The 262157-nt window shown below is 37.6% G+C and overlaps 1 protein-coding gene and 1 pseudogene across 1 annotated transcript; one reads left to right on the top strand and one right to left on the bottom strand.

Moving 5' to 3' along the window:
• Nucleotides 1–21046: 21046 nt before the first annotated feature.
• On the bottom strand, nucleotides 21047–128088 carry LOC149303283 (EGF-containing fibulin-like extracellular matrix protein 1). Its single transcript, XM_089481415.1, has 12 exons — nucleotides 127945–128088; nucleotides 124004–124056; nucleotides 45506–45584; nucleotides 38937–38985; nucleotides 38561–38848; nucleotides 28358–28480; nucleotides 27007–27126; nucleotides 26688–26807; nucleotides 23196–23315; nucleotides 22532–22658; nucleotides 21698–21893; nucleotides 21047–21208 (listed from the first exon to the last, which is right to left on the bottom strand). Exons 1-12 carry the CDS (start codon nucleotides 128086–128088, stop codon nucleotides 21047–21049), a joined length of 1581 nt encoding a protein of 526 aa, XP_089337541.1.
• Nucleotides 128089–128476: 388 nt separating this feature from the next.
• On the top strand, nucleotides 128477–214637 carry LOC149303282 (coiled-coil domain-containing protein 85C-A pseudogene; annotated as a pseudogene).
• The last annotated feature ends 47520 nt before the right edge of the window (nucleotides 214638–262157 follow it).

The raw sequence follows: 262157 nt of genomic DNA, 5'->3' as shown, positions 1-262157 counted from the left end.
AGAATAGAAAAGGGCCTTCCCCAGACTGTTCCCGCAAAGTTGGAAGCAAAGCATTGTCCAAAATGTCTTGGTATGCTAAAGCATTAAGATTTCCCTTCACTGAAAGTAAGGGGCCCAACCCCTGAAAAACAGACCCATACCATTATCCCTCCTCCACCAAATGCACAATGCAGTCAAGCAGCTAACTCCTGGCATCCGCAAAACCCAGACTCACCCATCAATCAGAGAAGTGTGATTCGTCACTCCACAGAACACGTTTCCACTGCTCCAGAGTCCAGTGGTGTTCAGCTTAACACCACTCAATCTGACGCTTGACATTGTACTTAGCGATGTGAGGCTTGCATGCAGCTTCTCGGCCATGGAAATCCATTCCATGAAGCTTCCAACGCAGTTTTTGTGCTGGTATTAATGCTAGTGGAAGTTTTCAACTCTTCTGCTATGGAATCAGCAGAGCGTTGATGACTTTTGTCCCTAAACGCTTCCACTTTCCAATAATACCACTAACAGTTGACCATGGAATGTCTAGCAGGGATGAAATTTCATGAACTTTCTTATTGCAAAGATTCACTAAGCTCTTCAGAACGACCTGTTTTTTCATAAATGTTTGTAAATGCAGAGTGCATGGTTAGGTGCTTGTTTTTATACACCTGTGGCAATGGGTCTGATTGAAACACCTGAATTCAATAATTAAGAGGTGTGTCCCAATACTTTTGTCCATACAGTGTCAGTTTGAGACCTTTTCTTTACAAAATAGTACTTTATCTTTTGAAGGATCAATCAGGAGACTGTAACTGTTATTAATTTGTCATTTGGCAGCGCGATTGCAAGAATTTTAATTAAAGCAGGCAGATTTGAGGGATTTCGCATTGTCACAACATGTGGCCGCTGATAGGAAAGTATGGTGATATTAACTGGTAATCCCCTTTTTGAGGCAAGCTAAAGATGCCCTGCTCGTAACCTCCTCTATGCCATTGCAATAAAGTAACCATGTACCTAATTTTAAAACTAATAATTTCATTATTGAAAAAGTATTTACATTATTTGAAAGCAATCTAGAACTTCTAGAAATCTTTTTTGTATAGAGTATTGCAACTCACACATGAATCTTTTTTTAGTCCATTGCACGCGGTTTAGATGTGGAAAAAAGGGCAGCATGCTACGGCCCATTAACCCTTAAGGCTCACATTTAATCATTTTACCCACTAGCTGATATGGGTTAGTGGCGGTCCCGCTGACGTCGATGGGCGGTCCCGTGACATCACTGGGTGGTCCCGCTGGCGTCGGTAGGCGATCCCGCTGACGTCGGTGGGCAATCACGCTGTTATTGTCAAGACCCCGCTCCCGTGACCCGGAGGATTCGGGTGTTGACCCGGAGAACCAGAGAAGCGATGTTTCTCCCGAGATCTCTGCATCCAACCCGGAGAGTTCCCAGGTATGTTCATCCATATTATAACCACCACCACTGGTACATCCAGTGTCAGCAGCAACAGCGCTTATTGAGTCGAAATGAAACAGGCAATAATGCAAACAAATAAATAAATAATAGTTTTGCTTTTCACCGAATTACCACAGCAAAATTAAAAAATAGGGCTTAAATAAGCAAAATTTCCTCCTGTTTTATGTCGTTGCGTAAGGGACCACGTTATGAATAATGCTAAAACGGGGACAGCATCATTTAAAGTTCTTATTTTAATATCTCTTTCCTGTGCTAGCTGAAATCTATGGACTTTGTGTCCTACTCCAAAAAATATATTTTTACCTACTTTAAGATGAAAAGTTCACTTCATGAATCTGCATTGCATGACTTAGAATGTGCTTAATAATATTACTTACTGCCAAACATGGCAAAGCCATTATAAAACATGTTGCCGGGATCACTAAAAGCGTGCCTGCTACACCTTCGAGATTATTTAACTTGCTTACATGGAATGAAAGCGGACTGATTCCTCCAATATCCATTTCACTATATGATTTGTATAAACATTTATGCTTTCACCCTCCTCTCCGAAATTCAGCTAATTCCCATCTGTTTAAAGGAAAAAATCCCAAATCGTTTCCAATGAATGATTTATTGGCAATGCTAGTGGAAATTATTAATCAGATGCTCAGATTGTGTTTGTGATCTGATTAATAGTACAACTATTTTTCTCCTTAAATGTCAAATCCAATAGTGATTGTGCTTTCCTATCCTTGTATTATACAGCAATCAGAGGTTATAATGAAGTGTCTTTTGTACTTTATTTTGAAATCCTGCAGATGAGCAAAGAAATGGAAAAATAGCCAACAGCTGCAAATGTCTATTTTTATCACCAAGTATTGGGAATTGTATTTTATTGTTCACTTCTTTCATGTTTGAAATAAAGCAGGACACATAGTAATGTAACTATAAATAAAACCATAGAACAACACTTTTTTGCCCACGCTCTCACTTTAACCCTTTTGAGTCGTTGACAAGAAGATACAGTAAGTGACTAGTGAATGGATTTGCCAACAATAACATTAAAAGTAAATTGACACCTTTTTATAACTATATTGTTTTAGTTACATTCTGCACAATACACAAAAATGGCAATGGGCGAAGCTCTATGGAGGTTGTGCCAACTTGGCACAATCCTCCTTTGTGTAAATGGCCAGTTGTTAGAGATCTTCTTTGTAACAGTCCCAAGGCATGGGTGAGCCTAAGTGAATCAATTTTATATATCGTAGATGACCTTAACATATAATTTGTTTAAAATTGATGAACTAAATGAAAGCAGAACAACCAGTCCTGTCCAGGACTCCCCTTTGACTGTACCTTTTGATCACCAATCTCCCCAACTAGCACATTAACACTATGGAGGGCAATACTGGGTCAGCAGAGCATCCTTCTGCAGAGTCCATGGAACCATAAACAGCAGAGGACCAGAGCTCCTAATCTGAGGCCTTGATAACCCCATCAGCGCTCTCTTCCCCATTGGTAAAAGCTGATAAAATACGATAATTACAACAAAAAACAATGTGAAAAAATAACTAATGATACTAACAGCTGTGTGGGTGAAAGTTGCTGATGTTATATATTTTCAGGAAACACTTTTATACAGCAGTAAGCTTTGTTTTCATAAGAAGCATTAATTATTCATAACGTATGTTGTGATGACTTTCCCTTCATCTTCACTTAATATATGACTATTGGGTTAGTGAATATACCCACCTGTTGTCTTCTCTGGCTTGATCCCCGTATTCAACAATTTATGTAAGTAAGATGCTGCCTAGGTCTATCCCAGGGCAACGATCCTTTCCACCCCAGGACTCACCTCCATGGCTGCTGTCCAAGTGCTAAGATATGATGATATACCCAAAGCCAGACTGGCCTACCAGGCTACTGGGAAATTTCACACTAGGCATCCTGCCGTGGGGCCAGTCTTGTGGCCATCCATCCATGGCAGGCTAGCTCGGGGGTACGTTTGCAGTAGGATGTTACGTGACCCTGTGCTGCTGCTCATACACTTGAACACCATACACGTATACATACATACAGTACATAGTTGTATGTAAATTTTGTGTCCTGTCCATTCGGTTTGGCCAAAATTTAGAGGGCCTTTTTTTAATACGAGAATTAAATTCGTTGTCACTCAACCTCATTCACTCTCTCTCACACTTTTTCACAATCTCTTACACTCCCTCATGCTCTCTCATTGTCTCTGTACCTTGTCTACCAGCTGCTTCCTTGTCACTGTCTCCTTTTTTTTGCAACACCACTTCTTGTTCTTCGCTTCTTCTGTCTTCTATTTTCTTTCTTGGTCTGCTTCTCCCCGCAATGCTCTGCGCTGACTTATCTTTGAACCCTTTACAATAGCCTCTGGGGCAGATAACATCAATATGTTTAAAAATCCAGAGCTATGTGCCTAACACATAACAGCAACAGAGTATAAACATTTAAACCATATGCTCTTCAGACTGTGCCTTTGGGATTTTCAGAAAATTATGGGTTTAAGACATCATAAAATTGATGGCATGTTGTAGTAGTGATATGCAATTGTAATTGGCCCACAATCAAATTACTCAAATAAATGCCATATTTTATTTTCAGATTTTTAAGAGGGTAAGTGTGGTGAGTCAGAAACATATTAATAATAAAAGCTCAGATTCAAACAGCGAGGCACAATTTAGCTGAGTGTATCTATAATCCTTTTCAGTGATTATGATATTTAAAGGGGGACTCCCATTCGTGTTACTGGTATCAGACTACAAATACATTTTTGAAAATATTGTGCTGTTTTATTAAAGAAGTTCATTTTTCACAGCTGTGTATTTATAACATACAGTATATGTGTTCTAGCTCTTTTCATAGCACATTCTACTAGACAAATACACTTACTTCTTTTCATAAAGCCATGTGGCAAGCAATAGAAAGTCCCATTATTAATCACCCAGCCGGACACTCTGACTAATGAAAGTCTTTTGGACTTCATTAGCAGTGACTTGAAGATACAGCTCGGTGTGATGGTTGAGCAGGGAAAGTCTCAAAATATCACATAAATGAAAAGAATGGCAGTCTCCAGGTCTGCTGATGAAGGAAGTTTATTGGAACAAAATCAGATAAAGCAGTCCATTTCTCAGTCAAGGTTTTTGTCAATGCTACTCTACAGCTACTGTACATTATATGTTTTTGCTCAAGGAGAAAATTATTTTTCTCCATGGGACTTCATTTATCTTGGCTCTATCGCTAGCCGAGCCTATAAAAAGGAAAAATATACATTAATTTGACGTAATTTTATAATAGCCTGTATCTTGAGTGCTAGACTGCGAGATTAATTGGGTGTATACATTTTTCTAATGTTCTACACGTGTGTGTAGCCATATCCTTTACATTATCAATGTAGTAGGTCGTATTTGTGTCACATCATTGACCAAGTGGATTTATTGTACTGTTATAATTTCCATCAGAGTGTGACTCGAATGCCTTCTGTAGAATGCACAAAAGCTAATTAATATTTCAGGATAGTGCTTGTAGCACATTATGTTTATATCATAGTAGACAATCAGTTTTGTCATAGCGAATATTTACTTACCAATTATGTGACATTCACTTTTGGATGCACCGGGGCTGTTAGCTGGTGATTGGGGCTATGCACAGAAGAAGGAATCTTATGAAGGTCTCTCACACCCCATCCAGGCTGCGGAGCTGCATATCTCTGGTTTCCCCTGTTTTGCTACAGTTCCCCTGTCTCGCTACAATCCATTCCTGGATTTCCTTATGCTCTGTCCTGAACTTCTGATTCTAAGATTCCAGTCCTGCCTTTAGCATCAGCTTCTGTTCCCTTTATAAGGTGTGCCCCACCCGTTATATTTGTCTCATTCTGCAGGTATGTCTTTCTCTGATATGTGTTTAGATTCGATGTTTAGTTTGTTTATTAGTAATTCAGTAGGCAGGGTTTAGTGTTAGGACCCACCGATATATAGGAGTACTTTGGCGTAGTGGTGGGCTAAGCATGCTATGGCCATAATATGTGAGGGAATCTTCAATCTTATCTTAGAAAGGGGTTCTATTCATGTCCTTGTCTAGTCTATCCTGTTCAGTCCTGTTATTTCTGTATAGTCTTGTCATGTGTAACCTAGTCAGCCCTGTACTCTCCTGTTCTGAGCCCCGGCAGAGGGGTGTCCTATCCTGAGCCCCGGCAGAGGGATGTCCTGTTCTGAGCCCCGGCAGAGCGGTGTCCTGTCCTGAGCACTGGCAGAGGGATGTCCTGTCCTGAGCCCCGGCAGAGGGTGTCCTGTCCTATTTATGTTGGATCTTGTGTGTAGCCTGTCCCTGTAACCTGTATTTCTGATTCTGCAACCTGTTTCTACTGTTTTCTAGCCCTGTCCTGCCTTTTCTGTCCTTAGCTGCCAGATATCTCTATATCTGTTATCTGCACCGCATACCTCCCGCTGCTATCTCAGCTTCCTGGTATGTGGCCACACAATCCTGATGGCCCAACACTCAAGGAAGTGTGGTTACCCTGCATCTGGTCCTGTTACTCCGCTCTTGCACGGTGACTCCTGAAAATCCATCACTGGGCGCTGTGGGTCATTACAGATGTCTGTAAGGACCCCATTCGTGACAAGCTCTAACTACAGTTCCATTTGCAGAAGTATTTAGTTATTTAGGTGTTGTGATCCTCTGCAGAATCAATGAAGTAGTCTCTCAAGAATCCAGTTGCAAAGTGCTACCCTTAGCTCTTAGACAATTCTATGGGGAAACTTAAAGGAAAAAATCTCCTTCTTCCAACATTTAAATACCAGGCAGTGTCATTGGATGTAGTAGTGATACAGTATGTTTAGTGGAGGACCTAAAACACTACTCAAATATTCAGCTACTGCTCCCTTGGTGGGATAAAGGGCATGTGCCCATATGTGCATATGGACAAAAGGGGTGACGTATAGGTGGCATTATACGGATGCCAGGTCCACAGCCTTTTTCTGGTCTATACTCATCACCTTCAAAGATTACACAGATGGCTATACGATACTTACATTTGTTTTGCTTGTATATCACAGAAAATATGATGAAATATTCTACAATTAAACTAGTGGCCAGATGGACCATTTTCCTATATTTGTTCACCAGTCATTTTGAAAATTCTCTGTAATTTGGTATCATCAAAATTATTTTTGTTTCATCTTTGTGCTTCACGCAGTGTAAAATACTATTTTGTCAACACAAGCTGCAAACTATAAACACATAAAGAATATATGGATATTTTGTGTTGCTTGAATCATATACAGCATTACTCTTTCTCATAAAAATATACCTTTTAAAAAATGAATGTAGTGTAATATTGAATATTGAAAAATACACAGTCTAGCAGTTATGTTTCTGGGACAAAATCCAGACCCAACAGATCTGAAATGGGAAAAAAAACATTTCACCGATTGTTTTCTGGCTCGTTATCACAGGGTATCAATAATTGGCCTGCTTACCTTCACACGATGAATCAAACAAACAGCCTTTTTATTCTGATTATAATTTGGGGGTGTTTGAGTTTCAAAAGCATACGGTTATCAATTTAAACATGATTCAGCTTTCTCGACCAGCTGCGCTACTCTGCGTGCGTGTCAGGTGTATTTCCAGCTGTTAATTATTTAAGGTCGCTGTTGTACTGGGATGATGCTGCGATTTAGAAATGCGAGGGCGTAAAAAAGTTAATTTCTGGTGTTAACAGTGGACCTTGTCCCTGGTGGGATGAGTGGGAAAACCATGTCATCGGTCCAACAGCTGTTCTATATTTTTATGATTGTTTTCATCCATAACACCCATATCTTGTGAAACGGGAACTCTATTGTTCCATGAAACAATACAGTAACACTGTTATTTTTAAACCTTACTCGTTACATTATTCCGCAGTGACACACTATATTCTTGCAGGATGTCAAAATTTGACAGGGTACTATAATGTTATTTTGTTGCAGAATGCATGAATACATCTCAAAAGAGACACTCAGTCTCTTTTAAAAACATCCATTGAGGCAGATTTAAACAATTTTCTTTCATTAAATAATTGAAGTTATTACACCGGTAAAAGGTTTCATCTGGTGCTGTTGTTTTTTCTTTAACGACCAAGATAAATAGGTTTAAATAACAAACCACTTGTACAAGGGTGAGATTTCACTTTAGTACTCAAGAAAATAACTTTTTTAATGGGTGGTTGTCCAGTTATTTAGGTGTCAGTATTGGTGATACTGATAGGATGTGATACCATGTCTCCACATTCTGCACAAACAGGAAATGCAGTTTCCGTAAACAGGAAGTATGTCTTGTATGACTGTACTTTTCTTTTAGAAACGCATGCACACTGGGGGGCGTGGCCTGGTGTTTGGAGAAGATGGACGCACTTTGAGTCAGCTCCTGCTCACCCTCTGGCAACTCCAGCTTTTACAGCCGTTCCACCCGTATTCTGGTGGCTCTCCATCGGTGCCGGCCGAGATGTCATCCCGTAGGGCCGGTAAACCGGGCCCTACCTCCGAGGTGCCGGACTATTTTAGGAAAAAAGACACTACTCGCGGCGACGGCCTAGAGGGCCCAGATGAAGCGGGGCCTTGCACGAGGAGTGACATTGCCGACCTTAAGGCATGTGTCCTCTCCGTTAAAAAAGAGCTGCAGTCAGACCTTAAGGCAGGCCTCTCAGCAATATCGGCGGACCTCACGGCACTGGCTACCAGGACGGTTCACCTGGAACAAGCTGTCGACGACCTCACCTCTGCTCAACGCGACCGAGATGTGGACATGGTGAGGCTGGAGGCCACGTGCGCGGCTCTCCAGGAGGCCGTGGAAGATCTCGACAATCGTACCCGCCGGTCTAACCTGAGAGTCCGGGGTGTCCCGGAATCCCTGGTCGACCTGAGACCTTTTTTCCACCGCTACCTGCGGCAACTCCTCCCGGACTTACCTGAGGCCGAACTCCATCTTGAGCGGATTCACAGGGCGCTTCGCCCACGGCCGGGTAATGGCGGCCCTCCCAGGGACATCATCCTGAAGTGCCATTACTTTACCACCAAGGACGCCATCCTGCGTGCAACGCGAAATGCCTCACCAACTATGGAGGGTATTACCCCTGTTTGGTATGCCGACATCGCCCCCACTACCCTCCGCAAGCGACGGGCCTTGAAGCCAGTGACAGACCTCCTCCGGGAGAAGGGGATCTCTTACCGCTGGGGGTTCCCCTTCAAACTCCTGGTCCAAGATGGGGGTTCGCTTCTCACACTCCACGATCTGGATGGAGCTGCTTCCTTTCTCCGGCGCTTAGGTCTTCAGGTTCCCCGCGCTCTGGATCCACGGCTCGGCGAGACTCAGCATCCTGCGAAGCCACGGGATCGATCTCCGCACCGCTCTGACTCTCCGAGGTCATCGCCTCGGGCGGAGGTTGGCCCGGCACCGTCTCCGGACATTGCCTGATGTTCCTGCCCTCGTTTGATTCCGCGAGTCAAGCTGTTTCCCCCCTTGTTTGGGGGGGGCGGACCCTTGCCTATAACACGGACTGAGCTCCGTCTGTTGGACAGCTAAGTGCCTCTGTTGCATTGGGCCTCTCTGGGGGTTGCCATTAGGCTTGTTTTATATGTTATTTTTGTTACGTTAGCCGTTAACGATGGGGCAGTTTGCTACCTATCCGCTGACCAGTGTGGCACTGGGGCCTGTTTTGCGGGTATCTGCTCACCCCGTCTCTCTACGTTGGGGCCTCTGTGGTTTATTTAGGCGTACCCATAGGCCTACACGGCCGCATACACACACATACTGACCCTGAGGCCTTACACACATCCACACACATGGTTTTTTTTTTTTTTTTTCTTTTTTTTATTATCCTGTACATTCACATAAGCGGGATTCCCTATTTAGTGCTGTAGCGTGTGTGCCTTGTCCTTTACGCTGTTCGGGTAGCGGTGGCCTTCCACGTGTGGGGGGATACTTGAAATGTTACTTGCGATGGGCCGGCCACTTTCTGTTTCTGGAGGTTGTCCCCTTGGTGCTCCCCCCATACACTTCTGTACGCACTTTTGCGGGTCGCGCCCCTCCTCTGGCTATTTGGCTGGACATGTATCTCCACACCCACATGCTCTCCTTCACACGCATTTTTTTTTTTTTTTTTTTTTTTTTTTTTTTTCTTTTTTTTTTTTTTTATTTTTTTTTTTTTTTATTTATTTTACTTTATTATTATGTACGTTCACATAGGCGTTTCCCATAAGCGTTTCACATAGTTGAAACGTTACCTGCGATAGGCCTGCCACTCTCTGATCCTGGCCGTTGTCCACGCGGTGCTTCCTCCTCACTCTTATGTACACACACACACACTCCTCCACACGCATATTTATTTATTTATTTTTTATTTATTTATTTATTATTTTTTTTTTATTTTTTTTTTATTTTTTTTTTCTTTCTTTCTTCTCCGTCTCCTGCTGCTCCCTCTCTCACTTCGTTAGGGGGCCGGCGGGTGGGCGCTTGAGCAGGATGTACTTTTTTAGGGCCCAACTTACTTTGGGCTGTCTGCCACGGCTCTAGCACTCCTGGTTCTACGTATCGGCCCCAGTTTCGGGGGATCTGTAGGATGTATTTCTATTGTATGGTTGTTGCCGGGGGGAACTTGTTCCGTTTCTCCACCTAGTTCCCCCGGGGTGTTCTATTGTAGACGTGGTTGTTCCCGTCTACTGTATTTCAATTGTTTTCTCTTTCTCCTGGTGGTCTGTCCCATCAGTGTTCTCCTCTTCTCTCTTTTCAGTCTCTCTTCTTTCCGTCTCCCGACCCTTTTCTTCCCTCCCCCCTCCGTTTTTTTTTTTTTTTTTATTTTTTTTTTATTTTTTTTTTTTATTTTTTATTTTATTGTTATTTTCTGTCTCTATGGCGACTCCGGCCGCTTCTGCACTAAAGATCATATCTCACAACGTTAAGGGCTTGCTGTCTCCGCAGAAACGTAGGATGGCGATTCGACACTATATTAGATCCAAAGCCGACATTGTCCTTCTGCAAGAGACTCATTTTCGTAAAGCGAACGTTCCCAGGTTTTGGGATCCACGATTCCCCTTACATTTCCATTCCGCTGCGCCGGACAAGCACAATGGTGTCTCTATCCTTATTCACAAGAATCTGCACTTCCGAGTTCTCAATTCCATCTCAGACTCTGAGGGCCGCTTCCTCCGCCTGGACGGCTTGATTCATGACCAACCGGTCACGATTGCGAATGTATACGCTCCAACTCCCCCAACTCCTGCGTTCTTCGATGAACTTGCTCGCTCGCTCATCACTGCCCCACCCGGCGGTCTTATCATCGGTGGGGACTGTAACTCTGTGATGGACCCGTATTTGGATCGCACCTTGTCAGTGGCTCGCACCTGCCCGAAGCATCTTTTTAAACCGCTACAGCATTTTGTTAAATCAATGGGGCTGTTCGATGCCTGGCGTCTTCTCCATCCGTCGGACAGGGACTACTCTTTTTATTCTCATCCACATGCAATGTATTCACGACTCGATTATTTTTTCCTTAATCAAGGCCTGCTTCCGTCTCTCCTGAGCTCATCTATTCACGAGATATCCTGGTCTGACCATGCTATGATAGCTATCACGCTGTCAGCCCTTCAACCTCCCAACCTACGACCTCTTTGGCGTCTGAATGATGCTCTGCTCCTTGATCCGGAGATTAGAGAGACTATCACACAGACTCTTTCTGACTACTTCAAGGAGAATCTGACTCCTGATGTTTCCCTGGGTACCGTCTGGGATGCGCACAAGGCGGTCCTTCGAGGCCAATTCATAGCAATTGCATCTGCTAAACGGAAGCAACATCTCTCGCAGATTACAGCTCTCTCAGATACACTGTCTAAACTACGGGCGGACCATAAACACTCTGGGGATCCAGGTCTCCTCCGAGACATTGTCACGACGCAGGGTCAATTGAACGTGTTGTTATCCGCTGACTCCATCAGAGCAATTCTCCGGACTCGACAACGGTTTTTCGAGAAGGCGAATAAACCAGATACTATGATGGCGCGTAGACTCCGGGACCTTATGGGCTCCAGGACTGTGCGGGCTATTAAAACCAGAGCGGGCTCCCTGTCGTCTGACCCAGCGGCTATAGCTGACCGGTTTGCTGAATACTATTCTTACCTTTATGACGGCAAAAAAACCTCCTGCTCCTCGTCTCTCTCGACCGATACCCACCGGTTTCTCGCCTCCTGTCAGCTCCCCTCCGTCTCCGCGGAGATGCTGAATAGCGTTAACGCGCCCATCACCTTGGACGAGGTTTCGGCAGCTCTGAAGCTCTTCAAGAATTCGAAAGCCCCTGGTCCCGATGGCCTGACGACCAAATACTACAAATCCTTTGCCGCGTCTCTCCTCCCTCACTTGACATCCTTGTTTAACTCTTTCCTGGCGGGCACGGGGCGACCATCTCCGGACATGCAGAGGGCCAAGATTGTGATGATCCCTAAAGAAGGGAAAGACCCTTCTCTCTGCACGAGCTATAGGCCGATTTCCCTCATTAATGTTGATTTGAAAATTTTTGCCAAACTCCTCGCCCTTAGACTGAACGTGCTCCTCCCCAGCTTAATTCACCCCGACCAAGTTGGCTTCATCCCTGGTAGGGAGGCCCCAGACAATATCCGCAGGACATTGAATCTGCTCCACTCGGGTCGTAGGTCGGGGACACCACTGATGCTCTTGTCCCTGGACGCCGAGAAGGCCTTCGACCGAGTGGACTGGGGATACCTGTGGTCTACTATGCGAGCCTTCGGGTTTGCTGGTGCCTTCCTGCAGGGCGTACAGGCCCTCTACTCCCACCCATCTGCTGTCGTAGACATTGGCACCTTCCGTTCTAGGCCCTTCTCGATTCTGGGTGGGACACGCCAGGGTTGCCCGTTGTCGCCCCTCTTATTTGCTTTGGCCATCGAGCCCCTTGCCCAAGCTATTCGTCAGCATCCCGATATTAAGGGTCTCACGGTGGGCCGTCACGTTTATAAACTCAGCTTATTTGCGGATGACGTCATGTTGTCCTTGACGTCCCCACTTACCTCTTTGCCTAACTTGTACCAGCTGTTGGAGAGGTTCGGAAAATTGTCGGGTTATAAAATCAATTCTGATAAATGTGAGGCTTTGAATGTCACCCTCCCTGACCATACGGTTAAGCTTTTGTCCCTTAATTTTGACTTCAAATGGCAGCCGACCTCTATCCGTTCTCTTGGGATCCATATTACCCCTTCGCACTTGCAGATGTATGAGGCCAACTACACTCCTATTCTCCTGCGCCTGAAGCGTGATCTAGTGACATGGTCGTCCTATGCTCTGTCTTTTATGGGTCGGATTTACGCGGTAAAGATGACGCTACTGCCCAGGCTTCTGTACCTATTTCGCTCTATCTCCTTGCCTGTCCGGAGGAAGGACATCACTAGTCTCCAGGGTGCGATTGAGCGATTCGTCTGGCAGGGCCGTAGGAGTCGACTCGCTAAAGCCACCCTCTACAAGCCGAAGACTGCTGGTGGGCTGTCGGCCCCTCTGCTCCACGACTATTACGTTGCTGCACAATTGGCGATGCTGCTGTCTCTCTCGGTGGTTCGCTTTCCCCCCCGTTGGGTCCAACTGGAGTCGGATCTCTGCTCCGGGGCTCGCCTGGACTGGCTTATGTGGCATTCGTCGCTCGACAAGTCTCTGATATCCGCTAGCCCAACTCTGTCGCACTCTCTTCTCCTGTGGTACCGTCTACGGTATAAGATCCGCCTCACCAGCCCTAGCTCCCGGATGACGCCGCTCTTTCAAAATAGAGACTTTCCCGCTGGGGGTCTTGTCCGTCCATTCCGCTGGTGGATCGCGAGGGGTGTCGTCACGGTGGGAGATATGCTCCTAAACAATAAGCCCTGCTCCTACCAACATCTTCTCTCTCGCTATGAACTTCCAGCTACAGAAATTTTCCGGTTCCATCAGCTATCTCATTTTGTTCGCCTTTTTTTGCTGCATCATCCGGACCATGCCCCAACGTTCTATGAGCAAGCGGCCAGGCTCCCACACAAACCACGTGGAGCGATCTCTCATCTTTACAATCACATGTTGGGGATCAAGTTTCCGTCCTCGCCTCTGTTCGAACAGCGCTGGGAGGAGGACCTGGGGCAATCCCTTGAGCCCGCGGAATGGGGTGAGATCTACAAGAACATCTGGAAGGTCACAGCCTGTACTTTGGTTCAGGAGAACTGCTACAAGGTCCTCTCACGCTGGCATCTGACACCATCCAGACTTCATCGTATGTTCCCGATACTCTCGCCTCTTTGCTTTAGGGGCTGTGACGAGGAAGGGTCCGTTTTGCATACGTGGTGGACCTGCCCTCAGGTAACGCCTCTCTGGTCCCACTTCTTCGGCAGTCTGAGTGCAGCCCTTGGTGTCCGCCTGACTCCTGACCCTTGGACGGCCCTTCTCTGTAGAAACTATCCACTGGATACGTTGCCCAAACCGGCTCATCGTTTAATTTTCCGCATTTGTACGGCGGTCCGTCTGGCTATCGCTAAAATCTGGAAGTCGGGTGCCCCCGCCATCCCATTTATTGAGGCCAAAATATGGGACATTTTTAAGCTGGAAAAAATCACCGCATATTTGCATGGAACGTCACACATCCTTTACCTCACATGGGACCCATGGCTAGACAAATTCATGCCGCCCCACGTTGCTGTAGCTTGGCTGTGAGGGTCGTCATTTTCCCCTTCCCCTCCCCCTCCCTCCTTTTCCCTTCTTTCTTCTTTCCCTTTCTTTTTCTCTCTATCTTCTCTTCTATGCTCGCGGATTTCCGTAGCTGTGTTACGGTCTGTACAGGCGCTGGACGGGGAGACCGTTTTAGTGGCATCCTAGTTTCGGCTCAATCTTCTGCAATCAATGCTTATGTATTATGTGTTCCACCATTAAGTGTCTGTTTCTTGTGTGCGGGGCCCGTCCTCGCTATATGGCTCTCGACTGTTCGCCATCTATGTTGCCTGGTTTGGTGTACTCACCACTTGTCACCTATGTACCTCTGATAATAGCTATATTGGAAATCCTGCCTTGCTTTTCTGTTATACGTTGAAAAATACAATAAATTACTTCTAAAGAAACGCATGCACACTTACCTGAGGGTTGGGAGTACATAGGCAGTCTCCCTAGTAGCTTGGTTCACAATTCAACCCAGTAGATTTTCACCCATGCCACCGCCATATTAACCTCCTATACAGGCTAACTTGTAGAACGTGGACAAGCACATTTTAGCTGCCCTGTAGAATGTTACACAAGCAAACACTAAACAACACATACAGGCAGGGGAGGAAAGGATTGGGAAACACACACATTTTCTGCTGCTTGTATACATATTATTGTGACTTTAAGGGTTATTGAACACTGTGATACACTCACTTGGGACCAAAGTGTCCTCCTTGAATATCAAAAGCATGTTTAGAGTTTTATAACACTTGATATTGTCCAATTTTGCCTGACCATATATGTATTTGGTCCCTAAAACTTAAGCATTTAGCCATCAACAAGCAGTACACTGCTAGGACGAGACATTTAGGTTGACCACATATAGATTTATTGATTTATATCATGTATTATACAATATGCAGTAGATATGCATTAGGAAATAAAGTTATTGTGAACAGGGTCTGTTGCTGTTTACATCCACTGCAATATTGTTCCCATTTAATTGGAACATGTCCACTTTGCAAAATATTTGTCCTGAGTGTTAGGTTTCTTTTGTAAATATTTGCATTTTATTATTTCTGGGCTTAGAAATGATATTTCTGCAGCTTTGTTGTTATGCGTTTTGTAAGATTTGTGCATCCATAGCAACTGCTCAGAGACAGAGAGAGTGAAGGAGACAGGGGGAAGCAGAAAGATGACCTCGGAACTTTTGATGTTCATCAAAACTGGAATCTAGCATTTTTACTGTTTTTCTTTAATGATCGGTGGAATCTGAGCAGTGTTTCATTGTGAAATTAAGTCAATGTCACATCTGTCAGTCAACAGCTCTGAGTCTGTAGGCATGTGCTTTGGAACTACACATTTCAGTACAAAATTCCAGTGCATTTTTCCCTGATGTTTTTGTTAGAATTGAACCTAGCAACATCCTTCCCATGACATTGGCACATTACCCTGCTAGACCAGGCATGTGTCTAGACTACTCCTTTTCATGGTGCCTTGCAAGCAGGGGAAGGAGCTAAGTTTCCATATTTTGGCATTTTGTTTCTGGTCATTCATTTTTTGTTTTTTACTTTGCCATGGCTTTTAAGCCTTTGCAATTTCATTATAAAATACAGGGTAGTATTTGATGGTTAGATAATATAAGTGACTATGATGATGAGATTTTGCATTGCCTGTGCTTTTCTGTTGGTTGCTATAGTGATAAGATTAATGTGAAAAAGTCACACCTCGCTTCTTCCACATTACTATCTTTGTAGTGCTTGCAATGCAAATCCAGCCCCTGGGTACCTACCACCACCAACTATAAGGTAGGTTGAGAAACATGGTTTGTCTTGCTATGGTGCTAACAGAAATTTCAAATAGTGTAGTTAAACTGTATCAACAAAATTATAAATTCCATATAAATGAAATATATCCTACGTTGAATCAATAGGTTTGTTTTTGCTCTGTGTTGCCACGTGTCTTGGTTTTAGAGTCCCACTAAAAAAACATTATATTATACCATGTACAGGATTTACCTAATTATGTCCTGGGAAATGTGTGAGCAAGGTTAAGCTTTAGTATCAAGGTGTGCATATGCTGGAGATTTGCATACTGAGTATGCGACCCATAGTCCTGTCTGCGTGTATTTTGTAGAAAGAGGAAGGTGACTAACACCATCTGGATCACTACAACTATTAGCTGAATATGCTTTTTTTCTAAGGAGTAATATATATATTTACTATTTTTCTGATGCATTTCCTGGGCAGTCCAAATATTACCCCTCGCAGTTGGTTGCAGACTTTTCTTCTCTCTTTTCTTCTTTCCTTTTGCTCCTCTTATCTGTCTTCTTTCTTGTGTCTGCTCTCTATTACCTCAACTTTTGCTCTGCTAAACTAAACTTTTTGCTGTCATTTGTTAGGCCGTGTTCAAAAAGCTCTCAATGAGAGAGACAGGGAAAACAAAGGAGTGGGTACTCACCTAATACAAATGTATCACCCTCAATAATGAATATGAAGAAAAGCAGAAGACTCAGCCAGGATAATGATCAAAAACAGTTCTACTCTTTATTAATGGAAACACAGACCAGTTTCGGCATGAACAAACGCCCTTATCAAGGTGAAACTTGTTAAACCATGCCCATGATTACACCACTGACTACACCACTAGACACAATATATGAATGTCCAGGAAATGGTGCCGTGATAGGTGGCAGCCCTAGCTCTGTGTGACTGGTGGCCAACATTTTAATGAGGTGATCAATTGTTTATTCAGAAGGCTAGGCCATGAAGGGAATTCTTACTATAAAGTTGGTTAACCAAAATCAATGAACCTATGAGGGTGGAGCCTCAGAAAAACAACTAAGAACCACATCTCATCCAGGGATCTTGAGGTGGACACACTGTTCTACGTGTATTATCTACTCTAGTGGATAAATTATTATATGTGTGAATAATTGTAGATTTCTGTGTACTCCCTGTATGCATGTATGATTTTATGGAGCTATAGTAGCCCAAGAGTAAGTTGAGTCTTTAATCAAAGACTGATCGCTTAAAGGTGATGGTTTTTATTGGATCAACGTAGAATAAGCCTTCTGTACCTTAGTGGGGGGGTCATATCAGATTAGTGGAGCAAGGAAAATGCAAACAGGTAAAAGGTGCGAATAGGATTTAGTTACTGTAAAAACTCCCAACAAACTCCAAGGTTAGGGTATTATATGTATAGATGAAAATTAAATGAGGTTGTTAAAAATGTTTTATTTTATTTTAAACTCCCAGGGTACAGCCTTCTACCAACCCTTCTGGCAAAGTGACAGGGTAGGGGGGCACTAGCCACACTAGGGATGGATTTAGCCCCCCCCCACAAGCCTTTAGTGGGCAGGAAATAGGCATATGGCCATATACTGCTTTCTGCCCAAAGAGAGAATAAACTAACCTGGAGAAGGATAGAAACCTGGGACCTTTCAAGGTATAATTTTGACTCATCTGCAAACTCACAGTTCATTTGGTGTCTGCCCTCAGATACTTGTAGTAGTTCATCCATTTTGTGTCCCTTTAAATAATGACAGGAATGGGACTCTTGATTCTATTTTACTTTTTTCTCAACAACAAAACAAAACAAAACAACATTTAAGTTTCCTCAGATCTCTGTTAATGCTGACTAAGGTAAACTCAAACATCACACTGGACAGAGAAATAAAACGAGGTTATAGTCAAAGTCAAAATAAACAGGAAACTCTAAACATATTTGTGGAACAAATCCAGGATAATAGATTTGAAAAACCTGTGGTTCTGAAAGGCATGGAAAATAAAAAGTAGTCACATTCCTCATGTTGTTATTTTTCTTCCTCCAAATTTCGACACTTTGTCTTGTTTTGATGAACTATTAATGTAATTTAACACTCTTGTGAGTTTGACTTTAAAAACAACAAAGTCTTCATTGGAAAGTTGTTATGATCTTGTGAATTAAATTGTATGCAATGACTAACACATAGAACACATTACAGAGAACAGCATGATGAAGAGAAGTCAGTGGAAAAGTGGAAACGTTAGCATGTTTCACAAACGAGGACGGCCTTAGGCGTCCCCCGCAATACAAATAGGTAAGTGTTTTAGCGCTGTTAAGCACTGAAATACACCCAGGCTGGCTCAAGACTAAATACCACATGTAACATAGTGATCACCTGAATAATACATACAAATCATGTACTACATATATAGATCAACTATCTAGATCAATGGGAGTTGCGTTGTGACACCCCCAACTCCTTGCCCACTCATCCCCATCAACAAGCATGTGTTCCGTGATGTCAGTGGGACCACCTACCACCATCAGCGGGACCTCCTATCCGCATCCCACAAGGGGGTATTGCAGGTAGCTGGAGTCGGAAAGATCCCAGGTATGCCTACTTGTCCTGAACAAAACTATGTCCCATTTGTGTGGGTGCATCAAATATGGAAAAGAAGAACCATGCTTTAACAAAAACTGAAATAATATATGACTTTTATATCCTGATTAATATCTGGAAAAATACAAATTTCAAATTTATGTAACTGGTTGTTTTTTTTTCTTAGTTTATCTACATGGTTTAAGGGACGGTAAAAAGTAGAATCGAATTTTTCATATTACATCATTTACTTTAAAAAAAACACAGCGAGCAACAAAATAATAAAAAAAGATAACCAGAAACAATTTTGTGAAAGCATTTCATAGAAGATGGACAATATGCTTTAGGTGTTAGTTTTCCATTTATTTTAACAAAAACTTTGTACATTGGAGTAAAAACAATTTTCACAATGCCCACCCAGTACACAAAATACAAAATAATGAAATAAGCTTTGATTCAGGAAAAACACATGGTTTATAATACAATACATAATGTAACTAGAAAAAACGTAATATATTGTCAATGATTATAAATTGAGATGAACCCACCTAATATGTAAAATGCATCAAAAAGTATAATTATATAATATTGCGGTGCAGTTACAAGATAAACATATCTGTTTATTATAAAAATAAATGTATTTACTAATTCTCTGCATTTAGATCAGTACATTTTAGCTATTTTCAGTATCAAGTGAATTAGTGTATATTTAGATTGTATTGGTATAATGATGATGTAATACACACAAAGTATGATGCTTATTCACGCTTACCAGTAGTGTAACAAAAGAATACTGAGGCAAGAGGTCCACCAGCTAAGCTCTCCTGCAGCTATGTTTTATGCCCTTGGAAACAGGGTATCATGAAAGAGTCGCTAGTGGCACAAATTCATTTCTACCACCCGTTAAACATCAGGCACCTACCATTTTGTTTTAGTATGACTTTGGTCTATTGTGATCATTTTTTCCATTAATGTCTCACATGTTTCTAATTTAAAGGCACATTTAACCATGTAAATAATAAAGGCAGATAAGCCAGCCTTTGGTGTGACCTGAGCCATGTACAGCCCAAGTTGGACTGTAAGAAGAGACCAAAATGCCACGCTGGCTTATCCAGCTATAGTAAATAGGTTGCGTGAAGCATAGCAAATTAAAAAAGAAAAATTGTTTTATTGGAAAATAAATGTTATTTTTTAATTAAAAAAAAGTTTTTAGCACTGGACACAACATGTAATTGTCATAATAAACATTATGCTCAATAAATACACTTTCTAAATCTCCAAATCATTTGGTTTTCCAAAGGCACATTCCCTATATACCATGTAAGCATTAATTACACCAAATATCAAAATATTCTACTTCTAGTTCACATTTTAGTGGAAATTCACCATCTGTGTGCTTTGATTAAGGCATTAGTATGTTTTTTTTTTTAATAATGCATTAACAAGATGGATATATATTAAAAACCAGATCACAGCATGCATATAACCAATGGTTTTTGACATATTGACATTGTTACATCCCATTGAAAACCATGCATTTTGAGTCCGTACATGTACGGGCCTTGTCATTAAGGGGTTAAGAAATAATGACAACAAATTAAATTCAATGGAAATGGCACAAGACATTGCAACTTGTAGTGATATGGATAGAGGTATATCAAGGTGCTATAAATTGGATATCTATAAACTAGCTTCGCATTAGGAGAAGTCCATGCATTATGAAGGTCATTAAGATTTTTTTGAAATGCTCCATGTTAATATTTATGGCGGTACATGCAATTCCACCTAAAGTAACAGAAACGTGTAAACAGGGGAGGCCATGTAACAGTGGGTTAGGAACCCAAAAGTGATATACTTTTTGTCTTTATTTGCAAGTATCAAATGAAGAGCTCTATCTTTAGACCAATATTGACATAAGTTTATTTTACTTGATTGCCTTTTGGTTCATGATATAAAAATATAGACCAGTGTAACCACAACCCAAAGAACAGTTAAATGACAGAACCCTCAAAATCTATCAATTATATAAACATTTATCTAATTAACAAACAACCAGGTTGTTAGATCTGTTCTTTAGGGAGCATCCACATATGGGTTATCCACATACTAGGTGTGAATGTGAAGTAGAAAGCAACCAAATGTTTCAGAACATTTAGCTAAATGGCCCCAGTGATCATTTCACCAACGCAAAAAAATCTTTTTGGTAAATCATTTCACAAGAAAATTAAATGTACCATAAACAACAGAAACACATATAAATCCATAGTAACTGCAGGATATTTACACAATATAAACAAAAATGTCCGGTTATAGTTACTGTTAATGTGAGAAGTATCAGCATAATTGAATTTACAAAGTTAAAAACTAAAAATGGAAATATTCAGGATCTACTGTATGAAATACCATAGATCTTCAGTGTGTCTAGAGTACATATCTAACATGTTTTAAACAAAGAAGATCTATAAATAAAAGTAATGTACTGCTGATGATATTATTTTGTTCCAGTGTTGGGTTATTAAGCAGAATTGCTAAAATTGGTACGGGCCGACTATTATTGTTAATCGAAGTATTGAACTTGAGCGGTAATTCATGAGATTATTGACAGTCACCATTTCCAGGTCAACAAAATGTTCTCTGGGTCCAGTTAAGGGTTTTATCAGGACAAGCATGGCACTTACTCCACTTGTTTGCTGAAAAAAAACCAAACAAGAAATAATCTTTCACTCTAGAGACACAGTTTGTGCATTATTATAGACAAAGAGCCTGGTAGAACATCTTTCCTCAACATATACTCCTCTCATGCATCCTGAAAAGTCTGGAGAAGTCAGGAGAAGAAAGAAGAAATTATTGAGAAAAGAAATGGAATTGAAAGAGAAGAAAAATGACAGAAAAGGGGAAAACAGGGAGAGAAGGAAAAATGAAAGAAAGTGAGGGAAAGAAAAAAGGAGAAGGAGAGAGAGAAAGAAAAAAAGAGGGTAGAGAAGCGCAGAACATGGGGGGAGAGAGGAAGAAAGGGAGAGGAGAAAGGTGAATATTGTGAGAAAAAATGGGAGAGACAAAAAAAAGAGGAAAATGGAGGAGCAAAGAAAAAACTGTTTGCATAATTTTAAAGATGAGGATAGTTATATATACACTAGGTAATAACTTTTATTTAAAAAATGAGAGTTGAAAATACTCACCCGCAAGTAGAAATCTCCATTTTCATTTCCAGATTTAATCCTAAATGTGTTGATTGTATTAGCATAGATCATGGTGGCCTGAATTTGGAATATGTCAGAAGGTACTGCCCTGTTAGACCTGATGCTCATATATTTATGTACAATACTGTATGGCTGATCCCGACAAAGAGGATTTGCACCTGGGCAAACACAGCGACTGGAAATAGAGCAAACAACACTATATTTTCTATTGTAATTGATGGCCCACAAAAGGACCCAAAATAATAAAAATGCTCATGACATATCAAAGTTAGTATTAAAAGTTTAATGCAGTTAAAGGCATGCAGAATATGATATTTTGTATAGTATAGTTTTATCATATGGCAATAACATTGGTTCCACAGATTAGTTAATTATAAAAAAAAAAGAAAATAAAAATATATAAAGACATAGACATATACATTTGTGGAAAGTATTCTCAAGCAGGTGGATTTTCTGCAGTGTGACTGCCAGGGCCATCGCTGTGAGTGCAGACTTGGCAAAAAGACATCTCACACAAAATGTGTTTTCTTGAATCTGCCGAGCCATTAAATATAAATGTTGAATTGCACCAAAGGGTTTTCCTTATGGCGAGGAAGTAGCTTTAGTACATAGCTGCAGAAACCAATCGCTTTTAAAGAAAAGGCACTAAGGGAAATCTGTGAGTCAGGCATCATACATTTTTCAAAGCAGCATGGCTATTTATCTTGGTTGAGTATTTTTAAGAATCTTGGAACATGCAATGTTTGTTACCAGTAGTACAAAGGAACCATAGTGTGATTAAGAAGTCTCCTTATCAACCCTTCTTATACTTACTTCTCAGACATCAGAACATAAGGCTCCTGGCAAGGATTTCTTGGGTAACATCGGAATCCACCGTAGTAATTCCAGCACACTGTGTCTTCTCCACAGTCATGTGTGTTACTTTCACATTCATTGATATCTGTTTACATTTCAAATACAAAAAACCCCCCAAATGATTTTATTAACCCCTTAATGATAAACCCTGTACATGTACGGGCTCAAAATGCATTGTTTTCAATGGGTTTAGGGACCGCCCATTGTCCTTAAGGGGTTAAAACACTGGCACATTCTATATAAGGTTAGTCATTAAAAGACTACAACTTTTAGCAATCTCATCTAGCTCTAGTTAGATATCTCATTTGTGCCTTTTAGGACGTTCCCAAATGAAGCATAATTATCATGTCCCAGGCTCTGCAAATCTTTTAATCCTACTTTTCTTCTTATTTGGAAACCCAAATTCACAACTTAACACACCATTAAAATATATAATAACGTACTGAAACATAGGTGGAATAGTACACCATAATGATAATAATGTATTATATATACCAAAACAAGGATATATATATATATATAAGTAGACAGAGAGAGAGATTTAATTATTGTGTTTAATGGTAGACTAAACCTTAGTATTATTACATTCTAAAAAAGAAAAGATTGGATGATTTATACCTACCCTGACAAGATCGAGTTCCCACAAGTTGATATCCCTCAGGGCATACGCAGGCGAATCTTCCTGGTTCATTAACACATTGGTATTGGCACAGATAGCTTGAGGTTCTGCACTCATCTATATCTGTTAAACAAGACACTTACAAGTAAAACATGGAAAATACATGTGCGTTGATGTACTTGTTTTCTGCAGGTGGTTGAAAATGATCTCTTTCAAAATTAGAAGCAAAGCTCTTTAGTTAATTTACAGAATCAATTCTCCTGCGTGTTATTCATCAGCTAAAACAACAAACTGAACAATACCACCAGGAATCACAAAAAATGCCGCATCCAAAGACTTTAATTGAGACATATTATTTATCCCCATAATTGCATGACAGATGGGGAGGCCAAGAGATTAAACATTAAATAACATTCATTAAATGATTTCTAAAATCTTTACTTACCAATAAGTATTTGTCAATATTATAAACAGAAATACAAATGGAACATTTTAAAATGGGCTGGACCTCTGAAAATCAATCACAAGTTCTAGATCAGGAGGCAAACCAATATAGATTATGCCAGCCAGATCCATAGAGAATGTATCCATGATTGAAGCTTTCTTCTCTGGGTTTGACCATGAGGTTCTGTGTGAAGGGATGCATGTCTAGGTCTCTGTGTCATTTGCCACTTTCTCCGAGCAGGGGAATGGCGCTTGGCTACTCCTAATTCCTGCCCACTTGCCCTCCTACTCCTTCAACCAATATTTGGGGTAGCTGCACCCCACACATGGCTAGCCTCACCCCAAGTGTGGATAGCCCTGTCTCTATTCATCATTAGCTTCACCTTATTACAGGTCCACTGCCTAGAAGAAGGAGAGCTCTAGGGAGCCTTGGCTGTGGAACCCAAGTTTCCTTATCCAGACGGATAGCCTGTCCTCATTTATGTGGCTCAGTAAAGAGTATAACACAGGAATTATAATGCATTAAAATAAACAAAATGTTTGTGTTGCTTTGTGTTCTATTAACTTTTGGTGGATACAAAATATCCCCCCAAATTCATATATGACTTGGTTCTCTAAAAAAGACTGCCCTTGTATGAGCGATACACACACGGTATGGTGTGGAATGCATCTCAACGGAACTGCATTGTTAATAAGTTAAACTTTGAATGTTCTTCTATATTGTTGGCCAAAAATTTTGCTAGCACAATACATATGGAATTTCTCTATATAATGTAAAACCATACATTTCCATGATAAGTACACTTTAACAAAACCCAAAATGAAAACTAAGCTCTTGCGCTAAAGTGGTCCATTGCTAATTCCAGTAAATTAAGCATCACGATTTATGAAATTGTAAGGCTGGTGGGATCTCTTTTAGTACATGATATACATTTTTTAATAATTGGAATAAATGTTAAGACTTAACACTCATCATTAAGTACCCAAGAGGACTACTTTTTTTGATGTTTTGCGATATAAAAAAGTTAGAGAATTTACAATTAAAAACAAAACATAATGACAAATATTTTTGGTACATTGTTAGAGACATGATGGTGATGATTATTTCCTTACCATCATGATTCTTTTGAGACATTTTTAAATGTCACGTTTGATATCTTAGGCAATAAAGATAAACCGAGAAATATTTGTTTATCTATAAATCAGCTTTTGTTTATTCCCAAACAGATGCTGTACAAACAGAAATGTCTCTACAGTTCAGCATTTAATAAGTGTGATTCAACAGCATTTGTTTAAAATGTAAAAATATTTACACAGCAAGTAACATATTTTTACCCTGCCAAAATGACTCTTTTCGTGTATGCGAAAAGGTCTACACTCTGTAAAATAAAAGTCATCGGCAATCAGTCTATAGCATGTCATGTTTGCAGTAGCTCCGCTGTTTGCCGTACCTTTTGTAAAGGTTTTCAGACATGCAAAGGCTTTTCTGAAGTGTGCTTTCAGTTTGGTTAGGAGAAAAGTGCAAATAGAATTATTTGGCAATCACGAATAAGGAGACATTTAAAGGCTATTTTCACCATGCCCCCATTTCAACAGAACATCAATATGTTTGTGTGAATTTGGTACTCAGTTACAGTACACTATATATAATAGAGCAAAAAAATGGTAATATGATAACTAAAACCTTGTGTGTGCTTGTAACAGTACTGGACAAGCATGTTAAATTGGCCCTGGTACCCCTTCATTGCCTTCAACCATACAACCGGTGGGATGCACTGTCCCACTGGACATTTGACTGGTGTGCCCAGTAGCCAGTGTAGGCTAGTTTGGTACATAATTACATATGTCATTAAAAACAAACATTACTAATGGCAGCTTCAAAAGCGTACTTGCCATTCTCAGCATCACTTGCTCATAACCCAGAAACACCAAACTACAAAGAATCCTAACAGCAGTCACCCTAAAACCTATACTCCACCACTGGACAGAAACCACACCACCACCTCTTCCACTTTTCCAATTCAAATGATCCCACCTCTTCTGCATGTCATGGTTAATGGCACAACGTACAAAAGAAACTGCCACCGCATCTTTCTTCCGCACCTAGCTACCATACATTAACTCACTCCCCATCCAAACACGTGCGTGACTTAAACACACATTCCAACACGCAACCTGGTACATGACGGAATTACTAAGACAAGACCCGATCCCACTGACCTAACAAACACCAGTGTCTTCACCTTCCACCCACACATGACTCTTCTCAAAAATCAGGAACTGAAACATCCCGACTTGACCTATACGATGGACTCTATTCACTAAACACTTAAAATGATGTTAGGATGGTCATTGTGCAGGTAGTGACAACCGGGTAAACCAAAAGTTTATATGTTATTTATTATTATGTTTACATATTCTTTGGCTCTCCTTTTGGTTTGTAGGATATTACAGCACATTTTCTGTAAATTGCATTATAGTTTCAATAAAAAAATCATTTGGATCTCTTCAGACCTTGACCATGTGTCTGTTTACAGCCTAATCCCCCATCAAGGTGGGCACAAATCTCCCAAGGGATGATTTATAATTTTTAAATACCACATCCCTCAGCTCCCCCATGTCCACCCCAATGAGTTTATTTGTAACACTCTTGGTTTATTGTGCATCAAAAGGACCTCCAATTATTTATTTTGTTTTACATTTCTTCAATAACTTGACTTGAGTTGACTTGATGAAAATTTGTTTTCATGACAATAAAAGTCAACTGTGAATCAGTAAATATTGACTTGGACTGCAAACCTGGCATTCAGCCTTGGTGAACTAGGGCACCTGAAACAAAAAATTGCGGGTTGTGAAGTATGAAGAGGAGTGGCAGATATATATTGGAATGTGGGAGCAGAAAAATGCTTCAGAAAGTTAATAATTACAGAATTCAGAAATAAAGAGCTGATTTAAGAAAACACAACACTGCTTTGCACGATATATATATATATATATTGGCTGTAAATGGTTCAGTATAAATATAGCTCAACCCCAATGATTCGTAATTACCTTCACAATTCACTCTGTCCCTGCTCAGTTCATATCCCAGACTACATCGACAGAAATACGTCCCAATCGTATTGTAGCATTCCTGCGCACATGGACTGCTGGTGTTACATTCATCTATATCTGAAACATACACTTAATATGTTTAATATTCTTTGACATTTTGATCCAATTGCATACTGCAAATGTTCTTCTGAAGATACAATTGTAATCTAGATATGTCCCTGGAGTTTATGTTGATTAAATGTAGTTTGAGTTAACAATTTCTACTACAACACAGCAGATAGGGATTATCTTTTTTTATGTACACTAGTCTACTTACCTACACAGCTATAGTTGTTCACTGCAAGCTGAAAGCCATGGTTGCATTGACAATAGTAGGAACCCAGTGTGTTGACACAATGATGATGACAAAATGAGGATAATGAACACTCGTCTATATCTGCAATATGAAGAATAAGAATGTTAAGCGTAAGTATAACATAAGCATAACAACATATAGTATTGGAGGTGATTTAGAAAGGTACCATAAATCACATAAGTCACAAGTAAAAACAAGTTCTGGTGTAGTGTTTAACCCCTTCACAACAAAGCCCATACGGGCTCACAATGAGGTGTGCCACATTTCATGATCTCATTGTGTGCCTTTGATGTGACTGATGCTTTCTAAAAAATGTTGCAAAATAATTTATACATTATTTATACATTGGCACATTCGCTGTTTTACATGTTTTCCCTCAGATCTTCAGCTCAGGGGTTGGAGCATTACGCAGTCTTTGATGCTAGGAGATCTAAGGCAGCTTTGGTGAAACCACAGCTATTTGGAGACAAAATGTTACATCCCAGAAACCATTTTGTTTTAGATCTATCCAGACAATTAACAGCAAAGCTAAAATATAGAAGTTATCATAGATACCAATCCACTATTCGCTAGGTGGCAAAGTTAATGATATTCAACCTTGCAAAAACATTTCTGGCACTGAATGGATGAGATTTTTCCTGCCAGCTCTTCTTCTCTATAATGATAATTCCTTATTATTTCAAAGAACCCTTTTAGTGGTAAATGTGGGTGTTTCTAAGCAGGATATGTTTAGAATTTTATAGTTAAATATTCATTTAAAAATATAGATTTTGATGAAATATTTGGACCATATGAGACATTTCTTTGGCCTTTGTTCCAGTACTGGAACCTTATATGGTATTCTTTCTTTTCTTATGTTCAAGAAAGCCTCATGATTATTCCATCAAGGTTAATATCTCCTTTATGTTTTTGACAGTCTAATTGGCAGACAGGTCTTTATAAAGTTCTTTGAGACATGATAAAAATCCTCACAAGCAAATTTATTTTATATAATACTAAACTAAATATATATATCAGTGATATAAAATGTAAGAAAAAAATAGAATTACAAGGAAATTTAGTTTTCCTTTTTTTTGGATTTGTTTCTCTTTTATTCTGCAATACACATTACACATTTAGCTCCGTCATATGTAATTTGCTAGAATCACACAAATTCATATTTTTTAATGTCAACAAAATTCATTTTAAGAAAAAATTATTGTCCGCCTATATAGTTTTTATAGCATTTGCCACATGCGCATTTCGTAACATTTGCAAATTTTGGATTTGTAAGCAAGACATTTAAAGAGATTGTGAGCAATAGCGTACTTACCAATACATTGTTCTCCTCGCTTCTGGTATCCACTGGGGCACACACACGTAAATGACCCTCTAAGATTGGAGCATACTTGATCTGACCTGCAATTATGAGTTCCTGCTATGCATTCATCTATATCTGTTTACAGAAGAAATACAAAATATAGATGTAGTAACATCTAACATACAACCTTCTGGTTGTAGAGCATGCTAGACAATGATGTATACAGCACCTGAAATGATATATAAATGCCTATCAATCATTAAATTATGTGAATTTTAACATTATTTTCCTTGATATAAAATGTAATATGTTAAATAATCTAACCAATTTAAGTAAGCGTTATGAAGGGCTAACTTGGCTCCTCTTTTAGGAGAAACTCCCTGGAGCTGGTTCTTCATATTGTATAGTCAGACCTGTGATGGGTACATTTGAGCTGCCCCTCATCAATACCCCTTGTACCCCTTCTGTTTACAGAAGTGGATGGAAATTATGTGGGTGGTGGGACCTCTGAACCTGCTCTAGGTGCCAAGAGGCCTACTTAAGGCTCGGTGATGATGGTGATGTTTCATCTCATCTCACCTTACAGTATGGTAGATAAACTTCTTCAGCAGTAGTACATAGCATGAAAATGCATTAAAAAGGCAAGCAAGACAAAATGTTCTGTTATAGGAATGATAACCAATGACGTCACATTTACATAATTCAACTCTATTTATCCCATACTGTAGCTATAGTCACCCATACCGAGCTGCCATATTGACATATCTTCTTAAAGATCAGAGACAGCATGCAAGCTTAGCTGTTTACATAATGTTGCTGCTAGAAATGAATCTAATTTTGTGCCGTATGACAAGACATAGTTTATCAGTGGCCTAGTGGGATTGTAGAAATTTGGGTAATTTGTAACTATTTACTACTTAAATGGTAGATTGCTTATAACAACAAATACTGTCTTTAAATGAGACACACAACTTAGGTCTTTCAGATGTACTCATTAAGATGTTGCTAAGGGATTTCTGTATAAGAAAAGATGACAATTTTAATAAAGAAGTTTCAAGGGTTTCTTGTTTTGGACAAAGTTCTAGAATCCTGAGGCACATTAAAATGTCATATAGAACTGTCAGCTCCAATATTAATAGTCTTAATTATGGAAGCCCTCAATCTGTTAACGTTATCTAGAATTTAGCTTTAAGTGTAAGACACATTAGGGGGGAATTATAATGGCACTACAAGCCCAAAGTTATAACAATAAAAACTAACAGCATTGGCAGTTTTGAATCCGATAGTTGTGCTAATGCTAAATTTTGTGCAATTACCATGGAAACAAATGCAATGTTCCCACTATTTGCTTTTGCTACTTGTTTGTAATAGTGGGCATTTTTGTGAATATTGATTACTTTAGTTTTACACAAACTACTGCAGTATATTAGCATGTGTTCTGCAAAAGCAATCAAAGCAACTCATTCATGCGGTTCACAGAGAAGGCATATAAATGAAGCAATGTGAAACTTTTCATAATGTAGCCACTAAAGATCATCAGGAGATGAACAGTCTCAGTGTGTATGTTGTATAATGTATGTAATGTGGAACCAGCCTTAAGAGAATGAGATATTTTACAGAAGACTTAAAAATCTAGCCATTGAGTCCCCTAAGAGCACAACTTAACTTGATTCTCCAGTTGTTCTTGGCAATTCTCATCATTAAAATGTTTAATGTGATCGAATAGTTACTGGTAGGGTCCTGCAGTATAAATTTCCACTACATTCAGATCCTAATAGCTGTTACCGAGAATCAGATGCATAGTTAAAATCACCTTAAATATACAGCAGTAATGATCAAGTGCAATAAAACTGGTCCAAGAATAAGGGTCTATTTGTGCTTTTCAGCTGTAAATGCCATTACATAAATAAAAAGAGCATCTATCTGTCTACTTAGTTATCTATCTATCTATCTATCTATCTATCTATCTATCTATCTATCATACAATGGGGTGGTCATCTTAAAAATGATGTCTATTTATACACTTTATGCCAAATGCAAACTCATTCTGGCTTTCTAGAAAACAAGCACTCAGATTATTCAACAGGATGCTTGCATACCAGCAATCATTTTGTTTGCCAAAAATAAAATATTTGAACATTTTGACATTCAGTCTAAAAATATCCTTATTCTGCTTCAATGGAACATCTTCCGGTTTGCATTTTTGTATAATTTTGCTTTACTTTGCTTTTACGTTTGCCCGTGTTTGTATATTTTAATAGTAGTTGACAATGTATTATAAAGTGTGATCAGGGAAAATAAGAAAGAACACAGTCATAATGTTTCAAGATTGTAAGCTTGTTTGAGCAGGGCCCTCCTCACCTGTAGTTTCTGTAAGTCAAATTTTTATGTCCTGTCTACCTATTGTACAGCGCCATGGAATATGTTGGAGCTATATAACACAATAAATAACAATAATAGAAAAACAAAAGTATTTCCTCTGACCACTTTCAAGTCTAATTTGGGCTAGCGCTGCACCAATGTGCGGCTAAACCTGCCCTTGAATGGCTAGCCCACTTATCCCGACTAGATCCCCTTTTCTGCCTCCAATAGAGAGCAAGCGAGGCAAAGGCTTGGGTGGGCTGCAATACTGGCATGATTCTATGTATGGTGACTTCCGCAGAACATTATAGAAGGGTAGAAGAAATTGAAATATGCAACATTGAGCTCTGTATCAGTTCCTTCTATACTAATGTTTCATGCCATAGGACATCTTGAATGAATACAGGTATGTGATTTACTTTTGCATTGTAATACTTTATAGAGCAGTGTTCTGTGTATTTGTACAATCATTTTGATATCTGAAGGCATAGGCATTGCTACAGGGGGCAAGGGGGGCTGGATTATTCCTTGCCTCCTCTTTTGTCCCCCCTCACCCACATTCTAGGGGCCCTGTGGTGAATCACATTGATGCCAGGAATCAAATTGTTGCCAGCAATGGGATTCACCACAAAGCCCCTAAAACAGTAGCGTATCTATAGGGGAGGGGTCATAGTGATTAGGGAGCACTAAAGCAGAGGTCTGAGATGACAGACCTCGCACTCCCACGATGGATTGGAGTATGGAAGATTAGAAAGGTAAGAGATGGGGAAAAAAGGGTGTAAGGGCAGTGAATGTGTATATACCTGTGTGTAAAGGCAGTGTGTGTGTGTGTATGGGCAGGTGTGTGTAAGAGCAGTGTAGGTTTAGTGTAGTGTGTGTGTGTGTGTAAAGGCAGTCGTGTGTAAGGGCAGTGTATGTGTGTATATGTGTGTTTATGGAAAGGTGTTTGTAAAGGCATTGTTTGGGGGCAGTCATGTGAAAGGGCAGTGCATGGGGGGGAGGGGGGTAATTTTCCATTCTTGCCTGGGGCACAAATGGAGCTAACTACAGCTCTGCTCATAACAACCAGGCATCGTTCTCTCTGCACATATTTGTAAACTATAACAAAAAGCTTTCAACAGTTTTCCTCTCTATTTCTAGTCTGAAGCAATACATGAAGAAGAGAGGAAAACTTTTGAAAAAAGATTGTCTTTTAAGTATTATGTTAATCCAATAAAAAGGTAACATTGCATACTGCAGTACTTTGGTATTCTGCCATCTTCTTTATATATATTTTTTTAGCTTTTCAGTGGCATGATTTAGTGGTGGAACTTATTAGTGCCCCCCTCCTCAGTTTTGACTGTGGTATCCTATGCCCCCCTATATATTGTTCTTAGATTCTCCACTGTCTGTAGGCCTTTGAAACAATATTTTACACATATATATGCCATGTTCTGTGTTCTTAGCTTAAAGATACTTTGATGCGAGACACGCATGCACATAACAGCTGTAGTATTATACACCCTCAAAAAAAAGTCTTATCCTACGGTCCAATTAGTTTAACTCATGGAATGCTGTTTTTGTTCAGGCAATAGAACAATAGGGAAGAGTCAAGATCAATTTAGTCATGGCTGTGTTAAAAGACATAATGTTAGGAGTAATTCTGAATACTTGTATGACAGTAGATGGCACTGTTGCTGTTAATGCAACATAGCATTTGATGCACAGGTGTGATCCTGTTAATCACCTTGTTAAACACCTCAGGGGCATTGTTGAATTATTTACATAATATTTGATAGACAAAGGTTGCGCTTGACAGTGTCCTAACATGACACAGGTCTGCAAGAATCAGTAGTTAAGTTACAGATTACAGGTTTAATTTTAATTTTCACTAAAACAATACTTAACTTCTAACTGCTCAAGGGTTTAATAAAGGTTTCCTAAATGATGTCAGGTGACACTGACCTACTGTATGTCGACATTTTAATTTCTCTACAGTAAAGCAATTCTGGTAAAGACCTTTTCATAAAACTCTGCTAAAGGAACATTGTGGTTTTGCCAAGGTGAATTTATAAATAAACTTTTTATTGGGAATTCAAGATAAAGCTTTTAAAGAAGTAAAATCCTATGATTGGAAATTTAACCTCTTTGTATGGTAACCTGTAAGCCTGAGTTACTGAGTAATTATTGCAAATGATTGTCACATGCAGCATATTTTTGATACTTTATTTTGCAAAATATTTAAGAGTTAAAGTTGACGAAAAAAGATCTCAATCCTGTTGCAAGAAGAACTGGCATAGATACACCATTCTTTGATCCTACGTCTAATATATTTCTAATATATTACAAACGCTGACATTACACAATGACAAATTATATTGAGTTATGGGAATTAGAGTTAGGGAAAAGCATGCAGTATGCCAGGATGGTGTTTCTATATGAAGTCAAAAAACACAGTTATATGAGTAATAAAAGGATATAAGCATCATTATACCTTAATCTGAGTGTTATTTACTATGCAGCTTGATATCCTATTGAACCTAAAACTCATTTTACCATGTGGGGTTTGTAAAGTAATTTTACAATCTGATTAGAAGAAAATACCATACTATCACTTCCAGGGCTCTCTGATTTCTTTTACATTGAAGACAGTTCTTAATGACTTTGGTTGTATGTTTGGGGGTGTTGTCATGCTGCCGAATAAATATGGGGCCTTCCTGTTGTTATTGTATGATTAGTTAAGTATCTGCTTGTACTTCTCACATTGACTAGATCATTAATTCTAACCAAATCCCTAACTTCATTTGTAGAAATGCAGCCCTAAACTTGCAAGCAACCTCCAGCATGCTTCACTATTGCCTGTAAACACTCATTCCTGTACAACTCTCCAGCCCTTCGATGAACAAACTGCCTTCTGCTACAGCCAACTATTTCAAATTTTGATTCATCAGTACAGGGCACCTGCTACCATTTTCTGCACCCCAGTTCCTGTGTTTTCATGAATAGTTGAACCTTGGTCTTGTTTCCCCTTTGGAGGTAAGGCTTTTTTGGCTTCTCTAAACAGCAAATGACTGTATTAGGGTCACACTGTTTTATTCCAATGCGGAGCTGATCGCACTGCTGGACATCTTCCAACCAACTCGGCTAACCACTGTGTCTACGGTGCTCAACATTGCTCAGTTCTTTATGCTTCTTCAAAGGAGCTTGGACAAAACATCTGGAACCCTCTGTCTGCCTCAAAATGTTTGCCTGGAAGAGACCTTGCTGATGCAGTATAACTACCCGGTGTCCTCAGTTATGCCATGATGCATAACTTTTGACATTAAACTTCAGCAACCTCACCTTGTTAGTAAGTTTGGCTGTTCCTCACTCAGTTTTATTCCTTCTACACAGCAGTTTGTCTTTCAGATAGTGATTGTGCATCAACCTACTTATTTAATTGATGATCATTAGCAGCGGGTGTAATTATTTAATCAAACACCTTACAATATGTCTATAAAATCCCTGACTTTGTGCAAGTGTACCATGTTTTGAAGCAAAGGGTAGTCACGCCAAATATTGATTAAGATTTTTTTTTCTGTTTACTCACTTTGCATTTTTTAAAATTATAAGAATAAATCTATTAACATGTCTATTATGTAACGTATTCTGACTTTACTGTATGTTTTTCATGCTCGCCTAAAACTTTTGCACAGTGCTCTATGTTAAAGAGTTTTTCTTTAATAGCTCATTTAAATACACTAAGTTTTAAAACATTCTTACATTCTTAATCCTGAGATTTCTGAGATGTTTTAGCAGAAGTTAAAGGGATGCACACATTTTACTGGTTATGCAGCAGTGATCCATTTAGAAACATATATTCTCCTTTTTAATAAAAGAAAAGGAAATCAGTATTTCCTTTGCCTCTTCTTTTTTTTAGTGCAGATGTCTAAAACAGAATTTATCTTCATTTTTTTTTTACAAATACACAAAATCTCAAGTTCAGTCATGCATTCAGCAATGTAATGAAAATACATGAAATTACGCAAGATTGCAACACAAGTTTGACAGGGGTTTTAGGCAATGTCAGAAAACAGCGCCTGGAGAAAAAGCAAAGGAAGTATTATCTTTTGCCAGAGGGCTTGTATTCCTTTCAGTTAGTTAATTATATCACACATAGGATAAAGGCTAAGTTAGACAACATAGTTATGAAAGCTTCATGTAAAGGAAGCTAGAGTATAGGAGTTACTTAGCTACAGGAGACAGCTGCATTAGGGGCTGGGATGATCTGAATACAGAGGTGTCCTGACCTGAGGGTATAGGGCCACTAGCATGAACCTGTTTTATCTTTGAGAACACAGTTCCTAGGCATGAACATAAACATGCTGTGGTTGTCTATTGTGTGGCGCAAACATTGTGAAATATAGGTAACCTCAGAACCAGTAAGTTAAATGGCATAAATAAAGAATTCTGAATTTCTTGAGATGGTTTTCCTATAAAAGCAGAGTTTGATATAAACGGTGTCACATGTGTCTTGAAACAAATCCCTAGTAATTTGCTGTAATGGAAAAATATTATTTGTTTAATCAGCATACCGGAACTCTCCAGGTTTGACCCGGAGATTGCCGGGTGACCGCTGCTTCTCCGGTTCTCTGAGTCAAGACCCTAATCCTCCGGGTCGCGGGAGCAGGGTCTTGACACGCCCCGCTCCCCGCCCATTTCCGCTTTAAATGAGGGCGTTTCCCGCTGCTTTTAGCGGGAACGCCCCCAACATCAGCGGGACCGCCTGCTGACGTCAGTGTGCAGTCCTGGCCGCGTCCCGCAAGGGAAGGCTCTGGGTAGCCGGAGCCGAGAAGTTCCCAGGTATGTTAATCAGTTTTTTTTAAATCTTATTTATATTATTTTTACAAAATAGCTAATTAAACTGTATGTATTTGAAGGGTAGTAAACACCCTTTACATTGGGCTTTTTCACCAATAATACAGGGGGAGCAAGGTGGAAATGTACTGACAGAAAATGGCGGCTATGAATGAAATGTAGTTTAGATGGTGTGTGGGGGATGGCATCTATGGCCTAGGGCCTTGTTGAGTGTTGACAGTGCAGTCAGTTAAGTATTTACCTTGGGCACTGTTCTACGCGTGACCCATGGGCAGCACCCTAAGTCCGTGGCTGCTGTCCTCACTGCTGTGTGCCAGAATGTGATGGATGCTGGAAAGCTGGAAAGTTATTTATTTCAGAAACATAACTGTTCCTTTAAAACAAGCTGACTTGATTATGTGTATTATATATAATATAATGTAGTGTAACAAAATATTTCAGCAACTTTCATTTTTCGTCTTTTGCAGTGATAGTGTAATAACAAAAAATGACAAAATGTTCTCCCCCACCCCTATGAAACTGGATGTAAGTACACTGTTTTGAGAACTCGTACAAATAATTGTTTATGTATTGGTTTAAGACTAAAATTGGAATAAAACCAGTTCCATTATCACTTTTATAAAATACAGCATTCTGAAGAAAGAGGCCAAACGCATCTAAACAGAAGGCCCTTTAATGTTCAGCATGATGTCAGTAGGATCATTATAGCTCCCTTGGGTAAACTATTATTTTTAAAATAAGTCCCACGACATCACGTTGCTCATAAAACCTAATTTAATGCCGCTGAAGTGGAAGAAAAATGTCATACATCTGTGAGTAATTACAAGAGTGTGCACATAATGTTTTGATTAAGTTAATGATAAAATAAACATCAAATGTGGTTCTTGTCACGCATGCATGCTGTTTATTTCCCCACATATATATAACACCTTTATCAAGTAAACGTATTAAAGTACAATGCTTAAAATAGAAAGTTGTGCTGCTTTCACTTATGTAACGTCTCTCTTTTAACAGTGAACAGAGTGATAATGGAATGTGTAAAATTATATAACACAGAATGGCCTTTGTAGAGAGTGTAGGCTGCAAAGGTTTGTGTTCCTTTTAGTGGACCATTGTTATCTTAACTTTGGTTTGGCTGGTCTCCCTCATTATTGTCTTGCCCCCATACTATCCATCATTAATGCTGCTGCCAGACTTATCTTCCTTACTCATCACCTCTCCCCTCTGTAAATCTCTTCACTGGTTGCCTGCATGCTTCAGGATTCAATTCTAAATCCTGACTCCTCACTTTCAAAGCTCTTCATAGTAGTTCCCATACGTACATCTCCTCACTCATCTCCAGATACACTCCAACCCAGTCCCTATGCACATCCAGTGATATTCATTTGTCCACTGCTCGGATTCCTATCTCTGATGCTCACTTACAAGATATCTCAAGGGCTGCCCCCATCTTCTCGAATGTCCTTCCCTGGCTTATCAGTCTTTCCCCTTGCCTTTGGTCCTTCAAAATATAATATAAACACCCACTTCCTAACTCCCTTTATCCCACCTATCTCTAGCTGAACTTTCTTAGTATCTTTTGAACTTTCAGAGTGTACATATGTACGAAATATTATGTAAACTATGTAGAATATTATTAGTTAGCTTCACATTTTGTCTCAGTAAGTCCTAATTCCTATGTTATATACTACTTACCAACTTTAGACATTCACACACACAAAAAAATACTACCATGAAGTATGAAAAAAGCAACTAATATTCTGTTTTATTTTGATATATTTTTTAGAACAATATCATTTGTAGTCTGAAAATACTGTACTGTACATATAAATGATGGAAACAGAAAGTACTGGAAGAAGGTAGGGTTTAATTTCCAAGTTTATTTCCAGTGTTTGTGCGGAACTATTATAAACAGAAATATTTGTGATGTGTACATATGGCTATCCTGAATTGATACAAGACTACAGGGCCATGCAACCATTATTTCCCTCTTTCTCATATTTTGTACCCACACGGTATTTTTTTAGGGCTAAAACATATTTATATATGCAAGAAAAAGCTGGATTCATTTTTGCTTTTAAAAAGCACATTCATTCATTCACAGTTATGTATAAAGCTAGTATAAACTATTTTTGTTAATATATACTGATTTGGCAACTCTATATTCCTGTATGATTTTCATTTGTTTTAAGTTTTCTAATATACAAAAAAGTGCTATGCCTGAACCTGATCCATGGTACATGGATATTGATAGCGAGACCTGTGCCCGATAAGTGACCTTGTGGAAGAAACAAACCCCCCGAAACTGCATGCAATCAATAACCTGGTGGGAGCTTTTATATGAAAGTGCTGACTCTATGTATGATTCTATATACCCCTGAAGCTGATATCATGTCAGCAAAACATACGTTGGGTACTTCAAATATAGTCTAGCGTCTTTCTCTCTAGCTACGTAGTTATTCCTTAATTTGTACACGCGATGCCAATATAGTAAGGAAAAATTTAACCCCTTAGGGTCAAGTTAAAAAAAGATTAAATTAAAAATATATACATATTTTTAAAACACCTGAGGCTTGGGACCCAGGGAAACACTCTTTTCCTACTGTTCTCTGTCTCTCTCCAGCCTACAATCACAGTGAGAATGAGAGCTGTACAGAACAAAGACAAAGACAGTGCTTACGCGGTATCCGTGCGTGTGATTGGCTGCAGAAGCAATCACATCCACTGAACGATGGGGATCTGCTATAGAGAGACCGCTCAGGTCACTATGTAATTATGTAACCAGGGCCGGCCCTACCATGGAGCAGAGTGAGGCAATTGCCCCAGGCGGCACTTTTGAAGAGGCGGCACTTTGCCGCCCCAAGCGCCTTATTTTTTTTTTTTTTCAGCGGAGGAGAGAGAGGGGCGCCGAGTGGTTTTCGCTTACCCAGCATTTTAAACTTCGCCCCAGGCGGCATTATGTCTTGGGCCGGCCCTGTATGTAACTATGTAACATTGGCCTGAAATATATGTCCTTACCTTGGCACATATTTTGTGCGTTGAGTTCATATCCTCCTGGACACTGCATTCGTTGAGATGGATTTGGAACCACCACGGGCTGCTGCACATCGGGTGTGTTGACTGGCTCCACAAAGGTTGATGGATTATTAGGTGGTTGTGATCCTGGTTGTGAGACTGATGCATCATCCTCCCCATTATTAACCACTATTTGTGCAGTTCTTGGTAGACAAAGATATCCTCCGAAGTGGTTAACACATTTCATCCCTCCTTTACATGCATCTAGCACAATTTCGCATTCATCAATATCTGGGATAAGAATAGTGTAAGTTTATTTATTATTTAGACATTTATTGAATAAACACAAACAAGCAATCAAACACACGTGTAGTATTACCTTTACATTGTTGCCTTACGGGATCCCACTCATATCCATCAGTGCATTGCTGTACAAAAAAAAATGTAATTTCCTTAGTGACAACAGAAATAAGGCAATCTATCTGGTCCATTAGAAACAGCTGGAAATACAGCACTGGGAACAAAACATATTACAATGTAATTTATGAGAGCAGTGAACTCGATTTGCAGTTGTGCTATGCTGTACGTATATATCTTCAGTCCAATATTCCATTTAGCAATTAGTAAGTTCAATTTCAATAAGCAATAAATTACAACACATTTCAATCTATTAGTTTTGTATTTTTTTGTTAAAAAAAAAGCATGTTGCCGTATAGTGTTCCTTTGTTAAAAATATATATTATCTAAATCTGGCACACAGATGTTGGTCACTTGTAGGTCCTAAGGTTCATATCGCTTTAGGGAGTAATGTTGGAGTTCGGTAACACAGTGGGTTTGTTAATGTAAGTAAATGCTCATGTTATCAAGTGTTAGTGAGTTTTGAATACAGTTTGGAAAGAGTTCCAAGTAATAATTGACTTTTTTCTACAGTTATTTTAAAAAGAGAATTTGATAATAAAGAGTCTCATAAAGATGCCAAGACACAATAGAGTGTGTTTTATGAAATTCCATTATATCCATATTTGATGGGTCAACTAAAGGTTGAAATGTATCAAGTTTGCTCTTTAGAAATAGACACTGTTCACATACATAGTAATCACAGAAATGTTAGTAAAATAAAAACAAGCTAAAACTTCAGGAACCGAAATGAAATTTAGAAGTTAAATTTTTACTATTTAAAAAAACAAAATAAGAGATTAAAGAAAAAAAGTAGATGTTTAATAGTAAAATACATTCATCACATCCATATTCACACTAGAGGGAAGAAAGAAGCTAGTAAAGAGGAAAATTTCACCAGAAAAATATCTTGGTGGAAATAACACAAAAAAATAAAAAATCTAATTACTGTATTAAAACTACGTAGTATTTGGTTTATCCAATGAAAAGTGAGATCTGTACAATAAGGGAGCAGAATTAGTGTAACTATTGCCTGTCCTGATGTTAATTCCTCTGCTGTTGCTCACACCCATAAAAGGGTTTCTGAACCACTAGAGTAGAAGTACAGTAACTTAACCCCTTAAGGACCGGGCTCATTTTTCGTTTTGTACCCTGTGGGACCGAGGCTGTTTTGACACTTTTGTGGTGCTTGTGTTCAGCTGTAATTTTCTCCTCACCCATTTAGTGTACCCACATAGGTTATATATTGTTTTTTTCAGGACAAGATGGGCTTTCTTCAGATACCATTATTTTGATCGTATCATCTTATTTACTATAAAAAAAATAAAAAAAACATGGTGAAAAATTGAAAAAAAAACACATTTTATGACTTTTATTTGAAAAATCTTTTACTCACCTAAAAAAGCAAGTAAAAAAACTAGCTAAATAGATTCTACTACTTGTCCTGAGTTTAGAAATACCCAATGTTTTTATGTTTTTTTGCTGTTTTTTGTAAGTTATAGGGCAATAAGTACAAGCAGCGTTTTATGATTTCCAAATCTTTTTTAACAAATCTGGTCAGTCTGCCTCCATCTCCTCTTTGGAACATCTTTGAAGCCGGTTAACTCAATTTAACCCATTCAAACCATATATTTTTGAAAACTAGACACCCCAGGGTATTCCAAATGCTGTTATTTTAACCCTTTCCATGCACCAATTATACAACTACACTTTGTCAAACTTTGTAATAGTAATTTTTTTTATTTTTTTTTCCACACAAATTGTACTTTAGTTATAGATATACAGGTGCTGGTATATGTCACTGTCAAACACACCCTAATATGTGTTCAGCAACATCTCCTGAGTACAGCGATACCCCACATGCATGGGTTTGTCAGATTGTTTGGCTGGTAAAAGGCTACTTTTGGGGCATGCGTAATTCAGGTGGTCATTTGGTCATTGTGCCTCCCTCTCCTCTTTGGAATATCTTTGAAGCCGGTTAACTCAATTTAACCCATTCAAACCATATATTTTTGAAAACTAGACACCCCAGGGTATTCCAAATGCTGTTATTTTAACCCTTTCCATGCACCAATTATAGAACTACACTTTGTCAAACTTTGTAATAGTATTTTATTTATTTTTTTTTCACACAAATTGTACTTTAGTTATAGATATACAGGTCCTGGTATATGCCACTGTCAAACAACACGCCAATGTGTGTTCAGGAACATCTCCTGAGTGCAGTGATACCCGACATGCATGGGTTTGTCGGGTTGTTTCAGATTTAAAATGCCACATTTGGGAAGTGCGCTTATTTTCTCCATTTTGGTCAGTCTGTACCTATGCCCTATATTTGAGCTAGGCCACTCCAATTTACCCCATCAGCCATTTTTTTTATATATTAGACACCCCTTGGGTATTTGAAGTGCTTTTATTTTAACTCTTTGTTGAGATTTTTGAGAATTTTTAGCACTTGCTCAAAATAATAAACTTTATTTTTTAATTTTATTTTATTTTTTTAATACTTTTTTTATATTTTTTTTTACACATTTTGCTGGTACTGGATGGTTCATCTAGCATCACTGCATAATTATTTTTAAATGTTAGCACTTTTTTTTTATTTTTTTTTCCATTTTTTATTTATTTATTTTTTTTTTTATATTTTACTAATCACATAGTGATTAGAAAGCTGGGCTCCATTGACTTGCATGGTTGAATGCAGTACCTGTATTCAACCAGCAAGTGGAGCCAGTTCTCTAGAGGGTCTGGAGACCCTCTAGCGAACTTTTTCGTCTTTATTGTTTTATTTCCCGGGCCGCCGCCATCTTGCTTGATGGCGAAGATCACCGGCAGCGGCGGCTGTGACCGCTCTCCGGAGCGGTCACAGCCCACCCAGAGGTAAGTGTTTGGTGTCGCTGGATGCCTCCTGATCGAGGCATTCCAGCGACACCATTTAAGTTTAGGAGGCGATCGTTGATCGCCTCCTAAACGCTTTTAAAACGGGCGTCCGCCGCCATACAATGTATGGCGGCTGTTGACGCCCCGGGGAGGGGCCAGACATGGCCCCCGATGCCGATCTCGGCCTTGCTGAATGCCTCGACATCGAGGCATTGCAGCAAGGCCGTTTAGGCGAAGAAAGTGATCCTTGATCACTTTCTAAGCTTATTTAATTTTTTGACGGTTCAGGACCGTCAAAGGTCATTTAGTGACCTTCTTGTTATGACGGTCCTGAACCGGCAAAGGTCGCGAAGGGGTTAAAAAAAGAGAGAATAAACAACTTAATGGAGAAGAATAATCATATAAATACTGATATATTGAAATATGAATATTACCTTTTTAATCACTTTTTTTATAGGTGTACACAGTGTACTGAACTGCAAACCGTACGCAGTATTAAGAACTGGATAGAAATCGTTAATGACCTCTTTTAGTTTTTTTGGTTTTTTTACTTGGCCCTTGCGTTTATTGGTTTCTGCCCCAGTCCAAATGACCTAATACTTTCCAGCTTTATGTTGAATCCCATTCCCCTTAGAATAGAATGCAGCTTTTAACATGACTATTTGGTGTCCCAGGAAACTAAATTGCTTTAAATAATTAGGCATTATTGGCAGAACTTCACTACATGTCTACCCACGTTACCCAGTCCAAATACCAGGCCAAGTCTTCACTCTTATGACTGAATAGTTTTCATATTTGTATGACAGAAAAGGTTTTACAGATATCCCATAAACAAATTCTTAATATACTTTCATTTTACTACAGATTCAATAAAATTTGTGAAATTTGGACTTAAAAATTGAACTTTCAATCCACCATACTTCATATACAGTTCATTGGCCTGTGAAATTTTCTTTACTGATTAAAACTACCACTGTCTATATATTTAAATGCATTTATACGAAAGGGCCCAGACTGGGTACACTGGGAAAATGACCAGTAGGCTAGTGTCATATAGTGTCTTACTGCCACTTGTGCAGCCAATCCAATGCTATAGTGTGTGACTTTTGTCTAGATACATGCACATGCATTCTGCAAAAATGTAGTGTGCATCCATGTGTATTTCATTTATTGACTTCTGGTCTTAAAGTGTAAAGGCCAATTTTCATCCCCAGTGCTTCCCGATTATGAACAGCAGCCATACTAACTACTACAGTATAAGAGTAAAATGTATAAGACTTTTGGCCAGCCTATAGTTTCTTCATACGTATAGATGTCTAGCCTAGAGGAAGCCTGCCGTGACGGGTGAAACCCATTGCTGATTTGTCTGTCATTGCTGCTGATTTGATGCTGCACTTTTTTTCTCCAAACCCTTATGTAAGGTATTTGTTACTATTAAATTATATATTGCTTTCATATATACTGATGTTGGCCCTTTCCTTATTGGATGTGTACTTGTGTGTATGTGTGTGTGAGCATGGGTGTGTAATTGTGTGTGTGAGCTTGGATGTAGGGTGAGATGGAGTGTGTGTTAGTGAGCATGAGTAAGTGTGTATAATTTATGTGTTTACATATGTTGTATGTTGGAAGGGGCACAGTGATGGCACAGACTAGCCATTTAAGTTGGGGGGCTGAGGGGGATTTTCACACAAGGGTCCCGTGGTTTCTAGTTACCCCCCTTGGCTCAACATTATACTATATGTAGGATTTTTACAAATTAGAGTCCTTTAAAAGGTTGTACTTTTTTGCTTTTTTTGACACCTTCCTTTCCTATATACATATGCATAGTGGGGACACCATAATTCTATTGTGTTTTATGAGAAACACATCTTTACCATTTGTATTTTTTTTTATATGTTTATTTGTGATTAAGGGTATCACATTTCAGATTGCAGCTTAAATCACTTAAGCACTGTAGACACACGCTGTAGAGTACCAAAAATAACACTCCCTATGCATGCATCTCTACACATAATTTAATGGAGCCTAATTATGCATGACCTTACATAGTGTGTTGTTTTCCAGGGGCAGTAGCCAGTAGTCTAAGCTATAGACAACCTTCTATTACTATGCATTGATCAGCTATACATTATACAAATAACTATTTTCTTTTGAGTTAATTTATTTCATGCCTTTCAGCAACAAGGCAGAAAGATAGCACAAAGAAGTATGAAAATTGCATTTGGCAGATAATAAAAAGGTGTCATCTGGAAAGTGCTGAGGATCATAACCATAGACATACAAAATAAACAGACTTCATCCCGTATAGGTTATTTATAGTTTTTTGGTTCCATCAAACAAATTGCATTCTGTTTCAACCAACGCCTGGTTTTTATTATAGGAACTAAACTAGGCTAATGGCAGAACGTGCCTACTAAAAACAATGCATGCTTAATGTGTGCCGTAATCTCCCCCTAGAGAAGAATTTAGAGGGATTGTTAAACTTTCACCTGCAAATGTCTTCACGGCAAAACTAGATCGACCCTCCATTAGCTCCATTAAAGGACAACATGTTTTTGCCATTGCTTACAGTAAGAAAATGTCCCCAGGGCTGTATCCATCCAGTATTATGACTGCATATTTCCAGACAATGCTCTTTGTATAATAATTGGCAATGGTCTTCTTCTGCTTGACCTGTACTGCCATTTATCATAACCATTGTGTAATTAAATGGGAGCTGGTTAAAAAGTCAGTAAAGTTCCTTACAAGTCCAACATTGGTACTTATCCAAGAATGGGATTTTCATTTATTAATTTTATGCAATAACTCTGCGTAGTAAAAAAATATTTACATATGACTACACAATTATGCAATAGTTTGATTTTAACAATCGAACAAATAAAATGAGTGTTCGCTTTTCATATTATCACAGATGGCTTGTTATATAACTTGGCCTTGAATTAGCCTTTATCTGTAGACATGGAGGCTGCCTTTGCTGTCAGTCAAGTGATATTATGGGTGCTTTCCATAGTGTTAATAAGCCGATTGGGGCGATCAGAACCATTAAGCATTGGTTCTACAGGGATCCTGATCACAGGACGGATGGCTCCCTGTTATGTGGCAGAGAGCTGTTGCCCCTCTGGATTTGCCATCCCTAGGCCAAGTTGGCTTGGGCCAGAATCAGCCACCGTGTGTTCCCTAGACAATGCCGGGTTTCAATTAAATATAATTCAATTAAAACAGTATTTAATTCTATTTCAGCTAGATATATTTATATAACAAATATGTATGTTCTACAAGAAATGAAAGAGTAACTTTCATTTTCACACATTTGAGCATATCTAACCAATTATCTGTTTCTCTTCACTAGACCCTTACACAGGACACCTGAACCAATTAACAACAATCAGTGAATTTACAAAGGTTGTCAGTAATTTAAGAGGAATAACCATTTAGACACCAAGGAATAAAGTATACACTTTATGTGGATTTTTTATTTGTGTATATATTTTTTTTAATTTGTAAATGCCCTGACACACCAAATCTAGGGTTTGGGAAAAAAGATATAACAGTTGCTTTTCTGATCTCTTTTGGTTTTTTGTTTTTATTCAGCAGCACAATATTGACATAAAATGTATAACAACCTATAACTGAAAAAAAATGCACACTCAATTTTGTGATGTAAACCCTTACCGTGAAAGTTATAGTCTCATCTGTCTCTTGGGATGATAGTCTCTGAATCAAAGTGGCAAAAAGCAGAATCTTCAACATGCTGGAATACAGGAAAAACAAAAACAATATTTTAGTATTTTACCAAATGCAGATTAATGGCTTCTCTATACAGCTGCTTAATCTTCTTATATGGTCATTCCAACTGACCAAACATAGCGATCTATACAATTCAGAGTAAATTACCTCCTAAAAAATAAATGCATAATTGCCTAAAAGTAGGATTGACCAGATTTGCTTGATGCTAGAGCACCCGCTTAATACTCTTGTCATTGATATCTATCTGTACTTGGAAATGTCCCCTAAACACTCTCTAGGCCTTAAAGTAGAGCACATTTCAAACATAACTTGCTTTATGCTTTGAGTGTCATAACAGTTATTTCATAGTCCATTAGGTCCATAGGGCCAAGATTGCTTTCAATTTATTACAGCTGGACCAACCAGTTTGCCTTGTCAAAACGGGAGAAGTACAAGGTGGAGCCAATCAAAACTCACACTCACCATTGTTGTACATCCACTTTTTAAAATATATGCTAAATCTTATAAATCAGATAGGACACTAAGTGTTTTATATTTCTTTTTTTATGCTAGTCACCTAGCCACGTTCAACCATAGAAGGCTCAGTAATACATCACCTAAAATATATTTGGCAGAGATATTTGCCTGCTCTGTTAGTTATGTTCCATTCAATACCATTGAGACTGTTTCAATGACTTGACCAGAACTAGTAAAATCAAAGGCAGGTGCTTCCTATGCACATTTGGAATGTGACGGCTGAGGATGCAAGGTGACCAGATGTGGTGCAGCATGAGGAATTCCATTTTTTCTTGAGTGTTTGTATAAATTCAACATTTTATACAGAACACATATAGCATACTATGTTACAGTTTAAAATTAATAATTTGTATTTCCTTTATGTTTCTGAATTTTGTACAAAACCAGGTGTTTGTTAAACCGCATGCAAACACAATGCAGTTTGTCACCAGTACTCACCTGTATATAAGGCCGTTCCTACTATGTAAACCACCTAAGCAGCCATTTAGGGAGCCAACATGATAAAAGGACACAAAATCACTAAAATCACAGGTGTGAAGCCTCAGTTGAGTTTTTGCACAAATTGTATTGCTCATAGCATGTGGGCTTTAATGGAACTGATCTACCAAGGGGCCCAGACAAGTATTGCCTGCGAGAATGGCTAAGTTGGGCACTCAAAGATGCCAAGTTGGGTTTAATACATTTCAAAAGTTTCAATTTTATTCTACTGACTCAAGGTGAATTCAAAATCAAACTCAAAAACCAACACTGAGGGAAATGTAATAGGTATGGGATATGGCTATCCTAAATATAAGATAAAACAAGGTCCAACAAAGGTTTAAGGTCCTTACAGCAGGGATAAAGAGCAGACTCCACGATTCTTATCAGCTGTCAATTCTATATTTCTATGGAGTTTAGCAAGTTCTGCACTTTGGGACTGCTAATGAATAGTGGCACAATCAATGAATGTGAATGGCTTCACATACAAAGTAATAAAAATTTATCCAATTGAGCATATTATATTAATACTAGTTTTCTTAATAATTTATACTCCTTCCATTTATTATTTTAAGAAATTGTTGTATCATTTTTGTTTACATGATGGTACATTTTACATTAAAACACCACAGTTTCCCCATTCCTTGTTGAGTGTTTCTATGTAAAGAGCTGATAGATCTCCACCTTGCAATTATCTGATACCTTCCAGCTCTCTCTGAGTATAGACACTTGTGTGAAAAAGAAAGTACACCTCCTTTAAATTCTATGATTTTACATATAAGGACGTAATAATGATCATCTGTTCCTTAGCAGGTCTACAAATTAGGGAAATACAAGCTTGGATGAACAGCAACACCTGACATATTACAATGTGGCATGATGTGGCATGATTTATTAAAATTTTTTTGAATGACTTTATCAGTCTCTCACATTGTTGTGGAGGAATTCTGGCCCACTGCTCTCTTTAAGGTCCCACCACAGTATTTAAATAGGGTTGAGGTCTGGACTTCGACTGAGCCAATGCATCACCTTGATTGTTTTATTTTTCAGCCATTTTGTTGTAAATTTGCTGGTGTGCTTGGGATCATTGTCCTGTTGCACTACCTAATTTCCGCCAAGCTTCAGATGGCCTCACATTTAGCTCTAATAATTTGATGTACAGAGGAGTTCTTGGTCGACTCAATGACTGCAAGGTTCCCAGGTCCTGTGGGTGCAAAACAAATCATCACCCCTCAACCACTAGGCTTGACAGTTGGTATGCGGTGTTTGTGCTGATATGCTGTGTTTTGTTTTAGCCAACGTGTCACTGTGCATGATTGCCAAACATTTACATTTTTAGTCTCATCTGTCCAAAGGACATTGTTCCAGAAATCTTGTGTGGGCATGTTCTTTTTTGAGAGTAGAGGCTTTCTCTTGGCAGTCCTTCCAAACAAACCATACTCTGAGATGTAACTATATGACAATTGCACTTTCTGACCTTGGGTTGAATTTGCTGGGATGTCCACTCCAAGGAAGATTGGCAACTATCTTGAATGTTTTCCGCTTTTGAATAATCTTTCTCACTGTAGAATGATGGAATTGTTTGGAATTGGGCTTATAACCCTTTCCAGATTGATGGCCACCAACAATTGTTTCTCTAAGATTCTGTTAACACACACCTGAATCCTCCAGACCAGGAAAGTGCTAAAACTTTGGTTTTTATAGAGGTGTTCATACTTGCTGATGATCAATGGAAGCAGTAAGGGTTATGTCTTCTCAAGTCTGCTTTTATTTTTGTTGAATATGTTATGACACAATGTAATATGTCATGTGTTGTTCATCTGAGGTTGTATTTACCTAATTTTTAGGCCTACTAAGGAACAGATGATTGTTATTATGTTCTGATATGTAAATCCATAGAATTCAAAGAGGGTGTACTTTCTTATTCACACAACTGTATATATAAATGTCTAAGTCTATTTTATTAGAATCTTAAAAAAATACCCTACAGTAATACGTTGTGATATTGTTTTCATTAGCCCACTTTGTGATGTTTCAGCTGGTTGGCAACGTTTGTTGAATAGCTAAGGCTATTCTATATAGAACACAGGAGAGGGTTCAAATCAAAACCACATGAAGTCACGTTGATGTGAGATAATGTAATTGCAGTAAGATGTGTGGTTTTCTGTAACCTTTGGATTGTTGCATAGTGAATAAAGATAAGGACTTCTGATAATGTTTAATAATGATTTATTTAACTGAACCTGTATTCCTGTGTTTGTGCCATAAACAGTGGTGTGAAAAATTGTGCCAATTTTAACACCAAAAATTGTACCAATTTTTACAAGGTTTATATTTACATTGTAAGCACTTGGCCACATACAGAAGTTACTGTTTGACCTCTCATAATGTATATTGAACTTTACATATTATCACATTATATCACTATATAGTTAATACTACACAATGTTACACAATGTTTACTACCACACTGAGTGATGCCATACTGTCTGATATCAGTTGATAACAAGCTTCTTATAAAATACATTTACTAAATTGACACAACTTTGTCCTCAGATCTTTTTGAAAATTTTATAATTTGTTGATCAAGGCTGCGCAATATATCTTCAAGTTCACTGACGATCCAACATTAACAAAAAATAGGTTTATTCACTAAAGGGAGAGTTAGCAGGAGAGTCGTTTTAATGCTCTAACTTCACTGTTAATTATAAAGTGAATTTAAATTCTCCATTGTGAATGGCTGGGCTGGCCTCATATAATGCATAATTCAATGTGTAATGAAACTTTGAAGAACTTTTGCTAAGTTAACTGTGCAGTATACAGAGCCAGCCAAGATCAGCAGAAGCTGAGCTTGGTACCTCATGTATAGTGAAGTCAAGGAGCTGAAACACAACTTTCCTGCAAGCTCTCCTGACAACTTTCCCTTTGAAAAAGCCCTATTGAGGACTGATCTTCACAGCGGTATTTCACTATTACTGCCGTTGGTATCATATCTGCCAAAGTGACCTTCTTTTAAATGAACAGTCAGCGTTTTGGACCAGAAATCGCTGTCTTCTTGTACTGAGGGTAAGTGTCTGACTTCTCCACAACACAGAACATGTGCAGTAACAAGAGCAAACAGATGGATGGAAGAGGTTTATCTCTTAGATTAAAGTTGTGATATAGGAATGTGTGTCCAATATATGATTTGATTGTGTATGATAGATATTCATGCAAGCAGATTATTTAGCCATTGGAAATGATGGAAGGCTTGCTGTAGTAGAAATGACTATGCACTGTGAAGGGTAAAAGACCTAGTTAAGTAGTCACTTTTGGATAGTGTTGTGCATATTGAATGTGCTAAGAGCGCTTCATGCATCTTTCATTAATGCCTCTGTAGCTTTTGTCTGGACTATTATTCCCAGTTGCTAAACATTATTTAGTACAAATAATATCATTTATCCAGTACAATATAATTACCTATTGTATTTTGCTTTTATCCCCAATTATTATTACAGATTCCTAATATTAATTGGTGTAGAAAAAATATTCCATCCTTCCTAATCATTTTACAAATTCCACAGGAAAAATCAAAGTAAATCAACCTGTTGAAATATTATTTGTTTTTATGTATTTTTTTTTATTTAACAGAGAAGCTATTATGGTGCGATTAACATGCCAATAATGATGTCACGATAGGAGTTTGTTTTAATTTTTAATTCTTAATAATCTTAATTATATATAGTATATGCACTCTTAAACCTCTTGCAGAGTCCAACACACCCTACAATATTACATTTTGCCTTTTCTGCTTACTGAAAAATATTTTTCAGACATTTTTATATGCACTGTGAAGCATAGAGGCACAAAAATACTTTGGATAAGCAGCACAAGAGTCAGAACAGCAATGGGTTGCCTATCTGTGAGAGAAGCAGTTACTGCCACCGCACCAGTAAAGGGAATAATCAGTGCTGATTGCCATTCAGGTTCCTTTTATGAACAGCATAAAAAAAAGAGATGCATCTGGGTGTTTCCCTGCAACCCACCTAACAGTTCTTGTGTGGTCTTCAGTGCATCAGACTTTAGTGTACATGAGACATAAGCGATAGAATAGGAAGCCTAAGCATGCACAATGAGTGACATCCTAATCTTGACTAACTTAGTACTTCTTGTTTTAGAAGATAAGTTTTGTTATTGTCCACTGCTCTTTTCTCAACTTGACATGCATCACTGATTAGTAATTTAAATAATAGTAAATGGTCATTTATGAGCAAGAAACATTTAAGAAACATCGCAAAGTCTGATGAATTCATAATTTTCATTAAAGTCCCATAAGAAACAATACTTATGTAAATATAGGCTAATGATCTTGCAAGGAAAACGTAAAACATCAGTAAAATATATACATAAAAAAGACAATAATGTAACTTTCATAATCTGACCTAACTTAAAAAGGTCATCAAGAAATGTAACGTACGTAACGTCACAATTAAACCTACTTCCAGAATATTTTTGTTTTAAAAGTTGCATTACCTTTCTTATAAGTAAGTCTGTATCTGATCCACTTTAAAACCTTAAACCTGGTTTCCCTTGCAGGTGAGATGATGAAGGCAGGAATGCAAAGCGTAGTCCTTGGCACAGCAATTTGGGAAATCACAAAGTACAGAAAGCTGAACAGATCAATGCTCTGCTGCTTCAGGCATGTGGATACTGTGTTGAAAGGAGGTATTCATTTCAGACTGGATTTTAGGACACTCCTCTTTTACTGTTAATATCCTCCCATTATTTAAGCATATGTGATGTGTTAACTGATCCTGCCAGCTCACAAGCAAACAGAATATTCCAATGAAACCATCCTGAGTTACATTTATGTAACACACACATATATTTTTATTATCTGACCTTTACCGTGCCTCAGCGTATGGGGGATTTTATGATCCTTTCACACACACACATACCACTTATCACCCCCCCCCCCCCCGGCATATACTGTTTGACAGTCTATTGAGGAAAAATGAATAATATTTTATTAGAGAAGTTAAAATTCCACATTCTGCATCTCAATTAAAGGGAAAAGTGACTTTTTGTCAGTAACTAAATTAAGGTGAGTGGGTTCAGGAATAAGTTTAAGTTCTAAAGGGGCAGTATTTTATGGATATTATGTTCCAGGCGTCAGAGAGGGAAACAGTGTTTTTTGCCTTTTATTCACCTAAACAAGTGCATCTGAATGCATTTTCTCATCTGTACTTCAAATTCATTTTCTCATCTGGCACAGTTGCAATGGCTAAACAGACCAGCGTCATCAGATGAAATGTAATGCGGGGTGGCAGAATGTTTCCCATAGATATACTCTATACACTGAATGACCAAAGGTATGCGAACACCTGAGCATCACACCTATATGAACTTGTTGGGCTCCCCACTCTTCTGGGAAGGCTTTTCACAATATTTTGGAGCGTGTCTGTGGGAATTTTTGCCCATTCAACCAAAAGAGGTTTTGTGAGATCAGGCAGTGATGTTGGACAAGATGGCTTGGCTCGCAATCAGCCTTCCAATTCATCCAAAGGTGTTCAACAGATTTAGGGTCAGGGCTCTGTATAGGTCCCTTGAGTTTCTCCACATTAAACTTGTCAAAGAATGTCTTTTTGGACCTTGCTTTGTACACAAGGGCGCAGTCATGCTGGAACAAGGAAAGGGCCTTCCATCAATGGGTGCCACAAAGTTGAAAGTGGTATAAAATGTCTTTGTGTGCTGTAACATTAACATCACCCTTCACTGGAACTAAGGGGCCTAGCCTCAAACCCTGAAAATCAGCCTCAGACCTCCACCAAGCTTTACAGTAGGCATTCTGGTAGGTAGCGTCCATCAGACTTCCAGATAGTAGAGTGTGATTTATCACTCCAGAGAACATGTTTTCACTGCCCGAGTCCAGTGGCGCTGTGCTTTACACCACTCCAGTCAATGCTTGGCATTGCAGCTGCTCAGCCGAGGAAATCCATTTCTTGAAGCTCCTGTTGCCCAGTGCTTGTATTGATTGATGCTACCGAGTGCAAATTATTTTTAAGCAGTATGAACTTCAGCAATCGGCAGCCCCGCTCTGAGTTTGTGTGTGCTCTACCGCTTTGTGGCTGAGGTAGATGCTTGCACTGCACAATAATAGCACTTACAGTGGACCAGGACAAATCTAGCAGGGCATTATTTCCATGTACTGACTTGTGGCAAAGGGGGCATACTATGACATCTCTCATGTCTAAAGTCACTGAACTCTCCTCTACAACCCATTCTTAGGCATGCCTATGTTCTTTATACACCTGTTAGCAATGGGTGTGGCTAATACACCTAAACTCATTAGGAGGGGTGTCAACATACTTTTTGTCATATAGTGTACCTCCCCAAATCTCCCAAAAGAGCCAAAGAAGGACACCTTTGTTTTAGGGTGTGTGGTTAGTGTGGGCTTTATTATGGCTTTTTACATGCTGTCATGACCTGTTGATAGCCGCTTGTAATGTGAATAAGATGAATAATATATCTTAAAAAAATTAAAATATAAACATATTTTTTGTTTCTAAAAATGGCATGACTGTTCCTATAGCAAGATTTGAATTGCATGCTGTAATTGCATTAATTCTACCGAGCACTTATTCAAAGAAAAAGTGGGGCACTAAGCAGGTTGTTAAATGTTAGTTCCAAACCTGACCATAGTTCCCCTTGAATAATCTTATGGGACATTAATACTTAAAGAAAGCAGTAAGTCACTGATGTGCAGCGTGATGTATTTTTATGGGGCAGTAAAAGAAAATATCTGGACAGCACTTGACAGTATCATTTTAGATACTGTCAGCATATCACTAAGGCTGTGGGGGTGCTATTGTGCAATTTAAGGACATTGGTTAAGATGGAAATGTCACTGGAGCTGGAACTGCATGGCAGATGGGAGGCCTTTGGAGATGAACAACAAGTAAATAAAAGAAATGAACTTGGATTGGCCACTTTTAGAAAAGTTAGGAACGTCAATAGGGCAAGGATTTGAATTTGGCTGGACAGGCTTAGTCAATACAGAAGTAAACTTGTAGTAGGACTGAAAGGTCCATTGATCTGCAGGTGACTGAGGGGTTTTATAGGTTGGTGTCGTCACTGTGGCAAGTAAAAATATTGCATGGAGCCTTCATTCTCAAGCCAGAGGTATGTCATTGCTGCATTTGTGTTAAGGAGGAAGTTCTTGACATGGCTTGCTTGGAGCGTAACAGACACAATTAATAAGGATGTTTTTGCAAAGTGGACAAAATATGCTTGTTGGACGTCTTAATTAATTGCCATGGTGATATGACTATTTTTTGGAATTTGCACCAGAATTACTATTTATACTGAACCCCTCATGTAATGCTCAGGTTCTACTTAGTGGCTTAAAGGAAGCAATATTCCTGATCCCGCAAGTAAGTAAATATTGGTTGCTATGCTCTGATTTTATTGCTGTACTTTGTGTGTTTGAAATTCAGAATATATTTTTCATTCTCCACTGCAAGTGGCTGCCCATTTCCGTGAATGCAGCTGTTGTTTAAAGATATCGAGAATGCAGCATTTATGCAACTATTCATATGCCCCTTGCATATTCAGACAGTGTGATGTTACAAGGGCGAATGCTACTTTTTGGTGGACCCAAAGTCAGGACACTTAGATCCCAGAAATGAATCTATTACAACAAGAAGCACCTGTTGTTATAAACATACATATTAGTATACTAAGGGATGTACAGCTTAGTCAACCAAATATCTGTTAAAGTCTTACATAATTTAATTAAGAGACTGGCTTTCTTTATTATTCATCAGGTACCACCATTGCATTTGGTATACCCACTTGGAAAACAACAGTTGACATATGAGTCAGCAATTTCTGTGAAATGATGTTATTTACAAATGTTTAATGTGTGTGGATGCTATGAATATTTTTTTAATCTCCTGTTTAAAACCTATTCAAATATACGATTGCTACTTTAATTTATACCTACACAGGAAGCCAGTGTTTTTAATGGAAAAAAGTGGCTAAAATACTATAAAGAATTTCTATGAAAATCATGATTCTAGAGTATTTATTATTCCTTAACATAATTGTCAATTAAGTATCTAAATATATAATCCATAAATGGAAATTCCATAAAATTTATATGCAAGAATACAGAGTTTGAACGTTGTAACTAACAGAATTTGGGGCATATTCACTAAAAAGAGAGTTCACAGGAGAGGCAAGCATATCAACTCCCTGATATAAAAATTCATTACCATGGGCAAACCTTGTGGACCATGGTCCTTGTGGCTTAAAACTGTGTTAAATATGTATGTAAACCATAGGCATGCTACTATTACAATAAGGAGAATAAGATTTCCTAACACGTTGGAGCTTTCGAGCTGTAAATTCAATCCCATTGTGAATGTGTACATTTATTACATTTATACTTCCATGAATATAATTTGCTTAAAGAGCAAACCACAAATGCTCCAGTTGATATCTTGTATGGGAATTTAAATATAATTTTACCCAAAATATTTATTACCAGATATTATCAGTTATGCATCACTTGTTGCTCTTTTGAAGAAACAAGAATGTACTCTAAAGGTATATTTCAATAATTTATTTTACATTGATTAAACATGCCATAATCTGATTTATGAGCTAATGATCTAAGAACTCTGGTGTGCAAGAGAACTCTGGTCCGCAATATGATTTTTATTACAAAAGGCAGTGTGTGTTTAGTGTCACAAAAAGCCATAGTGATTAGGAGGGGTAAATTCAACATTAGGTGCTCATTATAACTTTATTTCTAATCATAATAATTGAGTTGGAACACCAGTTACTATATCAACATTACAAAACGTCAATATTCAATGACATAATATATAATATACTATTACATAATTACATAGTCACTCAGGTTGAACAAATACAAAGTCCATCAAATATTTCATAGGACCCATATAAAAAGGCAAAAAACAAAAAACCCTCAAACGTTGTTCCACAAAGATAAAAAAGATCCACTTTGACTCCAAAGGCAATCAGAGCTTCCTTGGATCAAAACTAAATTAAAGTTGAATTGTTTTAACTAGATGGTTACGAGATTTTGTGAAAATGTGATTTTGTGATAAAGTAGAAATCAAACCACAAAGTTCCAAACAACATACTGTTAAAACATTGATCCCTCACAGTCTCTTTATAAAGGTATACTTCATCTTATTTGTATGAGAGTCATGGACCACCATGGTTCTGCAAGACCTTCCAAGAATGTCCACATTAAGTGTGAAAGGAAGTATCTGTCCCATCATCAATGAGTAACTGATACAGATTTAACCCCTTAAGGACAATGGGCGGTCCCTAAACCCATTGAAAACAATGCATTAAGGGGTTAACAAAGCTCTTAGTAATTTAATTATTAGTCTTTCAACATTAAAACACTTCATTTAATCAAAATCTGCTTCTGCCTAATTAATGTTTATCCATACCTATAAAATGGACATATTTTATCAAATAATGTACTTTGATGCCATGCACAATTTATTCATATTACTCTATTGTACATTGTAAGGTCAATAACATAGTACATATTGATCTAGAGTCTAAGTTAAAAATGTGGGGTAAATCCTCTGGTTGTCCTCTGGATGTCCTTTGGGTGTCCTCTGGCTGCCAATGAAACAAATTTCACCCTGCCTGGTGAGATTGTTTTTAACAGCTTGTGGTGGATTTTCCAAAAAAATATTTATTTTTTGGCACACTATTGAAATAAGCTACACAGTAAATTGGTCATTATTTATGAAAATAGTGATATATATATCCATTTGTGAATAACTCCATTGTAGGATACAAACATAACTCTCACAGCCTGGGTGTGTCCGAGTGTTCCTGATGACTCGGCAGAGGAGGAATCGGATGGTCCATAGTGCAACAGCAATGGAAATAACTCTCACAGCCTGGGTGTGTCCGAGTGTTCCTGATGACTCGGCAGAGGAGGAATCGGATGGTCCATAGTGCAACAGCTATCCCAGAGAGATTTTGTCATGGAACCAATATGATGAATGAGGTGTCAGTGACAAAAAAACCGTGTATGTTAAATAGTTGAGGATTTTCACAGATAAGGTGTTTGACAACAGTTATACTTGCTTTACTGTATACAGCATATAACGTTTCTTCTTCTGAGCATGACAATTATATCCATCCTGATCACAAGTTTACTTAAGATTTATAGTCGTCTAAACAAAAAGATTTATAACACACACATTTGATCAATGTTTTTTGGAAAAGTATGAGATGCTTCCTTTCAGAATATTCAGCTGGGGGATGCAAAAAGGGGCCTTCTCCAAAGTGCACCATTTATGAAATGTGCATTTATAGTGGCACAAATGTCGGACAGAGCTTCTTTGTGCGGCATGTAGGTGTCTTGTCTTTATGGACCTTGCTTTGTGCAGTGGGGAACAGTCATACTGGAATAGAAAATGGACTTCCCCAAACTGTTCCCACAAATAGCATTGTCCAAAATGTCTTAGTAAGCTGAAGGGGACAGCCAATATATACATATTATATATTAATGTCTATGTATTAAGAATGCGATGTCATAAACGTTCTTGTGGGTGCAATGATAAGTTGTCCCAATACTTTTGACTATATATATATATATATATATATATATATATATATAAATGTAGTGCAAGGTAAAGTGTTTTAAACGTTTATAATTATTTATTCTAAATATGCCTTATTTAAGTCTCCCTCTATAGTAAATGTGATTTGTATATTTTTTATTTTATTTTGTACCCCTAAATACATAGCTTTGCATGTATCTCCATTCATTTGAGCCACCACTGTTAAACTGGTAAGACTTTCAATTCCTCCAGTAAGATCATTAATAAACAAATTAAAGAGACACTCAACTTTTTTGACTCTCAAATAAACTTAACTTATAATAATCAATAGTGGCGATCCTATTGCAGAAGGACACAGCCCTCTCTTGTACAGTAAGATATCAACTTTTCCAGAGAAGACCGAGACAAAGTAGCAGGCTTTTTATCTGCAAAAAAAATCTTAGGTGAGGTTTGCTTGATGGTATTCTTAAGAGTCAAATCATAAAGGTTAATGCCACGATAAAGAAATCTAGAACCTTGTATGTTATTCTACTTTCCAACTCGAGAATTGTCCGTTGACCGAGGCTCCCTTCATTTTGCCCTTTATATTAATGTTTAATTATTTTATATGTTTAATTTGCATACCATACTTATCAAAACCCTTACCCTTATTGGGCAGAGACAGCAAAAAAAACACTTTTATAAAGGTTGTATAATGAAGCAATCAGTGTACGTCATGACAAATTTCTTTGCCCTATATTTTACACTCAATGAACTAATCACACTAGAAATGTTTATATAAAAAGAAAAATGGAAAAATGTATGAGATTATGCAAACCAGCCCTTAGGATCATACACTGATGTGCAATGAATCACAAGGAAGGAACTTGTAAATGACACCCAGTGTATGTTGGGAAAGGTCAGTGAATTCCATATTGCTTATGAATATAAGATGAGGAGCTAGTGGAGTATAAAAGGACAATTAATGGGGTTACAACAATGGCCAGTATGCTTGTTGCATCATTGGCAAGGCAAAGAGTGCCTACAATGTTAGTCTCCAGGTTTGCAGATAAAGGTTTATTGGAATGAAATGGAAGAAAGCTTCCCCTTCTTTAATGCCAACCTCTATTACTGTGTACAGTACTAAAACGTTTAAATAAATTTGTTTTTCCATGAGACTTCCCCTTTACTCACCGAAATCAAAATCCACAAAATATGTCAACAATTAATTTTGAATACTAGAGAAGATCTAGATCTTGATTAGAATTATCATTCTAACATTACCTAAATTAATGCAGGGAAATGTTAATGCAGAGAAACTTCATTAAACTGTTCTTTTAAGATAATTTAACCTGTTATTTTGTTCTTTGCTTTTCCCAGGGTTTTCAAAAGTATATCAAAAACACACACATTTTGACATTGGGTATATTTTGCTATAGTGCAGTATTCAACTCGAAAACAATTTTGTTTTTGCTTTTTATATGTAGCTGTAAATCGTGTTAAAAGACTGTTGAATTTTATCAAGAGTGAAATTTGTAAAGAGAAGGATTGGAGGCTGTGTGGTAATTCCCTGCATAACAGCAAATGATTCACATTTGTGCCACAGGGACTAACAGCTTTATGTTCAAGTAAATCCCTAGAAACTTAATGATTAGTTTTTTGGATACGTATCAGAATGACTAAGCCAACAACAAGGAATTGAGTAACGTTATGTTTTAGGTCATTTGAACAACTTGACATGTGTTTTGTATGTATGTTACTGTACTAGCAAGAGACCTTGCCCTGGATTACTATGATATATTTGGATAAAGTAAGGCTTATTTTACAAGTATGTCATGAAAAATGTCCTATTGAGTACTAGGCCTTGGTAGCCACAATGCAGAACAAGCAATATCTGCATACCTGGGCACTTGCCAGTTCTGTCCTGGCAGCTCTGGATATACTAGCTGATTGCCAAGCCTCTCTGATACTCTTTTGTTCTACGGATGAAGTAGCATTTAACTTGGTCCACTCTATACTCTTTCCCACAGCCTCTTACCCATGTGAGAGCAGCAATGACTTTCACAAAATACCTGCAAGCAATCATGGCATATTGCAGTGTAGAGTGATATACTGGCTATCACTCATTACCATAACCTGTAAAGTTTTCATGTGATCTGGAGACCGGCAACCATGCCCATAGTCTCTGTGGGCAAATCCTGGATATGCTTATGCCAATAATGATAGTTAATTGATGTGCTCACTGAGCCCGATACTATAAATGTTTATGTCTCATTTTATTAAATGTTATTGTGCGTACAAGAAAGGTATTATTCAAAAAACAAATCCAAATTCCGTATTATGTTATTGCAAATTGTTTTTAATCATATTTGTGCCAAGATTCAAGTTGCATTGTATTGTGTTACCTGTATCTGTATTTATCTTTATTCAATAAAACTGGAACAATACTCCACAATACTAAATTTTATTGAGTATATTTAAAACATTCATATTCATATTCTTATTGCAAAGCCAGGGCTGGCAAATGGACAGGAACCAAAAATCCATCATCAGTTGGTCTGCTGCAGAACAAGCATTACAGGGCCTGCTTCCATACCCTAGATCATGAATCACATGGGAGTATGGAACAAAGAGGAGCTCTAATTCAGAACTCTGCTTGGAGCCCATTGGAATTTTATTCCTCATTCTTGCCACTGTGAGATTTTTTGAGTTATGAACATTCCATGAAAATGAATGGAAAGTAATAATAGTAATAGTGGCGACTGATTAGATGCTGAAGGCAATGCATTAGGAACTGATGGTGACTCATTTGATCCAATCAGTTCCTGATGCAGTATCTACAACATCAAAATTGTCATATCCGTGAACAGGTACAATACACAGTAAAGATTTCTTATAGTTTTATTACATTCCATCCTTAATTTATATATCTAAAATATATATAGCTATGAATCTGCAAACATTTACAGTTTATTGATCCATTAAAGCAAGCGAATTGCTGTGTTTAGTATAATCCCAGAGACCACTGTGAGATAATTTATTAACTGCTCACAGTTGCCAGCTGAGATTAAGCCAATTCACAGCCAGTTATGTTCGTCCTGCAAGTAAGTTCTTGTTAGTTACGATCCTTTTCTAAATTCCTCCTTTAGTGGGAATGGTTCCATTCTGCACATAAAACACCTGGCGACTGAGAAATTGTGCAAACCTTTTAAATCCTCATTATTGATGTGTCTCATTTACCAAATGAAATCAAGCAAAATATTCACTTCACTAACAGCAATGTAGCCACAGCATAGATCATGCAGGTAAAAAAAAATAAAAAATTTGTATCGATTATTAATTTTTCTTTCTCACTGGTAAAATAACTGCCTATTTTTTTATGCATGTAGTTTTATCACAGGAACAAAAAAATGTAATGTTACATTTGTGCTCTACTGGTGGTATCAATGGCTCACTTTATTTTATATTTTTTGGTATTGAGGGTTGTAGTTTCAGTAGACCCTAAAGATTCTCAATGAAGGTCAATTCAGAAGTTCCACAAGTAATTTAATTCACATGTAATTCCCTCTGGTTAAATACATTTCTATTGAATATGGTTTCTTCCTAGATGGGTTCTACTTAAAACAACTCCTCACAAGTCTTGGAGTTTACTAAGCACTCCAAGCTTTCAATGAAAGACATGTTAATTACTCATGTTCTAAATTCATGGTTAAGTTAATGTATACCAAAATATACTTCTAGAAGATTAGAAGAAAACATTTCATTGCTACAATATTTACTTCATAATTTGACAGATTTCATAGCTGACATTTTGGGATAAAATGATACTAGAATACAGTTTGACACATTTCAGTATATGTCATTCATTTTCTGCTTGTCTGCTGGGCTAAGGAACTGAATCCATTGGACATCCAACACGAGAAATAGTAATTGTCTATTATGACAGATGACAAATCAAGTCTTGAATGCTTATGAGAATCAACATTTTTTTTTTTACAAAATAATAAATAACTAATGTTAAGACAAGAGGTCTTAGTCTAAAACTAGATGGACAGAGGCTTGGATATAATTTAAATACATCTTACTTCACTGAGAGGGTGGTATACGTGGAAAAAACTTCAATGGAACAGAGGGTGGTATAAGTGGAACAGAAATAGCCACAAAGCGGTTCTGCATATAAAACAAAACCAATGACTAAATAAGGTTTCAAGTTTTTACAACAGGAGTAAAAACAGATGGATCGTATCAGTTGTCAAAATTCTATAAAATATCTTGGTCAGTTACTGACTCACAATGTGCATCAACTAGGTATTGTAAAAAAGTATCCAAACTCAAATCCTTCAGGAGATGCAAATCAAAGAGCAACAAATAAAACAATATGTGAATGCTGATGGAACTTGTTTTAATTACTAAATGCATAAGACATGAGGTTTATGCATTCATTTATTTCTGAAATAAAAAGCAAAAAGGATAATATTATACATTCAATATTCCACAAAAAGCCTTATAATTTCCTGTACTGGAAGAAAAAAATGAGCGGTTGGTTACAAAGGGGATAAGCCAGACTCCCCCTTACCATTCATGCTAACACACAAACACTTACACATCCATGCTTACACATAGACATCCATCTTAACACACACATACACATCAACAATAACACACAAATACTTACACATACATGCTTACACACAAACCCATCCATGCTAACACACAACCACTTACACATCTATGCTCCGTAAACACTTATTGGCAAATCACATTCACTGCACGTGATGCTTATATTACGTGACCTGCCTGTGTTCCTGTCTCTCTGTGCTGGTCCACAAAGGACCAGTATGACCTGGATCAGCACAGTCCAGCCCTTTTTGAACAATATTGGTTCCCGGGAGACACCCTCTTGGGTGTTATGCACAGGTCGCACGCCCCTAAGGCTTACCTAGGAATGAGGAAGGGGTACTGGGCCACATGGCAGAATTATACAGTATGCTTAACGATGGGTCAAATATTAGATTAGCGTCTCTTAAAGAATAGTGAAAATTTGGTGTACCAAAAAGATAAATAAACATCTACTTTTTCATGAAATTCTCATCTTCTTGTAAGACTTTCTTCTAGAAAAGAGAGGGAATGCTCATCTTTTAGCATATGAGAAAGTACTGTTTTAAAAGAAAAATGGGACAAAGTCTGATATACCCCCAATAGAATTTCAGATGTGTGACAGGAAACTTAATGTATACAGTTTTTTTTATCACAAGCAATGTATGGGATCCTTTGTCGATATATAAAGATGTCTAGTACCTTAGTACAGTATTATTGAAATGCATGGATAGCTATTAACGGTTTTCACACTAGCATAAATCTGTAGTTAATATAGTTATTTGTCATATACGTTCTCATTTTAAATCTTAATTCATTATATGTGTGTGAAATATGCAATAGCTTTTAAATTACTTTTGCCAGGAAAGGTTGTGAAGAGCCTATGCATGTTTTATCAACATAATAAAATTAGTAATTTTCAAGGAACTCAGGCGTGTAAACTAAAATTTTGAATTATGTTTTAGAACTTGTTGTGTTTAGGATAACATTGTTTAAGTTCATTCTTCAAATTCTTTTCAGATCTATGATGAATGTCTGAAGGCTTGCTGCAACAAGTTGAAAAGTAGTTTATAAAACATGCATCTATCAAATTGCAAAGCACAAGTTATAAAATTCTGTGATTTGATTGTAAGTAAATCAGACTGCAAAATCAAATAAAAAAATGCAAACCAAAGAAGCTCTAGGGTATTATTACTCACTCACAGTGTCTGTGGAAATGTGAAGCTAAGGGCTTTCTTACTTACAGTGAAAAGTCTGCAACAGTTAAAAACTAGGTGAAAACTCCCTCTATGATACATGGCCACTGTCTTGCAAATAATGCATTGTAGAATAATATAAAGTGGTGTGCAAACTAAAAAAAACCAAAATGATTACTTGGCCTTGTTATTTGAATGCAATCATCATGAGTATGTTTCTACTGACGCTGAGCTTACTCAAAACACCTGACCTTGACCAGAGGAAACCAGCTTGAGTAGGTTTACTCACCTGTAGTCAGCTCTTTGTCAGCTAACTCACATTTTCGAGCTTTTAAACAACTTCTGTAAGTGTTACATATATTTCTAGAGCCGTTGGTGTGGAGAAATCGGGTGTTTCAAGAATAATTCAGGATTGGTTTCACTGAAGCCCAAAGGATGGTGTGGTAGTAAGCAAAAAAAACAATGCCTCAAACTATCGCTGTGAAATAGCACAATTAATCGTTAGAAAAAAAGGAAAAAGTGGTATCTTTCACCTGTAGGCTTTGTTATTGATCCTGATACAGTGTGAAGTAAGCTTCTTGAAGTTTGAAAATACAGTGAGATCGGTAAAAAAAACACATATCATGGACTATAAAATATAAAGAAATGTTTTATTTATTTAGAAAGTATTTTACCAGGAAGAATACCCCGTTTTCAATTGAGTGCTTACAAACACACATTTTTATTCAAAAGTCTAATAAAAATTTTTGGAAGCAGTCCTGGTGATCCTTTAAGAACTGGCCATTTTCAACGAGTTGTAAAATAGTCATACAAAAATGTTTTGGGGATTTATTACTTCCACTGGGTGTGGATATGTATCAAACTACTGAGACGTTGAGTTGTTCCACAGTTACAAAAATGTATAAGTGGAGATGAAATACTGCAACACAACCATGCACGATGCCACATGTCATGAGAAGTTGAGAATTTTATCCTAGGGATGTTTTAATAACCTGGGAACTAGTCATTGAAAACCTAAGGAGTATAGTAAAGGCTAGACATAGAATATGAACTTTTGTCATAGGAACGCCTATTATTCTATGTGATAAATGTGTTGTTCTGTGATCAAGAAGTTAAGAGTATGTCTTGTGAACTGCCAAATAGCATGAAATAATGGCATGTATGAAAGACAATATGGGTCACAAATAATTTGTGCACCATTGGAGTAAAGGTTACACTAGGTCTAATGACCTTACCTAAGAATGTCGGAGGATCCATGAATGGAAGATCAGAGGGTCAGTGGCAGTAGAAGAAACATTTGCTCCTTCACTTTATAGCAGAGCACTCCCTGGTTAGAAGAAAACATAGCTTAGGTCAGATAGATAGTATTTAATGCAGAGTGGAGATATAATATATAAAAGTATTCAGCCCTTAACTGTGTTCCACCTACAAAAACATTTATTGCAATCTGTAGTATGCTACGCAAACACACCCAAGACAATTTATTATTTCCTTTTGATGTTCAATCACATAAAATGACAAAAACTTTTTACATGGTGAAATTTTTTTCGGGGAAAAGGCATTAAAGAAAACAAGGAATGATGATCAATGCATTTAGTTACAAAAGTTCAGCAGGGGAGGTGGAACGGTACCATGTGTGAACTGTGTTATGGAGTCTGAAGAATAAACAATGTTACTAAAAAAAGTAGCATCAACTCTAGGAAATTCCTAGGAATTTTACAAGAGAAGGGTGAGCACGGGTTCTATAACATAAGGGATATATATTCCAGATGTGGAAGATCCAATGAAGGATAAGCAAATGTATCTGTGTGTAAGTCTACTGGACTTAATGAACTTTAATTGTAAAACAGAAGAGAATTATGAGGTGGTCCTTTCCACCAATCTTGGGAAAAGGAAATATGTCAGCAGAAAGCAAATAGGAGACAGAACACAATAGATCTTTTCTCATATAATATGATTTGCATTTTGGAACATGCATTATATCAGATTTATTATATATGGAAGGCATCAACTTTGACTAAAGACTCAATTTTTTCTTGGGCTAAATATGACAATATAGATTTTTCTTATATATATACTGCACACATACTTAGGCAAAATGACAACTAATCAACCTAGTTAGCACAATTTTATTTTACGGTTATGAGCTTCATCTTCAGTTACATATCATGTAGGAAATTGACTGAAAAATATGCAAGTGATTTGATGATTTTCTGACTTGAGAATTAGATTAAAGTTAAGGAATGCAGGGAGATGCCACATATTTGGCACTGTTTGCTAGGGAAAAATAAATACATATCAGATTCAGACAGAAGCCAAATAAAGCCCCATTGCATTGATGATAATTTAATGTTCCCTGGCACAGTATACCTACAATATGTGCCATTACCGGAAAGCTCCCAGAATGCTTTAAATATAAAAATAGTTATATTGACTAAAGTTATAGTCAAACCCATGATACTAAAGTAGACAGAAAAAAAATCTCATTACATTCCATGGTCTACTGGGTTGGGAGAAATTATACTGATAAGGAAAGAAATTTGCTGTGTGAAAGTTAAAATATTTAAGATATGCTGAAGGTTTAATAACAGCTTTGCCTTTGTGCCAAAAATAAACACAAAAGTTAAATCTATTAAGTGGAAATATGCTGGAAGGAAAATAAATCATTGATATTTTACATTGAGATTCATAACAGACGGTGAATACCTTAGATATTTCTAATAGATAATTGACCACACCATATTAATTTTAGATACTATATATACTATGAATACTAGTGTTCATATTCTTGTAAATCAGGGTGTGATGTATTTGTTATATATTGTATTATATATATATATATATATATATATATACACAAACTTCTATTATTGTTAGTGACGGTTATGTGACGGTTATGATGTATCCTCCATCTACCAGGTACCACTTGTCCGTGGGAGTATACTGTATACATAAAAATCAACCCCCAAATCATAAAAAATGTAGCTCATCAGTACCCTTTATTAAATACCCCATTAATAAATAAGTAAAATTAACCCTATGGAGTGGCAGCTTTTACGACCCACATGGTCACAATTAATCAGTGTCTTCTTATGCACTGTGCTTGAATGAACTCCTTAAAAGATACATTAAGTAACGGTTTGGTATGTTTCATATGTGTGTACAGTATATTTGACATGTCAGTGGTATGTATAATGTGCGCATAAGATTGGATGATATAATTTTTGTATAATAATTGCATGGTGAGCCCATGAATTGCTGACATTCTTTAGAATATAGAAGTTGTTGCAACTCAGTCCAATTCTAGGAGTGAGGAGGATAGGCGTTTGATAAATTTGTTTCATTTTGACAGAATTGTTTGATTACAAATATTAAAACTTAACCAGGCTGTGAGATAATTAAGCATATCCTATGATGAACGGCATCATACTTACCTTGTTGTGTTAGCTTCTTGGGGTCTGTTTTCAGCATTAAATTGCATTTTGGTTGTGTTAATGCTATCCTGGCTGAGACAATGGAAAAAAGGTGAATAAAAATGCTAATAGGATCTGCATGTACACAAAATCAAAATCTTTTTCAAACGATTCTCAATGTTTACATAGATGTACCTATTGATATGCTTACAACAGGGTCACCATCATGAACGATACTATAAATGGCGACTGCAGTGTTGTACACTTTCTTGCTACATTTTACATGTTCTGTAGTCTGGACAGAGTCTGTTTGTCCTTGTATTTATCTGGGTGCATCCTAACAAGTGGAAACTGTTATCAAAAGTTTGGACTGGGTACATCATCTTTACAAAAAGAGGCCATACATTTTTTCTCCTAGTGCCGCCCAGGTTAAAGAAGTACAACTCACGGCATTCCATGTTACATGTCCCTAATTGAATAATGACCAATTACGAACCCCCCATGTATACTAACAATATACATATAATTTTAGAATGCTTGTTGACATTCACCGATAAAATATACCAATCCTTAAACTTACCATTAAACGTAGTCATTTGTACATATCAGATTGAAGAATCCTTGCAAGTGACTGTGAGATTCACTTACTAACTTCACAGTTGCCTGCAGAGATTTTCCAGTCAGTGATGTTAATCACAAATGCACTTTGTTTGAAGTCTTCTTTTTGATTAGAAAAAATACAACTTTAATATGGAGAAAAAATATTATGGAAACTAGGGAACTCCTTACTTTCTCTCCAAATCATCAATATGGTGTAGATCCAATTTAGATCTATATAATTCTCCCCCAAAAAGCAGTATATATATATATATATATATATATATATATATATACTGCTTTTTGGGGGAGAATTATATAGATCTAGATTGGATCTGTATATATATATATATATATATATATATATATATATATATATACAGTATATTTATATAGCAGGCCCTTCAATAAGTTTGCCATAAGAGCAAGTTTGCTGAGCATAGAGGCTGACACTACATAGTTTATGTGACTTGGATGCAGATTTGTGAATGTCGCTGATTTATCATGTCCCACATTTAGACCTTCATACTTAAAAAGTAGCGAGGTGGATAAAAGAAGCCCACCGTTAAATGTATGATTATTGCATTTAGTTAAGTCAGGTCATTGAACTGCTTACTGCTTTTTTTACGACAGTTGTGGCAAATTATGCTTTATTCAGGACATTGAATTGACCCCAATATTTCTAGTGCTGGAGTTAGTTATAAAAGTATTAAGCTTCAAGTGACTTTATGCAGCTACATTCTTAAAAAATAGGCACTCCCTCGATGCTTTTTTCCATTAATGTCACTTCCAAAAAAGTGATCCAATTGTAAGAAAATTTCAGCAAAATCAGTCAGTATATATATATATATATATATATATATATATATATACACACACACTAAGTGTCAGGAGACTAGATTTATACCTGGGTGCATCTTCAAACCAAGGTCCATATACAAAAAAGTAAAAGAACACATCATTTTTGCTGAGCTTCAAGAGAGATTGATCACTTTTAGTGGGTATCACTGGATGTTTCAGTCCCTGTATGTGGCTTTTATCTTGATAACTTTGAGTTTCTATTATGATACCCACTAAAAGCGATTAAACTCTCCTGAACATCAATAAAGATCCTCGATGTGCTTTTTTTTACTTTTTTTGTGTATATATTATAAGCTTTTAGGAAGTAGAATTTATCTTCTTCCTAGTAGGCAGTTTCCATGTTTAGAAAGGATACATAGCAACACGGTTCTACTTTTGTACCTTTTTTACATGTCAAATTAGCAAACTTGAAACAATGGTTAAAATCAGCAATACCAATATTTTTACTTGTACAACTTACTATAATAAGTAGATATTTTTTTGGGCATTTTAGTGTTATCTGGAATGTAAAACCAAAGGAGCTGTGTCTCCAAAGTTAGACAAAAACACAAATTTATTACATGACAATGTAAGTGTAAATTATATATTTACATTTTATTAACACTAGCAAAAAAAAGTAATCAATACTTTTATTTCAAACTTGCAATTAATTCCTGTAGTGTAGAAAATGCTACTTTTACTTATAATAAAGACAACTGTCGTTTGCCTCCAACTGATGGTCAACAATGGCTGTTAACTAACGGCTGGCACGTGTCTTCTGACAAAGGCACTGCTAAGGGAAGGACCACCCATTGCCAGGTTACCGTTGCCTTAGCAACTGTTAACCAACAGCGTCTTTGTTTCAACAATAATAGCCCACTGCGTCTGCAGGTGTGAGGCATGCTATTTCAAAAGACGGTTCGCAGACACTAACTTGTGCTTGTCTTAGCAAATTTAGGAAAATATCTTATTAACACTTATTTTGACAAAATTATTTTTCATAAAGTCACCTGAAAAGACTGAGCTGACTCATCTCAAATACAAAGGGAGAATAATATTAAAAACGAAGACACATTAAAATTGTGTAGCTTAGGTTCATATGGAGAGGCATGTTGCCTGAGGATTTATATAGATCAAAATTAATGTATACAGCATTTGTTGATATTTGAAGTAGAATCAGGTTAATACATACATCAAAGAATAATGTATTATTGGCAGGGACTAATATTAGCATTATTATACAGTTTAATCGATTCTAATGCGTTCAATACCTGAAACATAGGCTTAAAATGTGATACTGGTGTAATATGTGAAGAGTGGTGTTATCACCATAGCAACCAATGGCATGGGCCTTCTAATTGCACTTTTCAAATATTAAAACTGGAATCCTATATTCATCAGTTTTCTAAAAATTAGTTCTCTTGTAAATGAACTAATTACTGGTTAATTCTTGTAAACCTGGGCGTGCAAACCAACTGAACAGTTTTACTAAGTTAGCACTCTTACCCAGAACAGCTCTTAAATAAGCATGGACTACTGTTCACCCCATAATTACTACAGTGTGAGTTTCCATGGTGTGCATATGTTGCATTCGCCACACAAAGGGTTAAACCCTATTATTTGTGCATATAAAGCATTGCGAGCAAGCCAACACACTTTTTCAATTAAAATAAGTACAGAACGTAACATTTTGATCCACCCCCTGCCAGCTTCCTTTGTGCAAGTGAAATACTGAGCGTTAGTCATCAAGGGCGTACACTGTTTGTAACTCTACTCTGGGTCAACAAACACATGAGAAAGAGAAAAAAAAATGAAAGGGAGATAAACTTTTGTAACTTTCTGAGTGGTCAAAAAACATTTGATTATATTCTGAAAAACAACGTGTGGTAAAAGAAAACAGGGCTTGAAACTCCTTAAAGGGGAAATCAACGCTCCTAGATAACAATGGCCTTTTATGCACATGTATCTAAGCAAAATCCAACATTTTATGAAGATAATAAGTACAATAATTTAAAGGCGTCCTAGAGGTGTTTCTCGGGACCAGGATAGTATACTTTTGGCCAGCTGCTTTGTTTTTTTTGACTTTGCAATTGTCTCCATGAGCAAACACATCTGTTCCATGTCATCTTTAGATTGTTCCCCTTTAAAAGCAAAATGACGGGAGTTTTGTTATTGCTGTATTTACGGCTTCAAAATCAGCCTGTAAATGCATAGAGAAGTTTTATTTTTTTATATTAAGACTAGTTTACATACCTGACAAGTTAGTTTGCATACAGTTCATCAACAGCTCTGTTATTGGAATCAAGTAAGTTAAAATTTAGAGGTTTTTTTGGTCTGTGCATAAATAAATCTCTGGTTTTACTGGCAGGTCAGAGGCTTAGATGCAATATAAGGAAGTTTTATTTTGCTGAGAGGGTGGTAGATAAATTAAACAGCCTCCTATCAGAAGTATTTGAGGCTTATACAATGAGGGAGTTTAAACAAGCATTAGACATAAAGCTATCCTAAATCTAGAACAAGACCAAGGGCTGGTCAGGGTTTGATTATTTACATCTGGAAAACGGGCTGACTCGATGGGCCAAATGGTTTTTACCTGGTGTCAAATTCTGTGTTTGTATGTTTCCATGGCAACATTGCATTAGCATTTATTACAAATTAACATTTTACTTCTTGAATCCTATAATGTGTTCTAATGTGTTTAGTATCATAAGAGTGAGAGAGATGGTTAATGGTTAAAAAAGTGGTTAATGGCTGAATTATTATTATTATATCTGTTCTTACACCCCATGAAAACATGTCCCATGAATTTTATCCACAAATATTGCTTATGCAATAAAGTAATTTAATATAAAGCAACGGATTACTTACTTACTGAGCACATCAGTTATTACTATTTTAGTTTGGGTTAAATGTTTTAAATGGTAACTGTCACAGCTCCCAGCGTGAGTTAATTTATTAAAACTACCCTCAACCATTCAACTACAATCTAATAAAAGTGACAAGGTAACTTAGTATAGTCTAGAATTTTGGCTTAGATGGAAATCATTCCCTTCAGTTTTGCCTAAATTTCCCATCACTTTCTCTACCTCTAACCACACCATAATACCTACGGTTAGCCAGTGCATTGAAAGGCAGTGGTTAAACTCTGTATAAGCCAATTTCCTAGCTAAACAGCAGATCATGTTTATAAATTGCACTGAGTTTGCAGGGAACTCTCCTGCCTAGCAGACAGTCTCCATAGCATGCGATATCCACACCAAACATTTTTTGAGAAGCAGGACATAGAAGAAGGAGGTGCAGAGGTGAGTTTTGGTGGTGGTTAGAGTGCTGCCCAGATCAGTATTAGGATAGTCCCACCTTAACTATACCACTTGAAGTGCTTATGGAACAAACTACTTGAGGCAGGAGGGAGATGGAAGTAATTCTCCACAGTTTTTCCTAATTTTCCCATCAGTTTCTCTGCTTTCACACATTGTTTAAAATAAAACGGTACAGTTCTCATTTGTTGAATTAATAGCTCCATCTTCTGACAGTTCTGATACAGATAATATTCTTCCATTTTGGCAAATGAAACAGGTATTTAGGGTCCTCTTTGAACAATGAGGTCTCAATCAGTGGAATCAAAGTATAACGGAAAAATTAAATCTGTATGACATTTTTGTTATCATACTATAACATCACTAAGATATCAGAGCTGGTTTTATTTTGTTTTAAACTCCTAAAAACTAAAGAAACTAATAAATTCATCATAGAAAAGTTGCAATAAATGGAGGTAAAACAAGAAAAAGGCTTTACATGCTAATGAACTATTATATAACATTTGTAGTAAATGTTATATTACTACATTCACCTAGAATTACAATGCAATAATGATAGCAACTTTAGAGATGTTAATACATTTATGATAAAAAAAAATATATACTAAATGGTATAAGTTTGCAAGGTAAAACATCACTTCCAAGTGACAAAAGTACTTTCTAGAAACTTCAGGTATCTTGGTAGAAACGATGGATAACTTTACATATTTAAATACAGATATATATTTAAATATATTTAACCAAGTGTAACATTTTAAATTTTACTAATGGCTTTTATGGGGGAGTTCTCTGTTTCTATGGTCATGACCACTTGAGTGGAGTCATATTCTAGTCAGATTCCCAGCAAAAATTACATGGTTGAATAAGTAAGATTGTTTTATTAAAAAACAAATAACTATGCAGTTATAGTAAAAAGCCAGATCAGGGAACTGTACAAGGACAGTGTCCCTGGCAATGTTTGTGAAGGTCCAAAGGACATCATTAATTTGTCCACCGCAGACCCAAGTGGATGTCCACCATGACCAATGTTGGTGCCTGCCTACCTCCTGAGCTGGAGTGACCTCAACCCACTCGAAAAGAAATCTCTGTTTACTGAGTAAAAGGGTTTCTTACATCATAAGATGCAGTTAGTTTGTTCATTTCATCTAACCCCATTAACAAAACATTATATATTTTATATATTAATATCCTTAACCAACATTAAGCAAAACATGGCAACTTTACAGTGCCATCAACAACCAAACTGTAAAATACATGATCTGTAACAGGTAGTTGGGCTCTGTGATTATAGCAGATAGTTTCTAAAGTTTATTGTCTAATACAACCTTTTTGGTTTTAAAAGGGAATAATGGATATTCATTAATCATCCATGAGGCTCTCATTATCACTAATGCCTTAGAGTATAACATGGGGCAGTGACTACAAAAAGCAGAGTAGACACAGTGACAAAAAGTGTGTATTCTTGAAATGACTGAAGCTTAGAATACAATTGCATGAAAACATATTGTTCAACCAAACTAGCTGTGAGATTTAAGTTTATTTAAATGAACATATATACTTCATTAAAGAGCAAACTATTAATCACCATCAACAGTAATATATCATAATATCTGCTATTCTTTAACAATATTATGTTCAGATATTTTATTTATTTAAGTAAAACCATATACTATTAGCCATTTACTAAAGGTTTAAAATTCAATAAATAAGTAAGGTGTATGCAAATTGTTTACAGGTGAGTAAAAACAACACCGTTATAGTTCCATAGAGCAATACTATGTAGATTTCTGTCTGTAATTTTATTCATTGCAAAAGGCTTATGACTAAAAAAAACTAATACATAAAATAAGCCAAAAAAAATCATACAAACACTGCCAAATTTTAGTGCACATAAACAATTCAATGTTTCATAAAGGTTAGATTAGCACTAGTGTTTTGAATTGTGGTTAACTATTTGCTTCGCTAAGTACTACAGTACTATTGGCTGCAGATATTGCAACTTAAGTAATTGTTTAAGTAACTGAAAAAATATATATAATCTATAATACATTTCAACAAATTATTTAGAAATTCAATATGTAGAGCTGCCACGTAGTATTATTTTTATATTATGAGTTGATAAGTGAAATAAAATAATTGCTTATATTGAGCTAAATAAGGCAATATAAAATATAAACACTATGGAAAAATATTACCGTTTGTCTTTTTTCCGCTTCTTTTGAGCAGGCAGCTACCAATTTTTCTGGTCCCAAATATTTGGATGATGATGAAGTGTGGAGCCAACAAACCATATCTGGAAATGAAAACACAATCTTTCAAGTTTTGTATCTGAATTAAACTGCCAGGCTATACTTTGCTATTCAATTGGAAGACAGAGTCTTTTTGACAGTCCTAACCTTCTAAGCTGGGGCCCTGCTGGGCACAGCAGGAGTCAAACGCTGAGTACCATCTGTCAGTGCTTTAGACTTTTAGCATCCACACCTTTACTACAAGCTGCAAAAAAGACTCTCAAAGAAACAGCTCCCTGTTTTATTAGTTGATCAGAGGGCTCCATCATTAAACCGATTATTATTTTTTATAAAGTAAATCTATGCACAGTGTCACTGTGTGCAGAACAAACCACACAATAAGCGTTTTGGATGCAGCAGTTTCATATTTGTGCGAAAACATTACATATAACAAGAGGCCATTTTACACAAATGGATCTAAAAAAACTAAACAAATGTATAAGACGCTTTTAACCTCTTCACGGTCATTGTTTTATCATGCTATAAAAGGTTGGAGCATCTTTTGCTATGTTTACCAAATGTTTTTAAGCCATGATTCCAGTTTTCCATGTTTAGAGTACCAACACAAATTATACAATGCTTTTTTCCAGGGTAGGATATTTGTGAGACTATTAATACATATTATGCAATATTTATTAGTACTAACGCATAAGAAAAAAGCAAACAAATTTTCTTACTTGAAACCTTGCACACTAGTTATAAAGAACCCCTTTATTTCCAAGAAGCAAACCAAACCAATTTTGGAATTAAGAACATCTTCAACAAACTGCTTTCAAGACAACCTGACTTATATAACAAGCCTTGCCTAACATATCTAAGAATAGTAAGTTAAGTGGCCTAAAATGTCATTCAAAAAAGTGGTTTATATGCACTGATATGGCAAATAGGATATTACACGTACAGGTCACACAGTTCTTAGTTCAAGTAAATTATATCATGTATATGTAAAGTCATGCAGTCACTACACATCCCAAATTATTGGGAACAATGTCATCAAAGTATTTGTGAGATATTGTCAGTGTAGGGCATTGCCAGGTCAGTTAGCATTTTGTGGTCCATACAGATAGTGGTATGCATCAGACTCCCAAGAGTTGGGTGTTGAAGTGTTACCTTTGGGTTAATTGCCAAACTGAGGCTTAATATAAATCACATTTCTCGGGCTACTCTGTCATCTATCTTAACTCATTACCCAATTTCCTTCTCAACCACATTTCTCTTTTGCCTCCAAGACGGCCCCCCCCATTTTCTTCTTTGCTTCCACAAACTATTCTTCCATTTTAAGATTTCTGGCACCCCTCCACCCATTGCCAACCCAGTCCTTAAGGGAAACTAACAAGCATTCTGTAATTACCACATTCTATTCCAATAAGGACATTCATAAAACTTGGTGTACTTTAAGGACAGTGTTGGAACCACCGGTCTAGATTTTCCTCCTCTGCTGATTTGAATGAGGAAGATAAATTCCTTATGTTATTTTATTTCTTCAATGGTTAGCAAGATCTTAACAGATATGTTGGAAGGGGGTGCTATGTGTGTAGGAAGGTGTTGAAATGGAAAACTAATTTTGAGGGATGCAAGAATGGTAAGAGATTACAAAAAAGCACAAAAAAATCCATAGGTTGATGTTATTCCTTCCACAGACACATATACATATTAAGATTTCTTAGGTGGTATTTACTAATTATACTATGAGATGCCGTTATTTTGGCCATCTCATCTCACCATATTAATGAACCATTATTAAGAGACAATGATCCATAATTGATTCATATATTTAAAGATCATAAATATCCTTTAACTTTACAGTGCATCTTATTATAAAAGAATTGTGTTACATTATTGCTTTAGGCAATTAAACTCCTGTTAAGAATCAATGAAGTTGAACATGTGTTATAATTAAAACAAGCAAATGGTATTTGATTTGAAATTTGCATAATTATAATATATGCAGGTAAGAAAGGCATAAACATTTTACTGTGTAATTTTAACAACCTGATGATAAAATAAAGTGCCGCAATCTACTATTGTGCAGCCTGTTGTTTATTTGCCATTTTAGCTAATAACATCTAAAAATTGTACAGCAGGCAGACAATACTTATTAAGCAGAGTGCATGCAGAATATGTAAGGGCACAGCTATTAAATGAGGGCATGGTAAAAGAAGTTGAGTTTAATGAAACCCTTGGGATAACAGTAGTTTGTATAAGCTGCAAATGCAAATGTCTTAAACAAAGGAGGAAATGAACTTCAGGCTCATTATTTCTGATAACTTATGTCAGGAGACAACTTATGTGACTTAACCATTGCTGATGCTGAGTCACAATTTACCCACTGCACATGCATAAAAATCAGCAAATGACCACTTGAGAGCCCCTCTACTCTCAAAGAGATATAAATAAATAATTAAGAATACTATATATTGGTCCTAAGCCACCTAGTCAGTAAGGAGGGGGGTATGACAATTGCTCAATTTCTTCCTATCCCACGCAAGGATGAAAGGAGGAAGAGAGGGGGGTTAACATTTAAACCCCCCTCACCTGTCCCACTGCCTGACATCCTATTTGTTAACAGGGATGAAATGGCAGGTGAGGGGGATGCATGGGATGGATACACTTTTATACATTAACATCCTATGCCTTTGAGCAGGTGATAGGGTAAAAGTGGGTATAGTTGGGAACTATAGCCATAAGGGCTATTGTATTACTTTCAGACCCACAAGGTGGTAGAATGAAGAATGTTGTCTGCCCCTCTATTGCCCCCAACCCTGCACTTCCCACCCAGGGATGGAAGGAGAAGGGAAGCAATAAGATTGAGGCTCTGTGCCTCTCCAGAATTTTGTTTAGCATTTTAACCCTCTTACCAAAATGATTTAAATTTTTACCTGGAATGGAGTGGGAGTTGAGGTGGAAGCATTGGCTGGGGTCTATGACTCCTATAGAATATTTTTTTTTACATTAACTCCCCATCAGCAGGGGAAGGGATGAAAGGGGACGTACTTGCAGAATCTTCTGCCCCCTTTGGTTAATAAGAGGTCAAGGGCACCCATTTAATTTAAAAAAAATTATGTTTTTTTAAAGAGTAATTTTATTTAAATATACATATTGCTGGGGAGTATGTCTTTGTTCAGGCAAGGACATTCCAGTTTCATTCATTTTCACCTGGAAGTACAATGGTGTGGACCCATGCATGCACTTGCAAACCACTGACATGTTAATGAATATGCATGGGGATGCAACCTTAGTCTAGTTAACTCATAACTCGACTTATCACGACTTAGCAAAGAGAAATAGAGTTAAATAATATATTGAAATACATGAAAGAGTTAAAAAAACCATAACTGGAAAGTATGTTTTACTGTAGAGAAAATCCAGAACAACAAGTCCATTTTCTTCCCATTTGTAATGAAGCAGATATTTTTTAATTAAAAAAAAATATTATCTGTATCTGTCTACTTTAGTGGTGGGCTTTTCCATGCAAGTTTAGGCACACAGAGAGTCTATAGACAGCATTATTTTTTTTATACATATTAACATTATGGGTTGGTTGCAGCTAATGTCTCCAAGGTCCCATGGGAGTTTAATTTGCTGTGTAATGGAATGGGACAAACAGTGTGGCATTTGCTCTAATTGTGCAGATGTTCACATTCACAGAAGTAGCCTCTATTTTAACGACACATTGAATCTTGTCAGTCACTTTTCTTTTTTTAAGAAGTTAAACCAAGTTATAGGTTATATTATGGTTATAGCATTATGGACATTGGATATCATGTGGAGCTCTTTATTTTTTTGTGTACAATTTGAATATATTTTAAATAAATCCTTTCATAAATATTGTTAGCAATATCACTACCAGGTCTCTTGGTTTTACACATTCAGCATTTCGGGTCTGTTCTACATGGTCTGTAAAGAAAGAGGAACATCTTTCAACTGCATCCATCCCCAAGTTCTCTCAAAGGATATAAGCTGCCAAAATTAGCACTTTGACAGCAACAGGTATTGTCATATTTGAGTTAACACTACATTAGAAACCAGCACTAAAAAATAACTAGTTTTTTGGGCTATTATTTTATTAAATGTAGAGACCACAAGTGTGAGAAAGAAAGCTGTAAGCAGTGGGACTGCAGCTTCCTCCTTAGCCTTCTTTCCTCTGCATAACAGCACTGTGTCCAGCATTGCCCCAATATTTAAAACATGTCATGTGGCAAGTTCTCACGTATATCAAAACAGAAAATGGCAAATGTTGTTATATTATATCTTATTAGCTTAGTAAAAAGTTAAAAAAAACATTACTAAATTGCACATAGGTGTAAGAATTAGGATGGCTTGGTGAAGATTAAGAAGTTACACTTGTAAATAAAATGCAGAAGAAACAGGTCATGCAAAGCCAATCTCACTAACAATAAACCCACGATTAACCTGCATTGTATGAGCATACTTGGGACGTTTCTGGGTTTCATCCAGAGGTTCTGAAAAGCAGAATAATTACTAAGCCTCAGGGTAATTATGTTTAATTTACAGACGGAGGTACAGCACTTGTCCTGACCATTCCTCTCTTAGATCCTGCAACCCTTCCAGTTCTTTTCAATTCTTTTTGTGGCTAGCCTTACCCTGCTCATGGCTAGCACCACCTCCTTAACCCAGACACAAACCTACTTCCTGCCTCCAATAATGAGCAGGACAGCTCCTGGTACTTCTCTAATATGGGTATGAGTCATTTTGTGGCCATTTATTGTCTATTATAATAATATACTACAAACAATCTACATTAGCCCATAGTCGTTTTCTTACACTGAAATTCAGAACCTTTTCTTATTTTGTGTATTTTAACTATATCTATATATATATATATATATTTATTATTATATTTTTAAATATATGTATCCTAAAATCGATATCAATATTTTAGTGATTTTGGTAGAATTGAATGATTGTATTTTTGAATCTAATAGCAATAATTATTTATGATCAGGACTTTGTTTCATTACATAAACATACCTGGGTCAATATGCACCTCTGTTTGTAATATTGAGTAAATGTGATCTCCACTCACATATGGATATCCTTATTTTGTGAACTCATTAATATGTGCACACCCCCAAGTTAATTCAAGTATTTGAATTACTATTTAATTCCAATGCAAATAGAAAAAGTCTATATTAAGCACAGTTATTGAAAACACATTGTCAATATTTCTAGCTCTCTGACTAGAAGCATTTCAGTAAAACATCAGTTAGTCCTATTTACACATAGTGCTGTTTCATCAAAGTGTCAAACTGCATAAAAGGCTGCATTCAAATACCGCTGTCTTGGAATACATTTCTCCACATACCTAAAGTAGTATGTGCACTGAATAGCCAAACAGCCAATAGTTATGACAAATGATGGCATTTGTAGAATAACTAAAGATTTATCTTATTCAAATTTAGGACAAGGTCCCCATATTGGTATTTCTTATAATATTATACTGCATGGCAGTCTATATATTAGGCTTATATACGGCATATATAGGCTTAATAAGAACAGAATGCTCACAAACATTCACATGACTCTATCTCTTTCATTGGAATCCATTAGTTAAAGGAACCATCTGGTCACTTGAACATAGAATAATTTGTTTGGTTTTCATAGAGAATTCTGCATACAGGATGCAATGTTATTATTGTAAAAAAGGGTATAATAAAACATAATAGACGCAGACAAAGAGAGGATAACAAGAATTCTATAGAAGACATATATACAATCAGCAAAGAACCATCAGAGGAAGAATATTTGCTTTTGAGAGTTGGAAGGTCTCATTTAGTTTTATTAAATTAAATTACGCTGTTATGGTTAGTAGCTGAAATGTGAAATATGGAGAATTTAATACTAATTTCAGTTACCTATCTTTTATCTAGTTATTTATAAGTTTATATATATATATATATATATATACATGACTATATATGTTATTAAATATTAAAAACCATATTTAAAACTATATTGAAAGGAATACTTAGAAAATCAGTTTTAGTTTGTCACTTGGAATAATACAAGTTATTATTTTGTTTGTATGTATAATTCTTACCTTGGTTCTTCTTTTGCATTCCTGGGCTGCATCATCCTATAGCCTTGGTTTCTTAACTCTTACAAGTGAGTGTGGCTTTTAATTTGCATCTTTCCCGGAGCTGGAAAAAGTGACAAACTAATAGTAAATATTGAAAGCAGGTTATTAACAATCTTGTTAAGTCCCACCCATTACCCTGAGAGGCCACCTCTTTATCACTGTCCTGTTATTGATCTCATTTGCACTGTTGTAGCTGGGTAATTAACCATTCATGTTTTAATTTGATTGTATAGCCCTTAGACAAGCTGCCACATTTTCAGTGACCTTTTAAAATATTTATGACTCCTAGCAATACATTTCATATACCGTACAGTATGGCAGTGACTGTATAGAAATGTAACCCAGTAATACAAATAGTTTAATTTACCTCTAAAATGGCAGCAGGGACAATATGGATGAAAAAAAAATAAATATGATTTAATTATGCCAATTCAGTAGCATTTGCAATTAATATTAAATTGTGATTAAGGAGACTGATATGTAAATCATACACTGATATATAAATTAAATTTGGGGTTTACACACATATGTAGAACACCTAATACCCAGTAAGCTGAGAATCAAGAAGAATTTGTAGATGGGTTCTTGGTTTTATGTAATTTTATTAAAATATATTAAAAAATAAGATGTTCTAAAACAAAAAGAAAACACCTGTAATTCTGCTGCTGATAATGTGACGTGTATCTAGTTTCTCATGTTATGTGTTGATTTGACAGAAATTATATTCTATAGCAAAGCAGAACATTCCTACAGCACTCTTGTTTTATATCATGTAAAACTGAATCATATTACACACAGTAGTAGTGTAATATGCAAAATTGCAACAGATTTTATGATCATTCTTTTAGTATGAGTGAGTGATCTCATTTTAATTCATATACTGTCCACGTAATATTACGTCAAGTTTAGGTTTTCTGATGAAAGAACGGTTTTCTTAGTAGAAAGTGTTTGTGGTTTATTTAGGCAGTGGTATATTTGGGCTGTGGGCTACCGTAGGCTTGACTGAGAGAGAGAAACAAAGAGGGAAATATTTTTGTTGCTATAAGACTATTTTTCCAACTTATCACCAGAATTACCTCGTTATACATAACTCACTGTTATTGGTAACTCAGTTTTTCATTGAATTTCATATATATATATATATTTTATTTAAACTTTACTTGTGGCAGTTTGATTTTTACATTGTGATACCAAAAAAGCGTCTACCCACTTGCAGAAAGAATATTTTAAAACAGATATTATATGAAAATCCGACTGCTCCTATTTAAACGGTAGGCTCATTTTAAACACATGACTGGAATGAATACTATTGTCTTGTGCTCTTAATGCATTCTCCAGCAGCACACAAAGTAATTTTCTTTTTTCCTTGTAAATAAAAATATCAACGTTATATACTATATACACTTAAAAACTCCCAATATTAGCAAATCAAAAAATTATGTACCATGTATAATTTTCAAGCTAACCTAACTAAAAAAGTGCTATTTTTTGTTTTTATAAATACTTGGTGAATTTAAATGTAATTGTTTCGCGGGATACATGAGGTATATTTATATGTGCAGTGTTCTAACTGAAATGTCTCATCTGGATTTATTACAACAGCAGATGTTAATAGGCTAAGTTTCTTTATCTTTGTTAAGATGAGACCTTGGATATTAGTGAAAAGCACACAGTAGTCAAGTGCTAAGTACCTGAGAGAAGTTTAGCACCTGCTGAAATGGTAGCTGATACTGATAAAACTATGCACTTTTTGTCAATGATCAATTCAGGTTTCCTTTTACAATGTCGGGCAACAATTATGACAAATTACGTTTTTCTAAATATATATCTTGAAATTTCATGCAAGTTTCCATTTATATGTTTCACAGTTGAACATTACTGTGCGTTTAGTTGTGTTTGGAAATGTAGTGTAATTTGACAATGTTAACAATGAAGTAAAAAAAAAAAGGTAAATAGTTGACTCATTGACTGAATTTCGTAACAGAATTAATATTAGTTACTTATTTGAACAACCACTCACTTTCCCAAAAAGAACGTTTTATATACGCCAAGTGAACTCCATACCAACGTTTGGAAAATCACTATTAAAACCCAAGGAAGTTTCAACCAGCAATGAAATGCATTTGACACATTTTAAATGCATAAATATGCCTTTTGTATTGAGAGTCTCAGTGACATACTGCAGAATATAATGTATTTTATTTATTTTACACATACTTTGTTGTCTGTTAACACTATACAATGCATCTTATTAATTTCTGCAAGACTTACAGTTACTTAAAAGTGATCAGATAACCTTCCCAGTAGAGACACGGGACAAAAATATGAGCTAAGGGCATTGACTACAACTTTGTTAAACTCAAAAAAACAAAATACAGTACACCAACAATTAATAAACTGCTAGAAAAATGGATCTGCCGACAGATACCTTTTAAATAATGCAGAGTACCAGTATCCCAAGGTACCTTCTGCCACAAACAGAAACCCTATCTCCAAACATCCATGACACATCTCCAGGAATCAGATTCCAACCCAGTGCTTTCCAAAGAGGAATAACTTGTGCCACTGTAGTACATGCCAGTCTATGGACATAGATGTACCCCCAGAGCTCTCTCAATACCATATTGCATAATCAAATTAAAAATAACCCGGTCTATTGAACATAAATGTATACTTTAAACCTGCATCAAGTCTAAGTTGCCCCCATAAAGTTTCTTGTACCTAATGACTTGATCACCAATCCTCTTTACTAATCGAGATACTGGCATGCTCAATTGCTTCCTTCTGAACTCGGGGACCTTAGAGTTGTCCAGTCAATGACAAACCAGATGAGGAATTACCAAGGTGACATCTTTAAATAGTGCAGCATTTTGTAATGTCCTGTTTCATGGTAAAAGTGAGCTCAATGGGGCAGACCCGAAGAACATTCACAAAGGAAAATGCTCAGATCACCAAAACCTCGTCATGTCCTCTGCTGGAAGCTCCACCAAGTTTACCTAAGTGGTTGCATCTATCAGAAATTAGTGACAAAGGAGTCAGGACACACCGGTCTCAGTGGCATCCTGAAGCGCACAGGGAGCAAGTGAAGAGACTGACAGAGGGGAGAGGCGGTGTAAAACAATGGGTGAGGAAGTCTGGCAGCAGCGTTCATGGTGGATTGTAAAGGGGTTAGACAGGTATGAGGGAGAACAGCAAAGACAGAGTCAAGATGGGAGGTAATAAGGGCATTAACAAAGCCTTAGAGGCATCTTGTGTTTGATGATCAGTGATTGCTGAAAGAATGTTGCAGTGAAAATAATTCTGGAGTTGTTTCCCTGAATCTGTTTATCTGCACACAAGACATGCCTAGCATTCCCCTTTCTAACCAAACCTTAAACTTAAGGCTCATGCATCAGACATAACACTGTAAGAGCTTGATGTGAGTTGATCAATAATATGGACCACATCTATGTTATCTACACTGTAAACCACCCTTGTGTTTGCTAATTCCTGGCCCCACAGCTATTGAGCTATTGAGCCATCAGAAACAATTACAGGAACACCAGGTTACAAGTAGTAACCCCATTCCTAAGACCACAGCTCCACTAGCCCTTAAAATAGACACCTAGTCCAGATGATTCAGTGAAAAACTCAAATTCATAATTGGAGCATTTCCAAGCTTGCCAGCAACCCCTGTTTCCAAATTGTGTCCTTGATCTCTGAAGAAACATGCAGCACTAATGAGGAGAGGTTGCCCTACGTGGGCAGTGGCCCACACTACCCTCAAAAGGTAATGAGGGGATACCCCTACAGTGTCCCTGTCTAGTAGCATCCTAAAAATTCCCACTTAATCAGAGGCCTGTCATCCCCAAATCACCACCAACCCTGAAACCCACACCCAGAACTGGCAATACCTCAAGCCACTTACTAGATCACACTTCAGATCTCAGCCCTTGGGCTGCTGTAGATGGCTGAGGAGACAATGTGGGATCCCCTGCATCACTGCCAGAGCGTTCTGAGGAGTCCTACCTCTCCGTTGCCACCTGGTGCCTTACAATGGGTCTTTTCTGCAAGACAGTGCTTCTGCTGCCTCTCCTGGGATTTAAAGAGCTTTCCTGCTTTTCTGTTGTGATGCCACCCTGACAATAGAATCATTGAATCTGACGGCAGATAAGAACTATTATGCCATTTTAGTCTGCCCATTTTTCTTGACGTCAGTACATGGTCTTGTATTAGATTCAGGATAGCCTTAAACATATGCCATGCATGTTTAAATTCCCTCAATATTTTTGCCACATCAGTTGCACATGTCTACCACCCTCTCAGTAAAGTAATACTTCCTTATATTACTGTATTTGCTCGATTATAATATAAGGTTTTTTTCAAAGCAAATGCTCTGAAAAATACCCCTCGGCTTATATTCGAGGTCACCTTATAATCAGACCTCAAATTTAATGATTTTTAAGAATCTGTTTAATACGTTTTTAGCAAAGAATTACCTTCAGAAAGTCCTGTCTAGCGCTTTTTCCATCCCCATTGTTTTATATCTCAAATAGAGGTCTGACTACAAGACTAAGATCCAGATCCCATTGCTGAGGGCCTGCTTTTGTGTGAAATTCTGTGTGTAGGACTCTGTGAGTTCCCTTACAACTGGAAAACCACATGGTTTTACCTGGGTGTTATTAAGTTTGTGAGGAAACACCAATTGGGGAGAGTTAAATCAGACTTATGTTCCCCTAGGATGATGCATAAGAACACCAGATACTATTTTGATTAATCTGGCACCAATCAGGCTGACCAACAGAAACAAAGACATGGTATGGATGGCCATTAAGTGAGACCTCCCCCTAAGGATCCCTAGAAAAAGGAACTCAAAATCCCTTTCCTGTCACTATATTTTGTATGGACTTTTTCCCCAACAATTTATACAGAGAGTTCCACTAAAGACACTTGGCACCTAATTTGTGGTTTGCTAGGAACTGCCTGATCCGTAATAGGCAACATATTACTATCTGAAACTGATTGATCCTTGAGGAGGAAGATTACCCCAAGGCCTCACTCTCTTTGACCACCCAGTTTCTCCCTACTCCCTGTCCTCCACAGATGTTACTCCTGTTAAAATACCTCATTTGCTGCCCTGGAATTGTTCAATGTTTCTTTTTTTGCCTATACTTGGTTAAGCTTCCAATGTATGTATCATGTGATGTGCCTTATTATGATGTGTATGTTCTGTCCTTGAATAAACTGAATCAAGCAATTGTTGGACAATTTTGAAAATGCATAGGGGAATTCTGTAGAATCCTTCCCCAAATGCATTTGCCTCTTTCCCCACTTCACAGCTAGATGCCCTGCAGGAGATGCATGAATGTTTAGACCCCAGTGCGCTTGTGTAATGTTTCCCCATTGATTTCAATGCACACATTTTCTGCCACTGATTGGTTGCTTAAGCTGTCAATCAGTGAGAGAACCATACCCTCTATTAGTTTAATTTGACGTACGTTACTCCCAATCAAGCAATCAGTGGCAGGAATATATAGTATTCCTACAGTTAGCTGTACACATATTCTGCATTAACAGATACTTTGTTAAAATGTCTGAATAATAGGTTTGTGCATTTTACAGTAGAAAAAATATGTTGTTACGTACCGCATGAAGAGAAAATAATGTACAATAAATATTGTCATAAGCACATAAAGTACTAAATGGGAAAAGGCATTATCTGTAGTTGTATTGAACAAATAGGAGAAAGTGGCATAACATTAATGGGGCTGGAAATTACAAAATGGAGTACTACTAAATTTCAGCTGCTATAACAAAAAAAAAAACCTGAAAAAAAACAGGCACGAAATTGAATTTTGCAAGGAAAAAAATTAAAATAAAAATGCTTATATTGTAGAGTATGCTGATAAAATTAAATATTACACAACTATGACACCACTTTTTCACCTCTAGTGCACTCACTTCTAAGGGCTGCAAGCCTTACTTTTACCAAAATCTGGTGTGATAGTGCTGGAAACTGTTGTCCAGAAAAAGTTAATCAGACCTCTTTTCATATTTAAAAATAGAATTCAAATAATTTCATGTGTATTATGTGTTTGTTTTCTATTGGGTGGGGGTTAACACTTTGAGTGATAGAGCCTGGGTCATAGCTTTCCTTGTGATGAGATTGGAGTTGTAGTCTTCAAAAGTGTGTGGCAGAGGTGGAAAAGGGTTAGCTTATGACCCAGCTCAGGCCGTCATAGTGTAAATGGGCCACCTGGGGAGATCTCCCTTGTAACCGGCCCATTGAGCAGTGCACCGGAGAGTGATCTACTCCCCAGTATGGTGACTGCCTTTCTAGGCCCAGGCCAGAATACATTGTTGTGCATATAAGAGGATTCTGCTGGACACCATGAAAATTTAAGTTGATCATGTAGCTGTCATATGCCTTAAAATGTGTACATGATGACTGGAGTGTCCCTTTCAACAGTTCCAATAATAAAAGAAAAAAGTAATCTATAAATATATCCAATTTATTATGAACAAATGAATAATTAAATTGCTATACATTGTTAAAACCAAGTTTGTTACAATAAACTACTAATTATTACAATTGAACATTGCAAATGGGATAATAAGTGTGGTTTTTTTTGAGGGCGATATGTTCACTTGCTGCCAAATATATTCCACTCACTGACAGGTGCCATGATAACAAGATTTTCAGTGTTACTCACTTCACATGTCAGTGGTCATAATGTTATAGCTGATCGGTGTATAAATTTAGCCTAACAACCTGGTTTTCCCGTGGATTCATTAAAACTAATGATAGTCCTGACCCTATTGCCTAAATTGTCTGGTCAAGACAGGACAATAAAAAATAAGTAGCAGAGTAGCAGCCCATTTAAATAATTAGAGACTTAAAATATGTTTAAAGTAAAAGCTCTTCCTCAACATACAGGGCCGGCCGAAGACTTAACGCCGCCTGGGGCGAAGTTTAAAACGCCGCCGACGCCGGGGGGGGGGCGGCATTATCTACCCCCCCCACCGGTACTTACCCTTAAACAGTCCTGCGGCGAGTCTCCCTGTGATGCCACGGTGCCGGCTTGTAATGCTGAGCGCCGGAAATTCACGTCACTTCCGGCGCTCTGCATTACAAGCCGGCACCGAGACCGAACAGGGAAACTCGCCGCAGAGGAGAGAGAGAGGGGCGCCGAGCGGGTAAGCGAAAACCACTCGGTGCCCCTCTCTCTCTCCTCCGCTTCAAAAAAAACAAAAAAAAAACGCTTGGGGCGGCAAAGTGCCGCCCCTTCTGAAGTGCCGCCTGGGGCAATTGCCCCAGTCGGCTCCATTGTAGGGCCGGCCCTGTCAACATAAGTTTATTACATGTAAAAAACCAAACATTCAGAAGTTCATATATGCACATAAAGACTAGGGGAACTTGCATATGTTGCCTTTTCTGGTACTGAGAGGAGGCAGGAGCTACTTTATGAATTTTAGGTGTTTAGTATAATGGTATTTAAACAGAGGTTAATATGTGTCAATATCTCCATTTCATCTCCTTTTTTGTCAGTATTTAGCTTACTTTTACCAAGGCCAGGATGGAGTCAGTAACATCTGTCACACATCTACAGTGTGACCTCCACAAAGACAGACTACTGCTAGGTAAAAAAAATCCTCCCCTCTTCAAAAATGGGTGGAAATCAGTACTTTCCCATAGATATTTTGTCCAGCTCCAAGGGAATCACTAATTGCACACTGACTAACAATATGGGAGCTATAATATGTTGTGTGTTATGCTCCACAGTATACGCTTTTAATTCCTTGTTTACCCATTATACAGCACTATGGAGTATGATATTGTTATATACCGTATTTGCTCGATTATAAGACGACCCCCCAAAATCTAAATATTAATTTAGGGAAAAAACAAAAAGCCTGAATATAAGACTACCCTATAGGAAAAAAAGTTTTACTAGTAAATATTCATGTAAACAATTTTTTCATATTTAATAAAAGCTATGATTGAGAAAAATATATATTTTTTTTATTTCCTTTTATTTGCCAACCTGCCCCCCCAGTTATGCACATCTGCCCCCAGGGTTGCCACTCTGCCCCCAGAAATGCCTTATATCCCCTATTTGCCACTCGGCCCCATGATGTGCCTTTTAACCCTCTATATGCCACTCTGCCTCCAGAAATGTCTTATACCCTCCTATATACCACTCTGCCCCATGATATGCCTTTTTTATGCCACTCTGGCATATAGGGGTTAAAAGGCATATCATGGGGCAGAGTGGCATATAGGGGGTTAAAAGGCATTTCTGGAGATATATATATATATAAACTGCTAACAGCAATCACACTCCTATCAAGCCAAGGCAGCTAGTACATGCTGGAACCTGGGGATGATGGGAGTGTGAGTACAGCCTCCCTATGCCATGCTACCACCACCCCCCCTTACACATACATGCTATCACACACACACTCATTCACAAACATTTAAATACTCATTCATTCCATTAATCACACATACTTCACACATTAATCACAAAAACCCTCCCCACCCCCTTACCTGAACTGCAGATCTCCCACTCGCAGACTTCTGCAGGGGCCCGGCTGTGCGAGCAACTTCTCTGGCCCCGCCCCCAGAGGAAGGAGGGGGAGGCAGAATTATGTGAAACTGCTAGCTTCCTGTTCTCCTGCTGCTAGAAGAGACGCTGCTCGCGACCAAAGCACCGGTAAGCAGCCTGGCCCCAGCGGACATTTTTTTGGAGGTCTGATTAGAAGACGACCTCGATTATAAGACGAGGGGTATTTTTCAGAGCATTTGTAAATCAATAAATAATATTAGCAAATATATACTAAACTGTATAACATAGTGTATATATACAAATATACTACCTTTTTAGTAAACATAATAGATGCAGAACATCAGTAATTCAGCAACCATAGGTTTCTTATTTCATGTCTTCAGTAACTGTGGGAGAGATCAATAATGTAATTATATTCATTTTAGTACAACTGAAGAAAGGAAATCCACTAATGCAAGAATAGCACATTAAGCCACACTAAAAGAAACACCACTGTCTTCTCCTGAATAAGGTAAACAGCGTTGTTGATTACAGACTATTTTTAACCCCTTCATTCTATGTCTGTTATATCTTTTCCCCATTTTTTTCTGTTTGCAGCATTTTGCACATATATTTAATTGCTAAAATATTCAAAAAACATTTCCTTGAACACACGTTTAACAATGAAATTATCTGAGAGCCTGTAAATACATTTGTATGCTTTACTAATATTGTGCTTCCAACAGCTGGGAATATGAAAAATCTAGCATTCCTACTCCCCTGAGTTTATCACCATCAGGGAAACTGTTTATGCCTGGATGAGACTTGTATTTTGTACTATCTTTAGGTACACTCCGTGAGAAGAAAAACATTCCTGGAGTACTTTTTTGCTCAGAGTACCTGGAGGTACCAAGCCCACCTCATTCATGAGGCCCCAGAAAAACAACGTACATCTAGATGTATTGGATGTATCAGTTGAGTTAGTTTCTTTCTTATTAAAATTGTTAAAATTGGATAAAGTTAATAAATTCAAAAGTTGCTCATGTTTTAATTTTTTCAAATTAAGTTATATACGGTATATATATATATATATATATATATATATATATATATATACCTGTCAGCTAAGAAGAGGAAACAGAGCCTACAATTCACACAGGCTCACCAAAACTAGATAATGGGAGACTGGAAGAACGTTGCCTGGTCTGATGAGTCTCAATTCCAGCTGAGACATTCAGATGGCAGGGCAGGGTCAGACTTTGGCGTAAACAACATGAAAGCACGGATCCATCCTTCCTTGTATTAATGGTCCAGGCTGCTGGTGGTGGTGTAATGGTGCTGGGGACATTTTCTTGGCACACTTTGGGCCCCTTAGTTTAAAGACGACAGCCTTCCCGAGTATTGTTGCTGACCATGTCCATCCCTTTATGACCACAGTGTACCCATCTTCTGATGGCTACTTCCAGCAGGATAATGCACCATGTCACAAAGCTCACATCATCTCAAACTGGTTTCTTGAACATGACAATGAGTTCGCTGTACTCCAATGGCATCCACAGTCACCAGATCTCAATCCAATGGAGCATTTTTGCAATGTGGTGGAACGGGAGATTCGCATCATGGATGTGCAGCGGACAAATCTGTAGCAACTGCGCTATACCATTATGTCCAACCAGGTACTAGCAAGGCGTACCTAATAAAGTGGCCATTGAGTATATGTATCAAAAAAATATTGAGCTCCAGTTTATAACAACCAGATCATTAGGTTCTTACACCCAGTTAAATCTGGAGAAAAGAAATGGTTGCATAACAATTATTTTACAAGCACTTGAAACACTTGCACAGTGACTCAAATACAACTTGCTTTTAGAGTAAGACTTTGCGAAGGCTTGCAACTTAAGTCAGCCTTCTATGGGAAAAAATCTGGATATGTTGGTAGCAGCAAATAACGGTATGCTTCACTAGTACGAGAGACAACATATTGTGCTGGCTTAATTACGGCTGAATTGCAAAAGCGACAAACAAACAGAAATATTCATTACATATTACATATTCATTACATAAAAATATTTAGTTTGACTCATGACCTTTTGTCCCATGTAATCTGTCAATTTTGTTTATCTGCTGAAAGATCTAGATTTTAACTTCATCCATGGTTAGGGTATGAAAGAATAAGATGAACATGTAAGGATTTTAGTTATTGAGTAAAAATGCAAAGCAAGTATTTCAGAATGTTTCAAAGGAAGACAATACATATATTTTAGGTTGTCATCTTAATTGATATAAACTGAAATGGAAAGAAACGTTTCCAAAACTACCTCTAAGCATTATGTTCTGGCAATGGGGCAGCCATTCAGGCCATTGCATGTTGCATGTTTGTTGATTAGAAGAATATTTAACTCTTTCCATTTGTATTATGGAGGACCAACACCAGCAAGTCTCCCATAGATAGATTCAGTATCTTCTTTATTTAACTATATGTATTGCTGTGTGATTTGGCCCATACTACAAAAGACTCACCTCAATTCACCTATGAGGATTACTGAAGAAACCCCATTGACTAAATACTGAAAAAAAATTGAAAAAAAAACCTCAAACATGTAGCTCATTATAAAAATAGCCAAAGCATTTGTACCAAATAATAAGCATTCGCTCTACATTATTTGCATACAGTTAATGCTAAGAAAGAATCGTAAAAGCATTTGGTCCTGCTAAGTGACAAAGAACACCCTTATTAGTCCTGTTATTTACAGATACTTACTCATTATTTTCAGCTTATCTAACATTGACCTATTTTTCTCCAATTATGATAGTACACACTTTGCTTATTTTACTACTAGCGTGACAAAATGTTGAATTATAAACATAATGGATCATCTTATTTTTACCTGTCCATTTCCTTAAGGCAGCGAATTAGGGCTGCAGATAATTAACACCTCACTATAAGTATCTATACTGCAATACAAATAGGAGAAACCTCAGGGAATGTTAACAGAATTAAAGAACGCTAAACAAGTCTTACACATTCTGCATTTATATCAGTCTACTGGAGAACTATTTCAAATTTTGTCATTACTTTATTTTTGCTTTGTGTAAATCATACACGCTTATTCACAGAATTTATCTCGAGAGCTGAATTTGTCTGTTACAGCACAAGAGAACAAATGCCACTGTCACCCAACATTTTAACACTAAAATCACGCATTTTCCCAAGTAGAAATCCTAAGTTACTTATTAAAAATCAACGGGTGTGCAACTCAGGACAACATGAGGAAGCTAAGAGATTCTTTGCATATGTTTAATTTGTCAAGCAGTTCTTCTTGCAGTACATGCAGTCTATGTGGACACCGACCATCACACCTATATGAGCTTGTTGTGCATCCCATTCCTAAACCATGGGTGATAAAATGGATTCCTTCCCTCCCCACTTGGGGCTATATTAGCTTCCTCTCTCCTTTTTGGAGGGTGTGTGTGGGAATTTGTTACCCATTTCAACCAAAAGAGTATTTGTGAGCTGTTGTTGGACAAGAAGGCCTGGCTCGCAATCATTTCAAAGGTGTTCAATGGGGTTGAGGTCAAGGCTCTGTGCAGGCCACTTGAGTTGATTTACATGGTAGAGAGTGTAATTAACAGAAACAGAACAGAAAATATAAAAAAATTAAGAATATTATTGGATGTTCTGTATTATCTAAGTAGTTAAATTAAAACGTTGTTGTAAAATACAACTGAAATCCGATATAACACAGATACTGTTGAATTTGAAAGTATGATTTTCCTTGTTATTAACTCTCTGGGCTACCTAATGGTAATATAAGAATATGAAATAGCAGTGGTGTATTCAATATAACTATTGCTTATTATAAAATAAATCCATCATGATCAAGTAATTTGCAAAAACTCTTATAAAGTTCCAAAATATTAGTGCTTGTGTGCAGCATATTTTTTTATTCATTAGACATATACGATACATTTCATTGTGCTAACAGATTAATGCAATAAGATGTTAGAATTAAATAAGCTTGAGAGGTCCCTTATTGAAGAAGTAAAGGATTAGACCCATTTAGATGTAAGACTCCAAGGACCGATCGTAACTATGATGGTTATTAACTTTATACACATTCAATACATACACACACACACACACATATATATATTCATTATATATATATATATATATATATATATATATATATATATATATAGATAGATAGATAGATAGATAGATAGATATAAACATTTATATATAAAAACACATGTTTGGCTGACTCAATTTTAAATATTGAATGATAAGAAAATGTGGCTATTTCATAAGAATTACTTGCCAAGGTAGTCTCATAAACACCACACATTACTCATCATCATTGTTTATATGTATAGATTATATGTATATACTGCCTACCGCTGTGATCTTTGGCCTATAGGATGGGAATTCTCGTAACCCTATATAGATTACATAGTCAAAAGTATGTGAACACACCTCCTAATTATTGGATTTGAATATTTTTGCCACATTCATTGCTGACATAAAATCAAAATGCAGTCTCCGTAGAGAAACATTGGAAGCAGACTAGCTTGCACTGCAGAGCTCAAGGACTATAGAATGCTACCTTTCAGTTAAATTAATTTCTGCCAGCTAGAGCTGCCTTGGTCAACTGTAACTGATTTTATTGTAAAGTAATAATATCTTGACGCAACGACAGCTCATCAATGAAGTGTTGGGCCATAGAAGCCCACGGAATGGGGCCGGCAAGCACTGAAGTGCCTTGAGAATTAAAAAATTACTGTTCTAAGCTGGAACTCTAACTAGCCAACCATCGGCTGGAGTGGGGTGACACTTGCTACCATTGGGCTCTTGAGCAGTGCAAATGCTTTCTCTAGCATGATGAATCATGCTTTGTTAATAGTCTGATGGACAACTCTGGGCTTGTTGGATGCCAAGAGAATGCTACTTGCCTGACTGTGCAAACTGGAAAGTTGAGTGGAAACATACTGTTCTGGGGCTGTTTTCATTGATAGGTTGGTCCCAATTTAATAACATGTTAATATTACAGCATAAATGCCATTCTCAATGATTCTCTGCTTTAAGCTTTATTTCCTGTTTTAATAATGTCTATGCAGAAATGGCCAGTCAGGATTGACCTGAGAATTATTGTAACATGATATCGCTCTGACCTAAACCCATTCTAAAACCTTTGGGATGAATTAAAAGAGTGACTTTGAGCCAGGCTTAATTAGCTAAAATTAGTGCCCAACTTCACTAATGCTCTGGAGGTTGAGTGGAAGCAAATGCCTGCAGCAATGTTACAGCTGCATTCGGCAGCTGTTTACGGCAGCTGCTTCCTGGGTTGCCTTTTCTCCAGTGCTTTTAGATTTTGGTTTACTCTGTGATTTTGCCAGAACTAGATGAACTATGTATTCATTAAGATGACAGGTCCACATAACGTTAGTAACCTTAGATGTTTTAATGAAAGTAGCACATCCTCTCATTAGGTATAGAATATTTGTTACATAATTAAATATATGGTTATCATCTCTGGCAGTATAAATCTGCCATTATGTGTTTGCTTCCAAAGTCACTAAACCTCTCTGGTATTACTTAACATTTCTGCCTCTCTTGACATATTCTTGTCATAAAGTCATACGATTATGTCTGAATAAATCAACTGAATTTTGTCGTGCGTCTTCAAACTTCTGGGGTGTCATCTGTCTTTGCCTTAGCACTCACTACCTGATATGCTATTCCCTGACAGCAAACGCCAACTCTGATTACAATATATGCTTATTTTGTAGTTCTGTCTTTCCACTTGAAATATCCACCTTTAACTCCTATCTGTACTTGTCATCCTTTGAATATCCCTTATTGAATGCAACCACATTCATTTCTCTATGTAATGTGAATGTTAGGAGTGGTTTTTTTTTATTTCTTCTTATTATAATTATCATAATGATTTCTTCAAACAGCGGGTAAAATACAAACAAAAAGAAAAAAAAGTGTTAAAAGAAAACATCGAAGGAGGCACAGGAAATAAATGAATATGTAGTCTATAAGAAAATATTCAAGTGTCAGATGTATTCAGCCGGATAGAATTTCAAAAATCAAAGTAAGGAATGTATACAGACATCATTATAACTCTTTCTTATTTGGTTAATAATATAAATAGGTTTTAAACAGTCTTAGGGAGAAAAGAAATGTACATGCCCAACCTAGGAATCTAAGACTGTGTACCAGACCTGTGATTTAAAAAAATGTAAATAAAAAATGGTAAGAATGAAAAAGTAGGTTCAAAATGGAAAATCTGAACGTTGGCATACCCGGATAATGTTAGGAGCAGATTTCCAGACAAGTAGGTAAGGTGAGTGCCCTAAAGCTCAATGTTTTAGTGGCCCTGGGAAAGGAAAGAGGTAGAGCTTAATGGTAACTGTATCTACTGCCATACAACCAGTGCTCAGTTTGACCAATCTTAACCCACTATCTGTGCGTTTTCTACAAAAAGGTCCATCAGTTTAATGTCTATATGCCTCTTTTAATGCATTTTAAACTATGTTTTTTTGATTTAGACCATGAATGGCTTTTGTACCTAGAGGTGCCTGGAGAATAATCTAGATTTTAAAATGTTTTTTTTATCAAGATTGATGTTCAGTAGAAATCGATTAATAGGTCCTGTGCCAGTTTTTCTTTAAAAAATAACACCATAGTTGGCAGTAAACAGCTTTCCCAGATTGGTTATTCTTTTGCATTTAAAATGTCACTAAATAATGCATACATTAGTAATTAATGTACATGGGTGCTGGAATTCAAGGGTAATCAACGGAAACTGTTAAACATTTAATATTCAGGATCATTCTAAAAATAATTTTAAGATACACTGCAACTTCCCAAATATATATTTACAAAAATATCTTAATTCTATTTAAGTTAAACAAATATTATACATTCACAGTGAAATGTGATAAATAAAATCTCCACATTTCAGCTAGCAGTGAGTATGTGAGATTATAGTGTACTGTTTATTGATGAGAATATGAGTCCACAGTGCTGCTTCGGGCAAGCTTTGCTTTAGCCAGGCTAATGAATTCTGATAGTGACGGTATAGCACAATGAATGACTGATTACTGACTGACATTGCAAAGAGACAGGCGTCGAGGAGAAACTGATCTACAACAAGTCATCCTGACATTGTATCTGGCAACAAGGCCTCACTAGGTTTAGACTACATCTGTCCACTAATTAATGACCCAAGTTGTTGGTACAAGCTGCGTTGATTTGCAGTCCTCTGCTGTGTGTCAAAATAATAAGGTGATATGTCCCTTATGATAAGTTTTTCATGGATGGACATGCTGACCACTTAGTGTAAATTCTGCCAATAACCAGTGACTCTAATGTCTTGTCTTGCCTCAAACATCTCCTGTACATTCTTAAAACAATATACTTTTGTAAATAGACCACTCCTCTGTATTTTACAGTTCATGTGTTATATTATTGAAACAATTCCCAAAACTAAGTGCCTACGGCTGTTTTGAACATAACAAGTGGGAGAAAAATGTTAATCTTGTTCTCTTGCATTTCCTTTCAACCAGCTAAAAAATGTTGTCCAAACTGATCAAAGTATTCTAACAATTCCCAATGCATACCAAAGATGCATGTTACATAGGTACACACTCATACCACAGATCTAGTTCCAATACTGAGCACAAAGCAACACAAAAGCACTAGTGGGGTCCTACTTTGTAGATCATATAAACCACATGAAGAGAGAGCAAAATGTATACACACAGAACTATAGGTAGAATAATTCACAAACATTTAGTGGGATTAAAAGCCATACAATCCAATGTCCAAAGTCATTGAGTCAGTTTTCCTCTGTAACTGTACATTGGCCCTAATTGTGAGCAGCTCTCACTCACAAAAAGGAGAGTGCTCAGGAGGGTAAAAATGAACAGTCATTAGGGTCAAAATAATTCCTCCACTCATGGCAGGCCTAATCTGCTGTTAGTCTTGTCTAGCTATATTTTCTTTAGACCATTGCATCACTTCCAACCCCAAAGACATTTAATGCATCACAGAGAGTGATTCACCAAGTGTCTCTGGCCCCTTCTTCAATGGCAAGAATGACAGCTTATGGGGTCTTTTTTTGATTATCTAATGCTTTAATATAAAGCTCATTCACTTACTTTTTCATATTCTGTCACTCATTCTCTTGTTCACTCACTCACACAGTCACCTGCTACCTGTCATATCAACATTATTGTAATGGGCATGGGCTAATTCACTCATTCATACTACATTTAACTAATTTTCCACAAATGTCTCTGTTTCTCAATAACTTAATGTTTACTTTAAGTAAAATACAGAACAGCAGTACTATTTGTGCCTTCTTTACTTTAAAGCTATTGCCATACTAAGCATATATTGTTACGAGGGCAGCAATGTAATTATAGAAGAGGAATGTTTCATGAACTGGAGTGGACAGGGGGAAGAGGTAGATGGCAGATATGAGTTACTTAGGGGTTAGTTGAGCAGAAGAAAACAAAGTGAAGTCCTCCACTTACTCCCTTTTACTTCAAGAATTAAATGTAAAATCCTTACAATAACATACAAAGGCATCCATGGCACTACATTTCTGCCCTCATAACAAAATACTCACCTACTCTATCTTTACATTCTTCTATCCTCTTCCCTTAACACCTCTTCCTTTTCACGCATACTTCAGTCTTGTTGCCCTTATACCTTTGGTACTCATTTCCATCTAACCTCTTGCTTTCACACTCCTCAATATTCAAGAAACCCCTAAAAAACACAATTCTTCACAATAGTGTAATATCTTTTTAGCTAGAAAAGATTTGCCAGTAATACAACTTCCATATTAATCTATGGTGCCATCTCTCCATCTTTCTCCATATCTTATGTGCTTCTACACCTCATCCCCTCTTGATTGTAAGCTTGTGAACAGGGCCCACTTTGCCTAATGTATCAGTTTTTCTTAGTCATACCTAGTTTTGTCATCCTAATGTATTTACTTCAGTAAGCTCTGCATAAATAGTTTGATGCTATATAAATAAAAGATAATAACTGCTATGAAATGGTAATTGAAAGTTTTGTATATAGTAAAAATAATTTTGTCTTATTGCAGTACTTATGTGACAAATATGAAACTAAAAATACCACATGATAATATCTAATGTAAAATCCATTTGAGTCTATTGAATTATTGAGCATAAGGAGCTGCTTTATGATTTCAGATTGCAGTAAGATAAATGCTTTAGGGCATCCATGGATTTCCTGTATATTACTAACCCCTACATTATCATATTTAAAAAATGGGAAATAAATACGTAAGATCTTTCACAAGGGCCACTAACGAAAAACCAATTTATGTTTCACAAAATGCCACGAGTGCAGTAATACCTTGCATATAACTTGTTATAAAATTACTTTTACAGCTTTTGAGTTCGGGGGGGGGCCCAAATTGATTTTTTTAAATTTCTTGTGGGATGGGTATGAGCCACTTTTCCTTTACACTTTTTACAGTTTGTACTTTTGACATTTTTTGTATTCCATTTTATTGTACTTTTTATTTCTTTTAATATTTTTATATATTTTTACTTCTTTATTTTTCTTCTTTTTTTTTGTTTAAGAGGGACAAAATCTGACTAGTGATCAGCCAGCAAGGGGGAGGGGGTGATCACATTAAGATAGACCCTCTGTGAGCTCTTTTCATTTGTTATTAGTGTTTCTGGTGATGTCATCACTGATGCTTCTGGAAGAGAATGCCCTAGCGCTGTTACATTTGATCAGTCAGCATGGACCCCAGATACTGAGACCTCAGATACTGCCAAATCAACTGTATATAGCTAAAAGGTTGTTTTATTTTTGTATTTTTTGTGATTATATGTTTTCTATGTTAATTATAACCCAAATAGGCTTCTCCTACAGGGAAGGGGAGCTGACTTGGTATAATGTACAGTTAAATCAGTAAGGAGAGTTTTAAGAAATCTTCCACACTACTTATACATTTTGGATGGCCAATTTAGGGCTCTTTGTAGAAGAAGCTCACTAGCATTTGCCCTTGATAATGTATAGTGATATCAGGAAGTTGATGTGTGAATTTCACCGTATTGTTCAAAACGTGAAAACTTTTCTTGTAGTCCTTGTCAAAGCCATACCCAAAAGAATAAACAACAATTATGCATTTAAGCATATAGAGAATATTTGTTAAAATATAATTTTTAATTAGAAACAAAAGAGTCCAATTATTGAATAAATAAGTTTGACATAATCCTAAAATATAATAATTGCATATATATGTATATTTATATGATCAATACTCTCTTTTTTAAATAAAATGCATTTTTTTTAAATGTATAGTATTTTTGGTTTTTATATAAAAAAAATCACACAACCATAAATATTAAAATAGTATAAATTTTTTTTATAAGGCTCTAAAATTATGTGTATAGTTAACGGTATGCAATTTATAGTTTATAATGCTTCTAATTCTCCTCTCAGTTTAAATTATATATATATATATATAATTTTAATCAAAAATAAAACATAAATTGTGATTTGTATGCACTGGTACAATCATCATATTGCAAAAAACTATGTATTTACATTTTAGTCAACATTTCAAATTAAAAAAAGATCTTAATAAATAAAACAATAAAAGATTTGAAAGACCTATTGAAAAAAACATGTATAATTATGAAATACCTTTTCGTTCTTGTCAATTATCCAGCATGAAACTATATTCTGTATCCAGAGACTCCAAGTGCTGTAGTCATTTTCAGATTACATATTTTTCCTTTGTGATTTGTTTGGATATTTAGTCCGTTAACTGGTATTGCATAAACTATTTTTTATACATCCTAGGCCTGGTCTTCAGCAGGGTGGAGGTAGCTGAAAGGCAGCAAAGACTGCCGAGTAAGCATCATCTTTCCCTTAATTGTTTCTTAGTTTTAATGTAGCTCCTTTAATTTAAGAGAGAGAAACGCTGATCCACCAAGTAAGCTAGAATTTCTTGGTCTCATCCGGAATACAGCAGCGTCAAAGAAAGGAGATTATTCGCACATGAAGAAAAAAAATCTGACCACAGAAATAATCAATGCAGTCCACATTACCCCTATATCTCTCTCGCTGTTCTGTGAGGGCCCAGCTGATTCAGTCTGCATCCATCCATACATAAATCATTCCCCTTATTCTATTGGTTACATGGTACATGGCAAGTATTGATTTTTTCCCTTGCTGGAAAACCTGTGATTATTTTAAGACTAAGGAAAGAAGTAGAATTTCTATGAAGAGATGGTTGCTTACGCTCTATACAAATATCATATTAAAATATATTTGTTTCTAGAGCTTGATCTGTTAAAAATAATTTCATTTCATCCTGTGTTTTTTAAAGCACATAAATCAATGTTTTCGGAGGTTGCAAGCACTGTTTCAATTATTTATTTCCAAATGCTGTCCATCTTCAGACAGCCATTTGTTGTCTTTGTTATCTGAAAACTCCAGGTTTTTAGGGCTTCGCACGACCAACTTTGAACACATAAGTGTGATATAAAAATATATACAAAGTAAGCAATTCAGTATGTTTAATTATTTACTTATTTGAAGATACAATTAACATAGTAATACCTTATGGTTCAGATGAAGTCACAAGCAGTTTGCCAGCCAATTAGGCATGCACAATGAAGTGACATGAAGTAGCAATATAATTTGAGCATTTTCAGTGCTAAAATTAGCTATGAATGTGCATTAATAAGTTAAGTTAGTCTTATCAGTGTATTTGTTCAATTTGTTAAAACAGGATGAAACATTCATGGTTCTTTGTGACAAAAAAACATAAATGAGATATCAGGACATTATGAATTTTTCATATAGTGCATATGTCTGGAATCCATTTACTCTTGAAAGTTGAGGGTCCAAACCTGACAGGGGCAGAATAACAATAGGGAGGACCGGACTTGGTCTAAGCATGAAATGCTGCCCCCTACAAACACCAAAACTACACTCATGCTCTCTCATACTGTCACTCACTCAATGTCTTCCTACCTGCTCCGCTGACTGCTTTACACAAAAAACACAAACATAACCAACCAGACACACTAACACACCCAGACACACAAGCATACAGAGACACACTAACATACACAGACTCTATATCATACCCAGACAGACACACATAACAAACTCACTAACCTTGTACAGCCTCAGCAGGTGTTTAACCCCTTCGTGACAAAGGCTGATTTTACTTTTTGTACCCTTCGTTACAATGGCCGTTTTAACATTTCTGCGCTGCTCGTGTTTAGCTGTAATTTTCTTCTTTCCCGTTTTCTGAACCCACACACATTAGATATTGTTTTTTTCAGGACAAGAAGGGCTTTCTTTAGATGACATTATTTTGATTGTATCATATTATTTACTATTAAAAAAGTATAAAATATGGTGAAAAATTTTGAAAAAAATGACTTTCTAACTTTTAGTTGAAAAAACTTTTACTCATCTATAAAAGGTAATGAAAAAACCTGCTAAATAGATTCTACTATTTGTCCTGAGTTTAGAAATACCCAATGTTTTTATGTTTTTTTGCTTTTTTCTACACATTATGGGGCAATAAGTACAGGTAGCGTTTTGCTATTTCAAAGCCATTTTTTCCAAATCTGGTAATTCTTCCCCCCATGTGCCATTTCGGGTATATTTGAAGCCGGCCCACGCAATTTACCCCATCAAATCATATATTTTTGAAAACTAGACAACCCAGGGTATTCCAAATGCTAGTATTTTAACCCTTTCCAAGCACTAATTCTACCATCAGCCTTTGTCAAAATTTATGGTAGTAAATTTTTTTGCATTTGTTTTTTCACACACATTTTACTTCAGGTATGAATAAACAGGTTCTGGTATATGTCACTATCACAAAACACCCCAACATGTGTTTAGCAACATCTCCTGAGTACAGCGATACCTCACATGAATGATTTTGCCTGGCTGTTTGGGGGCAAAAGGGCCACATTTGGGGCATGCGCATTTTCAATGTTGAACTTTGGCGTTTGGCGATCAACTGCCAATGTCCTATTTGGTACATCTTTGAGCCGGGCCATTTCAGTATGCCCAATAAAGCCATATATTTTTAAAAACTAGACACCCCAGGGTATTTCAAATGCTAGTATTTTAACTCTTTCCATGCACCATATCTACCACCAGTCTTTGTCAAACTTTGTGGTAGTCATTTTTTTGCATTTGTTTTGTCACACATATTTTACTTCAGGTATGAATTAAAAGGTTCTCGTATATGTCACTATCACAAAACACCCCAATATGTGTATAGCAACATCTCCTGAGTACAGCGATACCTCACATGAATGATTTTGCCTGGCTGTTTGGGGGCAAAAGGGCCACATTTGGTACATCTTTGAGCCGGGCCATTTCAGTGTGCCCAAAAAAACCATATATTTTTGAAAACTAGACACCCCAGGGTATTTTAAATGCTGGTATTTTAACTCTTTGCATGCACACATTTTACCACCAGAATTTTTTCAAAGTTTGCAGTAGTATTCTTTTGTGTGTATTTTTCCCCCACACACCTACTTTGTCATTTTTTGGGGGAACTAAAAGGCCACATTTGGTACGTGTGCATTTTTCTAATTGGAAATTAGATGTGTGGCCATCCTTCCCCCCGTGTTGAACCCGGCCAATTCATTTTACCCCATCTAATCATACATTTTTTTAAAGTAGACACCCCATGGGCATTTAATATGCCAGTATTTTAACTCGTTCCATGCGAGAATTGTTTTAAGCTAATATGCTAATTTTAGGACTTGCTCACAAAAATATATTTTTTATATATATATTTTATTTTTTTTGCCTTTTTTAAAAAAAAATGTAACTTTTTTTTCAACTTGAAGGTTCCCCTGACATCAGTGGGAAATAATTTTTACATTTTACTGTTTTTTTTACTATTTTTTTCTAATTATTATTAATTTTATTTTATTTTTTAATGTATTTTTACTAATCACACTGTGAATAGAAAGCTGGGTTCCATTGACTTGCATGGTTGAATGCAGTACCTGTATTCAACCTGCAAGTGGAGCCAGAGTTCTCTAGAGGGTCTGGAGACAATCTAGCGAACTTTTTCGTCTTTATTGTTTTTTTTCCCGGGCCGCCGCCATCTTGCTGACACAGTCCATCCAGAGGTAAGTGTTTGGTGTCGCTGGATGCCTCCTGATCGAGGCATTCCAGCGACACCATTTAAGTTAAGGAGGTGATCGTTGATCGCCTCCTAAACGCTTTTAAAACGGGATGTTGACGCCCCGGGGAGGGGACAGAGATGGCCCCTAGTGCCGATCGTGGCGTTGCCGAAAGTAGATCGCTTTCTGCACCCGTTTAAAGACGTGCCGGTCTTGGCACATCAATTGTCGTTAACGACTTGATTTTCCGTGACGTGCCCGGACCGACAATTGTCATCAAGGGGTTAATGCAGCTCGCATCGCCACTTTAAACACGCTTTGTTTTTGTCAGTACAGCAGTGGCGTCGCTACAGGGGGGCAATTGCCCCCCCTAGGTTAATCCTTGCCCCCCCTGTTGCCCCCCTGCCGAATTTGGAAAAAAGTCGCAATGCGACTTTAAATCCCGTTTTTTTTTGTTTGTTTTTTTTTTAATGCGGAGGAGAGAGAGGGGTGCCTAGCAACCGCTCGGCGCCCCACATTCTCCTCCACAAGGCCTCTACCTCCGTTGCGGTGCCGGCATTTCATCCATGACGTCATATTTCGGCGCTCAGCAGTGAAGCAGCGGCCACCGCAGCAGAGAACAAAGACAGAAGCCTCGTGCTCCCGTCGCTGGACCTAAAGGTGAGAGAACTACAGAGGGGGAGGGTAGATAGTGAGTAGGGGGAGGGGTTAGAAAGTGATAATGGAGGGAGAGGGGGTTAGAAAATGATAAGGGAGGGAGAGGGGGTTAGAAAGTAATGAGGCAGGGGCGTACAAAATGCGGCCCGCGGGCCAAATGCGGCCCGCGAGACCTCGAGGTGCGGCCCGCGTAAGATCGCCAGCCAGTGCAACCGATCTTACGCGGGCCGCACCTCGAGCATGTACTGGCTGACTTCCAACTGCTCAGCACTGATAGAACACATAGGACTGGCCACAGCACCCAGATGGCACACATATGACTTACCAAAGCACATCGATTTTCTCTCATCTCTCTTTATCGCTCCCTTTCTTCTCTTTCTCTTTATTTCTCCCCCCTTATTTATTTTCTATATCTCTTCTTTCTATCTCCCCTCTTTCTCTTTATCTGTCCGCATCTTTCTCTTTATTTTTCATCCTCTTTCTCTTTACCTCACCCTTTTCCCCTATCTCCTGCCCTTTGGTTTATCTCTTTTTTTTCTTTTTATCTCTCCTGCTCATTCGCTTTATCTTTCCTCCTATTTATATATTCCCCCCCCTTCTTCTTGTATATCTCCCCCTTTTCTTTGATCCTCTCTCTCTTTATCTCTCTTATTTTTCTCTACTCCCATCTCTCTTTATATCTCCCCTTTCTCATTAACTACCTCTCCCCATGTCTTATTATCTCATCACTCCCCTTTTTCCTTATCTCTCCTCTCTTCCTCTTCTCTATTTCCTTTCACTTTATCTCTCCCCTTTGTCCACATCTCTCCTCTTTCACATTTTCTCTCTCCCCTGCTTCTCCAGCGATGTGTGTGGGAGTAATGATCCTGCAACCCAATCATTCTGCTGATTGGTCCTGTTGAAAATGCTATAATGTCTCTAGTGATTTTTATATCATGCATATAGTGTTCTTTTAGTATGTATAGTATATCAGGCCCAGACTGCACTGCACAGCTACACAGTACATCACAAACAGCTTCAGTGGCAGTGGTTTAAATCTTATGAAATAATTGGGAACATCATAGTAATTGACACTTTAAAATGTAGCAGACAGAACTTCAGCAAAAGAGGGGAGCCTCTGGGAACACACTCTTCCCCGATTGGAGATCTTCCAGCATGTCCCACCCTTTTGCCGAAGTTCAAAAGGAGGCCAAAGTGTTTCTGCACCTCTCTTTCTTAGTAAATCTATTTGTATTATTCTGGCCTCTCTGTGGACTCCTGCAAAAGGGCGGAGCCACAGATACAGTCTCTCCCCTGTTCCACCAATCGGAGGAGAGGGTGTGATTCTTGTGATGCTGTACACCCTAGATTTGTTTGGCATTTAGTGAATGTGCTATACAAGTCATGCATATGAGTCCCTGGGATGGAGGAATTGGAGAGAAGGGTGGGCCAATGCTTAATTTCCTCTTCAAGTGGAAAATCCATGCTGGCTTTTCCAAGAGACTAGGGGTCTGCAGGATCCATTTCAGAATTCCTATGTGGCCTGCATCAGACACAGGTGCTGGACATTAAACCCCCTGGAGTCTGGTAATCAGGGAGACTGTTGAGGGAAGAGGGAGTTCCCCTGTGCTCCATGGGCAAGTAGAGGCCCTGAAGAAGACTATCCCTGATCCAAGTGAGGCAATACCTGCCTAGACTTTTGTGTCCTGTCTGGGGAGGTTTTCCAGAGCCTGAATTAGCTGGATCTGGCTGTGAGGTCCAGTTAGTGGGTGTTTAGGCTGGTTAGTCTGGGGCAACAGAGTAAAGTTAGAGAAGGCTCCAATTGGGAGCTATGTTTGTTTCTTTTATGATTTTGTTTTTGGGGTGTTTTACTTGAGCAGTTGAAAAATAATAACTGTTTGCTAGTGCCTTATTGCCCTAGAACACTTTGCTTAAGACCCCAAACTGTGACATTTATGGCCCTCATGCTACAGGGTTTTTTTACACTTCTTCACGGCTTAAAAATATTCTCATCTATGTTGAAGAATGGCAAGGTCTGTTTGGGTATGTTAGTGTGTGTCTGAGTATGCTATTGTGTGTTTATCTAGTTAGTCTGTGTATATCTGCAGGGCTGGCCCTACAATGGAGCCGAGTGGGGCAATTGCCCCAGGCGGCACTTTTGAAGGGGCGGCACTTTGCCGCCCCAAGCACTTTTTTTTTGTTGAATCGGAGGAGAGAGAGGGGCGCCGAGTGGTTTTCGCTTACCCTCTAGTGACGTCAATTTCTGGCGCTCAGCATTACAAGCCGGCACCGTGGCAGAGCAGGGAGACTCGCCGTAGGACTGTTTAAAGGTAACTACAAAGTGTGTGTGGGGTAGATAATGGCGTCGGCGAAGTTTAAAATGACGCCCCATTTTAAACTTCGCCCCAGGCGGCATTAAGCCTTGGGCCGGCCCTGTATATCTACGTACGTTATTGCAAGTGTTTAAGTGTGTGGGTATATTTGTTTTGATGTGTGATCTAATGCTAGGAAACATAGAATCTACATGTGCTAGCTACTCCCCTAAAACTAAAGTGTTTCTTGGAAAACCAAGTCTTGAGGGTGCAATTGCAAGTAATGTTGTGAACTTGGTGATATAATGTGCACCATAATAACTAGGGAGAGCTATTTTTGTTTTTTCAAATGTCGGAAACTATGGTCTAGTGGCCAAAGTCCCTCTCAACGCAACCTTTATCCTACTGCCCTGAAAAGGGCCCATGTTTATTAACCAGATGTGTTCCTTGCTAAAAATGCACATCAGACATTTAACTACAGTCAAAGCCATGAGTTCCTTCCTTAAATTGCAGTGCATAGCTTTGAAATATGATGTCAGATGATGCCTCACAAAGGCTGATTATACAGAGCAATATGCGTGATATGATGATTATATATATAATATATAATTGGGCAATATACTGATCTATGAAAAAACATAAAGGCTCCAACACTTACTCGTTATTTCCTAAAAACTGAAATATCTTCTTTACTAATTTAGAAAAATAACAAGCATATCATTATTAATTTGTAAATTCATAGATCAAAATCTTAAGTAGTGCCTCTATGGACTTTGAAGGCAATGATAAATGATTTTGAATATGGCATGACTAATCTCTTGTAGACCAATGAAGGCCCAGATCAGACAAATACAAGCGCCAGTGATAATTTAGAAGAGTACAAAGCAGTAGACTTGTAGACAGCGAGCAAAATCAATTTTTTGTTTTGTTTTTGCCACATTTGTTCTGAGGCAGCTGTGTCTCTGCCTCTGTTCTGTAGAGTGAGGGCATCTGGCAGTGAAAAGTGACACAAGTGATCTGGGCCTTTTTCTTATGTATATTATAACATTTAAATTTAAATTCCATGTAGCTTCAACACTGGTTAAATGTTTTAATTTCTTATTAAGTAAAATTACTTTTACATGCTCATTGAAAAAGATTTAATCTGTAAATTTGAGTTTTCTCGAATACTTTTTTATTCAGACAAATGCATATATACTGTGTTTAAGTACAAAAATAGTAAATAAAAAATCCATCATAAAATATAAAATAAGGCCTAAACATTTATGGGACTATGGGATGCATTCATTAAAAATACTGTGATTTTTTAAAATCATGTGATATCTAAAGTTCAACTTCAATAGTAAATAATTCATAGGAACAATGACATTAAAGGAAATGTTGTATTAATACCCATATCTGAAACCTTAAAAGACTTTGTAAAGTCAGCTTATATTCATCTTCATAATCAGTAGTATTATCATATATTTCATTGCTCGCATTTCTTTTATAGGGTCATCAGTGTGTCAAGATTTGTAATGTAAATTCTTACTTTCATCATTACAAAGGTCAAAGAAAGGGATGCATTATACTAATGTGGTGAGAGAAAAAGAAGTGTAGTTAGCTTTTTTTTACTCTAAATGTAAAGTACAGTAGCTGAATTTAAATTGATGTAGAATAAAACGTAGACAAACTATCAGAGAAAACCATGTAAAATTAGCATATATTTGGTGTTGGTAGAACTGAAGTTATTTTCATTAATATAACTTTAGAAGATTTTGTATTGGAAACATGTACCATACAGAAAACTAATGTCTGATTTGATCTGTATAAAGACTGCATTTCTAATGTATAGTTACAGGTTTATGTTGTGAAACACTCATATCAATAACCCATTTGCCAAATCATACGTTAGTACAAATTTATATTTCCCATATTTTAAGTAGAATGCTTGAGTCTAAAATAAGCTTCAATGGAATAGTAAATAAGTCACAGATAAAATTTTGTCTAGTATTAGTAGCCAGGCATAATAAAAGCTATCAAGGTAGTAAATGGCGCCAATTACATAGGGACACTCTAGAACTTAGGGAGAGGTTGTATCAGATGAAACTGCCTTAGAAATATGGCAAGAGAGTTACTCCACATATGGACACAAACAACCTATTAAGTATTCCCAGACTACCGCAACCTACTTTGCTAATCACACCATATAGTCCTACCAATTATCATGAACTTAACATATATAGAAATTACCATTTCAAAAGAAGAACATACATCAGATGTGCATGTGTGCTGTCAGTTTTGCATGTACACATTGGCATATGTACAAGCAGACATGTAGGTCCTGACTGGTAAGAAACTAAGAATTGTTTTTCAGGGAAACACTAATCATCAGTAGCAGAATTTGGCAGCTAATATAGAAGTAGTACTGATTCATTAAAAAGGCTATAACAGGTTCATCAAATCTAACCTCTTACACCCACCCTTGCGTTATATTGAAATGTTATCAGACTCTAAATAAACCCTATGGACTTTATTTGATGAGCTGTATAAAATGTAGACCTTTCATGAAAAGACAAATTGCATGCTAATACTCACTAGCAAGCAATTCAACTCCAAGGACAGAAGCACAAATGTTTGTTAATGGCTTAAAGCTGCATACACATAATGGCAGCATGTGTGCCGATTCCATGTCTAATCCACTGTGAGTCGACTAAGATCAAAGCAGACCTGTGTAAACTCAATGAGATCAAACTAATTGATCATTTAAGTTTGATTCAGCTAAATTAGCTATAAAAAATAGTAGCAGTGTTCTTTAATTTAATCATAATCAAAATGTTTTGGGACCCTTGTAAACTTATAATCTGGAATAACGTAAAGTTTAAGTTTTTAAAATAATACATTAATTATAATGATTTGGTAGGGTTACTCGGTGGAAAGTATTATGTTTAATATGTTGCATCATTGAAAGGGATACATATTAAAAACTTTCACTTTTTTATCAGTAACTTTTCTGTCCAGTGGTTAAAAATAAATTAAAAGAGTGTTGATACATTTATGGGACTTCTGCCAAACAATATTGTTGCTCAATTAAGTTGACTTTATCAAAGTCAATAAATTGATCTGCTTCTTAAAAATATATCAATGAATAGTCCATATCTGGGTTTTTTATAGCATTTTTTTCGGATTCATTAAAAAAAAAAAAAAAAAAAAAAAAAAAAGGAAAACACAGGCACAGCAGAGCAATATAAAGATATAAAGTCCATCTAGAATCCGCAGTTGAGGAAGTAGAATGATCCCACAAGATGCTGCGGAACAAATACAATGGAGTCCAAAGTAAGATACATTGGTGCATAAAGATATAAGCAAGGTTACAGTGTATACACAATGACAAATAAAAGTGAGTGAACCTTTGGACTGGTGTGGTGTATCGTCACAAAATCAGTATAGAGTTTTTTATAGCATTTTTAAGAAGGTATCAATATTTTTTTTGTTAAATCCCTGCTTAACAAGGAAAATAACATGGCTTTCTTTCACTCTTGAACTCTTGAACCACCAATGAACAATTTGATGGGTCACGTTAAGCTTCATATGCCATCATTTAGGCAGAGTGTCTCAGAGGAAGGTTAATACTATAGTACACCTGGCCTGTGGTGAAATTATGACTCAAGTAAAAATGCATAACCCCATCATACAGTGCTTTTTTATTGTATATATATTTTGCATGATTTTGCAAAATCCTGTTTGGGGGTAGTACATTATAGGGTACCCATCCAACCCTTTTTGGTATAGGGGAAGATCTGATAAGAGACATATCACCCGATACTGTTGAAATGCTTGCCATCAGTTTTGCAAGGTGAGTCATTTCTCATTCAGTGAGAAAAACAAACATTTGGTTTCCTTGAATCTAGTTTTAAATTGTACTGGCAGGGTGAACAAAAACACTCCCCATTTTGTACCATTTATGTGAATGTAAATTTATAACAATTTACATTAGTCACTTAGTCAGTAATCATATCTTAATGAGTTTGTAGAATTTATTAATGGAGAGTATGATCATTTGTGTGTACAAATGTACACATTTAATATTATTTCATGTACGGATTTGCTTGCATTGTGTATTCTTCATATATTTGCCAAAACTAATATGCCAATGCAAGACCTAGAATATTTGCACATATTTTATACAAATTAAACACTAATTTAGATACCAGTATATTTTTAAACATTACATTTGAAAAAAAAGTACTGCAGAAAAACAGAACCTTTGTAAGTTTCAGTCATTTTTATAAAAGGATCTTTCTCAACACAAAATGGTATGAATCACTTATTGTATCCTGCATAAGCCTCATTTTTTTTAGAAAACTTGTAGTTTTTCCTAAAACAAAATCTATACCAAATCATTTCTTACCATCTGCACAAAGATGCGGATTTTACAGGAGTTGATTTCAAATGCACCACTGGAAAAATTGTGAGCTAAGTCACTGGAAATTAGATGGGACCCCTGCAGTCTAATCCTTTGTAACCAGCCAGTTCATTCTGGGTTTATGATGTTTGATTAGTGCGGCTGTAATTAAAGAAATGACTAAAAGACAATAAAATCCTACTAGATTGTGATTAACCCAATATATATATATATATATATATATATATATATATATATATTTTAAAGCCTTTGTTATAGAATATTCATTCTTATTACTAAAATTACACATACTAGACATTTTGACTTTTGAAACAACTTGCTTAAGCTTTGAAAGGGAACACTATTATTATTATTATCTTTTATTTATATAGCGCCAACAGTTTACGCAGCGCTTAATACAATACATAAATTCAAGGGATATGACAAGACAAGAATTGACAGACTAAGACAAACCGATACATTTGGTGGAGAGAGCCCTGCTCGCAAGCTTACAATCTAGAGCTTGACCACACTTATTGTCAGATATTAACCATGTTCTTTCCCTGCATAATTTAATAAATGTTAGGGAAGGCAAAATGTAACAATTTGTAAGATTGTAGTTGTTCTGTGTATTTTTCTCAATTATTTCACAATATCATACAACTAGAATGCATTGGATTATTCATTTAAACTAATCAACCTACATCATTGTTTTCTTTTATTTATATAGCACCAACAATTTACGTGTCTTTTGTATAAAAAAAATGCTTTGTGTACCCTAATTATTGCATGAGCAGGGTTGTGATATCACATGATGATCTACTCACAGAGCATTGTGTCTTTGCCTTTGCAGATAATGTAATGCAGTGTAAAATGTTTGTCTTGCTGGATGATACAAAACATGACATTAATAGGGAGTATGGTTATACATTCAGCTCAGGATGCATACTTATTTCAGAATTACAGAATAATGGTCTGATGAGAGTCAACTTTTCAACATTTAATTTGTCTAATAAAAATATAAAAAATAAAAAGAGTATTGATGAAAAATGGAGAGCAAATTTATTGACGTTTTCCAATGAGAGAAATCAGGGGACAAAATTAAAAGAACAGATCTACCAGCTCAAAATGGAACTAACAGCATATATTGTCTACATACAATCAGGCAATCATAGACAGAGGCAAATGACGACAAAGCATCATTTTGTATCTATTAAAAGACAAAGATATCAACAAAGAGAGTGTGGGGATTTGACAAACATTTAAATACAGGAGGGATGTTTATTTCAAAGGAGGAGATATGTTAGAACTAAAGATAATAATCTAAAAGGAGAGTGTCTTAGATATAATGAAAATTATAAGCAAGTAAGTAAGAACCTTTTTCTTTATTGAGAGGGTGGCAGATAAGTAGAACAGCCTTCTGCAGAAGTTGCAAAGACTAAACATTCATGTGATAGGCATATGGCTTGAATCCTGAATCTAAGCTGAAATGACTGATTAATAACCCCTTAATGACAAAGCCCATACATTTATGTATTGTTTTCAATGGGTTTTGGGTCAGCCCATTGTCCTTAAGGGGTTAAGGGTTGAGTCTTTACATCAGGAAAAATTGGCAGACTAGATGGACCAAATGTTTCTTATCTGCCGTCAAATTCTATGTTTCTGTTTCCATGAATTTAAGATTTTAGTTATAACGAACATTTAGCTGGTGAGCCAGGATACCAATGTCTATGAACTTGTCAGTGTACAAACACTCTAGCCCCGATAAGCCATGACAGGGGAGATCTCTATCTTGCCAGCAGGACAGATAATTAGAGGTTGTCTATTACCATTACAGGAGCCACAGGTTAAAATTATGGGAAAAACTGTTCAATAGAAACACAGAATTCAATGGTAACTAAGATAACAAAGCCCCTAGTCCCTTGTGCTAATTTTTTTCTGTATGTTTGGTCCTTGGTCTTACATTAAGGATAGCCTTAAGTCTATGCAATAAATATCATTATATTTCTATTACTGTTGGCTCTTTCCTATCACTCATTGAAGTAAAACATCCTTACATGTCTATGGTGGTGATGGTTACTACAGGTAGTTTGGATACTTTTAAAATGAAATTAATTCCAATTATTAATATTTGATCAATGTTCTGAGGCATTCTGCCTCCTTTATGTTTGTTTAGCTCTGTTTACACTGTGGAGGTTTGTGCCAAATCTTTCTCAAAGTCATGTGTTCTTTTCAGTGGAACGCTGGTATTTGACATGATGTCTCAGTGCTCAGCACAAATGACTCACAGTGCGACCAAGAGTAAATCATTCTCAAGGCAGGCCTTGGGGCCACTGCTTTTGGTAACAGCCGATGACAGTAGTTCTGTGTATTATCTTGAGATTACAAGTAACAGAACAGATGTGAAAATGTAATGTGATCTTTATCTATGAACAGATAACCGTAGGACATTATTGAATGGTGTGTTTAACTTTCTATTGTGTGTTTAACTTTATATTTGAACTTTATTTTGCTATTCATTATTTGGTTGAGAAAAAATATTTTATGTACAACAAAAACCAACAAAATTCCAACTGCTGTATAGGTCAGAGATTCAACTCAATATAAGGAGTTGAAGTCTGCCACCTTGTGGGAGTACACTATATATTGTGTGCAATGTTGTGTACAATTTAGATTATTGGTACAAATCAAGGCACATTATATAATTCATTCAAACAGCCAAAAGTCTTCTTTATTAAAATAAAAAAAAGAACAAACTAACTAAATTATTCAGTTTTATACCAGTGCTGAGCATTTTCAATTTTAATGCATTCCTAAGTAAAATGCCAAGAACAGATACTAAAGCAGATATGTAAAGTAGTTTATAGGGAATACTAACAATTATGTCTGCATGGGCTTCAGTTATTATTTATTGTTATTTGTTGATTACATAGGCTATCATATTTAATAGTGCTGTACATTGGGTAAACAAAAAAGAGAAAGTTAAGGAGGGCCCTGATCAAAAAAACTTACAATCTAAAAAAGATGGATTTGAACACAATGCCAGACTGGCCTGTCAGGCAGAGGAGGAACATAAGTATCTAGCTTATTTGTCTCATTCACCTGTATTATTTGGCAAGTCTGTGCATCATTGTATCCAGAGGTGGGGCCTTGCACCCAAACAGCTTGTCTGTGCCATCTGTTCCCCCAAACATGTCTGTGCCATATTTACCTCCAAATTGGGAACAAGGGGCAAAAGGTGTAGGAAGTGCTAACAGCGTTAACAAGGGTGGAACAATTTGAAAGAGAAAGCCACTAATATAAGCCAGAAACTCTAGATCAAAACTAGATGGTCAATACAGCAAGGTAAACCCAGGAACACATTCATCAAAGCAATGAACAATGCTTGAAAAAAGGAGATTGGCAGCAACTCCAGTTTATGACAGGGCAGCCAGCTTCCTGTTGGCTACATGGGTAGGTGAACAACCTGCAATCCCTAGGGTACCTGATATAAATCTTGAGGTTCTTAATATTGAGACAGAAATACTTAACTGCATTAATGTTTAAACAACTCTAATATATCTAAATCAAATTAAAGATATACATTAACTTCTGTTTCCTAGAAAACTATATTCAAGTACGTGAAGATGTGTCTTTTATGATTTTAAGACCAAACATACCATATATTATTACCAAAATGCAATTGATGTATATGTAAACTGCATAGTATGAGTTGGGGTAATCTTTTATATTGACTGTCCATATAGGCCCAACAAAAGTGGCCTTTCTTGTTTCAGGTTCATGTTTAAATGTACTTTTGTTTTAGGAAAATGGATAATTAGCCAATTGTATTACTATGAAATGTTTTACCCGTAGCATTAAGAAAAATTATATGCAAAAATATTGGAAATGTATGTCATTAATAGATTAAAAACACCAGCAACTTTTGCCATTAAGCCATATAGTTAATAGCAATTCTAGCCAAGTAGCGATAAAAAACCTCAAACAAACATGTAATGAGCAATTATTTGTAGTATACAAGATAAAATAGAATTTTGGCCTTGAAAGGCAAGGCAGCTATTTGGCAAATTATTTAAAGCAGTTAATTGTTCCTACTGAAAATTGCAGAGGATACAATGTAAAGTACAAAATAATTTTCCACAGCTTATAAAACTATTATAGTCAATTTGTGTAAATGATATCTGTATTATTGGTATCTTGAGAATGTGGAGCTTCCGGAAATAATCACAAAATACAACCTAACTGCAAAAGACGGATTGTTAACTGATTGGATTGTAAAATATTATTACTTCCATTAGACATATAAAAAAACCTTCTTTCGGAAAATATAATAAATAAATACACAATAGCCTGGATCAATGACAAGAATGGACCCTAGTGCTGAAATGCCCTTGAAGGCATTCAGAATAATCCAATAATGTCTCCATAGATGGCAAAGGAAGGTTTAATTTGTAGTCGACAAAATGCATGAATGTGACCCACAGGCCAGCTTGCAATAAACTATAGGACACACTCCACTTTATGCTAATGATTGTTATACACTAATTTCTGGATGTTAAGTATTTTACCCTCCTGGTACACAAAAAATGAGCTGTCGAGCAAATTAAAGCCTTATTCTGTAATATGATGTTTGGAAGGGAATATTGATGCCACAATTTATTACAATGGTGTATAAAGTTATTTGTTGTGTAAAATGCAAATAAGGAAATTAAAACCTTACCATCAGGGCTTGTCTGGAAATTAAAAGCAGCCCTGGAAATATTTGGACACCAGCTCCATATAATTGATTGTGTGGGAGAGCTCATGTGCCCACATGCCACACCAGGGGTATAACTAGAAACAATAGGGTTCATGGGGCACCTCAACTTCAGAAGCCATGTCTCACAGTGCCACATTTCCCCCAAAGAGGTTGTCTGTGCCACCTTTGCACCCAAACAGCTTGTCTGTGCCATCTGTTCCCCCAAACATGTCTGTGCCATCTTTACCTCCAAAAAAGCTTGTCAGTGTTCCCAAACAGCTTGTCTGTGCCATCTTTGTCCCCTAAACAGCATGTCTGTGCCATCTTTCCCCTGCCATCTCTGCCCCTAAACAGTCTGCCTTTACCACCTTTGCCTCTGAAACAGCCTACCTGTGCCATCTCTGCCCCGAAACAGCCTGTGTGTGCCACCTATGCCTCACCATCTCTGCCCCTAAATAGCCTGTCTATGCGACATCTGCAGACTGCCTGTGCCACTTCTTTCCCCTAAACAGCCTGTCTGTGCTACCTCTGCCCTTAAAAAGCCTGCGTATGCCACCTCTGCACCTTAAATAGCCTGCTTGTGCAACCTCGGCCCTAAACCAGCCTGCTTATGCCATCTCTGCCCCTTAAACTGGCTGTTTGTGCCACCTCTGGCCCCTTAACAGCCTGCCTGACCCTTTTGCCCCAAAACACTGATACATTTATTTACTCACTCACTTACACATTCATTCACCCATTCAGCCTCCTGCACCCACTTACCTCACCTGCAGAGGTCACTGGTCCTGGTGAAGACAGGAGGATAACTGAGACAGAAATCTAATTTTCAGTCTCAAATGCCAGTAGAATTCAAAGCCATTAAAAATGGCACAAGGAGACTACAAAACTAAAATTTTCTATTTGGCTAGGTTATAGGATTTCAAGATATAATAATGCCTGGTTTCTTCTATTTTCCATTACAGGTAAAGTGACCAGATCTATAATTATAGATAGTAAATTGGTTCTTTTTAGAAAGCAAGCCTGAATGCATAATCCTCTAATAATATATTTCTTTATGTTAAGGATTTATTGGGAATCCATGTACAAAGAATTTGTAACATACCATGCATTAGTTTAACTACCTCCAAATGCATGACAATTTTTCTAAAATATCAGTCAATGTTTGTGAAAGCTCAGTGTATTATTCTTATAATTACAACACTCATTATTTCTTTGAAATAAAAGGCCTACACTTTATAAATGCCTTTTTATACATAGCATGTGTTCTTTTCTAGTGTATTAATTTAAATACATTTCTTTTTCTAACTATATTCAGTCTACCTTATTGCACTTATCTCTCAGTATACATGAAGTAATTTATGATTAATAATGAAGCTCCAGCTCCCCCTAAAAGTAAATGACTTTGATTGATTTATTTATTTATTTTACTGGTTGAAGAATGTATACTAAAATACTTACAAACTGTCACGTTCTGCCCAGGCTGCGGAGCTGCATATCTGTCTTGCTTCAGTTTCCCTGTTTTGCTTCGATCCATTCCTGGAGTTCCTTTTGCTCTGTTCTGATCTTCCATTCCTTTCTTCTGCTTCAGCTCTTTGCTTCAGCTCTGTTTCCTTTATAAGGTGTGCCCCACATGTGTGTTCTGTTTGTCTCAGTCTGCAGTCTAAGGTATGTCTCAGTGCTATGTGGTTTGATTACATGTGTGGTTTTGTTTTGTACCACTGTCAGCAGGGATTAGCGTTAGGACCCACCGTCATTGGAGTACTTTGGCGTAGTGGTGGGCTAAGCATACTATGGCCATATGATGTGATGGAATATCCAATTGTTATCATATAGTTCTAGGCCAGTTCCTGTATTCATGTTTGTTTGTCTCTTATGTACCTTTGCCCTTCTTCCTTGTATCATCTGAGGATTCTGGTTCCTCTCTCCTCTCCCTTTGTCCTAGTCAATATGGCCTATCCTTGCTTAAAGGAGACGCGTCCGAGGATTCCGGCTCCTCACTCCTTCCCCTGTGTTCCTTGCCTTGTTCCCTGTATCATGTATATCTTGTCTAGTAATGTTTATTCCTTGTCTGGTTCACTGTAGTGCCCTGTAACATGTATATCTTGTCTGGTTATGTTTCATGCCTGGTCTCCTTGTCCCTTGCTTGTTATGTTTCTGCTATATCCTTTGCTTAGCTTCCATACTCCCAGCCTGCAGCATCCTGCATGTGATTCCAGTGATATGTTTCATGCCAGCCTACTTCGTTTCATTCTGGACTTCATCCGCTGCTATATCAGGGCGCTGGTGTTTGGCTGCACAACCCTAGATGCTCAACACCTGGGTGAGTGTGGTCGCCCTGCAACCAGGCCCTGTCCAACTCCACTACTGCACTGTGACTCCTGCACACAATCTTTGGACGCTCTGGGTCTTTACAGTTGCCTGTATGGACCCAGTTCCGTGACACAAAGTACTTTAATATGCATCCTTTGTTGATGAGACTGCATGGGAGTGCCACTTTATGTTGCTCTGTGATTTTGCTTTAATAGAAACATCTAATAAATATTGTTTAAATATTAATTTATTCTCTACATTTTAGGAGAGCATTGCACTCACATTTTAATATAAATATACCACGATTATATGCATACTAATTTATTTTAAAGTTGTAAACTGGAAATCTTACTACAAAAGCAATCTACTGTTGCCATCTGAAATTTCAGTTTAGTTGGTGAAAGTTAAGTTATCAGATAGTCCTAACTGAAAATATTAGACTTAACTGTGTTAGACTGGGTTATAGAATTTATAGATGCAGTATAATAACTAAGTAAATGTGTTCTTCTATTCGCCCCAAAAAAATGCTCTTCATTTAGCATAGTTGATGAAGCATCCCAGAATAACAGGTTTTATGTTAAGAATGTGGAATATAGTCTTTATCTTCCTCGCTAGTATTTTTTCACCTATGTTATCTTTCAAGTACTTATGTAACCTATTTATTTTATTGAAACCTGTATGGATTTTACTGTACAAATGATATACACTTCACAATTGGGGAAAAAATCACACAAAATTGTTCAACGACTCTGTTCATCCAATGCCACAGTGAAATCAGATTTACAAGAAGCAGCAGGAAACTAATCTTTTTATAGTATTATTTTCTACCTGTGTTTACATGCAAATAACTGTTTGAAAAGGTCAAAAATAGCTTAATAAAAATTAAATATATTGCTACATTGTTGTCTGAGCTTTCAGCGCAAGAATACTTATTTTTTTAACAGTGGCAAATGTTTTTTTCTGTTATAAAATAGACTGTTTTTTATTAATAAAGACTCAACATAATTTTATAAGCAGTTTTCTTCCAAAATATTTTAACCTAGCACAGAGCTCTGCAGCTGTTACAAATATAAAGTGTGAAAAATAGTTATGATATGCTGTTGATTAAAAGAAGCTATGATGCCCTGATTTTTTTTAACCAAAAAACTGAGTAAAACACCCATGCTTACACACACTTATACATGCACATCTATGCTCGCATACACTTATACATTGACACCCATGCTCACATACACTTATACATAGAGATTGTAATACTCAAATATACTTATACATAGCTGTGAGGAGACGCCCCATCTGGCTGGGTACTCCTGCCAAAAAATGCTCCCTCCTGCCGGGACACCAGAGGTTAACCCCTTCAGCACCAGACAGAACTAGTGTTGTAGAGAGAAGGGGGATGCCACTGCTCCAAAGCTTCATTGGCGCTGTGGCTAGCCCTAGCTTAGCATATTTAGCGCATGCACTCTCCTGAAAAGTGAGTTATTACAGCAGCCTCCCCCAAGCATCATACAGTATGGTGAGGTGAAAACATGACTCAATTTTTAGTATGTGGAAGCATTATTAAACACTCATCTACAGACACCAGACAAGCCAGAAGGCTTGTTCCCTCAGAAATCTCATGGTGCTGCCACAACCACAAGGGATTCTGGGTAGGCTCAACTGAAAACACACCAGTATTTAAACAGTATAAGGGGGTAATTTACATACAATAGACACAGTAAACCACACACAGTTCTCCATCATGCCCTCCTTTGCACACGACTCGGTAATTGCACTCAGCCCAGTAGGGGGTCACTATTGTAGTCTGTGGGGGGCATGGTAAACACAGGCGGTTCCCTGATTTCTGGCTGAAACCTGCTGGATATCAGATCCCGGTGCAAATACTGACCATGGAGGTCTCTGTCTTGTATGTCCTGACCTGATGAAGAGTAAAACACCAAAAATATACCCCCTCGAAAATGTAAGTGCCCAAAATCTGCATCTGAGCGCCACCATCTTTAGAGTCTCTGGTAATTGGGGAAATGTGGCACTCTGTACCAGGGGAAAGAAGTAGTCCTAATGGACCCGCTCTACCCACCTCCTCGAAAACAGGACCCCTTCCAAGGCCAGGGCCCATAGTCTGTAGGGACCACGCTGGCCCCCAGTTCCCTCCAGGAAGCCAAGGCACAGAGCCTTCCGTGACAATAGCCATGCATGTTTACATGCGTACAAACATATGTACCCTTCCCTCCCGCCAGCATCTCCTTACCTATCCCACAGATTTCATCCAGCCTCAAAGTTTAGAAAGGGTCCTTCCGACCTGCCGTGACCCCTGTAATTCCGTCACTGACTAAACCTACAAAATTTAAGTCTTGTTTGCCTGCTATAGAGTCATCTCTCCCTCTCACACATTTTATGGGAGGGTTGCTGGTAATTACAAGATGATCTGTGGACATCAAGCTTCTAATGCTGGGAGGCTGTTCCATATATAAACCACCCCCTCAGCCAAGAAAATCTTCCTTACAGTAAGTAAGACTTTATTACATTAAATGAGAGTAGAAATCTAAGGGGTTCTGTGGAGCTCAAGCTTTTAATGGTGGGAGGTTGTTCCAGATATCTATACCCCCCATAGTAAAGTACAATTTCCTTACATTAAGTTAGACTTTATTATATTAAATAAAAGTAAAAATCTCAAGGGGACCATAATTAATACACAATATTTCATTGCCCGAAAGGAAAACAGTGCATTAATTTACCTCTACAGACAAGCTATGATTATTTTAGGGCATCTTCTATTGCAGACACTATATGTCTACAGTACATGCCCCTCCTCTTTCTCCTGTTATTTTTTTCTGCAGAAAGACAGAGACTTGACTCCCTGTCAGCATGGTCTCTGCATCCGCAAAGAGAGATCAGAGGAGATAAGAAAACGCCTGGAGAAGGTGGAGGGTCAGATACAAGGCAAGGGGAGAGCTCAGGGGACTTGAGGACAGAGAGAGACTTTCATTTACAAATAAAAGAAAAAGGCTCCTGAAATTTGTCAAAACTGAAAGAACAGGAAACTGAATTTGTTGTCCCTAAACAAAGGAGCCAAAACCGAAAGGAAAAAAATTGTCCGAAAAGATTTTGGGTCATGTGCACAAGTCTATTATCTAATTGAACATTATCCAGAATTATCCTTATCTGTTGATAAGGTCAGGTGAGTTAATGACATAGGCTTCAGGTGAGGGAGGCAGGGTAATAAAGCCTGTTGGTAAGGCCAGGTGTGGTAATGGCATAGGCTTCAGGTGAGGGAGGCCTGGATATAGCATAGCCAACACAGCTGAACATAAATACACAGAACACAGATTCTAAACATAGCCAGACAAGACATACATGGTACAGGATGCCACAAAGGACAGGGAACAAGGCAAGGAACACAGGGGATGGAGTGAGGAGCCAAGATCCTCAGACACTTCTCCTTTAAGCAAGGATAGGATATCTCAAATGGGACATGGGGAGGGGAGAGGAGAGAGGAGAGAGGAACCGAGATCCTCAGATGAATAAGTGAAAGAGGGCAAAGGTACATAAAATACAGATATGCAAACAAAACAACAATTTATGGGGAGGAGATCAACGACAGGCAGACCTCTTAACCCCTTAAGGACAATGGGCAGTCCCTAAACCCATTGAAAACAATGCATTTTGAGCCCGTACATGTACGGGCTTTGTCATTAAGGGGTTAAGGGGCGGCCACCTTGATTGGTAAGATCTTCTAACCCTGACCTATAGAGCCCTCAACAACTCAGCACCCCCTTACATCTCTACCCTCCTATCCAAATACATCCCTACGCCCCTCTTCGCTCCTCTCCCGTATTCAGGATTTCACCCGTGACGCTCCCCTCCTGTGGAATCCCCTTCCCCGTTCAGTCAGACTTTCTGCCTCGTACGCGACTTTCAAAACCTCACTGAAAACCCACTTGTTCAGCGAAGCGTACAACATTCCTTCCCAGTACTCCCAACCATCATCCTAATCACAGTCATCGGAACAAATGGCTTCAACACATAAGAAGCAGATCAACTTACATAAACACGTTTACCATTTACATATTTGGAACATTTCTGTATTGAAACTTCTGCATCAGTTCGAAAAATCTAAAATATGATTCTTGCAGAGACTATTTCAGGGCTTTGTTCATTTTCTGCACTCCTACAGGTCACAGTTATCTATATGAAAAGAAAAATTATAGTCATAACAACCAACTCACAGTGCACAGCAGCATGCTACAAAAAGGTATTAGAGAAAACACTCTATGTATACCAAAGCATGAAAAACTAAAGCGGTAGGAAAAAACTTTTAAATTGGTATTCATATATGAAACCAGATAGATATAACTATAACCAGACAAGACATTCTGTAATAGACAACAAAACACATACCTTACCTCAGAAACATAAGTATGTAGCTTGTGGCCAAGTATGGCCACTTCTATCCAAGAGGTGGTTCCACACATTTATCATCCATTGCCCTTAAATTGCCATTATCAATTTAAATCCTCAGTCTGTTCCTCATATGTCACAGAGGATAGCTAGGGTTTGGAAAGCTCTAAGACAACAACCCTTTTGATAACAGTAAAGTTTATTTTTGTTGTTTATACAGTGTCATGACTATGGGCATCAGGTCAGAAAGGAGTCTTTGTGCCTCCAAACCCTGCATGAAACAGGTGGACTTGCAACCTTCTGATTGTAGGCTGCTGTTGGCGATTGTCGTTGTTCTGTGTTTGGGCACCAGCTGGCTACAAGGTTCAAAGCTGGTATACAAGGGGAGTCTGGAACAAGATCATCTCGCATAAACCAGAGGACTGACACAGTAAATGGCTGAACTACACAGCCAAGCTCTGTGTCATTCAAATCAGGGATGAGCCACAGGTATGTAACCCCAGAGTTACTTGATGGTAACCAGGCCCGGACTGGGACAAAAAATAGGCCTGGGCATTTAAGACTGAGCAGCCCATTTTTATTTATTTATTTATTGTTAAAGCCCACCCTTCATGTACCATCTTTGCATTTCCCCAAATCACTTAAACATTCATGATAGACACAAACACTTACTCACTCATTCACACAAATCATTAACACATACTCATTAATGCAGTGTCACAAATCATTCAAGCAATTCATCCACACATGAATTCATTAATTCTCATACGCATTCACACACTTCATCCACACATTTACTCATTCATTCTTGTACGCATTCACACTACCCCCTCTCCCCATCCCCTTCTTATCTGCCCCTTCTAACTATGTTCCCCCTTATCACTATGTACCCCCTCCCCCATTTCTCAATATGTACCCCCTCTCACTATCTATCCCCTCTACCCCTTTCTATCTAACCCCCCTCCTTTACCCTACTTACCTTGTTGCCGGAGTAAGCAGCAACTGCGACCGGGTCCGCCACTCTAGGGGGCCGGGCAGCCCCCACCAGGGCCTGCCTTAGGGGTGCGCGGCCGCACAGGGCTTAAATTAAAACATCTGGGTTTTTTTGTTAAACAAACTTTATTTAACATGAAGGATGTTAAATAAAGTAAAAATAAAAAAACCCCCGATTTTTTCATTTAAACCCTGTGCGGCCGCGCACCCCTAAGGCCGGCCCTGGTTGGGGCTGCCCGGCCCCCTAGAGTGGGGACCTGGTCGCAGTTGCTGCGGGCTTAAGGGGCAGGTGCCCCTTATGCCCTGCGTTAATACGGCCGCATAGGCCCAGTCAGTCCGGTCCTGACTGAGCCTATTTTAAGGTAGGGGCCTGGAGCTGCAGCTCCATCAGCCCCTACGTCAATCCGGCCCTGGGCCGTGATGGTAACAAGTGTAGGTGAATCATGCAGTTCCTGACTGACAGACAGAAAAGTGGAAGGGGTTCTTTGTTTCCTTTTTCTTTGGAGTGTCTGCCTTTTAAAAAATGAAGCAACTGCTGAATACAAAGTCTCCTTTTTTCTTGATATTTACTAAATCTATAAGACTTGATCATGGCACTAGATACATTTATAGGTCTGCTGAAATGTTAAGATTAATAAAGAACAATAAAGACAGACAACCGAATGGATTTGAAAAGGGCCACAGCTTTATTTAAGATCAAAAACTGTATTAAAACATAAAATATATGTTTTATTGTAACTGCGTAACCTCTGAGCTTAACGCCCCAACAGCCCGATTACAACTCTTCACACCATAGAGGTTACACACACAGCCCACGTGACCACAATATGACTTAAACAACGGTTCCACGTGACGCCGGAACTCGCCCAAACATGTTGCCGCGTGCACCAACCACGAGCCGTAAACCGTACTAGCATGTGGTGTAAGAACAACGGCCCGTTATTTCCCTTGGGGCCCTTCCTGTGGGAAAAGGCCCTTTAAACTACACAATAACCATGGTTTCCATACCTCGGATGAGAAACCGCAACAAGTTCACCCACGTACCATGAATACACCAACCATAAAACATGACCGGAACCTCAGTTCCCCGATCATGCGGCCCCTCCTCTGATTTTGTCTGTCCGGGACCCACTGTGTGCTAAATGGGTGCCTAAATACCAACAGACAATTTGTGAATCTTGGTATACTTCTAGGTGTGAAATATATCACACAGTCCTCATTGTTTCAACATTTCAGCTATATGAGTTATGTATCTGGACAGAGCAAAAAATGGATAGATGAACACATTGACAATACTGTGGGTGACCAGATAAACTGCCTTATGTGCAAACACACAGATTCAAGAACAGTTTGACAACAGTTTGTCACTATATTTGTCCAAGGTTAAATTGCAAACCCCCTTCAGATTTTTATTTTTATTTTTTTAAATTGCTTTCTTTGGCTTTCAAACCACAAATGTACTGTTGAGGTCAACAGATAGTGTTGGCCACTCAAGAGCATTGATTTTGTGATCACTTAGCCCTTTCTTTGCAGATTTATAGAACATCTTTGTATAATTATCACATCTGAAAGTCCATTTTCAATGCATGATTAGTTTTGCCTTAGTGTTCTTTTCGAGACTTAACTACATGAGCACTGGTAATTCTTTTATATGGTACATAATCAAAATAGGAGGTTTTAATATTCACAAAATAAGGACTATGCAATAGGCAGCCTCTATAATAAGCTAACCTTTAGATAAAACATTTTATGGATACTATATTTCAGAAAATTGTATATAATTATTTTCTCATGCAGATGTGTGTATGAATACATTTTTGTAGACCAATAATCATAGCACAAGTTGTAGTGCTACGTAAGCTTTCAATATCTCACAAGATCACAAATTTTGAATATTTTGCCTTGGACCAATAAGATTATTTATGAGTTGCATTTATTTATTGATTCACTATTTATGTTCACTCTTACAAGCCAACATTTAGTATCTCAACACTTTCCTGGCTGGATGAGCTGCACTTACCAGCCATTTCCATGGTTACTGCTTTGACGCTCACTGGGGATCCCGTGGAGCCTCTGCAATGAATTAAGAATATTGGAATGTCTGGGTCATTGGCAGTTCCTCCACCTGACTAAAAACCTAGAATGCAGATCATGTTCCCTAACCAGGACCTTGTGATAAAACACAAAGAAACTGGACTCAGAATGGAAAAAGAAAGACTACCGTATTTGCTCGATTATAAGACGACCCTGATTATAAGACGACCCCCCAAAATCTGAATATTAACTTAGGAAAAAAAGAAAAAGCCTGAATATAAGACGACCCTAAAGGAAAAAAGTTTTACCAGTAAATGTTAATTCATGTAAACTATTTTTTTTAAATAAAAGCTATGATTGAGAAAAATATTTTTTTTGTTTTTATTTCCTTGTATTTTCCAACCTGTCCCCCAGTTACGCACGTCTGCCCCCAGGCTTGCCACACCAATATGGCACTGTGGCCCATGATATGCCTTTTAACCCTCTATATGCCACTGTGCCCCATGGTATGCCTTTTGACCCCTATGTGCCACTCTGCCTCCAGAAATGCCTTATACCCCTATATCCCATTCTGGCATTTAGGGGGTTAAAAGGCATATTATGGGGCAGAGTGGCATATAGGGAGGTATAAGGCATTCCAGGAGGCAGAGTGGCATTAAGGGAGTTAAAAGGCATTGTATAGAGCACTCTGCCTCCAGAAATGCCTTATACCCCTATATGCCACTCTGGCATTTAGGGGGTTAAAAGGCATATTATGGGGCAGAGTGGCATATAGGGAGGTATAAGGCATTTCAGGAGGCTGAAATGCCTTATACCTCCCTATATGCCACTCTGCCCCATAATATGCCTTTTAACCCCCTAAGTGCCAGAGTGGCATATAGGGGTATAAGGCATTCCAGAAATGCCCTATGCCCCCATTTAACACACACACGCACACACACACTTACCGGGCTTCCAATTTCCTGCTGTATTGCCGGGGCAGCGGGTTGACGTCTCCTTCCACTGCAGCCGGAAGGAGGTGGAGTTGGCAGCGGGGGTTTGTCTGCGTCCGTCGCGGATACCTTCCCCGGCTGTCAGAGATCAGAGTTCCCCGCATTTGAGGTCTGCTTAGAAGACGACCCCGATTAGAAGACGAGGGGTATTTTTCAGAGCATTTGCTCTGAAAAAAACCTCGTCTTATAATCGAGCAAATACGGTATATTAAATAATGAAACAATAATAATGTAATAACAGCAGTTCTGCTAACATTTAACATATACATCTAAACAGTCAAACACAACATCTCTGGCAACTTAGCCCCATGAGATTTCCTTCTAGACGGTCTCCACCCTCCCCCAATAACTTTTGTAGACACTAGTGGTGCATGTGTTAGGGACCTTAGGTTAGGTATGGCAGAGTACAAGTATCTATAGGCGCCTCGGTATGGAGCCTCTGCCTGCAAGGGTAATGCCTGCAGGGGTAATGCAGGTAAAATGACGGTGCATGGGGTGATGTCTCCCGATGGTGGATCGGGGAGATGACATCAGCGAAGCACTGCCATTTTGGCAGAAGTTGCCGGGTTATGTCAGTGGAGATGAAGAGGATGAAAGAAGATTAAGGGTTAAGGATTGAAGATAGAATAGAGAAGATAGAAGACGAAGAAGAAGATGTGGAAGCAGAAGTGGTCGGCAGCAGTAGGGAGAAGGTAGGGAAACATTTAGAGTGAATGAGAGTGTGAGAGAGTGACAGTGTGAGAAAGTAAGTGAGAGGGAATGAAAGTGAATGTGGGCAACAGGCTATGAATTTTGTTCTCAAATGAAAAATGCCCCCTGACTTTTCAGCCGAAGTGAATAGGCAGGGAAGGAAATTCGTTGTCCGAAAACAAATGGGCCAAAAACTAACCAAAAAATCTGAATGGTTTTCGGCTCATTTGCATGTCTTATACAAATCGGTTTGGTGGACTGTTTTTGGTCAGTAACTAGTTGCTTCATTTTGGCCAGTGTAAATTTCCAAACAAAAAGTGTTTTGTGAAACCTTTTTTGGGGCTATGATTAAAAACAAATTTCCAACCAAAAATTAAATACCTTTATTATTTATTTATGAAAGCATGGAAATATACAGTTGTAGGCAGAAGTTTTGACATAGATATTCATTTTCACAAAGTCTGCTGCCACAGATTAGATGATGGCCATTTGCTTATATTCCAGAATGTTATGAGTGTTATCAGATGAATTGCAATGAATTGCAAAGTCCCTCTTTGCCATGAAAATGAACTTAATTCCGAAAAACACTGCATTTCCGCCCTGCCCCAAAAGGACCAGCTGACATCATGTCAGTGATTCTCTCGTTAACACAGGTGAGAGTGTTGATGTGAACAAGGCTGGAGATCACTCTGTTATGCTGATTGAGTTAAAATAACAGACTGGAAGCTTTAAAAGGAGGGTGGTGCTTAAATCATTGTTCTACTTCTTCTGTTAACCATGGTTACCTGCAAGGAAACATGTGCAGTCATCATTGCTTTGCACAAAAAAGGTCTCCAAGGTAGGGGCGTACCTAGAGTATTTGGCACCTGGGGCGGATCCTGTATGTGGCACCCCCCCACACACACACTTTAAAACTGCATAGCTTCTATTGTTATATACTGGCGCAGACACTGAAGGTGGTGCAGCATTACTGTTATCATTATATACTGAGGCAGACATTGACGGTGGTACAGCATAACACCTATCACTATATACTGAGGCAGACATTGACGGTGGTACAGCATAACACCTATCACTATATACTGAGGCAGACATTGACGGTTGTACAGCATATTTTCCCATCATTATTTTCCCATCATTATGGCAGTATGTTCTATGCAGTGTATTTCATGTGCTACATATGAAAATATTTGCCAGGTTGATTTGGGGTTCTGTTTGTAAATGACTTGATTTGTGCAAATTTGTATTTTAACTTCATCATCTAAAAGCAGAATAATCTGATGCTTGGAATTAATATAATAAACCCCTTTTTGGTTTATGTTGCCGGAATTTCAAGCTGATTTGGAACATGTATTGGTAATATACGTAGTGAATGTACTTGCAGCCTTCCCCAACTTCAAAACTGTGCTTCCAGGATGCTTCCCCAATTTAATTTTTTTGCTGCCTGAGGCAGGAGCTACACGAGTGATATCCCAAGGTGACAAAAACTGCATTGAAGGGAATCACCTTCCCAGTCACAATGTCTGCCTATCAGCAAATTATCTTGAAATGGAGCCACAACATATGACTGTGTCCCTAACAAAAACCTTTTTTCTTGCTGTATTGAGCAAGCTAATTGTTTTTTTAACCCTTTCACTGAAAGGGTAGTGTGTAGAGCATCTCAGTGCATTGTAGAATATATTTAAAATTTAAGGGGTGAGCCATCATCTACAAATAGACCATAATATTATTACAGATCCTATTAATATTTTTATTTTAGCACCATTAATATTCCAGTAAAGCCATTTCTTTAATTAACATTGAGTATTTTTATACAATTAAAAAAACCAAAAAACTAAAGGAGACTTACATATTAGAGTGAAAATATTTCTCTCCTGTACTGTTATTATAAGACATTAAATGAAAAGAAATTACCAGAACCACTTTATAATAGAGGCTATTTTTAGCCAGTCAATAAAGGCACAGGGCACTGCATAGATCACAGCATATATTAAAAACTACAGATCATTGCATTATTTTGTTTGCAATTACTGGTGGATTAAAACGCCTTATATCACCTACGTCATTTTGGTATTATGTATGCAGAATGTATTTTCTATGCATTGATGCAAAAAAAAAAAAAAAAATCAGAAAATTGTTAGTGCTGTAAAATACAAATAGCCAGCAGGTGGCGCAAGTCAATGTACATCCGGGCTTAACTGGTAATTCTCTGTAAAGAAGGAGAAAGGGAAAAGGGTCAGCTCACTTGTGCTGTAATAGCAGCAGCAGCAGCAGCAGCCAGAGTCTTGAGTCTCCTGCAGGCAATAGGATTCACATCCAAGGCTGAAGCATACCTTTTGGAACCCAGAAGATAGGAGCTACAGAACCATGCCCAGGGCAGCCTTTCCATGGTCTCATCTCTATTTAATGCAAACATGAACAGAGTCTGCACATTCTTTGAAGTATAGTAATTGATTTTTGCAAGCTGCTGCCTTGATCACAATGATAATTTGATTTGGTATTTCTGTACTCTATTGGATGGAGGTTTCTTTTTTATGTCCCCAAGAGAAGACATGATACAAATAATCTCAAAACATAGAATGGCTGCAAGGAAGAATGACTTCCTGGAGAGGGGCAATCATTTTGCAATTTATTTTCCAAAAGGTGTAGAAGTCATTGGAGGATTGGCTTATCTATTTTAAGAAATTTATTTTTACAGATTGAGTGGCTCTCTAACGCTGTAGTAGGAATAGTCCAAAGTTGAATTTTTTTACAGAATAAAAGAAAAAAGTGCAAAAATGTCCAAGGGTGTTGGGGAAAGTTCTGTGGAAGACCTGGCAAAGGTTTCAGATGAGGAGCTAATGAAGTGGAGTAAAGAGGAACTGATCCAGAGGCTCCGCAGGGCAGAAGCTGATAAGATGAGTGCTATGCTGGATCACAGCAACCTGATCCGGGAGGTGAACAGAAGACTGCAGCTTCATCTTGGAGAGATCAGAGGGTTAAAGGTAAGAAAAGAATGCTCTCTGTAACAAGCTACTAAGAAATGTACAATGTATCAGTCTCTGATCTTCTGCAACTGAAAGCATTTAACGTCTTAATTGCTGCCTTGAAAGAAATGAAAAATAGGCAGTAAGTCGATCCCATTGATACTCCCTGTTCGGTCCTCTCTAACCATGACGTAATCTGTCAGAGGCACATGGATGCAAGGTGTGATGGGAATTCTTTTTGGAATTACATCAAATCACGTTTAAATACACATAATAAATCTGTTCTTTTAGTGAAAACAATAGTCAATGTGGCTCATGATTTTGTATCAAAACAGCATGTGGAACAGTATCAATTTTATCACTGTTCTACATTTCTAATGCATAATATGTATATACGTTCATATGTTCATATTATACTGCAGATTCCTTTTGACTTTATATTAGGTGAGCTAAATTAGTTTCATGATAGTAACATTAGCTGGCATTAAGTATTCAGCTTCCTTGCTGGGAATTGGGTGATGTAATGTAGAATGTGGTGAATTCACATGGTAACTTATTCATTGATACATTGAGACAGTGGGATGGGAAATAATCAATGTTAAACTGTTTAAATGCCTCATATTGTTTGAATTATGTATGATATCATGTTTATATAGCAAAATGGTGAACAGTGCACATTTTTCATGTTCCTGTCAGAAGGTTAAATGTAAAATAGGTTATTGTAAATTAATGCTCTTCTGATGTCAGCTATGCCTAGTACCGCCTCTTGTCTCGCAAGCAAAGGCAACACACAACTATAATAAAACAATAAATAATAATAATAATAATAATAATAATAATAATAATGAATAGGCATGTACATCCTGTAAATCAAACTGGAGCTAAGGAACCCTCATGCAAAACTTTAAGTAACAATAAACTACCTACACTGCTAGGTACACTACTGATAGTAGTAAGTAAACCCACATTTATACTGTGCTTAGGTTTGTATGTTTTCACACCTGCCTTAAACTTTTGCAGTTCTGTGTATTATATACACACACAGTACTGTGCAAATATTTTAGGCAAGTGTGACAAAATAATTTTTCAAGTAATACCTGTCTCTCAGAAAGGGGACACAAAAAAAAGACAAACAAATTGCTTATAGCGTAGTATGTAAATAAAAATAGCACATATGGTGTTGAAAAAAATAGGAGAGACTCTTAAAATTGCCACAACAATCTCTGCTCCCGTTGTTAGGCACAGAACAACCCTCTGCAGTATGCCAAGTGCCTTCTGACCCATCAAACAGAAGGGTTACAGTGGTTACTTGTAAGTTATCCCAAAAGAGATAAAACGAAGAGGGAGTTTTAAAAAATAAAGTATAAATATCTGTCTTTTATATAAAAGAAATGTTCAAGTCACAGAGGTTCAAATGTAATAAACTGGCAGTAAATTAATCTCTGCAGCGCTTCCATAATCTACAGCGTCAAGTACTCCAGCAAAACATCTGTGTTTGGCTCCTCCCCCAATAGTGTAACTATGTACCATGGGTTTCGCTCAAAGGCTTCATCAGAAAAAATGCTGTAGTAGGAATGCTTTCAAAAATTCCAGATTCGATTATGTAGAGATCAGGGCACTGTGGGGACTATACCATCACCAGGACTCCAGTGCTTATGTACTGGCCCATGTGGTCCTGTAGCTTGGTGGATATGATGCCTGATAGGACTTTCCATGTTGTGGGGAGGGAGGTTGTTGATGGTGCTCTGCCCTTGGGGTCTTTCATGATCAATGCAGTCCTTCCTATACACACACGCAATATACGAAACAATAGTGGGAGACCTGAACCAGTACTTCCTTTCAGCTAGTGGTATTTTTTGTTCTTTTTCCACTAATTAGCTTAACATAAAGGAATTTGGGAATTTTATTTGAGTTAGTAGGCAAGGTTTAAAATTGTATTGCACATTGCAATTAATAAAACAAATACATTTTATGTAGTTAAATTTGGATAGTATAAAAAACGAGGAGATTAGACTTTCCAGAAGAAGAAGAAGGAATAGGTGGTACTTCAGGATAAATACCAGAGAGGATCATCAGCCAGCGAATCTCTACTACATCATGTCTGTAATCTCAGGGTACTCTAATGCATGCAATTAAAACCCATTGCATTTTGGATTATCTCTAGACAGAACGTTGCACTCATGTAATCATTTGATTTATGTAGTGAAATTATGCTGGAAAATAAAGTTAAAACAAATCTATATTTTCACTTTTTTTTGTTATTTGCTTTGGTTCTTATACATACATTAAATATATGTATTGAAAAGAGCTTAATGCCTGTCCTAATGAGACCTACACATGTTCTGTTGTCTTGTACCAATTATAACTGGGTTTCTTATCTGCAAAAGTCTTATCATCTTCAGAGATATCTCTTGTTTTTATTTCTGGGGTGTTTTCTCAGTTTCTAAAATCTATAAATGCTGGTGTATGTACTAGCTCCAAAACAAATAAACAGGTTACAGCATATAATATACAGTTTGCAAAACAAATGCACACATGCCAGGTCACTACCAACTAGTAGTATTGCAGCAGTTCCTCTATTACACTTTTCTCTTGATTCTTTCTTTGTTTTATTTTTTATTTTTTTTATATATTTTAATTTTTTAATTTTTTTTTTTTTTATTTGACTTATATTACGGCACAGACCAATACACTGTTGAATTGTACTTTGTGTTTTCTCAGTTGTTAGGGTCAGCTGGTTCCTAAATTTAATCACTGAAGTAGTCAAAGCCTTTCTGCTAGGACAGGGGAGGAGAAGTCGAAACTACTACTTCTCTCCAGTGTTTAATGCAGAAGAATTGTATATCTTCAGTGATGACATCACAACCCAGAGCAGCCTAGAGACTGATTGTATTGTCACAATGGCACTGTCAGGAACCACTTTTTCGCTGCCTGAACCATGGCTTTTTTATACCTGTGGTGTTTACATCTGCAACCACTAGTGGCCACTCTCCACCCTCTGGAGCACTCAGAACTCAGGTGTGCCTTGTTACCTGGGTTGAGCCCTAGTCTACATCCAGCTGGGCCTTGTTACCTGGATTGACCTGCCTTTATGAACCTGCCCTGCCCTTCAGTCAGGGCCTTTGTATTGAAGTCTATGGACCTTCCTGCTGTGGCTCTGCACCTGTACTGTTCCTGGTTCCCTGCCTTTGTGTCCTTCCAAGTGGACTCCCTGCCTTTGTGTCCTTCCAAGTGGACTCCCTGCCTTTGTGTCCTTCCAAGTGGACTCCCTGCTTTGTGTCCTTCCAAGTGGACTCCCTGCTTTGTGTCCTTCCAAGTGGACTCCCTGCTTTGTGTCCTTCCAAGTGGACTCCCTGCTTTGTGTCCTTCCAAGTGGACTCCCTGCTTTGTGTCCTTCCAAGTGGATTCCCTGCTTTTGTCCTTCCAAGTGGACTCCCTGCTTTGTACCCTTCCAAACGGGCTGTGTGCCTTTCGTACCCTTCCAAGCGGGCTGTGTGCCTTTCGTACCCTTCCAAGCGGGCTGTGTGCCTTTCGTACCCTTCCAAGCGGGCTGTGTGCCTTTCGTACCCTTCCAAGCGGGCTGTGTGCCTTTCGTACCCTTCCAAGCGGGCTCTCTGTCTGTCGTGCCCTTCCAAGCGGGCTCTCTGTCTGTCGCGCCCTTCCAAGCGGGCTCTCTGCCAAAAGACTTATTACCTGTATTTTATTTTGCCATACGTCCGGTTACTTGCTTAGACTATATTACCCTTATTTGCTGGTCCTGTTATATACATGAAATACACTGCATTACCTGGATTTCTGTTTGTGGTGTCTTTGTTTGCATAATCATGCACTGTGGGTTACATACTGAACCCCAAGTATCCCCTGCGCATGGGCTCCTACCTGACCTGATCACCCGAGTCCTGACAGGCACATTTAGTTTTAGTTACAAACACACTCATTAACATTCCCAGGATCTATCAAAATAAAAGGGCATTATTAGGGATTTTTATTATATTCAAAGATGCTGTAATAAAGGGTGGTAAACTAAATTATTTACAACTGATCATCACAAAGACAATGATACCATCCTCATTTTTAAATTGTACTTTTCTGTACAGAGATTGAGTGAACATGATATGTTCTTTTTCAGCAATTCAGCAACACCGAGATCAGCATCAGGGGCCATGTCTGGCACCTCCCCGGGATGTCAACGTCCACCAAAAACTGTATGGCTGCGGACTCCCGTTTTAAAAGAGTTTAGAAGGCGATCAACAAATGCCTCCTAAACTTCAGTGGTGTCGCTGAAATGCCACGATAGCAAGGCATTCAGCGACACTCAACACCCACTCCAGGACGGGCTGTGACCGCTCCGGAGAACGGTCACAACCGCCACTGCGAGAGACTTTGCCACCCATTCTTTAAAAAAAATAACAAAGTTGGGAAAGTTCGCTAGAGGGTCCATGCAAGTCATTGGAGCCCAGCTTTCAAATCATAATTTTTATGGGAAAAAATAAAAAGTAAAAAAAAAAATGTGGTAACATTTAAAAATAATTATGCAGTAATGTCACCATCAGAGGAACCATCCAGTAAAAAAAAGTTCAAAAAGAATAAAATAAAAAAATAAAGTTTATTATTATGAGCAAGTGCTATAATTAGCGCTGTATCTTGCCAAAAATCTTGACATGGAAAGAGTATGATAAGACAATACTTTTGAAAACTTATTTTTATTGGATATTAGTAACAAAAACATTTGGGGGGGGATCTCAGCACCTTAGACCATCAGCCAAAAAAATAATGTAATATTAGAGGGCATACAAATAATGAAAAAATTAGCTGAAACACCAAACACCATAAACTGATGCATAGATTTAATGTAAATGAAGGAAAGGTACATAAAAGTACATAGAGGAAAAATGCAAAAAAAAAGAAAAGGATCCTACTCCCAAAGTTTTGGTGTTAACATCTTTCTCATGGAGACCCAAACTCTGCATGTACTTATTTGTCTCTTTGCTTAAACCATCAGGTATTCACTATATGCTTTCTGACACTGTTATACTGTAAATACTAACATTCTTGCTAAAACTGACACATATAAATATATATATGCGCATCAAATATGTATACACATGCTGCCCGACATTGATGCGCCCCCAGAAGCAGCTACGCAGGATGCAGAGGAGGAAAATGCTGGAGACGCGGCGCTGGACGTGGTACCTGCGAGTGAGTCACTGCGAAGGGGTCTGGCACACCTTGTCTGCCAACCACTTCCGCTGTCCACTTCCAGATCTTCATGTTCTTCGTCTTGTATCTTTCATCTTCTCTCTTTTATGTTCTCTCTGGTGGGTCTTACGGTGATGTGCTCTTGGACGATCCTCCAATCAGGTGGGAGGACATCCCCCAAAACCCTGCAAAATGGCGGCACACTAAGGTGAACTTCTGCCCAAATCACTTTTGATGATGTCCTCCCACCCATTTGGAGGAGCTGGCTAGAGGACGTCAGTGGAAACGCAGCTACTTTGGTTGAAGTTTGGCGCCTTGTTATGTCCAATCTTCCAATCAGGTGAGACATTACAGAAAGTGCCATAATTTTCCCTAAGGTGAGCATCCGCAAAATCATGGCACTTTTGGTGATGACCCCCCTTGATTGGAGGATTGGGCAAGAGGATGTCACCCGAAGCTCCATTATTTTAGTGGAAGTTCGTGGCAGGTTATGTCCACGGAGATGCAGACGAAAAGAGAAGAGAAAGAAAGAAGATGAAGAACAAGAAGATGAGGAAGTGGTCGGCCGTGAAAGTGGGGAAACATTTAGAGACCGTGAGAGAGTGAAAAAGAACGAGAGAGTGAGCGAAAGTGCCCATGAATTTCAGATGCAAATTAAGAGCTTTTTGCTTAGCTTTCGTCGACTTGGTGTGGAGTCTTGCCTCGTTTACAAATTCTGTACATTTGCAGTTGTACAAACCCGAATGCACAAGTCTAATACATACACTGTTGCATATTTGTATTCATATACAAACTCACACTGATCAACACAAACACAAATTGATAAGATTAATACACAAACTGAAACATCTCCACATACACTTACACACCCCTCACAAGCTGAAACAATCATACGCACACTGGTACTAAAATGTATCTATTACAAGAACAAACCTACACAATGGCTAGCTAGAGGGCTTAAGTGAAATAATTGTGGCTAAAATGGAGTATTAGTGATTGTATTGGAAAAATAATGCAAGAACATATACACATAAACAAATATTCACAATCTACATTCCAAAATGCTTTCCCTATTAGTTATCCTACACAGAAGCTACACTATATTTTTCTTCATTATATCTAAATTTACTTTTGTTAATAGTTTTTTTCTTGAAAACATATAGCACTCAGGTTTACTATTTTTATATATGGTTTACCTGCATTGATTTGTTATATTTTTACAGGAAGCAATGAATGAAATTATAAACCAAACTGACAATGAGAAATGTCCTACTGCAGATAGCCATATACTGGATTTTTAATGCATTTTATTGGATTTCTGCAGTGTACTACTACATTTCTGTAATTTATGAAAGCACTAACATTCATAAACTTCTCGCTTACCTATTAATGTAAGTGGCTGACATATGAAGCTTATCACTGGAAGCTACAAAGTTATATAGGGAACTGACTTGCATGTACAGTATTTTTAATGTTTTTTTTCTGGTTTTTCTGTATGCTTTAGACTTGTGCATTTGGATTCATACAAATGTAATCGTTAATCCTAATTCGTATATGAATGTCTAAAAAAAGAGGGGTCCCAGCAAAAAAATGAATAAGTAAATTCTGAATATCCATTTTGTATTTGTGCATCTGTTATCTTCAGTATAGTCTGTTTTATATAAATGGGGTATAGTATTTGTAGTTGCTAGTGCTAGCATGTGCCTGGCCCATGATTATGCCACTGCAGTATTATTATTAATATTATTATTTATTGTATGCAACTAATATCCAAGTAGTAGTATGCTCTAGTATCCTAGTAGTAGTTTCAGTGCACCTGTATGCTCTGAAGTTCTTTTCTGTAGAAGGGGTTGGTAAAGGGCCCTAGCAGGTTTTTAGTGTGCTACTTGGTGGACATCTTCAGTGCAGAACACAATCGGGGCCATAATGTACTTCTAGCAGTGATTAAGAGAACCACACCAAGAGTATTGTGGAGTTTGACTTTTATCCAGCAAATGAAATTGCCTGGATTGTTAACATTTTGTGAAGCCAATATTGGCGGATATAGTAAACTAAAGTGAGCTGTGTGACGAACCGACCAGGGACCTCAGGTTGTCCCTCTCCGCCAAGAGCGACTTCTCCCTTCAGGACAATAATTCCCCGGAATCCGTAGGCAATATCCACAAGATATTGGGATACAAACCGCCCCCTTAATCTGCATCCCAGAGACAACAGGGGCAGTAAAGGGATTAACAATACAAAAGGATACAGATGCCACTAAGATAAGGAATGCACATTGTCTTGATCTCCCAGACCTTAGTGTGCTTAGTAAACAGTTAGGAAATAATAAAATACATTTTTATTAATAACACACAAAAGGATAACATGGCACTCTTTACCAGGGCCCATAGTAAGGAGGCTGGCACTCAGTCCCCTCCAGGAGCCCATGGCATGGAGGCTTCCGTGACAAGCTGGTATTGGCTGATAGAGTCCTTTACAATCTATTTTACAATGTGGTGACTGAGAGAGTGACAGAGGTCCTAGATGTGCCTGGATAAAGGTCAGTGTGTGTCTGGAAAGTATTTTGGTGAATTTGCTTGAACTCCCTGTTTTGGCCAACCCCCCCCCCCCTACTGATACAAAATAATTGTAAATTGGACAGGAAAATATAAAACAAACATATAACGTGTACTGTTTCATCTTGCATATTACTGAGTTGTTACTATGTGAAAGAATAAATTTTGTGTCCAAATGAAAGGAAAAACCCAGGAATTTCATCTAAACCAAAAAGACAGAAAAATAATAACCCAAAAATGAATTGTTAAATGTATCCAAATAGATTTTGGTCCTCACGTACATGTCTAGTATGCATTGTCTGATATGTTTGTATTAAAAAAATAAAGAAATAATATAAATGTAAATATGACAGAAAAGGCAAACAGGTGTTGGGTTCTATAGTTAGAGGTGGTTATGCCACTTTACAGATCTTTGGTCAGACCTCTTTATTGTGTACAGTTCCGGAGACGCCATCTCCAGTGGCGTCGGCAGGGGGGGGCCAGAGGGGGCCATGGCCCCCCCTAAATCATGCTGTGCCCCCCGGTGTGCCCCCCCAATTGAAACGCCGTCTTTTTTTTTTTTTTTTAATAGATCCGGAGGAGAGAGAGAGAGGCGCCGAGCGGTCGCTGAGGAATAAGTTCTCAGCGACCGTTCGGCGCCTCTCACTCTTTTCCGCGACCGCGAGGCCTCTGCCTTGGTCGCAGTGCCGGCATTTCAAGCCGAGCGCCGGTATATGATGTCATATCCGGCGCTCAGCAATGAAGCCGCGCACACTGCGGCAGAACCAGGAAGACAGAGACCTCGCGATCCCGCCGCTGGACTTCTACAAGCCCAAGGTAAGTGAACTTCAAAGGGGGGGGGAGGAGGGTAGAAAGTTAGGAGGGGGTTAGAGAGTGAAAAGAGGTAGATAGGAAGTGAGAAGAGGTAGATAGGTATACATTGGGAGGGAGAGAGGGGGTAGATAGGATAGATTGGGAGGGAGAGGGGGTAGTTAGGATAGATTGGGAGGGAGAGGGGGTAGTTAGGATAGATTGGGAGGGAGAGGGGGTAGTTAGGATAGTTTGGGAGGGAGAGGGAGATATTAACATATATTGGCAGCAGGGGCTAATATTAATATTAATTGGCAGCAGGGTCTAGTATTTATATTCATATTGGCAGCAGGGTCTAGTATTTATATATATATCGGCAGCAGGGGCTAATATTAATATATATTGGCTGCAGGGGCTAAGTTTATATATATATTGGCTGCAGGGACTAATAATATATATTGGCAGTAGGGGCTAATATTAATATATACTGGTAGCAGGGTCAAATATTAATATATATCGGCAGCAGGGTATAATTTTTATGTATATCGGCAGCAGGGTATAATATAAGTATATATCCGCAGCAGGGGCTAATATCAATATATATCCGCAGCAGGGGTTAATATTAATATATATCAGAAGCAGGGTGTAATATTTCTATATATTGTCATCAGCAGGGGCTAATATTAAAGAATGAGAAATAACTGCCTAACGTGTGTGTGTATATGTGTGTATATATATATATATATATATACATATATATATATATATAGTGTATATGTACCGTTTTATAATTGGCCCCCATACTTTGGTTCCTGGCCCCCCATGTGCCCCCCCTAAATATGAAAGCTGGAGACGCCACTGGCCATCTCCAGAAGGATATTGACATTTTGGAGAAAGCTTAGAGGAGGCTTACTAAAATGAAGAATGGTTTGCATGATACAAGAATTTGCTGACAATATTTCTTTTGAATGTATGTTGTACACTCGCAAACACATATGAAATACATACAATATTTTGTATAATTTCCATTGAGTTTTTAGTGTCAGTATTTGTTTCCAGTCTCAGTAGCACATCTTATGTTCTCTTACATAAACAATGATTTGCAAATATAAGGAGACACATCAAATGGTTGAGCTGTTTCATTTAGTCAATGCCTGTTTAAATTCCACTCTGGTGCAGTTAAAGTCTAGCTAAAAAGCACTTAAATAAATCATGGGTGAAAATCAGAAGTGTTAACGCTTTCACTACTTTTTTAGTGGCTTTGCATTGTGTAAATACAATAATAGCTGAATAATAAAAATAACATGTTCTGCTACATAATAAAGCAGTATAAAACTGTACTCTGTGAAAGGAAACAAATTAATGTTATGGCTTCAGTCTGGTCTTGAAGCATTTCTGTAGATACTTATGACCAGGAGTGGCTTGGCTTACCGGGCTATTGAAATCTTACCAGTAGGCTGCCTGCCCCAGAGCTTTCTCCACATAACTGGCCCCTACAGAGATCTAAGGCTAGCCACAGGGTTACATCAACTATGACATATTTTAGGTTGTTGCTAGTCACTCATAGCTAGAGGTGACCTACAAATGCTCACGAAAATGCACACACCAACATAATTAGAAGTATGCATACTGACATACACCTAGTGGCATATCTACACACACACAGGGCCACCATCCAAAATCTTCTACCATCTCCTACCATCAGCCTGCCTCATGTCAATCCCACTATCCCACCCATTGCTGCACCAGCCTTAAGATTCTCCCATAAGCACACCTTATGAGAATAGGGGAAAGCCCAGGGTTAGTGGCATCTAGGTGCAGTAATTCAGTAAAGGCCCCACTATAAATAACAAGCATACATACCAACATGCAAACTCACTTTACCTTCTACTCACTCCACCACTGTACTCTTATATACACATATCTTGCTCCCTCTTCCCCCCTCCCAGGCACCACTAACGCTAGGTTCACCCTTGACACTCCAACAGCATACGCTAATACATAACGCATGATCATATCATACCCCAAATATTAACGTACATTCACTTATGCTAACGCGATACGCTTACACACTCTAACACCATATCATAACAGACACATATATACTTACAGCATATGCTTACAAACATTAACACCTTACAATATTACACACATATGCTAACACCATGCAACAATACACACATACTCTAACACTACATGTGGGTATCCAGCATGCCATACAGTAACACACACAACACTATGTGCACATACATGCTAACACCACTCTCTTATATACATATATACATGCACACATAATCCAACAACGTACACTGACTCTAACTCTACACACACACACAGATATATATATATATATATATATATATATATATATATATTTCAAAACACCAAAATATTATGTGAAACAACAAACAACTTTATGGTAAAATGTCCTCTTGAGCATATATCTAGCGTGAACAACTTGACCTAAATAAATAAAACATATAATCTCTGAATTTACTCTACTGAAAGATGAGCAAAATCCCCATATGTGAGGTATACTCTGAGTACACAGGATGCTGTAACAAAATGTTAATAGAGGAGACATAAGTTCACATGCTAATATTTTTGTGAAGAAAAAAAAACATTACAAAGTCAAACCAAATGACTACTTAAGAATTGTGTCCATATATTTGGTTTTGAAGTGGCGGCTTAGTTTTGTCTTTTAACTAAGGTTACACTACAGTTATTTTTTTTTTATTTGAAATTCAAACTCTCTTTAGCATTGTACCATTTTGATGAGTTCTTTTGAATGCTAGTTTTGTTGTAAGGTATGTTTGTATGCATGTGAGCATGAATGTCTATGTGTAAGTGCATGTGAGCATGAATGTCTATGTTTATATGTGTGCCACTGTGTATGTGTAAGCATATTTGAGCATGACTCTATGTGTACACTATAAATGTGTGTTAACATGAATTTGTATGTGAGTATAAATGCATATGTGCTGGTGGCTGTGCTACATCTCACACTCAAATATGGGGGGGGGGCAGAGGAGGAAAACTTCCCTGTGCCCCATTTGATATAAAAGAAGACCCTTTAATTGCACTCCTTAGGGTGCAAAGATGTTTTTAAGAAGCTTGTTACTAGATAATGTTTCATGACAATTAGAGACTCCAAGTAAAAATTATGAAAGAGAAAAAATATTTGAGGGAATGGACTGGGCATTTAAAAGTGCTAGGAATGATGCTCATGGTGTGTGTAGTTATTAAAGTGTTAAATACAGCAGAGGTTAGAAGAGCTCCTTCAATTAACAAATGTTCTTTACGGGAGATTGACCTGACAGAATTGATAAATGTCCTGTTCTCTCAGGTTTCAATGAGTAGCAACATACTAATAAGATTTGTAGACACCTATACAGTCTGTGTATGGGCACACTAATGTTCATAATAGGTTTTTTTATCTCACTTTTTGCTTTTTGTTGTGGCACAATACTCACATTGGTTTGCATCACAAAACGCAAAGAAAGTCTTTGGAAAGGAGAAAACCTTAATGTGATGAAAATTAAAAAAAAAAACATTGACCTGGATGCTTTTGAAATGTTGATGGGGACACCTATGCTATTATATGTCACACACATGTTTAAAAAAATGTTTTAATAAAACTTCAATCTAATTGCCTGTATAACAGTAGTCCAAAGCACATTCTAAAAGTGCAGTCAGTAAAACAAGCAGTTTGTTCTGTCAGGGAATGCGTAAGTGGTAGGGATGACAGTTCATGTAAAGAAACCAGGTCCCAAAATTAGATTTGGAGTGGGTGTATATTAAGCACACGAAAAAAATATGGTATAACCCCAACAAAATCAGGAATAGAGAGCCCAGGGTCTAAAGTGCATTACTGAGCATGGACACATTGATCTGAGGACTGTAAACAGTAGACTCTTCGTGTTAGTCTTCGTGGGGGGGGAATCTTCGTATTCCACGAATATTCGCCTGTTCCTGTGTTCGGTTCGGGAGAACATTCATGTAATTCTTCGTGTTCGTTTTTTTTCTTCATTTTTTCCGTCTTTTGTAGAAGGGGTTAATAAGGGGTTAACATGGTACGGACTACACAGCAACTTTGGCGCCAGGATTTGCTTCTTCGTTTCTTCAGGACGAACAACAAAAACGCACTCTTCGTGTTCGTTTTCATGTTCGCCAGAATACAAATGCACAAGTCTAGTAAACAGTAATAGTTTTATGTATTGACAATGGTACTGGTGGGAGAAATGGTTTGAGCCAAAAACCCTCAACTAGCAGAGTTCAACATTTGTGTTGAAATTGTGCTTGAGGAAAAAAAATCCTACAAGAACCCAAACCCAGAGGCGTATCTAGTGAAAATAGCGCCTATGGCAAGCACTGAAATTGTGCCCCTGTCCAAACTTCCACACATTAATTCACACTCTTTACTACCCCCTCTCCCTCCCTTGTCACTTTCTAACCCTTTTCCTACTACCCTCTTCCTCTCCCCCTTTGTAGTTCTCTCACCTTGAGGTCCAGCGAGGGGCATCTTCTGTCTTCCTGCACTGCTGCGGTGCCTGCTGCTTCACTGCTGAGCGCCGTAATATGACGTCATATTTCGGCGCTCAGCAGTGAAGCAGCGGGCACCAGCGAGCGGCTTTTAAACGCTGTCTTTTTTTTTTTTATGCGGGGGAGAACGAGGGGCACCAAGCCGGTGATAGGCGTCCCTCTCTCTCCTCCGCATCAAAAAAAAAAAAGACAGTGTTTAAAAACCGCTCGCTGGTGCCCGCTGCTTCACTGCTGAGCGCCGAAATATAACGTCATATTAGGGCGCTCAGCATGAAATGGCGGCACCGGGACGGAGGTAGAGGCAGTGGCGACTCTAGAAACAATATATAGGGGGGGGGCACACAAAATACCACAGTCAAACTGGGGGGGCATTCATAATTTCCAAAAGTTATGTGCTATGGAATTATACTTTTGTTATTGGGCTAAAATAATACTTGATCAATCAACATGGGAAGCCTGAAGCCACAATTGAGTGCGACTAATCCTTGAAATAAATATTATAACACAATAAATAACTTTTCCACTAAATGGTTTCAGGGCCTTGAACGTTTTGTCCCCTGAAGTCACTACAACTTCAGGAGGGCATTTTATCTCTGGATAAATATAAATTAAATAATTCCTACTGTAAGTTAAGTGCCAGGAAACAGATGACCAAACACACACACCAACAAAGGCTCTGCCACACCGACACCCAGACACACACCAGGACAGGCTCTGCCACACCGACAACCAAACACACACACACAGGACAGGCTCTGCCACACAGACACCCACACACATCAGGACAGGCTCTGCCACACCCACATCCAAACACACACACACACCAGGACAGGCTCTGACACACTGACACCCAAACACACACCCTAGGACAGGCTCTGCCACACTGACAACCGAACACACACACCAGGACAGGCTCTGCCACATCAACACCTATACACACACACCCGAAGACAGGCTCTGCTACACTGATAACCAAAAACACACAAACAGCAGGACACAATCTACGTCACAGACGTCTACATCAGGATGGATTTTTCACACTGCATTGTCGTTTATATCCCCCTTAGTGTATTCGCCCCTTGTGTTTTGATGCCCCTGCTGCCCATATATATTAATATTAGCCCCAGTTGCCGATAGCAGGTATAGATCAACATATTAACACACAAACCAAGCTTTGCATGTATAGATCAACTGAAATTCACTGTGATCTCAGCACTGAAGGTATATATCAAATAAACAGAATCAGACATACAAATCCTGTATTGGCAGGTATACAATAGTATATGAAACGTAGCACTGCAAGTATAGATCAAAAAAATAATTGGAAACAGCATTGCAGGTATTAATCAACTGAATAAGACATACAAACACTGTATTTGCAGGTATACATAAATAATGTATGGAAATATATAGATATGGATCTACAGAATAACGCAGGTATAGATCAATTGGAATTCACATAAAAACACGTCATTAAAAGGTAGATTTAAAACCCCCTAAATTACAGGCATAGATCACAGGTTGCACACCCTAAAGCCAGCCCTGGAGTCCACACTGCCCACACAGCAATCACACTCCTATCATACCCAGGCAACCAGTAAATGCTGGTACCTAGGCATGATGGGACTGTGCTTGCTGTTAGCAATCACACTCCTATCATGCCAGGTCAGCCAGTACATGCTGGTACAGGGTGGCTGTAAGTGATGTGTAGACCCCATACTGCTGGCAGCATCAATACACAAGGGGGGGCAGCTAGCTAGGTTTCAGCATGTACTGGCTGACTTGGCATGATAGGAGTGTGATTGCTAACAGCAATCAAAGTCCCATCATGCCTAGGTTCCAGCACTTACACATCCAACCAGTAAATGCTGGAACCTAGACATGATGGGACTGTGATTGCTGTTAGAAATCACACCCCTATCATGCCAAGTCATCCAGTACATGATGGTACAGGGTGGCTGTAAGTGATGTGCAGACCCCATACTGCTGGCAGCATCAATACACAAGGGGGGCAGCTAGCTAGGTTTCAGCATGTACTGGCTGACTTGGCATGATAGGAGTGTGATTGCTAACAGCAATCACAGTCCCATCATGCCTAGGTTCCAGCACTTACACATCCATGCTATCACACACACACTCATTCATTCATATACTCATTCATTCACAGATTAATTCCCTAAATCATGCATACTCATTCAAACACCCTCCCCACCCCCTTACCTGCACTGCAGCTCCTCGATGCCGCTCACAGACTTCAGCAGAGGGCGCGGCCTCCCTCTGCGTTCTCTGGTACTGCACAGAGGAAACAGGACTGGAGCAGAGTCATGTGATGTCACGTGAACTCTGCTAGGTTCCGCTTCCTCTATGCAGTACAGAAGACCCTCCCACAGGTTAGTAGCAGGGCTCGAGGTGCGGCCCGCGTAAGATCGGTTGCCCTGGCTGCCGATCTTACGCAGGCCGCACCCTCTCTCTCCTCAGACTTTATTCCAAATTCGGCAGGGGGGCAACGGGGGGGCAAGGATTAACCTAGGGGGGGCAAGGATTAACCTAGGGGGGGCAAGGATTAACCTAGGGGGCCCCCCCTTGCCCCCCTGTAACAACGCCACTGGGTAGAGGGCTTGTGGAGGAGAATGAGGGACGCCGAGCCGTTGCTAGGCGCCCCTCTCTCTCCTCAGCATCAAAAAAAAAAAAAAAGACGGCGTTTAAAAGCCGCTCACTGGCGCCCCCTTTCAAATGGCGCCTATGGCACGAGCCATAGCTGCCATACCCTAGATACGCCTCTGCCCAAACCTGATTAACTAAAAGGTCAAAGGAGATAAGTGAACATCAAAGGAAAAATGTCAGCATAATGAGTTTTCAGAACTCTTCAGAGGGTTTTAGGCAGTCTCAAAAGCAATCTGAAAATCATATACAAAATTGCTGAACACTTAAGATAACCTTAAAAATAACAGATAATCAAATTCTTATAACAAATACAAAAAAATAGTGTATACTATATAATGCCTGTTATAATTTAGAGAAAAATCCAACACTTCATTTATTTCACTATGTATGGTCAACTGCGCTTGATTATAGTGAAAAATAGTGACCCTGGAAGCAGGTTCAGATTGCTCATATTTCTTGTTGTGCATCACCACATTTTAGTTGTTTTTTTGTGTGCAGTTTTATGGCTCAGCCTATCAATCATATGCATTATTCTTGGCTTTTGGGATTGTAAAGGTCACTTCATCACAACACTCATAGCCTAATAAGTAAGGCTAGTGAATATCATGAATCGTCTAGTCCTGTGGAGTCTGACTGATCTAATACAAAGAAAAGGTATTGTTTGTACAAGTTTCCCTAGGTATTTTATTGTAAACCACAGATACCAGATTGATGGAAATAAAAGCATATGCACAAAGCTGCCACTTTATTGATGCATTCTTCACATTTGTTACGTGACCCTGCTGTGCTCCTTGGTTATTGGGCACCTCGATGCAGTACAGAGCTTAGTGATCCCCTGTCTTTTTTGCAGACTGCTACATGATAATAAATCCACCCCAATATTTTGACGATGTTAGGGTTGGTCAATAACCAATCTATATAGCTTTATATGTCAAGCCAATGCCGAGCACTTTTTGATTGAACGATTTACTAGCAATAAGAATAAATGTTTATGTTGCATTGCTCACATATTAACACAGTATCATTATGTTGTTTAAGGATGTAAACCAGAAGCTGCAGGAAGATAATCAAGAGCTTAGAGACCTATGTTGTTTCTTGGATGATGACAGACAGAAAGGGAAAAGAATTTCCAGAGAATGGCAAAGACTTGGGAGATATGCTTCAGGAATCATGCATAAAGAGGTTGCATTATATTTACAGAAACTGAAGGATCTGGAAGTAAGACAAGAAGAAATTGTTAAAGAGAATGTGGAATTGAAAGAAATTTGTGTGTTGCTAGATGAGGATAAAATTGGGGGAGCTGGAAGCCGTTGCTCCATTGACAGCCAGAATAGTCTCTGTCAGTTAAATACGACAGCCAGTACTTTTGTGCGAGATGTTGGCGATGGGAGCAGTACCTCCAGTGCAGGAAGCACAGACAGCCCGGACCATCATAAATCTAACCTCACCAATAGTCCAGAGCATCTTCAAAAGAGTAGGGTTGAAGGAAGTCCTGAGCACCAGAAACGTGGAAGTGGCAGCCCTGATCATCTTCAAAAGCCTAGGAGTTCTGCAAGCCCTGATCAACAGAAACACCCGAAAAGTGCAAGTCCTGAACATCATAAAAGCGTGGGTAAAAGTAGTCCTGAGCAACAAAAGCATATTTGTAGTAGCCCAGAAAATCTACAAAAACAGATATTATGTAGTAGCCCTGAACATTTTAAAATGCATAGGTCTGGTGGTAGTCCAGAATACCAAAATCTCAGCAGTGGCAGCCCAGAACATCTTCAAAAACACACAATAAGTGGAAACTCAGACCATCTTCAGAAAGCAAGGGGCAGTAGCCCTGAGCATCTCAGACAACATTTTGGAGGTAGTCCAGAACATCTCAAACTTTTGAGTGGGAGCAGCAGGGAAGGCACCTTAAGGAGACAAGTAGCAGATGAAATGTCATCTCATCACAGAAGTGTGTACAATGGAATGAATGGTGGGTGAAAAGGCCCTACTAAATCCCCATTTGTGGAGTTTTCTCTATGTGTGAAATAACCAGACTAAACATGATACATATGATTAGCTCATGCTAAGTTATAATTACCAAATGGCCAAAATTTTCTAAATTAGGTTCTACTTATATAAACATAACCACTGTTTGAAGATCTAGTGTGTAAAATGTCTAGGTAAATTGTCTAAAAGCTAAGGAGAGAAAACTCATGTTATTCTACAGAACCAGAATATTCTCACCAAGAGCTTAATAGATTTCCTAAGATATTTGGCCTTTGTGGGACAATTGAAAGCAACATATATCTGTTAGATACAGAATTTTCAGAATGTTAAGTAGAATTGAAAGAAACTAGGCTCTTGGCCCTTTAGTAGACTGTTACAATGATGGCTTCTTATGTCATGGATTTTACTGATATTAAAATTACTTAACAAGAAAACCCAAATTAATGTCTATTAATATGACTTTTAACATTTAAAACCAATCAATTAATGCTTCAAAGTTTAAGAATTGCATTTCTGTTCAATCAGGTGGGCATTTAAACTTTTTTTAATGTTATTTATTGTAATCCTTATTGTCTGAATTTTTTAGGCTTTATAATCTATATGATTTTATAGAATTTTAAAAGACATACTAAGGAAGACTCACACACAGTCTGACTTCCTACTGGGAGCCGACAAAGCTCTTTAGAGAGGAATATTATGAGAAGATCCATATTCATAACTTTAAATAGTGAAAACGTGTGTGACAACAGCATGAGATAACCGTGACTCTTTATAACGTGGTGTGCTAGATATTTAAATGACTGTTTTCCCAAATGCTTGATTATAAATCATCTGCTTCATATTTCCAGTTTTCCTTAAAGCTTTGAATTTCATTTTGAAGGGGAATATCAAAGCATTTCAGATCTGATTGTCATTCCGTTGGGATTATTACTCGCGAAAGAGAAAAAGGGCAGACTAATACTATATAGTAAATGAGATTTGAGGAAGGGTTATGCAGTTACATGACATAACTTAGCTATGCCTATTATTCATAGGATGCAGAAGGGCATTCCTTCATTTGTATTGCTTTAAGATGTGTTCCTTTAAATGCATTTAGACCAACATTTTGTTGTACACAGTGAAAAGTCTGTTGTATTCACTGCCTTCTTTCCTAAGTATGCTAAATACCACATTACTCCAAGTCTCCATGTTACCTAATGGGCTCTATCTACTGCTACACAGGTTCTTGCTATTGAAGGGGCTTAGCATTGAGCTAATTCTAATATTGTAAAACATAACAGGAAAACCAGAACAACATATGACAGTGGGAGCTGCTCATAACCATCTGGGGAAAAATAATTTTCTGTATTAGGAACATTAGCAGTGAGATAAGATGAAAGTATAATTATCTCGTATACTTAAGGTTTGTATACAGTGCTCTTGGGTAGAAATAATTGAATTCCTCTTCCATCCTTTCTCCAAAGTGCCTTAGCTTTGGGGCAGAAATAAATGTTTTCTTACTCCCTCCTGTAAAATATTTAAAATGAACGGGATGGCAGGTATATGAGAGGATCTTCCACAACCCTTTTTTATAGACCCACAATCAATATATTATATTATAATTATTATATTATATATTATAATATATATAAATATATTATGCTTCTTGCAGACTATTTCCAAAAAAAACACAATCAATTCCCCAATAACAATCCAGTGAATGGTCTCCACGTTCCTCCTCATTCCATGATCAAACCCTCTGTCTCTCTCAGCTTCTTCCCCCCAACCACAGTGAACGAAGTTCACGCTCTATTGTCTTCCTCACACCTCACTACATGCCCTCTCGACCCCATCCCTTCATACCTAATTCCATCACTCTCTTATAGCCTTACTCCTGCCCTCACTCATATCTTCAACTCCTACTGGCATATTCCCATCCACATTCAAACATGCACAGCTCACTCCCATCCTTCAGAAACCCTGCCTTGACCCAAATTCTCCTGCTATCTACTGTCCCATATCACTACTTCCAATAACATCTAAACTCTTAGAAAAACTAATCTACGACTGTCTAACCCACTTTCAGTCCTCAAACTCCCTGCTAGACCCCCGGCAATCTGGTTTACACCCACAGCACTCGACTGAAACGGCTCTCACCAAGGTCACAAACAACCTTCTATCTGCTAGAAACAACGGTCACTACTTCTAATCTTACTCGACCTCTCTGCTGCTTTCGACACAGTCGACCACCCCCTCCTCCTACAGACTCTCAGCTCTCTTGGTCTCTGTGACACTGCTCTCTCCTGGATTAACTTCAGGGTATCTTTCTAACAGATCCTTCTCTGTGTCTTTTACTGGCGACTCCTCCTCTTCAATGCCTCTGTCTGTTGGAGTACCTCAGGGTTCTGTCCTGGGTCCTCTATTCTCCATCTATACTTCCTCACTTGGATCATCAGCTTTGGCTTCAAATACCACCTCTATGCAGACGACACACAAATCTATCTCTCCACCCCCAATCTCTCTGCATCTGTCCTCTCTCAGATCAGCAGCTGCCTATCTGGCATCTCTTCCTGGATGGTCTCTCACCACCTCAAGAAAAACATGTCTAAAACTGAGCTCCTTCTAATCCCTCCCTAATCTAATAGAGTTAATACTAACTTCTGACCTTTCTATCACTGTCGATGGTACCACTATCTCTCCTTCACCACTAGTCTGCTGCCTCGGAGTGAATCTAGACTCAAACCTATCTTTTATCCCTCACATCATATCACTCTCTAAATCATGCCACAACAAACTATGCAACATTTCCAAAATCCGTCCATTCCTGACTGTCAGCACCGCAAAACAACTAATCCACTCCCTCATTATCTCCCGTCTAGACTACTGCAACAACCTACTTGCTGGCCTCCCTCTCTCCCGACTATCCCCCCTCCAGTCTGTCCTCAATGCCTCTGCCAGACTAATCTATCTCACTTGAAGCTCTGCATCTGCCGCACCTCTGCGAGTCCCTCCACTGGCTCCCCCTCCGTAGCAGAATTAAATTAAAAATACTAACTCTATGCTTCACTAACTATGTAACTATATGTAATTTAGCATATTTGGCAATATGTAAAATATGGGAGTTTCTATGAACATGCTATTATATTGTATAAAACCAATATAGAGAGAAACAATAGCAGCAGAACTAACACACAGTTCTTCTCCTGTTGTTATCAGGGGATAGTGCAATATTTATACCAAACAAATAGCCACAACACTAAAATAACAAGTCAACTTATTAATTTCAGCATTGCTGCAGTGTTTCTAGCCACAATTCGTGCTAAAGAGAAGTTACTGCCTTCTCAAAATATCAATTATAAAGGAAAAATCAAGCTATTGGACTGCCAAAAAAATGATAAACCAAATGCTCATCTAACATAATGATATCCAGCAGCCAACTATAGGATGGAGGGACAAGGGCTGAGTAAACCTTGTCTTATGTGTTTCTTTCCTCACAAAATATCTGCATACGAATAAAGGGTGCATAGAGTCCCTTTGTTGTTTCCTGTTCAATCTCATTATGTTGGAATAATTATTTGGCTTTATAATATGATTTTGATAAGCTGAACACTTTTTAACCTGTATTCTATATTTTAAGTGTATACCTCCTAGAATCCTCAAAGGTCAATCAACTTAAGTTTCACTATTGTCTGACGTATACCCATTCTATTGTACATATCCTGTCCTGCTGCATACATAATTCACACAATTGCTTAATATCTGGTACATTTTCATTGCATTTTTATTTTAGGTCATTTTATTTTATCACCTCTCTGCTCTCTTGACATTAGGCTATTTATATATGATAAAGCTGCTTCTACAGAACTCTTTATTGCTATTCCTGCTAAATATGAAACCTTGACAGTGTGAGGTTTTTTTCCTGTAACAAGGCATTCAAATAGGTAACTTCCTGAAGATAAGTCCTTGGTGTATCAGTTAAAGGTTGTAAGCCAGTGATTTTGAATGCTTATGATTGCTCCCCGATGACAAAGCCCTTCAATGCACACAGCACATGAAACAAAATAAAATACACTTATAACAATAAGACCAAGATACACACAATGTAACAAAGTATGTCATTTTTTTTGCCTGTGGTATAACCTCAATCATTTGCATGTGTCTGTTTTAGACATAGCTTTTGTGCATAGCACATGTCCATGAGATAAGCTTTCTTCATACAGAGTTGATTGAGTTGAGACAGAGCATACTAAACACAATGCAATCCAGCTCCGAACACAAACAATAACAGCACAACAAACTATATAGAGGCATATCTTATGTTTATAGTCAATAAAAAATATGTACGTCTAAAAACAGTTTTATACTTTCCTAAGTTGAGTACTGTAGTACAAAGAAGGGACATTATTACCATGATACCAGTCATGGTAAAGTAACCCCAAAGAGTCCTCAGGGAAAGAAAAGTTTATTGTGTTAGCAATGACACATGGCATATGGGAGAAAATATTACAAGAGTCTAAAAAAATAAGAGGGTGGATCAGGAGCCAGTTTCCATCAAAACAGTTGATTATAGAATACTGTTTGAGCAAGCTGAGGATCAGCCCACTACTGTCTCATACAGTAAACTGTTGTCTCTTAAGGATCAGGAAATTGCCAGCTAACAACAAAAGTGTCTGTAACATTGTTCAATGGCACCCTCTTTAAATTTACCTGGAAAAGGTCCATATAAAAATGTATTAAGAGTTTTATCTACAGAGTTTGTTTTCTACGGTTCCCAAAAAAGCCTGTACAAAAACACAGTAGCATAATAAATGCAATGAAAGGTTCTCCACTATAATTCAGTGTGGGCAGTGTCTGTAACTGCATAGATACCTGCCATGCATATATTTCTTAGGGGAATGCCTGCCTTAACATGTGAACACATGTGGAGGCCTTCAGCAAAGTTGGTACATCAAGCTCTCTTTTGCCATTCTTGGAAGGATTGTACATGATTGCTCACTTTTTTCTGTCCATTTTGGAATCCCATATGAAGATGAAAACTGTCCCAACAATGAGTCCACAGACTGCAGCATAGGAAGAATCTTGTTTTGCAGAACCATCCCCAGGATACTAAGGTCTTTAAGGCAGCATAGTTCAGGGTTTTGTTTGGCTTTATTCAGTCCTCCTTTCCAGCTTTTGAGCACTGTGCCATGCCCCCCATGCTAGACCTCAATGATCTTAATGAAGTCTGTAGTGGTATAAGGGGCAACAGATAGAAAGAAAGGTTGCAATGCACTGACTTCCCTCAGTTGACATTTGCACCTGCTCTCAATGATTGGTGATTTAAGCATGAGTGTCACATCATCCATGCAGAGCAAGGTCTTTATCTCCATATTATTATGCCACTTGGCATAGCAATCCCTGTCAAGATCCCACATGATGCAGTTTGCAAAGAACTCTAGTTTTCCAACACCAGGCTCTAAATGTCTTCGTACTTTAAGTAAAAGTAACAGTAGAAGATGGCCTCAAAAGCAAACCTATGCAAAATCCTGCCAATAAACTCTTGTGACAACCAAAGCTTTCCCTTTTTTGACTCCAGCCACTAATCCATCTGCAGCAGACACCTTAGGGTACTTCAGGTCCTTGTATTAGTTAAAGACTACCTTTTGGCATGCCTCCTTTGCTTTGCCTTACTACTCCTATGTTGTCTTGGAGCTCTTTGCTAGTGGAGTTTTCTGAAGACAAAAGAGCTTAGTTTTTCCTCATTCTCAAGATTTACACAATGAGTTGTATGGCTTGAAGTCTCCTCCTACTACCCTTTTCTTCTTTCGTCCAGGATTTCTTTCTGTTATGTCTTATTTCAGTAGTTTTGTAAGTAGGCAGTATGTCCATCATTGTCTAGTTTGATGGGACTTGGGGTGTTTGCATTCAGGTATAGTGGCAGATAATTATTTATAAGATTATGTGGACATGTCCTCAACAATGACCTTACCCAAAGGGTTCAAATATTTTTTACTGTAACTGTACATATACTATAATAATACCAAATATCATTTGTCTATAATAATACTAATATAATATGAACTATGTATCATGGTTATATATTATTTATTTATGTGGTAGAAAAAATATGTCTCCTTGGCAACAAAATCTTGGTAACAAACAATCTTCTTTTTAGCCAATCAGCCAACATTGCCCTAGTTTTCCAAATCAATGTTTCCCTAAAGGAAAATCCAATAATATCTTCTGTTTTACAGAAATACTTTTATCTGGCATTTTAATTTGTACTATGGTACATTTATTTACAAAGTATGTAGAATAAATTTAGATAAAATGGCTATAAAATCTATATGCTTCTATTGATTCACATTATTTGATTTAAACATTTTTCATAAAATTATTTTTATCCTGCTCCGGAAAAATAGCCAAGTATGTGTAGTCAGACATACTTTACCATGGAGTAAACTGGGTAGTTGCCAAGGGCCTATACACTCGATTCACCCACACCCTGTACTGTGGCTTCCAGTTGCATTATTCCAGTAATATAAAAGAGGAGTAATCTGGTAAACTATAGGGCCACACTGCATCCCTTTTGTTGGTGATCTAGTAGTGAATCAGGGAGATATATATTACAGGACAGATTGCTTCTCAAATGGTTAAGAAAATCCACAATGTAAATGGATTTGCAGTAAATGGATTTGCAGGAAAAGGGAGAAGTGTTTTGCATGAAGACATGCCCCTGCTTCACTGAAGGGCATCCACCCTACCACCCCCTTCAGGCAAATACAATAAAACAGATGGTGGAGAATGTGCTCTAGGGATTCAAAAAGTCATTGACATCTATCAGTCTGGATTGGGTTACAAAGCAATTTCTAAGCCTCTGGAACTCCAGCGAACCTCAGTGAGGGCAATTATCTACAAATGGAGATAACTTGGATCAGTAGTGAACCTTCCCAGGAGTGGCGGCCTTCCAAAGTTCCTCCAATGACTCATCCAGGAACCCAGACTAACATGTAAAGAACTGTAGGCCTCACTTGCCTTAGTTGATATCAGTGATCACAATTCCCCAATAAGAAAGATACTGTGCAAAAATTGCATCCATTGTCAGTTGTAAGGTGAAAACCATTGCTGACCAAAAAGAACAAAAAGGCTTGTATCACTTTTGACAAAAAAAAAAGATCTTGGTGACTTTTCAGATAATTTTCTGTGGACTGATGAGTCAATAGAGGAACTTTTTGGAATACATGGTGTCATGGTTCCTGTATTCCAGTCTAATATATGAATTAAAAAAAAGAAAAAAGTATCATGTGCTAAATGTTAGTGAATAAACAACAAATAGCTATTCATTCTATACAATTATAACACCATTAAATATCAATCCAACCTTATTAAAGTCCAGAGCAAAGGTTTTTTTACTTATCTCTGGATAAGGTTGGATTGAAGGTTGGATTGATATTTTGGACACACATTTGGGATTTAATTGATTGCTTACTTATTGACAAATTAACTACAATCTATTTATTTTTTCATCCTATATATTATCCACATATGTTTATGATGGATTTATAAAAGATTTTTAAAATTCATATATTTAATGATTTAAATATCTAACACAGGACACTGTTAAAGTTAAAGTTATTTATATTTTTATGGTGTTAGTAATGCATAAAGGGATTAGCTATTTGTTGTTTATTGCATTTAGCGCAGGGCACTTTTTTTTTACTTTTTTGATGCAATTCTGTAGGCAGCTAACACAGGGGCTCATCACAGTTTTTTTATTTTAGATATCCTGTATGAATTATACGTGATTTTGTGAGTATTTCCACTTTCAGCCTCTAGTGGCCAGTCTACCTGGTTTTGGAACTCTTGCTCCAATTTGATGTTGTCAACCGGGCCTCATTAACCACCACAATCCTGTGCAGCCCTGCCCTATAAATAGTAGTTGCTCTGCAAACATGACCTTTGCATTGTGTGAGTGTTGCAGCCTAATCAGTTGCTGTTAGCTGTACCTTTATCACCTGGCAGGACCTGGGACCCCCTAACTTAGGGGTTCAACCAGTTCCAGTGTCTCATGTTATCTCATGGCAGCTTTGCTCCTAGCTGGATTCCTTTTGTACTTCAAGCAAAATGCCTTCTCTGAGGTATTTCAGTCAAGTGCCCTGTCTGAGGGCATCCAATAGTGCCATTTGACGACTATTTGACGACTATGAGAAGGTTTAGTATTTCTGTATCTAGTACCCACAGGATTACATTTTCTCTAAGTGCAATCATTTATTTTGCACTATGAAGTGTTTTGACAGGTTTTACGTATTATCATTATCATTTTTCTTCATATATTTTTATGCAGTAGGTTTATGCACTAATGTCACCCTTGCTGATTTCACATTCTTTTCTTGGCCACCCCTTCTTCTTTTGATCCTCCAACCAAGTGCCCTGTCCTAGGGCCTCCAGTCTGCCCTGCTCACTCTGGTCACAGAGCGGCACCCACCAGTCCGACCAGCTGGTCTGGGGCTGCTTTGCTGCTTCAGGACCTTGGTGACTTGCTATAATTAATGTAACCATTAATTCTGCTCTTTACAAGAAAATCTTAAAGGATAATGTGTGACCATCAGTTTGTGACCTGAAGCTCAAGCATGGTTTAGTTCTGCAGCAGGACAATGATGTAAATCAGACACACAACTCCACCTCTGAACGGCTCAAAAGAAATAAAATGAAGGCACGCCAATGAACCCCAGATTTTTAATTGCAATGTGATTAGTAAAATATAAAAAAATAGAAAAAACAAAATAGTTAAAAAAAATAGAAAGATTATCTATTTATTGAAGACAAGGTGAAGCCTTGAATTGAGTCACATTTCCACGGATAAAATATACCTGAACTGGAGCGCTACCCAGCAGGAACAAAAGTTAATTTACTGTCAAGGATGTGGTTCATACCCATATTATAGCATCAATGAGTCTAACAGTTTTATGGTTGATTTTATAAAATGATCTTATCAGGATTTTTCATTTCAGATCTTTTATTTCTATAGGGATTTGGAGGCTTTAAATTGAATTAATCGTTGAATGCTCTGGTTCACTGACTTCCCATCTGTCTTTATTGAATTATAATACATCTCTTAATATGAAACCACAAAAGTTCAATGATAATAATTATTTGATTGCCCAAACCATCAATAAAATTAACTGTACTTTAAATCCTATAAAGTTCTTACTATTTAGACATATATTTCATATATTGTATTTAGGTATCTTGAATAGCTTACAACCAACGTAACACCCACTTATAACAATTTTGCAGTTTTTTCTATTAATAAAATGTATACAATTTAGCAATTTTATCTTAGTTTTACTACCTCATAGTAAGGTGTATAGTATATTTTTCCAGTGGCCACTTATACTAGCCAGATAATGTGATATATTTTTTAATAAAGATTATAGCTCAGAGTGCCCCACAGACTGTGTAAACCTAATTCATTATAATTAATTTGAGGACATTACATTACAAACACTATTTATTTTTCCCTAAATTGTATTTTCTGAATATATTAATATAACTACAATAGTTATATACATAATTTTTACCTTTTTTTTATTTTTTATTACTTCTTTCACATTGACAATATATGTTTTACAACATAATAGTAGGAAATTTATAGTTATAACTTGACCTCTCTATGCATTACGAAGGTCCAACCGCAGTCAACTTCTGCTGGAAGAAGAGCTTGGCCAGTGCTGTATAATGTATAGTGAAATCAGTGAGAATTCTTCAAAGTCACCGTACTCTTTGAACTACACATTATGTAGGGCTGGGTCTGACATTCTTTAGGGAGAAACCTGCCAGTGTTGGCCCTTTATAATGAATAGTGTAGGTTTAAAACCAAGTGATGGGTTGCTCTCTCTCTCATTCTCTGGAATGATACCTGGTAGAGTTCACACCCTTACAGTTTGACACCAAGGTCTTGCATTCATTTTTGAAAAATCACTCCTCACTACAGTGCTGTGAAAAAGTATATGCCCCTTCCAAATTCTTGATTACATGTTAAATGTTTCAGATCATCCAACTAATTTTAGCTCTTGGAATAATTTTGGTAGGCTGGAAACTTCTATGGTTTGCTGGAGTCCCATAGGGCAATATAGGATTGGATACTTTTTTTTTCTTTGTATGAAAAGTAACATGGTAATGTAGCTGAAAAAGGCTAAAGTTCCTCAAATTCAAACCTTCTACCCATCTTCCTGTTTTTGATCCAAAAGAAGGCAAAAGAAACCAATTAAGCTATTTTTTTCAGATTTTGCCACTTAGAGGAAACGATTATTTGTGACTCCAAGAGGCAATCAGATTTATCCTTGGATCAAGATATCCAATATTAATATTTATTCAATCATTTATAGCCCTCTAAAAAATATCCAGACCCTTTTTGAAGGTATCCATTGAATTTGATAGCACAATCTTGGCAGTGCATTTCATACCTTTATTGCCCTTACTGTAAATAATCCCTTGCTTTGATGTATATGAAATCTTCACTTTTCCAGTCTGAAGATGACATTCTGTTCTCTTGTTTTGTAAATTTCTATTAATGAACAAGTCACTGGAGAGCTCTTTATATTTGCCCTGCACATGTTTCTAGTTCCATAACGTCCTTAAGTACTGGTGCCTAGAATTGCACTGCATATTCAATGTGCGTTGTTACCATTGATTTTTAAATAGGAAAGATGAAATCCTCATGCTGTGAATCCATAACCGACTTTATACACGTCAATAACATATTGTCCTTTGCAGCTGCTAACTGGCATTGCGCGCTGTTGCTAAGTCTGTTATCTGCAATCATTCCATAATCCTTCTCCATTTTCCCAGGTAGATACCTGTATATGTTGCATTATTATTATTTTTACCATAATGTGAAACTTTACATCTGTCTATATTGAGCTTCATCTGCCAGTTCCTTGTCCATTCCCCCACTCTGCCATCCTGCAGAGAAGCAACATCAAGGTTAGACTGAGTTATCCTACCTAATTTTGTGCCATCAGCAAACACTGGGGCATGGGTCATAATCCATTATGGGAATTAACAAATTAAAAAGAAGAAGACTAAGGACAGACACCACTTAAGAAGAAGTGGAGGTACTCCACTTAAGAATGCTCATTTTACAAGCACTCATTGCATTCTATGATCAAAAACTGCATTTGATGTTTACTCTGGTTATCATCATCTAATAGTAAAACTAATTTGATGATCGGAACCATTTAAATTAGAAAAATATGCAAAAGAAATTGCATTATGGTTAATAGTTATTGATTTCAAATAGCTGTTGATTACATTAAAGCGTACTTTTCATGGAATTTTTTACAGTTCCAAATATCTGCTGAGATTTGTTTTCTTAAAATACCAGCTCAAAAACCAGATATGAGCTCAAAAAACAGATATGTGGTCCTCTATGAAAGGGTAGCTTGATAAGCAAGTGTATGCTATATTAAAATTTAGTTATTTAGAATACATACATATCAATATAGTACTGTGAAAAAGTTTTAGGCAGGTGTGAATTTTTTTTTCAAAATAGACAAATCAACATTTGGTGTTGAAAACATCTGACAGTGTGGCGTTTGTATTTAGATTGGGCAGGGCCGGATTGACTTAGGGGCTGATGGAGCTGCAGCTCCAGGCTCCTACCTTAAAATAGGCCCAGTCAGGACCCGGTCGCAGTTGCGGCGGGCTTAAGGGGCCCTGCGTTAATGAGTCCTGACTGGGCCTATTTTAAGGTAGGGGCCTGGAGCTGCAGCTCCATCAGCCCCTAAGTCAATCCGGCCCTGCCGCGGGCCCGGTTGCAGTTGCTGCTTGCTTCGGCAACAAGGTAAGTAGGGTGAGGGAGTAGGGTGAGGGAGGGGGGTGCAGTGAGAAGGGGCAGAGGGGGGTTAGATAGTGAGAAATGGGGAGAGGGGTACATAGTGAAAAGGGGGGAACACAGAAGGGGCAGATAAGATGGGGAGAAGGGGGTAGTGTGAATGCGTATAAGAATGAATGAATAAATGTGTGGATGAATTGTGTGAATGCGTATGACAATGAATGAATTCATGTGTGGATGAATTGCTTGAATGATTTGTGAGACTGCATTAATGAATGTGTTAATGATTTGTGTGAATGAGTGAGTAAATGCAAAGATGGTACATGAAGGGTAGGCTTTAACAATAAATAAATAAATAAAATGGGCTGCTCTGGCTTAAATGCCCGGGCCTATTTTTTGTCCCAGTCCGGGCCTGCATGCAGACTTACATATTCACATAACATTCAATGTGTTAATTAAAACTAAGCAATCACCTTTTTTTCATTAAATCATTAGCCCAACTAAAACTCAATAACTGTGTTATTTTATTTGGATACATATTTAATCTCATATATTTATATTCCCTTTATGATAGTGTTTGCAATATTTTTATTGCCAAAAGAATTTGAAACTGCCCAGTTGGAGCTACCAACAGTAATATTGTTTTTTTTTAAATACTTCTTTTTTCATATTTGATTTACATTGTCCTTGCCACAAGAGATAATAGAAATAATAACTTCTTAGATCTCTTCTGAAATCTGAGATGTGAGATCAATGGCATGCCTTATCCTTCCAAATACGATAATGATATTAACATAAAAAAAATACCAGCATGAACTACATGTATTAAGTACTTGTCACATGCAGGTCTCTCTGTGGTGCTGGACATCCTGCTGCCTCTCTCTCTCCTTTCTTATGAGCTAATATTGTTCCTTCCGCACAGACAGAAGAATATAGTATATAAGGAAGTGCCTAGCAATAGACATCACTAATTATAAATGGGAAGCATTTCACAGCTCACAAAGTAGAATGTTCAAAATCCATGTCCATACCTGGGAACTTCTTGGCTCCGGCTACCCGGAGCCTTCCCTTGCAGGACGCGGCCAGGACTGCACACTGACGTCAGCGGCCAGTCCCGCTGATGTTGGTGGGCGGTCCCGCTGACACCCCCATTTCAAGGAAAAATGGGCGGAGAGCGGGGCGTGTCAAGACCCCGCTCCCAAGACCCGGAGGTTTTGAGTCTTGACCCGGAGGACCGGAGGAGCAGGACTCACCCAGCAATCTCCGGGTCAAATCCGGAGAGTTCCCAGGTATGTCCATGTCTCATGAAAACTTTACAGACTTTCAAAATTGTAACATGTGCACCTAAATTATCCACTTAGAAAAAAATATTGAAGGGAATGAAAGAAAATAAATATACAGTAATAATAATTTGACAATTTATGGACAGAAAAGATAGGGGAGAAATTAAGAGCTGTCCTATTCAGTTATTTTATTTTCAGTTAGTTATTTTAGCGGGTTTTGGGTCTGTCAGTTCAGACAATTTATTTATTTAAAAACATATTGGTTACCTAAACTACTGTTACGTAGCAGTGCCATATTTTATTTTCTGTAATAATAATAATTTAACAATTGGTTAATTAAAGGGTTTTAAAAGTCAGACTGCAATGAGAATTAATTACATTAATTAATAATGATTGAAAAACATAAATAGCAAATTAGCAACCCACGTATAAAAATAAAGTAGATGCTCTGTATAAGTGACCTAATTGTGTCAAATAAGTAACGTCACTGTCAGATATTTCTATGTTCTATACAGTGTTTCAATTAATGCAATATATGCAGTGCCAAGTAACAGGTTATTAAAGTGACATGTCCCATACATCCCCACAAACAGTGCTGGACTAGGGATAACGAGGCGGCTCTGGCACCCCAGGACTGTTGGCTGCCTTATGATGTAAGTAAGGCTGATGGCTGGATAGGACAGGTTGCGTTTTAATGCTCCTGTAGCGATTTGCAGCCAGCGGCTCCACACTGCACCTGAAAAGGCAGATCGGGTGAGTATGTGAGGTATGTCCTGGGGAGCCAAGTACAGAAACAGTTTCATATATAGCATATAAATGTAAATGTATTCCTAGTTGATAAACACGAGTGATCACCCAGTGATAAAATGAAAAATAAAAGAGTACTTCCCAACAACAGGCAGGTGTAACCAAAGAAAAGACACTCTCCAACTGTCCAACACAATATAGATACACTAAGGGGCGCTTGCACAATGGGGAAAGAAAATAAAAGAACACAATAGTGTAGATTGTAATTATTTAATGTGAATCTGTGTATTATATGCACTCACAAGAGGAAAAAACGAAATCAGGCTCTTCTAATAATTCAAATATTTACTTTCACGATCTCTAAAATCAGAAAAAAACAGGACACAATGGCACAGTACCGGTGTGGGTGGTGGCAGTAAATTAACAAATAATTAATTGATTTGTTTATTTTCATGTTTGTCTCAATAATAACATATGTAGACCTATCATATTCTATATTTATGTTGTACTGTATGTGAGAGTTGCCATCTTGCTGCAGTTAAACCTGTTTTGAGATTTTGCGGTGCCTAGGAAAATAACTTTGCAGATGAACAGTGCAGAAGTTGCACATATAGTTTGTTAAAATAAATCCAAAATATTATTTTTGAAGGGATCACATGGAAAGCAGGAGTCAAAGGAAACGTTGTATTAAGTGCCTTGGGTAGGCCTTTCCAAGAAGGAAATATTAGAATAAATTAAAATGATTAATAAAAAAAACCTCAAGTTATAGATGGTTTCCAGGACTAGATAGAATAATGTTATGTATTTCTTGAACAGATTAACTCATCATTTTTATTACCTTGCGGTTGAGTTGTCTCCACTTTCTGTGCAAATTGGAAAATATAAAAGCGGGCCAAATGGCCAAAGGCCATGGATACATGGGCTTATTAATGCCAAAACAAGTGTCAAGCAGGAATTCTCCAGTAGTTCCTATAATAATTTACCACATTTTGCCTTTTCTATATACGGTCAAAAGCATATTTTTGAGGCAGTTGAGAATTGAATGTTTTTCATCTTGTATTACCAACCAAGCAAATGAAAATAGCTCTTTAATCTGGCATCAATATTCAAATTTAGGGCTTCATTCAATATAGTTTTACAGGTTGATTTACATCTTAAAGCTCATTGTCGCTGAATAATTTCACTGGAATCACTAGATAATTTCACAGCAATCCGTAAAAAAAGTCGCAAGAATGCGTTTTTTGTTATTTTCTATATATTGTCAAGGCTAACGTATTGGTTTGTCTTAGTCCGTCAATTCTCATCTTGCCATACCCCTTGAATATATGTATTGTATTAAGCGCTGCTTAAATTGATGGCGCAATATAAATAAAAAGATAATAATAATAATAATGAATAATAATAAAAATGAATAATAAACCACCTCTGATTATACCCTGACAAAAGTACTGGTGTCCAAAGGCAAATTTAAACACAAAAAGTAACCTTTATCTTTGACAGACCATTTACTCATTAACAGCAAATGTGAAAAGGTAAAATATAGAAAAATTAAAGGTTTTCATGTACATTTTTTCCTAATTGTAGTTCACTGTCTGTCGAAGAATATCAGAGGCCATACTGAAAGCTAATGAGATTTGAAATGTTTTAGTGGTGATATAATGGTAAAGGTCTAGTTTAAGCAGGCTATTGAGAAATTGCATTGCAAGAGTGTCAATAGCAATTAATGGTTTATAGAGCAGAGCATATTGTACATTTAATTAGAAACCATAACATTTACTGTGTGGAATGAATATAATAAGGGCATATTAGAAATTAGTATTCTGAATGTCCAAAGCAATAAAATGTGAATTCTCACAAAGCTGAAACACATTTTACAACCAAATAAATTTGCAAAATAAACATTATAATTTCTTACATTTCTCTACAAATTTATTTCTGCTTATAAAAATAGGATTTTTATTTTTGTTACTTGAAAGTCACGCTGTATTACACATTTGCATATTATAAATAAAACCTGGGGTATTGTAACACACTTACTTATGGTATATTAAATGCTTGACTCAAACCAATAATACTCTGTATATGCAGAACCAGAGAAAATATATGTAGTGAGATATACAGTATTTTAATCTAAATAATAAATATTGTTATTAAAGCATTGAGCAATGGTTTCCCAATGGTTTAACCCCTTAAGGACCGGGCTCATTTTTCGTTTTGTACCCTGTGGGACCGAGGCTGTTTTGACACTTTTGTGGTGCTTGTGTTCAGCTGTAATTTTCTCCTCACCCATTTAGTGTACCCACATAAGTTATATATTGTTTTTTTCAGGACAAGATGGGCTTTCTTCAGATACCATTATTTTGATCGTATCATCTTATTTACTATAAAAAAAAATAAAAAAACATGGTGAAAAATTGAAAAAAAAACACATTTTTGAAAAATCTTTTACTCACCTAAAAAAGCAAGTAAAAAAACTAGCTAAATAGATTCTACTACTTGTCCTGAGTTTAGAAATACCCAATGTTTTTATGTTTTTTTTGCTGTTTTTTGTAAGTTATAGGGCAATAAGTACAAGCAGCGTTTTATGATTTCCAAATCTTTTTTAACAAATCTGGTCAGTCTGCCTCCATCTCCTCTTTGGAACATCTTTGAAGCCGGTTAACTCAATTTAACCCATTCAAACCATATATTTTTGAAAACTAGACACCCCAGGGTATTCCAAATGCTGTTATTTTAACCCTTTCCATGCACCAATTATAGAACTACACTTTGTCAAACTTTGTAATAGTAATTTTTTTTATTTTTTTTTCACACAAATTGTACTTTAGTTATAGATATACAGGTCCTGGTATATGCCACTGTCAAACAACATGCCAATGTGTGTTCAGGAACATCTCCTGAGTGCAGTGATACCCGACATGCATGGGTTTGTCGGGTTGTTTCAGATTTAAAATGCCACATTTGGGAAGTGCGCTTTTTTTCGCCATTTTGGTCAGTCTGTACCTATGCCCTATCTTTGAGCTAGGCCACTCCAATTTACCCCATCAGCCATTTTTTTATATATTAGACACCCCTTGGGTATTTGAAGTGCTTTTATTTTAACTCTTTGTTGAGATTTTTGAGAAATTTTAGCACTTGCTCAAAATAATAAACTTTATTTTTTAATTTTATTTTATTTTTTTAATACTTTTTTTATATTTTTTTTTTACACATTTTGCTGGTACTGGATGGTTCATCTAGTGACATCACTGCATAATTATTTTTAAATGTTAGCACATTTTTTTAAATTTTTTTTTTCCATTTTTTATTTATTTTTATTTTTTTTGAATATTTTACTAATCACATAGTGATTAGAAAGCTGGGCTCCATTGACTTGCATGGTTGAATGCAGTACCTGTATTCAACCAGCAAGTGGAGCCAGTTCTCTAGAGGGTCTGGAGACCCTCTAGCGAACTTTTTCGTCTTTATTGTTTTATTTCCCGGGCCGCCGCCATCTTGCTTGATGGCGAAGATCACCGGCAGCGGCGGCTGTGACCGCTCTCCGGAGCGGTCACAGCCCACCCAGAGGTAAGTGTTTGGTGTCGCTGGATGCCTCCTGATCGAGGCATTCCAGCGACACCATTTAAGTTTAGGAGGCGATCGTTGATCGCCTCCTAAACGCTTTTAAAACGGGCGTCCGCCGCCATACAATGTATGGCGGCTGTTGACGCCCCGGGAAGGGGCCAGACATGGCCCCCGATGCCGATCTCGGCCTTGCTGAATGCCTCGACATCGAGGCATTGCAGCAAGGCCGTTTAAGCGAAGAAAGTGATCCTTTATCACTTTCTAAGCTTATTTAATTTTTTGACGGTTCAGGACCGTCAAAGGTCATTTAGTGACCTTCTTGTTATGACGGTCCTGAACCGGCAAAGGTCGCGAAGGGGTTAACAACAATACTGTGAAGCAGTAATGAACACCCCACCATTTCCAAGTGTCCAAATCAGGACTATCTTGTAAAAACAGGGACTGTTGGGGGTATGGTCATGTATGCTTAGCATCTTTAAAAAGTAGTGTGTGTGCATGTTAAAAAAAAATCCTTATGCAATATATAGGCAGTTATGTATCCTTTATGTCCAGTTTATTTTTGGTGGCAGGGTAATCAAAAGAATGAGATCCCATTCATATAAAGCCTTAACTAAAGGAAATTCACAGGTCACTGATGCTGGCAAAGCTTTATTTTATTTAGTAAGTTAAACACTTTAATATGAATATCTTACTTTTTAGTGTTTAATGTATCTCTGTAATACAGAGCTTCACTCTGGCATAAAATGCTGAAGTTAGAACATATACTTCTTAAATGTTATGTTAATGGAATACTTAAAAATCCTTCATTTTCAAATTAGCTGGTTGAATAAGAACAATTACAGTTAGATTTATTTCCAGGAGTTTCACAGTTGCTAAATTAAAACCTAATTTGAATCTGTGTACGATAAGCAACATATTATACAATTTATAATATTGTAATAAAGGTACATCTTGTTTCCATGGTATCTTGAATACCCAAATACAAGTGAAAATACCATAGTTGTGCCTGGTGTTATGCATACAGTACTGTGCAAAAGGTTTAGGCAGAGGTGAAACAATGCTATAAAGTAAGAATTCTTTAAAAAAAATGTTAATAGTTTATTTTTATCATTTAACAAAATGTGAAACGAGTGAACAGAATAAAAATCTGAATCAAATCAACTAAATCAAATGGTACAGTTTTTTAAGGAACTCGGCTGGTAGGTTGTTCCAAACTGTATGTCTGGGGTTCTTGTTATGCTGCAGAATGCGTTAGGGGATCCTGATAATATTGCATGATGGATACGTATCTGTCTGTACTTCTCAGCACTGAGAATTCTAACCAAATTCCCGACTCCATTTGCAGACATCCAGCCTGCAAGCACTCATTCTTGTACCACTTTCAAATTCTTGTGCAAACAGCCAATATTTCATATTTTGACTCATCAGTCCAGAGCACCAACTCATGTGTTTTCATGAATGGTTGAGTCGCTTGGCTTTTTTTCCCACGTTTCAGGTATGGCTTTTTGGCCACAAGTCTTCCATGACTTCTGGTCAGACTTCTCTGGACAGTAAATGGGTGTACCAGGGTCCCACTGTTTTCTGCCAATGCTGAGCTGATGACACTGCTGGACATCTTCTGATTGCAAAAGTAATCATGGTGTGTCTTTTTATCTGATGCACAGATTTTCCTTGGCCGACCACTGCATCTGCGGCCCTCAACATTGCCTGTTTCTTTGTGCTTCTTCAAAAGAGCTTTTACAGAACCCCTGGAAATCCCTGTGTAAAATGTGTGCCTTGGAGAGACATTGCATACAAAATAACTACCTGACTTTTGACATTAAAGCAACCTCACCTTGTTTGTCAGTTTGGCTGTTCCTCATCCAGTTTTATTCCTCCTACACAGCTGTTTTAGTTAATGATTGTGTTATGACATAAACATGGAATTGATAATCATTAGCACATATTTGGTATAATTGTTTAATTAAACACCTAAATAGAACTGATGCTGTTTTGAAGACACAGGGTGGCCACACAAAATAGTGATTTGATTTATATATTTTTTCTGTTTACTCACTTTTTATTTTGTTAACTGATAAAAATAAACTATTAAGTCTTTTTTTAAAGCATTGCTACTTTACAGCATTTTTTCACACTTGCTTAAAACTTTTGCACAGTACTGTAGCTATGCGTTATGTAGGACCAACTTAGCCCTTACCACAGGATAATTGAGTGTCATTCGCATGTTATAGTGAACACTAAATGTTCAATTTATCAGATGGCTTAAAGTGCCAAAACAGTTTTCGTAACTACGGAACTGCCATAGTTATGTACAGCCATATCTGGGAAGTCGCTGGGGTCTCCAAGTGAAAGGCTGTTTCCCTGTTTCTCCAGTAATGGGAGTAGTGTACAGCCATGCCCACTCCCCACCCAACAGGGGAGGTATTGGTACATTTTGGCCGGGGGGGGGAACACGCACACTCATGCTACAAACATATGTACACAAACACATACTTAAACACTCATGCTAACACACAAAAACTTGCACATGTACACAGTCTTGCTAACACACACACATACACACTAATGCTAATATACACAAACTTACACACTCTTGCTAACACATGCACATTTGCTTTAACATACACACATACATACATACATACCTTCTTTCTAACTCCCTTATCTCTCCCTTTCTCTCACGCCCTCATCCTCTCACTCTTCTTCCTTCCCCTTACATTTATGGAGGCTTGTTGCTTGAATAGTGTGTGTGTGTGAGCAGCTATGCTTTCACTGAGGGGTCACGTGACCCTGCCATGTTCCTGCTTTCGCTGCCATGGGAACGATAAACCTCACTCACATGTGCGTTTTATTGGCAGCTCAAACACCTTTACAGTACATATAAAACAAATTAAGTAAATACACCATACATATATACGGAAACGGTTCACTGTTTCTAAATGTGGTTCATCTGAAAATCTGCCCAATATCCTCAGGAGCGGGCATACAATGCTGTGGGAATAAGAGAACAATAGGAATGACTACCAACACAAACCTTTTGTTTGCAGTTGCACTCCTGGTCACAGAAGGTGAAAAGATTTGGCTCATGACATTTAACATGATTCTAAGATCATCATCCGTAGTGAGCTGGCAGAAGATAATATTACTCTACGTATGGTGTCCAGCATTGTGTCCTTTTAGAAGTCACCCTCGGAAAACTAGATAAAAAAATGCTTTCTCAGTAAAGATGTCAATGGTTATGCAGGTCTCTGGGAACTTCCTAGGTAGGCTACCTGGAGCTCTTTGTCTTCTGGGAAGTGACTTTTGTGTAGGGTTGGGGCTAACCCCAGAGATCAATTGTTGGGAGGAAAATAGGCAGGGAGTGGCTATGGCCACAGAATCCTCTCTTGTCTGCAGAAAGAAGTAAGTAACCCAGAGATCTTGGAAAGCAGGGCTTCACCTGGAGACTCTTGGTGCCAGTAATTAAAGTTAGAATAAAGAACACGAAGAAAAAACATACTAAATGTATACGCATTTGAGAAACAAGACAATTTCATAAGCACCACGCTTCCTCAGTGCACTAAATGTATTGTTATTGTGGACCTATTATATTTCTGGTTCTATGACACACTTTTTACATTAAAGATAATAGATTGGATGCACATTTTAAGGTGCAGTTCCACTCAAACGCTGATTACTTTCTTTAGTATACTTAAAAAAACAAACCTAAGCATATCTGTTATTTTCAATAATTCTTTTGAAGGTTTAAGCAGTATTGCTTTTCCATTAGAGTATTTTTTCTTGAATGCTCCAAAATGTTCCAGTTATCCATTAGTAAACATTAGCTAATGTATAATTGTAAGTAAACCAGGCTTCCTGCTTCCATTTTATGAGCTAGCATAAAGTATTGTGCTAATGTATGAATTCTATCATAGTTGCACTCCAGTTCTTCTGTTTTTTTCTTTTTTGAGGTAAGTTTTTTTATTTTCCGGTATTTGGTGCCCTGTAATAATGTGTGTCTTTATAATGTAGGTACATACCAGCATGCAATTGTAACAATAAAGTACATGAGCTTGAACAATAATTTAAGCTTATATTATGAATCATATATTCATATTATATGTTGCTGTTAATTAGAAATGACAACAGGAATGTTGTTAGTTCTCAGTATCACCCTTAGGCATTGTCTCACTCAATGTTTATTAATTCTTGTTATAATAACAACAGTATTTTAGAAGTTATTATTACATTACAATGATTACACTTGATTTTTAAAGTAATTAAACTGAAGGGCAAATTCAAAATTAACATTAACAAACAGAAAACCTACTGAAACAGGTATGGACTGGCCATCTGGCACGAAGGGCAAATGATGCATATGTGCATATCCAGTTGTTAGCCACGCTCATGTCATCATGTGGCAACAGGCCTTAAGGTGCCAGGGTCACCCATTATTGCTAGTTTAAGTTTACCATCTAAAAAAGAGTGGATGATTAACACAGAATGTAAAGAACTGCTTGGATGAGGATAACTTGATGGTAGCAAAAAACCTAAAATGTCAGTTGCATTCCGACAGTATAATTTTATAATGGTAACAAAATGCTGTAGTAAACATAAAAGTGGCAGCGTGTTAGATTGCGAGATCAGCTGGCTAGAATGCTGGGAAAAAAGGCTGATCCCTAAGATGTGATGTCACAGGTATCCAATCACCTGATAAAAATATAAAGTAAAATAAACCAAATAAAAATACAAAAAGCCATAATAATTTACTTTAATACATTTATTTTGATGATTAATGAGGAGAGCAATTAGAGTTATACCCCAAATATGCACCCAAATAGGGGGCCATTCTTGTGGATATTTTTAATTTTTTTACCTTTCTTTTCTTAGGACAATCATGGAATTTTACATATCTTTTTGTGTGCCTACCTTGCGATATATGGGTGTACAGTCACCCACATGCATGTGCACAGGGCCGGCCTTAGGGGTGTGCGACCTGTGCGACCGCACAGGACGCCATGGTAGCAGGGGTGCCTTCCCGGGACTTAACTTAAAACATCGTTTTTTTTTGTTTGTTTTCTTTTAAACTTTATTTAACATCATTCATGTTAAATAAACTTTTAAAAAAACAAAAACAAAAAAAGTCCCGGGCAGGGGCGCCGAGTGGTTGCTTGTGAAGTTCTCAACCGCTCGGCGCCCCTTACTCTCCGTGACTCCGTCGCGGTGCCGGCATCGCGGCAGAGCGAGAAGACGGATGCCTCCCGCTCTCACCGCAGGACTCCGGCAACAAGGTAAGGGGTGGGGGAGTGTAGTTTGAAGGGGAAGAGGGGGGTGAAGTTTGAAGGGGCAGACGGGGGTTGAAGTTTGAAGGGGCAGAGGGGTGGTGTAGTTTGAAGGGGCAGAGGGGGGTGTAGTTTGAAGGGGCAGAGGGGTGTAGTTTGAAGGGGCGGAGGGGTAGTTTGAAGGGGCAGAGGGGAGGTAGTTTGAAGGGGCAGAGGGGAGGGGTAGTTTGAAGGGGCAGAGAGGGAGGGTAGTGAGGGGGGGCGCCAGAGGAGTAGTCCGCACAGGGCGCCACAATGCCTAAGGCCGGCTCTGCATGTGCAACCATATTTTTTGGTTGTTAAGAAAACAATTTACTTTTAAATACTTTTAACTGTTAAGTTTTTAATCAATGGGTCAATAATGGGGGGAAAAAAGGTACTTTAAAAAAAAATCACTTATATCATGTGTGAATGTTTAGCCTAAAATAGCTAACCCTGTCCTGAAAACATAGGCTTACCTATCTAAATGTGCAATTTGATGCTTTTGGTTTTATCTCCAGGGCAAAGAAATACTCAATGGGGTGTAGTAGAATCTTTTCCTACTGTACTTTTACAATCTTTCTGTCTACATATTTTTTTTTTTAGCTTTGAGAAAAAACTATTTTGGATTAAAACAATAGAATTGCATAATTAGTTTGTGACAATAAGCACCCATTTGTTTTGAGCTTAGTGATTTTCTTTGGTACAATTATTTCTGTGGTGCATGCTCTCCACTTATTATTTGCACAGTTTTGGTATCTTATGTTTTATTTTGCTGTGGTTCTACTTCCAATTAGTCATACTGTCCCATTTCTCATCTGCCCCAGAAGGAAAAATCGTCTAGATCCTCTATTTTCTAAATAAAGTTGTTTATGTTGTTTATGTCTTTCATGATTTGACTTCGACTAGTTGCTTATACGTTGCTGTCACAGTGACTCATTGCTCAAGTACTAACTGGTGCCCGGGACAATAGAAAAGCACAAAACTAAAATTGCGGTTATAATTTAAAAACACATTTGTATGAAATATTTATTCAATCTATATATTATTAATAGATACAAAGCATATACTACTATAACATCTGCTGTAATTGTCAAACTGAAATATGTTAAATAGCAGTAATTTTAGTATAGCATAATGTACAAAGATATGTATTATGAATATACAAGCATATCATTTAAAAAACATATCTAACCCTTGTTTCTCCTGAGGCACTACATTAACATTGCATGTAGCTCATAGCAACAATAATTGCACAACTGTGTGGAACTTGACAGAAATAAAAATCTATAAATATTTCTGAGGTAATATACAGAAACCTGAACCACCTCTGAAACTTCACTATTACTAGCAACTATGCTTGTGCACAAGGCCCAAATTCATTTCAGACACATTCTTTGTTTTGTTTTTGGCTCCTTCGTTTGTGGACAACCATTTGTCATTTCAGTTATTATGAAATTGGAAAGGATTTTTTGCTATTTTTAAATGAAATGTGTTGCCCAAAACAAGTCTGTCTCTCTCTGTGCCCCCTGCCCTCTTCCCAAGTGCTGTTTCTGCCCTGTACTTCCCGGCTAGGTCTTACTGTGCCCTATTTTCTGATCACCCTAGTCCTCTCTCTACCTGTTCCCCACAACCTTCTCTGCCCTCCTTGACCTCTCTGTGCACTTGCCTTTTCCATGCCTTGTATTGTATCTGCCCCCCCACCTGCTCACTTATCTTCTCCAGCCATTGTTTGGTCTCCTCTGATTACTCTGCGAGGGGGAGTCAGTATATGAGAAAGTGTGAAGCTGCTGAGTAAAGTAAATCTTCTTCCAGGGGTTCTATGGACCTCAATTTTAAAATTTTAGTCTGTGCTGTGGGAGCAGCACAAGATTCCCCAAAAATAAAAAGAAAACCAATGTTGATTCAGCTGCCCTTTCATAGAATGCCCTTGCTTGACCACAGAGGGGACAAAGCTGTGATTATGGTCACAAGAAAATGCATCAGGCTTAATGGTTTACATTTCATATATGTTACACATTACTCCCTGTTAGTTGTTTAACCTCAGTAGTTAAGTTAGGATTATATCATATTTTAGGGCAGCTAAGTGAAGCAACATTAGATTTCTATTCAAACCACTCTTTGTTTAGTTTGGGGCATTTTGTGCTAACCCCCTTACAGTAGCACAGACTAATATTAAATTCTAGTAGCTTGAGGTCCATAGGACCCCTGAAATTTGTACTTTTAATTAATGTAACAAAGTCTCCCTTAATGTAAGGAAGACTTACTTTACAGCCAGCAGAAGTAGCTTAAGGTCCACGGAACCCTTGAGATTTTCTAATTTCCCATTTCCTCATCTTTGCAACTCTCTATTATAAAAGGTTAGTTTTAGAGTGATTTGAGGTAGGATTTTTTTCAGTATAGATATCTATTGCATTGCAATGGTTAGCTATAACCTTTCTCTCTTTTTGTATATGTAACCCCTTGCATCCTTAGAGTCCTAGAGACTTTGCATTTGTTAATACTTAATAAGCAGCACCTCTTAGATTTATTAGACTCATGAATGCTTAACACAACTGTGACCACATTTTCTGGGAATGCTGCCAAGATGCCAATCACAGCTTGTTTAAACCTGTCAGACCCCAACAAAAGTAATACCCTCTGTCAACTGTCCCAGAAAATATATGAGAGGGAGCGGTAGAGAAGACTCAGCTACTGAAGGCAAACAAATAAACATATTTAAATGAAATGTATGAAGTTATGCCATTTATTCGTTTTTTTGCACCCTCCTCGTTATCAGAGATTCGTTTGAATGCACAAAATTGGCAAAGTTAATTAAAAATTGTTTACATTACAATAGTTTTTGCAATTAAACAATCATGTTTGACATTCTTTTGATTCAAATGCATACCTTTCCACTAAGCAATACTTGTATGTATGTTACAGTCCCCAAAAATAGAGTTAAGTTTTTTGTCTACTAAGTAGCTTTTTTTGAAAGGCCTAGTGACTGTGTCAAGTTGAAGGTGATGTTTTGTTTCATGATGTAATAGTTTTGTGCCTTCCTAAGAGAGCAATATCTGTAATACATATTATATTACAGAAATGTAAAAAGGTTACTACTTCACAGTTACTTCTTGAAAAACTGTCAACTTTCTTTTACCTTTTTCCTTGAAAAGGCAGATAATAGAAAATATCTAACACTAGGTTTATTCCTATAAAAGCTTTAGCTATCACACTTATATTTACTCACACACCTTGTCACAAGTAAGTAACATTAGCTACAAACAGACAGAAAACCGATACCCTGCCAGCAGCTTTGATTTCTTTATGTTCACATTGAATGTGTCTCACTGTTTTCTAACTTGAACAAAAGAGATCTTGTTGGAAGCTGTTGCGATGATGGTAATGTGAGAAATTTGCTTGTTAGATCTTCTAGCTACTTAGACAGCTGTAAAGTCAGGTTGCAACTGTGTCTACTAACAGTTTCCTACGCTTCTCACAAACACAATATACCACTTTTAAAAAATCTTTATGCAGTGTAAAAAGAAGGATTTGTGGTTTTCTTTTGAAACATCATTTCTTGAAGGTCATTTTTGCATATCAACATATTATCAAGGGCTGGATCAAGGGTGTGTATTTCTTCATCCTTCTTCACACAACTTAAGTCAATGCTGATATTTAGCAGTTTAGCAGTTTAGTGATGACCTAGTAAGGTTTGCAGTTAAATTACATTAGAGTTGCACCCAACCTGGGCATGCATTTGTGCCCCTTAGCATGCATCAGACCTTGATGTTCATGGGGCATCACTGAGCAGGGAAGAAACATAAGTGTATATAATACTGAGTAACAGTCCAAATGTAGGTGACCTGGTAACTTTTGTTTTTGAATTTCAGCCCTGACTACTCATGGCCAGTCCAAACATGTTTGTCTTTACCTTCTTTAATAATGTAAATAAACTGTAGGTGAACTACATTAATTTAAGTAGTTGATTGCAACAAATAACTTATGGAATATTCTAACCATATTAATAAAGTCAGAACAATTATAAAAAGTGTATAGTAGTTGCATCATGTGCAAAAGCCATTTTTTTTCCATTTCAAAGCAAAACAAAAATTACAATACAGCACTTTTTACACCATACGTAGTGCTGCATGTTCTTTACGAACAATTCAGTGCCCCTTTAAAACTCATACACTGCTCAAGGTACAGATTGTAAAAAATACCTTCTTATTAATGTTCTAACATTTAGGTCAGTTAAACAGCTTGAGAGACTGATCTCTCTTATTTAGAGGACATTTGAAATGTGAGCTTTATTTTCAGGAAACAGTAAATAGGAGTTAAAATATGCTCTTTCCCATAATTCAATGATGTTGAGGCATTTACAATGATTTTAAAATAGTCCTGGGAAATTAACAAGAGAACAGGATAAGAGAATAATTGCCATATAGCCATATAAATGGAAAATCAATATAAAAGGATTACATAAAATCTATGCACTGGAGCCCTCACAAACATGTTTTTCTTAGAATAATGAACATTAGCTTTTATGAAGGAAAACGATGTGACCTTCTAGAACACAGGCATTTTTTTTTGTTCTGGTATACCAGCATGACCACTGTCGTCCTCTAGATGTTGCTACTGTAACCACAACAATCTTCTGGTGACTAGAGCTGGGTAAAAACTTATATACTCATAATACAAAAAAGTACAATATGTAGCACTTTCTGTAATGTGGAAACGCACAGAAAAACAGTTTTCATTGCCATTTGTGTCACAAGAGTCATCACAGTCAACTTGGTTCCAATGGGAGTTAATGCAGAATGGCAGAAAACAAAGCAAAATAAAGCATTGACATTGTGTGGACTTACATGAATGCATTGCTATGCATTGCAAGCATATCTCAGGGTGACAGAGTAGTTGAAATGATAGTCTGCAAGTGATATCCTATTATGTTAACATTTCTAACACACATTGATAACAAAATTATAATTACTAATACAATGATAACATTCGAAAGAAGTAACGTTTGGTCCATCGTAACGTTTGCTCATTTTTCCACTCCTGCAAGACTTCAAACTTTACTTGGTCCTTGACCTTGCTTTATACTCAGTATGCATGTGGCTTATTGCTATGCACTTTGTCTAATTTTGAGGATAGTTGATGTAGGCTTGATCCCACTCTCTCGCCATTTATTTTTACTTATAATCTTTGCTTAATTCATAAACATACTTATTTTTTATATATGGGCACGTTGTATTGCTTCTACATTGGTGGCAGCCAAATAATATTATTTTTTGTTACAAAATATCAGACTAAGCCATTTTCAATCATAAATCACTAAAAGACTATATCTATCAGAATTATAGCAATATAAAAATAAAATGATGTTGGTACTAAAATTGACTGCTGCAAATTAAAAAGTGTTGTTCTGAACATTATAAAGCATTGCTATTTCTTCAGTATTGTGATTGCCCATTTGGGGTATAACATTGTTACCAACACATTAAATGTTATATTATAACATATGTATATGCTAGAATTTCAATATTGTAAAGACTAATTAGATTTTTATGGCATATGATATTCATTTTACCTTCTAAATTATATAATGAGAAAGCAAATACTTATATTTTAAAGGCTGGGAAATTAAGTTCTACAGTAATTTTATATTGTCAAATATAAATACCTCATAATAGTTTTTGAAAAAATATCCTCCTCCCTATGCCTAATTCTGTAACAAATAATATATAATAAGAAATATATAACTTTTTGGATAAAAAGGATTTAGACTAATTAATAATAATAATAATAATAATAATTAATAAAATGAGTCCATTAATTTGGCTTTGAAAATCCGACTTCTGTTCAAAACACAACTCTTACAGTTTCTTTGATGACATTTTAGACTGTAGACTTTTTACGAAATAAAATGCTGTGCTTGATATTGACTTTACCCAGGATTGCATGGAGTATGTCAATAAATGTAAAACAACAAAAATTGAACAAAGTATAAAAATGCAATGCATGTAGATTCACCATAGACAAAATAAAACAACCTTTCAAACAGTACACAAACATTCTTTAGGTATGTCATGACACTATAAAAAACAAATGGTTGATATTTGCTTTCTGTTTCCTTGGCTAAATAGATAAATGTGAACGCTTTAATTTTAAATTAAGGTAGAAGCCTTCTAATAGCCAAAGGAGGAAATATTTCTATTTACAAAATAGAGGTGTGGGAATCTCAAAAATAAAAGAAGATTTAAGGAACAACATACTAAAAGAGCTTCTGTTTGTACTTAAAGGACCATTAGCTGACATTTTAAACCTATCTCTATTAACGAGGGCTGTTGAATAAACTATATGTTTACCACTATATGTTGTACCACTTTCTAATGTAGTAGTAAAATTGAGTCAGATAATTAAAGGCCAGTGAGATTCTCACGTGTAGAGAGAAGCAGGCCTCTTGAAGAAAAGAAGAATTGTTTATTTAAAAGCAGATGCTGTAGTTACAAGTTCTAATGTTTATCAAGAAGATTATTTTCATTTGCTCTTTTTGTCGTAGCTAACAGTAAAATACCAAAGCCAAGGCAGTCTTTAGGAGGCAGTGATGCATTTAGTTTTGGGACTGCCTAGGTACAATCTAGGGCAGCAGCCCCAGTCACTTCCTTCTCGTTGGTGGGCATCAATGGTACAATAAAAGCGCTGTGTGCCTTTTAATGAAGTAAAGTAGGCTGAATGAAGTGCTCAAAGATCTCCCCTGTAACTGGCCTATTCAGTAAAAGGACACCTCGGGGGGCTTGATCGCAACCCTGGGTTTCCACCCTAGGCCTAGTAAGCCTACGCCTGGATATACCTCTGCTAGGAGGTGCGTGGCCCTGGCAACTTGTCTTGTACTAGCCCCCTCCCAGTATCTGGAATTATCATATAATAACCAGGATTCGTTTCTGGGTTCTTGCAAATAACTCTTGCAAGTAAATTTGTCCACTGAGAGAAAATGTAATATGTAACATTAAATGAAAAACTAAGCACGAAGGCTGTGCAGTTGTCAGTGTGGGAATCAATTATGGTTTTAGTTCAAATGTTGCAATTCAACCTTAAAGTATAATTAGGATAAAACCTAGGAGGCATGTCATAACCTCCTATGAAATTTCCATAACATTCTAAAACATTATAGTATTTCTATCATTAGTTAGTATTTTCATGACACTTTTCATTGCTTCTCTAAATTTGTTTCTTAGAGCTGTTTCATATGTTTGATTTATTTGTCATTGCCTGGACCAAACCGCCACAACAGATCATCATATAGAGCTTTGCCTATAGAAAATGTATATTACTGGGATATCAGTTCAGTCACCCATCTTTGCCTGAAGGAGAAATTATTTCATCCACTGTCTAACCCCCAACATGAGAGCTCTAGGAGGACACTCTCATATTTCAAGTAACAGCAGGCGATAGTTTGCTTAGACATTTGGTAGCTATGATATATAATCACATAAACCACCAAAAACCTGCCAGTAGTAATTTATATGGTATATGCCATTATTTTTTATGGTATGTTTTATATGGTATATATTGTATGTGATTAAATTCATGAAATACAAATGCTGACATAGAAAGTACATATAATACATGTACTTAAGTACATAGCAATTCCAATAATAATGCTGCAGTAATATAGATAATATATATAGACAATATACTGTATATGGAGCAACATTGTCTATATAGTAATATAGACAACGTTGCTCCAAAATTTATTTTGGTAGAATTGTCTGGCAGAGTACCTGTATTTTCTCTTAAGGGCCCAGTTTACTGTCCCTGGGATGTCACAAAGAAGAATGCATATTAAAGTACTCTTTGAGTATTTTAAAATGCATTTAAAAAAAAATAAAAATACTTCCAGATGTAGAAGCTGCAGCTCTGGAGCTTTAGCTACCCACTCGCTATGTTGACTGACAATTTCTACCACTGATTGGCTGCTTGAAGCAGCCAGTAAGTGGTAGGAAGCACACACACTGAATGAGAGTGCTTTTCACATATGGGAACTGAGCTAGCACTGGAACTAACATGCGGTAAGTACATCATGTGCCATCAGTAATGTTCAGCTGCATAAATCTGCTGCATGAAAAATAACTGGCAGTGGGCACGGGGGCAAATGCACATGAGGATTACTGGAGAAAGTGACATCTCGGCTATAATATAAAGTGCATCTGATAGCTATAGTGTCCCTTTGATTTTCAAGTGTCATTAGCACCTATTTAGCTGCTTGTGCTTGAAGCAGTTTTACTTCTATTAGATCCTATTTGTTTCAACTGAATTGTTCAGTCTGTTATTGACAGAGTTAGCTGAAGATAACTCAATTTATAAGCATTTTTTTGCGTGTGTTACCTTGACTGGAGGTACTGCTTGTTTATAGCAAGACACATTTTATTCTTGGCAAAAAAAATACCACATTCCTATTTTGTGGAAGTGTTGTGGTTTATTGATAACTATTTTTTAGTTAATAATGGCAATCATAAAAAGCATTGGTTTTAGACTAATAGACATAGCTTTTTATGTTGATATGATATATGCAGGTGTAATAGTATGAGAAAAATATAAAATAATAAAACGTTAGAATACATTAAAATAAACTATAATAATACACTGAAACTTTATTTCTCAAATAGTGACCTAAGTATTTACTGTATTTAGCTTGAATATCATTGATTTATTAAACTTTGGTAAATAAAGAAATTAGTATTATTGGAACATATAGCAAATTTGATTGTATCTAACCAAATTCCACCACAAACAAGCCCCCAACTTGATTTATTTATTAATATGGTATTAATAAAGGTATTGGGGCATATTCACAAAATTGTGAGTGCTTGAATGAAAGTCCAATTCACAATTTCACTAAAGCCAATTGCATACGTTAATTCCAACTTGTAAATTTTTCCTTGCAAACCTAAATGGTTGCGAGATGACTTGCAAGTCCATCCCCACCCCTGCCACATTAAAATTACTAAATAAATAACATGAAACGAGGGTCCCTGTGCCCCTATTAACCAAGGGGGTCAACAATTGCTTCAAAGTTCGTGGGGGAGGGCAATAAACCAGAGTCCCCTGCTATTGGATATGAAGGGGTTAGCTTCTGACGCTAGGGGCCACTGGTGTGCATTAGTGTATAAGAACATTCCCTCATAACCAGAGTCCATTTCATAAGATTATTATTGGTCAAACATGGATTGCTCATCTTTTTTTATGTGGACACCCTTTGGGTGTCATCATTACAGTCAGACTCTAACTAGTTACCGTAAGGCTCTATTAGGGTGAAGATGTACCATAACTTAACCACAGGTTAGTCAGGAGTCACAGGGACCAACAAAAATATAGTGGAGGAACATCTATTTTGCAAACAAATCATGAAAAACATCTAAAATAAAGCTATTGAATTAGAATTTGTGCTTGTTTTACACGGTTTTGCTAATTTTTTTTATACTCACAAATGCTGTATGGTGTAAAAATCTAAATGTTTTTGATGAAAATCCTTTTCACGTCTCCCCTTTTGCAGAAACTTTGCTGATACCTATTCGCTATGGGGATATCCCCGTAGAGGTAAAAAAGTAATTCAATTTGCCAATCTTGAGATTTGTATAATGCCACTTAAATAATTGCAATGTGTATTACATTAAATTGACAATATCACAGTCCCTACTGATGATTATGATCTTAATCTAAACTAAAGTTAATAATGTGGTGATGACGCATATCCATGAGCTCAAGCACTGTGATAATGATTGATGAAGATTTGAACAAATAACATTAGTGTTCCATAGATATGCAATAAAAAGCTGCAAGTGTTTATAAATATAAATATATTTCTAGGAACAGAACTATATGCTGTAAAATTATTTGTATAATAAATGTGTAAAAGTGATGTTGCCGAACCCTCAGAAGTATTACCTTACTTTTAAAGACAGTGTTTCAACAAGTTAAAAAACTGTACATTTTTAATGTGCTATTTCAGAAATTATCATAATTTGAATATGTTAAAGCCATTTGTCAACATTGATAGAAAATCAGGTCGTACAGTAATCAATCAATTTATCTATGTATTATATTTTCTATGGCTAATAAAACAACTTAATACAGGGAAAATAAAAATAGTGGTATGGCAAAAAAAGCAACAACGTATTTATGTAAAGTACATTTGTTTGGGTGTATCATAAAAGTCAAGATGACTTAGAAATGTTGGAATAATAACTGCTAAATGTAAGAGGATGAAATTGAAGTTACAGAAAGGTCACATGGAACTTATTGAAGTGGGCATATAGTTAAGGAGACTAGGATGAGAATGGTATTTGAGGATAGAAACAAAATAGAAACAGGTGAAAAGTAATATACTAGATGATTTAAGTATTTTTTTTACACCTGGTTCTATGTGAGGCTTGTCTGAATTCCATCAACAATGTAATCCATTAGTTATTATATGGTTATAATACCTCAATTCGCAATAACAAACAGGCCAATAAATATAGAATACCGAATATTGTAATAATTTTAAAAAAAAATCTCTTTATTCCAGTAACAATTCTCATGTGGTCTCTTTACAACCTGTTAGAAATATATAGTCGACCATAATACTTTGTTATATTCAGTAAAACATACTACTTAATATTGCATTTAGGAAACAGATTAACTGAGGACCCATTATTGCATGTGTGTATTAGCAAATTATATTATATTGTTTAATATTAACAACAACCTATTGCCATTGAATTATACTTTAACTAACTAATAGTTAAAAATAGTGTACAGATGCATTGCTACTAACATCATGGCATCTATTTCCTGTTCCGATCATTGTCCAGACTTCTAAAGTTGATTGTTCCTAATGGACACTGCAAGTGCACAGTGTCTTCCTACTTAAATTAAACCCCTGGCACTTGTTCATTAAAAATACATAATTGAAGGATACTTATAATGTTAATTGGATTTACTATTTGTACTTTTTTAAAGCTTTGATTTCTAAAACTTTTTAGAATGGTAGTTTCCAAGCTCTGGGACCCTTCCACATACATCTATGTGCTTTAATCTTATCGTGAATAGTTGACATGGGTTGATAAATGCCACAAGATACCATTTACTAAATATTGAGTAAAAACAAATGACTTCAGTCTAAAAAGAAACAGGTCCTTTAAATATATTGGTTAAATACATAATTGTTTCTCACTAGGCCAAGGTTTTGTAAAATAAAATGATGACGGTGTCACGTACAAGTAAATAGGAGATACCGTAGTCAGGTAGGACTCCAAGACAGAACAAGTTCAGACAAGCCGAGGTCAGGATTCCGGAGAGCAGGATAGCCGATAAACGTAGCCGAAGTCAGGATTCAGGAGATCAGGATAAACGAAGAACAAGCCGAGGTCAGGATACAGGAAAACAACGTAGTCAGGCGAGCCGAGGTCAAACACAGGAATCAGGCAGGTAAACGCTATCTGGGTGCTAGCACAAGGCATAGACGACCATCAGAAGGCAAGGTGAAACTGGTCTGAGGGGTTTAAATGGAGAACCGCGGAGGAAGTCTGAATCTCCCATCAGCCCCTCATGACATCACTTCCGGTGTCTGTGACTCGCGGCCATCTTGTGGATGGCGTAATCTCCCTTCATAAATTCCTCCAGTATGTGAGTTCGCCACTAGAGGTCGCGCATGCGCAGCAGCAGGACGCCGTGTACCAGGAGGTCTGCCTCTCCTGCGCGGCACTTCAGAGGAAGGCAGCGGAAGCGGCCTTGCGGTGGAGGGGGGTCTCCCTCTCCCTCGTGGTGGCTGCTGCGGAGGTGGCCGTGCGGTGGGGGGTCTCCCTCTCCTCCGTGGGGGCTGCTGCGGAGGTGGCCGTGCATTGGAGGGGGGTCTCCCTCTCCTCCGTGGTGGCTGCTGCGGAGGTGGCCGTGCGTTGGAGGGAGGTCTCCCTCTCCTCCGTGGCGGCTGCTGTGGAGGTGACCGTGCGTTGGAGGGGGGTCTCCCTCTCCTCCGTGGTGGCTGCTGTGGAGGTAATCGTGCGTTGGAGGGGGGTCTCCCTCTCCTCCGCGGCGGCTGTTGCGGCAACGTGGGAACCGAGGACAGGTGAGTAACAGACGGTACTGGAAATGTGAATTGTAAAAAATATGCAGTTCCACAAGTCAATAAATGAACAGGAATCAAACAAAATCTTTGTATAGGTTTAATCAACTGAGTGGAACTAACATGAGAGATACACTAGGGCATAGCTCTTACATCACAGGGATTTTCCAGCATTGGGAAGCAAACAGATGCTGTTCTCAGCTGTCAGCTACACTTTCTTCTCAACATTTCGGAGGTGTGTGTGTGTAGGAAAAGTAATGACTCAGGTTGCTAGCATCTAGTGTTTTTTGTGCAATACTGCATATAATACCCTAATATATTATGGTATTTTCTTGTGAAGATCATTGTATTGTGCATAATAGGAAACAATACAAATTGAAAGAACATTTTGTAAAATGGTTTTCTATAGATTTAAATCCAAAATAAAAGTTAAAGATAAATTCATTCAGTAGGGATTTTTGCATCTATGTAGCAAATCTATAATTAGCTTAAGCGAGAAGACCCACACTTACCCTACTGGAATAACATATTTGATTTCTCTGCAATGTAGCATCCATGTGACTTTGGGTCTATTCACTGAGAAATTGAGTGGCCATTGGAATTGAGCATAAGCTCAACAGACCAGACTGCCCTTGCATGCTAACTCTTACAAAGCAGTAATCTGTGAGTTGTTTGGATGGGTATTGGGAGTGCCTGCAATTATAAGGCAAGGGCATGGAAGTTCATTGTGAACTCGGATGTTTTTACTTGCAACTTGCAAAATGACCACCACCCCCCATGCACGTGCACTATATTACAGTATATTAAATTTAAAAAAAAGGATCTCCACAAATTCCTATTAATCAAGGTGGACCAACAATTTCCCATATTCCCCCGCCTTGTGCATTAAATAACCCTTGGGGTAGTCTATGCCCCTGTCAGGCCCCATTCATGCTGCAGAGCTGCTTATCTCTAGTTTTGTCTCGCTACAGTTCCCCTGTCTCGCTACAGTTCCCCCTTTGCTGTAGTCCATTCCTGGATTTCCTTATGATCTGCCGTTGGCTTCTGATTCTTTGATTCTAGTCCTGTTCTTGGCTTCAGCTTCTGTTTCCTTTATAAGTTGTGCCCCAACCGTTGTTATGTTTGTCTCAGTCTGCAGTCTCTAGGTATGTTTTATTTCTGTTCTGTGTTTAGATTTAATATTTAGTTTCAGCTTTAGAAATTCAGTAGGCAGGGTTTAGCACTAGGACCCACAGAATATTGGAGTACTTTTGTGTAGTGGTGGGCTAAACATTCAATGTGACTAAATCTCCAATTATTATAATATAGTCCAAGGCTAGTCCTGTATTTATGTATGTCAGTCTTTTATGTACCTTTGCCCTCTTTTCCCTGTATCATCTGAGGATTTCAGTTCCTCTCTCCTCTTCCCCATGTCCCAGTTTAAGATATCCTCTCCTTGTTTAAAGGAGAAGTGTCTGAGGATTTCAGCTACTCACTCCATACCATGTGTTCCTTGCCTTGTTCCCTGTCCTTTGTTGTGTTCTGTACCATGTATGTCTTGTCTGGCTGTGTTTCTTGCTCGGTCTCCCTGTTCCTTGCTCTGTCCCCCTTGCTTGCTCTGTCCCCCTTGCTTTGTATGTTTCTGCTGTTACTCAGCTTAGATTCCCTACTCCCAGCCTGCAGCACCCTGCTCATTTCTCTGTAGAGCTATGTCTCATGCCTGCTCCAGGGTGCCTGCAGGATATCACTTTGTTTTGTTCTGGACAACATGTCAAGGCCCTGGTATGTGGCCGCACAACCCTAGGTGCTCAGCACTTGGGAGAGTGTGGTCGCCCTGCATCAGGCCCTGTCTGACTCCGCGTCTGCGCATTAACTCATGAATACCATCATTGGGTGCTCTGGGTCTTTGCCAGCCTCTGACAGCCCCTTTATACCCCCTGCCCAGCTAATGGTGATGGGGTAATTAAAAATATAATAAACAATCTAAATGGGCCCCATTCTGTGCATGACTTCAAACTTCCTCTTATAACTTCATCTTTAATAACTTTCTTGAGGACTGGTTATTGAATGGCTTGGGAATTAGTAATATAACTATCACTCTTTCGTTTTTTATTTTTTAAATATGCCTATAAATAATTATAGTTAGCATGTGATTTCATAACACAATCATTTGGAATTATTTCACCCCACACCAGCTAATATGACTATGGTTGCTTGAGCCTGCTTTGGCATATTGGAAATATACATGCTTTGGGAACTGTCCAGGACTCTCATGTAATAAGAGAAAGTTCAGCGTTTTTCTCTGGCTATAGGAGTAGTGTCTCGATATGGACCCATGATACCAACCAAATGGAAAAACCTCATTACACATTGTAGTATAAGGGTCTAATAGTTGGCTCATGAGCCATATCTGTTTAAATGTTACTGTGCATTAACAGGGCTGTCAGACTCCAGCTGCAGTGTTTAATGATTTTATTAACAGATCTTCTTAAAACATACTGTATAAACTTCAACTCCAACTTCTACTCAGTGCACATGTGTCTCATCCACTTAACTACATCCTGGTTAACTGCAGTGCAACACATATTAAACTTCCCCCCTGGAACAAAACCCTCTCTTTGGTTCCATACATATTGATACAATATCCCCCACCTACATCTTAAGTCCTGCCTGTTTCAGCAGCTTCTCAAATATAAAAAAATCATCATGAAAAAAAGACAGCGTTGCCAGTCGATCTATTATGTGATCAGCTGTCTAACATGCTGATAAAATCTACATCTCCATCGTGATATTATATGTACTATCATCTGTCTGTGCTACACACATGTGTGTGTCATTATCATTACATATTCATCTTAAATTTAGTAAGGGAGTGGGCCCTATTAAAAAGAAGATCCCAAGCAGATGGGATTGGCTTGTACTTGTGGGTTCTCTTACTGTTGTGTGCACACTTGAGAGAAGGCAGAGAGATTAGTCCTGTGCATTAGTACATTAGTATCAGTTACAGATTATTCCCAGGGTAATTGAAATACCAATATCTATTTAATAGTAGTTCCTGTTTTTGTGTGTCGAAGATAAATAGCAGATTGCAGTTTATTTGAAACAGTTGAATGAAAAAACACATGTTCACCTTTATAGCCTCATCTCTCACCATTTGCAGAAGCTGTCAAACATTTTTGTTAACTTCATTTAGTAAAGATAAAAGTAAGGAAAGATGAGAGACGATCTCTCTTTTTTCCTCTGGTGTATTCCCATCCTCAAAACATACCATCATCTCTACTATCCAGTTTCCCTTCTTTTGTAAGCATCCAAACTGCTGGAACAACGAAATTATAATCAATAGACTTGTGCATTGGGATTCGTACGAATTGCAAATTTACCGAATTCATAAGAGGCCCCGAAAACGAGGCCAGAGCCCCAAGAAACAGACAAAAAGAAAGCAAAAAGCTCTAAAATTTCGTCCAACATTCGTGGGTCCACATTCACTCACTCTCTCACACTCTCTTTCTCGTTCACTCTCTTTCACGCTCTCTAAATGTTTCCCTACCTTCTTTGCCAACCACTTCCACTTCTGCCGACCACTTCCGCATCTTCTTACACGTCTGCATCTTCTACCTTCTCCCTTCTCTTCTATATTCAATTTTTAATCATCAATCCTTAATCTTCTTTCTTCTTCCGCATCTCCACAGACATAACCTGGTAGCTTCCATCAAAGTGGTGGGCTGATCATCCAATTGGAGAAGAGGACGTCACTGAAAGTGCCAACTGAGAGAAATATGGCAGCGATTGTGGTGACATCCTCTCCTACAATTGGAGGATCCAGGACATGACGACACCACAGCGCCACCATATTACCCTCAGTTCACCTGAGGGCAATATGGTAGCGCTCCTGATCCTCCAATCAGGGAAGAGGGCATCACCGCAGTGCGGCCATATTTCCCTCAGTTTACCTGAAAGGAGGATATTGAAGGATGCCATCGCAACCATTTTGGGTTATGTCTGCTGAGATGCGGACGCAAAAAGAAGACTAATGCAGAAGTGGTCGGCAGAAGTGGTCAGCAGAGAAGGTACGGAAGCATTTAGAGAGTGTGAGAGAGAGTCAATGAGAGTGTGAGAGAGTGAGTGGGGGAGAGTGAATTGGTACCTGGCAGTGAATTTCGTTCCCGAATTAAAAATGCCCCCTGAATTTTCGGCTGAATCAAATGCGCAGGGAATGAAAATCATTGCCCGAAAACAAATTTGCACATGTCTAATAATCAATTAGCTTATGACCTTTCTTCAAACTCTATGCTTGACCGTCTACAATCTGGTTTCCATCCACAGCATTCAACCAAGAATACAGTCACTAAAATTACTAATCATCTCCTCGCAGCTAACAAAAGGCCATTTCTCACTACTTATTCTCTTGGATCTCTCTGAAGCCTTTGACACAGTTGACCACCACCTCCTCCTTCAAACCCTGTAAGCTCATGGCATCCATGACACAGCTCTTTCCTGGCTCAAGTCCTACCTCTATGACCCTACTTTTAGCATCTCATTCACTGGAACTTTTTCCTCTCCTCTATCGCTATCTGTTGGTGTTCCTTGTGACTCAGTTCTTGGGCCTCTATCTGACAACTGGTATCTTCCTTTGGGTTCCAGTACAATCTATATGCAGAAGACAACCTAATCTACATTTCCTCTCCTGACCTTCCACCCTTGCTTCTAACTTGGCTTATCGACTGTCTTTCAGGAATTGCATCATGGATGGTGGCCCATTACCTAAAGCTCAATATCTCCAAGACTGAGTTTATGGTAATCCAGCCCTCTACTCCACAATTCCTGACACATTTCTTACTGTTGATAACTCCAACATTCAAATCCGCAAATTATTCAGAATTTCACTTGGGCTGTACCCCTTTTGTGGAATTCCCTTCCCCGTTCCATCAAACTTTCTCCCTGGTATGCTTTTTTCAAGAAGCATACAATCTTTACTTCTAACACTCTCAGCCATCATCCTAATGAAGCCATCTGAACAACCTCTACAGATCATTTGGACCCTATGAAACTCATCACCATCTAAGCAGTCCTCTCCTATTGCCCCCCCAACCACTGACTAGATTGTAAACTCGCTAAATGAGGACCCTTTACTTCTTTTGTACCTGCTTGTTATTGTGTATGATTTTAAATTATTGAAAGAGGCAGTGGAAATACCTGTCAGCACAGCAAGCACTCTAGTGGTAATAACAATACAGTGACCATAAAAACCCCCAGTTCAAGCCACGTGTAATACTTTCTTTCTTAAGTTATGAGGTGTTAGGTGTCTTTTTTTTTGTTTGTTTCAAACAAGGTCTTGAGGTTTCATTAAACTTGCATGCCTTTGCCTTAAACTCACAAAGTGTAAACATACAGGCACTCGTAATTTACCCTTCTATCTGTATTATCATACAGTGCTGATCCATGGAATATACCCAATAGGCTTCGGTTTCAGTTCCTTTCGCCAACCTCTAACAATGCCTCTATGAGGGCAGCTTACTGTGTATAGTAGAAAGCACTGCATGCAAAGAGCAATGTGCTATGTCATTAGGGTTTCTTTTATCCAAAGTTCTGTGCTCCAATGCTATGAAAAAGGATTTAAACATTAATAATATATATGGTTCTCTATGGCATATTTGGGGCAGGATATTACTAAAAAGAACACAAACTTGGGCATAGAAATAAATATTTTAGAAAATTATTTCTCAGCATAATTGTAAGGGACCTTTAAGGTTTCAAGTTTATTAATATAAACCATATTAATTATACAATTAAATAATTTCCATGGAAATAAATAAATTAGCTGTAAGATGTTTTATTTTTTGTAGAGATGTAGCAAGTATTTTTTTAATGTGAAACTCTTCAATGTTGAAACCATTTCTAGTCTTGACAGTGGAGTTATCTTAGCATAGTTAAGGATATAGACTGGAACATAGTGTAGATATTACAACTGGGGCTTTTTAACTTGAAATGGATTTTTAAAAAACATACTAGTAAGTAAATAGCAAAAAAACCAACATTTATTTATGTGATAATCATTTAAAACCAGCAAAACATGTGGCACTTGTATTATCAAGGGGCAAAAATTAAATAGACATTGAATGATTGTATTGACAGGTTGCATTTTTATTCAAAGAAATGGAAGTTAGACTATGACAGCTACTTCTTAGATTTGTGACTGCTACTATGCATGTGTCAAACAGTCACTGCATTTTAGATATGTCTGTACTCTTGAGATTGTAATGTTGCTTTGGGTGAAACTGTCACTTGAGGTTTGTATCTTGCTGCTTCTGATCGTATGACATTGTATTTTTTTGTAATACTTAGTAAGAAACGTATTTCCAATTCTCCCTCTGGTCAAACAGAGTCACAGTTGATACAGATGATTTAACCAAGCTTAATTCACTTTGGAAAGCAAATAATAGATAAAACTAAATTACTTTTGGTTATTTTTGTAAATCATTGGGCATTATATTTAATAGAAAGCTAAAAGAAAAAATCAAATAATCACACATTTTCCTTGATGTTCTTTTTTCTGGTGAAAGTAGGTTTTTTTAAATGTTAGAGCTTCAGTAATGAAATACTTTTTTATATGGGTTTTTATGGGTTTGAGGTATTGAAACTTTGAGACCTACACCACCACCATGATTATTGAATAATTAAAATAGTACTGTCATTTTCCCCTGACGTGAACGGAGGGCAACATGGCGATGCTTGCAGTGATGTCCTCTTCCCCAATTGGAGGATTGAGAGAGGACATCACCGCAAGTGGCACCATATTGCCTTCAGTTGGCACTTTCGGCAATGCCCTCTTCCCTGATTGGAGGACTGGGGAAGACGTCACCACTGCTCTGCCTTTTTGGCGGCAGTTCATGGCAGGTTATGGGTTATGTTCATGGAGATGCGGACAAAAAAAGACAATAACAGATTAAGGATGGAAAATAAAATAGAGAAGAGAAGGGAGAAGATGCGGAATAAGAAGCGGAAGTGGTCACCAGAAGCGGAAGTAGCCGGCAGAGAAGGTAGGGAAGAGAGAGCATGAGACAGAGTAAACGAGAATGCGAGTGTGAAAAAGTGAGTGAGAGTGTGAGAGAATATGGACCAACTAATTACAGATGAGAATTCTGAGCTTTTTGCTTAATTCGTGGGTGTTTTGGCATCGTTTTCAGGGCTTTGTACGAGTCGCCAAATTTATCAAAATTCGGTAAATTTGCAATTTGTACGAATCCGAATGCACACATCCAAAAGGAACTGTTCAACTAAAAGCTGTCCATATATGCACGTTGACAATTTGCAAAACATTTTATAGGTTGGCTATAATAATATAATATAGGTTGGAGATAAATATGAAAATCATTTGCCCCCTTTTAATGTACATAGGATTGCTTCTGTTAAAACCTAGCTCTCAATCAAAATGTAGAACCACACACTATTAAAAACCATAGCCTCTCATAGGACTTTTATCAAGCATCATTAAAGGTGATGAGATATTACACTTCTTGACCATAGCCAACAGGTAAGTGTTAACTTGTCCACAGATTGTTGCTAGGTGACTAGCTTCATGAAGGACTAGCACAATTACCAGGAATCTGTGACCTGGAAATGCAATTTTGTTTCAGTCAATGTGATTACCACCTAGAAACATCACTCTTGAGTCCATACCAATTTGCAAACACAACACTACATCTGCCTGTTACGCAAGTAATACTAATGTATATTTCAGTGCTTTACCGGAAACATATTTACATCATAGAGAACCTAATTTATGGCATCTGACAAATAGCAGAGGCTCAATAGTAATACACCTGGCAAATTTCGGTTTTATATTTAATAAACCTGTCTTACAATCTACACTCGAACAGTAAAGTGAATGCATATTAACAGTACAAATTGGTTTTAGTGCAAATTTACACCCTCTATAACCTAAGATTTTGCTAGAAGGTACGAGGTACAACAAGTTCAACATTTAGAAAATGTACTTTCTCCCAAGGTACAAAACTGTTATCTATTACTAGACAGCGGTCATTTACTAATTATTATACTATCCTATGTGTCCTATCCACGCAACCAATTCATTAGCACTTCCATTCCCAAGGCAGTAGACAAACAGTTTACACGCAAGGTTTGGGTATTCGTCAACAAAAAAGTAAGATGTAAAAATAAATACTCTAAGTTTCATGTGAGAGTGTCTGTCTATATTTGGCTGATCAGTGAATTTCCCGTGGATATAAAAATACATTTGTGAAACCAACTAAAAACAAATTGAAATAGTGTTTTGTGTCTTTAATATTTTTAGCCAGTGTCATATTCAAGCCTAGGCTATTTAGGTATAGAGCCAACACGAGGAAGCCTAGATCTTTGCCCTTCCAGAATAATCAATAGACATGTGCAAATGGGCCAAAAAATTATTCAGACACATTTTTCAGTTCGTTTTTTGCCCATTCGTTTTCTGGCAATATGTTTTGCTCCCTGTAAATTTGATTTGGCCAACAATTTGGGGGTATTTTAAATTGCGCAATTAAATTAATTGCCCAGTGCCCACATTTACTCTCACTCACTCTCTTTTTCACTCTTGCACTCTCTTGTTCACTCTCACACTCTAATATACAATCTCTATTGTGCTCTCCAAATGTTTCTCTAGCTTCTCTGCCAACCACTTCCAATTCTGCATCTTTTTCACCCTCTGTCTTCTCTCTATCAAAATGATGATGCTAGTGGTGACATTCTCCCCCTCATCATCTAATTAAGGGAGAGAACGTTACCAAAAGCACCTTCATTTTGCCCTAACGTGAGCTGAGGGCAATATGATGGTGTGTCCAGTGATGTCCTCTACCTGATCATCCAATCGTGGGATAGGATGTCACCTGACACACTACCATATTGCCATCAGTTCAATTGGAGGATCGGGGAGAGGACGTCACAGCAGGTGTTGCCATTTTGATGGAAATTCCCTCCGGGTTATGTCCGCGGAGATGTGGACAAAGATTGAAGAAGATAGGAAATTGAACAAGATGCGAAAGTGGTCAGAAGAATTGGAAGTGGTTGGCAGAGAAGGTAGGGAAACCTTTAGACAGCGTGAGAGAGTGAATGAGAGAGTGAGTGACAGTGTGAGAATGTGAATGAATGTGGGCCCTCGAATTTGATTTTCATCAAATTCATGGGGAGGGGTCTGGCCTCGTTTATAGGGCTTCGTATGAATTGAAAAATTTACCAAAATTCAGTAAAGTTTGCAATTTGTATGAATCTGAAGTCTAATAACTAATGTGACTTGCTTTCTTGTGAAGCTGCACTGTATATAGAGTTAACATATCATTTAGCATACTCGTACACCACACAAACCCAGGATCTAGCCCAACCCCCTGTTATAAGCTAAATGTGAGCATGGGACATAATAAACATATATATATATATATATATATATATATATATATATATACATATATATATATAATGTACATTGGCATTCTACAGCACTGTAGTATTTTAATTTTTGTACATCTCAATATATTTTATATATTTCAGAATATAAATAGTTTCTTAATAATATATTATTTAATAAACTCTTCTAAATTCTATTTTTGACAGTTATGATTTATGTAGTCTATTTAGCAATGGCAGATTTATTATTTTAATAAACATTTTGATTACAGTTAGCATTATTATGTAATTTGTAGTTATCTATATTTTGGGCAACAATTTGCTTGCATTTCTCATTCCGTGCAGATGTTCTGCAGTTATATCAAGATGTACTATTATTAGCAAATGCTGTTGTATGGAGTAAAAATCTAACTGAAAAATGGCTGTTTATTAAGATTTATGTGTCTAAAAACATAAAAACATCATAACATATTGTTTAGGAGTATGGCAATTGTAAGCAAGGTAATAGTAACCCATGGATGTTTAAATGTTATAATTTAAAAGGACCATTTAACATGACAGGGAGCTGTCATTTTGCAAAGGGAATAACTTGAAAAAATAATTCACCGTGCTTTTGGTGTGTTTCAATTCGTATATATAGCAAATAAGTTATTAATACAGTGTTCTATTCTACAATCATTTGTTTTTAAAATGTTAAATTTTAATATGAAGTAAAAGAGAGCGTGACACATTATCATATGTATACTCTATTTCAAAATGATCAACACAATTAAACTTATAGTGCATAGCAAACCATAACAGAATGATTAACAGGACATAATAGAATCATTTTCTATGATGGTTTCCATTCATCGTAAGGCACGCAGTAATAAAATAACCATGTAGAAGACATATTTTGAAAGATGATGTTTAGAGGGTGAAATGTGAAACTGGTGTAGTGTATTTCAAAATGTATATTGTTATGAATAATCATGATGGCTTTAGATTATCATTGCCTAGTATCAATTATCAATTATTACAATATATGTTGGGTAGCCAAGCAGGTCTTTATCCTGAATGAAAATGGATAAAATGAAATGGAAATAATTACACGTGTAACTTTGAAGCCAATGGAGGATTGCTGTATTACAGGTGTATATAAACACACTACTACAGAGCCAGAGGGTATTTCTCAATCCAGTTCCATCAGGCAAAGATGGATTACTTTTGTGTGCTTTTTCTTTTCATGGATTCTTGCTGGATGGGTCCTTAAAAAAGCTTAACTTTTTTTATAGGGGCACCTTTTGGATGGATGGAGTGTCAAAGATGCCCCCAAGCATGCTTTATTTTAACATTAACTTGAGGGGGAGGCAGTCTCCCATAGGGCCTTTTATTTATATAATTTAACTCATCTATCCTCATTAGCATAGGTTATGTAGGCTAATATTCCCCTATATGTTTTTTTATTATCCCCGACCCTAGCATGCACTTAATTAGGGGAAGGATGCATTACCCCCACCTTTGTTATTTTGTACCTGTGTAGTTTGGGACTTACTCTTTTACTCAGGTTTACAGTATTAAATCTAGCAATTAACATTTGATATATTTATGTTTTAATGTGTGAATATATAATATGATTGGTCGTTAACATTTGGCACACTTATACCAACATCTGTAGATCATAATTTACCGTACATTGAAATATATGTATTGTGCTGTTTGATGCTAAGAAACATGCCAGACTACCCAATACATGTGATCCACCAACATCTGATGTTGATTTACTTTCAAAACCACAACTACACATTGTGTTACGTAACATGGTATAAAGGCAGCATCTGTACATCTAATTGGGAAAAAGTGTTCACATGATGTTCTAGAACTATGCATTAATTCTGCTGAAAATAAATTCGACTTTTTCCAAGCAATGGATCTATCTTTCAGCACTCAAATTGAATTTCCTCATCTTGGCATAAAGTGTGTCTCTGTCACATTGCCAAGAAATGAGAACTGGCACCAGCAGCATTAGATGCAAAAGCAGCAGCTGTTTCAGCATTAAAAATGGAAATGTCAGGATCTATTCTTCAACATGAGAATGGTATGTGGAAACACTTACACTGTGTTGTGCTATAAACAAACCAACTCAAATTGGTGAAGTGATCTTTTTTCATTTCTATGGGCCCTATAAAATATGTATGGGGCTCTCTAATTTTAATGCTAAGTAATATGTTAAATTAAAGAAATGATAATTAGTCAGACAAATTGGCACAAGGCATTTTAGTGATAATAATGTTGTTCATAAAATTCAATCTGTAACATAAGATTATAGGAAACATTTAGAGGAGAAAAAAAATAATCAAAACGGAGTTAAAATGCCAGCTAATGTTAGATAACTTTATGCATGTGTATACAAGAGAAAAACTAGTTAATGTAAAAAAAAAAGCTGCCATCTATCCATTCAAATATCTACCCATCTGTCAAAGTTCTGTCATCTCAGTTTAAACTAAAAGTTTTTGATAGACTTTAAGTTTTGGCAGCTTATCAGTGTCATCCTAACCCCCAAACAGCCTGTTTGTGCCATCTTTGCCTGAACGTATCAATGCGTAAATATTATTTATCCCCACTGAATGTCTCTATTGTTTCCATGTGTCATACAGTAATCAGATACTAGAAGAATGCATATTGACAAGTCATTTGTTTGTCCTGAAAGATATGTTAAATGTGCTAAAATTGATGGCATTTTAATAGATAAGTACGCACAGACATTTCTGTGGCCCCAAATTTAGTCCAAAATGAACGACCAGAAAACGAAATTCATCCCCCAAAAACAAATGTGCAAAAACTAAACAAGAATTCTGTCAGAATTGACTTTGCTTGCTGTGCACAAGTCAAATGTTAACCCTTTTAGTGCCAGCAACATGTTATATATGGTTAACAATGTGTACCCAGGATGTCATAACCCATAGCTCTCAAGACTCCCAGTTTAAACATGCATGGTATAGGCTCAAAGCTATCCTGAATTTAAGACAGGATCAAAGACTGATTAAGGCCTAAGTCTTACATGAGGAAAAATGGGCAGATTTTCTGGTTTTATATCAAAAGTAAAAAAAATGGGAAAAGGTCTGTTTTTCACTTTCACCATTTTCAAGCATATTGAAGGCAATGTCCTTCAAAATGTCCAAATCAGTTGCATGCACAAACACTTAAACCAGGCAAAACATCTTTAGGAATAAAGTTTTTTTTTAGAGTGAGTGCCACTGAGTTGTGTAATTATGACTGTGTTTTTGTGAATGTCTGTGAATTGTGTGGGTGCCAGTCTGTATATGTTGTGAGTTGCATTTGTGTATGAGCGCCGGTCTGTGTAGTCTGAGTGTATGTCTGTGAGTTCTGTGGTCTTGTGTGTGAGTGATCTTGTTTTTTTGTGTGTAAGTGTGTAAGTCATGCGTGTCTGTAAATACTGTTTGCGTATTAGGGATCTATTTTTCTCACACTATTAGCTTTTTCTCACTTGTGGATTCCCATATTAACCCCTGCTATACAACGGAAGACTTAAGATAGGCTAGAGGTGGTGACTTGTATGGGGGGAAAGAACCTGGGAGATATTTAGGGATTTTGTCTAAACTAGTAGGCTAGCCTAGTATATATAAGAACAGAAATAATTTTTCGTGTTGTGCATCATCGTGTAAATTTATCCGCTGCCATATTTGTTTGTTCGTAATTCAGTTTGATGAACAAAAACGCAACATTCGTGTTCGTTTCCTTCCGAATGAGGATGCACAAGTCTAATATTTATGCATCATGTAACTAAACATAGCTGTGCACTGGATTAGTTTATAGAGTACCAAGTGTATGTACTAATGTGTGGTGTCCAATAAGTGTCTGTAGACTCAAACCACCTCTCTGTTCAATTGAGTAATACACCCTTGCTCTAGGAAAAAAATGGGACCTTTCATTCATCTGAAGGGTTATTGAAAGGACCACATGAATAATTAAATGAATTTATTTCAGATGTTCTACAGTTATTTGTTGAATTAGAGTGTTTTACAATAAGAAAATTACCGATTATATGTTACAGGTAGGAAATGTAAATATAATTTCGATTTAATACTTTGCCAATAAAGCTTCTTATGTTTTAATGAAAGATTCTGCTCACATGGACAGCCTTAAAGTCCTGCAGTTCTATTCATGATTTATTCTACCATTCTTTTACAGAATTTGTGGTGATGCATTTCAAGGCTTCATCTTTTATCTTTCATAATACAATACATCTCTTTAATAATGCTAGTTTATCAGAAGTCTTTCAAGATTGTTATTTGCCTGGAACAGTATTACACATTAGCACAGATGAATGATACATAGACTGCTGAGACATATGTTATGACTCCCACTGAATGTAACAATTGCAACCAGATAGTGTACACTAGCCATCATCATGCCAGAATGTTCCTACAGTAAATTATTAAATCTGCTGTGACCCATATCTAGAATCTAGAAGTGCATTGAAATTAATGCAAATGGAGTTTCTTTTTTACCCTTGATGATTTATATATTTTTTGTATTTAAGATTTTTTAATGCAAATTAAAATAGACATCATATGTATTGTGTGTTTTACTGAATTGGTATAACATAGAGAGAAGGGAGAAATAGATGAGCTTCTTGATAGCTTTATGCTCATGTAAAACTTTATGATAATGTATGCGCCTATAGTTTTTATAGCTATCTGAGCTATATGGAACTTGCAGAACAATGGTAAATGGCTAATGTTAACAATTATGTGTTTTATGGATGTTGTATACAATGAATTAACAGTAAGGCAATTCATTGCTCCATATATTATTTCAAGAATGTTCCCAGTAGCCCAGTTAAAACACTAATCATGAGTTCCCTGATTATTGAATATTAACTATACGTACTCATCAAAACATTGTTTAATCTAAAGATTAACATGGCTAGGTGGCATTAAAAAGCAATGATTGAAAGTTTCTCATGGCCAGCCATGAATTCTACATGTAAGAAAGTACAATAAGTAAGGCTGATGCACTGTACACAATGTGCATACATATACTTAAAGCCTACTTGAGGTGTCTGGGTCACAGTATGGTGTACCTGGCTATAAATTTTAAATGTAAATAAAACATTTGACTTGAATGAGCAATTTTACCCTCTAGGACCACGCAATACAGACAAGTAGAGTCAATAATCACAGCTAAACTAAACAGCCAGTCCGTCAAGAGCTCTTGATACAAATTAAACTACAAAGTTAAAGACAAAATGTCAATCAAAATGTAATTAAAGATAAATAAACAATGTGAAAGAAAACTATCTTCATTTTTAACATTATTTATGGACTGAATACACTTAATGCTCTCTCCAAACACAAGTTTAACTTTCTCAAATCCCTCTAAAAGGCTTAGACACAGTTCTTGGCTTTCTCTTCTAAATTAAATTCTAGTTACTTTTTAATCACTGAATTTGTGTGGAAGGTTTGTGAATATTTTTTTAAGAAGGATTACAAAAGCCTATAGCAAGGGATCCTTCATATTACTGATCCTCGCATCTCCATGATAATGTACTCCCGCACAATATTTTAAATACTGTAAAATGTTTATGGTAAAACAAATGTTTTAAAGTGTTGAAATAACACACAGGCATCTTTGATGTATGTACCTAGAGCTAGCTTCATTTGGGTGCCATAGTTGTGAATGTGCTGTCCTGTATTAACAGTAGATTAAGCCCATCTTGTCAAATTAAGTGAAGTAAGGGAATTAAAATATGCATAGGATTATCTTTCCAATACCAAGTAATGATTAAAGTCTGAGTCTTTATAGCAGGGAGAAATGAGCAGACTTGATGGACTGAATAGTTTTTATCTGCTGTCAAACTCCATATTTATGTGTTACCATTCTGCCAATTTCCAGCTTTATTTGAACATTAAATGCTTATTCCTACCTAGATCCCAAATACACAGCCTGTAATTTCATGACTGTTTAATTTTGGTGTATTCCATTGTGTTTTTTTGCCCTGGGTTGCCTGGGATATAAATGTTACCCAAGCTACATTAAATAGTTCTAATGTTCTACAGGTTGTCTTGTTGAGGTCCACATAAGTATATAGAAAAAAGCATTGGAACGCACCTCTTTATTATTAGGTGTTTTTATCAGACCCATTGCCACAGGTGTATAAAATCAAGTACCTATTCATGGAGTCTGCATTTACCAACATTTGGGAAAAAATGGGTCGTTCTCAAGAGCTCAGTGAATTCAAGCATGGTACTGTGATAGGATGTTACCTTTGCAATAAGTCAGTTCTTGAAATTTCATCCCTTCTAGATATTCCACAGTAGAGGACTGCATTGGGATGCGGGTCCCGCAGGACCCGCCAAAAAACTTGCGGGTGCGGGTGGTCTTGCTGGTGTTGCGGGCGGTCAGACACTGGTCAGACAGGGTCCCGGTAATCCCGCAGTCCCACAAGGTTGCCTTCGTGCTGTTCCCTCACAGTGTCTCTTCTCTGTACATTTCATTTCACATTTCTTTAATTAGTTCTGAGAAGGATTCCATTTTAGATGTTTTGGACAGGGTCACAGAACTCACAGCAAGAAAGAGATTGCTTTGACTTTGACAAGTGCTTAATTATTCCCAAGATGCTGCATGTGCAAAAGTAATTAGAAATGTAATTAAATAAATGAACGTATGTGATGCCCGATAAAGTCTGGTTTGTCAGTGATCTCTTCTTGTTTTCTACACGGTTTGCATCTGCTGTCTCTGTAATAATAAGCAAATCTGTTCAATTTAAGGATATAAAACTGTATTACCCAGTGGATGGATATATAGCTGTTATTCTGAATTAAAAGATACATAGACATGTTTATGACATTCACTGATGACTGATTTTCTAAACATATATTTTCCCTTTATTCCAATATTTGACAGGTAAGTGAAATTATGTTATTTATCCATTTACATTATATGTAATTATATTTAGTATTATGACCATACAATCATTTGAAAGTAATGCTGCATAATCCTAAGTAGCATAAATATGAAAATAGGAACCATTCATACACACATACAAATATATTTTCTTGGAGAGGTTTTTTTGGATCGTGTGTGTTTTTAATTCAACGGTTTAGGCAGTGACTGATGGGCAGACAACAGTTGTAGTAAATGTAGTATATTCGGAGCAAGGTCTTTTTACAAGTGCGGTACCTCAGGGATCTCTACTTGGATCCGTTCTCTTTAATATTTTCATTAGTGATATTGCAGAAGGTCTTTATGGTAAGGCATGCATTTTTGCTGATGACACAAAGAATGCCAACAGGGTTGGAGTATTGTGTACACAGTATTGGTGACCTTATATCTAGAAAGGTATGGATAAACTGATCATCCATAACATTATGCCTAATATTGAGTAGGTCCCCCTTTTGCCACCAAAACAACCCTGACCTGTCAATGCATGGACTCCGCTAGAAGTGGAGGTGTGCTGTGGTATATGGCACCAATACATTAATAGCAAATCCTTTAAGTCCTGTAAGTTACAAGGTGGGGCCTCTATGGATGCATACTGGTGCCTTGTGTTCTTTGGATAAGCGACGCACACGCACCCATCCATCCATATGATGTAAAAGAAACTATGATTCATCAGACCAGGCCACCTTCTTTCATTGCTCCGTGCCCATTGTAGACACCTTTCTATCAGAACCAGTACTACCCTTTTCAGCAATTTGAGCTGCAGAGAGTTGAGAGAAGAGCTACTAAACTGGTTCATGTTTCACAGGATAAAACTTACCAGGAAAGGTTAACAATATTAACACATTTAGCTTGGAAGAAAGACGAGACAGGGAGATATAATAGAAACATTTAAATACACAAAGAGAATCAACACAATAAAGGAGGAGAGTATATAAAACAATAAGAAAAACTATAATTATTATCTTTTATTTATATAGTGCCAACATATTACACAGCCCTTCTTACAATACATTTATTCAAGGGGTATGACAAGACTAGAATTAACAGACTAAGACAAACCGATACATTAGGTGGAGAGAACCCAAGCTTACAAACTACCACAAGAAGAGGACATAGTCTTTGGATTAAAAGTAATATCAGGAAATATATATTTCATTAGAGGGTAGTGGATGGAATAGCCTTCCAACCAAAGTGGTACATGGAAATAGATTGAAATAGTGAAAGCATGCATGGGCTAGGCAAAAGGGTAATCTAGATATGAGATAAGGCCAGGGACTAAGGGAAGTATTCAGAAATCAGGCAGACTAGATGGGCCGGATGGTTTTTATATGCTGACGCATTCTACTGTATGTTTTTGTGTTTCTAATAGACAGGCAGTTGTTTAGAAGTGGAATAAGCATGATTAAACAATTTACCTGCTAAATGTCTATCAGTTACCAATCATTTTGTTAACTGTGAGTTGAATTTATTACTGGTGAGTCTGCATTTTCAAGAGTTATTTTTACACGTCATTGAATTCAGCTTATATTAGCTTTAAGAAAAAAAAATTATGTGCTCTGTGAGTGTTCTGAAGCAAAACTATGAAACCTAAACTGAAATAAACACAATGTATTATAGGATAATAAACATATGTCTTGATTACATACATTGTTTGTGTTTTTATTCATTTAACTTAAGAAAATGTCTGTTTCTGTTAGAAAAAAAACATTCAAATGGACTAATGTTTTATATCGATCAAGGCTGTAACCAATGTTCCATCGAATTTTTCTTAGGTGGCGTGCGCAGAAAATTTCTCTTGTGCAAAAATTTTCCCAGAGCCAAAATTTTGTGCGCACAATATCCTCGCCACATAAAGTATCGAAAAAAATAATATATATTTTTTTTATTGGGAAAAACTGTTGTGCGCACAATTTTTGGACATGTGCGCTCTCTAAAAATGCTATGTGCGCGCGCACAAGCGCACAGCTTAGAGGGAACACTGGCTGTAACTCTAAAGCAAGGAGAGCCACAAACGATCTTACTCCCTTGTGTGGAACATATAACCTTTAAGCAGTCTGTTACAGCTTTCTATGAGTCCTGTTCAAAAATCCACAAGGGGATTTTGAAATGAAATGTGTTTTCCATTGAAAGTCATACAGATGTGTTTAGAAAATGTGTGTCAGCCTCTATAACTGAGTGCTAATGTTTTTTTTATTACAGAGCTGTTAACATGATATTACTACTGGCAGAGAGGTAATTCACCAGGAAAGTCCCAAGTCACAGCCAAATTATGTGTTGTAGTGTTATGTACTAAATGATTGCATCTGTCTGTATTTAACATTGTGAAAAATCTAATGTCTGAACAATTACCATAAACAATTACAAAAACCACCAAACAGTGTAAAATTAAATGCATCAAACTGAATGAATTTTACTGAAGTGAGGGAATGATTTTGCAATTCTTATTTGAATTCATAACTACCCTTTAACCCACACTGTATAATTACTTGACCTTGTTCTAATCTATTTCACATAAAACTGGAACCAAACTTGGACACTAGAAAGGGCTTTGCTTCATAAATAATGGCAGGTGTCAGCTACAAAATATTAAAAGAATTGAGTAAACATATTGGTTGCCAATTCATGCAATCACACCACCTACCTTTCACCACATTAATGCCAATCCTTTATTCTTTTCTTAGAATTCAGGAATTTCCTTAAATTAATTGTATGAATAATATTTAAATCCCGCTTAAAATCAAACAATGTTTTCTTTAACTAACAACCCAATATTACTTCAGTCCTTCATTACTTCAAATGTGGTAGGATTTTTCTATGTTTCCTAAGTGCTCATGCAGCTGTTTTTTCTCGTTCCTCTTATATTCTTTCGTATCTTTCTCTTTCATTTACTAGTTCCTTGCCACATGGTCATAGTGTGACAGGCATAGCATTTGCATAGTGTCTTCACATAGCGCTTGCCGGGACTTAGACCACCATCCATTCAGATAAGAATGCGCCTTCACCGCCCTGTTCTGAGAGTAATAAAAAGACCTGTTGCACAGTTAGTCCTGCTTTTGGATAGTGTACTATTGATTGTGGGCACTGGCTGATGCTGACACAAGCTTCCCCTGCACAGCTCCAAAAACCCCAAGCTAAGTATACGTTCTTTTGTTGCTTATTTGGGGGTAGTTATTAAAGTAGTAAGTTTGCCATGACTGCATAAGACTGTCCAGCTCCTCGGTGCTCTGTAAACTTAATTTAGACCATCACTGGAGGACATTGTAAGGGCATAGATGGATTAGGTTTATATCTGTAAGTGTAAAGGAGTCCACAGCAGACGTGAATATGTATAACTTAACCTGGAAATAACTTAAAAGGTAAAATCCAGAGGCAATCCAAGGTTCAGGAGCACAGGATACAATGGGACATGAACACAGAGCGAGTGACACAATGTGGCACACTGTCAGCATCAAAATAACTGAGAGCCATACGCAGGGAACTTGGAGGCCATATAGTGCTGCTGGAAGTGACCTCATGTATGATGATGCAGACGCCACCTCCTTAAATGTCCTGCTAGATACCATTGTCAAGGGGTGATGCAGATACTTGGGTGTAAGTCTGCCCCCTCCTCTTTGGTAAACTCCACTTTTCCGTGATGGCAGGGGGGGAGTAAAATATTAGATGGTGGAGGTCATGACTGGGGAGAACGCCACCCTGCTTCATGCCTGTGTCCCTCCCTTCCGGATTGACATATGGGGGCCAGGCTGTGAGGTATGTGCCGTACAGTAACTGGCAAAACTATTATGTTTATAATGCAGACCACAGTAAAAGTCCTTATTACATTTTTATTTGGAAATGTTTAAAAATAAGTTCCTGCAAGGTGAAACTTTTAGAAATGTGCTTTATATCACGAATGAATGATTTTCGGTTTGTTGCTTGGAATATTCACTTGTACTAAAAATCAACTGCTAAATCATTGTCGTAAAACAGATGCTGCTGTTGCTGCTACAAGTTACAATTTTGGTCTCTAAAATTCTTGCTTTACTTCCTAAATACTAAACAATATTAAGATCAATGACCTTCTTGAGCATCCAACATGTGACCGCTATATTTTATTAATTGCATATGCTATATTTTCAATAAAAAATATTTTACTCCTAGTATTTTTAACATTTCATTTTTAGAGAGTGAATAGCTTATTGACTTAATTGAGACATTGTTAATCAGCTTGTAGGAATTTTCACTATGTATTATGAAGGACCAATTATAGGGAGCATCTCCTACAGTGACTTGGCTGGCGCTGTATAATTCATAATTCAATCAATGAGATGTTTTAAATGATATGTATGTGATATAACTATGTATTACTTAGCAGGCCAGTTCACTTTTTGCAGGAGAAACTTGGTCAGGTGTAATGGAACATTAAGTAACACTTCAGCTTTCTTGCTAACTCACTGTAAACATATGCTTTAGTAAGTAAAAAAAGAAAATTAGTTTGTTCTGTGCGTTTCTGTTGAGAATAAAAATATAATCAATAAAAAGTAAAAAGACTCACCGAAAGACCCTTAGCGAAATTGCACATGCGTATGTAGATTCTAATAAGGAAACATACTGGTTTTAAATTTAAAATCGTAATTTAAATTATCTTGACCCTTGTACTGCCCATACCCAGGAGGTTCTCCATTTCCCAAACCCGAAATAAAAGACAGACACCAGCAGGATTGGATTTAGAAAAGGCCTATTTAACAAATGTCTCGACATAACTTTATTTAACATCCTATAAATTATTGTAAAAAACACTTTAATAATAACTTATGAATAAATACTATACAGTTTTCTGTACACCTGTGTACAATCAGCTGAGGGTTCCCAACCTAAACACAGACAATGGCACACTACCCCTTCTGCCAGGATACCACAATCGCCCAAACGACCGCGGGTCGGATAGGGGAGCTCCACCTTAACGCTTTGCTTAACCCTGTACAGGGAGGACATTAACTCTAACCTCTAACCAAAACAATCAACTCGCCACTCCCATTATCCTTCAAACTTCTCCAGGGAACTCCTCCATCAGCAAAGAAAATGGATCCTGCAAAAAAAAAAGCTGAAAAAAGAGGGAAAGGGGGAAAGAAAAACACCAACCAACATGGAAACACATAGCCAAAAAACAAAAGGGAGGGCGGGTGGGAAACTGCTCTTGTGGTGTTCAGTAATTGTCCCCTGCACATGTTGCTTAGAGGGGCTTTATAGCCCTGTCCCCTTCCCCCTACAGTCACGTTCCTTGTGACTTCCTCCCTCGTTCCCTGTGCATTCTCTCCTCGTGCTAACCCTTGCTGGGTTAACCCTTTCCTGCCCTAATACCATGTGCACCGTCCTGTAGTGCTGGCAGGGTCATGTTCCCCTTACGTCTATGACTCCAGGATTTCTTTACCTGTCTGAATCTATGGACAGTGTTCATATATATTGCAGGCATGCAGGCAAATAGCACCTTTGGTTCAGATAAAATTGTATTCTCAGACTACCTGTATATCTTTATATTTCTTCTTTCCATACTGTTTTTTGTGTATCAGTATTTCTTTTTATTGTATACAATGCCAGCCATTACATTTTGTTTCCTCTCTTGGTTATTTACTGTAGTGTGAGACTTGAAGCAGCTAGTGCTTAATCAGAGAAATTCTGCTATCCTAAGGGTGAAGACGTTAAAGGATTTTTTTCCATAATAATGCTTATGGTGCTGATTCTAGAGTTTCTAACAACTAGCATTAAATTGTGAGGCAGAGGTAATGATACTAATATTTCATATAAAAGAGAAGAAAGTGTCAGTCCCTGAAGGAATCTATTAATTTCAAAAAAATTTAAATTCATAAGAAAAGTTTGTTTTGCTTTCTGAAAAGTACTTTTAATAAAAATGAATATGTTGTATGAAACCTTATGTTAAGTTCAGAATACAAATATATAGTTGGAAGCAAGCAGCAACCTTAAGTGAAGCCATACATTATGAAGATTATTTAAAAAAATTAGAACTGGAAAATATTGCTCTAAAATATAGCAGTAATGAGAAAAAAGTCATACTATTAGGTAGTCTCCCATTTGTGGTAAAGGTGCCTGGCATTTCCTATCTAAAGTAAAAAAGCTGTAAAACTACCGTTTCACCATCTGCAATAAGTTTCAGGAAAAGATTTGGCTACCAAAATAGTAAATTTAACCTAAAGTAACAACACAGTTTGGTTGTGTGGGCAAAAGCTACATTTCAGACCTACACAGACAGAGACTTCTGGTACTCCACAAAATTATAGTGGTGATAAAGCAGAAAAATGTCTAGGGTGAGTACGAGCAAAATGGTGGAGTGCGATTAAAAAATTGGTTTTTAGTTTTATAGTGGGTGAATGATGAACAGTGCTATGAATAATTTGTTTACCCTTCACTCCTTGGCTAGGAGTTCAGGGAAATTTAGTTAAAAGGTTGTAAATATACAACTACTTTCTATTGCCATGTGCTGGATTCTACTACTTTGAATGTTACCATCAATGTACTTCCTAATAAACTAAAGGTGCAATAACATCTTGTAATTATCTCCAATATTGGTGGGACTTTCCTTATATAATTGAATATATTAAATACTTTTTCTAAGGTTTGACTCAATCTGCTGTTCCTCACGATATCTTTATTATGCATTGGAGTCATATGCCCTTGTGTTTTATTAAAATTGTAACATTCAAAAATTGAATTGAGATTCTGCATGTATCTGCTTACCAGACCAGCACTAAAGGAACTACCATTCTAACACAGCGCATGGGTCGCCTGGGAAGCAAGACTTCTTTGATTTGGGGACTGTCATAGGCAATTCTTGCACATTTCAGCTTCCTGCCTGGTCAGCATCTGAGAGAATCTTGCCTGGGTTATGTGCCAGATCGCTGTTATTTTAATCTTAATAATCTGAATGATATATGTATGATAAAAATGTTAAGACTGCACATGCAAGGCTCATGTTCCCCATATCGACTTGTTAGTATAAAACCTCCAGTAATACCACCTGATAATAAATCTACCAGAAGCATCACTTGCATAAAATGAAATCTAATTATTATATAAAAGATAGTGGATTGTTTATATTAATAAGAATTTACATTACCTAGATAATCAGCGATGGCACTGTTGAGGAATATACCGTATTTGCTCGATTATAAGACAAGGTTTTTTTCAGAGCAAATGCTCTGAAAAATACCCCTCGTCTTCTAATCGGGGTCGTCTTCTAATCAGACCTCAAATAGAGGTCTGATTATGAGACTAAGATCCAGATCCCCCGCACCGCTGCAGGGGACCTGGATCCTCCTGCCTCCCCCCCACTTACCGGTGCTTCCTGCTGTATTGCCGGGGCAGCGGGTTGACATCTACGCGATCCGCGTAGACAACGTCCTCTGCAACCGGAAAGAGGTGTGGCTAGCAGCGGGGTTGTCTGCGTCCGTCGCGGATACCTTCCCCCGACTGTCAGAGATCAGAGTTCCCCGCACGGGGAACTCTGATCTCTGACAGCCGGGGAAGGTATGCCCGACCGACACAGACAAACCCCCCCTGCCAACTCCACCTCCTTCCGGCTGCAGCAGAAGGAGACGTCAACCCGCTGCCCCGGCAATACAGCAGGAAATTGGAAGCACCGGTAAGTGTGTGCATGTGTGTGTTAAATGGGGGCATAGGGCATTTCTGGAATGCCTTATACCCCTATATGCCACTCTGGCACTTAGGGGGTTAAAAGGCATATTATGGGGCAGAGTGGCATATAGGGAGTTATAAGGCATTTCAGGAGGCAGAGTGACGTTAAGGGGGCATTTAATAGAGCACTCTGCCTCCTGAAATGCCTTATACCTCCCTATATGCCACTCTGCCCCATAATATGCCTTTTAACCCCCTAAATGCCAGAGTGGCATATAGGGGTATAAGGCATTTCTGGAGGCAGAGTGCTCTATACAATGCCTTTTAACTCCCTTAATGCCACTCTGCCTCCTGGAATCCCTTATACCTCCCTATATGCCACTCTGCCCCATAATATGCATTTTAACCCCCTAAATGCCAGAATGGGATATAGGGGTATAAGGCATTTCTGGAGGCAGAGTGGCACATAGGGGGTCAAAAGGCATACCATGGGGCACAGTGGCATATAGAGGGTTAAAAGGCATATCATGGGCCACAGTGCCATATTGGTTTGGCAAGCCTGGGGGCAGATGTGCGTAACTGGGGGACAGGTTGGAAAATACAAGGAAATAAAAACAAAAAAAATATTTTTCTCAATCATGGCTTTTATTTAAAAAAATAGTTTACATGAATTAACATTTACTGGTAAAACTTTTTTCCTTTAGGGTCGTCTTATATTCAGGCTTTTTCTTTTTTCCTAAGTTAATATTCAGATTTTGGGGGGTCGTCTTATAATCAGGGTCGTCTTATAATCGAGCAAATACGGTAATTAGGCTCCCCAATTAAAACAATGTTCTAAACTGAATATTTGTGGTAAACATTGCTTTTTATATTTATCTGTACATTTTACATTTATGATTTACATAGTCCTTAAAACTGAATTGTTCCTGTTACCATACATAAGACGTGTGCATTCTGATTAATACAAATTTCAATTTGAATGAAATTTACCAATTTTGTCAATTCGTAAAAATCTCCAAAAACGAGATGGGACTCCCAATGAAGTAAATGAAAACGAAGCAAAAAGCTCAGAATATTCCTTTGAATTTCATTGGTTCTTTCACTCTCTCACTCACTCTTTCTCACACTCTCTCTTAATGTCTCCCTACCTCTTCCTGTCTCTTTGCCCCCCCCCCCCAATAATTTTTTTGGCTCGTTTTTCGCCTATTCCTTTTCAGGCAACAAATTTCATTCCATACCCATTCGGTTCATCTGAAAACTCAGGGGCATTTTTAGTTCGGGAACTAAATTCATTAATCGATGACCATTTTCAATCTCTCACACTCTCATTATTGTTCACTCTCTCCTGCTCTCTAAGTGTTTTTTTACCTTCTCTGCCAACCACTTCTGCTGTTGCCGACCACTTCTGCATTTTCTTCTTCTTCTTCTTCTATCTTTTATTGTCTCTCTTCTTCCCATTGGAGGATTGGGGAGAGGATGTCACTGGACATGCTGTCATATTGCCCTTAGTTCAAGTGAGGCAAACTGACGGCCCTTTGGTGACATCATCTCCATCATCATCATCAGAGAATACAAGGAAACTCACAACGAGTGAGTGTGAGAGAGTGAGACAGTGTGAGTAAATGTGGGCTTACACATTTTGGATGAAAATTCTGAGCTATTTGCTTTGTTTTTTGTGCTTATATGATGTATACAATAATGCCTAAATATGTGCAAGGATATCCAATTCCATATTTAGTCCCCCACTTTTAAAGGTTTTTAATTTAAAGATCCACTCTGTTTCTTTTTTTATGAGGTTCTCCGTTGTGTTGCCTCCCCTCCAATTTTTGGGAACCCAATCTATACCTAGAATTTTAAATGTGTCCTGTGAGAAAAATTATAGGTATAGATTGGGTTCCCAAAAATACCTTTTGGTACACCTGCACTATTTATTTTTCTTTGTTTTGTTTTCATTTATCATCCACATTGAATGGAATACATGAGCGCCCCCTAGTAAACTTTTGGCTGAAATTCTTCAACACCCAGAGAGTGTTGCTTAAGGGCTGCAGCTGTGTTTCCATACACAAAAGGAAAGTCATTACGGCTGATTATTTCATTTATCTACAATTCTATTCCTCTTACTGGTTTTCTCACTTTTTGCACATAGAACCTGAACAGAGGCAGGGTTAAATATATTTCCAAGCTCTCCTGCTGGAGATTTTATTTAAAACCAGGCCCATCCATGCATGACCACACTGGCAGAATTCAACTGAATATCAGAGAGCCGCACTGTACGCATAGACGTCATCTCCAGGAACTACAAGCCAGGGCAGGAATAGTAAATAAAATAGACATAGGGTATCTGTATGTGCATTATATACAGGTGATGGTATTACAGCATCAACTGTAATGAACAACATGTTGGCAGGGTCAACACTCCATTTAATTGGGATGATGCCATGCCCCATTGGAATATGTGGGGTACATTAGTCCCACCCATGCTCCACCTTATATTGCTTATGCCACCCCCCTTGGGCAGGGCTAGTATTTGACTCCCCCTGATAACATTCTATGGACACCCATGCCCAGGATTTTACTGCTCTGCGAGACATTGAACATGGCTGTTAAATTTATTTTGTGAAATTATTCCCACATCATTCTCATTTAATGATTTCCCTGATCTAATTTAAGGTATAATTTAAACATTTACAGTTTTGCCAAAATCCTTAACTTTTCTTTTTTCAATATTCAATCCCATCTGCCATCTGTTTCCATAGTTTGGCTAAATTCCCTTGCTGAGTAATAACATCCAGTCCACACTACAGGACCATACCTAATTTAAGGTAATCTGCAAGCAAGCACTGACATTTTTAAATGCTTTATTAGAAATTATCATACCAATTTGTGTATAAAATGGCTGTACATTTACACTTAAATACATATTTCAGTAAATTACATTATAATATATATATATATTTATATATATATATATAAATATAAAATTCTCACATCGTTCAAATGCCAACTTTCTCTCCTCCTTCAGCAAGTATTAACTTTTTTTCCTCTGGAAACAAAGGTACCATATTTTATAATATAGATCTAAATAATCAGAATTATTTATATAGTACCATTTTTCCATATAGGCTTGACACTTCACCTTAACAATAATTTCAAAAGTCACAACAAATTTGTGTAATAAGATTACGATTACTTATGGTATATTTGGATAAACCTATCTAGAAAAGTGCCAGTCCCGCATCTGGTTGCATGGTTTGATTTTATTAATTAGATAATACCGCAAAGACATATTCCCACTGAAATTGTCACTATACATCAGAATCAGTTTTTTACATCTCCAACAATGAAGATCACTGCTGGGACATTTATTTTTAATTTTGATAGAAATCTTTTTCCACCTATGTAGAAGTTTGTAAGAAAGTTCTAATAGATTTGTTTGATGTTTGGCAGCTCTGGTGATTTTAATTGCATTAAGCCATTACATTTCTTTAATAGACAAATAGAAATCTTTCTGCCATCTTTCTATTGGAAGTCGTCGCTTTTAACTATATTAAAGACTTTTTTCCCTAGTTTATTTTCCATTGCCTTGAGAAACCTTGGCGATTCTTGTTCAAGATGTTTGTTCTATATTTTTTTTTATTCATAGGTCATTTTATATTTATTTTAATTGGAGGTTATAGCAAGTGGTGATATCAGAGAATGCCACATTATAAATATAAATTAATTGGTTTACAAAATGTTATCCCCTTTTCTTGCCAGTTTTTAAATTAATATCTGAAATGTTTTCAATGTTATCTAGTGGTATTTGTACGTATGCTGACATGTAGTTTTTTTAATCGGATTATTAAATTGTTTGAGATTGGTGTACCTTCTAAATAATACAACTATAACTTTTGCAATCTATAGTATCAATTTCCAAAGTAAACCATGAAAAATTATAATTGTAAATAAGCAACCATTTTGCCACATGGGCCAACATTGCTGAATTATGAGTTTGTATCACGGGATTACTGGGATTCCTATACCTCCCTGATTATACCCTCTGGAGAGGATATTACAAGTGACTGTTGGGTGTTAACCTGCCCCTATAAATCTTTTTAGAAATTCTACCAGAATATTGTTCCTAACTCTCATTGGAATTGATCTAAATATGAATATATTTCTCCAATCATTTAATAAAGTTGTATAATGGTAGATAATTAATCTATATCAAGTTTTCTACATTAAAAGAGAAATCAATACCCAAATAATTTATAGGATCCTCTGTCCAACAAATCTTTTTGTAAAATAGTTTTCTTTGACTTATTTAATTTATTTGTTAAGGCCTGACATTTTTCTGTATTGAGTTTATAGTATGATGATACTGACAAAATGTCTCAATTTCTTTTATTACATTTTTCAAATATAAGGCCACTTCACTCAAAATGACAATAACATAATCCGCAAAGATGGATATTTTCTATTCAGTATTCATACCTTCCATTTTACTCTTTCTTATTCTTTGGGCTAGAGGTTTGAGAGATAACAAATATAATAAGGTAGATAGTAGGCAACTCTGCCGGGTGCCATTATAAATTTCAAACCAAAGAGAAGCAATACCTGATCCAATGATTTTTGTACTTTGTGATTTGTATAATGTCCAGATGGCATCCAAAAAAGGGCCTAGTATACCAAAGCATTGTAAAGTTTCTTTTAGGTAGGTTCAGCTTTTTTGGTGTCCAATGACAGGGTAAGCATGGGCTTATTCTGAGCTCTTGTCATATACATAATGTTTAATATTTTCCTGATATCACTTGCAGATCTTTGAGTTATGAAACTTGATTGGTCAACATGCACCAGTTTAAAAAGAACTTGTTTTAATCTGCTAGCCAGAATTGATGACTACATTTTTGTATCAACATTTATTAGTGGTATTAGTCTTTAGTTTTGGTTAGCACTTTATCTTTGTCTGCTTTCAAAATAGGACTTATATTGGACATTAACATTTATATCTACATTTTATTCTCTCTTATTGGATTAAATGGATCAAGCAAATGTGTGGACAATTTAGTTTTAAATGTTTTATAGTAAAGATTAGGAAATATGTCTGGACCGGGTGCCTTTTCTTCTTTAGATGTTGTATAGTTTTCATAATCTCTAATTTAAATTGACCAAATCTACTTTTGGTATCCTTAGTTCTTCTTAATTTTATTTCTTTCTTCCTCCTTCTATTTTTCTTGATTGTTACTTAGATTTTAAATTTGCCTATGGAATTTTGAAAATATGTTTTCTATCTTTGCTGAGGGAGAGCATAGTCTCTCACTGCCCCTGCTCTACAATTGTATTGATTATATTTGTTGCTTTTTGTTTTTTTAATCTGATATTTGTTTGCCAGATTTATTTCCCCTTATACCAGATCTGGTTAAAAAACAGATTTTTCTTGCTATATAGAACTATTTATTCTTGCTATTGCTCTTATTTTTACTGTTCTTTGATATTTTGAATCTTTTTGAAAATAGTTCTTTTTGGGTTTTATTAAAACTTTACATGCAGTTGTTGGTATTTCAGGCCTGGCTTTTTTTTTTCTATTTTTCAATTTATACATTAAAGTGCATATGATACCTTGGGTATCCCTTAAATAAACACATTAAATAGAAGTGGACCTAGGACACAACCTACCACTTTTGTCCAATTCTATCATTTTTAATTAACAACTTTCGGAAATTGTATCATCAAGCCAGTTTTCAACCCAAGCAATATTTCTTATGCATATCCATTTCTAAACTAATTACTTAATGGTACAGTGCCAAGTATTCACCACCAGTGCTTGATGTGCCAGGGAACCACGAAGAAACAACCTGTCTGTGTCAGCAATTGTAAAGTACATCCAATAAACCAATAATAGTAAATTTACACCTTTGTGGAAGGTGGCTCACCAAAACCTACATTATATTAAAGCTGCAAAAGCATTAATAGCCTTACATTGATTATCATCACATGCAACCTCTTTTTAGTGGGTAAAGAAAAGTGGAGAATGAAGGACCTGATTTATACAACCAGAGGTGAAGGAGACTGCGTGGCAATTTGAAGGCTTGGCTAGTCCAAATATCTGATTGCTAATCTCTACAAACAACTACCTGGGCTACAGTCTATGATGAGGCCTTGCACTTACAAATGGGGATCATTCTGCCATCAGCCACAATGAATAGGACATTATGAGATGAACAAAAACTATATTTCAGTACAGATGCACTGTCATTATTATGGTACCTTTTTTTCATTAATACTGCACTTTATAATTTGACAGCTCCAAGAAAATACTTGACATGACCCTCCTCCCCACACCACCGCACATGTGGTAAACAAATTAAAATGGAAATTAAATGAAAATAAAATGTAAAAAAAAGATCTGAGTTGAGTTCTGTTTCTAAGGTATTTTGTCAGTTGTTATAAAATATGTATGAAAAAACATGCGAACTGCATGAATGAATGTGTTCTGCTTCCATTAAATTCGGAAAGATTATAAAAAAGCTTTAAAAATATTATGTGGCTTTTTTTATCATAGTGAAAGTTTAGAATTAAAAAAAAAAAGATATTTTATGTTTCTAAGATGTTTTGTACTACATATGTCATTACATGCCACAAATCCTTGATTGTGTATGTCATACTAGTAGGTTAATCTAAAGGGGCACGTTCTGGAACATCAAGAAATAAAACAGGATAATAACCACAACTCCTATTTGAGCAGGTGTTTAAAGGTATATAGTAGGGAAAAAGATTTTTAATCCATGGCAGAAGAAAAAAAAAAGTTGCTTGATATTCTGTGTAGGTGAGATGTAGTTTTGATTTTTTAAACTAGATATTACATGGCTAAAAGTTTTTTTTTTTAAAGTAGGATATTTTTTTACGCAGGTTATATTTCATATGCCTATGTTTTATGACTATATATATATATATATATATATATATATATATATATATATATATATATATATATATACACACACACTTGTTTTTCTCTAGAGGCTGCTTTGCTTTGTTTTGTTTTTTGGTGGAAAATTGTAGAAAATTAAATCATTATGTATTTCCTAAATTTACTTCCATATTGTGAAGTAATGTATCAAAATACAAGATGCTGAGTGAAACATGCTGTCATAATGTTGTGATTAAACAAACAAAAATATGGTAAACTGTTATTATAATATTCATTACATTTACACTGCTGCATACAAATATAATTTTTCTCATGTTGCAACATACATCTAGAACAAATCCTACTTTTGACATACATTTTGTTCACTCATTTATACTCAAAAAAGCTTGTCAATGTAGGATTTTTTGTTCAGTGTGTACTAAAATATACTCAATGTGTTACAGTCAAAATATCATCTTCTTCAGAAAACAAGCAACATGAAAGAACTGTAGTTTCTTTAACATAAGACACACACATTCACACTATTGTACTGACATTTTTGTGTGATATAAAGAAATATAATGGTGAGTCAGTATGTACAGGGTAAGCCTACGTATGGGAGGATTTGTATATTACTGAAGAAGAACCTTGAAAAGCACTTACCATCTCTCTTTGTTCATAAAATGTCAAATACATTAGTTGCATTAAAAATAAAAAAAACAGTAAACACAATTCAGCCAAGTGAGTAAAATACCAAAATAATTAATGTTGTATTTTAACTTAACATGTTTAGTAGAAAGAATTTTCTCAAGCTTGATGGACTTGTGTCTTCTTTCAGCCTATGTTTATATCATTTATACTTAATCCCATCATTAAAGATGAAGTGTCACATTCCAGATTATATGCATATCATTACCTTGTTTCGTTTTCATTATGTATTTATATTAGAATTCACTGTTATTTTGTATGTGAAATGGGTGATCCTTTTGCTTTGATGCATTTTAAATCAGCGTCTTGCTCTAAGATATGTTTGATATTAACTTTACTGATCCACTGCATGATTGCAAAACATTTGGAATCAACAGTAAATTGTAAATATGTAATATTCAGTGGAATTTATTTATGGAAATTGCCACAGATGGTTGCCAGAGCTGGAAAATATAAATCAGCAAAAATGTAAAGCTGAGCACTCAATAAAAATAATAACACAGGTTAGCAGCTAGTTTGATAGATTATATTATGGTTTTATCTCAGATGTGACAGTCTCCTTTAAAATATTCAGTTACTGGGAAAAAAGAGTAAAATCACTACAATATTGAAATATGTATGTATATGTATTATACTAGTGGTCTAGACCCGACCCAGGGCAGTGCTCTCAGCCTCCACCTTCGCAGTCGGCATTTTACGTGCATTAAAACACACTGCCTCCATAGTGTAAGTAAGCTGGTTGGGCAGATGAAATAATCTCCTCTGTAACTGGCCCATTGGGCAGTGGGACATTGAGGGGCTTGATCGCCCAAGAGGAGGAGCTGCCCCCCGGTTTGGTCCTGCCATTCTAGTTGGCCTTGATACTTCACTGTACACTTATACGTTCATAACATACTGAAGGATATATATGCACATTTCAGATGTGAATTTGATTAATAATCACCACATTTGATTTCATTTTACTTCTGGAGTACCAGCAGATTCAATAGCCCTGTTACAGTGAAGGGAGAATATACATTTAACAATAACAGTAAAATTTACAATTTACAATATTATCAATAATATTAACAAATGTAAGACAAACTAGAACAAACAGAGCAGTTGGCTTTGCTCGTGTTTATTATATATCAATGGTGAGGGGAATTAAGACAAAAGGTGGGGGTGGCTTTAATGTAGTGAAATTCACATGCAGAAGTCACTGATCTGTAGATCTTGAAGGTGGAGGGGAACATATTTCTTTGTGAATGCAAGTTGTAGGGTATTAAGAGAAGTTTAACGCTTTTCTGAACAAGTGGATCTTAGTAATTTTTTAGGCAAGAATGAGAGAACAGGGATTTTAAGAGAAGGTTTGTGGAAAGATGCAGCAGGATTGTATGGATAGTATTTAGAGTTTAAAGCAGAGATATATTATGGTGCAGTGTTATATAAGTAATATAAGTTCCTCTTTATAATGTTTATTAACACATGTTGTATGTACCTTACCTTAGGAAACACCTGAAAATCATTTTTTTCATGTAACAGCGTCTGGTATCTGGTTATATATATAAATCATGTAAACTTCCTAGAGTTGTAAATACCATTTTAAAAATAGCCAGTCTTAATAATTAGTAGTTCTTTTCAAATAATTGTACCATTGATAAGCCTTTACATTATAAATGTATACAATTTAGAGCAACATGGAGATATAACAATGTCCCTGAAGTTTAATGTATTAAAGTATTCAATTATGGTATATTGAATACAGACCCCCTTAGATTTTAGTTAATCCATGTGCATAATAATTTATGGTAATTAAAACTGTGCTAACATTTTCTTCTCTCTCCCTCCCTCTCTCTCTCTCTCTCTCTCTCTCTTTCTTTTCTTCTCTCCCTCCCTCTCTCTCTCTCTAGGCTGTGTGGAGGAAACTTGGAGATGCTGCAGGTTCATGTCCTGGAATTAGACATTTGTCTGGGAAACAGTACAAAGGGCCAATTTGATTGCAGACAAATATTGCCTGAGCCCTTCTGATGAGATGATTTTATCACACATATGAAGCCCTTGACATGGGGCCTTCTGAACGCATCACTGGATAAATTGATTTATTTAAAAAGGCACAAATAATTTAATACAGTATTTCAAGCTGCAATGATACCATTTGAAGAGAAATGTACACATTAATCTAAAGCACATATAAAATATATTTTTATGATTGCATTGCTATTTGAGGCCAAACAATAAACACATTTCATTTAAAATGAAAATCATTTTCCAGTATACCTTCCTGAAATGTGGAAATGTTCTAAAAGTCTTTACCTAATATCAAAGAATAAAAGCAAACATTAACTGGTTATTTCTTGAGTATGAAATACATACCAAGTTGGATATTTTTATTTATTTTTACATTTATCAATAATATTAGTATTGTAAGAGGTGGCATGGGACTATTTCCTGTAATGTTAAACACAGTGAATAACCTGCATATTATATAATTAAAATGTTTTCAAACTGTAACTAAAAAAAACCCTTCCTTTGCCCCATAAGTTTAGACATTCTTACAGTGGTGCTTCTTATTGTGATGTTAGCATAGCCTAGTGCTCAGGCTTTTACCAGATAATGTATTACCTAATTTGTTGTATTTTGAGGTGCTAAAAGAATATAGTTTCCTTTCAGGGAGTGTAGCAAGCATAACATAAAACATATTTATTTCTAAAATTAACAAGGATTTTTTGATATTATTTACATACTTTAAGAGGACAAAATTGGGACCACTCTTGACTTGCAAACATTAAGCTTTATTTCAAATAAAACAAAAAATGTAATTGTTACTTTTTTATATATTTTCCTGATTATTATAAGCTTTACAGAATTGCACTGCATTGAAATGAATAAAGCTTTTCTTGCATATCATGTGTTAACATAATGAAAGCATGTCCTTCCATTACTGAAATGCTAGACGCTCCTTATTAGATTGCCTGAGTATTGACCAAGAGGTGCCATAGATGCGTGTAGTTGGATTTCTTCATATGTGAAAAATGTTAGGTTGTGTGTACTTAAATGCTTCAATAGATGTTTGATGTATTTAAAATGCTACAATAGTTACTTGTACAAATGTGCAACAGGCAAAACATAGTTACTTATTTTTCCACTGTATTACGCAATAGGAATGCAACAATCTTCTATATTTTTCATATGTTAACGGGTGACTTAAACAAAATATATTTGACACACATTTTAACCTTATTTAAATGCATATGACAATTTAGCGCATGATATCTGCTTTGAACTTTGGCACAATGGTTGTACATATAATTAGCGTATAAGTTCTTCTTGTTTAGTTCACAAAATACCAGGACAGAATATAACAACATGCAATGGCAATTTATTTTGTGTGAAAGGCTTTTTTTTATATTATGTTGTATTTCACTATTATAACAGTAATCATTGCACTCCACATGAGAGGTTTTAAGAAAATGCATTGGATCTTTGTTTATCAAGGCACAGGACTAGAAACGAATATGGATGGAAACCAAGATCTGATTTTAGCTTCCTTAGGTCTTACAACATTTAATAGGCATAATAACAGGGAATATCTTACAATAATGCACAAAAAGGACTGTAATGAGTTAAAGGAGCTAGGTAATATTATATATTAAATAAATATTCAGGTGCACTAGTTGGAGGCTGATTTGTCGTAGAAAATTCCCTTTGCATCTTATATTTTACCAATAACTGACAAAATAATATTTTTATTTTAATATGGACATTTTGTAAAGTAATCCTTCATTGAATTTACAAAACTGCAAAGATTCCAAAGCACTTAAACATTTCCAGCCAAAGACATGTGCATAAGGATACATATGATATGTCAATTTTTAATTCCTTACCCAATGTAACATGGGCTCCTTCACTCACATACCCCTTTGACTTTACATAGAGCTTTGGGTGTAGCCAAAGGATATAAATCTATGGTCCACTGGGTTCTACTCACATATACAGCGGTATCGATTTTCTTAGATTTATTCAATGCAGGATAGGGACAGCTCTGACCCATGTAGGTAAATCTGTGAGTATGGAACTTTGGCCCCAAAGAAGAATGCAGATTAATGTAAAATATTTAACTTTTGTTGTCCCTTTTTTATTCTTCTTTCTAAAGTGTAAACAGTACTCCTACCCTGCTCCTACATGTAATGGAGACATATGCTTAATAGCATATCCAGTTGTAATGTCAACAATTAAAGTATTATTGTTTTATTGAATTACATAGTTATGTGTTTTATGTTACTGCTAATAATCTAATAGTAACATATTAATAAACCGATAAAGTAATAAACCAATAATAATGATCACAATAATAACTGAAGCTTAAGAAACCCTTTGTAGGCAACAGGTAATAAAGACTTCATATGTTGTGTTCAATTGTATTACTTAATTAGCTAATATCTAAGTAAGGGTATTTGGTTCAAGAACATTTATGGATTATCATCACAATTATTAATGTGCAGATGCATTTATCAGCTTATCAGTGTGATGAAATCAGCCATCCATTATTTGCTGTGTAGATATCAGTTATATATCTCTTAATATAGTTGTTAACTACTTAGTGGGACTTAGTTGGCGCTTAGTCATGTAATAATCCCCTCACAAAACCATTCCTTTGGGAAGCTCCCCAGATATGGCCATAAAAAGAATAATAACTAAAATATCCCTAAACTTTAAACAGCCTATGTTAAAATTCATAGACTGTATTTACATTCAAGCAATGTCCATCATAGAGACACTAGATATAGACTTACAAATGCAATTTAAGAAAACATATTCTGCCATACAACAAATTGGTAAATTTCATAAAGATCAATTTGACAGCTTTGTTGGTTTTCATGGCAGCTAACGTGATATTTAAAGGTTATGTAATACATTGGACCAGAATGCGAAAATATCATGACAAATACCAGTGATGCCAATTAGAAACTTGACAGTGATCTTAGAAGTTAGCTCAATATTTTAAACTTTGACTTTTGTGTTTTGAGTTCCACCAATTTTCACCCACGTTGTTTGGTAATGTACCTGAGGATCTAAGCATTGATAATTTAAGAATCTCACCATATGACTATATCCCTAACTAGTTTAATTGCTGAATCCGGAAGAAATGAAGATGAGTTAATTTATGTAACATCCACGCTGCACTTTATTCATTAAGTCACCCCATATGGGGTTAATTCTTGGTGAGAAAAAAGAAATGATGTATCTCATGGAATGACACGTTTAAATTAACACCCCAGTCAGCATTGACACTTTAATGCAATTGATAGCTCTGTAGGTGCTTTAAATTATCATAGTGTCTATTTTGCAAATGCATGGGGGGGTCCTGCAGAACCCCTCATATGCATTTGCCTGTTTCTTCAACCCCCTCCAGCTAAATGCAGAGCAGGAGATGTATTCAGCTAAATATATCATTCTGTACACCTCCAGTCAGTTCCAGTGCTGGCTCTGTGAATGTTGCGGGCAGGGGTTCTGACCCCTGTGCAAAGGCACAGCAAGCTTTCCAATTAATTTCAATGTGGAAACTTTTCCACCATTGATTGGCTGCTCGAGGCAGCAAATCAGTGGCAACAAATGTCGGACCATGGAGGAGGAGGACAGCTACTGCAGTAGGGGTGCAGCTTCTAGGTCAGGTAAGTGTTAGCCTTCTTTGTTTTAATTTTTGAATGAATGCATATTAAAGTACATGTAGAGTACTCTTCTTTAAAGGAGGTGCCAAGAACTTTCCCTTTAATAAATATCATTAACCTTATGTTACTGACTGTGCCACTGGTTAATATATTTTTTTCACTATTCTATTTCAGTATATGTATGTGTTTGTGTATAAAAACAATTATACTACACACCGGGATACACCATTTGTATTATGTATATTAAAAAGGTGCTGTTCTACTTTTTAGCATGTTAAGCAAATTAACTGTAGAAGAGCTATCATTCATTTTTTTATTCTGGTTTAATGACATAAAAGATATAAACAACTCTAAGAAGCTTTTTCATTTTTTAAAGGAGAAATCAGTGCCTCTTTTTATGTAATTTATGACAATGATGAACAAGACAATGTTTACTTATACTTTTCCCCAAAATAAATGTTATACTATGGCATTCAACACTATTAGGATTTAATGTTGTAATGCTGCACTTAATTAAAGAACGGGGAAATATGTGGAACAGAACTTTTAATGAATGAGAGCAAAATGTAAGCACATTGCCTTACTATTTTCACTTTAGAGTTATTTGTGCATTAGCAATCATAATGTTATTGACTGGATTTTGTATTGTATTGAAAGTATGTTTTGATATTGAAATAGAACTTTAGTTTGAAGAAAGGCTGTAACATTCCCTAAATAGTATTACTGTTGTTTTTTATGTGGAAAGAGTGAATGCACAAGAGAACAATGCTGCATAAATTGTCATTTTCTTGAAACTATGACAATGAAAATATTATGCCGAATGGTATTGCATTTTTACAGCCTTCGCACTTAATGATAATTACTAAAATACATTTCATATATCACTAGTATAATATTGATCTCAACAGGCTATACCAAATAGTTGCATGGCTTGTTTATCGTGCAATTGCAAATAGCTAACTTTTAAAGTACTGTATGAACGGAAATTGTTGCATTCCTATCATATAGATAAAAATATCTAAATACAGGCCTGAAGCACTTATCTGGAGTGCCTAATATACCAGATTGTGGTGTATTCAATTAGAGACAATTATGTACATTTTGATACTGTATTGAGATTATTTTTTTACAGTTCTGCATATGATATAGCATTAAGTATATGTATTCATTAGAGCAACGATATTAAACTATTTATCCTCAATATTTTGTGTTTGTTTCATTATTGATAGGGAAAAAGTCACACCAGGTAATAATCTATAAATGTGTTCCAGCTAATTAAATGTAACTGATCTTTAAAATGTCCATCCACTGTTCCTGTCCTATATTGGTTTCACCACATATGAAAATACATTATAATTGGTATATATTTGGTCTTGGAAGATGAAATGGAAAACACTGAAATACGCAACATGCCACATTTTTCGTTAGTGAATATGGAGATATTGCTGGAATTTGCTGGGGATTAAAATCAGCCCTGACACTTTAAGGCCAGTTAACAACTGTGCAGCTGCCTGCCGGGTGCACTGTTACTCTTTTCCATGCAGCCTTGTGTATTCAGCACACGGCCTACAGGATCTACTCCCTTTTCGGGATAAGTCAGCCAATAAATATTAATAACTTAAAATTTGTAAATTAAGTGTCTTAATGAGGAAGTCCTAAGAACAGCCCTGGACTGAGCAATCTCAAATAGCTGTATAAAATTATGATGCATACCAATAGAGTAAGAACTCAATAAAGTTAAAACTTAACAGATCAAGCAATAAAAATATAGCCAAATTATATAGTGATCCCTAAAATCCCTAACCAAAATCATATAAGGAGGGTTCTAAAGTAACAGTTGAAAAACCCTACATGACTCAATGACCTTAATGTCTGCACACAATATCTCAATTATTCCTAAAACCCACCTCAATTCTAAAAGAAAAATATTCATATAAATCTAATCTCTAGGAGTAAAAAGGGAAAGCCGCTTTATCGCTATGTAGGTTAGAGTCAAACCAGGGATAGGAAAAGTGTCCAGTGTCCGTTGCAAGTCCATAGAACATCATTAAATTGTCCAAATCAGACCCAGGAAATGTCAACCATGAGCAATGTTGGTGCCGACCCGAGTCAAACTAATGGTGCCAAATGCGCATTTTGGCGAGACAGAGAACAGCTTCGTCAGGGGCAATTCCAGATCCCCCAGAGAAAACTATTTCCCCATATGAACCAGGTTTTAGGCTACTGTGTTAGCAGAGCTATTTGGTAGTAATGAGGACTTTTAGGGATCACCATATTTAGTCATATTTGTATTTTTCATTAATTAAAAGTTAAGATTCTTACTCTAGTATTGTGTATAGTTTAGCAGCTAAGGGTATCCCTTATATTTTATTACTATTATGTTTTGTTTTATATAGCGCAATCATATTCTGCAGACTTGATTATTATATAACATTTTGACACGATAAAGAGAATTATATCTAGAAAAAAACCAGAAGCTCCACAAGGTAACAAGACCGTGCTCTAAATATACGCCATTGACTACAACCCTCTACTGTCTGTCACGCAGCCACTCCCTAATCCGTTCAACAGAGAACAGCTTTGTCAGGGGCAATTCCAGATCCCCCAGAGAAAACTATTTCCCCATATGAACCAGGTTCTAGTAGGCTACTGTGTTAGCAGAGCTATTTGGTAGTAATGAGGACTTTTAGGGATCACCATATTTAGTTTGTGGTTTTCATTAATTAAAAGTTAAGATTCTTACTCTAGTATTGTGTATAGTTTAGCAGCTAAGGGTATCCCTTATATTTTATTACTATTATGTTTTGTTTTACATAGCGCAATCATATTCTGCTGACTTGATTATTATATAAAATTTTGACATGATAAAGAGAACTATAGAAAAAACAGAAGCTCCACATTAACGGAAAATTAAACATGAGGGAGACTAATGCATTTTAAACAAAAGAGAAAAAATTTTCAGTGAATTAATAACAGCTGCAGCTAACAGATAAATATAGGTAATGGAAATATAGAATGGCATTAGATTCAATTGAAAATTGTAATCATGAATAAATGTTTAATATTTACTTTTTTAAATTATAATTAAGATTTACATCATATTACAAATATTCTATGCTTTCTGGATTATGATATAAAATAGAATGATTTGTCACATTTCCACTACTGATTGTGTTAACTACCTAAAATACATTTTTTACCTTCACAGCCAAATTTTACTTTTAGTCAACAATTCAAGTGTTAATTAGTACCAGTTCTGTGTTATCTTGATGTTAGAAGGCATTCCATTAATTTCCTGACAAAGGAAGCAAGTTTGTACAAATACTGTTTTCTAGATCACTTTATTTTACTGCAGTAATAAAAAGTGGTGACTTTGAAAATATCAAGTTATTAATCTATTTCCTGCTGCTCTGTTGCATTGTCTACCTACCTTTAAATCCTCAGAAATAATTACCCCTAAATCCCTTTCCTCGCGCGTTGAGGTTAGGACAGTATCAAATATTCTATACTCTGTTCTTGGGTTTTAATGCCCTTGATGGTAACAAGACCGTGCTCTAAATATACGCCATTGACTACAACCCTCTGCTGTCTGTCACGCAGCCACTCCCTAATCCGTTCGACAACATTGGGATCTAAACTCAGAGATTGCAGTTTATTTATAAGTCTTCTTTGCGGGACAGAGTCAAAGGCCTTACTGAAATCCAAATACGCAATGTTTACTGCACCACCTTCATCAATTACTTTAGTCACCCAATCAAAAAAATCAATAAGATTAGTTTGACATGATCTTCATGAGGTAAGCCTATGTTGTTTTTGATCTTGAAACCCATGTGACTTCAGATGTTCAACAATCCATGTCAAGCCTTCAATGAACATGCCCCATTCAGTGCTGCATCTCACAAGCATGTCCCGCTATGTTTTGAAATAGTTTTTTTCTTAGTGTTCAACTTGCCCTTTACTCTTGGATCACTGACAGTATGTACTCTGGGATGGCCAGTATGTGATCTATCAGCTCCTTCATGAGTGTTTCAAACTCTGGGTATAATCTGTTGCCCTGTAAGACCTCATTTTATTACAGAAAGTTATGCATTTCCCAGTAAATAGGGGCTGAACTGTCAGTGCTTTGACATGTCCATGAAAGTCATGTCCCTGTGGGGTTTCAGGACTGTCACTACCTGCGACATTAATGGCCATTCCCCTTCTGCTCAGAGGACATGGAATGAAGAGTCCACTGGTGCTCTAGTGTCAGGTCCAGGGTGGAGTTCCAGCAGGTGTCCTGATTTAGATGGTGCTGGGGCACACCGGGGCAGGTGGTAGTGCTTTTATACATAATAATGCATATGTGCTAATAAAATCCTTTGAATTCCCTGTGTGCTCCCATTCATTTGTGTGTGTAATATATATATATATATATTTGCCTGTGCTAGCATTTTGCAGCATCCATAAGCTGTCATTTGCTATTGTATAATTCTTGTCACTGCTGGTCAGCTAGTATTGTTGGAGCTTTGGATATTTCATTGCCTGGAGCTCAACCTGACATTCTAGAACTGTTCACATCCTGCCTATTCTAATACACTGTACGATATCAAAAGAAAATATACCTTAAGCATATTTCCGCTGACATGTCTCAGTATATTCTAAAGAAGCATAAAAAAATTTATGCTTTTTCAAAATATATTCTGCATTCTTATATTTACATAATATGAGTCCAAATAACACTTTACTGTTCTACACTCCATTTGATTTATAAGAATAGAATATAGTGAAAAAAGAAGAACTCTGGGGTCTCCTTGACGGAAAGCAACAAGCTTTATTTACTGAAAATGCTAGTCTATTCATGCTAGATTTAGTATATATTCCTAGTCAATTTATACTAAATTTAATATATATTCCCAGTACCAAATAAACTCATCTTATTTTAGACAATAATTATCAATATACAAAAAAGTTTAAAACTAGGTGGTAAGTCCCTACTCAGCAGAGCTTTAAGTTTTAGATCAGCAAATCATCAGTTAAATAACATATGCTTCTTTCATCTTGGGATCCTAACCTAATACCGGTTTGCTTTATACCCATCAGTGGGTCATACCAGGGCTCTCAATCTGTCCTCCCTGTACCAAGCATCAGTATACAATTTCACTTCCTAGTGTGCAGCAGCAGGGGAGCTACATAAGAAAGATACCAATAACTGAGTAAGAGAAATGTGTCTTATCTATAATTTAAATTTCAAAACCCAACTAGATATTGTCATATAGAGACGACAAATACAGTTTAATTGCTGTTAGCACAATAATGGAGTTTAAAAAAATGCTGTAGTAGGTAATAAGGATTATATTTTTCATCATTGATAACATAAGCTTCTTTCATATTTCAATTTTACTCCATTTAGATATAATGCCAGGAACAACCAGAAGTTTGTATGTCCTTTGTTTTTTTAAAGAAAGGAAGAGTATCATAAGCCAGAGTAGTCACTATTTTTGGCAGACTGTGAACATTGTAAAAGCAATACAGTTAAATAGGTATTACACTGAATGACTGCATTCTCTAGAAAGCTTAAAATTTTTTAATGTATGACCCCAAATCTAGATAAATTACTTTACTTTGCAGTACATTATGCATCTTAACTGCCAAGACTGGAAAAAAACACTTTTTGTTGTGTAACATAACATCAGTTTTTCCTCAAACCTTAGAGAATATCCTCTTGTTGTCTATAACCTTATATACATGAAAAGAACCCCAGCTGTATTGTCCTTCAATATATTTGTACATAGGGCTGGTCATTGACCAAATCTCCAGGCAAGAAATCATTTAATACATTTGTTCCCTGTCTTTACCACTTTCCAGTGTGCTGATGTATTTTTATTAATTGGTGCTCAAAAGTGTACCGCATACTGAAGGCGTGGTCTTACCAATGACATATAAAGATTTAATATTATGTTTTTAATACAAGATAACAACTTTATACCTTTTGCAGAAGCGAGAAAGTACTCTCAGATCCTTTGCCATACAGGGATTCCCAAACTAAACAGCCATTCAATGTACAATTAGCATTGCTGGTTTTCTTCTTCAAGTTGATCATTTTACAATTTTCTATGTAGAAATGCATCTGCCATTTATTTGCCCAACTTCTATTTTGTCTAAATCACCCTGCATGGAGATAACATCCAGTTCTGATTTACTTATGTTACATACTTTTGTGTCAACTGAAAATACAAATATTACCGATGAGCCTGGAACATGCCTGTTTTTCCAACATTTGGGTTATGAATAATTAATGACAAGAATAAATCATACTTACAGCCTTACGTCCTTTTTAAGTTGGTGTTGAAAATATTTAAGTAATGAATAATCGATGATGGAAAACAATTAAACTTCAAAGCTTGAAATCTTTCATAGGTTAAGACTCTAATAAGACCTTTATTCATTTATAAAAAAAAAAAAACTGATTGTCATAATACTGTCAAATATGACATTAGTCCCTCATGGTTACACAAGTAGACTTGTGCATTCAGATTTGTACGAATTGCAAATTTAACAAAATGTGACGATTTTGTCAATTTGTACGAAACTCAGAAAACGAGGCCAGACCCCCCCACACAAAACAGTCGAAAGAAGAAGATGCAACAACAAGATGCAAGACACGGAAGTGGATATGCGAGACATGGAAGAGGAAGTGGTCAACAGAGATAGTAGGGAGACATTCAAAGAGCATGAAAGAGACTAAAGAGAATGAGAGTAAATGTGAGCATCGGACAACAAATTTCATTCCTGAATTTTAAATAGTCTGATTTTTGTCTGAAACAAATGGACAGGAAATCATAAAAAATGCAGGAATATGTATTACATGATTAGCTTCCTCATAAGTAAAACACATTTGAAAATGGAAATATTTTCCAGTATTTAATGTACATTTTTATTAAGAAATTAATGTTACGCATTCATTACATTCTATACTGATACTACAAATATGGCTTTTAGCTTGGAAGTCTGAAAAAAATATTAGGGATTTTTTTTTCAATATGCAGAGTAATCTTTTCTAGCTTTTATATGGAATAAATTATAAATACATAAAGGCAGACAGCAGAGGATACCAGATGACCATTCCCATTTGTAATCTATGTTATTATAGCAAAGAAAATGAGACATTTATTGTCAGCCAAGGTAACTCATCCATAAATCAAAATGTCTGCTCGATGGAAGCATAATTGATCTAATTAGCCCTTTAAGGCCACTATAGCTACTGGAAATAGGATCGGTAAACTGATTAATCCTTTGTTAAGAATCTCTTGACAGCAAATACTATTTAAGTGTTATACCAGATTAAAATTTAACCCTATTTAAAGCCTCATCTGGTTACCGGAAAAAACAAATTAATTATAATATTTAGTTTTCATAAAGAGGTGATGGAAATGCTCTAAACTATAATATTAATCTAGGTGACACTTTGAGATATTGTTGGGTGTATATTTAAAAGTTCATATATATGATTCATGTACATGACCATCATGTTTATTTTTACACTATTTCATTAGATTGTAGTTTTTTCATATAGCACTAGCAGATTCTTTAGTGTTCTTACAATAAGGGGGATTGAAAATGAACAATAATATAAAAAATGACAATACAAAAATTGATACTACACAAAATTGAAATACTAGTTCTTTGACAAAAAATATTTTTTCTTTGTATAAAAATAACAAAGGTGCTAAATGTCCATAGTCCAATCTTACGCATAAAAATTCTGAATTGCACATCTACTATTATTATTATTTTTTTATAAATTGTGGACACAATTTTTTAGAAGAATAATTTAGTCCATGGATCCAGGGCACCACCCATAGCCAAGTCCCTATCTGCCATGATATTGGGTCCTCTTTCACCGTGGGTTTTCTTTGTGCAGAGCACTGAGATATGGCATCATATCCTGGTACTCAAAGATGTGTATTTATGCTAATAGCTTGAGGCGGGGTTATCTGCCTGGGGGCTATTTGAGAGCTCCTTAGCTGTCCACTCACTGCCTGTCAAAGAGTTTCATGCTTTTTTTCTCTGGGCTTAGTTGCGGTTTTGTGTTTGGTCCAAGTTCTGACTTCGGCTTCGTCTCACGGTTATCTTGACTTCTCCAACCCTTTACTTCGGCTTCGTCTCTCGGCTATCCAGACTTCTCCAATCCTTGACCTCGGCTTTGTCTCACGATTATCCGGACTTCTCCAGCCCCTTACCTGGCTTCGTTTTGGTGTGCTTCTCCAGTACCATTTTGCCTGCCTCTGGATCGTGCACGGGTTCTGCACTGTGGATCCTCGGCTACTGATCCTGACCTTCCCTGGCGGTTACAATATGTGTGTGTGGGGCAGTGTATGTGTATACATGTCTGTGTATGGACAGGCGTGTGTAAGGGCAGTCTATATGTATATGTGTGTGTATTTTCAAGCTTGTGTAAGGGCAGTGCATATGTATGTTTATGGGCAGGTGTGTAAAGACAGTGTGTGTGAACAATTGAGTGTAAGAGCAGTCTATGTGTATGTTTGTGTTTATGAGCAAGTGTTTGTAAAAAGCAGAACTTATTGGCACCCGTGTGTAAGAGCAGTGTATGTGTGTACGCCTGTTAATGGGAAAGTGTGTATAAAGGCAGCATGTATGGGCAGGTATGTGTAAAGGCAGTGTATGTGGGCAGGGGTGTGTGAGGGCAGTATGTGTGTGTTTATGGACAGGTGTGTGTAAAGGCAGTGTGTGTGGGCAGTCGTTTGTAAGGGCAGTGTATGTGTGTGTTTATGGGCAGGTGTGTGCAAAGGCAGCATGTATTGGCAATGTATGTGTATATGTGTATTTATGGGCAGGCGTGTGTAAAGGCAGAGTAAATAAAATAACCTCTGTAAAAAAAAACCTAGGGAGCACAATTCTACATTCTTTTCTTGGGTGCAAAAGGAGCTAGCTACACCTCTGCTCACAACAACCAGGCAGCGCAAGAGCCTGACACTTTTGAGAGTTTTCTCTCTTTCTCAGGTCTGAAGCAATATCTGAGGAAGAGAGGAAAACTCTGCTATTATAATTGCATACTGCAATACTCTGGTGTCCCCCTATATTGTAACTGGAATTTGTTTAACGAAAATGAATTTTCGGTAAGTGTATATAAACACATTCACTCTCACTCTGTCTTACGCTCTCAATGTTTCCCTACATTCTCTGCCGACCACTTTCCACTTCCACGAATTCTTCATCTTCTATGTTTTATATTCTATCTTCAATCTGCTATCTTTTATCTTCGTCCGCATCTCCGCAGACGTAAACTGGCAGGAAATTCTACCAAAATGACAGTACTTTCGGTGACGTCCTCTACCCCGATTTGAGTTATCTGGCCTTGTTTTCGGGGCTTAGTATTAATCGTCGAATTTACTAAAATTGAATTTGAAATGAGTAAGAAACCTAATGCACAAGTCTAATAGCTACTTAATGTCACGTACAAGTAGTTTGGAGACACCGTGGTCATGTAGGACTCCAGGACAGAACAGTTCAGACAAGCCGAGGTCAGGTTTCCGGAGAACAGGATAGCCGGTAGACGTAGCCGAGGTCAGGATTAAGGAGATCAGGATAAACGATAAACGAGCCGAGGTCAGGATACAGGAATCAGGAAGGTAAACGCTATCTGGGTGCTAGCACAAGGCATAGACGACCATCAGAAGGCAAGGTGTAACTGGTCTGAGGGGTTTAAATGGAGAACCGCGGAGGAAGTCTGAATCTCCCATCAGCCCCTCATGACATCACTTCCGGTGTCCGTGAATCACGGCCATCTTGAGGGTGGCGTAATCTCCCTTCATAAAGTCCTGCAGTATGCGAGTTCGCCACTAGAGGGAGCGCGCGCGCAGCAGCAGGACGCCGTGTACCAGGAGGTCTGCCTCTCCTGCGCGGCACTTCAGAGGAAGGCAGCGGAAGCGTCCTTGCGGTGAAGGGGGGTCTCCCTCTCCCTCATGGTGGCTGCTGCGGAGGTGGCCGTGCGGTGGAGGGGGGTCTCCCTCTCCCTCGTGGCGGCTGCTGCGAAGGTGGCCGTGCGGTGGAGGGGGGTCTCCCTCTCCTTCGTGTCAGCTGCTGCGGAGGTGGCCGTGCGGTGGAGGGGGGTCTCCCTCTCCTTCGTGTCGGCTGCTGCGGAGGTGGCCGTGCGGTGGAGGGGGGTCTCCCTCTCCTTCGTGTCGGCTGCTGCGGAGGTGGCCGTGTGGTGGAGGGGGGTCTCCCTCTCCTTCGTGGCGGCTGCTGCGGCAGCGTGGGAACCGGAGACAGGTGAGTAACACTTATATAATATTAATATATACTTTTATATATAAATTATATACATTTGGATATAAATTATATTTCTACTATAATTTACATATGTCTCTATAAGGAGTATTACATCAAGCAGGTTATAATGCATAAAGAATTGTCTTTTCCTTATTTATTCAATAATTTAAATGTATTCAATAAATAAAGAACTTTTAAACATTTTAAAATATGCAATTACTGTCAAGATATAGTTGTAGTTCTTTTTCTGAAAATCAAATGACCATTAAAAGCAAATTTAACAAATTCCATCTCTGAGACGTTTCAGGTTATGATGTGAATTCTAATTCTTGCAAAAACATCCAAATCATAAAATGTAAAAATCTTAATAGCATTGGTTAGTACAATAAAGATTGAAGGTTGTGATTTTTAAGCAGACTCCAAAATTAAGTATGGATAAGCACAGCTTGTGTTTGTGACCTGTTGAGTTGAAAGTCTAGAGAAATGTTATCTATGACATCCACACTTGCACTGGTACTTAATATCTGATCATATCTGTACCTGCATTACAAAAAGGTGTCAATATAAAGATTAGTCCAGTTTTGGTATTATATGGAATTGACATTTTTCACTTGAAACTACCCATAAAAGTTAAATACTGTTTTAATAAAAGCTTTTGGCTTTTTGAAACATAATTGTATAGAACAGATTTAACAATGGATTAACAGTTAGTTTTAGATCTAAAACATGTTAACACCTAATAAAACAAAATTAGCTTTGTGTACTTAACATACTGTATATACATACAACTTTCTTACACGTTTCTGACATGGTTTGCAATTTAAGCATTCTCAAAGTACAGTTGTGGTCAAAAGTTTGCATACCTTGGAGAATTGGTAATAAATGTACCACGTTTTAAAAAAACATGAATGAGGAGGCAAAACATTTTTATTTTATTTCTTATGGGATTCATATTTAACTGTAGGTTATAACAGAATGGCACAATCATAAAACAAAACATGTCAACAAAGAAAAAAATGAAATGACCCCTGTTCAAAAGTCTGCATACGCTTAGTTCTTAGTACTGTGTATTGCCAATCAATGACAGCCTGTAGTCTTTTGTAATAGACCCCAAATCAGTAAGAAAACTCAGTCATGTTAGTATATAGTCTATAAGGAACTTGTTATTAATTATCATGTAATGCTTTGCAAAATATCTAGTACAAAAATTAGCAGGATATGACTCAAGAAAATTGGGGGAAAAAATTGTATGGTATACTCAGCATCATTACTACAGAGGCCATGACATCATAAACTTACCTCATTATACTCTACACATAACAGTTATGTAAGCTCTTATTTGACATAGATTGTTTTCTTGTATAATTGTCCATGGCATTTTATGATACATTTTCTAGTATAACAACTGTACAAAGAAAATGAATAAACTTTTTATACATGTGACAAGGACAATGCATGCCTTTATGCTGATGTTTTAAAACCTAGTGATAAAATGATCTTTAAAGTGTAATAAGGTATAACTACTCTTTTCCTTAGGATAACTAAGGATGTTTTGCCTCTGCAATTGTGTTATTTGTTCAGGGTAGGGTTTATTTCAAGGAAAAAAATGGTTTAAGCTTTGCACTCACTTAAGTACCTCAATTACCCCCTTACCTCCGCAGCTTTGCCTTCGACTGTAAGCAGCCTCGCATTTAACGGTGGGGTCATGTAACCTTGCTCTGGTCTCCACATTAGCACACAGGGGTGCCTGCCCCTGGGCCAGTCGAACATTGTTCACAAAGGGCACCCACCTGATAAGAGGCAACAGGAGCAGAACATTCCACAAGCATGTCACTGCTCTGGTGCACTTCCACAAAAGGGGCAGAGCTTCCAGCCACACCGGCTCCCACCGATTAGAGGACCGGGGTAGAGGCTGTCCCCGTGGTTCCAAATTTTTGCGGACTCACACTGAGTGGCCAGCAATGCAGATGTAGTTTGGCGTAGACAAAAAAACTGATTTTATATAGTTTTGTTCAAATCAGCTTCTTTTATGTGCAGACCTGAAGGCTGAAATGCTCTCGGTCATGTTATACTTTTTGTGACTATCTCTGCTCAAACACCATACTGAGCTGATTCTTATGGCGAAGCTAAAGTAATCTATTCCTCCATAGACCTTCATTAGTCAGAGTCAAGTTAGTTTGAGTTCGAGTCTTCACTCCTCATACAATGCCTTTTTGAAACCAGTACTCCTATCCAGAGGACAAAAATGTTGTCCATGTTACAAGGAATGCTCACTTTTTATATAATAAAGCTCCCTTGTTTCACCTGTACTACATGGGAAAGCGACTCTTCCTATAAAAGTCACCTGATGGCTCCACCAGAGGATAGAGGGCTGGGATTCACTAAGTGTAATAACTGAAAATTTATCCAGATTAGTAATTTTCTTTTCTTGGCTTGATTCCATGTCACAATTAACATATGAGTTAGCTCCTCCCCTCACAGTTGATAGGACAGGAAAAATAATAGGCATTAAATTAAGTTCCAATGGAACTCAGGACAACTCTGCCAAAGCGAGATTCTTCAGCCATACTTCAGAAATATTCAGCTGATAAAGCTTGATAAAAGTCATAGATGAAGCCCAAGTATCTGCTCAACAAATGTGTTCAGGAGACACATGAGCTGCTGCTCCATAGAATGAAGACAAATATCTGGTAGAATGGGCTTTGGTACCCAATGGGACATCAGCTCTCTGAGCCTGATAAACTCTAGAAATAGCATAAATATTCCACCTACTCAAAGTTGGAGCAGATACGGCTTCACTTTTTGTGGCGCCAAATGGAAAAACAAAGAGTTGAGTGGAATTTCTCCAGGATGCCAATCTCTCAATGTACTGGATCTAAATGGTGCCACTTCTCTGCCTGCTTGGATTTTGGGTCCGGAAGGTAAGCTGCAAGAGTCACGTCTTCATTCATATAGAATGAGGAAACTACTTTCGGACAGAACTGAGGAATTGAACGTAATACTGGCCTGACCAAATGGATAAATCCCAAGGTGGAGAAAACGTTTTTTTAAGAATGGCTTTCAGGAAGCGGAAGACATACGGATTTTAAGCCCATCTAGTTCCAGAAAGAGCAGAGGTTCACACTGTGGCTTCCAGGGGAGAGAGGCTGAACTCCCATAGGTATGGTTAGAAAATAATTGGGTAAGCCATAAAATAAAAATTTGGGGGGGGACTCAAAATATGTCTAAAGCTGGAGGATAGGAAAAAATACTTAGGATACAGCATCAATTTAATGTATTTGATTTTTCCTGTCCTATCAGCTGCAAGGGGAGGCCCTAACCCATATGTTAATCCTGCCATGGATAGCCAGGAAAAATCAGTAATGTGACTATTGTTACTATCTGTTTGCTACATGAATATTACTATAATACTTTAAAAAAAAAATTAAAAAAAATAAAAAAATAAATAAATATATATATATATATATATATATTGTTTCCTTATGTAGTATATTATGATATCCTTTATGTACAAAAGAGATTGGTTTCCCTAAATAGTTTGCCAACAAATGACAGAACTGTCTTGCAGTTCATCCCAAAGCAGTAAACATATCCCAGTTCTGTTTAATGATGTGTATACATGATTTATTTCTTACACTATTTCTTTTCCATTCATATTTTAGCAAATGGTTTCAATATGTACATATTTTTAAAGGTTTAATGCAGATAAAATATACACTCTAGTTGTTTCAGTATATTGCAATATTTCTTAGTAGTAAGCTAGGCTATTCTATATGTCTAACAGTATTTTCCTTATCAGTTGGAAAAAATTACAGCTTTCAATTTTTTTTTAATCTAAATATTTAAACTGTATTGTCTGCTTTGTGCAGAGACATTTTGACAAGGTGACGTTTTATTTTAAGCATTGTCGGTGTATTTCCTGCTTAAGAAAAGAGAGTTCTGTACAATTGTTTGCCATCACTTGACAATATTGTCATTTTGGAACTTCATATAACAACCTGAAGTGCTCTGGTTTCAGTGCAGTTATCTAGGACATGTATTCTCCTGATAGCAGGACAATCATTCAACCTGGGAAAAATGCATGCTTTCATGCTGTGTGTCCCAGAAAAATTATCACTTTAAAATCAGAGCACTGTTGTTGTATGATGTAGACTTTGAAGATTCTGAACAATTAAGTTACTTGGGAGAGGCTTGCTGTAATTTTGGACCAAATTCAGTAACGTTATTATTATTATTATTATTATAAAGCACTATTTATTTATTTTAACTAAAGGACTGTTTTCATAATTTAATCATAATTTACTACTTGGCACAGAAAATAATAAAATGCACTACGAATGGATCTTTACTGTATGCCCAACCCAACATGACTAAAAATGTACGCCAAGGCTCTTCCACATAGACAGTGAAGTATTCAGGCCTAGGCCGACTAGGTCTAGGGTGGCAGGTCCAGGAGGTGGCAGGTCCAAGAGAACCAATCACCTTTTTGGGTAATCAGGCTCCATGTGATACATCTGTTCAATAGGCCAGTTAAAAGGGGATCACTCATCTACGAAACCCACCCATTAACATTATGGAGCACTGTGCTGAGTGTGCAAAGCCTCCTTGGCTTGCTTCCACCCAGTGCTGCTTGTCTTTAATCTGGGGGTGCACCGGGATATTAAATCATACCCTAGCACTTAGAATTAAGGGCAGCAGCTTGGAGGGGGCAGTGGTGGCACTGCCATTGGTTATTCCTAGGGCAGCACTGAAGATTCTCCCTCTCTGTGTCCTTCCTGCATTTTTGCCTTTGCTGCACTTTCTGGCTCCCTGACCCTTTGGATACTGAATCTGCTACCCTTTGCCTCCTTGACCTCTGGAATTTGGATACTGATAGTGCTGACCTTTGTCTTTCTGACACCTGGTGTGGGTATATTTTTCAGTTGTTGTTCATTCATGCTTACAGAGGGCCCTGCTTCAGTGTCCACCTCTGCATTCTGGGCTCTGCTATATGATGTAAGTACTAACCTTACATTGGGTATGTGAGGGGGTGAGGCTGCTGAATGACAGTGGCGGAACTACCGGGGTCGCAGGGGTCGTGACTCCGACCGTGCCCTGGAGTTCTGCCAGTCAGGGGGGCCCAAGTGGCCGAGCGGTCGTTTTCAGCAACCACTCGGCGTCCTTCTGTCTCCTCTGCTCCCTGTCGCCGTCACCGCCGCCTGCCTCAGCGCTGCCCCAACTGCAGTGGTGGGAGCGTGAGGCATCTGTCTCGGGTACCGGTGCTTCACGCTGAGTGAGAAGGAGGGGTAGTGAGAGGTTAGATAGAAGGGGGGTAGGGAGAGGGTAGATAGTGAGAAGGGGGGTGGGAAGAGGGTAGCTAGTGAGAAGGAGGGGTGGGAAGAGGGTAGATAGTGAGAAGGAGGGGTGGGAAGAGTGTAGATAGTGAGAAGGGGGTAGGGAGCGTGTAGATAGTGAGAAGGGAGGGAGAGGGGGTAGATAGTGTGAGAGGGGGGCCCTTAACAGATTCTCGCACCAGGGCCCTGAGGCTTCTAGTTATGCCCCTGCTGAATGATGTTGTATGCAGGGAGGAGTAGTGCTGTTAGATGGTCTGTGCATGAGGAGGGAGGGGATTCCCCATAGTGCTGTGGTCACAGGAGGCATTGTCAGTATTGTGTATACACAGAGAAGACATAAAGGGAGGACAACAAAACAAAAGGGAAAGAAGAAAGAGCAGGAGATAAGTGTGCACAATTTTAACAACAGGCACACATGTACATCACATTAGACATGTGCATAGTGAGCAAAATTGATTTGGATTACATTTTCCAAATCTTTTAAGAATCTGTCTAATACATTTTTTAACAAAGAATTATCTTTAGAAAGTCCTGTCCAGCGCTTTTTCCACCCCCCTTGTTTTATATTACATAATTATTCATCTACAATAGGTGAATATGGCCTTTGTAGGTGGTTATGCTTTAATAAATTATGTATATGTTGCTCTACGTGACATGTCAGTTGACAGCCACTGTCCTTTAACCCAAGAATCTCTTTAACTGTTATACTGATTAAAAAAACTAAAAATTTTAGTTAGCTTTAATTAAAAAACATTAATGATGCTGAAAGCTATGCAGATGATCCTGGTAAGTACACACAGGCAAGGTGAAGAGGATAATCTACATAATGAAAAATGCATTGCATTTATTAACTCATATTTGTTCACTCCACTATTAATAATAATGATAAATGAAAAAGGTTCCACTACCATACACTGCCACTATTAATTTTATGTAAAGCCAGGAGATGTACTCTCCACACAGATATATGTAAAACGCGTACAATATCAAAATGTTCTTTGATTTCATATTAAAATGCACATAATAAAATTCACAAAATACTTTGATTAATATTAATTACCACCACTAATATTCATTCCACAACTTCCCTTAAAGGCCCTGAAAATAAATAAAATATGTTGAAAATCTTGTCCTATTTGTGTCACTGGCACCTGTCATAATAATTATTAAAACATTATTTACTGAGCCATGGTATTTAACTATGAACTACATTTAGTAGAAGGACACATGTTAAGTTCAAATATAATTTAGTTGAATATATACAACAATAAGAGCACGAGCACGAGTAGAGCACGAGGTTACTTTATAGAAAAGTGATGAGGATATTGGCTCTAGGGTTATAAATTTGATTGAATGAAATTATTTATTTTTGTGATCAAAAAATGGTGAGGGGAAATTTATTGATTGGAATAGGAAAAATTAATGTGGTTGAGTAGGTATGGTGGAAAGGAAGGAATATCATGGAATAAAAATGATTGTAGGAGGTGTATATAATGGTGGGGATATAATGATGATGGATAAGTGAGTATGAACATCATGGTGCTTTAATAAAGGTGAAGGAATGAAGGTGATGGGGGCCATTTTTCTATGGGCGTGATTATTATTTTTTTTTACTAGTGGTGATATTTTTGGGATGATAGGGTGATTGAGAATAGCTTGTTTTAAGGATGTTATCTGGAATATATTTTTAGCATTATAATGCTGGTAGAATAGTGTTAGTACATAGTTACATAGTTACATAAACGACCTAAGTCCATCAAGTTCAACCCTTCAACCTAAACTTCCTATTCTTGATCCAATATGGGTTGCTTACAATATGGGTTGCTTACTTTTTATACAAGTGGGTCCCTGACAGAATTTAGTTCACCTTTATAGATATATATACACACAAATGCATCCCAAATAATTTGCATTCTACAAAACACACAGTCACACAACACTACACACATGAATACTATACCACAGAAAATAGCACTACCCTATGCACATGCATACTACACAATGCATAGTGACCATAACCTATAACACATGCTTACTGCCCTATACACAGTAACGCTATACACATACAAATTACACAATGCAGACACACTACCTTAGACACAAGCAAACTAAACCATACACAGTAACCCTACCCTATGCACATGGACACAGTTACAGTTCGTATGGTACGCAATCCAGTCACAAATCACTATACACATGTATATTACCTTATGTGCACACATACTACACTGACCTTACTCTACACACATTTACTACCCTATAAACAGTCATCCTACTCTATACATATATAATTTACACAACACAACAAACAATGTACAGTGACCCTACCCTACACAAATCCTTCACAATACACTACTTCACAATACAGTCACACAATGATATACACATGAATACCATACCATACAGTACCAGTAACCAGTAACCTATGCACATACATTCTAGTTAATAATGCACAGTTATTATACCCTATGCACAGTCACACTACTCTATACACAGTTGTAGTACTCTATGACATGTTACCAACATCCTTTTAATAATGTGCTTTAATTAGCTTCCCTTTTTACTGCTCATATTACCACTTGGAAACTCACCCAGACTTTCTGGGAACTCATCCAAAAGTCAATCATGCTTGTTAAGCTTCAAGTAAATGTGAAAGATGTTAATTATCTGTTACACTATTAGCAATGGTTAAAATGAATGCAGCTTTTTTTCCTGAACGAATTTGGCTACACTGTATTGTTTGAGGTATACGCATTATTCAAATTTAACCATTCATTAATGGTGTTAAACTTGTCCATTGGTTTAAATTTATATAAGCAAATAGTCTACAACATCTATCTTGTTAAAACCACAATGTACTGGGATTTTGTCTGCAGTGAACCTACACATATAAATCTATTTAAACACACCAAGGTTAATTGATCCAGAAGTTGTATATACTGTGCATTTTTCTGTTTCCAGAAATAAAAAGAACTGCTTTGACAATTATCCTGGCTGATGTTTCTTCTGTCTTCTTATTTATGATTAAGGGTGATACATTTTTATCCAGTGAGTACCTACTCCTCTGTTTCCCCTGTATCTCTCACTGAGAGCTTTTTTTGTATATTCATTGTTGCTACCTACAGAGTGGAGTTCACATTTATAAGCAGCTTCGGTGATCCTTTGCTATACAAGAGAGAATATGAAGAAGAAGATACAGAAGCGGAAGTGGAAGCAGAAGTGAGGGCAAAATGATGGCATTTTCTGTGACATCCTCTCCCCAGATTGGATGAGCGGCTAGGTTATGTCCACAGTGTTGTGGATGAAGATAGAAGATTGAAAATTGAAGAGAGAAGAGAAGGAAGAAGATGGAAATGAATATGCAGAAATGATCAGCACAAGTGGTCGGCAGAAGCAAAAGTGGTTGGCATAAAAGGTTTAGAAAGAGTGAAAGAGTGCTTAATTTTCATCTGGCCTCATTTTTGTAGCTTCGTACGAATCCCCACATTTACCAAGTATTGGTGAATTAGCAATTTGTATGAATCTGAATTAACAAATCATTTTTTTTTGCTTCACAATAAAAAGTTAAATACTTTACTTTAAACATTTTTTCCAGGCACACACAAAACGCAAAATGATCTTATTAATTATGCAGTTTTGATAGTAATTGCTTACTGCAAAACTCAAAAGACTCAATGTCAAATGCTAAATAGATATTAGCATTTGACATTGTCTTTTTTCATTTTTTCAGCTACACAAGGTCATGTTTGTTATAACAGAATGAATGTCAAATACCACTGTCCAATCTATGTAACTAATGTACAGTTTTCTTTCTTTGGTTTGGTTAGCAAGTAAGGAAAATAGGCAACACATGAGTGTATTATACAATCCTTCTTGTTCAACACATCATAATTCTGGGGTACAACTATCCCTAAGGATTGGGTATAAACTGTTTGAGTGGTGGAGGTCTCGCAAGTTTTTTCCCCCTGGGAGATATTTAGAATTTTTTTGCATCCTTTGCATTGTTTAACTGTCATTTCTGCATATCATTTCCAGTTTAACTAATGGAAAACTTTACATTGTTTTTATTGGCATATGTTCAGATTTTCATTGATAGCTGACTTGAGGTGAATGGGGGATAACAACTTCTAAACATGAAGATAACTATCTTAAACTAAATATTCCTTGAACGCTCACCCCTTGAAAGCACATCCCTTTTTATGTGTGGTTTAGCAGTTTTTCATGGTCATAAAACACCCACAAATCATTAGTGCACAAAGTGGTTTCATGCTGGAAAAATGAACCAAAAATGCAACATCTCAATATTGGGGGCTAACTATCCCTAAACACGAAAATAACCCCTCAAATTCAAAGATGCTTTTTTTCTCCTTCAACAAGTTATGTAAAGGCAAACCCCCAGATGATTTCAAAGACACCACACTTACCATTCTAGGTTGTCCACTACATCCACTACACGTCTCCTTTTTTTCAATTAAAAGTTTTTTTTTTTAACAAACATCACTCTCGACAAAGTGTCGCCAAACCATGTTACAGATTGCAGGAGTACATATTATCATCAGGGAAAAAAACAAAACCGATCAGCCCAGCATATCTATACAGCATCTTGCTATGCATACAAGTGACAATAAAAGACACAGGAGCAGCTGCGCTCTTTTTAACGATTTTTAAATCAAGACAGCAGAAATGCTTTCAATAATGCTCACTCCCATGTTCTACAAGTTGGCTGACATGTCATATTCCTTCACTTTCACATGTCTCCTTTTTTAAGTTGAATCTGAAGTCGCATTACATGACTTTGGAGGACAACTATCCCAAAGCTGAAAGCACGTGCTCTGAGCTTACCTTTGTAAGTGGACGACTGCAACCACAAATCTAAAAGGAACACAGGATTTTGATTTTTTATTCTATCTGTTCACATTTTGTGCACATATAAGGATGAATGCTGCATGATGGCGTCTTTCTTTGTAGACATGGCATGGTTTTGCTGGAGTTCTTTTCCTTGGTTGCTGGCAATTTTTTACATTTTATTTTGGTATCTATCCTTCCTTGTGTTAGGGGTCATTTTTTAAGTGTTTTTTAGTGTCTCAAAACCAACTAGCATGTAAATAATTAACAAAACAACTTAGTGGTTAGGTTAAGGGTAAAGAGATAGAAAAAGGGGTATTTTTAGAGTACCGTTGGTTGATAGTAAAAGTGTTAGGTGTGGTTATATGTTAGGGCTATGTTAGAGTTAGTGTATATTACTAGTGATAGGGATAATGATTAGATTAGATCACTGACCCATTCCTGATTTGCTGCAGAGCCTGACAGCAACTGACCTGGAAGCATCTTTGACTTCAGATCAGTGCATTTGACTTCAGATCATTTATTTTTATTATTTGTACAGCAGGAGCAGAGCGTTGATTCATACTTGGTCTCCACAAGTCTGTAGAGACCGAAGGTAGCTGTGATTTTGTCACAGAAGCTGCAAAATATAGCTCTGACGAGATCACAGTACTGAAAGGTTTATTGCTGCACTATGACTCTATAGTGCAATTGTGCAAATTACAAACATGAGGGTTGCTCTTCATGCACGGCATTTTAACTGGTTAGATTGCATCACTGAAGCTGCTTATAGCACCTGTGACAAGATCTCGTACAGATGAATTACTGATACACGCCCGCGCTATAGAACCATCATGGAGAATAAAAGTACATTTCACCCACTCTACACTGTGAGGAAATCACTTTGTTGAATGCAGGACACAGTTTAATCAGATTTAATCTGTTTTTTTTGTATGAGTTAAGAGGGAAAAGTGCATCCATGTATGATATACTGTATGTGGTTGCCTTCTGGGGTCCATTTCACCAACCACCAAAAAGGAGCAGTCCTTTTCATGTTAAATGCATATTGGGGTATCTTTTGCATGGATTACAGTGTATTTTTTTATTGGTGTTAGAAAACATCTTCTGTCTCATTTAACTTCTCCCTCAGCTGACCAAACTCAAGGAGTAGCAGCAATCAATGACATGTATGCTATCTGAATACTGATGTTTTTTCTAACATACAAGTGATTGGCTACTGCTTCCATCACTTTGGTTGGAATGCTTCTTAGCATGGGAAAGACGTTTACATATTTGTGGTTTCAGTACAGTCAGAAGAGAAAGTCTAACTCCAATTGCTAAAGAATGCATGATACAAAGAAAAATGAAATCAATGCAAAATAGACTTCATTATTCATAATAATAAAAATGGGGTTGTCATTATGTTCACAGACTTGTGCTAAAAGTAATATTTGGAAATTTACAGAGGATGAAATGGTGAACCTATTTGATATTTAAATTACATTAGAAAAAGCCCTATTGATATCAAAGGGGAGTAATACCTTTGGTGGAATTACAATAGACCCCATTGATCTGTTTTGTTTGTTTGAATTTTCGTTTGCAAATCTGAACCTTTTTGTTGATTTTGTACAGAATGCTGTGGCAGTCAGCCATGCCCATCCAAATCTGGATTCCAGACTGGCTCTACTAGACAACCTACCAGAAAATTTCTATATCCGTTTAGGCCAGTCTAGTCTTGGGTTTATGTGCCCCCCACTTTTATTTTAGTGTTAAGAATAATATGTATTTATTTCCTCTAAACTACATCTAAAACATTTTTAGATTTCAGGTTGTGTGACGAACAGCTTATTTATTTGGAAGGCATCTTTTTGAAAATAAAAAAGTATACATATACAAATAGCTGTATATCTTTTGTCCTGCTTACTTTTTTGTTGATTAGTATGCAGTTAGACAACTGCATGTCAAGAATTGTAACAACTTTGACTGAAAGACTTGGCTTAGTAATTCAACTTTTATATGACTCTTGTCAAGATGTATCCAGTCACTATTAAAATGAGTATAGCATAGATGGAACATGTACCGTACTTTTTCTGCCTCTTTCTGTATCATTTTCTTTCATCTCCACCCCTTTCTCTCTCGCTCTCTTTTGCTCTGGCTGTCTCTTTCCCTCTATTTCTTTCCTTCCCTATCCCTTCCCCAGTTTTCCCCCTAAATGTTTCCCTTCTTTCTTTCTCTCATTTGATCCTCCCTACTTCCCTGCTTCTCCCTCTCCTTTTCTTTTTTCCTCTCCCCTTCTTCTTTTGTTTTCTTCTCCCTCTCTCTCTCGCTCTCTCTCTCTCGCTCACTCACTCTCTCGCTTTCTTTACTCTATCTGTTCCTTCCTTCTCTCTTTCTCTTGCTCCCTCTCCTTTTTTTCTCCCTCTAGCTCCCCTCTTCTCTCTCTCTCTCATTTATATTCTCTGTCTCTCTCCTCTGTTTCATCTCCTTACCCTTCCTTATTTGTTAGCTTTTCTTTCTCTCATTCCTCTCATTCTCTCCCTCTCTTTCTCTCTCCTTCCCTTCTGGTTGTCTTAATCCCTTTCCTCCTTGTTACTCTCTTCCGCTCCAGTCCTCTCTTTATTTTTCTCTCTCGAACCTGCTTCTCCCTCTCTCCCAACATCTTCATCTCACTCCATGCCCACTTTTTCCATAACTTACAGATGAAAGCCCTGCCTCATTTAGATTTAGGTGCTTTGAGATTAATTACTACAGGACACCACAAAAAGATCAAACTAAACTTGATTCTAGGAGGATAAATATGAAAAAGAGAGAGGAGAGAAGGACAAACCAAGAAATGAGTGGGGTGAGAAAATAATAGAGAGAGAGGAAAGCGAGAGAGAAGAGAGGAAGATGAGAGCAAACACTGTTCACTAGTTAGGTGTTCCACGTAGACTTTCTGCAAGGCCATTCTAAATCCAGAAACTGCCCTATCTGAGTTCAGACAAATAGGGCCATCTGGGAAACAACAAGGTAAATCTAGGATTGTCCTGGTGAAAGCAGAATAGGTGGCAACTATGATTACTATTTTTATATACAGTATATATATATATATATATATATATATATATATATATATACTGTATATAAAAAATATATATAAAATGGATGCTAGATTTTGTTATAAAGACTAATTATAAACACAGTATTTTCAAAATATTTTGCATTATTCTCTCCAAACAGGCTCTTTCCATATTTGTTCATAAAACAAAAAAAACCTTAATTTTTTCCAATATATTTATCTAGTACATTTAATAACTAAGAATTTGTAAGTGCACTAGTTATTCTTGTTGTTTTTTTTAACAAATATGTTGCTATGGAGACAATTCCTCTGTAAAGACTTGCCTGCTCAAGGTTATGGAAACCCAGGGAATGTTGAATGTGTTCAAACATTCTGGTATTTCAATCAATATAATATAGATATCTAATGGATGCAAGGGACACCCAAAAAAGACAACTTATTCGCAAAGAAATGTAAAATCAATTCATAATTTTACTTTATATTCTTTCAAAATAAGAATACATGCTCCCATTCATTTATTGATGGAAAATTTTGGCATAAATTAGTTATTTGTTTCATGCAGATTATTAAAAATTGTAGTACTTTCATTTATGTGTGCAGTTCCTTGTTTTATCCTTTGTAATAAATATTAGACTTGTGCATTCAAATTCATACGAATTGCATATTTGCCTAATTCTCGGAAATTAATTCGTATGAAGCCCAGAAAACTAGGCCAGACCCCCCCACGAATCAGACGAAAACAAAGCTCCCGAATTTTCAGCCGAAATTAGTAGGTCCACATTCACTCACACTTTCATTCATTAGATTACCAGAGCATTTGTTGACAGGGGCGGATGTACCAAGGAGCACATAGGCCAATTGCTCTGAGATTCTCATCCTGTAGTGGATTTACTTAATTTGTAGTAGATTCAGCTGAGGGGTTAATTTGAGGGACTGTCACACACTAACAGAGAGGGGCCATCTGCACCCAGGTAAGAAGAGTGGGAGGACTTTAGGTCATATATTGTGCTCTGATTGGCTGTTCAGCATCCTTCTTCATTGCTTCACTGTCCTGCCTTTCCTTTTCCTCCATGTTACACAGGCGTGTGTGCCCAGTCACAGGCTGCTCATGAGAACTACAACCTCCGGACAACAAGAAAGTGTCAGTTTAGAGCAGTTTAAGAGTCTATTTTATTTCCACTCCTGTTTTATGTAATAAAATTATCTTGTATATTAAAATATAATTTTACAATATATTAATATTAACACCGTGTGGCATCATGAAGGACTTTTTGTATACAGAAATATTTGGATATATTTGGATATTTTTGTTCAACCCCTTGAGTTAAAGCTGAAAGTCTGCACTTTAATTACATCTCGGTTGTTTCATTTCAAATCCACTGTGGTGGCATTCAGAGCCAAAATTATGAGTATTGTTTCAGTGTCCAAATATTTCCAGACCTTACAGTAAATGTTCCAGGGCCCCAAGAACCCTAATCTGACTTTAGTTCGTTGACTAAAACTGCTATGCCATAACATGGCAAAACACTTTTGCAGAGCAAACATTGATACATTTAATTTTTCTTAGGTGGATGGCACAATTAAACATTGGTATAAATTAAGCAATACACAATGTAGAAATAAATATTTATACACAGTATGAGAAAAAAAGTCTAACCACATAAATATAAACCCATGAGGGAGTTTGACAAATATTAAAATAAGGCAAAATAAAAGTCAGTATGTACGAATATAAAAAATAATAATGCACAAAATAATAATGATAACAAAAGATATGATTTTCAAGGGATTCATCTGTCTTTTTTAAGTTCCAGAAATGTATCTATACTTCACTGATAAATTAGTATGAAACACAATTAAGTACAATACGTATGTCAAAGAAAACACAACCATGCATACCCAAAGGACAATATATTTAAAACAACAAATCAACACACAGTGTCAGGATTCCTAAAGTAATACCAAACAATATAGTATAAATTATATTTATACATAACCAGCAAGATACAAACTTAGTTTTAATAAGAGTTGTGTGATGGGGAAAACGTAACTGTCGCTCGTGTATCACTAGAGGTACTCACCGCAGGAGTTATTCTGCCCAGAAAACTGCTGAATAGGGAGAAGCCCCAACAGTGGTAATCCAGGACTTAGATGATCCCAACAGTGAGACACTCTCCGTGAACACAGGTAGCAGGTAAGTACTGAGTATGGCAAACAGGTACAGGTGAGGATGTCAGACAAGCCAGGTCGATACACAGGAGCAGGTTAGCAGACAAGCCGGGTTGGTACACAGGAGCAGGTTAGCAGACAAGCCGGGTCGGTACACAGGAGCAGGTTAGCAGACAAGCCGGGTCGGTACACAGGAGCAGGTTAGCAGACAAGCCGGGTCGGTACACAGGAGCAGGTTAGCAGACAAGCCGGGTCGGTACACAGGAGCAGGTTAGCAGACAAGCCGGGTCGGTACACAGGAGCAGGTTAGCAGACAAGCCGGGTCGGTACACAGGAGCAGGTAAGCAGAGGTACAAAATCACAAAGGCAAAAGGGTGGTCAAGCAGGCAAGGGTCCAAAAACAAAGATCAGCAGCAAAACTCAGAGTCACAGGCAAAGACCACAACAGGGTGCCTGAGAAAGGACAGCAAGGTTTTTAAATCTGGCGCCAAACAGTAGATCCCGCCCTGAGCAGAGTCAAGGCCACGCCTACAGACGTCCATCACGTCCACGGCACCAGCCAGAAGGAGTAGCTGCGCCCCTAGTGGACGGACCGGCGGCCGGGCAGCAGGTAAGGGAACCCCTCTGGGAACTCCTGCATAGACGGGCAGCCTTAGATCTGCTCGTCGAGGAGTTCCCGGATCCGACCCTCCTTCTCCCATGTCGGCGGTCGGTCTGTTCGCCGCCGGCACGGAGAGAACGTGTACGTCCCTCGGGTGCCCGTGCGCCGCGAGCGGTAGTCCGCTCGCCGACCACGGGTCCGGAGGGAGAAGTATCGGGTCCCCGTGATCTGCGAGCAGACCCCCGCCCGCGGCTAACAGGACCCAAGGACGTGACCGTGACAGTAACGATATATACACACATATTAATTATTTGTAAGGCACGTACCGTACGCCGGACGGTACGTGCCGTTCGAGGTCCGGGACTTACCTCCCGTGGCAGACCGCGTCTGCTCGCGGCAGGTTCCCGGTCCCTGCCGCCGTCTCGGGCGATGTGTTCTTCACTCCCCGCGTCCACGCGGGGAGCCGGGGAACACGCCGGCGATGCCGTTCGGGTCCCCACGGAGGGGGCGGTGCTCCAGCACGCCGCCCCTAGTTTCTCTCCTCCTGCTAACGGTGTACAGGAGGGAGGGGGAGGAGTGGGGGTAGGGGCTTCCCCTGGGGGGGCGGCACCTCTTGTGCCGTCTCACAGGGAAGAGGTGGTTGGGGGCGGAACAGTGGGTGGAGATCTAGACGTGACGTCAGACGCCACGTCTGGGATCTCTATAAAACCCTCAAGCTCCCTTATGTCGGCGCTCAGATATTCTGAGACGCTCTGTGCCCTACACAGCGTCCCCAGTACTGTGCTCCTCTACCTCTTTGTATCCTGATTTGCTGCCTGGACCTGACCCTTGCCTGTGACCTGATTACGCTATTTGATTGCTGCCTGGACCTGACCCTTGCCTGTGACCTGATTACGCTATTTGGCGTCCTGCCTTTACCTGATTTAGTTATCGTGCCCTATCTCTACTATTCCGGACTGTTCCTGTTACCTCCAGTAGTCCTGCATTCTGGGCTCCTTCTACCCTGCTAATACAGACACCAGCAAGTGTCTGACATTATTAGAACAATTAAGAACAAACTCTATACAATTATACATATCTATGAACCACAGTTCCGTTAGACTGTGTGTGTTTGTGTACAGTGTTTACTGTATACTGCTTGGGATGTTAGTGTATGAATGATGTGATCACTGAGTGCGTGTTAATATGCGATGTTTGAGTGTGTTAGCATATGGTGTATGTGTTTGTTGCTAGAGTGTGTGTGAACCAGGAATTTGGTGAGCAGAGTGAGATACAGGGAACAGAGAATCAAGCAGTAAACAAGTTGTACAGAGTAGGGCGCAATTATTTCCTGTAGGAGAATTATGAGTCAGGTCCACAGGGTGTATAACACCCAGACACCCCTGTAATGAACGGTACTGATGAGCTTGCTATGTAAAAGAATGGAGGAGGGGGCACAACAAAATATTCTTGCCTGAGGTGCTACTTGGTATAAGACTAGCTCTGAGCCCTGATCTCGCATGAGCTTGGCTGGACTCAAAGGATGCAGCCGGTGAGAAAAAAGATCACCACCTCTTCAAAGACCCATGCAGCAATGAGGAATTGTGTCCACAAAATTGAATGAGTCTCATTCAAGTCAAAAGAGGATGCAATGCATCATCTAAGTATTGGGGGTTGCTGGTTGGTATCAGACATGGATAGGCTTACTTTGGCTTTTGTGGGAGTTTTTTTTCTGTTGGGTCATTCTTTATTCCAATTTTATTTTCTGTGTGGTCCCTTTCCTTGAACTGAAAATGGTGCTTAATGGCCATACCTGCGAAACTTCCTGGCTCTGGCTCACCAGAGCATCCCTCTTTGTGTGAACTGATGATGTTGGTGGATGGGCCGATTTCATCTGTAGATGGGACTAATTGTGTGTGTAGGTGGTGTCGTGATGTTGCAGGTGGGGCTAGCCTCAACCGCTTTCTCTTTTAATGAAGATGAGACCTGCTCCAACCCCTATTCAAATATAAAGCAGTTAGGGTTTGTCCCACCTGCAACATCACTGCCACCACCTACACACACCATTAGCCCCATCTACCACCATTAGGAAATGGCCCTGAGCGGGGAGTAAGGTGTGTCTAAGCAGACCTCCTTGATCCAGAGATTTAACATCATGACCCAGAGACCTGGAGAGTTCCCAGGTATGTTAATGTCTTAGTGTATAATTGCTTGCTTTTTAAACATGCATCAACATTTCTATTTAATCCACCAATAGTGGGCAATCTATATCTCATCCAAACTAGTACATAATATCTCTTCCTTTACAGATCAATGTGTGGGGACATTAATGCCACTATCCTTGCTACCTCAATAGCTTTGAAACAAACCTGCATGTTGTTCTAAATGAGTATCTTTGGAGTCTTCTTTACAGCTATGGAAGGTATTATACTTTCTACTGTTTATTGTAGAAATCATACATTAGGATAAACAACTTCTACATTGATAGGCTAGTTGTAGAAAGTCAAAACAGCAAAACTGATGCCCATGGGGTCTGCATAGACTAGAGGGGGTCTTGACAGGGATGCAGAGCAGGACTAGGTCACGGGGTCATGTAAAGTTCAGATGGGAGGGGGAGGAAGTGAAGAGGGTATATAAGGTTAAGTGAAGAGGGGGTTCTGGGTTGTTTGTTGTGACAACTTATACCGTCTTTTTGTTCCACCCTCCTTCTCTTCCTTTATTATGAGATGTTTTCCTGTTGTTATGTTCCTGATTGGTGTTCATGTTTACTTATTTTCTTTTCAGCTTGGGGGCAGTAACTTGCCAGGTAGCCAGGTAGCAAGGTGTCAGGGTCCATCCAGGCTGCGGAGCTGCATATCTCTGTTTTTCCCTGCCTTGCCTCAGTTCCCATGTTTTGCTGTGGTCCACTCCTGGATTTCCGTATGCTGTCTTGAACCTCTGATTCCTTGATTCCAGTCTGCTCTTAGCTTCAGCTCTATTTCCTTTATAAGGTGTGTCCCAGTTTAGTTTATCAGTACTTTCGTATGCAGGGCTTAGTGTTAGGTCCCACCGTCATTGGAGTACTTTGGCGTAGTGGTGGGCTAAGCATATTATGGCCATAAGATGTGACGGAATCTCCAATTGTTATCACATAGTCCTAGGCTAGTTCCTCTATCCATGTTTGTCTGTCTCTTATGTACCTTTGCCCTTCTTCCCTGTATCATCTGAGGATTCTGGTTCCTCTCTCCTCTCCCCATGTCCCAGTTAAGTAGTCCTATCCTTGCTTAAAGGAGAAGCGTCCGAGGATTCTAGCTCCTCACTCCTTCCCCTGTGTTCTTTGCCTTGTTCCCCGTCCTTTGTTGTGCCCTGTATCATGTATGTCTTGTCTGGTTATGTTCCTTGCTCTGTCCTCCTTGCTCCTTGCTCTGTCCTTGCTTGCTATGTTTCTGTTGATACTCTGCTTAGCTTCCGTACTCCCAGCCTGCAGCACCCTGTCATGAGTCTAGTGCTATGTCTCATGCCTGCTCCAGGGTGCCTGCAGGATATGTCCAAGTTTAGTTTGGATTTCCACATCCAGTCAAGTTTGGTTCTGCCTTGTTCTGGACATCATCAGCTGCTATGTCAGGGTGCTGGTATGTGGCTTCTCATCCCTAGATGCCCACCTGGGAGCATGCAGTCGCCCTGCACCAGGCCCTGTCCTGAGACTCCGCTCCTGCACTTAACTCCTGAACACAATCTTTGGGCGCGCTGGGTCCTTACAGTCGTCTGTATGGACCCAGTCTGTGACACCAGGTAGCCAGTGTTATGTGGTCTTTACCACTGGTGTTAAAGTGTTGGTGGGATGTTCCTGGCTGGGCGCGTTTGCTGGAACCTTTGGTGAGGGTGGGGCATCATGGGATGCCCTCCCATAGGTGATGCTTACGGTTTGGCCCCGATTGGTCCTGGCAAGCTAAGGGGTGTTTGGTTGTAATTGGTTTGGGTCACTGTCGTGTTAACGCATCTTTTTATGTTCACAGGTTGCGTGGCCAATTGGGCATGGCATAGCCTGTGAGTTGTGGCTACTCCTGTCAAAATACCACTGTGAGATCTGACCATGCACCTGTCTTGTAAACATTAATGAATGGCCATCCTTATCCTTATCATCCTTATCCTTAAGAGGTGCTTAGACATCATAATCTGCCTTTTTACATACCAGTGTAAAGTGGAATATATATATATAGCCATATACAGCCATATTTTGGGACCCAATTATTTAAATAATAACAAAAACAATAAAGAACAAGAAATGAGATGCATTTAATTTTAACATCACATTTTTTGGCAACTTCCAAGCACTTATGTTTTATTGAACAGACCTGAAAAAATTTCCCTTTAATTGACATTTAAAATTTGATAGTTAAATACTAATTTGAGATGTACACTAAATATTTAAAGAAAGAAAAAAAATTATATCTTTTTTTCAATAGCAGTCTAGAGTGTTTTAGTACTCCCCATAATGTATATGTATTAGCGTACACAAAAGCATATGTTTCCTAGTTGCTTTACATATGATGTGTTACAAAAACATTCATACCTTCCAGCATCACATCATTTTATACTATATTCTACCCCGTTATGTGTAGACAAATGAAATTATTTTCCTAAACTAAAAATGCATAAACTCATGGAAGATATTGAAAATGGGATTAGGTTCAGATTAGCAATATAAAAATATATTAGGATAACAATATCAGATTATTATACTGTAAATTTCCTGTATGAATATTATGGGTTCTAAAGTAATTAATAGTGAATTTTGAAGTAATTTAGTTTAGTGCGTAGGTGGGAATCTTGCTGCCAACTAATGCTACGATAATATTGCAGAATAAATCATTATGGCTTTATAAATATTTGTTGCATATTATTCAAACTAAGCCACTGATCAAATACTTTCATTATATTGCATATTCTAGTATGTGTATCAGTATATCCCAAAGCTTTCAGATCGTTTTATATAGTTAGAATACGTAAATTTGTTTTCATGGATTTTTCTTCACTTTTCATGTCTCACAATGCCTAAGGGATCTGTTACCATGGTGACTAGCTAAGGAAAGAAGTGCTATTTTTAAATGTTCTCAGCCAATCGAAACCACAGATGTATTAAACCTGGTTTATCATGAAGTATAATGTGCTATAATACCTGACATAAACATTTTCATCCTGTTTTTAGATAAGTGCATAATTCCAAATATTTTACTTTACTTTTGCAACACAATTATACAAGCCTAATATACCTTTAAGTGATATACCACTGATCTCACGTAAAAAAAAAATAGTTGCCCATTTTTTCTGTTGACTGCTCCAAGATTTTACAGTTCTAAAGATAATATTACTAAATAGACTCTTTAGTTAAATAAATGTGTAAGGCCTTTAATTTATTGCAAAATGTATTTATTATAGAACAGTAGTGATGCCTAAAGCTATTAAAATTTAATCTCAGAACTAAATTCACTAAACTCTAACATTTGAATCAGCACTGCTCTATACCAACTATAAAAGTTGAGCAATATTACATAGCACAGCCCAGTATGACCACATTTTACCTATTCTTGTCTTTTTGATGTTCACAATATAGACCTAAAGGGAAACCAGGTACTTCTGCAAAAGAGCAGAGCCTTCGCGCATACCCTCTCCCCGCTGTTTTGCAGGAGTACTCCAGGAGGTCAGTATATTGCAGACAGATTCGCAAATCTGTCCAATTTATGGAAGTACCTGGGTAACAGGGCTGATACCGTCAAGAAGCGACTAAAGAAAAAAAGACAAAAGAACAAGAAGAGGCAAGAAACGGAGCTGGGCTTCAGAAAGCGTGAGACTGAATGAGTACATGAGAGTGCGAGAGAGAGTGTGAGAGAGTGTAAGAGAGCATGAGATAGGGTGACAAGCCCCAACCCAACTGCACAAACTCCAGAATTTACGATTTGCACTTCTGATTTGAGAAGATATTTCCAAAACAAAAACACATTTACATGTAAACACTCACTATAACACACAACTCAGATAAACGCAAACATCATCTCATCTCACACTCCTACCTTGTGATCTCGTCTCTGAGAGTGGGACAGTCCAAACTGGACTGCCCTGTTTGAATATATTTTTTTCACATTTCATATTTGAGATGGTGCCTTTCTATAGGCCCAACATGACCACATGAGGGGATGTTTGACAATGCTAGATGACCTCAAAAGGTAAGTGAGAAACATCTGATTTTACAGGTTACATCACTTGGGCTCCAAAGAACCAGACACTTACACTAAAACAACAGACACATTAACTCACATGCACTCTTACACTAATACAACCAAACACTCAACAGTAACATATATGCATACATACACACACTAACATATCCACATTGACACTAACACATGCACAAATACATTTAAATTAAGACACACACATGGTCACTTACACACAAACCCAGACACTCACATTATCATGCACAGAGACACACACTGGCGTAATCAAACACTAATATACCCAGACACACACACTAACATATATATAGACACAGACACTCAACACACTAAAATACCCAGACATATAGAACAAAGCAGACATACACTAACATACCCAAAGACACATGTTCACATACCCAGACACTTTCAATAATATACTCAAACACTAACGTACCCAGATGAAGCATTCATTGGCCTACCCTTCCATTTTTACTAATTTTCATTTAAAAATTACATTTTTTAAATTACATTTTTGCTAGTTGAGTACATGTACAAGTACAGGTTGACTTCATCTCGTAAAAGTTAAAGTCACATGTACTCTACATCTACTCACAAGCAACTTCTATATTAGTAAGAAAGAGAGTACACTAAGGAAATCATTAATGATGTTTCAGTCTGTAAGTAGTCAAAGTAGTGTAGACAAAACTTGACGTTTCAGTCTCTCCTGGGGACTCTTATGAAGACTAAAACTTAATTAATTAAATCATTTCTTTTGTCCCTATATAATGGCTGGATGTAGCACCTAGGTACAATTTGCAAGTATGTGTCCGGGGTTTCTTCAATTATGTGTGTATATAGATATGTATATATATATATATATATTGTGACAGAAAGCAGGGGATGATAATGCAGGGAGTGTACTTATCCCCTTATATTTTGCAGGGTGGTTACCCACAATAGTTTCTACTAGCCCCAGGGAGATGTATTGTTAAGAATGTCATTATTGATATTTGTTATTTGTGTATTTTGGGTCCCTGGGGTGGAGCATTTGGAGAGTAGGGTGGGCAGCCGAAGACCAGCAGGTGAGAATCCAGTCCGGAGATTCACAGAAGCTCTCCTACTACTCACCTGGTTCCACTAATTAATGGGAGAGGCAGTTAAGTAGCCTCCTGATCTGAGAGCAAGAGAGATCATTTGGCTCCCTGAGTGAGAGGGAGAGAGCTGCTAAGCTACTGAGTGCTGCCAATATTATATACAATTTGTTATTTTGTTTGTTGGGAACGGATAAGCCGTCCAACTGCAGCTAGGCTGGAGAACTGTGTATTAGTTAGTGCTCACGAAAGCAAGGCTTTTTGTTTTGATTTATTTATTTTCTGTAATGCCTGTGATGACAAAATAAAAACAGGCCCAGCCTTTTATTTTACCCTCCTCGTGTCTGAGCCATCTCTGCAGCTTGGAAGACTGTGTGTAAGTAAAGATTCCCGGACAGAGTACCAAGTGAAGGGGTATTGTGTCACAATATATATGAGAGACAAAAGAGACAAAGAGACAGATAAATACATACACCAAGTGCTGTGCCCCACAAATTTGTATTTAAGCAATATGCTTGAGTTCAAAATTGTAAAGTCAGCACTGCAGCCTATCCAGGTGTGAATATTATTTTATAAAAGATCAACTCACTTTTCTCTTGAATGAAAGCCAAAATTGTGAAGCACTCAAGGATGTACAATAAACTAGAATACCAATAACTTTTCAGTGTATGAATTGCTTATATCTCAACAGTGTTTCATTAAAAAGTTGAAAACATTGATAGTTGTTGCTATAATCAATATGATAGTAGTTAAAGGCAGTTTGCTTTTAATTTATAACTACAACTATAATTCTTAGTTTTATTAGTTAAGATCCTGCTGTCAGACAAATTTATAATTTTATACGCATTCACAAAAAATGACCTGTTGTGTGTCTGTACAATAGAGATCCATGTGGAGTATATATATAGTCGGTGAAAAATAAAGTACACCCTCGTTGAAGTCTATGGTTTTGCATATAAGGACATCATCTGTTCCTTAGTATGTCAAAAATAAGGTAAATGCAACCTCAAATGAACAGCACATGGCATATTACACCATGTCAAGATTTATTCAACAAAAATAAAGCTATGTGTGAAAAACTAAGTACCGTATTTGCTCGATTATAAGACGAGGTTTTTTTCAGAGCAAATGCTCTGAAAAATACCCCTCGTCTTCTAATCGGGGTCGTCTTCTAATCAGACCTCAAATAGAGTCTGATTAGGAGACTAAGATCCAGATCCCCCGCACCGCTGCAGGGGACCTGGATCCTCCTGTCTCACCCCCCCCCCCATCATACACACACTTACCGGTGCTTCCTGCTGTATTGCCGGGGCAGCGGGTTGACGTCTACGCGATCCGCGTAGACAACGTCCGCTGCAGCCGGAAGGAGGTGTGGCTAGCAGCGGGGGTTGTCTGCGTCCGTCGCGCAAACCTTCCCCGACTGTCAGAGATCAGAGTTCCCCGCACCGGTGCGGGGAACTCTGATCTCTGACAGCCGGGGAAAGTATACGCGACGGACGCATACAAACCCCCGCTGCCAACTCCACCTCCTTCCGGCTGCAGCAGAAGGCGACGTCAACCCGCTGCCCCGGCTGGAAGCACCGGTAAGAGAGGGCTGAGAGGGGAGGGGAGGGGAGAGTGTGTGTGTGTGTGTGTGTTAGTTAAATGGGGGTATAGGGTGTGTGTGTGTGTGTGTGTGTGTGTGTGTGTGTGTGTGTGTTAAATGGGGGCATAGGGCATTTCTGGAGTGGCGTTAAGGGGGCATTTAATAGAGCACTCTGCCTCCTGAAATGCCTTATACACCTATATGCCACTCTGCCCCATAATATGCATTTTAACCCCCTAAATGCCAGAGTGGCATATAGGGGTATAAGGCATTTCTGGAGGCAGAGTGCTCTATACAATGCCTTTTAACTCCCTTAATGCCACTCTGCCTCCTGAAATGCCTTATACCTCCCTATATGCCACTCTGCCCCATAATATGCATTTTAACCCCCTAAATGCCAGAATGGGATATAGGGGTATAAGGCATTTCTGGAGGCAGAGTGGCATATAGGGGTATAAGGCATTTCTGGAGGCAGAGTGGCACATAGGGGGTCAAAAGGCATACCATGGGGCACAGTGGCATATAGAGGGTTAAAAGGCATATCATGGGCCACAGTGCCATATTGGAGTGGCAAGCCTGGGGGCAGATGTGCGTAACTGGGGGACAGGTTGGAAAATACAAGAAATAAAAACAAAAAAAATATTTTTCTCAATCATAGCTTTTATTAAAAAAAATAGTTTACATGAATTAACATTTACTGGTAAAACTTTTTTCCTTTAGGGTCGTCTTATATTCAGGCTTTTTCTTTTTTTCCTAAGTTAATATTCAGATTTTGGGGGGTCGTCTTATAATCAGGGTCGTCTTATAATCGAGCAAATACGGTACATCCTTACTGCTTTGATAGAAATTAAGATGCTAAGTAGCAGACATGTGCTGCTAATCAAATGCCCTTGATTAATTAATCTTTAAAAAGAAAAGGTATATATATATACACAGCGCTCTACCCACTCACCAGCTGCAATATGAAACTATGTAACCCCTTATTACACTTATAAATGAATAAGAAAACAGAAAAAAAAACAGAATAAGTGGTTAATGCCCTATAGTGTTAAAAAGGTGACACAAAGTATCTTGTAAACACAAAGTGTAACTAAATATTATATAACTATAACTATATATATATATATATATATATACACACAGATTGAACTGCCACTGTATCAACCTTCCCACTTTGGAAAAAGCCCTCCCAATAGTTAAAACAAAAAAGAAAAAAAAAAACAGAGTATATAATGTAGTAATTTTGGTCTTAATAAGCATCAATTGGACTTTGGACTCACATGTAATCAAAAGATTAGCAGGCACTTCAAAAGGTCTTGTATATGTTTTCACTATCTGGTAAAATCTTCAGAGACCTCCAATAAATGCTGATAAATATAAAAACAAAAGACAGAAGGGATATATAGTGTACTATTTTAAAAAAATTTTGATTACTAATATGCACCAATTGCATATGTAATCAATGAATCAGCAGGCACTTCAAAAGGATCCGATGTCTGTCTTCTTTTGTAGTAAACCCCCCAAAATAATTCCAAAAAGAACAAAAAAGCAAAGAAAGGACTCCTTGCTAGATATCATGCCAAAGTAATATACAAAATATATTTATTTTTGCCATCCACATAAAATAAATTCAATAAATAAAATATAAAAATAACAAAAAAAACGTCCATTACAATCCTTGGTCTCCAAAAAAGTTCAGTGTACTGTCACAACACGTTTCGCCCTATGTAAGCTTCTATCAGGTGTTTACAGAACTCTTTTGTGATCTTCTTTATAACTGCCATCCTAATTGAGGTACTTCCAGGTTTCTCATAGCGGAACGCATTACGTCATGATTTTATCACAAATATTTATTTTTTGTGTTGACCAAAAAAAAAAAAGGTTTTGCCTTAAAATAAATTGTCTGATGCAGTCCCTGTAAGTGGTGTATATATAAATTATTACATATACTGGAGTAGTACACTACAGGTTCTCCAATCCACACCAGTAAATGTTCTGCACTAAAATATACTATTATAACTTTACTAATTTACTTGCAGTATTTTATATGAGTAATGAGCATCAATCTCAACCTCTGCTAAGCTGTCACTGTCTCAGACACCAGGCGTTATCATCCCTTCCCCTTGTAAATGCTGATTGGCCAGAGTGAAAAAGTAAGGAAAAACTCCCACATGAAGTCAGGAACGTCAATGCAGCAAACTGGCTCACAATAGGAGATGTAAACTATAAGACACTGCTACTAACAGCTACATCACACAGGGGCAATTTGAATAAGAGGGAAAAGATTATATATGTGGAATGAATGTTAGCTTAAGCAATGGCAGATAGCTAGCAAGTGAGCATACCCTCTGGCTATAGTCCAGCATAAGGCACTCCCGCAGGAATAGAGGCTAACCGAAGTCCTCCTGTGCTCATTCTGCAGGGTGCAGTATCTGCATACAAATGCTTGTTGGTTCATAACGCAGGCAATCCCTGTCAAAATATATTTTAGTTGGTATTAAGTCAAAAGCATAGCCTAGAACAGGGTCCTTACATCTTTTCATTCAATCTCTTGGGCAATCATCTGGGCAAGGAAGTTATGGTTGCCAAAATCCCTTTACAGAGGCATGGGCACACACACCCTCCACCTCTGCTCTGATCGCTTCACATCTTAGTAAACGAACCAAAGAGTAATTGGAGAGGAGCAATTAACAGGTCAGTCCCATTGATTGCTAGATTTATTACATGGCTAACTTTTTACACCAGAGTCCCTTTTGATACGTAGCCCCAATTATCTCCAGATTCAGCTGCAACATGGTAGATTCCCTTAAAGGTATTTGGTCTTACAAGCTGTTAAAATGGAACTTAATATTTCCACCCAAAAAGCTTTTTTTTGTACAAAGCCAGCTTCTGCTATAATGCAATGAACCTTTTCATTTGTGTGTAACTATCCCTAAAAAGAATGCATGCTGTGCTCCTCTGTAATTTGGCATAAAAAGAGACAAGGAATGTCATGCTTAAATGATGCTGCTGGTTAATATAAAATTGTACTAAAAGCACAAGCTTTTAAGTAACAAACATCCTGGGTAAGTAATAAATAAAAGAAATTAGATTAAAAGCAATGGAATGAACAGAAGCAACTGAATCCACAAAATAGTGGATCCACAAGATAGATTAAACTTTTTCTAAATGGAAGTGTTTAAAATCTTCTTAATATAAGTAACCTAATAGACTATTTTCAAGCGTTATTGTTTCCACTTTATCTTATTTTTTATTAAAGTTCAAAGCTTATAATATAGAGTATAGGTTATTAAAGGCTAATCATGTTATCATCCACCTCCATCACTTCTGATGAATCTCATTTTAATAAGTAAGAAATAATATGCCATTAAGATCCTTCACCATTATTTCACTTCAGATCAGCTTCTCATTAAATCAGCATATATATTTTCCTTGCAATGAATCATTATCAAATAAAACAGGTTCCTGATCAAAAACTATAGAAGTTTAAGCACATCTTTTTAAAGTTTAAATGTCTACTTTTATGTTTAATCTTCTGATGGCTTCAAAGAAAAGTGTACTTTAAAGTACTAAACTGTGGCAGTAGCTACAGTAATTATATTGAAATTATGCTATGGGGCATTTTCTATAAAACCAAAAGACAAAAATAATAATGTATCAATGGTACGGTTTTAAGACTCCTTGCTTCAAGCGTATCTGTGTTTGTAGATGGCGCCTAAGAAGAAGTCTAAGGCTATAGCAGAGCCTTACTCCCAGTAGCGTACCTAGCGGGGGGCGGGGGGGGGCGGGGGGGGGGGCGGTCCACACCGGGTACCGCTCATCAGGGGGGTGCCAACTTGCCGGCACCCCTCCAGAGACGGACAGTAATGTCCGCCGCTGGAGGAGCAGGCTCGCAAGGGAGCGGTATCGGAGGTCTTTAGCAGACCTCCGGCTCCCTTGAGTGATTTTAAGCCAGGTTCAACCCTTGAACCCGGCTTAAAACCACTCAAGGGAGCCGGAGGTCTGTTAAAGACCTCCGATATCACTCCCTTGCGATCCGCGCGGCAACAGCTGCTGTGCGCCGGGATTTGTTGTCAGATCCCGGCGCACAACACTGAAGCCGCGCCCACTGCCGTCCGTGCCCTCTGACCCGGAAGAAGACAGAAGAACTGAAGAAGAGGAGCGAAGAGGAGGAAAAGAAGCTGTAAGGAGAAAAGAGGAAAGGTAGGAAAGCATTCAGTGAGTGAGAGTTGATTGGTATGTGTGGATTGGTATGTGTGGATTGGTATGTGTGTGGATTGGTGTATGTGTGGATTGGTATATGTGTGGATTGGTGTATGTGTGGATTGGTGTATGTGTGGATTGGTGTATGTGTGGATTAGTATATGTGTGGATTGATATGTGTGGATTGGTATATGTGTGGATTGGTATATATGGATTGGTATGTGTGGATTAGTATATGTCTGGATTGGTATATGTCTGGATTGGTATATGTCTGGATTGGTGTATGTGTGGATTGGTATGTGTGTGGGTTGGTATGTGTGTGGATTGGTATGTGTGTGGATTGGTATGTGTGGATTGGTATGTGTGGATTGGTATGTGTGGATTAGTATGTGTGGATTGGTATATGTGTGGATTGGTATATGTGTGGATTGGTATATGTGTGGATTGGTATGTGTGGATTGGTGTGTGTGTGGATTGGTATGTGTGTGGATTGGTATGTGTGTGGATTGGTATATGTGCGGATTGGTAAGTGTGTGAGAGTGATGGGTGTTATGCTGTACCATTTCCAATGTATTTTTCATTATATAATTATGCTCTAGTACATCATAACTCCCATCACTCTATACTGTTCCATACAGTGGCAGAGCTGGGAGACAGAGGCCTTGCACCCCCACCGCAGGACTCCTGAAAGGTAAGTGAACTTCAAAGTGGGAGAGGGTAGATAGTTAGGAGGGGGTAGATAGGGAGAAGGGAGTGAGACGGGGGGATAGGGGGTAGATAGGGAGAAGGGAGTGAGAAGGGGTAGGTAGGACAAAAGGGAGTGAGAAGGGGTAGATAGGGCAATCATACTCCTATCATGCCAAGTCTGCGAGTACATCCTGGAATCTGGGTATGCCTGGGCATGATAGAAATGTGATTGCTGTTAACAATCATATATATATATATATATATATATATATATTAATATTGTTATTTAATTGTTTTGTCCTATTTTGGTGTGCTACTTACTTGAAATAAAAGTGTTAGATTTTTTTTTATGGTGTGGGGCGGTCATATTTGGTTTCGGCCAGGTAAATGCTGCATTTTCGGTTTCAGTCCAGAATTTGTTTCGGTGCATCCCTACTACTAATGAAGTGGTAGGCCTACACCACATCAATGTTTGGCTTAGTATATAGTGATAGGAGTTATGCTGCACTATTGTCAATGTCTGGCTCAATGTATAGTGATAGGGATTACGCTGTACCACTGTCAATGTGTGCCTCAGTATTTAGTGATAGGTGTTATGTTGTACCACCGTCATTGTCTGCCTCAGTATAGAGTGGTAGGTGTTATGCTGTACCACCGTCAATTTCTGCCTCAGTATATAATGATAACAGTAAGTGTTATGATGTACCACCTTCAGTGTCTGCGCCGGTATATAACGGTAGAAGCTATGCAGTTTTAAAGTGTGTGTGTGGGGGGGGTGCCACATACAGGATCCACCCCAGGTGCCAAATACTCTAGGTACGCCCCTGCTTACTCCGTTCCTGCGTACATACTCCCACCCAACCCAGTACCAGCAGTTGTAACACCAGCAGATTTCCATAATTTATAAGTAATTGTGAACTATGAAAATATCAAGGGAGGGTGGGGGTGCTTTCCATTACAAATGTATATTGATTTGTTGGAGATCCCATGGATCCCATTGATCATATCCCCTTTGTTTTATGTAGTATCTGACTTTATATATGACATTTGCATTATGTAATTTGAATTACTGATAATTCAAAGCAATTATGCATATAGCAAAACAGAATTTATCACAAACAAAAGCAAGATGAAGAAATAGTATATGAAGATGTCAAAGATAAAATCAAAATGTTTAACTTTTAAATTTGTTCTTAAGCTCTTAGCCTAATTTTCTATATTGCATAAGGAATGTTTACTAGGGTTCATACTAGATAATAAAGCCAGTGGTACTGCGGATACAGCAGACGGGATGATAATTCTTGCATAGCAAATATTTGAGATATAAACTGTTTTACTGAGGGTACCTAGTAATACTGAGTCAAAGAATGAAGAATTTTTACCTTGACTGCCTTTTCAGCTATAGCTCTATAAAACGTGACATACAATTGTCCATGACTAAATATGAGTTGAGACAAATATATTCCAACCTTACATCAAGTCTGACCTTAACTTTTGTTTATTCTTATTGCAAAACTTAATGTACTGGAAATTGCCTTCATTTCAAAATGAAAAGAAAATCTGAGGGTGCCAAATAGATATGGGGGAATAAAAACCTCTGCGTAAATGACATTTTTTGCTAGTTTTTTTTTACCTGTAGCCATGTCCTGTTTGCTGAGCCTTGTTTAGAGTTCAAGTTTTGGAGCCACAATATTATTGCACCAACTTTCAGACGTCATTTATTTGGAGGCATTCCTGAAGGAGTCAATATCCCACTCTCTGAATGTCACCCTACACTCTCTGCTGAAGACTTCAGCTTGTGTCTCTCAGCTCCACTTCCGTTTCTCACATCTTGTTCTTCATCTTCTCTCTTTTCTTTATTCGTCGACATCTCTGCAGACATGCACCTCCCGCGAGCTTCCGCTAAAAAATAGTGGGGCGTTTGGTGATGTCCTCTACCTCGATTGGAGGATCGGGGAGAGGAAGTCACCAGAAGCTCTGTGAAAAGAGAAGATGTAAGACATGGAAAAGGAGCTGCGAGACATAAAAGTGAAAGTGGTCAACAGAGAAGGTAGGGAGACATTCAGAGAGCATGAGAGAGTGAACGAAAATAAGAGTGTGGGAGAGCGAGAGTAAATGTGGGAGTTGGACAAAGTTTTTGTTCCCGAAAATAAAATGACCCCTGATTTTCATCCAAAACAAATGGATATAAAACAAAATTTGATGTCCAAAAAGGAATGGGTCAAAAATGAACCGAAAAGTTTGTTTTAATCGTTTTTGACTCATTTGCATGTCTAATCACTGTTTCTTGGGCAAAGTATTGCAGCGTTCGAGAACAGAAGTGCATCTTCAGTTGTAAAAGGAAAATTTCCTCTGTCAAACATCCATTACAAATAAAAATCTCTGGAATTTAAATAGTTGCTTTAAATAGTAGACTTTCATCACTGAAAAGGTCACCATTAGCTAGCTTTGATAGCCAAGCTGCAAAAGACTTTTCATCTGAATCACTTTTCATGTTCTCAGTTAATTTTATTTGTTGAAAGTACCCTCAAGCTGCATTTCAAACTGTTTTCAGTGTTTAATTTTGCTTTAAAAAGTTGTTAAAGACGTTAATGAGCTCTTCCTTTTGAAAACAATGTGATGACAAACTCCATTACTCACTTATTTAGTGAGTCTAGTCTTATTATAGAGATTACATTCAATGAAGAACTATTTACTACTAGTGATGTGCCAAAGTTTTAGGTAGGAGTAAGAATGCTTTCAAAAAAAGACATGTTAATAGTTCGTTTTTATCACAAAATGTAACATGAGTGAACAGAAAAAAAAATCTAACTCAAACCGAAATTTGATGTGACCACCTTTTGCCTTCTAACAGCATCAATTCTTTTAGGTACACTTGCACACAGTATGTTAAGGAACTCAGCAGCTTGGGTGCTCCAAACATCCTGTCACCATCAGTTGTTTCTCTCTCTTTATCTAATCCCAGACACATAGGATGTGTCAAGAACAGTACCTACCCGTCCTCTCCCTCAATGCACCCGGATCCTTTCTGGAGCTCCGATGTTGAGGAGGAGGATTTCCCCACACCCTGTCCGTCCCCACGCCAACAGCCAACTGAGGAAGCCAGCTGTAAGTCTCTGACATGCGTTCAAGCATGCCGGCTAATTTCTTAAAGGACCCGTACCCAATTATTGGTGGTTAACCCCCAGGTGCTGATGTGACAGTTAATCAGCTAATTGGGCTAATTGGACCAAATTTGGACATTTCCACTTAGGGGTGTACTCACTTTTGTTGCCAAGGTGTTAGACAATAATGGCCGTGTGTTGAGTTATTTTGAGGGGATAGCAAATTTACACTATTATACAGGCTGTACACTCACTACTTTACATTGTAGCAGAGTGAGTTCTTCAGTGTTATCACATAAAAAGATATAATAAAATACTTACAAAAATATGAGGGGTGTACTCACTTTTGTGAGATATTGTATATTATTATACTATTACTATTAGACCTAATATATCTATTAGGTGCTCAGATGTAAGAAAAATCTCATTACCAAAGTTGGAAAAATATTAGAACAGGACCTCCCTTTAAAGAAATCTAAAACTTTTCTGAAATGGGAGTCAGATTTAGGAACTTTATACTAGGACGAGACATGGTTCACAGCTTGGTGCAATGTAAGAAAGGCGATACACTGTATAAATCTCTATGAACAATATTTTAAACTTCTCAATTGATGGTACTACGTACCAATTACCCTACATAAAATGTTTAGTTCTACTTCTAATAAACGCTGGATATGTAAATCAGAACTGGGAACTTTATCTCACATATGGTGG

The sequence above is a fragment of the Sceloporus occidentalis genome, unplaced genomic scaffold, assembly GCF_023333645.1.
Source record: "Sceloporus occidentalis isolate IW3139 unplaced genomic scaffold, rSceOcc1.0.p SCAF_15, whole genome shotgun sequence".
Lineage (NCBI taxonomy): Eukaryota > Metazoa > Chordata > Lepidosauria > Squamata > Phrynosomatidae > Sceloporus > Sceloporus occidentalis.
The sequence above is the reverse complement of the archived record's forward strand: the minus strand, read 5'-3'. Positions and strand labels throughout refer to the sequence as shown.

Bases quoted from the DNA above. Each gene is read 5' to 3' on its own strand.
- LOC149303283 (XM_089481415.1), bottom strand. From the start codon at position 128,088: ATGGAAAGGCTGCCCTGGGCATGGTTCTGTAGCTCCTATCTTCTGGGT. The intron at 45,585-124,003 runs GTAAGTGCAGCT...CCTGTATTCCAG, and splicing joins AGTAACCATGGAAATGGCTG to CATGTTGAAGATTCTGCTTT. The intron at 27,127-28,357 runs GTAAGTACGCTA...TTCATATTGCAG, and splicing joins GCGAGGAGAACAATGTATTG to ATATAGACGAGTGTTCATTA.